Genomic DNA, 271,535 nt, shown 5'->3' on the forward strand with positions numbered 1-271,535 from the left:
CCTTCCTGTTCTGGGGATCCCAGGGGTGGATGCAGCACTCCATGCGGGGTCTCACCCTGCTGGCTTTTGATGCAGCCCAGGGTACAATTTTCTTTCTGGGCTCCAAGTGCACTTTGCTGGGTCATGTCCAGCCTCTCATTCACCAGCACTGCTTTGTATTGCAGCCTTAACAGAAGGATGATCCTTGTTTAAAGGATGATCCTTGTTTAAAAGGATGATCCTTGTTTAAAATTCTACTTCCACTTGGATAAAAGACTCCAACAATTCCAGAAATAAAGTATTAACTTAGTAACTTTTCTACTTCTTTGCTGTCCACTTAACATTAGAAGAGATATTCTTCATGGAACTCCAACCTAAAGACATCTTGGTCAAATAAACTTTTGTAAGGAAATATGCTCAATGTACTGAAAGAAATCTTGCCTTCATTCCCATTAAATCACATGAATGGGATATATATTAGGCAATATCTTATGCGACTACCTACCCAAAAGTTAGATGCCTTGCTAGCTATGGGCTATATGTTCATAGTTATTAGGTACTTCTGGAGCGTGAGTCATTTACAGTATTTTAGTCTATTTCAGCCTCTGGAGTTTCTTTCAGTCTTTGGACTTGCATTTGCTGTCTTCACTGATTATTAAAGTAGTCCATGGTAACTGGCTCAGACTTACACATTTAATCTCTGATGCTTACTTCAGCAAGGAGGAATCCCAACCAGAGGCATTCTGACTCATGGTATCATCCAGAAATTGTGTGGTCTTTAAAAAACACACAACACTCTAAGTTTGAAGTTTAGGGAAGTCCTAACATTCCAGCATGGGTTGTTCTAAGCATGTTTTTCTGTATTATATTGAATGGCCTTCAAGAGAGCTGGATAAAAAAAAAGAGGAAAAGATAAACTACAATTTCTGTTAATAATAATAATAATATATAATATATATTAAATATATATTATATATAATATATATTAAATATAATAATAATCCTAAATGCAAAACACTAGATCTTTCTAGCAACAAAAAACACCACCAGCAGCCATACTGAAACCATATGCCCTCCATTTGATTTACCATCAACAACTGCCTGGCTGCACACAGAGCCTCTCTGCTTAATAGTGGCTCTAGGCAAGTGCATGCATAATATTCAAAGCAGTTTTGTTCTTCTATTAAAGTTGTGATAAGGAGGCAAAGCATTTTAATGGGAATGATCAATTATATAATGATATTCATATACAACAAAGTGCTTTTAATATAAGTACTTTTAATGTGCTGCTTTTGTGACAGGGGAATTATTTTTATAACACTTTCAGAAGTATGTCTTCTATTGGTGCCAGGCAGACAGAGCTGTGGTAGGATACTTCTGAACTCCGTTTAGTCCTCATTCAGAAGAAGGCGTTTTTCAATGCCGGGACCACATGATTTTACCACTCTGCTGAATAAGAGAATTTTTACATTAACATGTGTCTACATTTTTTTTGCAAGAGAAGAAAAAAGTGGAGTGCATTATCAGTCTGAATAAAAGCTGATTGTGAAACTTCAACACTTAAAATATTACATTTTTTCTTTCCTGTTACATTTGCTTAATGGTTTGTTTTCCTGATCTCCTTTTGCTATTGTCATCTCTCTACCAATAAGGAAGCTAATTCGATCCTGCCATTGGTATTTTGCATGATGGATGTCAAAGGTTGTAAACATAGAGTGGCCATACATGATGTTTTGCCTAGTTCTGAAAATTTTCACAAATCTACTAATTAAAGAAAACTGTATTGTATTCAAATGTCTTTTTATCTCATGGGTATGGATCTATTTAGGTAATGACATGGAAGCCAGATACTTATTCCACCTATACGCTTAAGTTTTCATTTAGAAGTGGTGCCCACTTCCACCCATAGCTAATTTTCTGTTAAGTTCCATTCCAGTTGTCATGGTAACAAGTTGAGCTGTGTCTGTCTCCCAGGTGTCACTGGCTGTATTTGGGAGCATAGTCCTAAAGGATGATGAAGGCTAAGTTTGCCCCCTGACTCTCTGGATCCAGCCTCTGCAAATGCAGTGGATGTTCCAGAACCTTGCAGCAAGCTGCAATGAGCACTTCAGAAAAGAGCTCAGCCATCTTCTTGTCTCAGCATTGACCATATGACTCTACCAATATGAGAACCCTAACTATAATCAGGAGATATATTTGTCTGAGTGTTCAGGTTTCAGATTCTATTCTCTGCAATTCCTCCCCTTCTCTCTCCTTTGCAGAGCTCAAGAAATTACCCGGTGGGGTCACGGGGGAACTGAGAGCTAAGAAGTGTGGAGAGCAAATGAAACTGTACTTGAGAATATCCATCAAAGCCCAACAGAGCATGCCCATGTGTGATTGCAGGCATATAATGCTATTATCTTTAAATACAGAGCAATGTGGCTTGCGAATCTTGATGGTACAACAATAAAAATACCATAAGATATTGTGAAATTTGGAGTAGGATTAATCTGAAGATTAGGTGTAGGTGTCTACACAAGACCTGGGTGTTCCCATTATGTCAACAGAGATCTAGTCAGTTAGATCTGACTCAGTTAATGTAGCCTTTGTGTAGAAAGCTGGGGATCCCTCTCTTGGGTGGAATCTGATCTGAGAGTTTCAGCCCAGTTCCAATACACAAGCATACTGAGCCATTGGAATTCTCCAAGCTGTCCCCCTGGAACTCCAATGAACTCTCCAGTAGAGTGTGGGTGTTATGTAGGTCCTGTGTAGTAACTGGCAACTCTCAGCAGTGTCTCAGGTACCTCAGCACACCTTAAATGGACCAGAGGCTGGCAGTCAAGTTGAGCCCAGCCCAGCAGTGCACACTGTGTTTTACACAGCTGGCTATTTAGGGAGACCCAAAGAGATGAGAGAGGCCCCACATCTCCTTACCCAATGCACAAGGGAGTTGAGCATGCACAAAACTCAGCTGTTAATGTTCTTTAGCCAGCACACATTTAATGTAAAAGGCATAACCACTCCAGGAACAGGGACCAAATCCAGCATCTAACTTTCCCATGTTAAGTGAAGCTTAATGCATCCAAACTCAGGATCATTTACCCCGTGTTTTCAGTTGCTTCTCTTTAACTTCTCTAAGCAGACAGGTAAAGTAATGCACAGAGACATAAATCAGATTGTAAGATACAAATCAATACTTATTATGGAGTGCCTCTTAGATTCATCACACCTTCTCAGAAACTACTTAGCTAAAACTTATATTTTACTGCTGATTCCAGCAAAGCCAACACATTTCAGACATTTCTTGCTCTCCCTCAAATCACTACCACTATTTCAGAAGAGCACTTTTCCCCCCACATGTTCAGAAAAAGTCCAAGAAAAAAATTTCAGTAAAAAAAAAAAATCCTCTTTTTTCTAGTTAAAGAATGCAAAGTATGTTTTGCAAAGTCATATGGATTTCAACTGAAAAAAGCTCAAAAATATAGACTCCAGCTTTGAATTTTCAATATGCCTTTTTTATATGAATTTAAATGTTTAATCATACCTAAAAGTATTCAAAATATCAGAGTTAAATGATTTACTCACATTGAATACAGTGCTTTATATTTCAATGTATTTGTTTAGTTTCATTTATTTAAAAAAATAATTAAATAACTGAATTGGATAATGTTCATCTGGATCAATTGGAAAGCATTGCTGAAAATTATTCACATAGCTCTATCAAAAACATATCTTTTCATTGTGTTTTTCACAAAAGCAGTTACTATTTTTTTCTTTTTCATTTCTTGGCAACAGAGTCATGGATCTATAATTAAAAACCCACTTAGGCAATTTCCAAAGGATTATTACAATCTTGTCATGTGAGGGGTTGAACAAGTCAATTTATAAGTTATTTTTTTTTCCCCCACTTCTAGATTTTACAATGCTGGCCTGAAAACTTTAGAGCCATAAACAAGGGGAGTTTTTTGGCAATGGGCACAAGGCATACAACTAATATGCTCTTTTTCTCTCTCTTTAGGAATGCAGTTGAAGAAAACAAAAAATTATATGCAATTTATGACACAAGGTGAGTTACTAAAAGTTCTTTAAGCATGTGATTATTATCTGTAATAAAATGTAAATCCTTCAAAATGTTAAAAAATTATTATTAACATTTTTTTCCAGAGACACTAAGTAATCTTTAAGGCAAAATGAAAAAATTTTAACCCATGACACACAATTCTATATATACCTAATAATGATTTCCCCTAAAATATAGTGACTTCCCTCTCTGTGTACACTGCATATGACAAAGAAATACTGTTACACAACCAGCTTAATTTACACGTTATTTCCCAGATGGAATATGGCCCACGATCCTGATCTGTGTATTATGAGCTTAACTGTGTCTGCTTCTGATGCCAGTGTTTGGGGAATGAGAGCGAAGGGCTAGCTGGCACAGCCTTGGGAAAAGAGGATACATTTAGAGAGACCAGCAGAGCGCTGCACCTTGGCAGTGGAAGGCTGTGGATGCAGCCTCCACATGGACACAGCTCCTCATTCTGAAGCCTTTGCTTTCCCCTCATCCTTCATGGAGTGGTTCCTGTTAAGGGCACTCCTCAGCATAAGCAAAAAAGGATTTGTGTCCTTCTCAAAGGATAAGAGCAAGACATACATCAGGTTTTCACCTTATTCTACCCATAGCTCTTTCTTTGTTTCCCTGGATTTTCACTTCCACAACTGTGCCTAGCAAATGAAAAAATTTCACTTCATTTCCTTCTCATTGCTTATCCTGTTTTATGTAGAAGTGTTGGCACTTCCCTCCCCTTGGTCTTTTTTTTCCTTGTCTTTCCTCTTTTCCTCTGTTAAAATTCAAAGGGACATTTGGATGAAAATGCTAGGAACCAATATCTTGGTGTTTTAGCTAGTCCTAATAAAGATGCATCAGTTAGGATCCTGCCTTGATCTTCCTTTAAATATACATAGTATTAAATATAAGCAATTCAAACAACTCATGCTTGTCTTCTTCACTCTGTATAATCTTCTGCAAAAGGCAGCTGGGATCTTAACTTGGAATTCTGGCTGCTGTTAGTAAAAAATTGCATAACCAGTAATTATCACAGATAAGGTTCATAAAGGCATTGATACATAGGAAAACATAAATATATGGACTATATCCTTCTGATATAGCCTTATAGAAAAAAGGTAACTGCTGCATACCGTTTTGTTAAGAAAAATGTGCTCCTGACAAAGGGATTTAGATGAATCTACTCGAGTTGAAACTTAACAAAGAAGTCCTATATAGAATAGCACTTCCTCAACTGCAGTAACAGTAAAAAAAAGAAAAGTCATAATTCAATTACTTGTCTGTTTTTCTCAAAAGACTCTATTTTCATCCAGATAGAGACTTAAAAGAATAGTATTTCTAATGCACCACAGGCCTCTCTAATGTATTTGTGTTATTTCAGTGCATAATCATTAATCTTTATGATGAAAAAATGTGAGTTATAAAGAGCCACGATTATTTCTTCCTCTGCCAGTGTCAATGGATTTTTATTTTGACGTGTCTGACTCACTATGTGCATAATCCAGAGGTTTTGTCGCATAAGGAATGGAATTTTGCAGGAATACTTTTTAAAATTCATTCAGATAATTCAAATTTTTGTTCCATGTTCTTGAATATGAAATAAAAATACCCATCTGAAATTTAAACAGCTGTTCAAAACAATTTGGGTCAAGCCTCTTATTAAAGGCAAATTTTCCCCATTAGTCCTATGAATTAATAACTTATTCTTTATGTGGCTCACTGAAACATTCAGATCTCCACTACATCAGAATTGTTGACATAACACCATTAATATTTCTCTATAATTAAATGTAAACCAGAAAATTATGCAACCAAAGCAAATGGATTCATGCAATGCTGCTTTCAATCTATCTGACAGAAATGGGGACAATGAGTATAAACTCACTATCAGTTAAATAAAATGTTGAGTATTACCCAACATCAGCCAATATACAATTTATGATAAATATATATAGTAAATAAACATAATCTTGTTCTCCTCACATAGCATGTTCAACAACCACTCCTCATTATGTAAACAAGCAAAACAGTGTAAAAAAACTGCAAAAGTACAGAGTAAGCCCTAATGCTTCCTAGCATCTGCCTGTCACTCTAAAGCTCTGCTTCTGCTGAGATACAGTAGGGCAGAAAATAAGAAAGTTGAGCTTTCTGCAGGAAATGCTAATTTTCTGTTGTATGGTATTTTGACAAAAAATATCCTCAGTTTTTGATTTCATAAAGTGAAAAAGAAGTCAGATTTAGAAAAAAAGAAAAGAAAGTTGAAATTTTTCCTGTGTACTTTTTCCCAGCCAGTTTTATTAATTACACATTCTCAGCAGGTTAAACCAGCAGGGTATTAAAATTGCTGCGAGACAGAGTAGGTAAGCAGCAGCATAGGTCTCAGCCTAGTAAGATTAATGTCCTTTGTTCCTCAGAAGACAACATTTCAGCCATAACAGCAATTCTTCCCACTTACTTTAGTTTCAGCCTCTCTCACTTTTGTATCTCTGAACCCTTTGTGATTGCAGTTTGCTTCAGGATAAGACTGGATCTTTGTCAAAATCAGTTAAATGACAGACAAGCCAGAAAGGAAAATGAAAAAGAAAATATCTGATAAGTGTTTCTGACCTCAGTCTGTAAGTGGAGTTAAGTTAATTTTGTCATGGAAACTCCTAGCACCACTTTCCAGTGCAGGAGTTCAGTGATGTATTGCATGGTGTGATCAAATACTTCTTCCCTGATTCCCAAGCCAGGCTTTCTCCTGCTGCTCGTGACTGATAGTGGTAGTACTGCAAATGCATCAGTTGTGAGCAGACCTCTCCTCTTCTCTAGCCTTCCTGTCATTGCCTCCTCTGCTGTATCTCCATTAGTACTGACAATGATGAAGGAAACTGGAATTTGTTCCAAAATTTTGAGTCACTTCTCATTCCAATCCCACTGCCTTCAACCATTTCTGTCCTTTGACAAGGGGTGAGTGTGCTCTGTTCCAGCTCCTTCTGAAATGAGATGATGGATGCATCTACATACCATTTTACTGCAAACCAGGACTGTGCTTGCAAAGTGAATCATTTGATCATTCCCACTTACTGTGCTTTGTTTCACATCTCAGAGCAGTCTCGGAGTACAAGAACATGACTCCCTTCAAGCTAAATTGAAAAATGCACCCCAGTAGCACATTGGTCTAACTGCTAATGAGCATTCAGTCCAGTGGTCCAGATTTCCCCTTTTCCTAATGGGGTTAAAAAAAAAAAATCAAACTCAAAACAACAAATGTGTATGGCATGGATATGAGACCCTCAGCAACAAGTTTTGCTTTAGAGACCAGCCCCTGTACCTGCTAATCCAGATTTAGTTGATGAATCCATTATAATCCAGTTTCCCCCAAAGACTTTTGCTCCTTCACACATAATGCTTGCTTTTGCAGTTCAGACTTATCCATTGTTGAAATGGCCTTTACAATATTGGCAATGCTGAGGAAGTAAAGAACAAGTGCTGTGCTTACCTCATTGAGCAAAATTTGATCAGGAGTATAGATCTTAACTGTCCAGTGGCCCAGAGGCTGGAACACTCACCAAAGTAACATAAAATGTGATGAATTTTAATCCTGTAACTACAATGTTCAAAGTCTCATATTTTACAGGGATAGTTTTACTGGGATAATAAGACTGCACATTGAAAAAAAAAAATCAAGGAGAGAGAATGGACAGTGATGAAGGCACCTAAAAGCAGGAGAGAATTGGGTTCTGTTCCTTATACCACCAAACACTGATTTATTTTATCCAGTAATTATTCATGAATTGCTGGATTATTTATGAAATAACAGTACTTTCCAGGCAACAGCCAAACCACTAGGCCACAGAGTAATGTTAACTCTTTCCCTCTCCCCTACTTAACTATTTGCTGAAAAGTGGAACATTTAAAAAAAAAAAAAAGTTTACCGAGATCCTGGAGTCTGGGTTTATCTCAGGAGACACACCCTTGGGATTTTCTTGGATGAACAATCTACAGGTTGTGACTGGATGCTTTGTTTTGCTTTAGTGAATATAAGTGCCCAGATTCCTTCCAGCCATGCCTTGAAATAACCTGCCTGCCTATTGAAGCAAAGTCAGGATGTTGAATTGTGGGCCAGGACAAGGAGTCTATTTCTGTGCCCATTTTTTCCTTATTGGCCACATAAAATAGCCTCCCAAAAGTCTGGGCTTCCACTATTTCCTTTAACACTGTGCCAGGTGCAGGTCTCTGCTGGGTCTTACCTCCAGTTCATTGCATCAGAGACTTATTTATGAGCCTTTCCTGCAGAAAAAATCCACAGTGCTACTTTCACTGCAAGTGCCATGTCACAGAGAAGTCGAGTTGATTTTTACCTTTCATGAAATTCATTGATTGTTTATAGTTTTTAACATCTTTTGGTTACTGCTAAGCCTAATTGAACGCAGAGTCCCAAGGAACAAATGGTCTATAACCCACTAAATACCATGTTCCATCAGTTCCAGCCTAGGTTATCTTTATGCTGTTCCCAAGTAAATGGTTGCTCTGTAAGATCAAGAAGACAAATACTTAAATGAAGTGTGATAAAATATGACAGACTCTACAGCACCATTGATTCATTCCTACCTCAGATGTGCTTCCAAAGTACCAGGATACCACATTAATCAGAAATAGTGCTCTCTAACTTTTTTTATTTCTGTTATAAAACTGACAATCTATTTAAGAAAAGTTATTAGTGTTTAAATGTGCTTTTAAACCACGTTAAACTCTTCATAAGAAATATTTTCTTTGGTGTTAATACTTTCTTTCAAAATTTAGGGGGACAGAATTGAATTAGTACCCTTTCCTACATTCGCTCCTTCTGAAGTCTTTAAAAGAACTGGTCTTCAATATCACCCATCTATAGCATTTAACAAAAAAAATAACTATCAGAACCCAGAGCCTTAAAATTACTTACATAGTTACGTATTATTTGACTTTTCATTTTTGAGCCCTTGAGTCATGTATGCTTCATGCCACAATTCTCAAGCTTTCATCATAAGCCTAATAAGGTTTTTAAATAAATGCTAAGATTTTAACTTACTTTATAAGCATGGTAATTGTGGCACTATTAAAAATGCAAATATTAACATGAAATCACAAGGTTTGGCAACACTCATTTTCTCTTACATTTTTTGGCATTACCTACAGAGCTTGATAATTTTTTTAAAACTGAGCCTGCTCCTTCTTTTATTTGGATCTCTATTATTAACTGTAACAGCAACAAGGTCAGGACAATGAATTGCACTTGTCTTTCTTTTCAATAATTTGCTGAGGAGAGAAGAAAAGCTGTCCATGTTTTCTCACCTGTACATAACATCACAGCATTACTCAATATCCCTCCTTTTCACAGTAGTTTCTATAAGGGAAGATAATGTGTGGAAGGAAAAAGAGGTGTTAAAAATGCAAAAGAAAGACAAAGCTTTTCTCCCTTGGCTACTGAAATGTTGTGCTTTGTAATGGACCAGTGGCCATTGACTGCCATGTAACCAGAATCAGAAGCTGGCCAAGGGCACGTCTGTACTTTCATAGAGCATGGTGAAGAGCTCCGGTGGTGAGGAGCTGCCTCTGCAACCAAAGCCAACATACCTAAGTGGACATTCTTCTGTTTCCACGCCAATAAGTCCTGCTGAAAGGACTAATTAGTATGAGAGAAGATTAAAAAGAATAAGAACAGTGCTGTCTTCATCCAACCAGTGTTTTATACAAAGTTGAGAGTATCCAGAAGCTCGCAGGCAACAAACTCTCACCCTACATCTCTGGTACCAGTACCATTTCCCTTTGTTACTGTCCCGTATGACAAGCCTGGCTACACACGTTTTGAACCCAGCAGAGCTTCTGCCTAGCAAAGCATGTCCATGTCGGTCAGTGCAGTTGGCTAAAGGGAACCTCAGGCCCGGCACCTGTACATGCACACAACATCCCTGGCCGTGGCAGAGACAGCTTCAGGCCCTGGCAAGTCCAGGCAGGGCTCCCAGGCCATCTCCTTCTCCCGCCCCAGCGGCTCACCCCGAGCATCGCTCCCACGATGTGCCACAGGGCAGGTGGGCACAGTCCCCCAAAACAGAGCGGCAGGCCGAGGGTCAGGGGCGGACAGAAGCATGGGTCGGGCAGCCCCTTCTCACCCGGCTCCAGACGGGACCCTGCAGGCTGCCCTAGCCCCGCAGTCCCGCTCCTACCCCAGGGAGATGGAGCCGGCTGCGGGGAGACCCCGCGGCGGCTGTCCGTGACCATCGCCGACTCCGGGCGGTTCCCGGGGGCCGGTGCCGTGCAGAGGTCGGGCGTGCCCCGAGGCGGTGCCCGCGGAGCCGCCGCCCCTCGCTGCCGGTCCCGGCCACGCCAACCTCGCTCCCCCGCCGCCCCACCTCGGGCTCTCCGCCCGGAGGGACGGCGGCGCCCTCCCTCCGTCCCCTCCCCTCCCGGCTGGCGGGAAGGCGGCAGGGCGGGCGGCGGCGGGCGGAGGGAGGCGGCTGGCCGGGCTCCGGCGGAGGGCAGCTTCCTCCGGGGCTCGGCGGCGTCCGGCCGCGGGGCGAGCGCGGCCGGGTGCGCGGGCGGCTCCCGCGGGCCGGGTGGTGCTGCTGGGGCAGGGGGTGGGGGATTATTTTGGGGGGAGGGCGAGGTAGGGGGAGAACGGGGACTGTCGCCTCCGCCTCTTCCTCAGCGGCAGCCGGGGCAGCCGGATCGCGGCGGCGGCTGCTGCTGCTGCTGCGCGAAGGGAGCGCGGAGCGGAGGGATGTGGGGCTTTGGGGGAGGCAGGATCTTCGGGATCTTCTCTGCTCCCGTCCTGGTGGCCGTGGTCTGCTGCGCCCAGAGGTAGGAGCCAGCGTGCCCCGGCGGCGGCGGCGCGGGATGCGTTTCTCCAGGGGAACAAGCTGATGCGCTCCCCCGCCCTCCCCCTCCCGCCCCGCGCCCGCCGTCGCCCCCGGCTCCCCGCACCCCGGCTTCTGCCTCTCCCGCCCGACACCCCCGTCTCTTTCTCCCCACAGTGTGAACGATCCCGGCAACATGTCCTTCGTGAAAGAAACTGTGGATAAATTGTTGAAGGGCTACGACATCCGCCTCCGGCCGGATTTCGGAGGTGAGTCGCCCTGCCCGGGCTTGCCGCCCGGCGATCTCCCCCTCTCCCGCAGCCGTCACCGCACGGCGGGTCCGGCCACCGCGCCCGCGCTGCCGCGGCACCTCTCGCCGCCGGGTAAAGGTCTGCTCTGCTTGCTGCTTGCAGGTCCGCCCGTCTGCGTGGGGATGAACATCGACATCGCCAGCATCGACATGGTTTCCGAAGTCAACATGGTGAGTAGCGGGCGAGCCCGGCCGGCGCCCGGGTCACGGCCGCCCGTTCCCCGTCCCTCGTTTCTCACGAAGTCGCTGCTGTCTCGGCGGGCGCTGGCGGGGCTGCGCGGCGCTCCGAGCGCTGCCCTCTTCGCTTGAAAACTTTATTTCCCTGGAGGCGTGCTTTCCTCCTTCCCCGCTTCCCCTGCCGGCGGCCGTCTCCGGGAGTGTGTCGGGCCGCTGGTTTGCACCCAGCCTGTGGCCCCGGGCGGCCGGAGCGGGCCGGGGCTCCGCCGGGCCGCCGGCACCTGCCGCGGCCGCGCAGCCGGCGGGATGCGGGGCGGGCCGGCGGGCTTGCCGGGGCCGGTGATGGAGGCCGCGGCTGTCGGCATCTCCCTGCTAACTGCGCGGTTCAGGGCAAAAAAAAATCGAACAACCCAGCTCGTCTTTGGGTAAACTCTGACATGTGCGAGTGCTTTAAGGCTTGTTGAGCATCCAGAACCGGCGCGGTTGTGAATGGACTTGGGAGGAATAGTCTAGTCTTGTCTCGGAAAGTGATGTTGCGCGGGGCTGTCGTGTTCACTGATGGACAGGAAGGTGTTCATTGCTTTTCTGCGTTTTGGTCCTCTCGTCTGTATAGCTTGATGATTCAAGCCTAGAAGCTACACTTTCTGTTTCTTGTCCTAATCCTAAATCTGAGGTGCATTTTTCATGTTCCTCAGCAAGTTACTCCTTCTCTGTGTGCCTCAATTTTTTTTCCTTGTTTTCTTTTGCAAATCTCGTGTAGAAAGACCAGTTACTCTGCAATTATTTATGGCATTAAAAGTAATATGTATACGTTTGGAAGCTGAGCTCTGTTGTAATACATGTGACGCTAACACTGCACTACCTCTCCTTCAATGCACTGTTGCAGTGTTACATGCTGGTATATCTTGGATCGCTGTATTTTCATTAATTCTGCCACTATTTTTCACCCCCTCTACTTGAAATTCTGAGAGGGAAACTTTTGCTCTACTTCTTATCTTCTAAAAGATGTTTTTGACAGAGATACAGTTACCCGTTTGCAGTTAAAAGTGTCACCAATGCCAGCCTTTCTACTCATTCAGGAGGGAAAAAAATGAAATTGTTCTTGCAAGAGTCTGTCTTAGGCTTATGCAGATTCAGGAAACTGCAGAGACACTTCATGTATTTGACAGGCTTTTCTGAACCTGTAGAATTTCTTCTCAAGTGAAAAAAATGGGAGCTGAATGAAAGCTTCTCTCTGAAGTGTAATTGAAAAATCTGACTTCACTATCCCCACTGCCACCTTCCCCACCTTTGGATATGTTCTAGTCTTAGGGAAGCATTGCATGACTCATTAAATTAATATATAACACTGTGTATGTGAAGTGCCAGAGAGATAATAAATATCAGAGAAAGGCATACTGAGATTGGAAAGAAAATGAGGGGATATATACTGCTTTTTGTGCTTTTACTTTTTTTTTTTTTCCCTAGCTGCAGGAAAGCCTGTTAGGTTTAAATAACAATTTGTCCAACCCACTAGCAGAGATATAAAAAAAAGTAAGTAATTACACTGCTTCTTATACTAGGCTGGGTAATCAGATCCTTGGTGATATAGGAGCTCCTCAAGAAAATGGTCAATTTGTCCCCAAACAGTGTGACAGTGTACCAAGTGCTTAAATTTCCAGCTGCCCCAGGAGTCAGTACCCACTTTTACCCATTAGTTGCCAGAGCAGCTGCAGAGAAGTGGCAGCCTTTTCCTCTGCCGTCTCATGGACCAGTGCAAATCTGAAAAAACATCAATACAGATCTTGTAACAGAAAGAAGTAATGTGTTTCTGAAGCAAGTTGCTAGAGTACTTTTACTATAAAAACTGTAGTAGTTTACTTCAGGAAAAATGAGCGGGAAGGGCTTCTGATTGATGAACACCTTACTACAACCAGAATTTCAGCTAGGCTTGTCTCACCTGCTTGGAAAAGAAGTCATCTTTGACTAGGCACAGCTACGTTCATGTACTACCTGAGTTGGTTACTTATACTTGTTTTAAGTAACTGTTTACTGGTCTGCAAGAATTCTTGAGTATATATCAATGAACAGTGAATAAGGATGAAGATAAGGAGCTTTTCAAGATTACTCAAGTATTTATTCTAAGTAGTAATTTGGACAGAAAAAAAAAGCCCAGCTAGTTTGAAGAACTGAGGCATAGCTGTTGAACTTCATTCTGATAGCCAACTAAACTTTTAAACTTTGGCATATTCTTTCATTTAATTCCAAACAGATATTGTGAGTGTTGACCTTTAGCCTCATCAGCTATTGAAATGTGTTGCAAGAATGTCTTTGTGTGAACTGTAGTAGTGTGGATATTAATTCCTTTGATTGAAATCTAGACATTGGTGTAACCTTTTATAAATTACTTTGTTAAAATTCATCTCTGTATTAAAAATAAAATAACCAGAGATTTACCATTCTTCAATTTTATGGACATAAATAGAAGGTTATTACAGAAAGTTTTATTATGCTACTTCCTAGGCAGCCTGTAATATTGCTTTCAGTGACATGATGACAATTCTTTTTAACAGGAATTACAGCTTGTATCATGCTCTTTTCTATTAATAATCAAACTGTAGGTTTATATATAATATATTCCTCTATGAATCTTTATTTACTAGCTATTTATTAATCTTTCCAGCATTTTAAAAAATGATTTGTGCGGTTTTAGTTTTTCTGTTGAAAATCACTAAGAGTCCTTTGCCTATACATCCAGGGTACTTGTAGATATTTTTTAGAATGGTCTTACTGATAGCCATGTACATCTTCGTTGGATTACATGAAGCAATTAACATTTTTATTTATTTTTGATGTTGAAATGCTAAGCTGGATCAGGAGGACAGATACAAGTACCAGAATTGCAGACCATCAACTTGTTCTACTGAAAAGTTTTAAATAAGCAGTTTCTACTTAATTTCACAACATCTTGAAAGTACTGAGTAGCATTACTGAAGTTGCAAACATGTATGCTATAAAAATCACATTATTAGATATTTATACTTCAAGTTATATATATATATATAGTAGCAAGGGGGAATTAATGAAGTTGCATATAAGAAGTGCATTTCTCAGGGAAGGGCTGCAATCTGGTAATTACCTGCATATTTGTCTGTATGTCAGTGTGCTTTATTCCCCTGCTTAACCTGTACATTCTTTCCCATAATTATTTGCCTATTTCACAAATGATATGTGTAACTGGATACTTAAGCACCTACCTATTTTTGTGCCTACAACCAATAATTGTATTTAAAACCATTATAAATTGGTCAGAAATATAAATCTCCAAACAAAATACTGATCAATAATAACAACAGATGTAATACTGAAATACACTGTAAGTCATCTTACAAATAAAGAGTATGGAAGGTTACTGTTGCCAGGTTTCAAGAATTTAGCCATAAATTTTATCATTTTTCATGATTCAGGTTGATTGTATTTTGGTTTTGCTGTGCTTTTATGTGTTTTGCTCACATGACATGAATTGAAAAAGAAATAGTTCTTGTGCTTTTACTAGTATGTCAGCCTATTTCCATTCAGACCAGTGACCACAATTTGCAATTTTTTTCATAGTCTGATTCTTCTTGAATGTTTGGTCTGTGAATCAAATGCATTAGTTTCAAGCGTTCAATTTTCAAGCATCCAAATACTTCTGTATCTTAGGAAGTTAAATAATCAATGCTTTGAATCTCCAAATAACTCCCTCTTTAAAGTCATTATTGAAGCTGTAAGAGTAAAGTACTGTACTTTCATTTTACTATAATTTTAGAATGTGTTTTATAGTTAATGGGAAATAATGCTGTAAAGCGGACGAAGAAAACAAGGGGATTAGTGCAAAAATGAACCTTTCTCCTTAGAGATAATGTGCAGAGAATAGGAAATGGGTTAGTGCTGTCAGTAGTGCTGTCTGCATTGTCTTTTTTTATAGAGAGGACTTCAGAGTTGTCCATCTAGGGTTTTTCAAAGGCTCTAATTTTGATAAAATTAAACCAGCAAAACCCAGGAGGCATCATTTGCTATATAGTTGTCCTGCTGTTTTGAGAATACTCTAGTCAGAAAATTAGTTTGACATAAAGTCAGACCTTAAAACAGATGAGTTGTTGTTTCTGAAAAAGATGTCATCTATTCTAGGCTGTCACTCTAAAAAAGATGTAATCTCTTCTATGCTAACACTGTAATTTTTATTCTTATGCATGTGCCTGTATAAAACTGCAAGTATGCATATGGACATCATTGGGTGCCTGCTGATTTTTAAAGCAATTTTGACATCTTTCTGACAAGCTGTTTTATTTGTCGCCCTAAGGTCGACTGAAGTTACTGTTCATTGAGACTAAATAGTGTCTATTTTCCTTGACAGGGATACACAAATAATTTTTTTAGAATAATTAATTCATACTTCACCTGAAGTACTGAGGGTGCAGAACGTCATGCTTCTGTTAATGAAATCTGTCACATCTTACTTTATATGGTAAAAAAATTGGATTCCATTTATGTAAATTGAGATTTATGGCATTAGCTGTCTAAGTGAGAGCTAAGTTGCTAAACTCTACAAGTGCAGTTAATGGAGATCTAGAACAGAATGTGGATGCTTGGGCAAAGGTGTCTACTGTCATTTTGGTTTCAAAGTCTCATACTTGTCCTCCTGTTTCCAGTCCAGGTTGGTGTAGATCTCCTTCAAATCCTCTGCCATCTTTCTGTGCCTAGGTTTTAGACACACCAGCTCCTGAAATTTAAACAACTGAGTCTTGTTCTTGTCAATACAGGTGATGCAATCAAGAGTGCTTAAAAAAAAGGCAATGTACTAGTGCTTCTTAGATATTTTAGGTGCCGAATGGTATTTTGTTTGGACTCCATCTACCTCTCTAGAACTGAAGTGATCCTGCATAGATCCTTTGCAGTACCTGCCAGCTCTGTGCAGAGGTACTGCATACTCCAGGCATCCAAAATGGCACCAGACACCTTTGCTTAGGTAACTCAATTGTTCCTTAGATGTATAGCCAGAGCTTATACTCCAGGCTCCCTCTGGAAACTGAAGAAGGAGATAGTGAATAATTTGCAACAGATATCTTAAATGTCTGTGTGGTTGTTATTTTTAAAATGGAAGGAATACTATTTCTGGGAGGTGTCCTTGTTTCCTGAATGGCTATGGAGAGAGCCAAGGCAACTTGGTTAGTTTTTGAGTACACACAGTGAAATGTAACCTATGTTTCCTACCGGAAATGTAACTTCTATTTCTTGCCATAAACAGATATTTCCTAAATATTTTTTCAGGCAGAATCTTGATATTACTTCCTGCAGGAAATCATAACCAAGTTTTGACATACTTTGCTTTGAATATGGAGATGGAGAAATTAAAGGAGTTGTTCTGATACAATGGTTACATAATCATGTTGCAAATACAAGTTTTCTAGCTATAAGAAGATTCATGTGCACAGGGCCTATTACTAGTTCGCAAATCACAGGAGTATAAAGTAGAATATGTAACTTTATAATCTGATTTTGCTTTTATATATTTTATAATTTAATGTATTTAGGGAGAATAGTAGATCATACTATGGTAGAAAGACCACATAGATAATTTTGCATATATGTGTGTATATATTTGATACATGCATACATACATACATGTATTTTATAGCTAATATGGGGCAGGGGGGGAAGGAAACAGAAAGAAGTAGTGCTCAAGCAGGGAAGGATCTCCTGAAGCCGACATAACCCTGCAAAGTGCTGTCACTGTGCTGGTGATGAGCCAGCATCAATCCACTACAAGAGGGGCACAGCAACAGGCACTGATCCTGGAGGATAGTCTATCTTACAGGTCACCTGCTCTCTAGTTACCAGCTGGCCACAAGATCATCCATCCTCTGCCTTGTCTCTGTTTTTCTTCCTCAGTACAGTACCCATGATCTCCCCCAGCCTGCCTCACTTTCTCTCTCTCTCCATCTCTGTCATGTTTCATAGTTCTTATTGACAGAGAGAGAAAGAAGTGCTTGTAGCAGACGGTGTGATAGGGAAATGACTTCTGTTTGTCCAGGGGAACTGATGGCAGGCTTCTGCTTATCCGCAGTGCAAAGCAGCTACCCTGAAGGGGAAGGAATACCTGCTCATGCAGAGACAGGGAGGTAGTTAATGTTGCTGGGAGGTGCCAATAGACTATTTAAAAACCAACTCCAGGTGCCAGTGTTGAATCATCCAGACTTGGATGATGAAATAGATATGATTTGTGATGATATCAATCTAGAATAATTGCAAGTATTCCATGGACAAAAAGGGGTTCAAAATTATGTTTACAAACTAGAGGAATAGCCCAAATAAAGAAGGAGCAGGCGTGAAGTGCTGCATTATATAAGGAATGATGAATCCATTATTTAAAATTATAAAGATTTGGCAAAGCAGTAGGACACTAAATTTAAATTCTGGTCTTACTGGACTGGAATTTAAAGCAAGTGAAAAAGTCACAGGTGCAGTATAATTGAAAAAAGGCACATCTTACCTTGGGGTATACATAAATAGAAGTGTCATTCACAAGACACAGGGTTTGTTGTGTCCAGTGTTTCCTCATTGGCTTTCAGGGAGATGAAAAGAAACAGGAGGTGTAAGGAACGGAAAAATGTGTTTCTAATTAAAATAATTACAAAACCGCATATGTAGTGACATTGAAGTAGATGGGTTTGTTTGACACTGAAAGATAGGATAGGGAGAGGAAATAAAAGTTCCCAATACGTAGGATGCTGGCGGTGAGAGAATGATGATCAGTTGCTCTTTAGAATCAATTGAATTAAGACCTGAAGAAATTAGGGAATTGATTTAAAATTGGTTTTCATCTAGCTACATTTTTTGTAGCATCTCCTTTCTTTCAGGTTTCAAGAAGGGATTAGTTAAATACTTTTTGCAGTTTGGAGAGGCTGGGCTAGCTGGAGCTTTGAGGTGTTCTCCAGCACTCTATTTCTGTGAATCTCTGCTCTGATTAAATAATTGTTTCTGTCAGCTTGTGTGGTTTTAGCTGCTTCTGGTATCATGTTGACGCCTCAGAAGATGAGAAGCTTCCCATAGGACGTTTGGAATAAATGCCAGTGCCATAAATATATGCCTTGCCAGCTGAGATGTCATTAGTTACCAACATCGTATATAAATCTTTATTGTGTTCTCAGTACCTTTGCATCGATTGCACCAGGTGCCACATGTATGTTCTTACAAATATATATAGTAGTCATTACAAAAAGTTATGAAGCTACAAGGTCAGGACTTCTGAGCATGTAATCATTATATATTTTTACTTCTGCTGAAAGACTTTTATCATGCCCAGGTAATGAAGAAGTACACTAATTTCAGTTAACAGGAATGGAAAATTGACATAAACTATATGAATTTTTACCTACTCTATACCTAGCAATTTTTTTCACTCCCTTGAAGACAGAAAGAAAAAGAGATAAGGAAAGAGGGATATTTATATGAAGATCTTTATAAGTACACTGAATTTTTATTTAGATAGTTTGATGTCTGTAGTGATATAGAAAGCTTAGCAACTTGATAAAGGCAGGCAATGCCATGCTTGGCAGAAGGCAACAGATAAACATAGAACCTTCCATGACACATCTGCCACAATGGTCCTCAGAGCCCAATGTCCTGCCTCTGCTACTTGCTGGTGGTGGATACCTGGGGAGGAGCCCAATAAACAAACACGTGTTACTACTTCTCTAGGTTACTTTCACAATCTCCAGGGATTTGTAACTTGAGGAGAGTACCTTTTGTTAGGTGTCACCAGAGCACTGGGATGATGTAGTAACAATTTACTTTTCCCCACAGTTTTCCTTTTAAAAGGATTTTATAAAGAATTCAAACTTGGGTAGTATCAAGTGCAATCCATCAATACTGAAGGATAATAAAAAACTTTCAGTGGAAGAGGTTGAATAATATTAAGCTACCATTAAGGGGTTTTAGCTTATCCAGGACAAAATTTCTTTTTTTCTCCCCTGTGACGTGGAGTCATAAAAATTGCTGGAAGAGGAATAATTTCAAAGTGACAGTTTATTTAATATTTGTAATTGAATGTCACAGTTCCTCATAACTACAGATATTGCAAGGAAAAGAAATCCCCAAGTCTGGGCATGTCTAATTCATTATTCACTATTACAGATTTGAACCGATAACTTTGGCAAAATAATTTGTTCTCTCAGCAGTTAGGAGCTGGTTACAGGTCGCTGTGATAATGTAATCTGCAATATGAATGTAATATTGCATGCAGCAGAGAAGGAAGATAAAACAGCTGTGCTGGGAGGTCTGCAGTTACACTGGATAATTGGCAGTTCAATAGCAGTTAATGACTTTTTTCTTAATACTAATAGGAATGTTGAATTTTCATTAGTTCATGGGTATGTCTCCATGGCACAATACAGCACTCTGCAGAGATGCCAGAGGTACCTCTGGTGCAGCTAGTAGAATTTCTGGATGCTGTGAAGTTATGTCAACATGGAGCTCTGTACAGAATGGTTGTACCTGTGGGAGTTAGATCTCGGAATAAGACTTGTCTCACAAGCTTTAAATAGGTTATTTGGTGTGTGACCAGCATCCCTGATGATCAGCCAAAGTAGATCATCAGAGTGCCCTTTGACAGAGAGAAGCACTTCCATAAGGGAGTATTTTTTGTACTAAAACAAGTATTTAAGACAAGGATGACGGGCCCTCCTGAAGTATCTATCTGGAGGTACTAATAGGGTAATGGGATGGAGAAGACAATGAGAGGAGTTGACTGACTTAGGATAGATGCTTTTTCTTCAGTTAATGTTGGAATGAATTCCACCTGTTGCTCCTTCTTAACCTTCCTTTTTGAAAATAATTAGAAGACAGCTCTGAGCTGGTACACAGCTGAGCTTTAATTAACTAAGTAGTATTAGCCAGCAGGTCAATGAACTGCCTATGAATTCTGTGCACAGTGTGGATTGCAGTCAGTTTTTCATATAGATTTTTTGTGAATTCTGAATCAAAATATATGTAGGACAGAGCAGATAGCCTTTGAAAGTAAGCTGAAATCCATGTGATTAAAAATAGATCATTTTTGAATTGAGATACAAGATAGCCCCACTGTCTTACTCTGGTGGCTGTTAACCCTAAAGTTACTTGAAGAGCTTCATTCCCCTGTGTCTTGTTCACATGAGGGATATTTTAAGGTTTCCCATTCTGGTTGTTACTTACTTATCATGGCTTTAGCATGTGTGCTCATTGCTTAGCTGCAGTGTCAAAAGTTCAGCTGTAATCCAATGCAAGTGTACCTGAGCTCAGCTGGGCAGGGTCCTTCATACTTTTACACTGGGCTGTAGCACAGTCAAAAATCTGAGGGCTTTGCCTTCCAGGAACTGCACTTGGCTGTGCAGAGAATCAGAGCCCCTGTCCCATTTTTCAGTTGGGAAAAAGTTCAGGAAGAGTAAGAAATAGAATCTTCCAGATTTAGAAGCCTAAAATATAAATTAATTTTCCTACTTTATCAAATGTTATTTTGTAAACCATTTTCCCTGGTGATTTCTTATGCTACTGTGCCTTTTAGAATGCACTGAAAGTTTGAAGTTGAAAATACTAGATGATACAAAATTGCATTTAATTTCTCAATATTACTGAGTAATACAGTAAGTCTTGTTGTTAAAGATGCAAAGGATTTATTTAAGCCTTTTTTTCATAATATAAAACATTGACATGTCTTTTTTTCTCTGCCTCAGAAGTGATGTGCTTTAGCTTCTGACCTCCTAGACTATTTACATAGGAATCCTATATTATTCATTTGGACTTTCTAAGCATTTTCCCATCATATACAATGGGTTTCTATTTGGATAACAAAAATATCTCCCAAACCAACTGGAACTTTACATAGGAAGAGGTCTTCAAGATTTGCAGAACAGTATAAATGACTCTTAGTTTTGCTTTGAGCCACAGACTATAGCATTGTTAAATTTAAGAGTTGTGGTACTCCTGATAATCTGTAGAATGTCAGTACCTACATGCTTGAGCTCAGTCATGTATTAGTATGTCAGTCCCTAGCATGGATTTGTCTCAGCAATTTCCCAGGTTTGATACTCTCTAGAGGCCAGCACATGCCAGCTCTGCTGCCAGTAGGCAGCTTGGATGCAGCTAGTTGTGCTGTGAAATAATCTAGATAGAAATGGCTCCCTTCATTTGTCAGGTTAGAGCTATCCAGAAAGTGCAATTCATTGCATCCATGTGAGGTTATGCAGCCATCATTTCTAGTGGGAGAGCTGTGATTCTCCAGCTGATCTGATTGGCAGATCTGTATTAAAGACAGCTCACTGCAGAGCTCAGTGAGCTTGTAGATAATTCACTGTGCCTTGTTTCTTTCCATTCTCTGTACAGTACTGTACTGTACATTTGGCTTAAGCCAAATGCTCACCTCTTACCCTTCTGGCAGTAAGTGACGTGAATGCCACCTGCACTGGTGTCAGAGCTGTCAGTTCTTTTTTTTGATTAATTGGGAAAATAGGTGGACAGATATTCCCTGCATGTTGGGAAACTGCTGTTGCAGACTTGTTTATGAGGGGTGAACTCTGTCTCTTGGTCTTGCTTGGCTTCATGGCCCTTGACAGCAACTCCATGCAGTTCAAATGTTGCATGTTGACCTGCATGACTGAGAAGAAAGATGTGGTAGGTGAGAGACAGCCACTGAAGAAGAGAAGGAGCTTGAGGTGGAACACAGGTGTCTTGGTTTGACAAGACAGGAGTCTGTGAAGGAGGGCAAAATCCTCCTGTGCAATGGAGAAGGTAAACCCCCTCCCTCCGAATTACCAGGATTTTTAAATTAAAAGGCTCTCAGGCAAAGATATGGGAATGGGAGTAACAATTCTTTACTAGGAGAAAACTAGATAACAATTTAAAAAGGCAAATGCAATTGGTACAAACAGAACTAGTGATAAAGTCCACAACCTGACACACTGAGGAGTCGGGGTGTTGGTAGCAGTCCAGTTGAAATTACAGCTGCTCCTCTTGCAGTGGCTGATGAATTGCAGCTGAAGTGGTGATCTTTAGAAGGGTATAGTTTTCTCTGAAGATCTGGTGGCAGTTGGGTTGGTCTTCCTCTGGGAATCCAGCGAAGGGGCCACTTCTCTGGGAATCCCACCGAAGGAGCTGCTTCTCTGGGAATCCCGCAAAGAGAGAGCTGCTCTGTCCCCCAAAAGGTACCACTTTATACCATAAAAAAGTGCTTGGCTTCCCCCTCTGGGTGGAGCATCTCACAATGGGATGGTGTTATGTTACCAGTCCTGCAGTGAGTCAGTCAATGACCCATTAACAAACAATTGCCTCTCGGAGCAAACCATCATTCTTGGAAGAGATAATAAACCTACCCAACCTCCAACAGATGGCAAATAGAATACAAGCTTATCTTACAAACCAGGACAACAGGACAGCTACACTGGGCAGTTTACATGCACTTAAATTCAGAGGAGATGTTGTTCACTTCAGTGTAGATAGATAAGGGTCTATAGGTGAAGGAGTTCCAGCATACTTACTTTGTGAAAACAAACTAAAAAAAGTACCAGAGTCCCATAAGCAGCCTTTGTTAGGTACCTAGAACGTAGGTGAAAATTAATTGCACAGATGAGATGGACTGGATTTCACTTTACCTTGTGTGACAGAGAATGCAGGTTGTCGTTGGGCAGTAAGGGCTTATGGAGTGTGTAGAGAAGTAGTTAGCAGTAGCTGTGTGTGTTCGTGTGATGAATGAGAGGTGATTAAGAGAAATCAATTTTAAGAAGGAAATATGTCATTTCCTTTTAATCAAAAATGGTGTCTCCTTTGGCATTTCATTCTTTTTTCCCAGAAAAAATGTCTGAGCTAGCTGGTGAATAAATTAGCTATTAAAAAAAATGCTGATTTTCTGCCTGCAATTCTTTTTATAAACCATCTCTCTTAGATGAACAGGGAAAAAAAGAGGAATAAAAAGATGGGCAGTGAATTAGCAAATGCATTTAAGGTAGCTGATCAGCTTATCTTTCCAGTAGACCCACTTTAATCACATGCTCATATATTATTAACCTGACTGCATCAAGGCTGATACTGTATGTCTTTCCCAGCATACCCATTTTTGTGATGTTGGGTGCCTTTTGAATTGGATGCTGATGCTGTAATTTGGAAAGGGAAGCCGGAAGTTTGCATAATGTAATCTTGTTATCCATTAGTATAATAGTCTTTATTTGTTTTATAAATATCTGTGTAATACCTTCATGAGTGATCTGGAAGATGGGATACTTTCCAAGCTGGTATTCTATGATTTCATGGTCTTTACATTAAAAATAAAGGCTTCTGACTGCCTAAGAAGATCCCTTTTGTGTAGCCTTCCTGAAGGAGTCATCTAGCCCTAATGCTTGTGGTGTTATGCTTTTCTTTCATTAGTCACATCTATAAGGATCTCATTTGGAATCTTGCATTATATCCCTGTAAGTTACTTAGAGACACACATGTATAGCATCATTTAGTAACCTGCTGGCACAAAGGTTTCTTAAATGCAAGGTGGCTTAAATAAAAAAAGAATTACTCTACTGAGATGTAAGTATATCCATTAATTTGACTGCTGGCGCTCACTGAGCAGCTGTCTTTAAGACAGAAGTCACAGTCATTTACTGCTACTTTTCCCTACAAGTCCCTGAATGATTTTTGTTAATAGCTTGAGAAAGTGACCAAATCTCATGAGACTCCTGTATGAATCTTTTGCAATTTTTCTTTCTCATCCCTCTTGACTCTTGATTATTCACATCCTTTGTGCTGGAAAGCAGAAGGCTGGGTTTTTCTCATCATTATTTTTATAGTCCTTTTCCTAGGATATGTAGTCTCAAAAAAACCCCAAAAAAACCCAATAAAACCCAAAAAAACCCCACCAAAACAAAAAACCAACCCCCCCCCACCCGAAAATACCAAAAAATCATGTTGTGGGGAACACTAGATCCATCCCTCTCCCTGAAAACAGTGCTGAATGAAGCCGAATAGAAACATAGCTTGCTACTTTCTGGCACACAGTTAGCTAGCTCTCCTGAGCTTGATACTGCAAAATATGGTAATAAATGAGTTCTAAAATTCTTTTCACCTCTATGTGCTCTTCGTTTTTAACATTTACAGAGCAATATTGACTGTCATCTGTATCCTATTGTGTTTGGTATTGTTGAATCCTGTGTCTCTTTAGATATTCATGTTATTGTGGTGCCCTTCATGATCATAAAACAAGAGCAAACCTGAAATAAAATGTTATGATGAATCTATACTTAATGGCAGATCACTTCGGAGGAATTTGATGAAAACGTGGCAATAATGCAGTAACAGTGCTGAAAATTCAGAAGATGGATTTAGTTAATTGCTTCTAGAGGACACAAAATTAAACACTACCTCTCAAAAATGAGTGATAAATCTTCAGATACATGGAAATAATGGGTATGAAGAATTGACTAGATGTAATGTTGATGAAGGCAATCAAAGGATGAAAGTGTCAGGGTTACTTTTCAATCTGTCATTGAATTGTGGTCATCTATCACTGCAACCAGATTTTGTCCTAGCTCTTACTGTCACCACTAGTATACTTCCATCTTCTTCTCCCTATTGTCCCTTGCCAAGCCTTCATGTCTGTTATTCTCTGGTCATTTGTTGTCAGAAGTGTGATATTTTTTCATCAGTTTGTGTAGCATAACCAACCCCCTGCCAGTTAGGCTGTTTCATATTCAAGATGCCCTTGCCTACAGCCAGCACCCCACCCTCAGTGCTCAGTGCTCAGCCTCAAGTCCTTTGCCATGTTGACTTTTCTGCTGGTGTGGCAGGGCTGTCAGTAATTTTATTTTAATGGCATGCTAATTTCTTTGAAAACAGAAAGTGCTTATTTTTAATGATACTGTTATACAATGTCTTACTTGTTTATTTATTTTGACTTTTGACTTGAATAGCAGATATTTGTGCAGTATAAAGAAATATAAGAAGGGTTTTATTTTTAAAAAGGTTGCTGTACCAGACCTTTGCAAAAAAATCCTCCAGTATACTCCTACCTGTGCTTTTGCTGCATTGAGCCATACCATAACTGTGACTGTTTCTAATGGCATTAGAGAGTGCAAGGAAGGATGGTGGGAGGGAATTGTTAAATGTTTGGATTACTATATGATCACAGTGGAATGAAAGTTCAATTTTATTTGGTTATCATCACTCAGCGGGGACAGGGTATGTTGATTGCTTTTCACAAAACCCATCGGTGAGCAGGCAGGCACTCAGAAGGAGCTGTAGTCTCCATGTCATCAAAATCATGTCTTCAGTAATACTCCAAGACAGTTATTTTACTGATTGACTGAAAAAACTCCAGAGGAGACTAGTTTAGCATATTATGTCATATCAAACTTCTGAGGAACACATTGTCTTTTCCTTTCCAGGGCAAATACTGTGTCAAATTTGGCTGTTACATGCAGTGGTACAATTCCAGTGGTCAAAGAGAAGAGGTTTTGGCCCATCTTGTGCTGTCTGTCATACAGAATGGCAGAAGCAAATCCATCCAGCACTAATGCTGATATCCCGACCATCAGTCATCTCATTGTGTCATCGTAGGATGGCAGTACAGCTACAGACTTGTAGATAGATCTTCACACCAAAAGTGGAATTTTTAAGTAGTTAGGTATCATCACCTGAATTTCTAGGTGCTTTGAAGGGCAAGAAATGGCCATGTTTTTAATTCTGTGTATTATCCCTGAAAAACTAGAATTCCAGCATTGTGAGTATTGGAGTGCATGCTAAAAGCAGCAGCAGAATTGTATATAATTACAAAACTGAATTCCAAAACCAGTTCAGATCTTCATTTCTTTGATTCCCACTCTTTTTTTTTTTTTTTTTTTTTTAAAGCCAAAGCAATAAAATATGTAACAGAACTGGGGCTGTGTTCAGTTCAACATCTTCATACAGATATGAACAGTATCACTCCTCAGGTTTGTAAGAATATTGTCTGGAGTTCTCATATGATGTTGTGCTTCTAAAACCTGCCCTTTTGCATTAATTACTCTCCAGCTTATCTTTGTTGTTGTTCACAGAGGGTTCTCTTTAGTGGCCAATAACAATAATGCCAGTTGGGATTCCTGCTGACATCTTTCTAGTGTTGTTTTGTAAGTTTTATGTGTGAAAAGGGGATTTTTTTAATCTAGAGGTCTAGGAAATAGCCAGATCCTTTTCTAGGGTCTAGGTGTTGGATGTTGTCTCAGTACAAGAGACTAAATAAGAAACTGAGGATTCTCTTTGGGCATGTTGTTGAAAATACCTCCCTGGAGCTAATATTCTCTTTCTGTCTGGGCGAGATACAGAAAAGAGCTTGTCAGGCTGAGCAGAAAACAGAATTTGTGTGCACTGGGCTCTGTTTGACACTTAGAGGACTTGTCTTTCTTATTTCTGTAGTCCTTACTGTGCTGAAGTTCATGCTGAGAGCTGGCTCAGCCTGGCTAGTTTGGGACCAGAGGAAAAAGAAGGTGTTTTGAGACAGCTTCTTCCATTTTTCCCTTGAGCTGTTTTATCTGATGGAGATGAAAATATTTTCTTAATTTTTTTCAAGCCAAACTCCCAGTGAAAAATATGAAAACTAAATAAAAAATCTTATTATATCAACCAATAGGTCCAACACCATTTCTTCTCTTTGTTTTCCCTCCACAGGAATAAACAAACCAGAGTATTAAACATTATAAAAGGGGAGGTAATTTTTAAAAAAAAATATTCAATAATTTTCAGAGCCTTGGTGTCATTTAGAGTTAGTATACATACTAAAGAAATTTTTAAAGACTGTACAGTTCAACAGTTACTGCTGGACCATGAATATCCCCAAGAACTGAATTTCCCTGAGCTGCTTTTATGTTTCTGTGTCTCTGTGTTTCTTCTGATGCCCTACCATGACATTCAACTTCCAGAAAAAAAATATAATGGGGGGACGTGTACTGACATTGCTGCCATTAGATTGCTCCACAACAGATTTTGGAAAACATCTCTGAGTACTCTAACTCCAACAAGCCCTACCAGTAAATTCTTGGAGCCCTCACATATGATTTTGGCCCCTGCCAGCTGTTACTCTCTTTCCAGGCCTTCCAGGCACTGCTCAAGAGTCTGCAAGTGCCAGAGCTGCTTCTGACACCCAGCTAACATACAGACATCCCATTTTGGAGGGTTAGTCTAATAGTGAGGACTTGAGATGCTCATGCCAGAGTATATGTTTAATATTCTAGTCATGTTTAATCCACTAGTACAGAGATAGCTATAGAGTCTCTGAGAAATTTATCTACTGATCTGCAGGCTTAATAAATTCAGCTCTTTTTGGTACCAGAAGTACTGTCTGTACTGCATTTAACCTTATTAAGCATCCTCACTAAGCCATACGTGTTGAACTTTTAAATGGAGGTGAATTCTCAGCAGGAATCCAGAGTTGATAAAAATTCTCTGCAGTTTTCTGTGACAAAAGGCTCCAGTGATGTTTGCAGTTTAGCTTTTCTCAAATATTTTTTTTTCTGGACAAAGTGCATGGCTCCAGACTCAAGCCTCAGACCTACAGCTGATGCTGCAGTGGCAAGTTGTCTCTTTTGGGTGCCATGGCCAGTTGTGTGATGCCATCACCTTGTTCTTTTCATCCTTGCCATCATTAGAGCGCTTTTGTGATGCAAATATAGCTTCCACTTTCCTTTACAGCACTCTAAAGAAATACTTCATACTCAGTGTGTATAAGAGATAAGGGGAAAAATGTCAATAAATTTGATGTGGATAAAAATTTGTTTGGTGCATACTCAAATTAGGTGATTTTTTTTTTAATGCCATGTAGAATTACTGTGGAGGCTTTATATTAACAAAAGTGGGAAATTGTCTATTTTGGAATCAAATCAGTGGAAAAGGAAGCTAAGAGACATTGCCATTCCTAGCAGCAGTCTGTAAGATTTCCATTAAAAATGCCTTCTTGGCACTGAGCTACCTGTGTGCTCTGCAGGAAGACCTCACAGCATCCAGTCTGTTTCTGCCCAAATGTGTCTTGGCTCTAGTGAAGAGTCTGACAAGTGAGATGTGGGTGAGGAATAGGTAGTTTACAAATCCAAGGCACAACACAGTCTGTAAGGGGATGGATTACCAGAATGTCATGTTAACTGTATGTTTGAAATAACAGGAAATCACTTTTCATTAATAGGTCTCAAAAGGTCTACCTAAAGGGGCTTAAAAGTCTTGTGCTGCGGGACAACAGACAAGAGAGGAAGCACATCCTAGATCCTTCAGTTGACCAGTGAAACCTGTCTGTCTGAGGTCTGGTCCAATTTTTGGTGACAAAAGCTGGTAGTGTTCAGCCTAGTAGGTGAAGATCTCTGGAAGACTGGGTGGCCCATGTCTGTATTGAATGCTGAGAGTTGGTTTGTAGGAGAAGTTCTGGTTTGGTTCAGTGGGCATAATTCATAGTTGTTGCCCTAGGTATTCTTATGGAGAGCACCTCTGGCTTGCGACCATCCAATTTGTACAGAAAAGTTGTAGATCCCCCATCCCTGAAAGCATTGAAGGTCACATTGGGTGGGGCTTTGACCAGCCTGGGACAGTGGAAGGTATCCCTGCCTGCCCATGGCAGTGGGGTTGGAAATAGGTGGTCTTTAAAGTCCCTTCCCACCCAGAACAATCTATTATTCTATGATTTTGTGACATGCTCCAGAACAGGTTTGCAGCATGCACCAAGGTGTAGAAAGGGAGACCATGTGGCAGATGCACTTCAAAAGCATATTCCCAATTAGAACCACAGTGCTAATATAGATAACTCAAAGCCATATTGACTCCTGTTTTTAGAATTAATTGTCATTTCATTTTGGGACACTGAAGCACATCTCCATCTGATGTGTTACTTATTCATGACTTAATTAGCAGCTAGTTTGAAGTGATACCTTCCTCTTTACTCTCATTTTTTGACTGTTTGTGAGTGGCAGTGGTAAACAGGTGTAAGAATTGCTGTGTCAGTTCATACCAAATGTGTCTTAGCCCAGTATCATATCTCTCACTGGGGCTAGTGTCAGATGCTTAATGAATAACAAAAAAAAAAAAAAAAAAAAAAAAAAAAAAAAAAAGAAAGAAAGCTGTGTTTCCATGACTTTGCTTCAGGAATATATGTGGTTGCAATTGGTTTCTTAATGCTTAATCTAAAAGATATTAAAATAAATTATTCTGCTTATTTAGCCTCTGTGTACCTACATAAAGGGAATATCTATATATAAATATTGGCCATGTTTTTTCTTGTACATCATACTTTTCTACAACATATTGTTGTAATGCTCATCATCATCATTGTTAGCTGCACTCATTAAATCCCCAGAGCTGCCCATTGTTAACTACTGACAGTGCCATGAAATCTGCCCCTGTGCACACATACAGATTTTGGAAGTTGCTTACTTTCACCAGCTGTTTCCTCTGAATGTCAGAAAACTTCCAGGTGCAAGCAGTATAAAGTAGTGTGTGCCTGTCAGTGGCTGTAACAGGGAAAAGCTGTAAACTCTCCCTTAAATTTCTGGACTTTCTAGTCCTGAATTTTGCAAGCAGCAGATCTTTTGCGTTAATTTGCACTAGTCCTCAAAAATCTTTCTGAAGTAATGTTTGAATTACTGGGAATTCAGGAAGAGAAAATCCAAATGTCTTTGAATATTCAGTTATGGATAAATAGAGACTACTTTTCCTCAAGCTCCTTTACTTACAATACCGAGTTCTATGGTATAAGGTAGTATCTAATCCCTGAGATGAGAGTTTTTGATTACTTCAATGAACTTTAAAAAAATAAACTGTAATACATTTTGAAAGAATTTAAAATCTGTATTTTTTTAATGCAGAATAGGAATTGAGAGCAGATGAGTTATTCTTTCTGGAACTCGCGACTCCTCCTTTCTAAAAAGATAAAGCTTCACAACTAAGTAATTGTGAAATCTGGGACAGAAAATCCAATAGAGCAGGTTTAACTATTGCATCTCAGGGAGTGGACAATAATTTGTATTTGCTTCATAAAAAAGTACTTGAGGTATAGTACCTGAAGACAAACACAATCAGGAGTTGGTGATGAGTCCCCCAGTGTCTCAGATTACACATAATCTGTGGTTCCTACTACACAGACAGACCTTTCACTGACACAGTCTTAATTTTTCAGTATGTACTTTCTCAGGTTCTTCACCTCAGCCTGTTCTTAGCTGTTATCTACTGTGGAACCAGTGTAGAGTTTTCCAGACAAGTTGGTTGCTGTAGTATCAAGTGTGCAGAGGAGTAGGAGGTGAACAGAAAGTGGGCAGCAAAAGGGAGAAGTTAATCCTTGCTGCAGAGTGCTCAGAAATCCCTCCAGTGGTTTATTTCAAGTGGTTTATTTCTTTTTCAGTTCAAAGACTTTTTTTTGCCAAATAACCAAATGTTGCAAGAGAATGCACAAGTGCCTATACATTCTTCGCCCTTCCTTAACAACAGCTATGAGTTTTTAGACTCCAGTGTGGATTCTTGCTGTGATCAGATGGGAGACAAATTCAAGTGCCTTTTGAGGAATTAAAACTCTTAGTTTGGCAAGGTATGAAGAAACGGCTCTGTAGAAACCTTCTGAAAGAATTCTGGAGTTTAGGGCAGGAGCACACCAAGTAGTAGACTAAATATTATTATCATAATGCTGATTTTTTTCCTATGTATTTCTATTTTAATATTAAACTGAATACTGAATAATATAATACTGAAACATTTACAGAGACTTGGAAACAAAACATTGATTTTTTTCAATGACTTTTTTATCTAAATTACATTTTCTCAAAATCAATGTATTTTGGCAGACAAATGTTGATGCTACTTTTTATCATTGTGGAATCAACTACAATGCTATTGGAATCTACTCATGGTGCTAAGCACTCCTAGCAAAGTAAAAGGGTGTGTGCGTAACAAAGCCGCGTCTCTGTGCCTGCTGAATCTCTTTGGCACGAGTGGGAAACTAAAGATTTAAAATGGCTTTTGTTTACTTAGGGCTATGTAGAAGCAATGGCACAGCTAACTCCAGGAATGCAGAAGTGGATTACAGCCCGAGTTTTAAAGTTCTTTTGTCACTGTTATTTTAGACAGCACAGGTAAAACCAGTATTTCAGCATATGATGACCACTCCTGTGTTCTGTAATTTGTTCTGTGTCATGTTCTAGGAAGTCTCTGCTTGAAATAAATTTATTGCATAGATATGATTGGCCATTTATTTGATTATTTATTTTTTAGCTTTTTTTTTTCCAAAAAAGCTTACCTAAAAAAATTTTGTCCTTCCCAGTGAGATCCAGATCCATCAGATACTTTCAGAGAAGTAAGCATCACATACCTATTAAATATTTCTCTGAGGGTTTATAGTTGCAATTCTGACAGACTAGTCTCAAAAGATAGCATGTGAATACAGCCTATTACATAGATCTTTATGATCCATTGTAAAGTTACATCCACTCAATAAAGGTCTGCTGTTCTTAGGGTGTTGTTTTCTCTGTAAAGTTAGCTGAATGACTGCATGAAGTGTATGGCTGTCACTGTGGACAGGGCAGATGTGAAGGTTGTTAAGCTATTTTGGCTGATGAAGCCTAGGATGAAAAGTGTAGCACTGGGACTGGGTGTGTCAGCCAGCAGTGTGTGCACAGATATAACAGCATATCCCTAAAGACTCTGTGAACACTCAGGTTGAACTGAAGCAGAGCCTGACTAAGAGAGTTCTTATATATCAGGATTGTAGAAGTCATTAACTGATGCATGCATTAATTAGATTTTTAATTTCTAGGTAAGACCACAGGTATCACAAAAAACACAGAAAACCCTCAGCTCTCAGCACAGCCTTAGAGCTGGGGCCATGCTGGGATAATTACGTGCTCCTTAAGTTCCTGCTGTTCTGCTTACAGTCCAAGCTCAGGAAAGTAGGTCCAGGTATGTGCAGCGATGTGGCATTTTAAAAGCCATGTTGTTGAATTAGAGTGATTGCTACTGGAGGAGCAAGACTGCTTTACAAATTGCTTTCAAATAGACACTGAATCTCCTTGAATTTTATGCTCGATGCATAATTTGCCTGTTTATTTTCACAACAGAATTATTTAATATGTTTTTTACACTTTAACCACCACAGAAAGTACATATTTAATATCCTCAATAACCTGTGTAGCTACATATATATTATTGAATTATAATGAAGAGGAAAGGAAATACTCCAGATGAAATTGAAAAGGCTTTCTTGAAGTTGCAGTACTTTCCATGGTGTCTTCCAGTGAGACTGCTAGTAGCAAGCAACAAGCTGCCTTCTTGCCAGAACCTTCTGATTTCTGCAGAAAGCTTTTTTCTTGTTCTTGGTGCTGACACATGACATACATCTCAGATGGTGGCCTGTGAGCACTGTCATGCACCCAATACAGATGACAAACTTGTTTCTTTGACGAGATCGTCCCATGACTCAAGATACGTGCCAGTACCTGCAATATCTCAATTCTGAAGTTAGTGCAGAAAACTGTGATGTTTTGTATCAATTGGGAATTTTATTTAAAGGTGTTTAATATAATCTCTTTTATGAAAATATGTTGTGTTTTCTTCCTTTGTCTGCAAAATAATTTAGTGTGAGAGTGTTATTGTTTAACGTTAAACTTTATTAGTTTTAGCTATGCATAAAACAATCTATTTAAATTAATTGGACTGACAATTGAAAAACACGTCTTAGAAGCAATATTTCAGAAACATGCTGATTTTGGAAACATTTCACATACAATAAAATAGGCAGGCAAAAATCCCAGCTTTAAAAATATCTCCGCACTGGGTCCTGCGAACATATTAACATCAAAAATGATTTCTTATAATTTTGGGTATATCTTACCCGATGCATTACACTCCTAGTACTACGTGCATGTAAGGGTACTAATAAATGTAAAAAATATTAATTTAATAGTTCATAGACAAGCATGTCATTATTTATAACTTGTTGATTGTTTAATAGAACATTATTCATCTGGATTGTCATTTTATTTTCCTTTAAGATATCTCATAGTATTAGAAATTAACACAGGCAAACTTTGGACATTTTACATAAATGTGTCCTGGCTTTTTTTAATTTAATTTTTCAAAATAACATTTTTTTGTACAGATCATGTTTCTGCTTGAATAATTCTTATGTATTTTTGTAGTGTCTGAACTGTTTCTCTTTGTAAGGTAGGCATTTGCCTCCAAGGTGGAGTCCTGTGTTGCACTCAGTCTTCTGCAAGTCTTCCAGTTAATCTTTTAGAAAGGTAAAATCATGGATAATTCTATATTCTCAAAGAGAAGGAAGTAGGATCAACCAACATTAATGTTGTATTGATTCACTAAACTGTTTTTTGTTCCTGTTCATTAAAAAACTAGAGCTTTAAGGAGTTTGCTTCTTTTAGACCTATAATGCTAACAAAAATAACTCCTGTTTCCATTACCACCTTGAGCATTTTTTCCTGGTACTTGGATAAAATTAGAGGATTTAAAAATTGTTTATTTTGATTTTTTTTCTTTTGTTAGAGTTGTTGAGTATTTCTTAATAATAAAGTGGATGACTGCAAACAAAATGTAGAGATACAGTAAAAAAAAAGCTTCTTTTTTTTCTGCAATTGCATTATTGTGTTTAATGTTTTCAAAACCTACAGCTGTTGACCTATACTTATTAACACGTTACTGTTAGAACTCTAAAGTACACTTTTTTTTTTTGTTTTGTTCTACTGCAGGGACTGATAAAAGCAGTAGCAATTCTAACATTTTCCCTTCTGGCAGTTATTTTAAATGGTCTTTTATACTTGGAGAGTTCATCGTAAATTTCTAATGCTAGTGCCAGTGAAATTTGTTACAAGTTCTTATACTGCAGTGACACATAGTGCATTTCATAATGCAGCAGAGTGGCCACTGGAGGAAAAACCCTCTGAATAAGCTGTGACTTCCAAACTCCCAGCGCATCCTAGGGAGTCTCTGGAGGCTCTGGGTAGGTTCTCTGCTATATTAATTAAAACCAATTTCTTTATTGTAGAGAACCTGCCTTGATTATACTCATAAATTTCTAATCCCTTTTTTGTCATCTCTTAGAAGCATGGATGATTTCTGACAAGAATTATTCATTTTGGCTTAAATGTTTTTATCATGTTCTTGAGTGGAAATATGAGCAAATGCAGCTTCACCTTTTGGGAGTAGAAGTGGTTTTAAAAGAGAAACATTTCTTGCCATTTTTATTATTTTCTATATCACAAAGAAACAGAAATTACAAGTCAGGGATAAAAAATAAATTATTCTTCCCACAGTTCTACATTTATTGCTCCACCAGAAGTCAGATAGAACTTGAAATACTTACTGTCCCCTCAGAGCCACTAGATTTAGTCAAACTGAGAATATTTACCTCCCATGCATTTGAGAAGTCTCAGAATGAACAGACTGCTCCAAAGTGAATAACATGGGTGAGAGGAGACAGTGAGGGGCTGCTCCCTCTTGGAGCCTTCCCTGAAGAATCACCATTTCCAGACCTGTGCTGCTCACCCCAGGTGATGGAATGTTGCAGCAGCTGTGGTGTTTTAATTCTTCTTCCCTCTTGCTGACAGCACAAACCTCTGTACCTGCTTCAAAGAGAGATTGCCAGCTGCAAAGGGAAGGAGAAAATACACATGGTGTATGCTCTGGGTCAGCTTTGTCAGTGTTCTGTGCTCTGCTGAAACATGCTCAGCCTCTGAAAGAGCACAGCCCCAGGGCCCACAGTTTGTAAGCTGGCTGCAGGATTTCCTTTCAGCTCATCCATTCAAAATCCCCTGGAAGTGACAGCATTCTGGGCATTCTGGGCGGTCATGCTTTTGCTGCAGTCCTTTTGACTTGGTTCATCATGGCATTGTGGCACAGTAATGCAGAAAGGATGCAGAACAAAGGGGAGCCTTGCCAGGGTTGTTCAAACTGGCAATGATGTTTTAAGTCCTGGCTCCAGCACTACTGTGAGGCATGCTTGGGTTGGAGTGTGAGTTACAAGCAGTCCTATGTGAAAGGTTTTGCTAAATAAAAGTGAATAAAGGTGCTTCCCTCACCTGGTGTTGTAACTGGAGAAAAAATGCTTTTTAAATGTTTTTTTTGTGGAAACTTTTAGAAAATACAGTTTCAAGGTTTACGGTCTGTTTAAAAACACAATTTGATAAATGATGTGATACTTCAAGAGTAAAATAGTTTATGAGTAAAACCACCTTTTTCCTTTACATTATTCTCATGCTTGGCTAGTTCAAGTGCAGCATCATGTACAGTATTAACTGGCACTTTGTTTTATGCCGCATAATCTTCTTTACATTTGAAATTTTAAAACCATAATACACATTCTATAGGAAGATCAGGAAAAAAGTCCAAATAATTATTAACAATTAGTTAGAAATTGTTTACATCTCAATGAAGGAATGGCAAATTGGCCTAAGGTTTAAGTGGCATCACATCAAACACAAGAATAGTTTCTCTAACCATATGATACACTCTAAATAAACACCCTAATCCTGAGATAATCTTTGCTTATAGTGTACAGATATTGAAAAAATCAAGAACAATCCAGAGTCATTAGAGGAAACATAATGTATGCATACCCATGAATAATCTGTGTGGTGGCTGTTTAGAGCAACTGTGAGGAAGAGATGGTCAGTGGGATTTGTTGAGCTGTGGAAGAGATTTGAAGCTAACTAGTGAAAATTCCATTTATAAACTGCATACCTACATGCTTAGGAAGAAGTAATTTCAAATAATTGAGTGACAAGATGACTCACTCATAAAATTCAAATAATATAGTTTTGAGTGTACATACCTCATTTGTAAAATGTATTTCTTCAATACCATTGTGATCCTTAGCAAAGACAAATGATTGAGAATGCAGGAGTATTAAGCCTCTAATATTTGCCTTTGAAGAACTCATTGAACGCTTTTTGTCTTCAGTTCATTTTTGAATTGAGGTCTGAATCATATTCATGACATGATCTTAACCTTCAAGAAAGAGTGTAGAACTGGAGCAATGGGAAATCTATATTCCCTGATGAGTGAGAGAGCCAGCACTGGAGCAGAGGGATGGGCTGGGATCATCTGGCAGAAGGAAGGCTGAGCAGGAAGGTGGCAGTGCTCTGTTTTATGTCCAGGTGTCAGATGGGAAGTCTAATTACGTCTGTCACATCTTGAAACTGATTATGAAGTTATATTAGTGCTTCTCAGATATAAAACCAATTTGTAAGGCATTTTGTTGTGTTTGGTGTTTTGATCTGTGAGAACTCATTTTTTGAAGTTTTTTTGGGTTTTTTTAATGCAACTATAGGGGCTAGAAACCTCTAAAAAACTATGGAGTTATCTGGCTCCAAAACTAGAGCTGGTTTCCTGTACCTTTATTTTTTGATGCAAAGCTCCTTGGTAATGGGATGTGCCTCTGAACAAAACCTCCAGAAGAAAGAAAATCAGATGGAGGTAGTCAGGATGAAAGGGAAAAGTGCAGGAATTTGGTAGGATTTGTTCTTCCTTGAAGTTTTAGGGAAGCAGACATAATTTTTGATTCTTCTCTCATGAGGCTGGTCCTTCAAAAAGTCTTTATGCAAGGCCCTACATAACATTTCTTGATGTGAAGTAGGAGTACTGTGAGTAAATAATAAGTGATTGAAAGAAGCATTTTCCATTACAGACTAATGTAAAATAAATAGTAGCTAAGTTTCTTCAATCTTCCATTAGGTTCTGTATGTAATGAAAAGTTATTTTTTCACTTCTAATAGGGCTGAAAAGATTTTAATATAGAAGTGGGTAGTCTTCAGTTTTATAGCTGTTTTACTTGCCAGCTATGTGCCCAGATGTATTCCCAGCTGTATATCTACAATAAGTGTACCTGAAAATGTTGGAGAAGGAGAGTCCAAATTATCTGAAAGGCACCATGATTCATTATTCCTCCTCCAAGTGAGATTTCTCTGGCTTGACAGCTCTGAACCTCAGCCATTTTATTTAAATTTTCAGACACTTTACAAAGAACATCAGAAAGACAGGTTTCATTGAAATCTCCTGACCCATAAATTATTGAGAAAACACAATAAATAATTCTTCCACTGTTTTAGTATTTTTATAGAAAGTTGTAATGTTTACATGTATCAAGAGCACAGACAGCCTAATTTATTATTGTTATTACCTGAAATCTGTCTACAGCATGGCATACTTTGGTTTTGGTAATAATTGAGAATTTTATTAGGGTATGTATAATAAGCTCCCTTTTTTCAGATAATGAAAGTAGATTAAGAATTGATAACTGCCTATGTTATGCATAGTTAAGAGTCAGTGTTTAGCTTCAGTGTTTGTCCACTGAGTAAACTGCTAGTCAATTAACTAAATATATATTTATTGAACAGATTTGAAAATATACAGTATGCAGTGTAAGTGGGTTGTAGTCCTACTATGTTTGTTTATCACTGAAATCACTCAATTTATGTTATTTGGATGAGAGCTAAGGCATAATTAAATTGAATCAGGCTTTCAAGGCATGTATATCAAAAATTTTACTCTCTAATGAAAATGTTAAGAGGAGGAAGAACTAATTTGGCCTGTGTTGTTTACAGCTTTGAGCTTGCATATAATTTTACCAGAACTATTTCAAACCATTTATTTGATGTCCATCCCCATTTCTTTGAAAAATAAGGGAGGGAATGAAAATAGCTGCTGGAAATTTGGAAAAGATTGTGCTTTGTGTTTGCAGAGGTTTCAGTTTATATGAAAAGCTACTGCCAAATCACTTCACAGCCTGATACAGCCTAGTGTACTTAATTAAATCTGTTGGTTGTATTTGGGACAAATTGCTTGATTTGGAGGATATTGAAAAACCTATCTTAAACTTTGTGAGGTTTTACACATTGATCAAACTGCCAAAATTTCTCTCAGTGACTGGAGTACGGGACTAAGGCTGCTTTTGCATTTTAGGGAAGGGAATTTGAACACAGACCACAACTACAGGTGCTTCACTTCCAAGGTCAAATGGGCTACTGCATGCTTGCAAGGGGTGGGTCACAAATCCCACTTCAGGTTTTCACAGGCCAAGTTGAAAAAATCCACTTTAGCAAACATCAGCCTGGATTGTTTGTGCTTACAACTGTGAAATACTGATGTTCTGTAATACCAGTATCTTGAGGAGAAGCTGCTGGTAAACAAACACATCTAAGTCAACATTTAATCCAGAAATATATCCAGAAATTGTTCATTTTGCTGATAGTGAATATTTTAGGTAAAAGAAAAAAATAATATCAATGGGTACAGAGTTCAAGAACTAATAATACAGATAAAAATACTTTTTTTTTTTTTCTTTTTGTTATGAGTCCTCTAATGATAATACCTGTCACAAATTATTGCTTCAAAAACTTGTAGTTGAACTAAATGTGGCAGATATTACACCTGGATCTTAAGTACAAAACTGCTTCTTCTGCCCACCACTATCCTACTGAGGTGTATACTGGGCTCTTATTTAATGGCTGCACAGCAATCACACTTTGACTTAACACTGCTTATTCCAGGCTGGGATTTTGATTAGTTAAGATGAAAATAACTTCTTTGCCTACTTCGCCTTTGTAATCGATTATGTAGAATAAAAATGGTGTGGTTTTAGCTGTACGGATGATTTGGTAATATTTGTACTCCTTTTAGTAATGCTGAGATATGGTGCCACCATTTGTGTCCTTATAAAATGTAATTAGGTATTGAATGTTTGCCTTCAAAAATGTTCAGCCTGAGCTGCTTTTTTTTTGAGCAGTGTGGCAATAGGCCATGAAGTGGAGCATACTCAGGTCTCCTGATGCATCACATCCCACAATATTTTCTTCATGAAATGTTTAATAATGTTTTAATGTTTATTTTACAGGCCTTATTTACTTTGCTGCAAACTGCAGCTGAGAGGCATCAAACCAACTATCTATGTGCTTAAAAATACATTTAAGTGCCTAGCTTTGTTTGGTTTAGGAAGATGTTAGCTGAAGTGATACACTTGCTGAAATGGAGTAAATACTCTTGGAAATAAATAAAATAAAACTTAGAAGTTCTTTGCTGTCTATACTTCATGCAAACCACTATCCTCCAGTACTAGAAATCTCAGCTTTAAACTTTACTTATAAAAAGGTTCAGTAATTTCCTCCTTAGCTGAAATATGGCTACCTAGCTCCGTAGAGTGTTGCTTCTTGTTTTGCACAAGTGCATAGCTTTTGCCTTAGAGGACACCCCAAATGAACAGTGCAGTAGTAGTATAGGTATGGAAGATAAGTTTCAAAAGAAATCACCTCTATTTCTGCTGCACTGAACAAACTCTGGGTTTAAAAAATGATCCTAGGACCCCTTGCCCATTTTCTTCATTTTTGTCTTCATCTTCTTTGCCAACTCTGCATCATCCACATTCTTTCACTGGAATATTTCTCTGACATTACTGGACTGCAATTTTCCTGCTTTTTTTGTTTGTTTCTTCAGTTCCCTCCTATTGATAAAATACCAGAATGTTTTTCTACTAGAAGTTTTCAGATGTCACTACTCTGAACCAAGACCATGACAGGGCAGTGTTAATGTCCCTTTTCTGGAAATGCCCCACATCCATAAACAAAAGGCAAGTAGCTTGTGCTACATTTGCAGTCTTCCACTTCAATACAGGGCAGTCTGTCGAGTCATCCAAGCCAGAAGCGGCTGGAGCAGGCTGCATCCCTCCTCAGAGCTGTGTCTTGGTGGGGCTGGTTCTCCAAGGGCATATCCAAACACACAGAGGCTGTGCCTGTTGGAGCAATGGTGCCATGGTCCTTATACACATCATGTGTTTGAAGAACCTGGCTAGAACTGCTGTGCCATGGGAATGAGAGCACGAGCATTTTACCTCTCCATTTCCATTTGTACAGTGTATTGTGGATTTACTCAGTCATCTGTCACCTACCACACGTCAGAACCTGTCATGTCAAAATAATTTCTGTCTTGCAATGCATCAGTTTACTTTGGGAAGCAGACCTGCTCCAGCTGATAATTTCAATATATAGGAATACAGTACTTTGTGTATAAACACTGAAATACCTGGTCAAGCAGATATTGATTTGCCAGGTTTTATCCATCAATTTTCACTGTTTACCATCTGGATGCTAAAGACACAGCCATGGCAGACAATCAGGATATGAACCTGGAATCATTTTAGTCCTGAAACTGATCAGGAGGTGCCTAACCAAAATATGCCACAAGAGTTTGCATTGTGTCCAAGAACTTTGATTCTGAAATGACAGTGGAGTTCTGTCCACTGGCACTCTCAAAGGCTGGTCATTCCACCCCATGGTAAAAAAAAAAATCAGAAGTGAGATTCCTGAGATTTTGGAGAAGACACTCTTTCCTGTTCTGAACTGTTTACCTGAGCAGGCATTGCTTCTGTATGAACTGCTGTGTGTGACTTCTGCAAGCACTGAAGCAATTTAAGTTCTGCCCATAGAAATGCTTTGGGCATAGGAACATTAAGCTTGCAAACTGGAAGTCTCACCTTTTACATAATGATTAGTAATAAGAAGAACAATGTCCACCAGTCTTCATCTCATCAACCTTAATTTAAGAGTCTGCCTCTGCCCTTCTAAGGCTACTGTTCAGTAACTTCTTGTTCTAACATGGGGTGGAATTCTGACTCCATCGAATCCTGCCATTGCAAGGGATAGCATTCAGTAGTTTTTATGGTACTTCCTCTTCTCTTAGAAATCTGTAATGGATTTATTTAAATGCAGCAAGTATTTCCAGAGTAAAGGACTCTACCATGCCTTGTGTGCAACATGATTAAAGTTAGGAAGATGTGGTCAGTAAGGAGTTAAATAATAATTTTAACATTCAGGGATAGGCCTGCCTAGACCAGTGTTCAGGCTGAAATTATTTGAATATTTGCAAATCTTGCTTGACTGAAAGGTGTTAATTTTACCCTTTAGACTCAGAACTCCAAAATGCTGAAAATATCTTCATAGCAAAATGTCAGCAGGCTATATCAGCCTGGACAGACAGTCCAATAACAGCAGATGTAGCCTTGAAGTAATCTTACAATAACCAGTGTAGGCTTTCTTTAGAGAATATCTGTATATTGTTTATTCTCAGACATTGGTTTGTGCCACATAGGAATACCCCAGGTTTTTTAAGGCACTTTTGCAGAACATCATTTTCCTTTCCAGAAACACTTCTAAGCTTGTTCAGCTTATCAGGCTGATCTGTACAGCTTGGAAAACAAATCTTTAGTCGCAAATACTTTTCATGAGTTGTTCTTGGCCAGTCCACAAATGGAGAACACTGGGTGAACTTTTAGCAATGGTGTTTGTAATGATTACTTGCTGTTAAGAGGGCAGTAAATGAGTCAGACTGATGTGATGCACAGACAACTGTACAGGTCTCTGTGTCATAAACAGTTTTTGCAGAACATTTTGTAGTGCATGAGCTGCTGCATCCTTCACCTTGCACACCTTTCCTGCTCAAAAACATGCTTTTAGCTGGGAAATTTCTCTTGATACCCAGCAAACGGGTAAAATCTGTAAATCATACTCTTCTGTGATTCAGGCATTCCATCCATTGCAGCTGGAGTGGTGGGGTTAATGCCAGCTCAGCAGTTGTACAAATGAAGATGGATTTTCAATTTAGAAACACAAGTTTTGACAAGATTGCCTTTCTTTCAGGGTGCTGGAATTCGTGTCAGGTATTTTGCTGATTAGCATTTGTGATGTTGAGGGATTGCTGTAACCCATCTTTCTGTTATTTGTGTTACCTCAGCACTATCAGTTTGTAGTTTTGGTATAAGTTCTAGAGGGCCTTCTGATGTATTAATCAGGCAGCAAAACTGTTGTCTCAGAGATTTTGCTTCTTTCAAGCTTTATCATGGTGTGGAAACCCCAGTTTTCTTATGTAATTTGGGGCATGTTTAAAGTAATCAGGTGTGTGATTAGACATATCCTTGCCATCACCTTCGCTCTGCACCAGCTGGAGTTTCTATTACAACTTCTCTGTCTTTCCCTCTCTCCCTTGCCCTGACTCTGCTCATCATTGTTAAAATGCTCTAATCTGTGTTCTGATATCCACTATCTACTGTAGCTCTCTTCACACCTGCACTTGTTAGTGATAGAGGAATCAGACTGGTAATGAGTAAATTATAATACTGGGCTTCCTCCTGTTCTCCTCTCTCTGTTACTTAACAGGACATTTTTCCAAGCTGTCCCTCTCCCCTCAGAAAAAGCCCAAACAAACAAACAAAAAAAAGTCATCCAAAAAACCCAAAGCAAAACAAAAAAAAACCAAAAAAAAAACCACAAAAAAAACCCCAAACCAAACCAAACAAAAAACCCCAAAACCTTGAAGAAAAAAACCTGAAGAGAATTACTAGGTAGCACCAAAATAATTGCAAATAGCATGGGGACGTGTTTTTCAAAGCACCAAATTTTCTGGGACTTATATGTAAAACAAGATAACTTTTTTCCAAGATACTTTCATTCCTGCTGAAGAAGACTTCCTTTTCTTTTGAGTATTTACCTAAAACTACAGTTTCATAATTATTACTGAAGTGCTGCTCTTTTTGTAGCTTAGCTTTCTTCAGCTCTTAATATCAGTCACTGAAACAATTATTAAAATTCTTAGTAAGTAGATGTAATTTAAGAGATCCAGACTGTCCAGAGGGCAGTAGACATAGATCTCTATTAAAAATGCGAGACATGTAAACTAATTTTTGCCAGCAGTTCATCAATAGCATGAAAAGCAGAAAACTTCTGACACAGTAATAAGTTTAATTATTTTTACTCTGTTAGACAAAATTTTTTCTAACTCTGTGCTGAAAGCATCACAGTTTCCTATGATACTGGGAAAATTTTTCGGACTGTCAGAACATGGGTGATCAGATTTTTTTGGTTTTTGGCTCTTCCCTGCTTTCAGAACTGAAATGTCATAATTGTATGTGATGCTCTTTAATGCTATAAATGCGCAGTGTCTAATTTTCCTTTTCCTTTTAAATATCCTTTCAGTTGCTTAATGCATGAAATAGTATATATTATATACCTTAAGAAACATTCTGCTATACTCATTCATTTTTCCTCTACTTGTTGTAACATTCACAGAGTCTTAGAACCATGTATGTTGTAAAAGGCATCTAAGATAATTGAGTCCAACAGTTAACTGTATACCTAAGTGCCACTTCTAAATGTCTTTTAAGTACCTCTAGGGATAGTGACTCAACTACTTCCCTGAGCCAACCATTTCAATGCTTGACAACTCTTTCAGTGAAGAATTTTTTCCTCCCCTGGAGCAATTTGAGGCCATTTCCTCTTGTTTTACCACCAAAATAAAGCATGTGTGTGTATTTGACTAATCATTTTCTTATTTTGGGTTGTTTTGGGTTTTTTTGTAAAGGGTATATTGGAGATGGGCTACATGTGTGAACAATGGAATTAAGTGGGTTTTAAGAACACAGTATTCTCCTTAAAAATGAGAGACAAAGACAACATTGACCCTAGAAGATTTGACAGCAAAAATTACTGCTGTCATGATTACTGTGATGTGGGAGTGTCTGTATGTGCTCTGATTTTTCAGTATTGAGCAAAAATGTGTAGTCCAGCCAGGTAGTTACATGGAGGCTAATTTGCTTTCAGAATGAAATAGGGAATCCAAAACAGAGCAAACAGCAACTGGCAAAGAGTTTACATCACAACGGATTAGCAATGCTTTAGGACATACAAATCTGCAAATCCAGAGAGAAAAACAAGCACAAAGCCCCACAGGCTGTCTTTATAGAATCAGTTGGAAGGCACTCACAAGGGTGTAGTTTATAAAGAAAAAAAATCAGAAAATCCTGTATTATGATCTCTCTATGGCAGCTAAAGATTGACTTGGAGCTTCAAGAAACATTTCAGGTAATTGAAATTTCTGCTGCATACAGATTCGTTGCTTATTTTGTGCTGCTTCAGCATTTTTCAGAATAAAATCATGGTACCTTAAGTGAACATATGTAATACAAGAGATTTAGTTGATGAATTGCTCCAAAGTCTTCCTCATGTATATTCACTGGAATTGTGCCACAGGTAAAATTGGTTCTTTTTTTTTTTTTTTCTTTTTTTTTCCTTTACCACTGAATTATATTCTGAGTTATTATTTTGCATCAAAAGGCAAATGCTGATAGTAGCAATCAACTTGCTTAGTCCAGCATCCTAAGTGTGTAAGTGGCATAATGATTTCAGCTGTAGTGCTTTATCAGCAATATGCTTGGGTCAGTGCCAGCTAAAGAGTATATAGTGTAATACCACTGACATACTATCATTAAGAAATAAGAGTATATAGTATAAAATACCACTGACATACTAACATTAAGAAATTTTATTATTCTTTAAAAGTTTGATTTTTAAAAACTATTAAACATAAGATTGTTCTCATTCAGCCTCTGACTAATTTTATTAACGCTAACTAAGATTTGCTTGGAGAATTGGCAGAAGATAGATTTGCTTTCTTGCTGCTGCACTAATCTAAGATTCTACACATGGCTTATATGTGTGGGAAAAGAGAAGAGTAAAGAACTCAAATTAAATAACCAAGTTGTCTCAGCCCAAACACATTTGGTCAAAAATTGTGCCAGCAATTGCTGTAACAATGTTCAGGCTGACCCCAACTGAAATACAGCTGTAATATTGTTTGAATTTTAAAAAGCCCCAATATTAGAAGAAACAGAAACCCCTTAAATAAAGACCTGGTGCATAATATTAGCAATAAAGAAAGAATTTACAGCTACTAACTGAAATTTTGTTTGTATATGCCACAAGGACATACACTTCTTGATGGAGTGTCTTGCTCTGAATTCTGCAAATGACTTGCCAGAAAAAATCTACAAAAATGCATCTTATTTTTTCCAGGTTCCCTGGTGACCAGCACATTATCCATCTACTAGTTTCCCTACTACACATCCAGGCACTGAAAGTGTTTGTGTGAGAGCCCCCTCACTCATAGAAACTGATTTTCCCATACATGCACAAAATGGTTATTCAGTGTCTTCTGGCTCTTGCTGTCTCAGGTGACAGTCAAACTCTTCTGTATTCCAGAGCTACATAGCCCTTGTCAAGCTCGTCCTTCATCTTGGACCAAAGCCTAAAAATAAGGCTCTGGCAGCAATATCTTTGAAATGTGATAATGTATGTGTTTTACATATTTAATCTATATCTTACACATTCTTATAAACAGTACATTGTAAAATGGAAAAGAAAGTCCACCAAAAGCAACTCCCAATACCATAGGATTTATTCTTGTTTACTTATTCATAAATAGATTTACATTTTTGCTCATTCATTGATTCTTACTTCTCTTCCAAGTCTTAAAATATCTTAGATATTTTGTTATATTGCAATGTGATACTTTGGTGTATCAATGCTTTCCTTGGTAAGAGTTGTTATTATGTAACATGCGTGAGACAAGGTAATGATAAAAAAAGCCCTTCCATTGTGTGTTTGATACCAACAGCATTGAAAATAATATTATCTTAGTGATCTCTTCCATAGAAGCCAAAGCCTGATGATTTTACAGAGACTGTCCTTCTGAATTTAATGTTAGTGAAGCAATATCAGAATTCATAGAAGATTTTAAAAATTAAGGACAGAGCATTGACATCTTGTATCAGGGAAAAGGGGACTCACTGCTATGGGAACTGAAGCTGCCATATTTTCTCCACTGGCAAAGGTGGCTTTGCTGCTTTCTCCTTCCTGTGGCTCCAGGTGCTTCTTTGGCTTTTCCCTGGCACCTCTGTGCCAGGTTGATGGTCCTGGCACTGCAGTGCTCAGTCCACCTGTGTCAATTATTTTTTCAGCTAATGTGCTTCACAAAAAAGGTCTATATGGCATTGGCACAATTGCAAAAAGTACAATGCAATGGTACAATGCAATTGCAATGGTACAGAAATTTAAAACAAGCTTTAGTAGATGTACAACTTCAGTTATTATTTTTGACATGTTTTCAGCTTTTCTTCTAGAAACAGTAACTGCTTTGGTTTATGCTTTCCCCTAGATTTTCCCTTTAAGGTATGGCCATCTTTAAATCCTATCGTAATTACAGCATTATGTAGGCAATAGATATAATTTGTTTGTTCATTACTGTGTTGTCCTTGTTGAGGGTGTTTTTCTTCGTTAGAAAAACATGCTTTGGGCATGTCTGCTGGCTAGCCAGCATTGTTTTTGAGTTTGGGCTGTAAACAAAGTGTTTATGCTAAATAACTATTCATTTTCCCAGGAGATGAAGTTGGTAGTGCTGAATTGCATTATTCAAGATATATATATATATGAATAATATATATATATATGAACTCCAAATATATATGAGCTAAATCCACAATTTTCCTAACATACACATGCAGAACTGATCATCGTGGAAAAACATAAATATGAACAATCATGCTGGCTTGTGCATGAGCAAGCCTGTGGTGATTGTGCTCTTGCTGAGGACACAGAGCAGCTCTCACTAAATGAGAAGCTGAATGGTAGCTCAGCATCAAGTGACTGTACTCACAATCCTACATTGCTGTATGTGAAGTACACTTCACTGGTTAAAGTCACTTGCCTGGGGTTCTAGGTTTTACTTCACCAAGGGGTTGGGCTGAGGGTAGTCACTCTCCAGTTGCAGAGTTACAGCTGGGATCACAGGCCTTTAGTCACCTGTGACCATTTGTGTGGTCATCTGTCCCTCCACTAACTCTCTGCTTAAACTTTTAATATGCAAATTTGTTTTCTACCATTCCCTTTTCTGTTGAGCTCCCTCTCTGCTGACATTTTTGCTTTCCCAATTCTTTTGTGCTGCTGCCTATGTTTATATGTAGAAATCATGGTGCCCTCTCTCAGTGACATTAGCGTGACTTCTTTTGCTGTCATGCTCTCCTTCCTGCTTTTTTTATTCTTTAACTTTCCTTGGTCTAGTGAGTAGTTTGTTTTAGGTACTAGCTCAGAGACTTCTCATGTGGGATCCTGTTCCAGATTAATCTTGTAGTGCTGTTGCAATACAAAACAGTGACACAATTAACAGCATCTTCTGAATTCTGCTTGTGATGAGCATTATGTATGAGTATCATGCATCCAGGAGAAAGAATTTTTAAACGGGCAAAGGGTAAGCTGGGGAAAAAAAATCTTAATTATCCTCTTGTACCTACTGTTATTAGAAATTGGTTTACAAGGAAATTACATCAGTGTCTTCAAAAGTTACAACTACAGAAACATCATTGACTTCTATTTACAGAACATAATGCAGTTGGCTTCAAGAAAAATCTTGTATTTATTCATTTCAATAAACAGAACTTACTGAAATAAAATATTCTACTAAATTATATGTATTTTAATAGAAAGTAATATGTAGGAGATGTATCAGGTAAAGTATCAAATCTGTAAAATATGTAAATAGATGGTACACATTATACTTATGACTGACAAGAAGTAATTTTTGAGTATAATGAAAGTGATGCTTTCATATGAAGATGTCACTTTTCTCAAAAACTAAAAATAGATTCTTATTCAGATAGATTATCAGACTATGTTGCATGGAAACCATTTTTCTCTATTACTGTTCTTATGTAACACTGGCTCCAGGCTGGAAAGCGCAGTTGTGTTTTTGTTAAATTAACAGTTTAAGGTCAGGTTCTTTCTCCCTCTGCTGCTTTATATATATGTGCAAGTCTTATTTCACATACCCTCTGTGTCTTTTTGTGACATAGTGAACTCCTGTAGCATAATGTAAGTATTCACGTTGAAACCTTGTGGAAGGTGGACTTGAGTCTTTTGCCCTTAGCCAAGCTGATGGTAGTTACAGCACTAGATTACAGTTTCTGTCTTGAGCTCTCTGTTGATCCCAGAGGATGGTATTAGTATAAAAAATTAAAAAGTTGAATTTAAATATTGTTTTTCTGTATTGCTGATGAAAATTAGGCCTTTTTTCTGGTGAAAAAAAGGATATCTCAGAGTTACTGAACTTTTTTTTGTTGTTGTTATAGTTGGTTTTTGCATTGAATAGCTTTTGGACATACCCAAGGGTACTTGGATAACACATTTTTCAGTGCTTTTGAATCTTTCAGTTTTAACACTCAATTTCCTCCTCTTTTAATGTTTATTTCACTACAGGTGAAATACTTTTGTATTACCATTAGTTACTAAAGTATGTTCTGAGTTGTAATTTTAGCTTAATACAGAACTTTTCATCTAGAAATTTATTTTCTATATTTTCTCTGCAATACATGGGGACAAAATATTTGGAGAGGAGTTTTCATGTGTCTATGGGTTCTTTATTCTACTTTATGATTCTCCATTTCCCTTGCCTCTCCTCCAGCCTTTGGAGAGCTGTGTCTGGCCACCTTGGCAGTTACTCAGTATTCCTGCAGTCTGCACATATTGATTCCTGCTTCCCCTCATTGCAGATCTTCAGAGATACAAAGCAGTAACAAATAGGTCTGTGGTCCTGGGTGTTTACTGACACAGCATCTGTATCTGTAACTGCTGTGAAATGCCTTTATTATAGATGGAGAGGTACTTCAGACACAGGGTTTGAGTTTGTAGGAGCATATGCCCTCTTCAGAAAGGAAAAATGAAATCTTTGTGATAGCCATTTGGAGCCAAGCCATTTGACTAAGACAGTCACGTGAAATGGTGCTTCGGACTATGAAGCTCTGGGCTGGAGGGTAAGAAGAAGGCAGTTGTATAAAGAAATGATTGCATAGAGACTATCAAAGAGCCTAGGTTTGTTCAGAGATCATAAATGGGTGCTAACCCTTTATTTTAAGAGGGGATTCTCATGTGCAAATTTTGAGATTGTATATTTCTGTTAGTTGTGGTTTGAAATCCTTTTTTCCACTCTTTAAATGTCTGGTTCCAGTATCCCTATAAACATACATTAGAAAGCTGTCTGCTACTGATTATATTTTCCCAAGAAGGAAAAACCCTCACAGGTGCTGGAAGCTCAAATTAGATATGCCAGTTATCAGCAATTTTTTCCCACCTGCATCTGACCCTTATCACACACAGCCTGTGGGCAGAAGCACTGCAGTACTTCATCTTCAGAGAGAAGACTCCAAGACAAGTCTTAAATGCTGGACCTCAGGGCCCTGTTCAGGGGTCTGGCTCATAAATGCTGTGATTATTTTCTGCTCTTTGTAGCATCATGTGGAAGAGCTCTTGGGTCTATTTCTTTGGACATAAGATGCAAAAGTCCAGATATGTGATACCAAATGCCGTAGTGTGTAAGCCTTGATGTAGTAAATCTTCCAGTTTAGTGATGTTATGTTTTTCCAATGCAAACCTAAATGCAGCTTCTCTAATTCAGATACTAATGTCATGCTGAAAACTTCATCTTAAAGCATTGCTGGATGTAAAACTTCCTTGCTTGTTGCTGTGAAAAGTGGATGTCACTCAACAATGTGGTAGACAGCTTGGTTCCACCATTTTAACAATCTTGTTACTCCTTTGTTTCCTCCAAAACTGTTTTCCCATAGTTAAGCATAATGATTAGGACTCTAAATAGTATTTAGTAATTTTGCTTTCTTTAAAAATCTTCAAAGCTCCTAGGATTCTTCTTATTTTTGTTATTACCAACAAATAATGTCCCAGAATGTCTTCATGCCTCTTCTAATGACTCTTTTCAGCTACATCTCACTTCAGATGAGCTTTATTTGAAATTTTCAGAACAGCCAATTTTTGGAGATGCAACATGTCAAAAAGTGCTAAGAGTCTCTTCAAAACATAATTAGCACCTATTTATCCTGAGTATTGTATCTTCCAAGGGCTGTACCCAAACACTGTCAAATTTGTGCCAATGGCAAATGAGAAATATCTGCAATATCTGAAAAATAAATGAGCTTTTTTTTGTGTGTGTTAGGAGTTTCTTTCGGTTTTGTGTTTCAGGGCTGTGAGGGGTTTGGGTTTTGTGGTTTTGTTTGTTTGTTTTTGTTGTTTGTTTCACTGGTTGTGGGGGGTTTGTTTGTTTGATTTTTTAATGTTCGCTTGGTTGTTGGCGTGGGGTTTATTCCAAGGATCTAAGGACTAGAGGTGGAGTTGGGAATCCTGGAAGGAAAGCAGAGAGCCAAATGGTGCATGACTAGATCTTTCTCTCATTTTTTCAAGAAATTAAAAATCACTTTATTTCTAATTCTTAGAAGGAATATGGTACAGGATCAAGGGACCAAATCTCACTGAAATGTTTTCTCTGTAATTAGATGAAAATCTCAAATGCTTGGCTTCTTCCCCCCCAAAAAAAACCAGATTACAAATGCCAAATCAGAAAATCATTTTAATTGTCCAATTTCCTTTTGCTACAGAGCTTTTAGTCCCAATGCATTTTCCATTCACCTATGCAGAGGCAGCCTGACAGGACTGCTGTGCACAGCTATTAGGTTTAATTGCCATGGCTTTACTTTGCTTTTCTTTACCCAGAACATGTTTGTGGCTAAAAATAGAGCCATTCTTTTCTGATGTAGATATAACATCTCTAGGGGCTTAACGGGTTGCATACTATTCACCAGCAGAGTAGTGATTTATAAAATACTTACAAGGGAGCAGCTCCACTTGTAGAAAGTTATCATTTCTCAGCTGAGGAAGTGTTTTAGATGGTCAAGCCATGTTTGTATTCTTTTAATATTTAATCTGTAATCCTTCTCCTCTTCCTCCTCTTCCTGTTTGCATTTTCCATTTAAGAATTTTTTTTTCTCAAATTACACATTTTGATGTACAAGATACATCAATATGAGCCTCATTGAACATAAATGGTCAGATAAAATTAGAGGATTACTGCTCAGTACTTTATATGCCTTCTGTAAATATAAAGAACAGCCCTTGAAGTAGAGGCAAAGATAACTATGAATGGCTAGCATGATTTTAATCAAACTGATCTCCTTCCATGACCGGATGACCTGCCTGGTAGATGTGGGGAAGGCCATGGATATCATCTACCTGGGCTTTAGCAAAGCCTTTGACACCATCTTCCATAGCACACTCCTGAAAAAGCCTGGACAGGTGCACCCTTTGCTGGATAAGAACTGTCTGGATGGCTGGGCCAGAGTTGTGAGTGGTTTTGCATCCAGTTGATGTCCTGGCAACAGTGGTGTCCCCCAGGGATCTGTGATGAGGCTAGTTCTGTTTAATATTTCCATTGATGATCTGGATGAGGGGATTGAGTCCACCATTAGTGGATTTGCAGATGCCTCCAGGTTGGGTGTTAGGATCTAGGAGGGCTCTGCAGAGGGATCTCAACAGACTGGGTGGATGAGCTGAGACCACTGCGTGAAGTTCCACAAGACTAACAAAGTACACCTTGGCCACCATGCAGCGCTGCAGGCTGGGGGCAGAGTGGCTGGAAAGCTGCCCAGTGGAAAAGGACCTGGGGGTGCTGGTCCACAGCTGCTGAACATGAGCCAGCAGTGCCCAGGTGGCCGAGAAGGCCAATGGGATCCTGGCCTGTGTCAGCAGTAGTGTGGCCAGCAGGACCAGGGCAGGGATTGTCCCCCTGTACTTTGTCCCTGTACCTGGACAACTTCTGTGTCCAGGTGTGGGCCCCTCAATTCAGGAAAAACACTGAAGGGCTGGAATATGCCCTTCAGAGAAGGGCAATGGACCTGGTGAAGGGGCTGGTGCAAGTCCTTTGAGGAGCAGCTGATGGAGATGGGGGTGTTCAGCCTGGAGAATAAGAGGCTCAGGGGTGACCTTATCACTCTCTACAACCACCTGACAAGAGACTGTAGCCAGGTGAGGCTTTGTCTCCAAGGCAACCAGCGACAGAACGGGAGGACACAGTCTTAAGCTGCACCAGGAGAAGTTTAGGCTGGACATTAGGAAAAATTCTTCACAGAAAGGGCAATTAGGTATTGGAATGGGCTGCCCTGGGTGGTGATGGAGTCACTGTCCCTGGAGGTGTTTAAGGAAAGACTGGACCTGCCATGGTGTAGTTGACAGGGTGATGTTGGGTTATAGGTTGGACTCAATGATCCCCAGGGTCTTTTCCAACATAATTGATTCTGTAATTCTGTGAATGGTGTGCCCCCAAACGGAAGACAGGCCTTGTCTGCTCACAACTTTGAGTACTCTAGACCAGCTCCCTAGAGCCAGCTACATCTATTGCAGTTGACAGGCTGTTTCTCCACTGATTTTGGAAAAGTGAACTCAGGGTTACTATGCAGTGAACATGCTGTTACTGAAAGTAAACTGAAATTTGCTAGCAGCAATGCTAAGTCAATCACCACCTGCCAAATGTTTTTTCTTTCTATTTGTTATGGTAAATTAATTATCATTTCAAACAGCTAGACTTTTTTTTTTTCCTCTGACATCTTGTTCACATAATGTGCTTGATCTCTTCTTGCAAGCTGGAATACACTGGGAAATGAATTACTTTTGTTTTCTACTAGAATATAAATCCAGGAGTATAGTGTGCAGAAAATAATGTGAAAACTCCTTTGGGGAGCTCTGTAGCCTGATTCTCCAAGATAATAGAAATATTAATATTTTCATTTTAGATATCAAAGATGCAGGCTAACTTACGGTCTACTCATCAGTAGCATAAAAAGTTTTTTTTCTTTGGGTATATCAATATGTATTTGAGTACAAATCATTTGAGTAAGGACACCATAGCAAACAGCTAGGTTGGAAACAGTATTCAGTAGAGTGACACTCCTGTCTCAAGACACAATACAGTCACTGCTGCTTGAGAATTATATCCTTAGCTCTTATGTACTCAGCTTAATAGTGTGTGCTTTCCAAAGGTCTTATTAACAGAGACTTCTCTTCTGAGAGAGTTTTTATCCTCCTACATTACTTGAATGCCAGCGAACAGCCCTTCAAATCTGGAATAAAATTCACATTCCGTATTTCATCTGTGGATTTTCAGGTTTTAATTTAAGACCATGATTTTAGCATCCTGAAAAGCAGCATGATTATTACACAAGAGGTGGAGAGCCAGGCTGAGATCTGCTCAGGAGCTCACTTCAGAAGCCCAGGTTCCCTGCAGTGCTAGCAGGGGTATTGGGGGGGTTGGTGTATTATGGCTGTCCCTAGTCTGGATAGAAAATAATATCTATCTGTCCTCAAGGCAGCCCCCAGGGGAGAAGGTATTCTCTTTGTGTCTGAAGGAACAAATATCTGAGGTCAAAGTGGTAATTTGTCGTCTATGGCTTTGGCCTCCCAGCTGAGCTTCCTCACAAAGGTGTAATTTAGGTCTTACTTAGCAGCTCACTTTGGTGTGTCCTCAACCTGGAGCATGTATATTGTGCCCCCTCATTCAGTGTGACCTCTGCTCAGGTATAAAGTTAGGAATATTGTGGTAAATGTGAATTTATTTAGTCAAGCTTAAAACAAACCAAAACCAACAACTTCTTAATCATCTCTCAGCATTTGTGCCTTAACTGTGTTTTTTATGTACTTTTTAAGGCTTCATTAATGGGAATGAACTATTTATATAAGCTGTAAACCACACTTGATGTGGAACTGACTGTCTATCTAGCTTTTTAACCTAGGCTGGATTTAGCCTTGCTAGAGATGCTCAAGGACTGTCTGGACACAATCCTGTGCCATGTGCTCTAGAATGACCCTGCTTGAGCAGGGAGGTTGGACCAGATGACCCCAACGTTGTTGTCTTTCATCCAGTCTTATCCATCCTGTGATGTTGGGATTTTTCATGGTCTTTCTAAACTAAACACATTTAAAAGTCTCTACAAGGGAGCTCTTCAACCAGTTAGGCTGAATGGTAATTATTACTGGTTACTTCATGTTTTCTAGGGTGTGCCTACAGATTTTCATTTTGCAGCTATTACAATTACACTAATTATACAGATAAAAACACCCTTCACTAGTATACAGATTTCCTTTAGTTTGAGGAATGCACATACTAATGGGATCTTTTCAATACAAATTAAGACATTTTGAACTATTCAAGTTAATTTGCATAATAGACCTTGCCTACGAAGCTTAGAATTTTAGTCTTGATTAAACAAGGATAAACAAGGATATCTGGGAGTGCACTCATTACTCTAGTGAAGCCTCCCTGCTGTGAAGAGGAAGTGAAGTTTTGTTTGTTTGGATTTTTTTAAAGTTTACAATCAGATTTAAGCCAAAACAAAACATATTTGGGTAGAAGTGCTCTTCACATCCCCTTTTTTCTTCGTGCAGATATAAATGACAGTGAACAGCAAATATTCCTAAAGTTGCACTGATACCTATTTCTATGAACAGGTAAGGGCACAAATTACCAGTCCAAGTGACCCCCTCCCTCCCTTCTGCCTTTCAGAAACAGGAGAGCATACCCCAGCTTGCAAGTAGAGAAGTCTGCTGAGCATGGGGAGAAAGAAGAAAATCAAAGTCGTTTCCTCATGCCTTCCTCTCATTCTTGGCCTTCAAAATTTCCACCTCACTGTCAAGAATGGGGCAAGGAGAGCAAAAAAAGGAATGTGCAAAGGTCACAGAGAGGGACTAGACTAGGCTGTAATGAAGAAGAATGAGCAAACAATTAAATGTGTGTAATTCCAGTAACTGGTCATCTGAAACAGACTGGCATTTCTCTCCACAGAACAATGCATTGAATAATTAATAATTATGTTTCAGACACAGCAGTTAAAAAACAAAACCACAAACAAAAACAAACATCTCCCTCAAAGTTCTGAATGTGCAGAATGTGATTAGAACATTTTCTTCAGCATTGTCTGTATTAAGACAAGCTGCCATGCTTGAATGTCTTTCTTTTTTCTAATTGTTACCAAAGTACTCCCTTTGTACATATATGAGAGTTAAACCCTTTTATGAATTCTCTAGCCTACGTCTGAATGAAAACTAACTATTGTCAATATATTTTTTATTTGATCATTGTTGCCATTTAGATCCAAAAGTTTTTGTTTCCTTGATCAAGATTCAACAATACATAGATAAATAAAGAGCCCCGGGCTTGCTTTTCCATTCATATTCTGTGTTTCTTTAAGGTTACAACTAATTTTATTTTTTTCTCTTTCTGCTTGTAATTGTGAATGCATGTCTACAGTATTTTTTTAAAATATGTCCTGGTGTGATGCAACCTTACTTCCATGTCCTTTAGTGACACTGCCTTTCCTTTTCTGTTTTATCTAACACATTTCTCCTTTATCCTTCTTTTTTAAGTGAAGACACTCTAAGCAATTGTAGATTTTTTTTCTGGTAATCTTGGATTCAGAACTCTCACATTGGGAATCCCGGTACTGCCTCATCTTCTTCCATCACATTCACTTTGTGCTTTTCATCTTCTGGAAGCCACTATATCTTTCCTATCTGGTTCATTTTTTTTATTTTATCAAATTGCTCTATACTCCTCTGCAAAGGGAGCTATCCTCATCTTCCCCACCCTTTTTTAATGCAGTTCTCCTTCACAGGTAAGGAAGGTTTAAGACTGCTCATGACCCATTTCTGCTAGAATGCCAGTGACAAAGCTCTAAATTTTAGTGCTTTCTGGTACATTGAGAGAATGATGGAATATGAAAAACAGATTATTATTTTAGTATGCAAAGGAGTCAGAATATCAGTAGAATTGGTTGTATTTATGCCCATACATCATTTTATATCTCAGTATCTTTGAGGGAATAAACAGAATGAAGACTGTGTTCTTGCTGTTCTCTGCAGTAGCTAACAAATATAGCCCAATCTAAACCAATACATTCAAGTGCTGTGTTAATGGTGCTGTTTAACAGTAAAAGGAAACTTTTTGTAGCACTGAATATAATTTTAGTTTATAATTACTCATTGCAGTTGTTTTGCCTCCCTGGTTTTGTTGTTTTTTTTCCTTGTTGCCATTTAGAACAAGGAACACACAGACTGTAGTGATGGATGCTAACATGTGAATTCAAAGGGAAAGTCCCTTGCTCTGTTTAACATTATGAATAGATGCTTTAAAAATTACCTGCTTCACTGCTAATTTTACCTTGTGATGAAAGTTAGGTTTTAAAAATGTAAAATGCAATGAGAGGGCAGCAGACACTATCAGGAGTCTGGAAAAGTTGTCTTGTCTTCCTCAGAATAATCGCATGACTTTCCTTTCAAAGGCAGGTCTGTTTAATTACTAAATAACTTAGAAACATAGGGAAGTTCTTCAAAAGCTGTCCACCGGTTTAGCTGAGGAGGAGCTGCAGGAAATCTTGAAGCTTGGAGAGAACTTGAAGGAAAGGTATTGACCTTTTAGTTCGCAATTGCTTTTAGGGGTGCAGACATCTAGGAGCAGAGAGTTATTGTTTCAAGGTCCTGCTGAAATAAGACAGCTGAGTCCAAAAGACTTAGAAGAAAAAAATTGGTGTCTGGTGAATAATGTGTGACATAACAGGGAACAGTCTGTGGAAGGCTTCACAAGGTATATGGTAACAGCAGTAACATTTTTCATGCACCCCAACATGTATCAATCAATACATGTTCTATTTTGACTAATAAAAGAAAGACAGCTTTTAAATTCTGCAGAGCTAGGGCAACAGAATATGGACTTGTAGAAAGCCAAATGGGCCCTTCATCCTTCTGACCTTCCAGAAGTATTTATGCATAATGGTTCTGTTTAAACAGTCTAAATTTCTTGATTTGGAGAAAAAAGCCTCCATGGACTATGACATTACTGGAAGATAGAGAGTTCAATAGCTATCCATATAGAGTTGTGGATTTTAGCAAAAAGACCCTTATTTAAGTCAAAAATAGCAATTGTAGCCCATGCTAATTACATTATGCACACTTCAACAACTGATAGCCATTGACCTGTATGGAACATTTCCAGTTACAAACTGATTAAAACTGCTTCAGGCAATCGTTCTGCTTTACAGGGAAGCACTGATGCTTGATGTAATGACCTGACCAATGCTAAGCAAATGCAAAGCCCTCTAAGCAGAGTGGTACAAATATAGACAGCCGAAGGCCTTGCACTGTGTGCTTATCAGCTGTGAATGCTGAGAGCAGGTTTCACAGCCATGAGTAATCCTCAGCCAGCTAGTCATCTTCAGCACATACCCATGGAGCTGAATGTACAGGGGCTATCCTTTCTGGGCTGAACTGGATGTGTTTCAAAAATATCTCCGTTCCCTGCATAGTGCAAGGAGTTACATTTATGTCTTACATGAATTTTGTAAGTGGGTGAAAAGTCATTCTCTGCTCCTGCCTCTTCAAGCACTTCACCTCCTCCTCCAGCTCTGTGCCAGTCCTAGGTTAAAAAGAACTGAAACACTGGGGAGCCCGCTTCCTGGTGTGTGTTTATTTATACAAAAGGTGTGTCCCCTTGTCTGCCAGTAGTCCTTGAGGAATTTTATGTAAAATGTAGGTATTTACATAATTAGGATACACATTTAAGGGCCACTAAACATGAGAGTGTAACAATGTTTGACATACTCTAGAGGCCTGAAGGCTTTAGAAACTTAGATTTGCTGTATCCAAATAATGTAGTTGTCATAATTTGATGTTACCCTTCCTGTATCTACATTTGACAATTTAAACCAAAAACTACAATATGCTACATGCCATGCATCTAGATGTGAACATTTGTCCAGGTTGCTTTGGTTCTTTATAGTCAATCTTCATTACTGTATGAAGGTGATGTGTGACTTTTCCCACACCAATGCTGACATGAATGTTTAGAATTAATACATTTCTGAAATAACCCTTTTAATTCTATCCGTTGTTTTCAAGATGATGAAGATACAAAAATTCAGATTTTTCAGGGTTTTTTTTTATGATGCATTGCTAAATAATTTTTTTTCACAATTTTCCTGCAAAAAAAAAAAAAAAAAAAAAAAGTAAGGATAACATATCTGGATAGTTTTAATATCTAAAATTGGCCTATAATGATGAATTATCCCTTATGGATGTTTTATACTAATAAAATAGAAAATATTTTCTTGAAATTTCCAGACACTAACTATTATTCTTCAGAAGATCATTAGGAATGGTCAGGTTTTGGTGAGTCTTTCAAAGTCAAGCAAAGGTAAATGTGAAGGAGGCAGACAAGCGTAATAGTAAACAATGAAGAGCCTGACATTGTTTGCAGTTCAGGAGTTTCCATGCTTCCAAGTTCAGTCATAAGTCTGGCCAACTCCCTTACCACACTAATCCTTTCAAAACACTTGCATTAGAAGTTGCTGGTGTTGTTGATCACAACAGCAGGAAGTGAAGTGAAGGCATGAGTGGCAGGAGGGGAAAAGCTAGGGATTTTCAGAGCTTTTATGAAACAGTCACTATAGTGGAGTGACCATGGCTGGGTGACAGGTGTCCACCAACATCTCTATTACTCCCCTTCCCAGTGGGACAGGGCAGAGAGAGAAAAAGATAGAAAACAACTTGTAGGTTGAGATAAGGGAGTTTAGTAAAGAAAAAAAAAAAAAGCAAAAGTTGGCACATACTTAAGCAGAGGGTAAAAAAAGAATTAATCTCTCCTTCCCATCGGTGAGCAATGTTCAGGCTTCCCAGGAAGCAGGGATTCAGCACACGTAGGGGCTGCTCTGGAAAACAAACACTGTGAAATTACAAATGTCCCCCATTCTTCCTCTCTCCTTTAGCTTTTATATCTGAGCTTATGGTTTGGAATGTCCCTCTGGTTAATTTGCTGCTTGTGTCCCCTCCCAGGATCTTGCCCAAGCCCATCCTGCTGGTGGGGTGCAGAATGTTGAGGGGACAGCGCTGATGCTGTGCCAGCATTTCTCAGCAGTAGCCAAAAGGCTGGAATGTTATCAGCACCTTTGCAGCTACCAATGCAAAGCACAGCATTGTGAGTGCTGCCAAAATGAACTCCAGCTCAGCCAGACCCAATACAGTCAGGAAAAAGTTCTCTGTTTTTTTGTAATATCCTCATATGTTTTCCTCTACTTGACCAGGCTGGGTAAGATTTTATTTAGATTAAAGGAGGGATGTGCACATTTGATTGCAGAGTCTAATGGATCGTAAAGTCCCAAGTGAAACAAATGGAGACATTTAAGCTTTTACTGAGGTTATGGAATGGGACAGTGTCCATTCCCCATGCCTGTTCCATCAAAACATGCACAGTGACCCACATGTCACATAAACTGTTTTGGTTTGTTGGAGTTTTTTTCCTCCTTTTTTTCCTCCCCAAGAGGGTTCTGGCCTGTTGCTATAACAACTCTGTAGCATCATCAAAGTACCAAACACAAACAACTACCTTAGACCACAAAGGCTCAGTCCATCCCTTTTCTCTATGCCCTGTTTAATCTTTCAACACCCGTTTTGCATAATACGCACTCACAGGGACTTCCACGCAAATTAAAGTTTCCACCAGAGAGCATTCAGCATAACTGTACACCCTTCACATCTTTTCTGTGTTGCTAGTTGATGGTTATTAGAGGAAGGTGTTTGGCATATGTTTTTAAACAAATTAAATAAACAGTATACATTTGCACTGGAAAATATAATTACTTGATTGTTTAACTTGAAAATATTTTTCTCCTATATTTAAAGTTATCTGGGCCATACCTTATCCATCTCTAATTAAATCCACAAACAAGAGAGAATGAGCTGCAGGATTATGCAAGATTCATGTTTAAGATTTACTATGACTGTCATTGGAAAACAACAAATAAAATAGCATTTCTGTGGCTGGCATGAAAGTGGTACATCTTTTTCCTTAGAAAATCTATTTCAGATTCCATAAGTACTATATTTTACTGCAGTAGCTTGGAGATAAAAGAGACTTAGCATTTCAGAATTGCAGAAAATGACGTAGCAGTCCCCTTTTGCTTTCCTTCTTTCTTGTACTGAGTAGTTCAAAGTGTCTTTCTGCTTTTGTTACTGTGATTGTATTTAAAATGTTTCACATTGATTGTGATGTTAATTATTGTCTCATTAGCCTCATTTTTAATGGTCTTAATAGCTGATTTGATTAATCCTAGTTGGAAATGGAAAAGGTGTAGCTTGTTGGTATAGATTGGGTATGGGAACAGAGAAGGAGACAGCAAGACCATGTGGCTCTTGCTTTCCCACACAAGTATGAGTGGGAAGAGATTGTGAATGGAAGTTCAGTTCCAGCCTCCCGAGGCATCGTGCTCACAGAGCACTGCAAGAAGCAGCTCTCTATAGGCCAGAAGCAGGTCCCTTGCTGCTGAGATTCACCATTGTCATCACTTGGAGGTGACATGCAGGGATGCTTCCTGAGGTCAAAACTATTGCTTTATATGTAAACCATGGAAAAAAGCAAAGCATGGCTCTAAAGTACCATCTTGGCATTTCCAAAATGTTGGTATTTCTTGGTTCTGTTGCTAAATTATTGATAAAAATCCTGCTGTTGTCTTTTTTTTTTCCCTCAAGTGACCTACATCTTCTCACTTTAATCCGTACTAAGAGGCACTGTGTTAAGCACTGAGTTGTGAAGAAAAAGGAAATAGAAAGAAAGGGCAAAACTATTGCCCATTTAGCATGGCTAATCCAAGCAGAAAAATGTTCATTTAGAATTTTGCAGTATTCTGATCATGTCTATAATGCACTTCTGTGTAAACAATTTTTTTACTTTAAAAGCATATTGTTTCTGATTGTATGCTTTGCATGCTTTTATCAAAATTGTCCTGCTTAGCTGGACTAATTTTGCCTTATGTCTCTGCTGGAGTAGCTGACCACAAAGGAATTACAACATTACACTTCTCAGTCAATGCCTAAAACATAGAAAGTTCTGCCTCCAGGTTTGTTTGCATTTGCTTATTTGGTTGGTTTAGTTTCCCCTGATACTGTTTATGAGTGGGTCATGGACACTGACATGTATTTGTCTCTGATTTGCCTGAAGACTTCAGTTTGATCTACAGATGCTTGAAAAAGTCCATCTGGCATCAATACTGCAAGCCTACTGATGTTAACCTCTTTTCCCAGGGAGGTAAAATTGCATCCTCACTCCTAATGTTATCTGCTGGTATTTAGGCTGCTCTTGGTTTTCCTTGTGTGTTTGAAAACAAAAGTATAATTTAGATTTAGTCTCTCTTGTTGCTATCACTATCCATAGCTTCTCTGAAGCAACCCATGCACCTGTGTGTTTTAGAGCAAAGTCCCAGGTTTGTGTTTGTCTGCCAGCCTGTTCTGTGCTCTGCAGACAGCCTGGGAACCCTGTGCAAGGGGGCAGAAACCTGGGAGCAGTCAGGCAGATGTATGGCTTACCTTTGAGGGCTCTTTTGGGACTGCCCTGTACTCTGACACATACATCCAATGCTTAATCATTCATAGTTCCTTTTCAGATGGAGCAACTTGCTCAAAGTCCTTGGTCTCTCCAGACAACCAGTAGAAGCTCCCCTTAGCTGTTCCAAACATGGGTAGTGTTGTGCAGCAGCAGCTCCACTGTGGCTGCACCAAACTGGGCAGCATTATTTTCAGCTTGTCACTCAAATCAGTCGACATACACTTGAAATACCTGCAGCCTTTTAAGATTTCCCACTAGAATTTCTGATTTCTTTGGCTACAGTGGCTTGAATCATACTGAAAGCTCTTGCCTTCCTTTGCTTCTCCCTCTTTTTCTGTCTCAATCTTTTGTCAGCCATCAGCAGAAGTCAGCTCATTGCTGCACCTGTTTCACCTTCACTTTCTTGGAAGGTCTGTACTGCAGCTTTGCCTAGAGCCATTTTCCTGTTTGTCTACCTCTACACTTCCAGTACATTTATCCTGATCAAAATTCCCCAGAAAGCATACTCAGAAATGGCATGAATGTCTTCTCCCAGTTTCTAATGCACACCCTCATGAGATGGGCTTCTTTTTATTTTGCCTCGCTAGATTTCTTCAAGAGAATGCACACCAATGATACAGAATTGGTCCTACTTTCTCCCAGAACTAAATCATACTGCCTTTTCGAAAGCCCAAAAATTTGTTCAACAGCTTTTAAATAATTATTGTAAAAAAATTTTAAATATGTAAAGTTGCTTTAGTTGAACAACAATTTGCATGGAGTACTATTTTGCCCTTCTGTTGTATCTTAACAGCTCTTCTACTCTCCATCCAATATTTCTTACCTTGAGTTTTAATGACTGTAAAATGAGTGATGTCTGGCAGATACACTTCTGCTATTAAATTGCTCAATTAATTCAATGTAGAATTAATGAGAACAACTGAATTTTTCCCTGCTGTTCTTGTTGACTCTGTTTTGTGAATTTTCAAAGATTACTTTTGAACACGGGAGATGAATAAAATGTAGGCACTCTTCTAGTCTTCAGATATATATATACTTAAATACGCAAACTTGCACCTTTTATCAATTTAGGTCAAAAAATAGGTAGGAACCATAATATTGGTGTAATTAAGTTATATTTTTACTCTCCTTTCTATGTGGAAAGAACTGAAGTGCTTGAACCAGAAGCACAGGTACCAGGCATGTAATTCTAAAGGACAAATTCTATACCAGCAAGATTTATTCCTTGAAGATACTGTTTCTATATGGTTATTTCCTGTACATATAGAGATATTAAGAACCAATCACTTACTCAAAGTAAAAATCCTGCTGTCTTTCAAGACTTTGGCAAGGAGCTATTCAGGAAAATGAATGTTTACACTACCAGGGCATGTATTGTAAAACATTGTCTGTCTGGAGATTTTTGCAGCTTTGGGAGTTGAAAGTCCCTTCAGGTAGTGTACTCTGAGGGTGTCTGGGAGGAAAAGTTGGAAATTAACATTACAGACAGGGGCTGAAAATGAGTTGAATTAGTTAAGTATTTCTTGTAATCATTCATACCTTTTTTTTTTTTAAAGAAAAAATGAAACAGTGTGGGGCTTCTTCTATGACTAAACTAGCAAAATAGAACAGAAAGTAGGAGAATTTACATAGGAGACATGAAATTTTTTTAGCATCAGAATTTGTGGGCCATATTTTTGGCTGCTACCTCTGATGTGGTAATCTATTTCAGTCCAATACCTTTGCAACTTCTGGTCATCTAGTTTTTATTTTCTATTTTCTTTCTTCCACTTTTTTTTTTTTTAATTTCTTTAAATCCGTGCTAATTTTGTAATTGAGAGTTTTATAGTGCTTGGCTCAATCACAGGTAGTCAGTATCTCTTATCAGTGACCCTTTGGGTGTTGCAATTATTCCATCCGGCTTCCAGGTAAGTTCCAGGAATAGAGTTCCAGGCTCATCTAATAGTTATATGTCCCATCTGCAGCCTTGTGCAGAAATTTTAGCTATCCAAGAGGAATAGGTCTGTACATCTTGGAGTGCTGCAAAGCATAGAACCAGATAACACAAAGATCTGCCAGAGCAGAGTGCAGAAATACAGTAGGCTCCAGGAGGATGAATTTCAGTGTCAGAGATCCAGTCACCTCTCCACAATTACACCTATTGTAATAAATTGCTTGGCAGACAAGGTTTTTTCCCTATGTTATGCTTCTAATATAGAAATACTGGCTTGGCTTTGTGATTAATAATTTCTCTAAACCAACATTTTATTTCTCTGTGGAAATAAGAATAAGGTTAGGTTGGGCTTAGGGTCTGATTATGATTATGAGTCAAAATTTGTTTTGTAATGTTAATTATTTTATGACTGGAAAATGGCTCAGCAGGAAAAGTCTTTGGGGATGCTGGTCCAAAGCCACTGAACATGAGCCAAAGTGTGTCCATGTGGCCAAGAAGGCCAATGACATTCTGTCCTGTATCAGCAATAATGTGGCCAACAGAATCAGAGTAGTGGCTGTCCTGCTGTACTCAGCACTGGGGAGCCCACACCTCAAATTCCATATTCAGTTCTGGACCCCTCAGTTAAAGAAGGACATTGAGGTGCTGGAAGTGTGTCCAGAGAAGGACAATGGAGTTGGTGAGGGGGTCTAGAGTTTTAAGTCCCATGAGGAGTGGCTGGAGTAGCTGGGATTGTTTAGCCTAGACAAAAGAAAACTCAAGGGGACCTTATAATTTCTACAACTCCCTGAAATGAGGTCATAGCCAGGTGGGGATCAGGTTCTTCTTCCAGGCAACCAGCAACAGGATCAAGCTGCACCAGGGGAATTTAGATTGGACATCAGGAAAAATTTCTTTATGTAAAGAATGGCCAGGCATTGGAACGGGCTGCCCAGGGAAGAGGTGAAGTCACTGTCCCTGGAGGTGTTCAAGAAACAATGTGAGACAATCCCATGGTCTACGTGACAAGGTGGTGTTTGGTCAAAGACTGAACTCAATGATCTTGGACGTCTTTACCACCCTAAATGATTCTGTGATCCTTCTTTGTTCACTTATCCCTCTTTCCTTTTAGTAAATGAAAAAAACAAACAAACAAAAAAGCTTTTCTAATAAATATTGAATTACAGCTTTAGATAGTTTAACAAAATTAAGGTAGGGTTTGTAAATACAAATTATTTGTTTATAACTTTGGGATTAGAATTTAAAGTGTATTTGTAAAATGACAGCCACACACCAATGCTTGTGCAGTAGTTGTTGAGTATGTCTGGCAAGTGTAAGTGCCAGAATCAATTGTAGCGGAAGTGGGTGTGTTATTTCTTAATTTATTTCTGCAACAAAATGTGTGGTGAAATATTTATAGAGACATATGCTGTACTTGAAGAGGTTAGTTATCTGTGTATTTTATTGAAGGGTAAATAGACAGTCCTTCCTGTAACAGAATATTTCGAGGCATCAAGAAAGTGAAATGTAAAGCTTTTTTCTAAGCCCATTACAAACAAATATCAACTCTTGAGCTCTAGAAATGTAAGGAGGAGCTGAAACAGGCAACAGTTGCTCACAATTATGTGGTGCAAATTGGTACAGCAAATCTAAACCTGTATTTGCAATAGATATTAGATTCAGAGTCTGCAGTGTTTAGTTCAGTGATGGCTTTGTTTCAACCCTAATTAGTCCAAGTTGAGTAACTTGCCTATGAAATCTGTATTGAGGTTCATATGAGACATCTAAATTTTGAGTGCATTTGTCCTAGGTTGCACATGTAGTCAATAGAAAGGGAAGTGCCCCTCAGAGGCTTCAGCTTGTCAAAGATCTAAATATTCTTCTCCACTGGCCTGGGGCAATTACGTATCTCACTCATGTAAGTCTCTAAAATACAGCAGCGTGACCCTAGGCCTAAGGACATGCTGCTTTCTGAAGAATTAATAGCGGTTTTCTTTTTTCTTGTTTCTGTCATTCATGAAAAAGAAAATGTGGTTGCCATGTAGCCTGTACCTGGAATTACTGTTCATAAAACAAAATACAAGTCTGGCCTCATTTCAGATGTTTATTATAGCATGTAGTATTTCTTTCCTTAGACGCTTCTGCCTCTTTAGTGTCCAGCAATATGTGGTATTATTGACAGTGAAGGAGTTTTTCAGTGATCACAAGTGTTCAGAATATGGAACCTGTAACTGAAATATGCAATCACATCTTTCTGCAGGGAAAAGGTTGTGTGCATCTCTGCTCAGGAGGAAGACAGGGCTGGAGAATTAAGAATATGATAGACTAGAACTAAAATTCAGCAAGAGTATCCTGGGTGAGCTCAAGGAATACCATTCCTGTTGTCATACAACATTCACTTGAGTTTCATTTCACTGCCTTTGCTGCATAGTCGTTCTAATGATGGATGTTACTATTTTTTATAAGGAAAAAAGAAAAGGAAAAAAGAGAGAAGAGCTGGAGTAAGAAAAGCAGATGTTAGGGAAGGGGGGGGGAGGGGAGAGGAAAAAGGCAAGAGTAAGGGGAAAAAAAAAGTCATGGCTTGGAATAGGAAAATTTGAGCTATTTTACGAAGTAGCCAGCAAGCTACTAGATGGTTCAGAAAATGGTGTCTTCATCTGGCTGTCTGAAATTGCCAAACATTCACTGTTCTTATGTCAAGTATCCGGTAGAGTGAACCTGTTCTTTTTTGTATAAGATGTGGGATGGGTTACTGTATTGCAAGGTCACAAACTGGTGTTTGGATGCCAGATTCTGAGCACTCTGAAAAAGCACAACCTTGAGCACTAAATGAGCTTATAAGTAATACACTTGAAGACAGTATGTTGTGGACTGGAATAAATTCATAAAGAGTCACTGAAGTCTTATGAGACCCTAAAATAAGTACTGCTTGGGAAAAAAGCCCAAACTTTTCTAAGTTAATTTATCTCATATTGAGTGTTTACAGTCCTAGATTTGAATAGGCTTTCTCATATTTGTAATGGTTGTTTTTCAGAACAAATATGCTCCCATGACTACTTTACAGATTTCAGGAAAAAAAAACCTATGTTTTTTATGTATATGTCCTTTCAAGCAATGTGTGCACACAAACATCAAAACTGGAAGGATTATAGATCTAGCTGAGTTTATGTTAATTCTTACAGTGTAAGTAAATGGTGTCTGTTGGGTAGAATTTTCTTCTTATTTTCATTTATAATTTTTGTGTTGTTTCTTCATTAGGAGTAAAAAAGGGAATAAAATCTCCTACCAGTCATTGCCACTGATTTTCCATCTTGTTTTTATATGGTGTCATTTTTTTTTTGTAAAAAAAAATAAGGGCTTATACTGGTATGAGTAGGAAGTGGTTTACAGCATTTGCTACTACTCTCACTCTTCTTATCTGTTGTCACATCAGCATTGTGTACCAGGAAAATACATTTTGTCTTCACCACGGTGTTTACGGATGACTCCAGTTTACCTAAGTTATTTGACATTTAGATACTCTTTTAATCCTTGTCCTGTCTTGTATGAGCTCATGGTCTTTATGTACTGCCATTGAGAACAACAACACCAAACCAACTGCAGTGGACAGTATGAATATTAACATATTTTCTCAGACAATAAAAGCATTCTGAATTAATTTTTCTTCAGCTAGAACAGTTTATTTTCTGCAAACTTTTTTGAATGTTTGCTACAGCCTGGCAGTCCACAGGCTATCAAAGATGGATGTAAATATGTGTGGGAGTACAGAAGTAGGAAGCTTTTTTGTGATAGAGAAAACTATTTGGCAGGAACAAACTCTTTGAATTAGTGCCAGCTAGATTATATTGATAGGAGAGGTCACATAATAGTCCAAAGCTACCAAAATAGGACAGATGTAAGAAAGAAATGTGTTTTTCTCTTGTTTATGGGGATGCAAATGATGTGCACATGTGTAGGTCAAATATCCTCAGAAGCATTGGAGTGGCTGCCAGTGGAGTTTGGGATTGCTTCTTCACTAAAACTGACATAATGGAAATTTGGCAGATGCTCTGTTTGATTAATGCAATTATTTTGTTTATCTAAGTAAATAAGATTACTTTTTGATCAAGTTTGCTTTAACACTTGTATTGACCTGATTTAATTGAACAAATGTACAAGCAGATGCCAGTTAATTAAGTGTGCATCCTGTTGCATACCTTTATTCTGTGGCTACTAATACTTCAAGTTTGTGTCAGTGACAAAGTAAAAGTGCTGATAGAAAAGTAAGCACTAACAAATGCAAAAATATTGTATCTGTAGTGCACAATATAAATGGTATTTCTTTTTTTTTAATAAGAAATACAACAAAATCTGCATAGAAGGCTGACAGCTCTACTGCCCTCAGCTATCACATCCATCTCCCTAGCTTTAGCCAAGTTGTATCATTGCTTTTATACAGATATTCATTGTGTCAGCTGACATTTTACTGCTTTCTATTTTTTGCAGCCTGAAATGGCAGTCACTGATTCTGAAAAAAAAAGAAGTGTTTTCACCTGCTACCCTCAGCAAAGGCATTAAGCTGAAGATGCTTTTGCTACTTCTTAAGCAGGCAACTTGGTTTTTTTTAATTAATTTCATTTAATAAGATAATAAAATTTCTATAAGCAGGAAATTAACAAATTTTGTATTTTAACCACATACTCCAGTTGTTATAGACTGATGTTTTACTGAATGGGAAGGACTGAAATGGTAGCATATCACAATGACTGAGCTGTTTCAGCTAGTCCTTGAGTTCAATACAGAGGTAATTAGGAATTCCTTTGTTTACATTTTAAAATATTGTATGTATAAAGTAAAACTGTCTGTCTTTTTTCTGCATCCACAGGGTGTCAATTATCTCTACTTTAGCAGTGGTGTATGTCTCAACGTTTGAAGTGAAAAGTAAGGTTTTTCTGAACAATTATTTCAAGTGTATTAAAGTACATTAATATATGAACAGCCTCTGAGCATGTCTCCTTTCATCTTCTCCATTTGTCTGATGCTTCATGATGATTCCAGACAGAATCAATTTTGTAAATGCTAAATAATGAAAATTTTTATGAATATTAGTTAATATTAGATTGTAAATATTAGTTAATTAATCATTACAACTGTAGAAGCACATTTGGGTATTACTGTGTTAAGATTCATGCAGAGTGATAGCATGCTGGATCTTGTTACCTTTTTGGTGAGAAAGGGAAATTAATGTGTTTGGTGTTGTTTGGTCTTCAATGGTGTTTATTTGCAAGGAAAGGGCATTTGAAAAGTCTTGTTTTCCTGGTCCCATGGTGTGGATACAAGAGAAATCTCCCTTGTGTTCAGAAATAAGGTCATAAGCACTCCACCCAAAATCCCATCTGTGGGTCTTGGCTTTCTCCCAGGACTACACATGCAGAGGTCTTCTCACTGATAGTGCAAGTGGTCGTGCGAGCCTAGAAAAGCATTTGACTTTGTCCCACACAAGCTCCTCTTTTCTAAACTGGTAAGACATGGATTTGGAAGGTGGACCACTCAGTGGATGAAGCGTTGTCTGGATGGTCTCACTCAATGCCCATGTCCCAGTGCCATTCCTCCAGGGGTCGGTACTGGGACCAGCACATCACATCCTGGCTCCATCAAAAGCAGCGTGACCAGCAGGTCAAGGGATGTGGTTTTCCACCTCTGCTTTGCCCCTGTGAGACCCCACCTGGAGTGCCCCATCCAGATCTGAGGTCACCACTACAAGAAAGACAAGGGACTCTGTTGGAAGGGGTTCAGAGGAAGGTCACCAAAAGGGTCAGAGGGATGGAGCACCTCTCCTCTGGAGTAAAGCTGAAAGAGTTGGGACAGAAGGTTTCAGGGAGACCTTATGGCACCTTCTGGTACCTAAAGGGGCCCACTAGGGTGCTGGAGAACTGAGTACAAGGACATGTAGTGATAGGGACCAGGGGGAATGGCTTCAGACTGTAAAAGGATAGATTTATATCAGCTAGAAGGAAGAAATTCTTTCCTCTGCCGGTGGTGAGGCACTGGAACAGGTTGCCCAGAGAAGCTGTGGGTACCACATCCCTGGAGGCTAGGCTGGATGAGCAGCCTGATGTAGTGGAAGGTGTCCCATGATGGGGTGTTGGAATTAGATGGTCTTTAAGGTTCCTTCCAACCTGAACCATTGAGTGATTCTATGATTTTTACGTTGGTCCTTTCTGCTTTTCATGTGTATATTTGTGAAGATACTAAATCTCCAACATCTGCATTTTCAAATAGTTTCAGGCACTAGAATGACACATAATGTTTCTTGCCTAACTGAATCATGTGAAAGGTGCTGCTCTCCAAGTGGTCCAGTTATTTCTGTTCTTTCATCAAAAGTCTGGGTTCTCTGGTGAAAAGCATAACTTCAAAAATACTGAATTTCCATTTGACTGAAATACTTGCAAGGCTTCTTAAGGAAAGTGTGCTAGAGTTTGTGTTTTTTCCCTGCAGACTCAGTGAAAATATGATGTAAATATTTTAGGGTCCGTATCTATTGTGTATGGGTGTCATTCTGAACTCCTTTCATTTGCACTGGTTTAAAATCTATCAGCTAGTGACACTGTGTCATATGACAGCAATAGATAATCAAAATATTTGTGTCTTGCATTGCCAAACAAGAGAGAGCAGAAGCCCTCAAGCCAGGCTGACTTCATTGCAACAGAACATTTGTATTTCCAGTTTCCATCTCTGTTGCTTGCATTGTTTCTAGACTGTAACTAAATTGTACACATGCAAACAGGTATAAATCAGTTGTGGTGTTTTCTGCAAAGCTGTTTCTTCTTGTGGAGTGACAGCTACACAAAATTAATGGGATTTCATCATTATGGTTGGAGGACCTAGTAAAAACTGCACTGCAGGTTTAACATGTTAGGGCTGAATTTTTATGGTTTTATGATTGTTCCAGTTTTCTTCTGAGACAAAAAACAGCAAAGAACGTAGTTTAGAACTTGCTGGACCAAGATTGCTGAAGAATTTCTGATTGAAACTTTCTGGAAACAACTTCACAGTTAAAATGATCAGTGAAGGGAAAGTGTGTACACTTCAGAATATTTTAGTACATTTTGAGTAAAGGGTGTCAACTTTTTTCTTGCATATGAAGAGTAAAAGAATAAAATGTTCAGTAAAGAATGAATTGATCAGTAAAGATGCAACATGTGAGGACTAAAAGAACAAAATGTTCAGTAAGGGTGCTATATTCGGAATAGAATTACTTATTTCTAGAATGGATTTTTTAAAATTGCTTAGAAATAGTTTGGCTAATCCATCTGAAGGAAATTTCAACCAGCATCTTGGGAAGGTTGTGGTATATGTTGTTTATGAAGGCAACAAATAAGGAAATATAGTCCCTGCATCAGATTAGTTTGGTTGCAATCTACCGTGATTCATTACTTGATAATGAATGTTTTAATTATTCTCAACAGTTATCCTGAGGCCCTTTGGACAGACTGGTTTTGAAATCTATATAAGTCAAAGGAAAGTCTCCAAACTACTAAGTGCCATTTCCTTAATGCTTTATGCATAAATATCCAGGTAGTGAGACCTGAATGAACCAGTGAATACTCCTCCTCCTGTAATTCAACATTAAAACACACAGCAGTATCAGCCCACGAAACTGCCAGAAATAGAGGGATCAGTAGCCATTTACCTGTTTTACCTGCATGTAAATCTTAGAACAAAATGCAGAATGCTTCTGGTTGAACTTCAGAAATCTATTTTAGTCTTTCCTCTTACTTCTGTCTTGTGAATTTATGGTCCTCATAAACATGAGCCTGGGTAACTCACATAATATGTAAAAACCTGAGCATATTGATAAAATGGTTTGTTTTTAGGTTGCTTCAAAGATCTGCAATTTTATCCAAGGCAGGGAGTTATATTTACTACCTGTGTGTTTTAGTGAGGTTTAGATAAGTGAGATTTAAACTGATTTACATCTAACAGTGAATAAACACATTTGATGGACAGAAAAATGGTAAAAGCCAGCAACCAGCAAAATTTCTAAGACCACCCCTGCAGAATTCCATGATTGCTTGTTATTCACAGCACTTTCAGAAGGAAGAGAAATATTTATTAAAAGACATTCACATAAATACAAGTACTGGCTTCTGGAAAAAGATTGATCCCAACACTTTAAAATGTTTTATTTCAGTTTCTGCACTGTTACATCTGTGTGAATTCAGACTAAATCCACAGTGGAGAAATGAGGAGGACTCTATTGCTCTGGTCTGATGATACTGTAACAAAGGTAATCTAAAGAGCACATAGTGGCAGAAACAAGTATGGGAAAATACATTTAGAGGAAGAAATACGATTTCTGTGGAAGGAGAAATGCATTTAAAAGCACAGATCAAATTAGATACACTCAGAAACAAAAATATGGCAAAAAGGATAAAGCTCCAGTGACAGGGACCATATCATGGAGGATTGTAGGTTGAATAGTAAAAAGAAAAGAATCAATAAATGAAGAATTTGCCTCAGCAGAAACACAGTTTATAGGAGGAAGAAATGTTTAGCAGGCTGAACACAACAGAAAAAGCCATTAAATGCTTTCCCTGCAAGAAGGGAAGCATACATGTTTAATTTTGGGTTTGTATTTAGTCTTCCATCATAGTATTCTACATGAATCATTATTTTATTGTTTACTGGGAGAAATTAACATCTCCTTTACACAGGAGTACAACCCCATCAGAACCTGTAGAGTTCTAATAGCATCACATTAGCTGAATGTGGCCCATTATCTGTAAATTGTCTGAGCTCAATCCAGAACCTGAATCATTTGATAGAAATAATTTAAATTGGGCAGCTCTTCTGCTGTGGCTGTGTTCTAGAGAATGCTTATCTGGGCATGGACATGCCAGAGGTCTTCATTAAAGCAGTGAATGTGCTTTCATCCTATCTAAGTGCAAGATTAACAGCATTTGAGTGTAAGCTGCACACTGTCACTGTTGTTCCAGGGTTTTGTCAATACTTTCGACATGTGACGCTTCCCTTTAGCCAAAAGCGAGCATAACCCTTGAATGCCAGAATAAGCATACGTAAAATAAAACATCATCCTGACATGATGATGTAGAAAAAGTCTGAAAGCAGAGACTGCTTATACCTGCATTGGAACTTACACCCTGATTTTGCAAGGTGTTGGGATGCCAAAGAAGAGTGTTAGCCCTGCTTTGTGTCTTCAGTCTCCATCAGCCCCTCATGAGCTCTTCCCTGTAATCAGTCACACTTGGATCCCTGTACTGGGGCATTAGACCACTCCTAGGAAACTCTGCAGTTAAATCAGAAGAGCACAAAGGGCTGCAGCTCCTGACTCATCAGGCTGCTCAAACTGCACTCTCAAAGCAGGGTCTTGTCTCCTCATCTCTCCAATATCAGCAGATTTTGTGCACATGGTTTCACTGCTCTTGAGGTCAGTGTTTTGGTTTCCAAACGCACATGTGCAGTGTGAAGTACACTTTTGAGCATGATTACTATATATAAGTATAGCAATTAGTAAAGCCACTTATAGCATAAGTAAAGCCACTATTTTTGGCTTTAGGCCTAAGAGTGCTTGGACAACTCCCACAGCTTCTGGTTTAGTTCAGGTTTTCTGGTTTTAATAATACTTGAATCTTTCATTAGTGGCAATCAAAGACAGCAACCAATGAATCAGATCAATATAAATCAGGCAGGTGATGCTTCTAAATATAATTAATGTTTTTTCCCTAATAAAGAAGAAAAAAAATCTCATTAAATTATTCTAATGAATTCCCATTAAAATTTGAACAATTTGTTTGCATAGAGCTTCAGTAAGGAGTTCAAGATCATAGGTAGGTTAGGAGCCTACATTGTAACTGCACCTAAACACCTTTAAAAAGAAAAAAAAAGGACCCGTTGGTTATTTTTTTATAAAAGTTGGAGTTTTTTTTTTACTTTCTGTGAAAAGTTAATGCTAAATAATGAAGAACTGTTTCTGGGTGGTTTTTGAGGCAATCAGTTGTATACTGTCTTCGATTACATCTGAGCATGGAGTATTTTCTTCTTTGGGATCAAAGTAAATAAAGCAGATACATGCTGACAGTGTGTTTTGCATGTGGATGCACATGATCTGTCCATCTCTGGTTACTTAGTCTGGAAGGAAACAGTGCATGTAGTGCACGGATGGAGTCACCATACACTCCATTTTTCATGTCACTGAGCTAAACAAGCCAGTGTTTGATTCAGAAGACAGGTTCTCTCTTCCCTTGGGCTTTCATTAGCCCTTCCCCTGCACTTTTCCCAGCTGAAGTTTTTGAAGACGGGTGACCAGAACTTTTCAGTGTATTTTAGAGGAAATTTGAACTGGTATCTTGTGCAGTGGCACTTTGACTTCCATCACATCCATCCTAGCTGCATGCTAGGATTATAGTAGCATCTTTCATGCATTTCATTGATACAAAATATCAGAATCACTAGGCACATATGCCTAGTGCTCTTGTAACTGTCCAAAATACCCAGCTTCATCATCTAGGATTTCTACTGACTTATCAGCTATTGGTGTTTTCAGTCCCTGGGCATGCAACTTTCCTCTTCTGTGTTCCCCAATTTTAAATTATTTCATTCCTTTTGACTGGAAGGAGAGCTTAACTTAGTAGAGTAACTGAAGTGTAACTTATACTATGGCAGTCAAAGAAGGTGTAGTCTTATGAAAGGCATGGGCTAATTTTTCACAGTTTTCAGTATAATGTGTCATTGTCTTTAATGGAAACACCCAAGTGGCGTTGCATTTTGTAGACTTTTGAAAACTATTCCTGCAAAGAAATATCAATCAATTTTGAAAATTTGAAGTATGTGAAATAAATGCTCCTTCTTCAAAAAAGCACTATTGCCTAGTGATATTTTAAAAATAATTTCTAATTAAATTAGCCTTCTAGAATTCATAGACACAGATAAACATTTTGAAACAATAGCTTCAACCCTCCATGTGCACCCTCAGGTGGTTTGTGAATGATCACAAATTAGTTGTTTTGAAATGTTGACTATAACCTAGAACCTTTCTAAAGCCTAAGTAGGCGAGCCAAGTTACTAAAAAGATGAGTTAGTGTGGCAGAAAGACACTGTGTATCTCATATACAGTAGCATGGAACCAGGATTTAGAGACTGCATGTCTGCGTGTACAAATGCGTATATAATCTGTGCTCCTGGTAGGAAAGATAAATTTTTTATATTTGTATTTAGTCATTATATAACCAGGGACCCACTTTACGAATCCATTTGCAATATATTTACCATGTCATGCTATTGTAGTAATAATGCATAGATAGATCAATAACTCAAGCAAAGGCCTTTTCTTAGCATAGAATAAATCACTTAGCTAGGGAGCAGAGTCTGAGTTCAAAGAAAGCCAGTTCTTTTTTTAGTGTAAACACATTTGTTACAGTTAGCTGCAAAAGATAATCAATCAACCATGTTTTTCAAATGCACCCATTTCTGTCTTTACAGCTAAATTTCTGACATCCCTTTTCCCACTATAGCATCAGATGTTTTAATGTGTTCAGCATCCAGCAGTTTCTACTCTGAAGGTGAGCTGCTGGATTTGGGTCCATGTAGAACAGCTGGTCATATAGGAATGAATTCTTTGTGGGATAAACCTGGTGAAAGAGATAATGTAAAACTTGGTTATAGCACACATAGATTTACATTTAGTTTCTGAGTTAAAGATAGGGGTTACTTTATGTTCTTGTTTTATACAATTAATAATTTGGTAATTTTGTTTCTGCTTGTAGCTGAAAATTGCAAATCATATTTGAAAAAGATAAACACTATAGTAGCTGTCACAAAAAGTAGCCAAAAGTGGAGAAAAAGTGTTTGTATATATAGAAACAATCAAATTTGAATATAGTACAATGAGGTGGAGGAACAATTATGTTTAGCTTCTCTAATGATCTATATTGGCATGCAATATGGTTTTAGGTATATCTTTCTTATCTAGCAGAATTTGAACTATTTACAAGTTTTGTACCCTGTATAAATTTTGATACTTGGTCAAAAGCAGAATCATTTTGTCTGCATAGTATGGACAAAAACAGGTGACATAATATTTAAACTGCTAAAATAATTTTTCTGTAGTTTGAATAGATAATTTAAAATAAAATATTTCCTCCTTTACTGACATGATCTCTGTGTATAACATAACCAACTTTGCATTTGTGTGAACAGCGCAACCTCTTGATTTGAGACTACATTGCTCTCGCAGCAGTTGTCAGATTTCAGCTTTTCCTGATCATATCACCCTAGATACCCACCACACTCCCTTGCTGACATACTTTTTATAACCACAAAGATTCCAGGGACTCTCTAGCACTTTGTCCCTGGACACAGCAGCAAGTCCAGGAGCTGCACTGTGGCCCAAGTGGCCACAAAATCCAAGACTATAGATGTACCTGAGGGAGGTGGAGAAGCAGCACAAGCAGGTGTGGGGTTAGAGGTTCTGCAGGGGGTTTATGGTTAAACTTCTGCTTTTAATTGTAGTGTTGTGTTAAAAAGCACCATTTTAACTGGTGTTTTAACTAATTTAAAATCTCTCATTAGGCAAAACCCACTCAAATAAAATGTGAATGGTATTACAGTTGTAAAATAAAGTCAAGGATATTACCCCTGTTGATCAACTCATTATGAGTTGAACTTTGATGATTCTAGATCCCTTCTGATTCAGGATATTCTATGATTTCGTGAGTTTAAATTTGAAAGAACATGGTTCTGATGTCGAGCTCCAACCTAATTGAAATTTACATATGTATCTATCATCTTCGAACTATGTTTTCTCTTGGAATAATGTATGGCTTGTGATTATTTGCCAACTTCACAACTATAAAACAGATATTTTAGCTATCTGATTCATTGCCATGTCATTGGCTTCAAAAGTATTTAGCCTCCTCTTCTCAAAAGTCTGTTCATGATCTTACTCATGCTATGCATATACAAGTATCAAAAGTTAATAATTAGACACATCTGCTTACATTTGCCAGGAGCAGATGCTAGACAAATTAAACTGAATATGAGTATCGCTCAAAATCATTAAAGAAGTGACTCTAAAATAATTTCTGAACTTTGACAGGCAGTAAAATATTCTACATTGACATGTTTGTGCTATTTGCAAAAATCTCATGTTCAAAATCATCATATGCAGTTGGATCAAAACTGAATTGTGTAAGTGTTTCAGGTTATAATTTTTACTTCCTTTCCCCTGGCAAAGATAAGTTGTCAGCCCTGACAGCAGCGCTTATTAACACCACAGGACAGTCACATCAGCTCCTGAACAACACTGCAGAGTCCTAAATGACTTCATAGCGTTCTCCTAGAAGATAAAGACACAAGAATGGCCTTATGAAGTTAAACCTGAAATCTGCCTTTCTTGGTATTCAGTTTCCTACTGTGGGCAATGGTGAATGCTCTTGCGTAGTATAAAAGTTGGTTGAGCCTAAGTTATGTTGGTTCTCTGATATTCTTCCAGCATCAAATTATGGAACTACTCAGGGCTTCCTGAGACATTTGCTTATTTTTGGTGTCAGGCAGTGGGTAAGAACCACCTGATTTAAACATACGTATACGTATGCATATACGTATGCATATGCATGTGCATATGCATGTACATATACATATACATATACATATACATATACATATACATATACATATACATATACATATACATATACATAATGTGTGAAAATAGAGTATCCTTTCAGTTCATCAGAGCCCAGCATCTGGTAATTTCATTTTCTGGTCTCTGTTTCTTCAAAGTAAGGGGGAGTAAATAGCTGTTGGCCTCCTCCACAACATTATTACAGGTATTTTCAATTTATCACTTAGTTGTTTCTTTTGTAGGCAGAAAAGTCCTTGCATGTTTTGTCTGGTTTTGTATGGAGTTTTGTACCCTTCATTCCCCTTGATGCAGTTCTTTGTACCTTGCTATTCTCTGCCCTGGTGGGGACAGGGGACTCAGTATTTAACATGCAAGTTGACTAAAATGGTGCAGTGTAGTGAGTTTTCCTTTTTCCTTCAACACTTTTCAGAAACCATAGAATGGTTTGGGTTGGAAGGGACCATGAAGATTATCTGTTTCCAGCCCTGCTGGCACCATGTGTGGGGATGCCACTCGCTAGATCAGATTGCACAGAGCTCCATTCAGACTGGCCTTTCTATCTCTTTTCCAAATAGTTGTAATGTTTGCTTATTTTGACTTTACAGAATACTGAACTGATTTATTCATAAAAGTGCTGGTTGATACCATCATTTGATACCATTTCTTTTTTCCTGAGTGGCCATAGTTAGCTCAGAACCTACAAATTAGTCCATAGTTAGGACTGTTTCTTTTTTTTCCCCCATGTGCATTACTTTGCATCAACATTGATTTTTTTTTTCTGTTTCATCACTGAGGCATACAGATTACTGCTGTCCTTCTGTGCCTCCTCACACTCACACCTCTCATTTTTACTATTCGAAGAAATGTTGAAACAAACTTAGGTACCTCAGTGTTCATCTCCTGTCTGTCATGTTTATGAGGATGATGGAGGCCTGCAAACATCCTCATTCAGGTCTGCAGGTGACCTCCCACTGTCACAAAAACTGCTGGTCTCTGTTTCTTGTCTTATACTAGGTCATTAACAATCTAAATATAAAGCATTCTTGCTTTACAATGCTTTCTTTCAATATTATTTGATGATTTATAGTGAGTGTTTATGCCTTAAAAAAAAAATAATGCTTAGGCAGTTTTGTCTTGCTTTTTTATTTTGCTTTTCTTGTATATCTTCTTAGCTATTTTCTTCTCCTTTAGATATGACTTCTTATTTTTGAAGTACATATTTTTAGTTGTAATAAAGTAAACATTCTGGGGTTTGTTTGTTTGTTACTCAACAGTTGCTTTCGCTAGCTAAAAAATCATATTATGATGACTATAAACAATCTTTTCCAATTTTGAAGCAAGTTTTTTATTTTTTGAAATCAAAAACTGCATTAATTTAATATTTTCTCAGTTTTAAAAGAGAATTTCTCAATTCCATCAGGTTAATGAGCAGTGTTTCTGTCACAGCATTTTGCCCCATTACTTGCACATTTCTCAGAACACAGTCAGGGGTATCTTGGCTTGTTTCAGCTTTTAGCTGAAAAGCTTCTCCATGAATCAGTCATTTGTGGTGTCATTTAGTCTCTTCATCACACCCGAACCTGACATTTACCCAGTCTTTGTGGGGGTGATTGAAGTTTCTGATTACTAATTTATTTTCTTATTGTGTTTTAAATCTCTTGATACCTCGCTCACACCACTGTCATCCTGATCAGGGAGTGACAGCTTTTTCTAGTATTTCTGTAGTCCTGGTGATTTAATCCATAATGTGCAACATTCAGAACAATTATCTGATGCAAAGCATTCTTTAACATATACTGCATCCTTTTTTTCTTGCCTGTGTAGTTTGTAGTTTCCATTGACTGCCTTTCCTTCTGTCAAGTCTTTCATGCTCCTATTCGGTCAATATTGTCTCTTAAAACTAAGTGTCCTCGTTTCTTTATTTAATTTAAAACTTGTAGCATTTCAATAGTAGGATGCATGTATTTGATCTTGTTGCTATTTTTTCTATGCTATCTTTAAATTATATTTTCGGGCACAGAGTGATCTTGTTCCTACCTGAGTTTTATGAACTTTCTGTCCTATGTTTCTTCTCAAGGATACAAAGCTTTTTATAATTTCACTCCTCTATGATATATCCCCAAGCCAGATTTTCTCCTGCACGTGTTTAAGTTTCTTCTGGTCTTTATTCAATCTCCTTCTTCAGTGACCTTCCTGTTTTTTACTTACATCAGCTTTATCTGAATCCCATTTTTCTGTAAAGACTTTGTACAAAGTTTATCCAGTTCCTGATGAGTCTAAACCCTCCATTCCTACACCATTGCCTGAAGCCAGCATGAAAGACACTGCTGGAGCAGGAGCAGAGGTAGATAGATGGTCAAGGGTATAATTTTCATATTTGGGAGGTCACCTAGTCATCCTAGCTGAGCGACTCTGCAGAATACTAATCTCTATCTGAAAGCAATGGTATATAATATACCTTGCTCATGCTGATTTACAGAGACACATTTTTTTCCACCCAAAGGCCTTGTGAGGAAAATTATTTCTTGCCTCATAAATGCACATCCTGCTTCTGAGATATTTGACAATAGTAGATTAATTAAGTAAGTAATTGAGCAATGGTTATATGCTATACCTGTGGGAAAGACAACTTAGTTTCTGTAAATAACTTGTCTCTACCTATGCTTCTGAATTTGAGGTGTGTCTTTGAAATCAGTGTGTCCACCTAGCACAGATGTATATGAAGAATTTTGCTGTAAGTGCACATTGCTGGATCATGTCCTACTTCCCACAACACCCCCACCCCCCCAGTCCTCCTTAGAAATGCTCTCAATCCATTCTCCATCCAGCCTGTATTTGTCCTTAGGTTTGCTCTGATGCAAGTACAGGACCTTGCACTTGGTCTTACTGAACTGCATGAGGTTCACACAAAGGGAAAATAATTATCTGCTACAGGATCAGTTTTGCTTTAAATATCCTAAGTAGACACAGACCCCTGGACATGCCTGCCTTTATAGACCATACTGTTTGTGGCTTAAGGAGATAGCCAGCACTGTAGTTTGAAACTCTCCTTTTTCTTTTTGCAATTGGACAATCTGATTCTCTTCAAAGGTTTTTAGCAGGTCTTTGCAGGATGTTCAGATCCCATGCAAGAGGGGAGACTCTCCTCCAGCAGGACATTTCTCTATAAAATCATTCACAGCCTCATCTTTAAAGGACACTGTCAGAGATCTCTGCCACTTCTTCCACAGGTCTCTGTACAGCAGGAAGTTTGTGTGGATGTTAAATATCGGGTGTGCTTGCAATACTTCCTCTTGGGTGTAGCATTTGCGGGGGGTTGTCCATTTATTTATTTTGTGCTTTGCTGAGTTTCATGAGCATTGCCGTATCACAGGGCGAGTTTGTCCTACCCTTTGTAATGAGTTGTTAGTAAATGTATGTTTTCCTTTTGACTTAGCATGCATCCTAATTTTGTTACTGTAAGATAAAGAGTTGGAATTTGCATTACTAATGGAGTGAAAGGAAGATGTGAGAGAAGCTGGCAGTGTGAGTGACACATCTGGAGGGAAGGGAGGAGGCAGCAGAGGATAGCTCAGGCATCACCTTTGCAATCCTCAGCCACCAAGGATAAATCTCTTCCAGTTCGTTCCCTTACTCTGAAATGAACAGATAAAAGCCTGGAACAAATGAACTGCTCTTTGACATATAGAGAGCTGCAGTGGCCAAGGTGTCTGTAGCAGCAGAGGATCCTCATGAAAGGCAGAGAGGCAGCAGGTAGCCAGGGCCCATCTCATCCCACCCCATCCCATCCCATCCCATCCCATCCCATCCCATCCCATCCCATCCCATCCCATCCCATCCCAGAGCAGGGCAGCTGGGGGTACCAGGACAGCCCCAGCCCTGCGTGTGGGCACCTCCCTGGGGTTGGGACAAGTCGTGGGCCCACGGGTGGGCAGGGCTTGGTTGGCCCAGGGCTGGATGGGGCAGGGCTGTGGAAGACCAGCCTTGCTGTGACATCGGTGGGGCAGGAGCTGATGGAGCCAGGGGCTGACCTGGACTCCTGGGCCCTTGGTTCTAGCAGGATGTGAGGATGCCCTCCAGGCCTGATACTGAAAATACACAGATTATGTTTCAAGTTTAGCATAGCTGAAGCATTTGATGGCTAATGTGCTTTTGCTCTCTTTCTCAAAGGGTGTTTTGTTCACTGTGTCTGTCTTGAATAGGTTTTTTCTATAAGAATATCTGCTGTTTCAGATAATTACGGACAGAAAGTAGAACTTTGGGTGTCAGCCTTGGTGCTCCAGTGCCAGTGAGATTGGTTGGCTCCCAGAGTCAGCATATGGATAGGTTGGGAGATGATAAAATTTAAGAAATTCTTCCCACAGTGGAGTAAATACTCCTTTTTTTTTTAACCAAAAAGCGTGGATGTGAACAGATTCGTGTTTTCATTCAAGTGCATCTATCTATGAGCTCTTTGTTCCTAAATACAGTTTTGATTTTTTTGTGGACTCCGAAGTGCATTAAAAAACCAAATCTACAAGTGCCTTTACAATGGTCTTTTTACAATTCTATGGTGACAAAAAAACTGTAGACTTTTCAGCATGAAATAGTGAAAATTTTTTAAATGTTTTTCATGTTTAATCAAAACAAATAAGAGGGGCATGGAGCTATGTATTTATGGCCACAGTATTTAAAACACATCTGTGTATGCTCAACTTCAGAGTCTGTGTTGAAACATCTTGCAGACACTAAAAGAGTGTATGCATTCAATAGTCTAAGAAGCTGGAAGGCCTGAATAAATATGACAAATAATACAAATTTACAGGGCTTTCTCAGAGTTTTGGGGTTTTTTTTCCTTCCAGATTTGTATTGATAATTTAAGAAATGCAAAGGAAAGATATAAGATTATGTATTTATGGAAAGAGCAAAGTAGAAGTGTGAGAAGTCCTTTATTCTCTAAAATGGGTACTTGGTCTATCCCAAATTTTTAACCTTTTTTCATACCTCCAAGCTGAAAAAAAGTAAACTTACAGCTTTAAGATTATAGGGCAGTAGCTCATTTCTCCAACTCACTGGTGGCACATCCTGTTACTGTGTAGGAGGCACACTCCATTAGTTGTCAGTTCCCATCCTTCTAAGGTCAGCTGCCTCAATTGTGGGAACCAGCTGACAGCTGACAGAAGTTGATTTTTTTCTTCCCTGTATATTGTTAGCAGGATTTCAATTAGTGCAATTAAATGTACCTGTTTTCATGAAATCTTTTTGGCATTGAAGTGTGCTTCTTGAAACAAGTTCAGTGAATCACTTAGCCTAGCATTATTTTTCTTTCGTATGATTTTTTTTCTTTTTTTAAGGGTATTTGATACTATTTTTTGTGACTTGATCTCTTTTAGAGTTTTCAAGAACAGCATCTATATATCTGGCATTTCTATTCCTCTTTCTTAGGAGGGACCTATCTGATACTGAATTTTTTGTTCTATCTGTCCATCAGCACATGCAATTTGATTGTAATTTATTACAAATTCTTTAGACAGCTCTTCAGGGATGTAGTGTACTTTTTTTTTTTTTGCTAGCTTTCTGCTCTGGGTCAGAGAGTATTATACCCATGATGTGTAAAGGTGTGTGTTAGTTTTCCTTTGATCAGTCTTTTGGGCATAGAAATTCCTGATTACTGAGAAGCCTGTGTTGTTGTAATTCCTGTGATACTCTGAATCAGAAGAGGTATGTTGAAGTATTCTCCCCCCACCTTCATCTGTCAGGGATTAAGTAGCCCAGGCTGTCTTATGTCCCCGAAATTAAATATTTGCAGGAACTTGTTTTTTCTCTATATTCACCTTCTAAAGCTTACCCCAAGCAATTGCTTTCTTGCCAGCTAGTGTCCTCTGATGTTGAGATGAGAGAACACCCCAAGAGCAGGAAAGCATCCCCATCAGTTTGGGGTGGGTAGAGGAACAGAGAGGAAAGAGCCAATACCCAGATGTTGCAGAGTGAGCTCCACTGGCCGTGGCAGGAAGGTGCTAGGGGCAGTACCCCTCAGGGTCTTGGTTGCTCCCTTCATTCCTGCTCAGTAGCTTCAATCCCACTGCAGTGACCACCACCTGTGCCCGAAAAGCAGTGGAGAAGCTGCTTTGGCTGGTTGCTATGTCAACTGTGCTCTCTTTAACTGCAGAAAGCCAAGCTCTGGTTGGTATGGCAACCCTCCTCAGAGTACCCAAGGATACTCGATGGGAAGCGGGCTCTTTGGAGAAGGCACTGGGCTGTCAGTGGAGGTGGAAGCTCTTGTGCCAAAGGGTATGAGGGGCAGGAAAGACCCATGTAATCACACTTTTATTTGGAAATATGTTTATAGAATCAAGTCGGTTCTTGGAGGCGAAATAATTCTTGTTTATAACACCGTTCTTTCGTGTTTCAGTAGAAGAGGAAAACAGTAATGGTAATTTTGTACAAAAGATATCAAGACAACGTGGATGTATGGAGAGTCACAGTGAAATCAGAGTGATTGAGCTGCTTTAGTATTTTCTTAATTGGAAGAGCATTGTAGCTACATGATTGGGAAAATATGTGCTACGTTTTCAACCTGTCATTATTGTGGAGGCTCTGCACAGTGTCAAAGAAAAGCCCAAGTCAGGATCTTATAGGTGAGATGAACCTTTACTGTAACAGCAGGTAGACCAGGAAACGTAGGAAGAAGCAGCTTTGGTGGACTAGGGTGGATGAGTGTGTGTGTCTGTGTGCATGCTCAAGTCTCCTTCACTCAGGCTGCCCAGGAACTACATCTACTGCCAGAGATATTCTCATCAGGCAGTTCTCTTGTAAAAGACTTTAAAGAAAAATAGATTTTGGTGGCTTTCTCCACTTTATGGCAATTAAGTAAGAAACTGTATTGTTCAGACATTGGACAACCCAAAATGTCAACAAGCAAAATATAATGTGAAAATAGAGGTTTCAGGTATTAGAACAGGCTGCCAAGGGAAGTGGTGGAATCACCATTCCTAGAAATGTTCAAAAGGCTTGTAAATGTGGATTGTGGGGATAAAGTTTGGTGGTGAGCATGGTGGTTAGTGGTTGGACTCAATGATCTTAGAGGTCTTTTCCAGCATTAATGATTCTATGACTTGAAATTCTTTCTTGAATAATTTTTTGTTTAATATGGAAGTTGCTAAAGCTATTAGAAAATTTTGAATTCTGAGAAAAATGTTTGTGATCACCTCACACAGCTGACTAGCATTGCTGGTAAATTGTTTTCTTATGGTTAGCCTTTCCGAATATGTCTTATTTAAACTCATTTTTAGCTGTGTGAATAAATGTGTGCATTAATCTATTTGTCAGGACTCTTCTGCGTATGGTATGGTAACAGATTTACACATGTGTTGTCAAAGCATAGGTTTCATGAGTTTGCTTTGCAACTCACTTTGGTCTTATTGGAAGGAGTAGAATTAGATCATCAATGGTGCAGAAATAGCTTTTTATACTACAGGAGCCATATCTAATTTCTAACTTTTGATATTGTGTAGAAGGTGAGGGAAGAGCCTTTGAAGTCATTAAAGAGACTAAGGCATGGATTTTCAAGAAGTTTTTTATCCATTGAATAAGTATTTACTTTATTAACTCATCAAAATTAAATAATCCAGAAACTGGTGGTAATAATCACTTTTGTCTTTTGGTCAAGAAAACAAGGATGTGAATTTACATCCAAATGCAAATTTAAATCAGGAACCTGCATGTTAGGTAGACACAAGGCTATGTTCTCAAGCAGTGAAATAGTTTTTTGTTGCATCATTTTTTCTGATCATATCAAATAATTTAAAATATATTCTTTCATTTTTCATTAAGATTTTATTTTGCTTATTTGCCATATTAACAGTATTCCACCTTAATTATTAATTGCAGTGTTTATCTAGCAATCATTTTGACGGAACATTTTTACAGCTAATAGAAAACTTGTAGCATCAATGATTCATGATATAGTAAGACAGCAGTGATAGTCAAATTTAGAGCATTATTGCTGCTATAATTACGTTAATTTTATTTTATGAGCAAACTATATTTTCAAATTTTTCATTCACTGTTATTGAGTGGAGAGGAAAACTAGAGATAACAAGCCCTGTAATAGAAAACAAGTAATTGTTTCCTTTGCTATAACAGCTTATTAGTATTTTTCATTAATTTGTCTTATAGTCAGTGTATTAGGTACTGTACATTATCTGTCTGAAGTGGTTTTTTAGGAGTGGGTTAGTTTTGTTTCCTGCATGGTATGGTCAGTCCAAGAGAGAAATATATAATGTAGAAAACACTTAAAATTTCTTTGTACGTGGTTAGCACATACAATATTTGTTAGTCTATAATTCTTGCTTAAGATGTATTAAAATCATAAGCAGTACCCACGAAGACCACAGATGTATTATACACTACTTGTGATATCAACCTCCTTATTGTTGTACCTAAATGTCTTAACTTGAGAAATATCCAAAGTATTTTTGGATATTTTTGGATATTTGAGGGTTTTTAATTCTGTTTTCCACTCCCCTTGACCAAGGAAAACTATATTGAAAGAACAGCCATTGCACCTTTTTGTGTGCCTTTCCTTACATTAGTGGCATTGTTGCCATGCTAGAAATTCAAGGATGCCCAGCACTTTTATCCTTCTGGGGAGAACACACTTTTATCCTTGTAGGGTCTTTTATCCTTGTAGGGATAAAGACCCTTTCAGGGTCTTTAAATGCACAAAAGAAAGATCATGTTGCCTGTGCAGTCGAGCTTTTCCCATTCTGAGGACATTTCACCTGTACTTGAGAAACACTGTGTTTGTTGGCTGTCGGAGCTTTGTGTGATTTTGTTACCATGAGGATCTGGAGAGGTAAATGCCGAATGTTGCATTGTATTGTTTGAGGGAATAAAATATGTTTTATAGAGGTCTTTGCTGCTAAGAAAATTGTCCACTGTTCTTTGTAGTAGCTGGCAGCTCTTTGTCATCTTTGACATACAATAGCCCCCTAATGCAGTAGCTGTAGTGGTATGAATCTCTTCTGGCTTTAGACATCTACCTTCTTGACCTCCATATCAGAACTAGGCATCAGAAGCTCCCTGGAGGGAGGTGGCCCTTAATAACTTTGTAGACTACTTACTGAGTGGTAAAAGTTCATTTTCTCATTTACCTGTAATATCTAGTTCATATTTTCCAGTCCACACTCAAACCATTTTTGCATTTTCCTCCAGGGTCTAGGCTAGGGAAAAACTTTATTTATACATACAAAGTCTTGAAAATTAGTTAATCAAAGAATAGGAACTGATCCATATGGGTTTTAAAAAGTATATTTTCTGCAGGGAGTGAGCGACTTGGTGGAGCCTAAGGAACTGGCCTTTCCTGCTCATTTATCACTCCTTGTGGAGCCAAGCAGTTTCAGTGCAGTTCTTATGTAAGCCTGCTGCTCCCTTCTTTTGAGGGGACTGAAAAAGTATGATGGTGGCCAAGCATGGTTCGTATTAATTCTTTTTGTCATCATCTTCAGAGCAGGTGAGGCTGGCAGAGCCCAAATGTACAAAATGCAAATATAATCATATAGATTAATAGACAGAGAGTTTTGAGGGATTTTTTTAAATTTAAAATTAAGATTATATAAGAAGGATGCAGGGCTAATAAAGAAAGCACTAGTGAAATTTATACCTTAGAGAATGTGTTTTGGGAGTCCTTTTTTTCATTCAAGACACAGTAAGTTTTGCATGTTTGATGGTTGTTTTGTTTCAGTGCATAATTTGTAAACTTGTTCCCTGACATAGTAAATTTTATTTTAAAATTAAATTCCAGATTATTAGTGTTTTTATTGATATGTATGTTTTATTTAGCTTATTAATTACTCCATTAATTAGCTGTTAGCATATATTTTATCTCAAACCAAATGAAAAAGAAAGGTAGTCTAAAACTTTTTTTTTTCTTTTCAGATGTACTGCTTTTCTTTTATTTTGGTACTGTCCAGCTGACTTCTTTCAACCCTATGCAGTGCTACCCCTTTCCTTTATTTAATTTCTTAGTATTATTTTGTGCATATAGTGTGCAATTATATGTAGTGAGCTTTTGGTGTGCTGTTCTTGTGTCCACAACTTCTATAATCCCAAATTTCTTGACATTGCTGTGCAAACCATTATAGAAGCCAGCAATGTTAATTAAAACAAGCTTTTACTAAATAGAGCAAAACAGAGCTGGTAGAGGATATTTGCTCTAATGCATCAGTGTTAGAAAAATGCTTACAGAGAATGTGAGGAGAGATGCCTTTGTGACCTGGTAATGGGAGCAAGGCAGGTGCACCCCGTGTCTCATTCACTGCTGAGCAGGGACTATCAGTCCCACTGAAGAAAGCTGCTGACAAAAAGGTTACAGCTCATTCTCTTGAGCAGTCATGTCAGATTTGAGGTTTGAGGAATGAGATTCCTTCCAGGCAGTTCCACGTGGGCTCCTTTCCCCATCACTGGGCCCTTTTGTTTTCAAAGTCTTTCTATTAGTTTCTTAAAATGGGAACAGCTTTTCCTTGGTATCTATAATGATTTCGTTTTCTAAGCAATTAAATTTGATTTCTTTAAACCATAGCAGCTCCCTCATTAAAGAGAATGAATCACTGAATCAAAAATGCAAAGTCTCTGAGTGTGAAAGGCAGGCTCAAGTTTCATATGATTTCAAGGAAGGACCATAGGGCTTGAGGGGAACAGGGCAGGAGCAGTGCCTGGAATTGGATTCTGTCCACATGAAACCCATTACACAAATGGACCATTCCCAACAGCCGTGCTTAGAAAACTTAGAATCCTTTTCCCAAACAAGCAGCAAGCCTGAGGGATTTTGCATCACCAGCTTGTAGAACCAGATGCAAATGCAGGTATCCTGTGGCTTGCACACCTGCTGCTATATATTTAAATGTGTTTGAGATCACATAAATTTCTAAGTATTTTTGAAGAATCTCAGGAAGGGTTTTATTGTTCAGAGCGCTTCTGTAATTTGAAAATCAGAGTTTTAATGGTCTGTACTTACAGTCTGAATTATTTCGTGTGATTTATTTTTTCAGTTTTGCTGGTGCATAACTTTAAAATGTTCACAGTGTTTTTTTAATGTTTTATAATACCATGAAGCTAATGAATGAGGCCTACCATCTAAGCCTTTCAAAGCATTTCAATATAGCCTTATTATGATATGAAGTAGTCAGGTTAGCAAAATCTGAAAAAAAGAATTTTTAAATGGATGTTTTAAGCTTCTGTATCCATGTTTAGGCTTTTACACTAGTGATCACAGCTTGTAGCAGACACCATAAACCTTAAAACTGACAAAATTATGAAAACCAAACATTGACATTAGTGGGCTTTTAATACCATTTACTGTTATTCAAAATATCAGTGTAGTCTGTTGATGAGAAAATATTTGTGTTATTGAAAAATGCAGTCTCACACAAATGTACATGTATAATCAACATACCTTCAGCTTATTTTTCAGGCAGAAATTTGCATAATGCTTCAAAACACTAAATGTTTTTCCATTTACCTGTCATTTTTAAAAATGAGGAAGATGTCAGTATTTACCCATTATGTCATTTATCATTCCACAAATATGATAATTTTGGGCAGTTATCAGTGGAATTACATGAACGAAAAGCAGGAGCAGGACAAATGATACTGATACCTGCTGAATTTCATAGGACTTGAAATGCCCTCTTAGTCTACAGCAATACTTGAATTATATGAACTATTACTTTAGTGATACAAATGTTTAATTTTTATTAAACAATTAAAAATATTAAATTTAAAATTAATCAACAGCAGAATAAGTTATCAACAGGGAAATTATTCTCCTAGTTACACAAAGTATGGCTGACTGTTGTACTTCTCTTTTTTTTTCCTCACCAGGATTACACTTTGACTATGTATTTTCAACAGTACTGGAGAGATAAGAGGCTGGCTTATGCTGGTATACCTCTCAACCTCACGCTTGATAACCGAGTGGCAGATCAGCTTTGGGTGCCTGACACTTACTTCTTAAACGACAAGAAATCATTTGTGCACGGTGTTACTGTGAAGAATCGAATGATTCGCCTTCACCCGGACGGAACGGTGCTTTACGGCCTCAGGTCTGTGCTTCCATGATGAAGATTTCAGCACTGCTGTTATGTGTTGTTGATGTTTGCTTCCTGGTACAAGGTTATTACAAACATTGGGTAGTTTATTATGTAACCTTCCCTGTAACTCTAAGAGATGCCAGTAGAAAACAAATGACACACTCGATGTTTCTTAATTTTGCCAGAAGCGCCTTCAGTCAGGTTTTATCTGTTTCTGTACAGTCACCCTATCTGGAAAGCCCACTGGCTATAGGAAACAGTAAGGCACATATTAATTGTAAACCTGAAAATCCTGTCCAAAATACAGGCAGTAAGATTGAATGTGGGTGCTTATGTTGTCTCTTGATGTGTTCATAGTCTGTACAAAGAAAGCCATAAGTAGCCCTGGTTGGGGAGAGGCAGCCACAGCTAAGATCATGACCCAGTGCTTTCAGTGATTTCTTCAAGCAGGAATCAGCACTGTAATTGTTACATTTCAAACCAGAGGTACAAAGTGACCTTATATTCTCTTACTTTCTATGTATTTTAGGTTTGACTAGTGTTTTTTTTTTTTTTCCTTTTCTGCCATAACTTTTATGGTTAGAAATGCTGAAGTATCCTTCCCTTAATAAACTTAACTACACTAGCAAAAGTCTTTATGGAAAACCCAGTAGTATCAAAATATGGCTTTCTTTGAACAGGTTACTTCATTTGCTCCAGTGGTTTAAACCAGCAAAACAAGTCTTTGCCAGTGAGAGCTCCATTTCCATAATTGGAAGTTTCTTGTATATTTAAGCGGAGATAATACTGAAGATTGGTGCACATCGGTAGTGAAGGATAAAAAGTCCCTAAAATAGAAATAGATCAGAAAAGTGGTGCAGATGTGTTTTATGTCCAATATCAATATTTTGCCTGCTTCTCTTTTTTATCAACAGTAGATCTTTTTACTTGACTTTGGTCTTGGCCCTCATCTTTTTAACTCGTATTACATTATGGAGAATTGAATGAATCTTTCTAGACATAGAATAGAGATAGACTCAGCCTAATATGAAACTTCAAAGAAGTTTAGAATGTTTTCTCTGTAATTAACCAGCTTCGGCAAAAGGAGGCTTTTGTTTTGCAAGGTATTGACCCAGCATGGAACATTACCGGTTTAGGACACTTTTCTCAAGTGGTTACATGTAAGAAAAAAGTATCTGAAATATATTCGTTTTCTTCATGTCAAGAAATATCCTCACAAGCAATATAATAAAAAACTAAAGGAGATTAGAATTATTGAGATCCTAGTAATATGTGGAAGTCTTTCTGTCACAGCCTAAGAACATTTGTACCCATTCAGGTGAGGATTATGTGTCATAGAGCTGTGTATTTAAATAAGTTGGCTTCCTCTTCTGCAAAATTCAAGTGTCCAAAGCAGATACATTTCACATAATAGGATTTGCTCAGCAGGATTTGCACCAGTGGCTCATGTGTAGTACACTTCTTCCCATTCCTTTTGTCTGAAAGCATGTAATATCCAGGGTGAGATATCCATGATCTGAAGCAGCTAAGTTACATAGTGAAGAATGACTGTCTTAAATTAAGTTGTGGCAAAATATAGGACATTGTGATCAACAGGAAAAAAATGTCTGAGCCTTATCTCTGCTGATTTAAAGTTCCATCATTACCCTACTTCCTCTTTCATGGCTTCAGTGCATCCCAATGGCATTGGGCTCAAGCTGCAGTCCAGGGCCAATGTTGAGGCCAGAACTTGGAATTTTATGTGCTAAAAAGCACAGGGTCACTCAGAATAATAGGTGAGATTTTGGAGGGTTGCAAGCAATTACAGAACATCCACAGAACGGAGCAGTTCCTCAACACGTATATAATTGAGAGTGATTCCAAAGCCACACTGGATGTGTGTTCTCTTCTGAACAATGTAGAATTTATCACAATTTTGAAGGACTTGACCTTCAGTCATCCAAGGTTCCTCTCTGCTTTAGAGAAAGCATTTTGCTACTGCAGCAGAAGTCTGTGATAGTGGAGGAATGGAACAGTAGCTTTTTGAAGTTCAGTCCATTTCTGGGGAATGTTTTTCTTTGGCCAACACACTGAATTTGTTCTACCTTCTTCAGAACAATCTACAAGGAAAATGGTGATAAAACAGTTGGGTTTTTTTTTCCATAAGAGACTATGGAAGTAATAACTATTTTATAGTCTAGGGATCAAAAATAGAGTCTGGCTGCTTGTGTTTCTCATGCATAAACCTCTTGTTTTTAGGCAGTACAATTTTAAATGTTAAAAGTAACTGGAGTGGAGGAATATATGTATTTTATCTGAAAAGACTCACATAATTATTACCCATATTTGAAACATGATGAATGTTTGCAGGGTGAAAAAGTTAGTTGTGATCAGTCAGACAAGGCAACCACACTTCTTTTTGGATTAATGTATTTCTGTATCAAGAAAGTAAGCAGTCAGGACTGTGACCTACTCACATATGAAGTATCTATATTGCCTAGACTGCTTCACACTGTAAAGGTTTTGGGGACATAAAATATCCTTCTCTCAGTTACATATGCAGCACCTCACAGCCCATCACAGATGGGGTTCCTATACAATATAGCAGTATAATCAAAGGCAATGGGCCCAGGAATATAGTACCAGAGAAAGCTAAGGGAGTCTGTATCCAGAGGAAAGAAAAGCATAGCAGGAAATTATAAAAAAATTAAAAACATTTCCTTTATGTGTTGCTTTGACCCAAATTGTATTTGTGCCTGTGCCCCACTTCATCTTTGTCTGGCTCACAATCATTCCTCTGTCACTGCCATGATGATGAATTCTTGAAACCTTGTTGTCTTGTGTCAGGCACCATCCCATCCTCTAAAAAGTAAACCTGCTGTTCCTGGGAGTATACACAAGCCTGAGCCATTCATATTTGCTTTTGATGTGCATTTGTGCAAGTTAAATTTAATTGCTTGAATGTTGATTCAGGAGGGACCTCTGAGTACTAAACTTAATTTGAAAAAATGTGGTAAATTTGTTTCTGTCTATTTCTGTCTGTTTCTTCTTTTCTCTTTCATTTTTTCTGTAGTGTAAAAATATCTTGAGCAAGATTGTGCAGTTTCTGGTACTGGAACTTGTGATGCAAACCTACTAGAGTATGTGAACAGACCAAAATAAAAATACATTTCTTAAAAGTCATAACACAATTATTAAGTTGAATATACATTTGCCAGCTGTGTAATTTTTTACAATATTGTAAAATTAATAATTTTTGTTCTGTAAGGCTGGCATTTATAGCTAGCTATACAACATAATAGTTAAGAGTCTGCTAGCACATTCCCTTTTGTATCAACTTAGCTCATGTGGATTCTGCTGCAGGATCCCACACGAGACCTAGGTTAGTGTGCTTATCTTCTAAAGCATGGAAGAGAACCTTCATATCAACAATTTCCAAGCATGCCTACTTGTTTTACTTTGAACACAGCTATTATTTGACTCAGGAGCAAGATCTTTTCATTGCAGAATCAATATGGCTTTGTTAACGGCATCATTGCTTGCTTATCAATAATCACAGATTTAAGAGTAAGTTCTCTCCTCTAAGACTGTATGCTAATCCTAGTTTTATATGCTTAGCTAGAGCTGCTCTTAGTAACCATATTGAGGAGACATATAAAGAATCACAGAAAGCTTTGAGTTGGGAAGGACCATAAAATCATCCTTCCATAGGCAGGAACACCTTTGATTAGATTAGGTTGCTCAAAGTCCTGTGAAGGCTTCAACACTTAGAGGGATGGAGAATCCAGAACTTCTCTGAGCAACTTGTTCCAGTGCCTCACCACCCTCAAAGTCAAAATTTCATCCTAAAATCTAAAATCCTAAATCTACCATCTTTCAGTTTAAAGCCATTCCTCCTTGTCCTACCACTACACATCCTTCTAAAAAGTCCTGCTCCAGCTCCCTTGTAGCCTATCTTTTGATACTGGAAAGATGCTATAGGATCTCCCTGGAACCTTTTCTTCTCCAGGCTAAACAACCCAGATGATTAATCATCTCCATAGTTAATAGCTCTGTGTCTTACCACCCTGCCTGAGGTTCCAGAAGGGCATTTGCAAATGTTGGTTGCAGAGAAGACATTTCCCTAAACTCCAGAGCAACTGAGGAGCTGCTGTTTGTACATTGCTCCAACCCACTCTGTTGTGTTAACAGAGGAACCAGAGCAATTCCCAGATGCAGCTTGGAGGAAGGCTAACCTAAGTATCCTCTTGTGATACAATATTTGGTACCTGGCATCCTGTGGGACTGGTACAAGAGTATTCAGAGGACAGTCAGATCCTATGTACTAAGGATAAGCATTCTTTCCTTCCTTTTCTTTGAGATTGGATAGAACATTCATAAGGACAACATAGGGCTTTTTTTACTGTGAAAGATGTGAAGAAAGGCACCTAACTACTTTTTTCTCTTGAAACATTGCCCTGGAATATTAGAGTAGTTTACCAGATTAGAAGACTGTAATTTGAGAAGGTTAATGGGTAGAAGAAAAAACTTCAGAGAAGACACATGAAAAAAACATTAACATTGAGAGTTGCAGCTTTTAGAGGTACATTTAAGGCATTTTCCCATCTTGTATATATTAGCATAAACTATCACTAGAATATTATTTGTTTAGGAACAAACTGTGCAAGGTCCATGTCTTGTTTATATCAAAAAAGGTTCAGTAAGGAATGGAGCTAGTCAGATTCAGAAGATAATTTATATGATGCCATTATAAAGATAATGATGCATAATAATGTACATACCCTTGGTGAAGGCTGTGATTCAGAAAAAACATCAAAATATGCTGCAGATTAATTATGAGCATATGGTTATATCTATCTAAAGTTAGGACAAATACATAAATCCATTAATTACAAAATGAAGTGACAATGCTGTGTGAAGTTGTTAAGGTAGTTGTTCTGGTTGCACATGTTTATTGTTGACTCTCCTGATATACAAGAGGTTGATGAATAATGCTGATTCATCAATAGTGAAGTGTTTTGCAAAACCATCCTTAGAGTGCTAAATGGTTAAATAGGCAGAGAAGCAAAAGTGTATTGTTATTTGAGGGGATAAAATTCAATATGGAGCTTCACAACAAAATCCTCTTTCAATTTGAAAATCAGGTAAGTAAGATTTAAAACAAAGATTTTTGCTGAACTTAAAACTTTTTTCCAACATTTCAGGTTTGTTTTCAAGACCTGCCACAAAACCAAGAAATCAGTTATTTGTGCAGCTGTAATAATTTTGACGTTTTATGACAGACTATTTTCACTTCATGGTTTCTGTTATAAAGTTGTATCTTTTAATCTCAGCAAATGTTCATGTAGGTCCATTGAACCCCAAAGGGGCTAGTTGCATAAGGGTAATTCACAGCGAGTTGTTCCACTGAAAGTCAGTGTAATTGCTGCTCCATTAGGCTGCTGTTCAGTGTAAAAATATGGACCAGGTTCTCAGTTACTGTAAGCTTCTCTTCAGAGGGTCTTTGCTTTTGAAGATAAACAACCCCATCACCCAGAACCTGGATTACTGGCTGTATGGTAAAACTGTTTGATGCTTGTATTTCAGAATCACAACCACTGCAGCATGTATGATGGACTTGAGAAGATACCCATTAGATGAACAAAACTGTACTCTGGAAATAGAAAGCTGTATGTACCTAAGAAAATGCATGTGAAATCTAGTTTGGATTTTGTTGTAGGATTTTTGGGGTTTTTTTAATAAAACTGTGTAATATTTACATATGTGTCTATAAACACTATTTGAATCATGTAATTATCACAATTTAGATTTTTTTTATCTGTTTATTTGAATTTATAAAAGATAGAAGGAGTCATCTATTTCTAGATAGATGAATACATCCTAGAAAAAATGTGGTTAGGACAGAATGAAGTAATTTAGTATTACTGCCTGACTTGGCAGAGGTAGTGACTGGATGCTTATCTTCAACATGAGAGAAGAATATTTGTATTTTTATCAGATTTATTTTCAAGAGAGCAAATGCTGTGATACACTTTCCTTTCAGTATGCTTTATTATGTATGGATCATCTTGGTGCAGGACCTACCCTGGGCTTTCAGACTGACCTCATTTATGATTTGAAATTGCGTTACAAAAAGAACAGTATTCTCTTTTTCACCTAGTCATGTCCTAGGATTGCAATATTCAAGTGTATATTAGCTCTTCAGAAGTATCTGGTCCATTTCTCTTACTGGCTGGAAAATGTTGGCCATATACAGAAAATACTAGTATATATTCTATATTCAGCTATAATCCTCTACTAGTGAAAGCTAGTGGAAATGATGCAACACAGTTTACTGTGAATGGAAAAGGTCTGCCCCAATTATGTTTCTATGTGTTCACTGAATAATCAACCTTCTTCTGGTGGTTATCAGTGTAAATATACATTCAGTTTCAATGCTAAATGCATTTGATATCCTAAATCTTGCATAGTGTTTTCTTCTCACTGTGACCATTAGTGAATAATACATGAGTGGTAAAAAAAGGTAAAAAAAACAAAAGAGTATTTTGCCTAAAATTCCCAGGCAGACTGTAATGGTGTAGCAATGTGGGAGACCTTCCCACAGGCAAAATACCATACAGCTCTCCAGCTGTACCAATTCTTTTTGTTGTCACAAATGACAAGCTGCGTGTTTGAAGCTACGTTTGAGTCTGATGTTATTTCTGACTCCCTTGCTTTGCCTGCAGATGGCTACACAACTGATGACATCGAGTTCTACTGGAGAGGTGGAGATAACGCCGTCACTGGCGTGGAGAGGATTGAACTTCCTCAGTTCTCTATCGTGGAATACAGACTGGTGTCAAAGAATGTTGTCTTTGCCACAGGCAAGTATTGCCATTTTCACATTTAGTGTTTAATTCTCTTGTGCATGAAAATTACTGTTTTATTAATAATAATGAACTATTATTGCCAATCACAATATGTAGCCTGTGTTGCATGTTTGGATAATGAAATTACTTGACAAAGCTTGACAAGAAATTACTTGACAAGCTCCTACCTGGGAGGTAGGAGCCCATGAAAATTCCAGACTTTCATTCAATACTGCATTCAGCTCCAGGACATCCAACATGAGAAGGACATGGACCTGTTGGAACAAGTCCAGAGGAGGGCCACAAAGATGATCAGGGGGCTGGAGCACCTCTCCAATGAAAAAAGGCTAAGAGAGTTGAGGTTAAGCCTGGAAAAGAGAACCTTCTAGCAGCCTTCCAGAATGTAATGGGGCCAACAAGAGAGGTAGGGAGGGACTTTTTACAAAAACATATAATGATAGTACTAGGGCAAATGGCTTCATACTGAGAGAGGGTATATTTAGATTAGATACAGGAAGAAATTATTTTCTGTAACAAGGGGGAGGCAGGAGGCTGCCCAGGGAAGTTGTAGATGCTCCATGCCTGGAAGTGTTGAAGGCCATGTTGGATTGGGCTTTGAGGAGCCTGGTCTAGTCAAAGGTGTCCCTGCCTATGGCATGTTGTAACTACATGGTCTGTAACATCCCTTTCAAACCAAACCATTTTGTGATTCTTTGCCTCCTTGTTTATTTTTCTTTTTTGTGTATGTATGTGTTATTTAACTAGACACCTTAATATCTATGGTCTAAATAAGTATTAAGTCATTCACAACTGAAACATGAGTTTAAATGTAACCTACAGAGTAACTGACCATACATAAATGTGTTTTGGCATGCTAGGTCAGAAAGCTACCAGTTTTATAAACACCTCCCTGCAACTTTTCAGTGCTTGTTTGTTTTGTTGTTATATAGTGAATGTAATGTCTTTTGTCTCTTGATTTGCACTGATAAATAGCCATCCAGTGCATTTGTAGTCATTGTTAAAGTGCTAAAATTAATTCCCTGCTTGTTTCCTTGAAGATGGAATAAAAGTTAGTAGTAACTCACAGCACTGGATGTCTTTTGATTACAAGGTGTAAGGTTGATTTACATATTTGGTGTTAGACACCAAAATAGGAATATGTGTGATAAAAGTAAAGCAACACAGAAAGCCATCAGCACATATGGGGCCACTGTTTGGTTCATTATTGGGCCTTCGGATTTTCAGTGCTGTTCAGACCACAGGAGTGTGCTGTTCCATCTGTCTCAGCACACCAGAACAAATGAAGCAAAGCTCAATCATGTTTGTAAGCATCACTTCACCCACTCTTTGGACACAGCATCTGTTTCAAAGTACACAGAAACATGAGTTGTATTTCAGAACAAAATGTAAATATTGCTGGGATTGAAATTAGTATGAGGGGGTTTGCCAGCTGCTGCTGTTCTTGGCTACCATTGTGAATGGAAGATTTTTTTTTTATAGAGAGAATCAGTTGCTCTAATCCTCTAGCCTTCTGTCCTGCAGCTAGTGTCACCTTTGGCAGCCAGGGCTTACCTGCCCCTCCACAGGACTGGATATGCTTTTGTAGAAAGGCTCTTTTAGACAACAGTGAGAATACAGAGAATTTACTTGTGGAGTGACTTTTATGACAGTCCAAGGCCACCTTTTAGTTCAGTATGAAATATTTCACTAAGTGCATGACTTAGTAATGTAGAGATGAGAGATTTGTAAAAATCAGGAAAATGAGAAATCCAAAGAGATATGTGACAAATACGTGACTAAAAACTAGGAGTGCATATTTCTGTGACTTTCCAAATGTTCAGAATATTAATGGTTCTTTCTTAAAAACACTAGTGAAAGGAATAAAAAAGTCTCATGCTTCAGGGTTTAAGACTGCTTGGCATTAAGAAGTCACAGAGAAGAGCGTGTTTCTTGTGCCATTTTTTGAAACATTTCATTTTTTTCACTGATGAAGACACAATACTGAATTTACTACTGCTTTGATACAGGACACTATAAAAATGCTTGATTAATTATGACATTTTATGACAAGTATTTCCATGCATGGAAACATCACATTTGTTTCTCAAAACCACATTTAAATCTAAATCTAAAGCATGCCAGCACATCAGATACATAAAGTCAGCTGCTTTTCAAGTTTCTTCTCAAGAGTCTTTTACAGTCCTAGTAATTAGGACCAGTTTCTACATTTTTTTTGAAAATAAGTTAGGCATGTTTTTGGCTTTGAGGTTATTTAAGTCTCAGAGGGAGATGTTAGTTCTTTGAGTGTAATATTTCCGGAAACATTTCAGAGATTTCAGTCCTAGTGTGCTTTGATTGAATAAAACTGAAAGAAGACTTCAGAGTCATGCCATAAACATCTTTTGGATTAGTTATTTCTCCTGTCCCTCAAGAGAAACTGTGCTGTATAATCTTGTGTAATTTAGGCAAAAGGAAAAATCTGTTCCCATAGTTACTTCTGAGAAGCAACGATAAGCATGGGAAAACCCCCATCAATAATGACAGAAATTTGGGTGGAGCTGCAAGAATGCTGGAGGAACTGCATGTCTGTTCTGTGGAATAGAAGTTAAAAGTTCCTTCTATGGAAGAGAAATTAAAATTTATCTTGCCAAATTAACAAAATGTGCATGAAAAAAAGTATAAAATTCAGTATGGATGAGTTCAAAATACAGCATCTGTGCAACTAATCATTCCTTTCCAAATTAAGCATAGAGAATGCCAGGTTATGCCATAGTTCTGTGTATAGAAATATAGGGGTTGGTGTTGATCTCAGACTGAATATGAACCAATAAGATGTTTTTGGGAGAAAAAGAAAAGAAACAAACAAAACCACGAATCCCCTCATAAAAATAAGTCTGATTTATATTGAAAATGCTGAAGCTTTGTATTTTTGATCAAGGGTAGCACTCTTGAAGGTAGTAATGGAGCAACAGAAGAGGATTTATGGAAAATAAGCAAATATGAGTGAAAATCTAGAAAACAGCATACCTGAGATTAGTGGAGAAACAAGTATGGTCATGTAGTTTAAAAAAAGAGAGCACTTGATTGGGAATTAAATAAAGCCTTCAGGTTTCTAGAAGGTATCTGCAAAGCCATGTACAATAGCCTGTTCCCTTTATTCATGATTTTTAAATTGCTCTGGAGAAGAAATACCTGGTTTGACTATCCTTCTCACACCAACTGAAGGCCATACAGGATACCGTAAGATATTTAAATGGCACTGGATGCCCATGTGCCAGTAACTGAATTAAGCCCACAGTCAAATTCTATCCAGTCAGTGGTGTCAGTGAAGCTTAAAGAGCTATTCAGCTCTTGAATGCCTCTGTTTTCTCAAATGAATATTTTAAGACACTATTCAGTTGCCTAAACATAACAATCTGCTGCTTCTTGAGCTGCTGTAGAAGATCTTGCTTAGCAGTTAGGCTGCTGTTCTGGCATCTTAGAGCCTTGTGCCCTATATTCACCATCTACTGCTTCAGTATTGATTACTTAAGTAGTGTTCTGTTCTGCTCCTCTTTAGCCTATCACACCTCAAATGGCTTTAGACACCTCAGTATAGACAGTTAAATCACACCCTTAGAATCAGCTGGCTAGATCAGTCTAGATCTCCATGGTTTCCACTAACAGCTCATGCTCCATGCACAAGCAAATACATGCGTTCAAACGCTTCAAATGCAGTGCTAAGTCTGTTACCTGAATCTGCCTAAATGTTTGTTATCCCAAAATGCTTGGACAGTGAACAGGAATGGGGATATGTAAAACACCACCTAAAAGCTTCAAGTCACCCAGCAGTCAAAGCCATATTAGCAACCTGTTGGTAAGAGGAGGGTAGTCTTAAAAGATTTGAAAATGAAGTATTTGCTGTATTCTGAAAGATCAGTATGTAAAGTACCTTTCCAATTAGCCAAAGAATCTTCCCAGAAGAAGCTATTAAAGTAAGAATTCTGTAACTGACCAACTCTGTTATCTTGTTTCGTACTTGCATAAAACAGCAAGAGACCAATTTAACCTTGAAGCCAGATATTTCAGCTTGCTAGCTTTTAATGAAATTGGAACAGAAAAAAGTAATCTCTTTTTATCAAGTACCCAAAAATGTGGAAAAGGAACATTTGGGGCTCGAGTATTGATTAAGTATTCATTTTCATATTTTGATTCCCAGTCCTGTTAGCTTGAAATACTTCTGATAAAATTCTGTTATTCCTGTAGTATTTAAATTAGCCCATATATATCAACATGTTATATGGGATGGGAGGAAGGATAACAAGGCAAAACAAGGTTAAAAGGAAAAAAAACATAAATTTTTTCTGGAAGCTTAGCAATTAAAATTTCCTGGCAATTAATCTCTAAATGTACTGAGCCTCAATTGACAAATCATTATGCAGTCATAATCAGACAACAGTGTAATTGCTGAGCTTACCCAGAAGTCAACTTAATTAAACAAGTAATCCACAGAATGAATTTTTCTAGATAAGTAAAGATCTGGACTTACAGTCTTTGCTACATGAAAGTTAGGACCCATCCTTTTCACAGAGCTTTAGCCACTCAGACATAGTGTGGGAATTAACTACAGGAAATAAGGAGGGTAATTGGTTTTTTTCCCACAGATTCCTGTGGCCTGTTCATTGGGGGTGAGATACTGCAGCAGAGATGGCAGGCTGGATGCAGGGTCAACAGATAATTTTTGAAGACATAAAAGCAGTTCAGTTGAAAGTAATATAAACTCTCACAGTCTCAGGGAGAGGTACCTAAAGGAGAACCCTGGCTATGTAGTATGATAAAAAAATGAGGCTACCAGTTCATGTTTCAATTTCAACTTGACCTTAACAAAGTCTATGTTCTACTATACATGTCAACTGCTGTAATGCCAGCAAGACTTTTGTTTATATTGCCCAGGAGCCTCACGGCATCAAAATCTACCCTGAGGCTTTCGGGGTCTGGATTCGTCTTGTTCTGATTTATGAGGAATATAATTTCAGTGTCTACATTTGAACTAGGTGTGTGAGTTGGCCAGAATCTAGTCCATGCAGTTAGTGGAGTCTGGAAACAAATTCAGTACACCTATAGGAGTCCATTTTAGGAGGTGGTGAATAATTCTCTAGGTTTCATTTGCCAGATAGCTGGAGTTTAGACACCAAGCTCATGTGTAAGCAGTTCAAATGGGTTGCTTAATCAACAGCTATTTGAGTGGGCATAAGGCAGTCTTCATGGTATCCACGTGCTATCAAAAGGATGTAGGGGGTATATCATGTCCATCAGCTTTTGCTGGTGTCTGAGAGATGTCACAAGCCAACTCCAAAGGATCAAGGCACCATCAGAATAGCAATTGAATCTGTTACAGTCAACTCCAACTCTAGAGCAGGAAGACAGAAGGCACTGACAGCCCTGGCCCTAGACATGGTTCTTGGGGTTCCAACTTTAGGACAAAGAACCTGGTGCTTGAAGCATATTTAGGTTGATGTCTCTAGCCTTGAGGTCAGCTCTCTTGGGAGTCTACCTATAAGGCCAGATCTCACTAGTTTCAGGAATTACCTTACCTAATTAGACAGAAATGGTACTGATGTAATGGGTGATGGTCACAGGTGAAGCATTAGGGATGTCTAAAGATCACTCTTTTACATGGTTTAAAAGATTACTCTTTTACATTTCCCTAGTGCATTCAGGGTCCTTGGCTCTGGAGCAAACCAAGAATTGACTTTGATTCAATGATTCAATTCTACTGAATTTTCTTGAATTAATCCTTCATACTATTTAATTAAAGAATCAGTATTTCAGTTATCATCTATATCAATAATATTCCACAGGTATCCAGACCTGGACAGTATTTTTGAAAAGTTTTATACACATTTATAGAGAATCCTTTGAGTGGGTAGTGTATTATATGAAGTAATTTTTCTCAACAGAGCATTATAAAGATTCCTGTCTGATGCTCTACTCTTATTGCAGAAAGGTGATCAGATCTGCTGCATTTTTAATGTATTTCATGATAGCAGTGTTTATATATTTCATTTTGGTCTCCTGTTTTATTTATATAGTCTGCAGACACAAGGCCACAAAAGCATTTTTATGAGAATCCAAATGAAAATGTTAAGCTTTGCAAAAAAAAAAAAAAAAAAAAGCAAGGCTGGTTTCAATGAGAAAACTTGTTTTTTGAAATGAAACATTGTTTTTTAGAAAATGAAGATATTAAGCAAGCTGCAGTATATATGTTTGCTTGCTGAAAACTGTGTCAACTGCTCCAGACAGCAGAAAACCTTGGTCTAATCAGGATGAAATACATCCTTCTGATTCCACCAATATACTCCTCTTGGTGAAACTTAAAGGCATTTCATTCTGGAATAAATGCTACTGATTGAAGTAATCACAGCAACCAGATACACATACCAGATATTTCTTTTCCTGATGATAGTTGTTCTGAGATGGTTTGATACAACAGCTAAGGATATTTGCACGAGTTTGATATTACCTTGATGCTCCTGCTGCCTAGAAATGGTGTGGCATTTTTCTGTGGTCTGACTCAAAGTGTAACAAACTATCAGGAATGTGATGGAGAGAAATATGCAGTTTTCTATTCCTTCTTTCCCTTTCTTTCTTAGGAAATCCAAAATTCATGTCTATATGGGCAAATGCAGCTTCTTAAGCACATGAATATAATTTAAAAGGAAGGTTTTAATTTTTTTTTTCTCTAGATGTAATCTTTCATAGTTTTTACATCTTTGCACTAGAATGGGTGGGAAGTGTTCTAATACATGGCTGGGTTCTTGGTATGTGCTGAATACTTTTTTAGTATGTTGACTAACTAGATCTTTTAGATGAGCTGCTAGAATTATATCTAAGACTGATACAGAATTTGTAGAGTTAATGTTTGAATGACTACCTTTTTCTTATACAGCTGTACTCAGATTTAATCATCTTTGCATTCAGTGAAAAAAGTCACAATTATTTTTAACAATTTGAGATTTCTAAATATATTAGTCTGAGTATATATATAAATGTCTAAAATGTCGTCAGATTAACACAAATTTAGTAAGATATACACCAATTTGAAATTAAGTTAGTATTTAGGTTATTAATTCTTTTCACTGTTAATTTTTTCTGTTTCTAACTGTTCATGAACTATATATAGACACACAAATTTTTTTTTTTTTTTTTTTTTTTTTTGGTTTAAAATATGTTTGGAAGAAAAATTCAGGCTGGCTGTAATTCATGTTAGAAGATATAGTCTGAAGGCTTTTCCTTTAGTGGAATTCATTACAATTTATTTTTGACATCACAGGTTGCATGTTTCTCATAGTTCAGATGTAATTAAGAAATCTGATCTCTTGATCAACTCCTCAGTGTAAATGAAAACCTATGCACATTACTTATTCTCTCAATAAAAATTCTATACAGAAAAAATGTGTGCTTGGATAAGCATTTTACTTGGAGATCTAAGCAATTGTTTTGCAAAACTGACCGGTGCTCACCTATCTGTTCAATAGTCTAAAGTAATTTACTGTCTCTTTTTCTTCCCAAATACAAATTACTTGGCTATCACTGTATTCACTGCAAGGTTTCTTTTAATACAAATGAGTAATACAGTGAAGGTGTCATCCTTACTGTTCTGCAGATGTCATACTACCCCACAAAATGTGTAGAAACTGAAGGCAGCTATCTACAAGTGTCTTTCCTTCAGTGTAGGTAACACTGTTTCCCTCTCTCTTTTCTCAGGTGCCTATCCAAGACTTTCACTGAGCTTCAGGTTGAAGAGAAATATTGGCTACTTTATTCTTCAAACCTATATGCCCTCCATACTGATTACCATTTTATCATGGGTGTCATTCTGGATCAATTATGATGCATCAGCAGCAAGAGTTGCCCTTGGTATGTGCCAGAAATGAGTGGGACATTAAAATGTCAGATTTAATGTTGCCTTCAGAGGTTGTTAAAAACTACAACATGATGTCAGTGTTTTGAAATTCCAAAATAATTTGCATCAAAATCATGTCATCCAGTATTGCCTCAAAAGTGATGTTTTCCCCTTCATACAAGAGTGTAGCTACCCCTAAATCTCAGGCATGAGCTGCTCATACAGGTCCCAGACTTGTTCTCATCAAAGTTAATGCTGTTGTCAGTAAAAGTTCATCTAGGACACCAGCTCCACAATCATACTTGAGCGTGGGCTTTAGTCCAGCTCAGTGTGGGAGGACAAATGTGGCTCCAAGCCTCCTCCTGAGGTCCTGGCTGCTTTAACTGACACTGGCAGGAACTGACTTCAAGAACCATTGCTAGTTCAGCACATAGGGACACATCAGCTATGGACCATACTATGCCACCTAACCCTCAGAGTACATGGTGTGTTAAGTGTATGTTTATGACAACTTAAAGTATCATTTACCTCATGACAGAAAAACGTGGATTTAGTACAGTTATGTGGGTATGTGATTCCTGCCCAAGGATTTTTCAGATCAAGGTATTCTTTAAATAAGGGAAGGTCACTAGAAGATTGTGCAGTTGACACATTGGAGGGAAGGGATGCCATCCAGAAAAACCTTGACAAGCTTGAGAGGTGAACTCACATGAACCCCATGAAGTTCAACAAGGCCAAGTGCAAGATCCTGCATGTGGGTCAGGCAATCCCAAGTACAGGCTGGACAGAGAATGGATTGAGAAACGGCCCTGAGGACTTGGGGTGTTGGTTGCCAAGGAGCTCAACATGACCAACAATGTGCACTTGCAGTCCAGAAAGCCAACTGTGTCTGGGCTGCACCAAAATCAGCATGGCCAGCGGAGTGGGGGAGGTGATTCTTCTCTTCAACTGCTCTCATGACACCCCAGCTGGAATACTGGATCTGGGTTTGGGATGCCCAAAATAAGGTCATGGACCTGTTGGAGTGAGTCCAGAGAAGGGCTACAAAGGTGATCAGGGGCTGGAGCACCTCTCCTGTCAAGGCAGGCCAAGAGATTTGGTTTTGTTCACTGTAAAGAAGAGAAGGCTCTAGGGTAATCTTACAGCACCTTCCAGTACCCAAAGTGGGCATACAGGAGAGCTGGAAAGGGACTTCATACAAGGACATGTAGTGACAGGACAAGGAGGAATGGCTTCAAAACAACAGAGGATAGATTCAGATTAAGAATAGGTTCTTGATTGTAAGGGTGGTGAGGCACTGGAACAGGCTGCCCATAGGAGTTGTGGATTCCCCATCCCTTGAAGTGTTGAAGGCCAACTTAGATGTGTCTTCAAGCAACTTGATCTAGTGGAAGGTCCCTGCTAATGGCAGCGAACTTAGATGATGTTTAAGGTCCCTTCCAAGCCAAACCATTCTGTGATTCTTTCATAGTTTGGGAATAATATTCTCCAATTTAGTGGTCCTACTAAAACCACACTGCTGCCTTCTTTTCCCCGTCCCCTTTTCCCCTGTGAGTGGCTGGAGAGAATTGGAGGCACAAAAGGCAGAGAACCCAGGCTGAGGTAAGAACAATTTACTGCAAACAGCAATAAGACATGAAAAAGAACCGGATCAGCAACATACTAATAACAAAACTGCACAAAAGAGAGAGTGATTCCCAAGCAAAAATGCTCATTGTGGAACTAACTTGTGACTCAATGGCAACCACACTTGCCTGAATAGAAACATCCTCCCAGAAAATGACTGGTGGTATAGTGAGGTGGTATAGAATAGCCTTTGGGTCTTAGCCAGGTCCCCTCCTGGCTACTGCAAAAATTAACCCTGTCCTGGCCAGAACCAGGACAAATTCTATGACAATCTCTCCCAGCAAATATTACATCCTTTACAGAAGCATACTCAGGGATAGCTATAGCTAAGGAAGATTAAGTTGATCTGTAAATCCTTATAAATACTTCTGCCTCTCATCTTGTCCCAAATTCTGTCTTCAACTCTGTGCTTCTCAATTACACATACCTTGTCACTTCCCCATTACCCAAAAATTGTCACTAAGTCTGTGCTATCTCCCTGATGTATTCTCTTATTTCCTTAAGAGAGGAGCATACTCCTTAGTTCCCTTATTTTTCTGCAATGTTTTTCAGCAAACTCAGACTCCAACCCATGTCTCTGTGACTCCCTGATTCCTTACCTCATGTCTCCCAAGGTCCCACATACCAAAGCAGGCAGGGTAGTCACCTTTGTGCAACACATTACCCAGCATCTGAATTTGGGTAGCTGGAGATACTGTAGATTAACTGCAGTTACTGTGCAGTAATTCTGCATATATTGTGGGTTAGTTGGTACATATGGGCATGACACAAGCTGGCATTACCACTCAGCAGCCAGTGTTTGTTTAGCAGCTTGAAGCTAAGTAGTAGCTTAATAGGAAGTGGGGCATAGAGCCCAAACACATCTGATGTTTTCATAAATGAGCTCCTGGATAGCAGAGATCCACCCAAGTGGACCAAGTGAGGGCAGCACTTCAAACACAACTGTGTTTGAAGCATCTAGATACATACTGGCCAGGACTGCAGAGAACAGATGGTTAGACAGAAGTTACCATACCCATTCCAGGATATTCCATGCCCTTCTGTTACAGGTTCATCAGATTTTTCCTTGTTTAAGGAGCAAGACTGTCTCATGTGACCCATTTCTGTGTAGCACAAGTTCATCAAGTACTATAAAACAAATATCAGAACAAAAATCAGAGAGTACAAGGCAAGCTCAGGAGACCAGATGTTCTATTTCCAATTGGTAGAAAGTCCTTTTGAGAGGACAAAAATCCATCTAATAGTTTCTCTCAGAAAACAATTAGTGCCTTGTGATTATGTCACATGATTGGTGGCATTTGTATAATAAAGTTCAGTATCATGGGTCTAATCCTATGTTCCTTTGTATACCCCCTTTTATTAGTCTTATGCTGGTATCATGGAATCACAGAAAATGGTGAGTTGGAAGGTCCCATAAGGGACCCACAGGAGTCCAGCTCCAGTCCCTGCACAGGACCATCTCCAAGAGTCACACCATGGGCTCAAGAGGATTGTCCAAAGGCTTCTTGACCTCTGTCAGACTGGTGCTGTGACCACTTCCCTGGGGAGCCCGTTCCAGTGCTCAACGACCCTTTGGGTGAACAGCCTTTTTCTAATATCCAATCTAAACCTCCTCTTCCACAACTTCAGACCATTCCCTTGGGTCCTGTCACTGGTCACCACAGAGAAGAGATCAGTGCCTGTCCCTCCTCTTCCCCTCATGAAGAAGTCGTAGACCACAATGAGGTCTCCAGGCTGAACAGACTTGAGTGACTTAACTTGCTCCTCGTACAGCTTCTCCTCACAACCTTTCACCATCCTTGTTACTCTCCATTGGACACTTGCTAATAGTTCAATATCTTTTCTATATTGCAGTGCCCAAAACTGCCCACAATCTTCAAGGTAAGGCTGCCCCAGTGCAGAGCAGAGCAGAGCAGGACAATCCCCTCCTTTGCCTGGCTGGCCATGCTGTGCCTGATGCTCCCTAGGACACGTTTGGCCCTCCTGGCTGCCAGGGCACTTCTGACTCATGTTCAGATTTCCATCAGCCAGGACCCCCAGCACTTTCTGCAGCACTGCTCTCCAGCCTTTTGTTCTCCAGTTTGTACATTGAGGTTTGCCCCATGCCAGGTGCAGGATCTGGCACTTCCCCTCATTGAATTTCACATGGATGGTGATTGCCTGCCCAGCCCTCTAATTTGTCAAGGTCTCTCTGGAGGGCTTTTCTGCCTCCAGGGGAGGCAACAGCTGCTCCCTCTTATGTAGTGTCTGTGAACTTACATGGCATCCTAATGTGAACTGGTATAACAGTTTAATGGCAATACAGCCTTTGGACATATATGATTGGCTCTGAAAAGCGCAGTACAGAGAAGGTATACCCGATTTCCTAAGTATTTCTTCGAGGAAGCATTCCCTGTGCAATTCTTGGGACACAAACTTTGATCCAGCCCCTGCAAGAATCCTATATTCTCTGCAAGAGCCTGTTTCTATTCATTCAGTTCTATGTTTTGCCCCTGTGCCTGATCCCTTGCTGCACTGAACCAAATAGTTGCCTCCAGAGTGAAGCCAAGGTGCAGAGCAAATGCCAGCTCATTCCAGACTATGGATACTGCAGACAGACGGTGATATAGGGCTGATCTCAAGGGAAATACTCAAACCTATCAATTCTGCTCTCTCAAATTTTTGCTAGTTAGCCCTAGAAGTTACTAAATTCAGTCCTTTGAGTGAGGAGAATAATCTCTGGAGTCCTCCCTTGTGGGAAGGACTGTAATCACAAGATTATTTTATTTTTTTGTCTTAGGGGAGTATCAGCTTCTTCTCCTCCAGCTGTGCTTTAAAATAAATTATTGAGCTTTAGATGGACATTTGACCACAGGATTTCAGAATATCCCAGGGAATGTATTTCCCTTTGGTTAGTGATAACCACCTTTCTATTTAGTGTGCCTAATCTTCCAGATCACCAGACATCTGGCATCAATGCACACTTGTTTTACAATTTAGAGGAAAAACACTGAAAACCACATGACACTAACCTACTAAATATCCAAAATATCTGTTACACAATCTCATAGGGTATTACTAGAGTTCCCTGGAGGGACACTGCTTACACTGACAGCTTGATTTTGAGTTATATTGTCTTTATTCCTGTCTCTTTGGGTAAAAGAAGCTGTGCTTTATTATATGGCAGCAATTTTATTTTATCCTTTTTTTTTGTTTTTGTTGTTCTGCCTGTATTTTAGTGACTGCATGTAAACTGATGGTATAATTATGGAATCAAAGAAAATAGTAATGGAGGAGAACTAATAGAATGACTTGCCTTGAAATGAGACTTATTCCACAAATCAGTGTTTTCAGCAACCTGTGATTTGCAATTCCCATAGAATTTCCAGCAGAGATAAAGATCCTGAAGTTTTGAATTCAGGCAGACTAACAATAAATTTGCTTTTCTTTCCAGATTTTCGTAACAATGCACTGTAATATATTTTCAAGTACTATGTCTATCCTTGACAAAATACCTTGACAAAAGGTTTTTATAGATATTTTGTAGATATTTTATTAGTGTCCAGTTTGTTTCTATAAAAGTGCTGCTCTCCCTCCTTCTTCCTTCCAAAAATTCACATACCTGTCTGTCTCTCATTGCTCACCTCATTTATTTCTATGTAACTAGCCTACTGCTCCAAATTAGTCATCTCAAATTCCACTTATACATTGTCCTTTAGGTATGTAAGCTAGCTGGAATGAACTGCTCAAGAAAAGTACCTGTCTCTCCCTGTCTGCTACAGGGAGATCCTACAGAACTGACATCAACCAACTGCCTAACTCTTAGAAATTTAAAACTGCGTGAGAAGTCTCTCACCATCTGTGTGAGCACTGTTCTTGTTATACATCAGTTTGGTCTCCATGGCAGAGATTTTCAGTACAGCTACACTTGGCTTCCATGAAGCTACACTAAGTCATGGCAGTGGTGCCAGACCCCGTTGTTAGCTGTTCCCCCGCTCATAGGAAGGAAATAATTGTAGCAGAATAATAATGCATCAAGTTTTAATTTTGCTTTTTTTTTTGCAGTGATGTCACCTGCAAGACATCTTTTACAAATTCTTAAGCTTCTTCCCACTGACAAAGCATATTTGCCAAGGAGGAAAATAAAACAGAATGCTTGGAGTTGTAAGATATGTGATCTTTTTTTCTTTGTGTAGGAATTACGACTGTGCTGACTATGACAACAATCAACACTCACCTACGAGAGACTTTGCCTAAAATTCCATATGTTAAAGCCATTGACATGTATCTCATGGGCTGCTTTGTGTTTGTCTTCTTGGCCTTACTTGAATACGCCTTTGTCAACTACATTTTCTTTGGAAAAGGCCCTCAAAGGCAGAAGAAACTTGCAGAAAAAACAACAAAGGCAAACAACGATCGCTCAAGGTTTGAAGGCAATCGGGTAGGTTCCTTGAATTTATATATACTCTATTTTTACACCACAAAGACTATCAGTATGAAAAAAACAAAAAGGCTTACATAAAAACATCACCATCTGGTGACAACCAACCACATCTTTTTGTGAACAACCTTGGCCATTTTCATTTTCAGAAACCGACATAGAAGACTATACATAGGCATACAGATGTGGAAGTGAGTATGATCTGTATGACAAGTGTAAGAAGAAAACAGTGGGAGGGAAGCTAGCTTGAAAATAAAGGCTCAGATCTACAAAGGTGTTTATTTTTCTAAATCAAATATAATTAACTGTGATTTTAAATACCTATGTACATTTGTGCAAGCATATCTGAGCACATCTTTCCTCTCTTCACTTAGAGGGAATGCATTTACCATGGGAGAGAACAGATAAAGGATTAGTTCTGCCATGCTAATTAACTGGACACCATAGTTTAATGTTGTGTGTGGAATTGTCATCTGCTGTTAAAAATCAGCAAAAAAGTCTAAGTCCTAGAGAAACTTTCAGATTGATTTCTGAAGCATGGTATTGGCAAGGTCTATGCTAATTATACTCAAGCCTATTTCCTTGCCTGGAGTATTACTTTATCCAGTGAATACCTCCTTTTTTAATCTTTGGAAGAAAATTTCAAGGTATTCAGCAGTATCTGACATTAACAAGTCATGTCAGTTTGAATAGAACATCTTTCTTTTTTTTTACTAAAATGCTCCCAATGAGGCTTTTTCATTCAGTTCTGTTGAGTAAGACTGTTTTTTTTTTTGTTTCAGCTGTAAATTAGAAGAATTCACAGTGACAAAACTGCTACCTGTTTATCAAAACCAGTATCATAAAAGTAATTTCAAGCTATATTTGTTTATCCTAATGATTGTCTGCTATAGTAAATGTAATGCACAACTACCTAATTATCAGCACTCATATATCTAAAACAATTCTAAACCAGTAAACACATTTTTTCCACTGTATTATGAAAGCAGATTCTCATCACAGTTGGCAGCTCTACTTAGAACTAAGATACCAGGACAAAGGAATTCCCTTTACTGGAAAAATAAATAGTCATAATAATAAAAAATACAGATGGGGAAACAAAAGAGTATCTGAATTGAAAGCCATGGAGAAGATTTTAACTGCAAGCAGGTAATGCAGATGTACACACTAAGGTTTAATTCTCTTGCTGGAAACCATCTGGTGTATCTCATCCATTTAAATGATTTACATAATTCAGTACAAGACTTGTTAATGGGTCCAATACTACCCCATGCCTGACAGTTCTTCTATCTTGAGATCAATTTATCTACATTTTCAAAATATTCATAAGTACCTTAACTAAGGAAAATGTTTATTTTTATACCCAGTTCATGCCATTTTTATATCCTGGATCTGCTCATACCATATAGCAATCTTTTTTTCTTTATGGCTTTTGACTTACAACCTTTTATTTTGTTTCTGAAGCATCCCAAGCAAATATAATTAACTGTTCTGCTTTTTCTGCTGGTTTAATATCAACCGTGCATGAATGAAAAATTCCTTCACAGCATGCATTGTCAAACATTGGAACAGGCTGCCCAGGGAGGTGGTTGAATCACTATCCCTGGAGATATTTAAAAGATGTTCAGATGCGGCACTTCAAGACATGGTTGTAGTGTGGTGGGGGGTGGTCTCTTCTCCCATGTAGCAAGTGACAGGATGAGAGGAAGTGGCCTCAAGTTGCACTAGAGGATGATTGGATTCTATATTGAGAAACATTTATTCACAGAAAAAGAAGTCGGGCATTGGAATCACCATCACTGTAAGAACTCAAAGTCATGTGGATGTGGCATGTGGGGACATGCTTCATTGGTGAACATGGTGCTGGGTTAACAGATTAACTCAGTGACCTTAGGGGACTTCTTAATTTAAGAGATTCTATGATTATGTCAAATAAGGATACAAATTCAGTGTACCAGAGTTTAAAGGAGAGTGTGTTACTTTGTCCCTTGGAGTCCCAGCTATGAAAGAGAATTCTGTATGCATTGTAGAATCATATATACTCATATTTACTGTGAATATTTGCTGTTCAAATAGCAGGATAAATAATATGGTATGGTCCCTTTCTGTGTAGAAAACATTTTATCCCCAGGCCTCAGGTGAGGAATTCAGCAGAGCTTTGTTCCAGATTCTGGATTCGGTGCCTTCAGAGAAGCAGTGCCAGCATGCAACAGAAACAGACAGAAATTAGGTAGAGCTAATTGGAAACCTTCCTTTGAAACAAAACATAGATAGAAGATTAACTGAATTTAGGATGTCAAATTTCTCATTTGAGAAACACTGGCAGATGTGAAGCATAGGAAGGTGATCAGAACAGGCAAGGGGTCCCATGGATTTCAAGATGTGCATCTCAGGGAAAATATATCTAACAGATCTACTTTGGACAAAGTTTTCCATGGCTTCGAGATGCCTTGAAGCGGGAAAATGTCTTATCTTCTGGATCATGTCCACCATTTACCATGCTATACAGATATCCATGGATGCAGCAGGACTGGATCCTGCTGGATTAGCATACTTTCTATGGAAGACAGTACCTGAAAGCTCTGCAACCTTGGTTCTGACCACTTCAGGAATAGTAAAGGGTGATTCACTTCCAATCTTTCCTTTGGTGGCTCTTGAAAATCATTGAATCTGATGGAATTAACAGTTGCTTTCTATTTGCTTTAGAGTTGGGACTCTGGTGCTGGATGTTCTGGGACAGGCTCAGGCAGTGCAATATTGCACAGTAAGGGAGGCTCAGAGACACACATGAAGCCTACTTTTTGCAAGTTCAATGAAATCAATGGTTTTGTAGTTTTGCTGAGGCTAGGCTTCAGTCTTCCATGAAGTGTAATTCCATTCAGCAAGGGAAGGTTTCTAATCCTGGAAAATATTTCCAATCTCATGTGTTTTGGGACTGAGCGACATTTTTAAAGAAAGGGAGAATGCCAAAAGCAGGCAGCCCACATTGCACTTATCACCACTATTTCCTAACTGTCAAATGTAAGCTGTGCTGGAAAGGAGATTGAAAAATGTTCAAATATAAAACTGGAAGAAGGTGTTATTATTAGTTTATTTTGGACTACTATTTTGGGTTGCTCTGTTGCTGTTTTGTTTTAGTAATTGAATTTGCTGTTTATGAATCATGTGCATGAGGTCCCTGCCACTGATTAAGAATACTAGCTTAGGGCACTAGGAAAACAAAACAAAACAAATCAAAAAACAAACTGAGCTAAATAAAAAAATAAACATTATTCAATTTATTGTCCACATCAGATGCTGTAACTTGTACCCACAAGATTAGTAGTGACAGAACAACTTAGTGCTGTATCATGTCCAGCCAGAGTCTGATACAGAAGGGCTGGTGGTGTGGTGGAAATCCCTTGTGTTGGGAGGCAGCACTAGCAGAGAAGGGGCAGCTCAACACATTGACTGGTGCTCAGGCCCTGAGTTCAAGCTTTTCATCTATGGTTCCTAAGACTGGCAGTGCTGCTGAGACAGTGTCTTTCTCTCAGGCAAAAGGAACAAGAAAAGGCAGTGGGAAAATTGCACGTTATTTCCACTCTGAAGTGTTTTAGCCCATGAAAACCAGTAGAATCAGCGTGGATACTACTATTTGAGTCTATTTTTTACACATGAGAACTGAGGTCTGGAGTGCAAGTTATCAAGCTTGTTTAAAAACACTCCTCTTAATAGTAGCAAAAGGGCTTTTCCTGCTTTCTTAGTCTTATTGGACTGTAGAATAAATGAAGTGTTTAATAAAAAAATAATTCTAGACTACAAAATGCACAGATGTGGGTATGTTTGTGTTGTATTTGATAACTGCTTTGCAAAGAAGCAACTTCATGCTTAGTAACTCTTCATAATGAAAGCTTTTGCATTGTCAGGGGTTATGGGTTTGAAAAGCCAAAACTGGCACAGCCACCCCCATTTTGGTGCTGCTGCTATGGATGTGCCTCTTCAGTGCCAGGCTTTTAGGTACTTCTCTCTCAGTTATTCCTGATATGCTACCACTAAGGCTTGCTGTGCTGAACTGTCTGTTGGCTTCAGTGCTCCCATTATGCCTTGCTGTCCAGCTCTGTCCTTTTTTGAAACCAGTGAGCCAAATAGCTCCAGGTGTAAGGGAAAGAAGAGCTCTTGCAGCATGGAATTGGCACAGCCAGTGTCCTCACGTTGCAGAGGAATCAAAGAAAAGCAGTGGGGAGAGAAAAACTCTGTGCTGTGTTTTCCTGTGCAGCACCGCTGAAGGTAGCATGATGTCTGAAGCATGTCTGACTAAATTGAATCTCTGGAAAAGGTTTCAGAAGATTCAGAGCTGGTGATGAGATGAAACCTGAGTGATCCTTTCTCAGTGACTCATCTGTGGATCAGCAGCTGACTACAGAGGAAATTTCACACTTTGCTGTCTCTTCTTTTGACTGCTTTTGCATCACATTTTATTTCAGATAAGGCACTGTAAATAGTATTCCTCACTGAATTGTTCCAGCCTATCACAGTAAACCATAGTTACTAAGACAAACACGGGATGCTGCTTTTTTTTGTGTATAACCAGTTTTCATACACGTACTTGTTTGGGATTGAAAACTCTCTTTTGAAAGCCTTGATGCTCTGCCTCATATATGATGGCAAGCTCTTAGATCAAGGAAGAAATTAATTTTTATTTTTCATAAAATATTTCTCCTGACATGGTATTGATGCTTAAATTAAAGTCTTCTGATTGTAGAAAAACTGTCAGAAAAGAATAGGTGGTCTCTAAAAATGTTTCCTTTGAAAATTGATCGCCATTGTTACAAATCAATTCCATTTATCCTGTTTGTGTTGGCAGATTGAGGCTTCAATTGTAGCTCTCAATGCTTTCAGTTCTGCTACATAAGTTGTTAATTTTAAATAGGGCTCAGATAAAGCCTAATTTATGGCTAAATCAGCATGAGAGAGCTTTAAGGCAAGACTGTTCTCACTTGTTGTTCACTCTTGTGGTAGAGGCTGCTTGTATACTCAAATGGTGAGCATGTGTTTTGGACATTGCTCCTTCTGGGTCAATCCACAGGCTTATGTGATATATGATAAAGTCCCCTGCTGAAAACATTGCTTTTTGGTTAAAACTGTGGCAATTTCTGTTTTCAGTTTAGCGGGACCAAAAGTTCAGCCCCAGCGTATCAATCAGGAGGGCAACAATCACACAAGCTCATTCAAGCTTCAAACCCCCAATGGTTGTCAGACATGTTGGAAGAGCTTCTTCTGACAAGAATAATGCAATAACCCTTTATAAAAAGGCCCTTCTCATCAGACAGTGTCTGCAAGTTTTTTTAGTTCTGGAGATTCCTGGCTCCAACCCCCGCTGTTGGCCAAGGCAGCAGCTTCCCACCAAGCATTGCTGAGAATAGAGGCTCAGGCCACTTACATCTACTTAGCAGTTTTGTTAATTGTAGCAACCCTTCTCATAAGTGGGATTTTAATGTGAAAATTAATATCCGGACTTCTGTGGAAGAATTATCACTCAGTTTAAATTGGGAAGTATGAGAATAGCAAAACTGGCAGCATTCTCCTGTGTATCTTCATCTTTCCTAGATACTTTTTTCAGTGTTTTTTTTAACAATGGGAGATTTTTATATCACCACTGTGATGAGTAGGTACCAAATTTTGAAATCTATCTGTCAAGGGTGATAAGCACAGTTCTTGTGGGAAGAAAACTCATCCTGTAGCTCATGGTGGGGACATTTATTGTGCAATGAGACTCATGCACATAACTAGTTTTGTTTTGCAACCACTTTGCACATGTATGAATCTTGCAAATCCTGAGACAGTAAGAAGGATTGTACGTGCAATTCATAGGACATCTGAGAGACTGTAACAATCCATATAATGTGAAATACAGGGCAAAGGAGGACTATGCATTTGTTTCCTTTTCTTCCTCCACTGAAATACATTAAGGCTAATTGTAAAACTTCATTATTACTTGATAAACAGTGAGAATAATATGGAAATTCCTATTTAGTTTGCTTCTTCATACTTTCCCTGTTTTTCAAGGTCTTTCCATCTTCCCAGTTCTGCTGGTTATCATGGGCTCATCTACTAAGTTGATATAACATAATTACCTCTTCTATTTTTTTATACTTATTAATTAATATAAATATATCTAAATGGCAGTGAGAGAAGTATCAACTTTTAGACTCAGGGATAACTCTCAACACTATAATTTTTGTTTTGCCTGCAGTTTCAAATTATTTTTAAATATCCAAGGCATAATGTGGTCAATGTATTTCTCTTTAAGCACAGATAAAACTTAAGGTTTGATTGCATGTTTTTCTACATGTTGGAAAGCCATTTATGCATAAGTAAAGAAGGTGAAAGAGGCAGGCACTGATCTCGTCTCTCTGGTGACCAGTGAAGTGATAGGCCTGAAGCTGTGTCAGAGGAGGTGTGGGTTGGATATTAGAAAAAAGTTCTTATCCCAGAGAGTATTTGGGCACTGGAACAGCTCCCCAGGGAAGTGGTCACAGCACCATCCTGACAGAGTTCAAGGACTTTTGGACAGCTCTTAGGTACAAGCTGTGACCCTTGGGGACAGTGCTGTGCAGAGTCAGGAGTCAGACCAAATGATGCTTCTGGGTCCCTTCCAACTCACAATATTCTGTGAATCTGTATCTACTTAAAGACTAATTTTGATGTAAAATAATGCAAGACTAACTACAGAGCTTTTCATTATGTTATTTAAACCCCCTATTTGCATTTATATTGCTTCACATGATGGGAAGGGTTTACATGGTATTTGAAAATTTGGGATTGATGAACAAGTAAACATACCTATGGGGTTTGAACAAAATGCTTCCTATTTTTGAGAAAATGCTCCCTCTGAAAGACTTATGAGGAAAAGGAGATTTCATTTTAACATATTCTTTAAAATTTATGGAATATTAAACAGAGAACTAAATGAACTTGAAACAATTCAGATTTTATCTAATAATAAATCAAGGCTTATGGTAGTTTTCTGGCCCTAGTAAAGTGCTTTCAAACTGGCTTAAAAGTTGAATTTTTAAAAAAAAATATTGGAGAAAGGTATTTAATAGCATATATTTTGTTTTTTAAACTAGAATAGCTAACATCTAAATGAGCCCCAATCCTAGGCAGAATCAAGAAGTAGATTTAGGACTTCTCAGATATAATAAGGCACTGAAGTTTTGGACCTGGAACACATAATCCAGTTGAGTCCACTGGTGATATGGTGTTCCTCCAAGAGCAAGGAGCAGGTTTTTTGTGAACCTTGTCTTAATTCTCCTCCTTCTAGCTTCATTTAGGTGAGTCACAGTCATTTTTGGGTAATGACATTAGGCTGATGGGGTATTTGAATTTTTTACTATACTGTAATATGTATAGTTCAGAAATGGTGAACCTTCAAAAGTGAATCTGCTTCTCAATGTGCACTTTTGTGAGATTCAGTCACTTCACCCTGGTGCAGAAGCTGTAATTACTCAAAGGTGGGAGGGATGGAGTTGGATAAAAATTTATTCTGAAACAAGAGTACTGATTTTGCATATTTGTATCCATGCTGATTCAGCAGTGAATTAATTAATGATTTGGTACTCAGCTGCTTTCATCTGTTTTGATTCACTTACTGGAAAACACTCCAAGGAAACCACCAACCCTTGCTTGTGTTGGGGAGGAGATGTGAAAACCATACATGGAGACCATAGTGAAGAAATGGGAAGGAATGGCTTCAGTGGAGAAAGAAGGCTAAAAAAAAGAATGGAAGCACAGGGTTGGCAGACAAGTGAAAAAAGGGAAATACTTTGTACTTTGGTTAAAGAAGGATGGTTAAGAATTAATGAGAAATTGGACAAATCCTCAGTTTCCTCTCTAATTTATTAACAGCTTTTGAGAGTAAAGCCTGCAATTAGCATTTTGGGGAGAATTTCCACTGCACAGAATGCCATTTTTGAGCCAGATGATAACATTGTATTCTAAGGCTCATACAGAATAAAACTAAATTTTATCAAAGACATTGGCCTTGTTTGCCATGCGTAGCCATGACTGCCTGTAATCCAGTCAGCTACTTTTCTTAATCTATACCTGGGGTAACATTTTCCCTGGAGCCACTGAGCAGCACTCGTGTTCACTCATGGAGGATTTTGCCTTCCCTGTATATTCAGACAAGCATGAGGTGACTTGCACAGGTTACCCTGCCATTATTGGTTTGCTTCTTTATTTGTTGAGAGAGCTTGTGTACCTTTGTCAAAGTAATTTAAATCATTGCTGAAATGATTCTAAAGTCATGTTTATGTGCAAATACTGTTTAGCATGCTGCATGCATTAAGTATTCATACTTTAAGACATCACCTTAAGATTGTCACAAAGTATTAGCATATAGTGCTCTAATGTTGTCAACAGCTTAGGTGGTTTATTCAAAACATCTGAAGGAATCAGTTTGAGAGAATAAATCTCAGGAGTATCTGTGGACCAGAGGCTGATTTAGCTTTTGCAGACCCCTTCTTCTCTCCATCTGCTCCTTCCTCATATTTGACATGCAAGCCTGTTGCTCCATTAGAAAAGAGCTGAATTTCTAAATTATGTTTCCAAATATGTTTCATTTGACATTTTGTGAAAAACATATACTGTCATACAGCTTCATAGGACATACTGGTATCTTCAGAAAAACAATTTACACAAAAGTTGCTACTTACCTGACTGCCTTTCTGGTTTGATTTCTAGAGGCAGTAACAAACAGGGAAAAGTTGACACATCAAAGGCAGTAGCTGTGTTAAGGTGGCATGTGAAGTTGGCAGATAAGGTGAAGAAGGCTATGACATGCAAGGAAATAATAGGAACAGAATTAATTCCTTCATCAAGAGAAGCCTGAATGCATAGGTGTACCCTCCATAATACAGGCTTTCAACTGACAGCTCACAACAGTCGAGGTTTGGTGTAGAAGGACAAAGTACCCAGGATGGGCTGATGTCTGTGTATATGTAGGTGGCAGACAAAATCAGGAGAGATCAGGAAATGCTGAGGGAAAGAAGAGTTGATGGCAGGGCTCTAGGGCTGAAGCCCACCACAATGGTCTCTGCTATGACATTTTTAGTAAGCTGAAGGATGTTTCTCAAAGCCTAGGAGGAGATGGGAAAGATGACATTTGATGCCATGGGGGTCTGGATGAGAGATTTAGTTTTAAGCTTCACAAGGAAAAAACATGTTGTTGAGATATTTTACGCATTGCGCATTGTCTAAAAAATACCCTGATTATAATTTGTACTCTAAGTGGAGAAAAAAAGAACAGAAGAAACTGAATAATTTTTTTCAGAGACCACCATAAGAAGTGATGATATCCATAACTGTATTTTACACTTGTGTTTATTCCCTGGTTACAGAGACTGCTCAACAGCGTGAACTCCCTTCTACAAACTTCGAGGTATTACTTTTGTACCCAAAGGGTTTCTGCGATGGAGAAAATAAATTCTTCTTAACCACCACTAAAGTATCTCCATGCCATTATTTTTGTTCATATTGTTTATTTTTATTTATAGGCACTCATCAGCATAATGTGTCATTGCCTACAGCAGCACGATTTGTTAGATACCTTAGATATTTTTTTGCTACTTGCCTGTATATCATTCATAGCATTTTACATTCTTTTTTTTCCCATTTATAAGCGCCTTGGCAAAGCATTACTGATATACTATCATAATTGTCTTCCCTGAGATAAGCTGAAGCATCAATAATTGATGAAGGAAATATCCATTTCACATAATTTCAATAGGAGTGAAAAAAGTTAAATGCATATGGACAGACACATAGCTGCGCATACTTCTAATCCATCACACAGCTTGCAGAGGACGTGGTATCAGATGACTGTGCAAACTTCAGAAGTCTGTGACAATAGTCTGTTTTTACAATCACTTTTAAACTGATGCTTCTAAAATGAGATGTTTAACTGCTACACAGTTGACACAGCTAGATCATGTGGCAGGTTAGAAAAAGGTATTAATAATTGTGTGATGAATTATGGATGAATAAATTGCATATGTAAAACTGGAAATTATCCTGTATTCTATGATTCACTAGCTATTTCTGACACAGAGAACTAAATTCTCTTGAACAGAGTAACACATGTGTTATCTGTCTGAAAATACCCATCACGTGACATTTTTTTACCTTTAGCCTTCATTTTCCTTGTCCCAAAACTGGCAGAAAATTTGGAGCTGATCCCTGCATTACCTGTATTGACTGCAAATATTTCAGCATGTAGGGCCTGGGCCTGGGGGTTGTGCTGCCCCACCAATGAAACTATCAAATACTGATTCAGACACTATTGCTTGGAACTTCTCCTCAGTGCCACTCATAGGAACTCTTCTGGACTGAAGGAGCCATACACATCTCTGTGCTGCTCCTCTTTTACCACTTGGGAGGACTGAAGAGTCTGGCTCAGATTTTAAGACTCTAAATGATCAGGAGCTTTTTCTTTATTACTGAAAATGTCATGCTCTGTACTTGGAAATTTATATGGGGTATTGATGATTTTTGTATGGAGCTCTCTGGGATATGGCTGACCAGGGACTTGCTTTATTGTCTATCAGGGTGATGTGTAGTCCTTGACTGGGTATGGGTTACTGTTAACACAAACATTGACCTTACTTTATTTGCAGTTGCTATTAAATTAAGCAATGTATTATTAGTACTAAACAAAATATCTACATAGAAATCGCTGTCAAGTTTCTCTCAACAAGACTTTGACTTTGTTAGCATAATAAATACATTTTGTGCTAAACACTGGTCACTTGCTTCTGGAATAGGGCAATGAAAGGAAAGAGTCCTTCCTAGTTCCTTAATTCACCCACTTTTCCTCTATGCCTTAATTCCATTGGTTTTTAAGATCAATCACTCAGACAGAAAATCTCTACAGTTAAAAATTGTCATGATTGGAAAACTCTGCAAATTACTTTGGAAGGAAAACTTCAGGAGATAAGTTGTAAATAAGTTCTGTGATTATAAAATACAGAGTTCAGCACATCAGAACTGTTCTTGTGATTTTAGCAAACTTCACAGGCACTTTTTTTTATCTTATTTTAGATCACAATTAGGAAAAAAAAAAATCCAGCCAGTTTAATTTAATTTCCTACTGTAGCAGAGAGACGATCCATCCCTTACTCTCTCCCTCCATTGCCAGCAGTGCAGAGGTTTCACTGAACTGCACCGTCCTTTAACATGTGGCTGGTTCACAGGGAGAAGAAAATGGTGGAGTTTGCCAAGTACAGTTTTGTACTGGATGTTTGGTAGTATGATAATAACCCTGTTTGTAAAAGTATTTAAGCACTTGCCTACTTTTAGGCAGCTGAATAGTGCCATTTCTTTTTTAAGATTATCACATGCTTAAAAATAATTACATTATTTTTCTAGATCTGTATGGGTTTGGAGATTTACATACACCCACATTCTACTCATCAATGTCAAGTCTTTTGAAAGAATTTATGTTTCTATTTTTTCCCCCCAGGTGGACACCCATGGAAACATTCTGCTAACATCGCTTGAAATTCACAATGAGGTGGCAAGCAACGAGGTCACCACCAGCATTACAGAAGCCCGAAATTCAACTATATCCTTTGACAGCTCAGGAATCCAGTACAGAAAACAAAGCTCACATCGTGAAAGCCTTGGGAGGCGTTCGTCAGAAAGAACAGGCTCCCACAGCAAGAGGGGCCATTTACGAAGAAGGTCTTCGCAATTAAAAATAAAAATCCCCGATCTAACAGATGTGAATGCCATCGACAGATGGTCAAGAATGGTGTTTCCATTCACATTTTCTCTTTTCAACTTAATTTACTGGCTATACTATGTTAACTGAGTGACTTAGTTTTTTTAAAGGACTTCAATAACAAGTGAAGTACTACTTGCTTGCAGAGTTTATATATATATTTATATATATATTTATATATAAAAAAATATATATATGAACTTTTACTATGTAGACCATACTCATGTATGTGTGAATACATGTAGCAAAGAACTGTATGTACTTAAAAGCACATACTGCATAGCAAAAGAATATGTATGCACACACACATGAACACATTCATTCTGAGGTTATGGACACTTTAACATGGAATGCACTTCACAGGAACTTTTTAAATTGAAAGGCAGGTGTCATCAAAGAAGCAAGCCTTGAGAAAGTAAGTGTTATATATTACCACTACAAAACTTTGATTGTCATAGAAATTTTTGAACAGTTGTAATCATGTATAAAGTCAGTACTTAGTAACATCCTTTGTAAATGCTGTCATACACACTAATCATAAAGCAGTAGAGTTACACTGGTAAGTTTAAAATAAGTTATTTATATTGCAGATCCATCAACTACCATTTCATCAAGCAAAATTTATTTTTCTTTGCTAAATTATTTTGGGTTTATATTAATAATTCGTATTTCCCAGTCCAGGATGGACATAGTTTTTAATGATCTCTTGCTTTCTCTTCTGCAGCAAGCAAGCTGATAATGGGAGTGTTGTAGGTCTTTGGAGACATATACAGGTTTATAATATTTCAAACAAGCATTTTAAGTGTCCATCAACAGTGACATGAATCTTTTGTAAGTACTGTAAATGTACAGCACATTTTCCTTCCCTTGGACTGGTTCCAGCTGCTATGTAATTTTGAAAAAGAACAGCACATTTCTAGTATAATTTAGCTGAGAATTCAACTACTGTCAATGTGCTCTACGTCTGCTGTAGATTTAAAGATTGCTATTCCAGTGAAAGCATAGAAGATGTCTCAGGTTATTTGTTACTTCAACATGAAATCACGTAGCTGTAGCGGTTTTTAAACATGCATTCATATTATTTAACATTCTTATAACATTGTATGTTGATGTAAAATATATTTGCATAATATGCATATAAGTATATTTTCTCAATAATTTTCTTCCCTGTGCTTGCTATTGTGGCCGCATGTTATGTCATATTTTGTTTCTGTGATAAGTTTTTATTCTCTAGAGTTGAGCAAATAGAGCACTTCCAATACTTCGATTCAGTAATGGAGCATTTTCATATTTTATTTATATACTGAAAGTATATGCTTACACTTACCAAGGTAGTGTGCTGCCATCACAGATCACAAGAGTATGTTTTGTTTCAGCATTAACTGTTAATGTTTCAGCATTAACATACCCTTCATGCAAATGTAACCATTTTAATTTTGATCTCAGTTTGTTCCCTCACTGGGATTCCAGCTTTTTTTAGTCTAGTAGATTGTAGTCATCAAGGTATGCCAATTTCAGATCTGTAAACCTAATTTGTTATTTAGCAGAACTAAATCTTTCTAAAGAAAAGAAGATATATTTTTTGTAAACAGTGTTTCTATCATGTACATTCTCAAATAACAACAAATACAGTAGCATAAATAGATCTAAAAAAATAGAATTCAGGCTTAGCCCTGACAGTTCTCTGCATGCAAAATTCCTGTGGACATCAATGGGATTTTTGACAGAGAGCTTTGGTTGCTAGCTGGAGACTTATATGGGCAAAAATATGTGTGAATATACATCTAGCAAAACCACCAAATATGAATGAAGCTGAAAAGGCCGTCCTGGCTCTGTAACAACCACCTCCTGTTCTCGCTAGGGCTTGATTTACCAGTGAGTAGAGCACTGATTCTTGGGTTGCTGCCGTTTACAGCCCATTACTGTTCCCACCCCTATTTGCAGCTGAACTGTGAAACTTTGGACTGCAATTGCAGCCTGGTTTGCAAAGGTGTTTCAGTTCCATCCCCAAGGCTGCTCCTTGAGCAGGGACGGGCTGGGTGCATTGCCTTGCAGCGCCGCTGCAGCGCGATCCCCAGCCGGGAATGTTGACCGGAACCCGGCTGCTGCCGTGGGCAGGATCAGCGCCGCAGTCCTGCTGCATCCTTGGCAGTGGTGCCAAGTGGCTGAAGCTGCAGTTTTTAAGCACTGTATCTGCAGACAACTACACAGTATGAAGAGCCTCAAAGGAACCCATAGAGCTGGAGCAGAAAAACGTGGTGTTTAAAAGCTCCTCAGTATTAAGTCCCATTGGTAAAGCGCAATGTTTTGTGAGATCTCTAATATCTCTCCAAACTGTGAAGGTATTATAGAGCACATTGTCACCTTTATAATCAAAGTAACTAACAATTAATACCCTCCCAAATTACATATTAGATAGAATTGTTGAAAACCTCTCCCAAGTTTTTATCTTAATAGTAAAATATGTTTAAACAACACACTATCTCATTTTAATAAAAATTATAAATGCCAGGGTTTGCTTTAGAAAAGTTCCCCTACTGAAATAATCTCCAAGCAAGTCTTCCTGTAAGTGCCCTAAAATAACTACCCTAAGAAGTTGGATTTGAGAATGGTCCTGCCATCATGATTTAACCACAGCACTCTTTTCTTCAAGCCCCACCTCCTAGAAATCACAGAGCCAGGCAGAAACCTTCAATAAGAAGTGAGTTTTTTGCTGTGATAGAAAGGTATATTCCAAATCCCACTGAAATTAGTTCTTCAGTGGCTTCAACCAGAATTTCCAAGAAGGCAGAAAATTACTCTCTGCACAGAGCAAAGAGGCAATGTGGATTTTTCGGGGACCTGCATGTGCAAGAGGGCTGAGTCTCTGAGAACTCTCTCCCTCTCTTAGCCTTTGCACTACTGGAGGGCAGCAGGTTACTGCAGCCCCCTTCAGGGAACTGTACTCCCCATCTTGCCTGTCCTTGCAAAAAGTAGGCAGTTGCACATTTCAGCTTTTTCAAAAGATTTCACATTCATTGGTTTAGTCACAAACAGCTTTAACCTTGAACAGATCCATGTCTTGGTTTGACTTGAAAAAAGCCAGGAAAATCTCATATCTTACACACACATTTTTTGTGCCTTTTTTTGCCAATTCTGTTCCTACAGCCCCAGCACAACTTCTTACACACAAAAACACACACGTACAACCATGTGTTAAGAACAGTGTTTGCCTTGACCTCCCATTTTCTCTTGACCCTGTGCACTAGCTGCAGTATATTATTTTAACCATAGATTGCTTTAAGACTAAAAACACTAATTTCAATTAAATCACACCAGAGTATTGTATTTCATAGCTAATTAACTCCTTTGTAACTCAACACTACTATAAATAACATTTACACATAATTTGTTTATAAAAGGCATTGAAAAAAGGAAAACTGGAACTATCTTCTGTTATATTGAAAGGGTCAATAAACAGTAGAAATATTATGGTGGTTTTACTCCATGTTGATTTCATCCCATTGTAAAGATAAACTAAAAAAAAACCAATCCTTTTTGCTTACGGCACAGCTATGTATTTTTGGTATTCTTCTGCAGTGAAAAAAAAGAATAGTAAAATGGAACGATGAAGAGATGCTTTATGAAAATATTGATGAATGAATACTAATTTATTAAAAAGGATTTAAAAATTATTTTGTTGTTTTTTTTTTTTCTGTGACTGGAGGAGCATGATGACTGTTTAGCCAAATTTAATCTTAAATAGCATGTAATTATTTGTCTTACACATTTTACAGAAAAAGACGAAATATGGAAGCATTTTCTAAACAACACACAAATAGAAGAAGAGCTTCTGGAGCATTGAACAACTATATTTCCTAGTGCTTTATACAGTAGATAAAGGAAGAGAGAAACACAACATCCACTGACTTAGCAAGATTCTTAATAGCAAACCAATCTGTCTTCAGGCTGTGGCATTGCCAGTTAAGAGCAAAAAGTTTGTTCTGTGTTTTGTATGAAAAAGCCTGCTTCTACCCAGGACACAAAAGAGTTTTTTAATATCAAACCAAGACAATATTTATTTATATGTTTTAGTAATCAAGTACTGTGTTCATTAAATTTTTTATTGCTAAGTAAGTTATTTTAGAGAAGTGAGGATACAGAGGATTTTGTGGAAGCAGGTTTTAAAGACACCTTGCTATTAGTGCTACAACCCCTTCCCCAGAACAAAAAAATACCTTGAAAATTTGGAAAGCAGGAACAAGCTGTCATATGCTTGCTTAAATTTCATAGTAGCTAATGATATATGTCACAATTTTTAAAAGCAGATGAAATATTCAGCACCATAGTAACGGCCTTTTAAATCAACAAAAAGGCTCCCTCTTATTTCAGCACGTTTCTGCTCACTTCTGGCAATGCTTCCCAGGTTGTAAGTAACATATATAATTTATTTTTTCTAGTCCAGCCTGCATTGTAGAGTAGGATGTAGCAAGCTCAGTTTTATGATGGGGAATATTTGCTAAGAGATGTGTTTCTTTGTGTATTTTGGAGATGATGTATGGATAAATTTCTATTTAATTGCTCATTATATCAAAGGAGTTCTTTTCTCCACCAGTTAGGGTTCTGTTAGTATCAAGACTATTTCCACAGATGTTGGTTTTATAGTCACAACTGTTACAACAGCAAGTGCCTCTTGCTAAAAGAGGTACAGCAGTAGCTGAAAACTGCACTAAAACCAGTGGGAACCTCAAGGCTTCTCTGAATTGGTTTTGAACAAAGAAATCTCTCATAAGTGCCTTCAAACTCCTCCAAATACAGGGTCAGAGTTTTACAAAAATTATTTCAGATCATGGGTGTTTAATTCATGTGGTCCTTACAGCTTGTGAGAGCTGACTTGTGGACTCTGACATACATGTTCAGAAAATCAACCTTTTGACAGTTTTCTCAACATGCAGCATCATTTGTACTTAAAAACTAAAGCTATCTGGATATAATATGTAATAGTACAAAAATAAAAAACAACTGTCCCTAAAATCAGCCAAAGTTTAAATCACTAATTAACTGAACTTAAGGTCATATTAAAGCAAGCACAATATTTGTTTTTACAATGTCCCTTAGCTTTGCAGCATTCACTGTGGTATGTCTTTGTCCCAGCACTGCAGCCTAATTGACGTTAGCAAATTTTCTTCCCCCCATAAACAAAAGAAAACCCAGAAAGTGGCCCTGCACCTGCATAGCTCCAGCAAGGCAAAGAGAGAGCACCTCTCTGGGTTTTCCCTACACTGAGCTCTCCAGAAAGACTCTGATCCCATCTCTGAATCCTCCTTGGAGGCACTGATCGTTCCGTTAACTTCAGAGGGAGCCTTAGGCTAACTCTGCATTATCCCCCAGCTTACCACCAGCAGTTGGGTTGTTTTCAGCTGGTTTTGCTCCTGCTGCAAAATCCTGGAGATAAAGTATCTGTTACCTCAGCTGTCAGAGGGTACACTGGAAACAGCATGTGGACTCAGGGCTAAGATACATCATGGTAATCTTTAGGTTATTCAGTCTAATACTGTATTTAAATATATTTCAGTTATGTTCTAGCCTTCAAGGGTTAGCACACTTGTCTCCAGATGCTGGTGCTTTTTATATTAATGTACCTGGGCCAGAGTATGGGGAGTTTTTCTAAACACTTTAAATTTGCCCAGCAGTACTCTCCTGAGCATTTCCTCCATCCTTCACCCACATCACAGGTCAGAGTTTGCACTGGCCCTGCATTAGGTTAACCACCCCTGCTACTGAGAGCCCAGACCTGCAGGCGTGTGCTGCCAAGTGCTGACTTGCTCAGCTGTACCATTAAATCCTCTGCTTGTTAGAAAGTCTCTCACAGATCAGATGCTATAATTAGTCTAACAACGAGCTGCTGCTTCACATCTTCTCCTAAAATGCCAGCACTGCCACTAGAGACCCCGTTTCCCCATCCTTTGAAAATTACTAGAAAAAGAGGAATTTGCAGGGTCTCAGAAAATTAAGAACCTTTCTCTGTTCACCCAGGCTCACATTTTGCTTCAAGTTATACATTTAATCTACAGGGACAAAAGTAATTTGATACAAAATTTCCTGCCCAGGGCTACTCTTAAGAGTTTGCAGTACAAAACACAAGTAATGTAGGTAAATGCTGAAGTATTTTAAATTTCTAGCAACAATCTGTACATCTTCTTCCATTGGAGATATTTAATGTGAAAGGCACAAACAACTGCAGGAGCAGGAACCAGCAGACAGTAAATCTCCCTACACAAGCTGGTTGAGAGCTAGGTTGGAGTTAGGCATGTGTGCTCCTCTTGTTTTCAAAGGTCTTTCTTGGCTGAGCAGCTAGAGAGTTTTGACTGAAATTCCAGCTTGGCTGAGAATGATCCTGAAACGTGACCCAGAGCACTCTTTGGGCAATTGCTTTAGGCATGTCTCTGATGTGAAGAGCTGACAAAAGCACTACATCTAACTGCATCTAAGATGGAGGGAAGTCTCCTGTCATGAGCAGGCTTTGGATGCCAGACATGTCTCTGAGTGCCTTCAAGGCTTGGATTCTCCCTGCACTCTCTATTTCTTGCCACTGCTCCTGGACAGTTGCACACTGGACGTGCTGCTTTGCCCTGCAGATCTGTACAATTCTCCTGCCACAGCAGAGGACACATGGACTGAATTCACTCCATCTCACATGGCACATTTATCTGAGGTATCCAGTTAGTCCTTCCATCTTTGTAGACTCTATTTTTAAGAAACTAAAATACATACTACATCCTGGTTATTTAAAGCACACATTTGGAGTTCCAAGCCAACATTTTTAGCTTCATTTCTTCAACTAGCTGCAAAATCATCTCCAAAGAAAGACTTGAGCAGAGGAAACTTGTGCACAGTAGTGCTGTTGCATGCTGCTCTGCAGCTGGAGCTCCTGCGATTGAATTTTGCATATGATAGGGAGCACAAGAGAGAAATAATGCCAGGGAAATGGAAATAATTCCTACACTTGCCTATATTTGTAAAGTTTTGGATGAAATGATTTCAGTGCAGATGACAGAAGACATCCTGTGATGTCAGTGGTCCCATATCATGACCGACAGTGGTCATCTCCCTTTGGTATCAGTGTGAGCTGAGTGTGGGTTTACAGCTTTGGCTGAAAACTCAGAACCACATTGGCTATTAGAAAATTACTTCTGATTGTTTGGGGATTGGAAAACTGTGACATGACTTCATTTGCAAATGGGAACAATTTCAAGACATGTTTTCCCATGAACTTGACAGTTCTGACTCTGTCTTATTCTAAGCTGGAGGCTACTGCATCATTAATTAGTTTTTGAATTACTATTTCATTTTACATTTTTTAATGTGAAGCATAGAGGGTTTTTGTTGGTTTCTCTAAAAATGCAATGCCCATTTGCAGCAGGAAAGTAATTATTTGGTGTTATAAATGCATATACAACTGCACATAGTGCAAGATATTAGAAGTGAAACACTCTAAAGGATACCCATTACCTGCAACTACTGCTTGGGCATTATTTAAAATACTGCTGACAGTTCTATTTGACAAATATGCCTATTTTGTAGCAACATTGATTATGTATTCTATAGAGGAAGTTAATAAAACACGCTTCCGTGTATCCCATTTGCTTTGACAAGATAGTTTTTGGTGAAGCCAATGCTGGAACAATTTGCTAATGACCTCACTGATGTTAAATTTCTCTTGATCATGATTTCTTGCAGACCTGTAACATCCTGAATGCAGATGACAGTTTTGACATTCACAAAGATGTAGGTTTAATTATCATCTTGATTACTTGAGCTGGAAAGCCAGATGCCTAAATATCAAGAAAGGTCGAGTAGAACAAATCCTGATAGTCGGTATCTTTCACTTTTAGAAAGGTTGCTTGGATTGAAAGGTGACTTAGAGAATAACAGCAAGTAATTCCTTTGCATAACTCTCTTCCTGCACAAAGGAACAACTGTTTAACAACATTTAAACAGGGATTTTGTCCTAAAAATACAGGAAATTTGAGCTGAAATACCAAAAACATGCAAATCACCTCAAATAAAAGAGAACAGAAAAGAGACACCAATATATATAAAGACCTGATTGTTTTTCCCAGTGCCCCATCACAGGTAACACTTTATTGTTGAAAGGCTCACATAAAGCTCAGTAAGCCACCTCTTTAATAGCAGAGAATTTGTCAATATCCGTTGCCTTTATGTGCATGATTTATAAATCTATTTTCTAAAGCAATTTGAGGGTTGTAAAATCACACCATTATTTAGTACACAGCTCCTCATGGATTCTGGTTTATCAAGTGTAAGGTAAAGAGGGGAAAAAGCATCTGCTAATCACTCATTAGCTAGAATAGATTCAAGCAAATTACTGCTATTATGAGTTCTGATCCAAAGCCCATTATAGTTGAAAGAAAAGCTCTCAGAGGTTTCAACAGGCTTTTCATACCACCTGAAATTAATATTAACCAGACTGCTGGAAAATTTACATCTTAATTGACTATATGAAGATCAAGATACAAAAATTTCCAGACTATAAGTTGACTATAGGAAAGATCAAAATACAGTAGTGGACTGAAACCAGAAATTGCAGTAGACAATGGATAGGATTTTTGTGATTTTAATTTAATCAACTACACTGTTGATGTTGAGGTGAAAAACAACCAGGTTGAGTTTTTGTTTCTCCATCGTTGTCCACAACACCCAGGCTTCTCCTTAGCAGCAAAATGCTAAACTAAATGAAAAAAAAACTTCCAAACCACCACCAAAAAATGGAAGCAGACCTCATCTGGCAGGTCAGAAAACTCTCCCCATCTCCAGACGGCTGGAATCCTAGATGCAACAGATAGGTATTTCAATTATTTTAATAATTAATAAAAATGTTGATATAATATTTAATGTATTATTGATGTTTAATCAGACATATTACATGCTTTGTTGGAAAGGAAATGTTTATCAAGACCTAGCAGTGTTGAACCATGTTGAATTTATGGGACAGTTCTAATTTGGGAAGTGAAGAACTTTTGGCCAGAAACTTTACTATATACAAAACCAAAAACATTGCCTGGCTCTCGTGCTGCTTCCTGCCCACTGACACCAGTCCAACAGTCTCAGAGTGAGTTACTACAGGTTTAAGGAACAGAGAAATCATAACAACCAAAATGAAAGAGAACTTCCAAGGAGGGCTACCTTCACGCTGACAATAATTTAGCAACTTTGGAAGAATTTCTATCTAATATTTATTTAGGTGCCATTTATTTGGACTTCAGTACTGGCTAGCATGTCAAAGGACTTTGAAAAGCATATTTAGTAGCTTCAGCTGTAATAAGAAAACGTCTTGGTAACTTCTGAAGCACTGTCTTCACAGATATGCATTCTTTTCCATTGTAAAGTGATTGTAAAACATGAAGATAAGAGCTTCAGGGGACTAGCTGGGTGAGGGTGAAGCCAACTGTGGAAATTTTCAGTACACTCAGACTTATTGATAACTGCTAGCTAACAAAAAGACTGTAGAAAATCCTTCCTTCATTTTCATTTGCTTTTCCCAAAGACCTGAACATTAGGAGCATCCTGCCTTGCCAAAGCCAGGCAGTCCTGGCACTGATTCTTTTCCATGCAGTGATGGGCTCTAGGTTTAAATCCCAGATGTTGCCCCAGTGGCACCAATTGAGAGGACAGTGTACACCCTTGCTGCTCAGATGGGTAGAAAGCTCTCCAGGATGAAAGTATTTATGGCTGATTTTCTCCCTTTTTCTCTTTTGCCAAAATTGCCCACTAGCTCAAATAACCCCTCTCTATCTGGCATGTACTTTTGATATATTTCTAGAGAGAAATCGCATCCTTCTCAATCTTCCTTTTGCTAAGCTGAAACAAGTTCAGTTATTTTAAGTCATATTGTGTGCTTTTCTTCCCTGACCACCATCTTAGTCTTTCACCTCTTGTAGAAAAAAAAAAAAAAATAATAACCCTCTTTATGGATCATAAATGACAAAATTATTATATATTGTTCCTTTCTCCTTATCATGTCCTCTCTTGTGTCACTTCAACACACTCTCCCAGTAACTATCATCAGTCTCTTCCCCTGCCCAGTCCTTAGTTCATCATTTACTTTTATTTGTCTTTTGTGTCTGTAATTCACTTTTCCCTGCTGTGTCCATTTGCTTTCTGATATAGGCAATGGATATTTTCCAAGATGCCACATTTCCTCCATGAGGTCTTGGGGCTCAGACCAAACACACCTCTGTTACAATTTCAGCATTAATGCTGGCAGGAAGAGACTTTAAATGATGGATTATTTTGGGGTTTAAAACTGAAGTCATTGTCCATACGTGAAGCCAGGTGCTCAGGGCAGAGCTATGTCAAACCTCAGCACCTCCTTTTGCCAACTCAGCTAAGTATAAAAACTGATTACAAATGTCAACCCTAATGAGCACCAGGGAAAACCATTGGTAATGGCAACAATCAGCCAAAGCGCAGAGCAGTGCACTGCACACCTGGCTGCCCACTGTGTTTTGCTCCACTTCCTGGGAGGATGTGCACTCCCAGCTCCAGGGGAACTGATGGATGGCCATCCCTAAAAACCTTCATCTCCCCTTTTTATGAATAATGATGGAGCTGATGGGAGGCCATATCACCCTGTGTGCCAGGAAAAGCCTCTCTGTGGCTCTGGGGATGCTCTACAGCTGATCCAAAAAGCCTGAGAAGATGCTCTGTAAAGGGTCATGTGCAATACCAAGAGCAATTTGTAGAATTAAATACATATCTTGTTTGGATGCCAATTCGTTTTGGTTTACCATTCATATTGTATCAAGCATGAAAACAACCTTGAAGAGGCAATTGTTGAGTGCTATGCTAAAATTTGTTCTCATCAGAGCTGTCACTGAAGGACAAGAGGATTATTTACATGCTTTTTTCCCCCCCATAACAGAGTACTTGTCACAGCTGCAGTTGTGGGCTTTTTAAAATCTAATTGCAGACTTGAAATGCAAATTACTGTAAAATTTCACAGACTTATTTTAAAAATATAGACTTTAACATACTACTTTTTGTTGCCTGTGAGTAGCATTATTTTGTTATCAGGGGGTATTTATTTTGAAACTTCCCAGGAAGTCAAAATGCCAAGCTTACACCATAGAGATGCATCTTTGTAGTGCCAAATAAAAGTGCATGTAATATTAGGGACATACTTTGCATGTACTGAAGAACAAGTACATTACAGACAAGCATGCTCTCTGCAACCTTAATTCCCATTAATGTGTATTAATTAATGCAGTATATTGCTAGTCCTTATCTGCATGATTTTTTCCTGCAGTACTTACATGCCAGGGTGGGCCAAAATTTCAACAATTGCCTGGCTAAAACGTCTGAATATTTGAAACTGGCAGGGAGATGCTTGGATGCTCAAAATCCTCAATCAGAAGTAAGCAAATGTAAATTTGCTCTTAGGAGCGCTGGTCTGATGGTAAGGCCAGGTGCTGGTGGGCAGTTTGGACCAGGCAGCTACTCCAAGGATCCTGCAGCTGCTGGCTTGGATGCAGTGATGCTGGTGGTTCCTACCTTTCTATTTTTAAGGATCTTGGCCTTTAATATTTGTACTAGAGTGTAGTTGTATACTCACTAAGAAAAGCAGGACGAATCCCACTTGTTGGAACAAATTGTTTTCACTGAGAACAATACCAAGTGGTTATTAACATAACATTCCAGTAGGAGCCTTGCCAGCCTTGACTTAGGCCTCTGGGCAACAATGCAGTGCAAACAGATTAGATTGCAACTAAAAGCTTGAAACTGAGGAACAGAAGAGTTTTAGAGCAGGTGTGTAGCAAGCAGAAAACTAATAGAAGAGGAAGACATAAGAAAGATCTCAAAAAACACAGAACATTTTGGCTTCTCTGAAAAAACACCCAAAACTGAAGCTGGTATGTCAATGCCACAATATTTTATGCACATGCATAGAATCATAAAATTATAAATTTATTAAGTTAGTAAAAGACTCCAAGGTCATCAAGTCCAACCATTACCCTAATTCTGCCAGGTCCACCATTAAACCCTATCCCCTAAGCACCATGTCTACAAATTTTTTAATACCTCCAGGGACAGTGACCACTTCCCTGGGCAGCCCATTCCAAGGCCTGACCACCCTTCCAGGGAAGAAATTTTTCCTAATATCTTATTTAAACCTCCCCTTAACACAACTTGAGGCTGTTTCCTTTTTGTCCTATTGCTTGCTACTTTCAAGAAGAGGCCAATGCCCAGCTTGCTAAAAGATTCCTTCAGGTGGTTGTAGAGAGTGATAAGATCTCACCTGAGCCTCCTTTTCTCCAGGATAAACAACTGCTCCTTGTAAGATTTGTGCTCCAAATCCTTCACTAACTCCATTGTCCTCCCTGGACACGCTCAAGTACCTTGATTCCTTCTTGAATTGAGGGGCCCAGAACTGAACACAGGATTTGAGGTGCAGCCTCATCAGTGCTGAATGCAGGGGACAATCACTGCCCTCCTCCTGCTGGCCACACTACTGCTGATACAGGCCAGGATGCCAGTGGCCTTCTTGACCGCCTGGACACACTCTTGCTCATGTTCAAATCCTGTCAACCAGCACTCACAGGTCCTTTTGGCTGGGCACCTTTCCAGCCACTCTTACACAGGCTGCTAGTGCTGCACGGTGTTTTTGTGACCTAAGTGCAGGATTGTTACTTTGTCTTGTTGAACCTCACACCGTTGGCCTTGGCTCATTGGTCCAGCCTGTCCAGATGCCTCTGCAGAGCCTTCCTGCCCTCCAGCAAATCAACACTCCCACCCAAAGTGGAGTTATCTGTAAAGTGACTGAAGGTGCTCTTAATCTCCTCATGCAGATCATGGATAAAGATATTAAACAGGTCTGGCCCCAGCACCGAGCTCTGGGGAACCCCACTAGTGACCTGCCACCAGCTGGATGTAACTCCATTTACCAACACAATCTGAGCCCAGCCTTCCAGCCAGTTTTTTACTTGATTAAGTGTGCACCTCTCCAAGCCATCCACACTAGTTTACCTGAAGGACTAACTCATTTTCAGAGATAGCTGCTTTGAAATTTCTCAAAAAATCAATTTATTGACATCTATCTCAGGCTGGGGTATCCAATAATGGGCACCTAAAATTGCTTGCTACCTTAGCTACAATTATCAAAGGAAAATCATAAATCATTTAATGACAAATGTAAACTCAAGGTGGATCAAGCTACAATCCTGCTGCAAGCAATTTTTCATGGATAAATCAAAATTTCTGTTTGTCCTGATGGTGGGAGCTGCAGAGACTTTTATGGGGGTTTTGCTCACTAGATTTTTTGATGTACATCAGTGCTTAGACAGTGGCTATAGGTCACTTTAAAGACACATTTAGGAGCCTTAAGGATTTAGCAGAAATCTGGTAACTGATATTTATACAGGCATCACATACAGGGAGGAACACTCAAAAGGTGCTCCCCTACACTGAACTGCCTGTCATTTTTTCACCAATTGGAAGCAGCATGAGCTTAACTGAAAGCAGCAAAACCAGCTCCTCATCATCTTTCTGAGGCAGAACTTAAGCACTCAACGTGGCTTCCTTGTAGCTCTGAGATGAGAATTTCTAGTGATGCACATCTCTGGGCTCAGGTCAGCACAAGTTCAGATGTATTTCCACAAGGCTCCATTGCATCATGCAAACTCACCCTTTGTGTCCCTCCTGTTACTCTATGAATGGTGTAAATGTACAGCATAATCAGTTGCATGAAGGCAGAAGTATAAATAACAATAAAAGATTAGGAGAACACTGCAATTAATCACAAGAATTCAGGCTCAGTGAACTCTTGTTGCCATTTTTAATGAACAATACATTATAATTAGAGACACCCAAGGGGAATTGTAAGCACTTGCCAGTGCAGAGATGTCAACTACAATAGTACCTTGTCGAGAGCTTGTTCTCACCATTTCTTAGGCTATTTGAAATTTCTTCATTAACCATGTGCTGTGTCTCAGTGGTGGTTAGAAAACATGGAAGAAAAGAAAGTGAAAAAAGAAAGCAAGAATATTCAATCCAAACTCTTCCTTTATGTTTCTTTAGAACTTCATGTTGTTCCATAGGGTCTTCAAGAACTGTGAAAGTAGTGTAGAAGGAATCTCTCTGTGACCTGCAAGTCACAGACTTACCATTTGAGGGATATCAAACAAAATACCAGCAAGATAAATTTATTTATCTTTAAAATCTGTTACAGAAATTCCAAAGTTTACAGTAGGCAATATCAGAACACACAATTCTGCACACCCAGCTTGGACAAAAAGTAGTTTCAGCACAATTAATCTCTGTGTGATGGAGTCTGACACACATAAGATATCAGTTATGTCAACTTTGATGATTTTTCGTGTGATTAATTTATGTGACCCATACACAAGGTTAACAAGTTTTCCCACAGATGTTTCCTGTTTTCATTAATTTGATAAGCCACCCATTCTGTATACCATCCATCAATGTATAGCATTTCAGACAATTTATTCTTCTGAGAATAATTTTCCCCAATAATTTTCTTGTCTGTGAACTATCCACCAAATGATATTTTACTTCAGGTATAGATATCTTAAGACATAGTAACTTGCTATTATTTTTCCAAATGTGATTTAGGATGGATTTAATATATTCTTGTTCACACACAGATTTTTCCTTTTGAGTTCCCAGGTTTCTCAGGGTTCTTAGATTTACAGAGCTTTAGGAACTCTGGCACAGCCGAAATGGGTTCACAAATGGAAAGTCCTCTTTAATTAATTTGATATCCTTCTTTGATAAGGTCACCTGTCTTGTGGAAGAAGGAAAGGCAGTGAATGCAGTTTTTTGGATTTAATATGGTTTTTTGATTTTGTTCTTCACAACATTTCTCTGGACATAACTAATGTGCTTTAGCTTTTGGTCAGCTCTCAAGTTGTCAGGCAGCTGGAATGAATTATTTTTATAAGTCCCTTCCTACAGAAATTGTGTATTCTAACAATATATGTGCTATTATGTTATATATATGCTATACATGTATAACTTTATGTACTTGTATACCAAGTACATAAAGTAAAAATATAATTGTGCATCTATTATTTAATAAATTTATACATGTACCCTTCTAAGTTCTTATTATTAAACTGTAGATAATTAGGACAAAGTTATCAAACTTGTTTTCCTCGATTCATGTGTTTGTTTTCAAGCTGCAACACCTTGAATGGCATTTCTAGCAGACTTTCAATAATATTTAAAAGACACCCTGACATTTTGAAAAGCAGGGATGCAAAGTTACCTCCGGAATTTCCATGAGATAGCTGGTGATTTGATTTGTTTAGTCAGACAATATCTATAAGTCTCATTCATATACACAAGCATTTAGAGGAAGGAGAAAATTGCTGAGAGCCTGAAATAAGAGCCTGACAGCATGCTTAAGTGCTTTTTTCCCCTTGGAGATTACAACTTGCATGAAATGTGTCGCAAATTCTCTAAGCTAGGAGAGAAATTCAAGAAGGCTGGAGAATATAAACCTGACACTTTCAAGGGCCTTCCTGAATATTTATCTTGTTTGGGATGTATCTGAGATTGTCCTTAGGGTCAAAGACTCCTAGGCAACTAATTCAAAATGTTAAACCATGGTTAAGGGCTTTTTTCCTCAGAGGTTCCCTTTCTTCAGTTATGTATCTGAGAAGAGCCATCAGGCATCACATAAGGTGTTTTGTAAGCAGATGTAAGGAATAGGAATAACATAGTTGAAAGGCAAATAAAGATCATAGCTGCACATAGCACTGCTTAAGAAGCATCATGGAGATGACCACCCACCATTAATCACCTTCTCTGAATTTTAAGAACTTCAGGCACATCCATTTCCTATTTTATGAACAGCTTAAACTGTTAAAAGTGGTAGGGTTACCAAACTCCTACCTTTACCAGAAATACTCCAACTTGCAATTAGAGAGAAAATAAATCTAAAAGAGAGAAAGGAGGAAAATTGGACATGCTATAAAAAGAAAAGTTGCATACAAGTAGTGCTTTTGGTCACAGGCAGCCATCATGACTATCCACACAGTGTCGGGAGACATTGCCAGGCTATACTGACCTCAAGAAAGATTTTGCAGTGGGTTTCCAATGCAGGTACAGGTCATGCTAATGAAACAGATCCAGTAGCAGGGTGATTGAATAGATGATGAAAACTAGGATTTTTTGCAGAAAAACAAAGATTTTGTTTAATACTGTTGCCATCATTCCACTTTCAGATAAATTCTGGACTCTTAAATACCTATTTTTATATCAAAGGGAAAAGAGAACATTCAATACCATTGAGGCAAATTAGCATTTTTTGTGATTTCCTGTGAACACATTTTTTTACTAAGGCATTGAACAGAATTTCCCTCTGTGTAGGTCTCTTTCCTTTTTGCACATTTGCACTTATATAACCTGACAATTATAAACATCCCAACAAATGGAAGATCCCAACAATGCCATGGGAATGGTAGGAATATGTGCTCCCCCAGCTGAAGTCAGTGTTGATGTTGCTATTGTTGTTTTCTGTCCCCAAAGTGCTCTTCATCTGTGGTGGCCCTTGAGAGGAAACATGCAAATATAAACAGACCCTTAGGACCAAGACAAAAATGACCATATGGCTACATTTTGTAACTAGATGCTAAAATTGCTGGTTCAGAAATTCACTTGCTTCTACAGTTCCTGCATGGTTGCAGAGCAGTGTGACAGCATTAGGAAGCAATGTCCAAAGACTTTTTCACTGAGAAAATACTGTCTCCATGTCAGCACAGCCCTACTGACTTCATTACACTCACTGTTTTTTCAGCTCAAAGCAAAGTTAGACTTAGCAGGGTAAGAATTTGGTAGTAAAAAATGAAAACAGCAAACAAAATAAATACCAAAAAAGAGATTACAAATCACAGAGGAGAGTAAAATGATGTAAGAGAAACATCTGTTGTCCAGGTTATCCTTAAAGTACAGATGGTCTGAGCTTCCTCTTCATCTGAATTTGAAAAATTACAGAGAAAAAATTTTCCAGTGCAAATATAGCACCATGAAAGCATTGTGCCCTTCTCCAATATTTTAAAAATTGCCCAATTGTGTTACGCCTTTGTTACACTGTTCAAATAAAGTCAATTATTCTTTTTTTTTGGGATCAGAGCAGTCAGACATAGCATTTGATGCTCTCATTCACAATGACATCAAAGGAAACTCTAGACTGAAGTTGGGGTGGTGTGGAAGTTGGCCTATTGATGATGCAAGTCTCAATTCAGAGCACTTCTGCTTCCAGTCATTTGTCTCCCTGGAATAAATTATTTCATTTCAGAGTAAAACCTGTGCCCAAATGAGAGGCTGCACATCCCTCACAAGGATCTTCTGCTCTCTGAGAAGTAGGGCTTTGCAACAGTGGATATCAACCATCTCCACCTTTCATTTTCATACTCTTGCTGTCATTGTCAGGGAGGAAGGTTATTTATTTATTGTTATTATTATGTTCAACAATCTGAAGAATTAATACTCGACTGCAACAGGTTAACCAAGATTTGTAAAACCTAATATGCCCCTTCACAGTTCATGTGTGCTGTCTCACCAAAGTGTCTCAGAGTCTGAGTGAGGGGGAGGAATCACTTTTCTGCCCTCACTGACTCACAGAGATTAGGTGAATATCTTAGTGATATCTTGGAACTTGGAAAGGTGACCACCTCACCTTCCTCACATCCCAGTGCTTGGCACAGATTGGGAAAATGGCTGGTAAACAGCCTGGCTCTGCCTCATCTAGAGCCACAAGAATCTTACTGTAAATAAATTTCCAGAAGTCTACTAAAAATGGATTTCTACTTAAACCATAGTCTCAGCAGGTAATATACTTTGAAATCAAAAGTGAGGCTGAATGTGTGCTTGTGTACTTCTCATCTAACTCATCTGGAGGAAATACACAGGTTGCCCCTGGAACTCAAGATATTTTCTAACAAAAGTATTTGTCAAGATAGTCTCTCCACTGATATGTGCTACTCTCCTTGGAAAGAACATGGGGAGGGTTCAACCAGGGACTCTCTTAAGGTTCTCATGTTCTTTTTCTAGGCACTGTACCTAATCTTCAGAGGTAGACTTCCTCTCAAAGAACAACTTAAAGCAACTTAGTGACTTTCCTCCTTTCTTTTTACCCCCTAGATATTCCTTATCTACTCTTTTTTCTCCATAGAAATCTAGGCTTCAGACACGGATACCTGGTGGCAGCTATTTATGTATCTGAAGGTCACTTCAGGAACCCACTGATTAAAGATGATCTATAAGTTTCATAAATATACTCCAGTCCCATCTGTACCTAGAGAATATCTGTGCCTGCAGTCATAGATGGAAATCCAGTAATTATTTATCTCGTAAGCTGTGAGACCATAAAGGCTAAAATATATCTTACTGCAGAGGAAACAAAAGCTTTTCTTGAATAAAAGCAATTGCAAGATTTTACTCTGTGCAATATTAAAAATGTAAAGAAGCCATCTGTTTTCCTTTCATGGGGAATGATTTTGTGTGTGCTATGCAGTCATTAATGATGCATACTGGAAGAGTTTTCTATATTTATTTGAAGTGAAGCTAGCACTGTGCCTAATGGAACACCAATTATGGTTCCTAGAAGTCAAAATGCTGTGGAAATAGATAAATGAGTTACTGAGCTATTTAAAAAAAAAAAATAAAATACCACATTCATGCACTCCCAATATAGAGAAACACAGCAGGATGCAAAAGCCATATTTTTTTGAGAAAATCTTCTCTGGCCTCTCTCTTCATAAGTCTATTTTTAGCATAGGTACACAGATGCCATTCACATATTTTCTACACAAACAAGTAAGCAGAGTTCCATTTATAGTTTACTTGGGGAAGTTGATTAAACAATGTGTTGTTACTCCTATCTATATGAGCTTACTTACATACTAGCAAAACTCTCTCTATATATATATATATTTTATAGAGGTTGAATATGTGAAAGCTCTAAACACCCAGCCAAAGCAAAATCTATAAACTATTTAAAGGGCATTAGTGCTCCAAAGTTACAGCAAAAATAGATGGCATTATGCAGTTAAGTATATAGTGCCTCTCATTAACTGCAGCACTGGCTTACATGGAACTCATGAAGCTAAGATAACACTACTATCATTGCCAAAAAAATGCACTCATGGGCTGGGAAAACTCAAATTTTGCTTGCATAATCAAATATAACACCTCTCCTCTACTGTGTATGCCATATGAGAGCATCATTACATGTTCTGACTCTACTTTTTAGTGTGACACTGGCAGAATTTAGTACATGTGTCATCAAAGACTGATTCACACCTGATTCTGACACTTATCTTTGAAGTAATTACATCTGCAAACAGCATTATTTCAACTTTTTTTTTACAGTGGCTTCAAATGAAGACTTCACAGCTTAAAAAATAATATTAAAAGATCCCAAAACACAAACAAAACCAAACCACAAACAGAAGAGAAACTCAAGGCTCCTTTATTCATTATCCTTTTTGACATAGGTTTGTGATCCCTCAGCAACAGAGGTGCCATGTCCCCACCTGCTGTGGCCCCCACCAGACCCAGTAAGTCACACCCTCTGCTGAAATATTCATTTCACAGCTGAATGTTGACAACTGAGTAAGACCAATGCTCAGAGCTTGGGGATATAATTCTTCATCTCCTCCCATGTGTCAGCCCAAAATCTAAAACTAAAAGTATGTTTTTGCCTCAAGTATGCTCTCTACACACTGACCTCTTCATCTTTACCTCCTCTTCCTCATCCTTATCTCCTATACCCCATTCTTACAGACAACACGCTTCATTCAGCAACCAAATCGCTGACCTGGTCTACATTTTTGTGAGTTCCACATCCCCCTTCCCACCTCCTTACCCTAAGGAACACTGTCTCCTGCTTTGGGCAATCAGCCTCCTCTGCCCCAGACCTTCTTCCCAGTTCTGGGAACTTCTAGGCTCTCAGCCTTCTATCAGTCTTAACATCCCTGACCAGTTATAAGCAAGTTAATTTATGTACCTGGAGGGCTCTAAGGCTTGTGCATTATGGAGAAAGTTTTAAGAAAAGTAGAGTTTAAAATTTTTCTTCATAAACCACCTTACAAATCATGTGGTAAAGTCATAAGAGTTCCATGAAAGCATGGAATAATATACATTTCTGAAGGCCCCTGAAGGTTACTGTTACTCAGTAAAACAGACCAAACTGCAGAATTTTGTGAGTTAGCAAATACACTTCCTCTACATCAGAGGAAATAACTCACCTTGCAGAAGAGACAGCAGGATCTTCCCCCATACCTCGCTCACCCCTTGGACTGAGTTCTGGAGACCATCTAACCATCCAGCTGAGGAAAAGAAGAAAGGAATTGATTTAGGAAGAAGAATAAGAGAGGATCTACAATAACTAGAGGATTCAGTACGATGTGAGGAAGGACTTGCATTTGATTTCTTGTTTCTTGTGGCATTTGCAAAGCCTAAGCAGTCTCTTCTCTTTTTTTGCATCACCAGCAGTTATTCAATCCAACAGTGAAGACCTGGGCTCTTGTTATTTTGGAAGCAGATGTCTTAAAAAATAGAGTAATAGCTCCTTAAATTTTTGCTTATTTCTTTATTACTTTCTGAGGAAGAAAAGGGTTTCCAGATTAATTTGTTATAGCAGTGAAAGAAAGCAAAAAAAAAAAAAAAAAAAAAAGGACGATAATAATAGGGAATAATTTCCTCTCATTTCAGAAGGAACTGTGGACTAAATGGAACATGTTTTATGAAATTCCCTTTCTTCTTTCTTTAAAAAATCTGTTCTGATGTACACCTGTTGAAATTACTGCACCTGCTTTGTCATTGATGGCATTGAGAGCAGGAATTTGAAACAGGAGAACAGGAATTTGAAATAAGAGAATGCAAAGTGTGACTAAGTGAGACTGACACCAGAAGGGGCTCAGAGAAGAGTTGAGCTATAGGATCACAGCTCTTGGTCCTGGTAAGACAGGAAGCCCAGAAATGGACCTAGCTTCTTTTGTTTGCCTCAAAATTTTGGAAGCATGACAAAAATCATATCCTTCAGACATAAGGAGAGTCAGGTCTCTGTAGAGTTGTGTTTGCACTGTATATCCCCTCATAATGGTTTGTCCCTCCATATCCCCTCTTTGTACCTGTTTGGTCCATCCCAGCTTTCCCATCAGTACCTGTGTGTCCATCAAACCCCAGCCCATCCCCCTGTCTCCTCCCAGGTGATGTGTCCATCACCTGGTGACCCTTCCCCTTTGTCCAGATCCTTCTCCCAGGGTCAGAGGGTAACTGGACCCTGGTTGTGGCTCCTCCCCGACCCCCTCCTCAGGGGTCACTCTGAGGCCTTGCCCCAGAGAGCCGCTTCCATGTCCTTCCCCATTGCCTGCTTGGGTTTCCCTGCCCCCCTATGTCTGGCTGCTCTGGGCAGGAGACTCTCTTGCTCCGGATGCCCTTCAAGGTCAGATGTGGCCTGGGATCTCTCCAGGCCCTCATTAAACTTTGGAACTAATCCTGAGGGAGAGCACCTCTTTCCTTTGCTTGTGGGACCGGCTCATCTTTGGACTCACGTGGGAGCTTCTCCAAGCCCCCAGGATCCAAGGAGAAGTTCCTTCCCTCTGCCCAACTCACCCCACTGCCCAGCTGGCCGGGATCCACAGGGGATCTGTCCCCATGGATTCGAGGGGGAGACGCAGCATGTCTTAAATGTCAGGGCAGACAGGGTATGTGTTCAGGACTAAACTAATTACACACAGACTCCAGGAATAAGACAAGTCCTGAAACTGAATAGAGAGGCAGCAAGGCAGGGGTTATCTCTCACCACTGATAGCTGAGATAGATGCTATCCTTGGGGTTTTAACCTCTTTAACCTGTAACAGCTGGAGTTCAGCTCTTTTTCTTGCTTACTCCCTCTGGTTTTTCCAAGAAAAATACAATCTCCTCCTTAAACTGGAGACATAAATCTTGATTGGAATATATATCCAAATTTAATCATTTTGTCTAGAAGTTGTTTCTTGTGAGTGGCGCAACACTGAACTTCATGCTTATCTCAGCTCCAGTGTGGCTGTGTCCCACTGTCCAGTGCCATCATCCATTTGACAGTATCCAGGCATACTGCACTTATTACCAAAAATACCAGAGCAAGGATGGCTTGAAGGTCACATTAAATCTAAACAAATATACTGGAGTCTGTCTCTCTCTGGCCCAAGAAGGAGTAGTGTGGTAAAGGCAGAAATGTTTGAAGGACTTTGTGGGGAAGATATAGAGGAGAAACCTGAACTCCTTTGTGTGTGTAACTCTATCTGTGATCTGCAATGCTTTGGGAATTAATTTTGTCTTTTTCTTAAATATTTGCATTCTCCTCATACATGAAAGAGTTCTTTCTATTTCTTCCTTTCTTCCTTTCTTTCCTTTCTTTTCTTTCTTTCTTTTTGTCACTATTCTCTTTTTTGCTTCTTTTCCCATGTTATTGAATCCATGGTAGTCATTTCAGCTCTGAGTCACAACAAGAGTAGCCTTCAACTTCTGTCACTTTGATGTATAGCTTTTCAGGGAGATTCAATTTAATATTTTCCAATGACTTTGAAGAAATTAATGCTTAAATCCTATATATGTAGCAGAAGCTTAATGCATCTCCTTATTACAGTCTCTCTGCTCCTAACTTTTTGTCATTGGAAGAGTATATTTCAATATTTTTCTCTTTCATGCTACATCTTTCAGTGTGCTTTTACTTTAGTTCAAAATGCTTTCTGTTAATATGAAATATGGCTAATTTTTTTCAGCTTGTGGTGTACCTCATTTAGGGAAACCTTATCAGCATAACTGTAGATGAGTTTCCACTAAATGCTCAGAAATGGATGATCAATCTAAACATCAGACTCAATCCTCAGCATAAAACACCTGACAGTCCTGGGACCCAGACAATATAACGTGGTCTCATCTGAAAGCTGATTAATAAGCTTGATATCCCTATGAGCTGGAGGCTTGCACTTAACAATGACTGGGAAAGGCAGCTAGAAGTGAAGTGAAGCAAAGCATGGTCTGACCCTGAAGGGCAATATTAAGTATTTTGGTTTGCTTCCATGAACATCAGAATGACAGGATGAAATATTTTAATTAACCTAGCTTTTGGGTTTGCAAGCTTGGTCCAAACTTTTTCCCTCTTTTAGGAAAAGATTTGCTCTTCATCCAAGCTCTTCCACCAGATGTCTCTCCCCTGTCCTTTCCCAGGCTGAAGTAACTTTAGCAAAGGTACAAAAATTTACCTTGGCAAACAACTTGCACTGCTAAAAATAATCTCCCCAATGCACTTAGCAGACAGGTAAAGACTATACAGAATGTTTACATATTGATCCTATCATTCACATGCCAGAAGTAATTGCTCCCTCTGAGCATGTTTATAGATCTATACTAACTGCTGGTTTCCTCACAGCGTGTCATGATGGAACAAAGTCTTCCATAAATCCATGCGTTTTCTGGAGCACATGGAGAACAACAGAAGTTCCTGTGGCAGGTCTGGCAGAAGCTGATCACATGGGACAGACTCTTTGGATAATCAGTGTTGACACAAAAACTTCACAGGCAGATGGAAGTGCAGGAAAGACCCTGTGCATGTGTTTCTCTGGGCTCTCACAGGACTACTAAGCACAGCAGTTTGTTTCAACCAAGTTTTCATGTTCTGTACTTTTTTTCTTCAGGGAACTTAGAGCCTAACCTCTCTTCCCTCAGTTATGCTCCAGGTTCAACTACAGTTTCTATGGGGTTTAGAAACACCCGGAAATCTGGAAACTGATTTTTTTTCCGATTTTGCAGAGACTTGATGAACTTTAGTCTCATCCTGGCCGACTTACATGAAAGGCAAAAGGTCACCCCAGGATACCTGGTCTCTCCATTCCCCACATTGGACAGAAACACATTTTTCTGATGTCTCTCACTGTGGCTGACAAGATAAGTCTGTTGCAATTCACTGGTTGTGTTACAGTGCATAAGGAGCCAGCTGCTCTCATCAGTGCAATGTGAGGCTTTCCAGTGATTATAACTCTCAAACCTTCTCCAGTGTCTCCACAAGTCAGAGCTACCCAAGCCTATTACTGGTGGAAATATCCAGCAATTAGTATCAAAGCCCAGCTCACTCTGGCTATGTCTGCAGAGTTAGAGAAAAGCTGGAGAAAGGCTGAATTCTGGTACCTAGTGAAATGGGAGGTTTATAGCACCCTTAAGGAAACTTGTATTAAAGACAGACAGTCTGAGGACATCAGAACGGAGTTAAGGAATGAGTCAATAGTTAAACAAAAAAAATTTAGAATATATTATTTTAAAATTGATCCCTGCTTCCTGCTTCAAGCACCTGTGACCAAAAAAATCATGTTCTCCAACTCTGGCAAAATACCTCGTTCTCTTGAGTAATGCAAGACTCTCCTCCTCCCTTCCCACAGATGCCTAAAGACAGAATAAAAAAGCCTCTTTTGAATTAACTGAAAACTTGTCCCTTGGCATGTTTATCCTAACCTTCTGAATCAGCCTTTCGCATGGGACATGGTACCTGACACCCTGATGTGACAGGCAGCAATAAGACAGCACCAGAACAACTGCCAGAATAGCTGCCTACAAATGTGTGGCCACTGAGGATGCACATTATTCAATCAGCAATCACAAAGCAGGAGCACCCTGAACATGTGAAATCCTCATAGGTGTCTCTTTACTACCAGAAATGCTTGTATGCCATGACCTAACTTCAAGTCTCAACTGAGCTCCTGGGAGAGGTTTGGCTGCAGCTTATAAGGTAGGATGGAGAATAAAGAACTGACTTGGTTTTGAAATAGAAAACATTTACTGCTGAATTCATTGCTGCCATAGCTGACTGAGAGCACTGACAAGTGGGGAACACAGGACGTGAGGAGGTGACAGGTGACACTTTGGTTCAGTAGCAGCCCATTCACTTTCCTAGAAGTGTTGGAGTTGGAAGGGACTTCTGGAGATCCTCTGGTCCAACCCTCCTGCCAAGGCAGAATCACATAGAGAGGTTACACAGGAACACATGTGGGTGGGACTTTCTGCCATTGCTTTTAAATTGTCTGTAGAAAGCCACAGAACCGGGAAGACACAAAATAAAAATCAAGAGACAGCAAGAGGTCCAGGTTCAAGAGTAGGTAACTCAAGAAATTACCTCTGGCTGGGTCTGTTGATGAGCTAGCAATTGTAGTCAGAGTGTGTGAACAGGGAGGGGTTTGCAATTTAGTCTGTGCCTGAGGCTCTGTGAATGTAAAATAAATGTAAGTGAAAAGGTCAAAGTATTAACTGTCTTTTAGATGGGAGAGATTTAGAGGTGTTTCCACCATTGCTGTTCCAAGAGCCAAAGAGATCATTTGTCTAAAAATAAAAAACTTGCTGACCCCAAACCTAGCAAACTTTGCCCTTATCCAAAAGATCAGTGATAAAAAAATTCCTCCCTCAAAAATGCAGAATTAGTGTGATTAATTAGCATCAAAATACTTGTTAAGCATCTTGCAGTAAGGAAGGTTTTTTTGCTAAAATTTTGTATGAAGAATTATATCAAATTAATTTTTGCCATATATAGAAGAAAGACAAAATAATTTCTCTATATGTATTAAATTATCATCCTCTGTTTTTTGGGGGGGTTTGGAATGCTAACAATATTGTAAGGATGAAGGTGGCTCTTCTGACAGAAGGCTTAAATGTACAGACAGATGAGAAAATGCAGGAGGAGAAACCAAAGTAGTTCAGGTATGCCTGTCATCACTGAAGGTGCTCAGGTATCCCCCAGTTTCAATCACAGAACAGATCCTAACATGGCAAGGATGTCCATACCATGTGAGATATGTGGTCAAGAAACAAACTGGTGAGAGTGTGTGTGTGTGCCAAGTACATAACTGTGCTTTGAAGAAGCAGGTGGAGCAGGTGCTGTGAAAAATACACTGAGGCTGATACTGAGCAGCCATTTTGCTGAAAATTTAGATTGATGTGCTTCCTGCACATGGTATGAAGACCCCCATTCATGCATCCCACCCTAAAAAGTGGTTGCTGGGTTGTGAAATGTGCTTTTAACCATTTTTGGCCCACAGGTTTCATCATATCTCAACATTTCAGTCAACTACAAGTAGGCAGGAATTTATTTATTAATTTACTTACAGACATTCGTCTTCTCCATGTCTATTATCCTGAAGGACAACTAGGTGACCATGTTGATACAACAGACCTGAGTCTTTCTCTGTATCTTCATAAAATTTATCAGTCAACTCACATTGTGGTAAAATCAAGATCTTCAGTAGTAAATGGAGTACACACAGTACTCTTGGGAAAACACACCTCGGTGTGTCTAATCATTTCAACTCCTCTCTCTTTCTGCAGCCATGAGATAGTTTCTCTTTGTAAAGGGAGATACGAACACCAAACAGCATTGGCACTTGTCTTGTGTGGTAGAGGGATTTTTACACATCCTTTTTGGTTTGATGGGAAATGGGAAAGGAGATCATTCCGGCTCAATGTGACTGCTTTATTTTTATTTGCCATGGATTTAAGAGTGAAATAAATTCTGTGATATTATATTATGATTTCTTAGATCATATGCTTGAACTAGATATGTAAAATAACCTGCCTACGTGGGGAAGGAACACAGGTTCAGTAACTGGTATTCTGGTAGATCTTATGCTGTCCTATACTCTACAGTGATTTGGTTCTGCAAGGTTTACTTCTGGAATTCAATGCCCACTTGAAATAATAATTTATTTCATATGCCAGTCTGTGGTATTCACAATCTCTGAAGAGAGAGAGACACGATTCTCTCTCCCAGGATTTTTCCTGGGAAGCTGTGAGATACAGTGAGAAAGCTCAGAGAAAGAAGAAAACAATTGTTATCTCTATTCACTGCTCCTGTTGTTTGGCACATTGTGAGAACCCCAGCCTTGCTCTGGGGTCTCATGTGGTGGTGAAATTCCTCCTCCAACCCGTGCTTCCAAAGAAAAACTCCGCAGGCTTTAGCTGTTCGGTCTCAAGGCAGTTTATTGCTAGTTATCTAACAGATTATGTTCTTGGACTGCGGCTATTTGATCAGCAGCCTGGGTAGAGGCACACACACACCCTGACATCCTCTCTGTCTGCTGTCTTCTTCGTCTCTCCCCGCCCAGGGTTGCTGCTATCTTTTATAAGATATATTATGTATAACATGTTTACAATTATTCCCCAATACCTACTACCTACGATGCCAAGTGTTTTTCTACTCTAAACCAATCTGTGAGTGCCAACATCACCAAAAACATGGAGATAAGGAAGAAGAAAGAAGAAGGACGGGTTCAGCCCACTTTCCTCCGTCTTAGAACTTCTGACCCCCATGTACAAAGTGAAAACCCCCCTGTACATGTGCTAAAACCCCCCTGTACAATACTAAAAAAATTTCCCCTCTATTTTGTAATTACCTTTACTATACTATCTAACCTTTTGTGGCTGCTTGTTCCACCTCCAAAGTTGGTAACTCATTCCATGGCTCAAACTCAAAATCACAGCTGTTTTTCAGCTGTCTGCCAGGGTCTAGAATGCCTCTGACCAAGGCCTGGAGCCTCTAAAAATGTCTGAGAGACATTTTGAGTTTCCACAGCACATGTGCAATGTGTTAAGGAGATTGCTTACCCAAGAGTGATTTGTTAACTGGACACCAGTGATGGTTGTTTGGATTGATTAGCCAACTGGGTCAAAGCTGTGTCATGACTGTCTGGAGACAGTCATGGGCTTTTCTTTAGTATCTTTTTAGTATGACATAGTTCTAGGATAGTGTAGTATTAATGTAATATAATTTAGCTTAATAAAAGCAATTTATTCAGCCTTCTGCAACATGGAGTCAGAGCATGTTATTCCCCCTTCAAGGGTCACTGCTTCTTCTGGGTTCTGACTTATTTTATTTCTGTTGTGTTATTTTTTATGCAGATTTACTTCCAGAAACCATACAATATTCAAATGCCCAAACAAGATTCACACAGACTGGGACTGGTTTGTGATTAGAAGACCTTCTAGGGTATAGAGTGAAGAACCCCAGATTCTTCCTGTAACACAAATCTCCTTCTGCAGGGTCTGGAGACACCTGATGTTTGCAATTCTAAAAGTTGTTGCAGGTCACTGGTGAAGGTCTTTATGTAAGGTTATTTTTATAACTGTCATATTTTCCTTTAGAAAAGCAAAATATTAGATTTTTTTGTAATGTTTTTTAGAATTTTTGAAAACAGTTCAAGGTTACCTTACACTGTAGTTCCAATGAAGATGCAGCATTATGGATAAATGATGGCAAGTAGTAAAGTTTTTTACAATCACAGTTGATTAGTTTTGCTGTTAATAATGAAGTATGACTAAATACAGTGTCTGATAATTTTTTTTTTTCCCATGAATGAAGTAGTTCTGTGATCTACACCCAGGTAAATCTTCAAAGTGTTTTTACTAACCACCTTTGAAGATAAAAATCAATTAAAATAAACTAAGAATAATTTAAAGAGAATGCAAAAGCAGGTGCCATCACCCTCTACTTCTGTGAAATTAAAAACAGATGTCTTACCTAGTCTTAAAAGATTTCACATAGACCTCAACTATACCACATCATAATAAACTCCATACACCCAGTGTTGGCTGGCTTAAGAAAATTAAGTTTCTTAAAATGGCAAGATTATATTAGCAAAAATATTTTTGGATAGTTGCTAGTTTATTTGGATGTGGTGTAAAAAATGCACATATCCTGAAGATCAGGCTGTATTACATGTGTTCCAAACAGACTGAATCCACCCTGGTAATATCACGATTCAGACAGTTCACTAAATTAAGGTACTAGATACAGCAAGATTCCAAATTTAAATCAAGAAAAGTTACTACAGAAGTAAAAACACAAACTTTTTGGAATTAAATCCACTTGGGAAGCTTTTTTTTTTTTTTTTCCCATCTAACAGAGAAAGTTAAAAGTCACTGTGATAAATAGAATATGTAGTCCTTACAAAATCCAAATGGTCCTTATTACCTCTACATCATTAACATTTTCTTCTTATAGGCTATTTCTTTAGCACTGTGGGCTCTCATCTTCTGATCAGTGAAGCTGACTACATTTGGTGAAATATCATCATGCTCACACTTGGGATAATTTCTCCTCAGGTCATGAATAAAATGTATTAGGCTGCTACTGTACTGATTCCCCAGAGAACACTCATGGCAAAGCCAGCATCTAATTCTCCACTCTAAGCTTCTTACCGCAGCTTGTAGGGTTTTTTCCTAGTTCAGTTTTAACTTTCATTTTTCAGTCTCTTGGGGGTCAGATGCTGACCCCAAATTATTCTTCTGAGAGATGATTCAAATAGGGACAGGACCATTGTTAAGCCAGGTTTTGATACCATTGATCCAGCATCCCTGTGCTCCTTAGCACATTCCTACAGGATGATCCAGCCACCTGCACGTAGACAATCCATTAAGAGTGCTGGTTGTAACAAGGCAGGGGTGGGAAAAGGGATTTAGTGTCACATACATTTGAATTTATGGTTTTGCTAAGACTGATGGCAGGATCTTTATTTGCCCCCAAAGTCCACTCAGTAGTCAGAGTTCATTTATAGAAATACATTATTGCAGGGACAAATATAGTAATGTCCTGTATAACCAGGGGAACTCTGTAAGCTTGACTGGATAGCATCTGATGGACATGACCTCAGAAAACTTGCTTAACTCACATGGCAATAAATTCTGACACTGAAGGCAGCCTACAGTGATCAACCAATCTGCTTTCTTGGTGAGTCCTGAAAGATGAGCTTGCCCACACACTCTTTTCTGATTTCCCACAGAGATACCAGTTAATCTATTGGGAGGTGGAAAACACTTAAGGCAGCATTTTATTTCATTCAGCTCTCAAGCCTTTTGGATAGCTGCACTGGTCTCGCCAATAAGGCCAGAACCACACTCTATTCTAGCTATTAGCTGCAAGGGCAGGGCTGAAGTAATGTTGCTGATATGTACAGATTCCTCTCCCATTCAGCAGAACCTCAGGCTCAAAGGAGATGGTGCAGCAGTTTCTGGGAGCTCTGCTGGAAGAGCTTTGAACAGTGCTGGAGGAGGCAAAAGGGAGTGATGGCATCAAACAGGGATACAACTGTGGTGGCAAATTAATTTCTGGGTGTCCTTGGGCTGATGCATATTGCAGGCTTTTTTTAAAAGAAGCCGCTTACCACGTTATGGTGCCCTAAATGCTGCTATATTTAAAATGCAATATTTCGCAGCTCTACAAATATTCTCTCAGAAGGAAAGAAGCAGCTTATGAATCACCAAACTATTTGTAATCTGACCATGGTTTTAATGTAAATGGCATTCTCTTAGCATTTATCAGTTTGGATAAAGCTGAGAGAAGATTTTCTTGCCAAGCTTTCTCAGCATGCCCTCTCCCCACTTACCTCAGTTGTCTGCCTCATGCACCCCTTTACCACAGCGCCTGATTCATTATGCAAACTGGATGGAAAATGACAGAGCCTCAGCCAAAAGCTTGCTTGGCTGAAGTGACATTTCTTGTGAATGACCATAATGCAAGTGGCATTTACACGACAGCATTTTGAAAAGGCAACAAATTATGTAGTGCTGTCAAACAACTTTTTTCCTGCATTAAAGAAGGATGGACAGTTGCCATTCACTTCATGACTATCAAAATACTTTTATTTAGAGTCAAAACATCTGCTGCTTTTATATTTCTTGATTTTCTGATCTACTTAGCCCTGTCTGATTAAGTGCTTGTCGGAAACTGATGTTGAAAGTGATGTGTTTAACACATCATTCCCCACTCTGAGACTCAGAGAGACAATTTTCTTATTTTCTCATAGGAAGAGGGAATAAAGCATGTTGATCTGAACTGGGTTCAGAACTGCACCCAACCCAGATGTATTTGGTGTCTTGGTCTCACAGACCACAGTCTATGAGTTTGCCACAGCTCCTGTGGCTCAGACAACAGACCAAGCAAATACATGGTGCCTGTACTTTTCCATTTAGAAGGATGGCTATGTTAATGAACTAGGGAAAAAAAAATATTAATTCTTGCTGAAAGTGTGTATTTTATCAGGGTCCTGGATTCACCACAGGTGTGACTTTGCCTGCATCAACCCTTTTGCCCAACTACTTGTCAACCGTCTACAGAAAAGAAATCCAAATGCTCATTCAGGCTGGAAAAAAAAATGTAAGGGGGAGGAAAAATAGCAGCCATGCCCCAAAACATATCTTGATGTAAAGATTTGAGATTGAGGACTAGTCTGCCGTGAATGTCTGGGAGAAAAAATGCCATTCTAGTATGTAACTAACCTCTGGATTCATCTCTGTAGCCTTAATTCTTCCTCCTGTGATTTAGCCAAGTTTTATGCAGATATGTCACTCTTAGACCTGAAGTAATTAGAAGGCTTGGAGCTGCTGCTGTGAATAGAATTTTATTCCAATTGTTGTTCCCCCTTACACTAACCCCTGTAAAAGGCTTTATCAATCATTTCCTATGACAGTCTCCAATTCCCAACTTCCTTGACCACTGCTGTATGTAATTTCTTGTCATGTAACTATTTAGGACATGATATTAGCAAGACAGAGGCCTATAACTTGAACACATTTAGCAGAACAGAGTATTTGCTCAACTAGTGCTTTAGCTTCTTGATTGCTTTATGTAAACTAGAGGGACTATTGCCCCAACTATAATTTGTAGGTGAGGATGGGTGGTGGGACCACTTCCTGTGAAAACAAAGACTCACAATTCAGCCACACCAATACTCTTTCGAAATTTTATTGCTGTACCAGTTTAGTTCCCCAGGATGACATCTGGTAAAAGGATTTATTTTCAGATAAGTCAAGTCTTCACCCTTTTCAACTAAGGCATTTAGAAGATATCAAAATGCTTTACCTCTTACTCCTAACTTGCTAGTTCCAGCTCTTAATCCAGGTTTTTAAACAGATTTGACTGATTGGTTTATTCCTTTTTATAAAACTTGAGGAGTGGGCACACGCTCAAACAAACTTAGTTCATGGCAGGCTAAACATACTGTTGCTGTGAGAAAAAAGGCTTTAGCATTTCATCATCATGGCAAAGAAGCTGTGAGAACATGTAATTTTGCTTTAAGGTACTGGTGTCGGGAAAACAAGGTAGGTCCTGCTTCTTTGGAAAACAATCCAATGTGACAGCATGAAGAATAATTAGAAACTTGAATAATAGTTAAAATAAGACAATTCCATTCTTTTTTGCAAGGGCATAATTCTCTGCAGGTACAAATCCATGCATGTGCTGGTGAACTGGGGAGGAGGATTTGATAGACATGACAACTGACAAAGATGAATGAAGATGTGGTCACTAAAGATCTTGGCACCACCCTGAAAAACATTCTTAGTCCTGCCAGATAATCTTTGTTTCTTATATAATCTTGTATATCAAATATCTACCTATGTATTTCTAGCCCTTGCTGTCATAATATTGATGACCCTCATGGCAGTATATTCCCATCTCCACCTGTAGAATCCCATGAACTCTAACTCGGTCAGTTCCCAAATCCTCAGCCCTGGCAATGGCAATAGCTACTTACCATAGAGTCAGTCCTCCTGGGGGGAAAAACAGACTCCCAAATGGGCTTCTGTGTTAACTTCTGCTGTGTAACTTCCCCTGGCTTCTCCTTTCCCTGTCCCTTCACTGGACTGGTATCCCTGGTGGCCACCCCCTTCTCCCTGGAGACCAAACCCCTCTGCCCCACCCTTAGCTCTGCCCTCACCCCTTTTGCTTCTTAAATTGCCTGCTCATTGAATTTGTTCTCTTTTGCCTAACTTGGTTCCCTTCATCTGTATGTGATATTCTTCGCTGGAAAAAAACCCTGCAAAAAGAGCCTTTCTTGCTTCTATTGCTGAACCAGCTGTGGTGAGTGTTGAGTGAGGGTCTGAGTGCGTTGCCTGAAGCTTAACTCAACTTGCTTTTCACACAGGAGAGGTTGGTTGAGGAAAAGAAATAGGCAGCAACAGCCACCACTCCAACACTCCCATTTTTATCCACCCCTATAATGTCTCATTGTTCAGCCAGAGAGACATACATGTTTTCTAAATAAGGAGGTTTTGCACCTTTGGCTATGCAACTGTAATAAAAGTTTCAATTGCAGCTGTCCCAAGTACTTATACCAACACTGCTTATACCATTGAAGAAAGTATACCAATAGGGTTGTATTCTCTTTTGGGCTTATGTCAGCATATCTACATGTTGGTTCAAAAGAGTCCCACAGCTGTCTGGCAGTACTCCACCGTGGTTAGGAAAGTCCAGTCAGGGAAGAGGACCATGTCTCTCAGGACTGGAAATAAAAGCACAAAACAAAAAACCTAATCCTTTCCCCAGACAGTTTTCACACTATATGCAGAAAACAACAAACATATCAGGTAAATGAGAGAGTTGTACTGCAAAGGCACTGGATGTATTGGCTCCAGCACACCAGCAGACTAGGTGTTGCCATGGCCTTTGCTTTCTTCAGAGAGAAAGAGGAGGGACTAAAGGATAATCTTAATGTAACTTTGCAAAGGTTTAGAGGACTTTGTGAAAAATGCAGGTACCATAGACTGAAATGAGTTGCAAGAAATCATTTTGATAGTGAACAGAACCGAAATGAAAAGTCAAAGGCGTTAAGATCCTTGAATAAGATCAGAAGTGGCCTGTGTCTGATAGAACAGAACAGGAAAAAAAAAAGCCAGAAAAGTTTTCAAACCAAGACTATTATGATCAAAATTAATGACTCATAGAACAGCACTTTGCAGCAGCAGTCTGAATGGATATGCAAAGACAGGGATCTCTTAAAGAAGAAGAAAATAATTTTGTTCTATTAAAGATGTAAGACAGTGAAAGCCTGCATGAGTCATACTGTGTAAAGGAACTTCAGCAGAAGGGATCAGCAATATTGTGCCGTGGCCAGAATGTGAAAAATAATAAACTGGAAACACTAAAACTGAACAGTGACCTGGATAGATAGTAGGGTTGGCCACAATAAGTCAGAGGAACATTGTTGTAGAGGAAAATGTTGTGGATCCACAAATTGGTTTCCATTCTTATCAACAGCATAATGGCTGGATTTTCCAGATACAAGCTTCAGTCTGCAAATAATGTGCTAACCACATGCAATCACACAGCTCCTTCCACAGAGGAAGAGCCCAGCTGTGCACTTGTGGATAAGCTGTAAAGGCATTTATGCTGGGTATTGTGTAAGAGACAACAGAAAGATCATATTTTGGTAAAATGTATTCATATTCCCATTACAGTGTTTGTGCCTGGGATATTATCATAATCTATTAGACCTTATTCACAAAGAGGCGGGCTGAGACATCAAATTATCCTAATGTTTGGTGAAAGGTAGATTTGTGCTTTCCTGTGCAGAAATACAGCAAACAAGCCAACTTTAGAAATAAAAGGGAAATTGAAAGCAGAGTAATTGCCTCAGATGGAGTTCATATTATTGCTCTAGCAGTAGTATGGATGGAGTGAGGCAGAAGAAGGGTATTTAGTAGAGCAAGAATTTATCATATGGTAGAGTCACTGCAGAGCACTGGTCTCAGCTGAGGCACATACATTGCTCACCCATAGAAATTTTACTGCGGGGAGCAAACTGCCCAGCTGGTGCTGGACTGAAAATGTGTTAGTAGGCAGGAATGGATGAAGAGCAGAGTGCAACAGATATCAAGGGGAAGAGAACAATGGGACCTTGGGCAAACCTGCCTGCTTTGATGCCATCCAGAGCATGATCTAAGGAGAACCTGAAACACATAACTGGGAAAACTATCAACTCATGGATAGGTACTGGGGCAAAGTCTCTCTGACACTGTTACTGTTGGTTATTGTACAATCACCACTGTCAGCAAACTGAGCAGTTAAAAAATCCCTCTTCTGGGAGGAGTTGCTAAGGATTGAAGGCCTTTTGATCAAATTTCCATCTCAATAGTTAAGATTGATGAGCAATGGGTAGGTAGGAACATTATTAGTTTTTGTGCCTGCTCTTCCTCCTCATAGAGTTGTAAGTCTCAACATGTCATGCTCACCAAATATGTTAGTCTGCAAATTTGCAAGTGTGCAAATGCAGGTAATCTATGGTCTGAGCCCAAATGTCCTGAGCTCCCTTACTACCTAGAAAATTACTCAATTTACTGAGACATGAACAACCATATGTGACAGCCATAGGGTTGGACTTTAAATCAGATCACATTCCTACAGGCACCGTTGACTCAAATCCATGCTGAACTGTGGCTATCAGAGACCAGACAGAAACAATTACAGTGCCCTTGCTTGCTCATGAAAAGGCACTTCAGTATCTCCTATTAAATGGCAGTGATATATCTAAAGAGATCATGGGGTCACCAGGACAGTCTCTGCCACCAAAAAGGCCTTAGGACATGCAGCTCTTCAGCCTTGAAACTTTCTAACTCATCCAAGGAGGTAAACAGTAGATGGAGACACAAAATTCACATTTACAGATTACATCTGTAGATGAGAACAAGAACTGCTATGCTCAGATGAGTATGAATTGATGAGATTCTCTGTTCTGCTATCATTCCAAAGAAGTGGAAATAGCTATTTTAATTCAATTTTACCTTTATTTTGATAGAACAGCCTTTTTAATAGATTGCACTGAGCCTCCAAAATCTTTTCTAAGGGATGATGTTGAATTCAATTGATAGGTTTTTTTCCTTATCATTTAGCTCTAAGGTATTTCCATAAACAAACAAAAGAAAAAGCAAAAGGAAAAGTCTAAAAGTATTATTGAACACTGATGGGAATCAAAGCACTCAACTTTTAATTTAATCAGATTGTAACCTGTAATTTAGCGAAATAACTTATCTCAGTTTTATTTTTTGATAGACTTGAGAAGTAAAATCTGTAATTTAGTGAATGCTAAACAAGTAATGAGTGCTAAAATTTAGCGCAACAAATTTATTTAAAATATCAATCATTCTAAGCCTGACCATACAAACATAAACTCATCATTAACACAATTACAGTTGTGCAAGCTGTAAACATTAACATTTAGCATTAAATTCCTAACATTCAAGAGGTGGAAATATAAAAATTAGTTTCCAAGTTGTCATTCACAGAATTACCTTTGATTACAAGTTTTTTGTGACTATCTTAAATCATATTTCATTTTGATTATAAAAGATTGGGACCCTTATTGGGACAATTTTCTATGCATTTCATTCTAATGTATATATAAACTGCTTCAAGTCTAAGCCACATTTTGACTCCCATAAGAGAAGGTCTAATTGTAAACAAATCAGAGATCTGTTAAATACCTTGTCATCTCCAAGCTGGAGAAAGTCATTATGCAGTAACCGCTTATTCCTAGTTTCCCCAACACTCTGTTCTCTGGGGTACATTAGCTGTCTTTCATTGGAGGATACAGAAACTCAGCTTTTGTACACCTTTACTGTGTTTGGTCTCTCTGCATGATCTCTGAAAGGAGTAGATGTTGTGGGGAGGATCTGGTCCCTTTCACACAGCTGTGGAGAGTTCCCAGAGCAGCAGAACCCTCTGAAAAGGGAAGCTGGATTTGGAGATATGGGGATGTTCTCCTCAAGTCTACCCTGCCTTTTAGCCTCACATGGATATCCTTACAGTGGGTGCACAGCTGGGCTAAAGGCTGAATGAAACCTGGTACGTGACTCTGCAAAGGCTTGCTCTGAAAGCCACTTGTCTAGTTCCTATGATGTGGATTTACTGTTAAATCAGTGTTTCATGGCATCAGTCTCTCTGCTGAGTCTCTGTCATTTGGCATGGATTCTTACTGAATGAGACTTTGTCACTTGTGTTTGTCATTTGAAAGCAGTAACAACCTCTAGAAAATTTTTATTCCCAAACACTATGACATTTTTCTTCTAATATGATTCATTGATTTAGACATCCAACGGAGAAAGTTACAGATTCCTTTTTATTTACACTAAATCTTTTTAGTTTTTTGCAAACCAAGCAGACTCTAGGAACATTAATATCTCATACAACCAAATCAAATCTGTATTGTTACTGAGAAAAGAAAAGAAAAAAGCTTTTGTGTACTTTCTACATAGTTGTCTCTGTATTGTTGCACTTCCCTATTCTGTAGCTTACGGTGTGGAGTCAGTTCCCCACTGCTTTTGCAGTCTTTCTGCTGAAAAACTAAAATGGCAAATCTGCACCTTGTTGTAATAGGAAGCTTAGAATTTCTGCTTTTTAAAATGACCCCAAGTTATGAGTATCTGCTCTCTGGACTGTTTAAATGCTATAATCCCCAGAGCTAAAGTAGAGTAAGAGCTGCTTTTCTTCAGGATTAGCAAAGCAAGTATAAATGCTTTCTTGTGGATGAGGTACATATGCTGCCTGGGACTAAGACTCAAGCCTGGGCAGTGAATACCTCTCCTTTCACAGTGCTGTGAATCTGGAGTGTCAGAAAGGAACTTTTATGTGAGACACCTGACGATTTGATGAAGAAAAAAGAAATGTGAAAGTGAACAGCATTTCACAGAAAGCCTGTTTTCAAAACAGAAATATCTCCAACAAAACAAAGGCTGTAGTATTCTTCACAATTCTGACAAAATGGAATGAGGGACCTGGCACTCCTTTTTCCTTGGAAACCTGATTTTTCCAACATTGTCTTTTTGGCATTCACTGACATGCTTAGAGGTCACAAAGCAGATGGCATCTAATGTTCCTAAAGGGATGAAATTTAGATGGCTAAGTTTGGGCTAGTCACAACAGTCTCCTTTTATAGTTATTAGGGGAAAATGGACACCTCGAGAGGAGTCCTGTCTTGGACAACTGTTTTAAGGTGAGTCATTTATGGAGGCACTTTTTTCCTTTGAATCAACTTTAAAGGTGCTACAGGTACTCAGCCTAGATCTTTAACTGACAAAGTTGGGGTAGAGTAACTTTTTCAGTAACTCATGCAGTGTACATCATTGAAGATTCAGCCACTTAAATGTCCTAGCATTAATTAAGGATATTAAATCAGGATAAGGTAGGTTTGTTACAAGCAGGAGTAATTGGCTAGTAAGCCAAGATGCTGGGAACAACAGCAAAGGGAAACCCTTACCTTAACCACTAAGGAAGGGAATAAGAGGACCTTTGAAGCTACAGTCCTTCCAGTAACACCGAATAGGCATTACCAAACTCCCCCTCTTCCCCAAAGTAATTGATTCCCAAATTGAACTATAGTGCTATGTTTCTAACACTTCTAACACCATAAGACTGTACATTATGCATGATTTTATTTTTTTTGTCTTCATTTTAGCATTACTAGGAGGTTGCTTCCCAAGCTCACCAGAAAAATTTCGTCCCTGAAAACGTTGTCAAGCATTGAAATAGGCTTCTCAGGGAAGTGATTGAGTCATCATCCCCAGAGGTATCTAAAAGATGTGTAGATGTGGTATGTAAGAACATGGTTTAGTGGTGGACATGTCAGTGTTAACAGGTGGACTCATAGATGTCAAAGGTGTTCTCCAGCCTCAACAATTCCATGATTCTCTGTTTCTAAGTGTAAGCACTGACTTCATGGAAAGCTGACTGAGACTCCAAACTGCACTGAATATGTTGAACTGGGCTTGGTGCTGTCACATAACCATGAGGAATTCAGTGGCATTTGGGAAAGAAATCCTTATGGGCTATCAGTTATGACACAACCCCTTCCTAAGTTCTCCATTCTAAAAGACATTAATGACACTCTGAAATGAAAGCCTTGAACAATTAAATAGCCCATATTTAAGTGTTTTATTGAACACTTAAGTAGCCCATGGATACCTATTCTTAGAGCACCACACTCCACTCCATACTCTGTCATCACCATCTCTTCTGTTTCCACATGCTGAGCAGCTTCAAATGTTTTTCCTTGTTTCTGAGAAAAACATGTAAGGCAGCCAGGAGCAACCCATCAGAGAACAGCACGTGGAAAGAAGGCAAAGCAGAATACTGTGGAGAAGATCTTACTTCAGGGACTCCTGAGGTTTTCCCTGTTGGTAAAGAGGTGCTGCTCTTCTACCTGTCCTAGTACACAACAGACTGCATTGATGATCATAGGCGCATCTTACATTTGTTTGAGTGTTGATATCAGTACTGAATGCACTGATTATCAGTTCCATGCATGCCATAAATTAAATTGCTTTGATCCCCATTTGATTTACACTGAGATGAGCTTTTTTATCCCATGACCAGGAGGCTCTGTCATGTTCTCTTCACATTTGTATTCACTGTCTCAAGGATAGCTTATGAAACATATACATCTTTGAGAGGGAGGCTCAGTACTGCATTCAGCCTTTATTTTCCTGCTAATGCCATTTCTCTCATGTATTTTTTGAAACTTGTGTGAAGGTAGTAAGACAATGCCAAACACAGACACCTCCTCAGTTAGTTGGTGAGATGTATTCTTCTCCTCAGTTAGTTGGTAAGATGTATTCTTCACTGAGGCTGAAGGTCTTAAGAAGTTAGGAAATCCCTTTGGAATTGGTGGCAAAGAGGGAGATTGACAAATTCTTTTTCCATGGCCTTGTAACTCTTAAACTCAGGGGCACAAGACAGACAAAGCTGACAAAAGGATAGAGCCAACAGACTTCTATTTCTTGATGGTGATGTCCATGACTTAGATTTTTTGAAGGAAGATATTTCATCCAGGATTGCCCTTGAAATAAATATTGTTCTGGGTTTTTTTAAAATTTGATGATGGGGGCAAGAGCTATAAGATTATCTTTCTGAAAAGAAGCCCTTTGAGATGTTTCTAATGAGGTGTACTAATCAGGCACATGGCACAAAGGACCATTTAAAAAATATTTGAAAATATGTATGGCAAGTCAAGGATAAGACAAGAATTTACTCAATTACTCCCAGGTAATATTTCCTTTGTCTTTGAAATATTTGTTATCTATCAATGCAGTAGAAAAGAACTGTCTGGCAAGTAGCAACTTGCCAGCTGGTTTCCTTACAGGACTGCCCTGTCTTTCAAAGAGTACATTCCCGTTTGTATCATATTAACCAGCATATCTTCAGCAAATATAAATCAATAGAGCTTCAATTTCATTCCTGTATTTATGCTGACTTTTTTCTCTTGAGGATATGCACTACAGCCTCTGGAACTTTATGGCATAGAATAGAGGGACTTCTGGATTATTAAATTAATGGGAAATATAGATTCACTTTGGAAACAATACAATCCATAACAAGAGCCAAAAACCAGAATTATAAGAGCTCCTGACTTTCAGAAATTATTCATAACCCAAAAAACATGACCAGTTTTCTTCTGAATGTTGAAATGTTTTTTCTTTCTTTACCTAGGAAACAGAGCCATTTTGTAAACCAATCTTAAAGGGGGTGGATGACTCCATCTCTTCATAGAGAGAAAATATTGTTCATAACTTAAGAAAGATTCTTCAAATGCAAATTTTAGAAGACATTGTTCAAAAGAAGTTTTTTATTAGAGAGAGTATTCTTTTGGTCAAAATGCAATTTTCTGACATGTAAGAAGAGAGTAAAGAAACAAAGAACCTTGCATTTTTTTACACCTTGTTTTATCTTTCATAGCTCAATAGTAGAATTTGGTAAACTTACACATTAACTGGAACAAAAAAAAAAACCTCTCTGGCAAGGCCCAAAATTGTTCTTAACTAGCAAATTTTTTTCAAAGAAATTTTGAGGGACTGAATTAAAAAAGGGAAGTCTGTTGGTAAGGGACATAAGCAATGACTATCAAATAGTCTGAAGAGAGAAATACTTTGGGTACTGATGCTTGCTAACATCATCCAGGCCACTTGAAATAAAGTCCTTGCACAGAAATAGTGACAAATCCACAGTGCAATCTTTGCCAAATCAAAAAAATTAATTTTGTATTTTAGGCCACAAGAACCCTAAAAGACATGTTTAGGAACAACCTGGAATTTTTCTAAGTGGTGTTACCTATTTTGGCCCTAACTTCTTTAAAAGAGCAGTGGGATCAAGACACACAGAGGTACACTAGAATATCTGATGAAGAAAATGCCTCATAGGATGTTTTTCTGACTGATATGACTTTGCATTTGCAGTCTGGTCTATCCATAAACCCCTTCAGAGGCTAGATATGGGGTGGGCAGTGAAATCAATTTCCTGAATTGTTCCATATCTTGAATTTTTTGCAAGGCCTTGAACACCTACAGTGTTGTCTTTCTGGATATGGTTAAGGCAAGGAAGACGTATTATAGAAACTTTGTTCTAGGGTTTAGAAAAAATAAAGTAGAAAACTTACGACTATTCAATGACAAATACTAGCTATGCAAGTTAGTTGCCTGCTTCAAATCCCATTGTCAACAAGGAACACTTCTGTAGATAGGCTTAGGTATGAAATCCCTAGGTCCCCCCTGGATGTAAGTAAGGCACAACCATTCCTTTGCTACCAAGACAAAGCAGGAAAGCAGCAGGTCTGAAGATGTATAATAAGGGCAGCTGAATCCACCACTTGCTTGTAGCCTTGGGCATTCTAAAGAAAAAAAATCGCCTGACACCTGGCTCAGATGGCAGTGGGGCATGAGTTGCCAGCCTCCCTCTCATCCGTGCATCCAGCATGGGGCTGCCTTTGCCCTTGGAGTCGTGTACATATTTACATTGCACAGCAAGGAAAAACATGATAACTCTGCAAAACTACTGGGAGGCTTAGAAAAAGGCCCTCAGAAGGCAGAACAATGGCTTCTCCCTGACCTCTAGGGCTGGGACAGAGCTAATGAGGGCAGCAGAAATACCTGCACAATAACTGATGTTAACAGCAAACAATATTTTGTTCCCTAAATGCTTAGCAGTCAAAGTTCATCCCACTCCCAGCCAGGAGCAAGGCCCTGGGAGCCACTGGCTCATCTCCAGCCCTGGGCTGTGGTACCTCCCTGGGGACCAGAATGGATTATGGCCCATGGGTGCGCCCAGCTGGGCAGGGTACGTGGCTGAGCAAGGAAGGGCTGTAAGGAGCTGAGGACCAGCACTGCTGTGGTGCTGCAAAGGCAAGGGCTGACAGCCTCAGTGAGCTGATGCATCATCCTGGGCCATGGGCAGGGCAGGGGAAGTAGTAGGAACAGTCTATGGGGGTGGTTCTCAGGCATCTGGAAGTGGCCCAGGCAGTGCAATGATTAAAGAAAGCAAGGTAGATGCTAGCTATGTTCTCTTGAATAATTGTTTTTTAACCTCTGTTTTCTATCTTGGTCAAAATGTCTACTTGACATGAACGGAAACACGAATAGGGCTTTAAAATAACATGCCTTGCACATGTTTTCAAGGAAATTGCATTGTGTTGTACAGGTCTTGTACAAATTGTATTACACTGTTTTTTTTTATTTTTAAGAAATAGTCCTCGTGAAAAGAGTCCACCCAGGACTTCTCCTGGGTGCCTATCCACAGACAAGCTGCCTATCCACAGATTTTGCTTCAGAACTTGCATAAAGTTAACATATGGTGTATTTTCACCACCGTTTGGTGGCTACCTTTTAGCATGAATGCTAAAAGGACAATGAAACATAACAAAAATAGTGCCCAAACAACTACTGCTTTTTTAAGAAATATTTGAAATGAGGCTTAACATTGTTGACAGCTGCGAATGAGCCCAGAAAACAAGGCAGATCCAGCAAGTATCACTGGTCAGAGATGAGTAACACCCTCTGATTAAGCATTTAACAAATAATATCAACTAGCTAAAATGAAAATTTTATTTAACTGAAGACTATTGCATGCCTGGGTTGTAGATAACAACAGCTGTCCTTTAAAATAACTCTCTAAAAATCTGCATAATTACCTTTTCTTACAGTGATCCAAAAGACTGAAGAAACATCAGTTAGTCTATCTTGCATTTAGTCAGGTAAAATACAGGGAAAGCATTCCACCTGGAACAGCCAGCTGCATCATACAAGATAGGGAGTACACATCTCTAGGCACTGGTTGGCTCTGAAAGGACCCTCTGGGTCATCCTGAGTTGCTGCCAGACCACAGCACTGACCAGCTGCTGCAACAGGTGTGGGGTGCTTGGGGTGGCCATGGGATTCTGTCCTCACCAGCCAGGGTCTCATAGGATTCTGCAAGCCAGGGGATGGTGGCCAGGTAAACCTAGAACCTTGTGGCTGCTTGGCATGGTCACAGGGCCAGGACAGGGCTGAGCTTCATCCAGGTCAAGTCTGTAGGTCATGGTCAGTGAGGTACCTGTCCAGGTGTAGCCATGCCTAAACCAATAGTTAGGCAGGGAATAGGCAAGGTCAGGCAGAGAGACCATGAGTTCAAATGCAGTTCCAGGGAAAGAGGAGCTCTTTCTGTGACAGCTCTTTCACAACAAAGTCATCACAGTTTATTCAAACAAGCCATAGCAAAGTTGGCCTGGGCACGTGTAGCCAGACCCCAAGGAAGGGGAAGTGGTTTCAGAGCCTGTATGATGCACAGCCACAGCTGTCTATGCTAACAGGACTTTTTGACTCTAATGTAAAGTACTAAATCAAAGCTTTCCCTCTAGTTAGGGCTCAGTGGGAGTGTTAGACTTACTTTGGTCAACATCCCCCATCCCCATCTCCATCCCTGGAAGTGTTCAAAGCCAGGTTGGATGGGACTCTGAGCAACCTGGGCTAGTGGAAGGTGACCCTGGCCATGTCAGTAGGGCTGGAATTAGATGTTATTTAAGGTCTCCTCCAACTCAAATCATTCTACTAGCGCCTTCTAGAAAAATAAAGGGAGAAAAATTGCTCAGTAAGAAGCAAAAGTAAACAGATGTGTAGAAAACCTGTTGTATGAAGAATGAATCCAGGAATTACATTTTTTCAGTTCAGAAAAATAGTATTCTTACATACATAAAGCAATGCTTGCCAAAAACAGAGAGGGAAATGAGCAGTCCTGAATGCCCAGGTAGTTGAAAAACAGAAGGATGAAAAATTAGATACTAGATGAAGAATGATTTGAAGCACAACAGAAATTTTGTCATCAGGTAAAGTTATGCCCTGGAACTATGCATAGCTCAGATGGGAAAATTTTTCTGGAACTGGATTGGCTCTTGAAAGATTTTTACATGCCTTCATTCTGCATCTTCCCTAAAAGTATTCTGACTAAATATTTTCACCTGGGTTTGGTCTCCACTGGTTTTGGAGTTTACCCTGGTTCTATAACTTCGAGACTAAGGCTTTTATGTCTTTTCTGGCAATTCCTGATTGAAATTCCTTCAGCAAATCATATTTTTAGATTCATATCACACTGAGGAAATAGAAGGAACATTTTGTTCTTAATGGAAACATCTTGTACAGTAAGTATTTTGACTCCAAATGTAATTTTGAAATTATTATCCTTGTATGTTGTAATTTAGCACACAACAGTGTAAGGATCAATAGCTGTCCTCATTTGCTGTTTGTCTCACAACACAGAGTACATCCCTTAGCAGCCTATACTGAAAGCAAATGTTGTTGCTAAGAAACCCATTAAAGTGTGTTGTTAATTGACAATGAATGGCCTTCTAGTTCTTGGGAACATTTCTTACCAGCTCTGTTTCTTGTGGTGTACAAATGAGACATCATGTACTGTGAGCTGCTGATGTCAATGACACTGTTTTTTTAAGAAGCACACGCAGTAGGGGATGAGGAAGGCCACAATTATCAGATAAGGAAAATGCCTTTATTTGCTTTGATGATGGTTATTTTATTTAGGGGGTATCAGAGAACTCTGTGTGACTGAAAGGAAGCAAGCAAGAAAACAGAAACAGATGGATTTCTCAGCCATGTGAACAGGCTCGTGTAAAGCATTCATGTTTGCACATGTTTTCCCTATGCCTGAAATACTTCTGCTTTTCACAAGCTTCCTCCTAGATTCCAGTTTTGTTATAAGAGCTAATCATACATATTAAAACATATAGTTTTAACATTTTCATGCATGCAGCTACCTTATTCTCTTGGCCTTTCATCTACTGAATATTCAACAAGCCCTAGGTTTGTCCCCCAAATCTTTCTAGGTTGTAAATTACTATTTAATTTAAAGTTCATCCAACAAATTGTGTTCTTAATCATTAATCATTCTTTGGCTTCTAAAAATCTGCAACAGTTACACAAACTAGAAGCAGAGAAGAGAATAGGATTTAAATGAAACAAGACATAAATCATATACAGACATGTACCAATGGTATCTCACATAGACTTTTCTGACAGAATACTGCAATTCTGTCTCGGGAGGTGTTAGCCAATGATTTGTAAACTAAAATAATACATTTTTTAGGAATTTAGCAATTTGGTTAGTTTCATGTTTTTCTTCATATCCGTATTCCTAGTTTCAGTTGACATAAATTGTTTATTCCAATTTAATGTTATATATAGGAAGATGCAATGAAAAGGCCTAATAATATAACACAAAATATTTTATGTTAATCTTTTCAGACAGCAAATATTTTGTTGAGGAGCATTGGAGAGAATTTATTTCTGAAATAAAAAAAAAGGAAGCATGTTGATGCCACTTATGGCATTTTTTTAGAAAAATCATTTCATTTTCTTAGACATTTCTTTAAGTTTATAAATTATCAATAAATAAATTGATCTAATCTTAGTAAAAGACTTTTAATAATTTTTCTTCCAAAAATCATATTTTCTTTTTAGATTGGCTTAATTTTAGTCTTCAAAAAACTTGGGTATTTGAGAAATTTGATTCTGAATGTTCAGGTGGCTGACTTATATGCTGATTTATGGAAGTTGAATCAGCATTGAATGGAGAGCAACTATACCTTAATGCTAAGCAGACAGAATTTTGGAAGGTCATTAAAATCCTGTTGGTCGCTTATAAAATCATAGAGTCATTGGAGGTTGAAAGAGACCTTAAAAACCACCTAGTTCCAACCCCCTACCATGGGCAGGGACACCTTCCACTAGACCAGGTTGCTCAATGCCCCATGCCAGAAAACTTAATTTACAACAAAAAGGACATGTTTTGCAGCATTCTTTTAGTTCCCCTCCATGGTGCAAAGAAAAACAGTACAAATAAAATAAACTCTGTATTTTCAAATAAAAAATAATAATTGCTCGAGAATTTCTCAAGAAGAAGAGCCTTTCTAGCTCTTTCCTATGACAAACTGATTGGATGAGTGTGTTTGACAGGCCAGAATTATCTATTTATACTCAAAAGAGAGACTGAACATAGAAGACAACAGCCCTGTTACCATGTAACTTCATGAAGTTCCTTATGTTATATCAACTCCAGAAAACAACTAAAATCTATTTAGGAAGATTAACTGTAATTTTATCCTTTGACAAAATAAATTAAACTTGGTCCCAAAGCTAACATTCAGTTTAGAATAAGAGCCTGTGGTAACCACTTACCACAATGAGAAATTTGTTTCACCAGGAATATATACAGAATGGCTTTGCTAATGAAAGATAGTCCATCCTTTTCCGTGGCCTTTTCCTTTGAAACTTACTATATATATATATATATATATATATATATATATATATATATATATATCAGTCTAAGTATGTCAATGTCATGTTTAATCAAAGATTTAAAGAACAATTATTTTCATCATCCATCTCTCCTCAAAGATATCTTTGGGTCAACAGTGCAGGAAACTAAAGTTATTAACTAGATGATGAAGGAATTCTGCCAAGAACCATACATGACTGCTCCCACAAGATCTCTAAATAGCACTGATACTTTCTTCAGTAAAATTAACCCCTGTTCATTAATGCAAAATCTGCAAAGTTTGACTTGACAGCAGAGCCAGTTCTGGCCACACAGCCTTTACCACATGCCAGGCTTGGAACTTGGAGGGTAAGGAAATTCAGCTTCTTATAAAGGTTTTTGCATTCCTCCCAGTTGCTTCTTCCTGGATATTTTTTTTAGGACCTGTGGAGGTATAAACAATTACACACACAGCTACAATCTGGAGAGTGGTTGTGCATTCAAAGAGAAGCTGAGAAAAATACTTTCTCCATCAGGAAACAAAAATATTTAGTCAATGTGGTTGGCCGGCAAGATACAATATGAAAGGTGCCAACCCATGTTTTTGCATTTTCTTCATTCTGTCTAAAGACTGCTTGCTAACTATGAGTCTTCCCTTCCCTTCCCTTCCCTTCCCTTCCCTTCCCTTCCCTTCCCTTCCCTTCCCTTCCCTTCCCTTCCCTTCCCTTCCCTTCCCTTCCCTTCCCTTCCCTTCCCTTCCCTTTGCCACTGGTAATTTTCCTCCAGTTGTTTTCTTCACAGCTACTATGAAGGTTCCTGTGTGGCTGAGGCCTTTGTACAAGCAAGACACCCACTGATATTTCCACTCCAGTCTTCCATTCTCATGTCCTTTGCCTCACTGTCTGACACATTGTAAGCTCTTACTTTCCATCTGTACCTCAGCAGCAGCACTGACAGTCAAACACGTAACTTAGCACTGCTGTGACACTGCATCAATCAAGTGCACACAGATCCCTTGCTGGTGTGTGACTTGAATGAAAGAGCAAAACTTGTTCTTAACTCAGCTAATCCAGTTTTACCTTGGGGAAGGAGTCCATAGTTAAAAAGGGACTGACCTACTTCATCCATGAATAAAATTTAACTGTGGATGCTGTGTAGTTATATTCTGCTCCATTCAAGAAAGTTTGTATGTGCAGTTGATATATCTTCTACCATGCAGGGATCTCCTGAAGCATCCCTTTGCACCTACATCAGCCCTTACACTAGGCTTTCCTCCTTGTGTGAACCAACATCATGAGGTGAGTGGGTATACATATGCCTGATTCTGTCCTGTCACCCAGCTGGATGACCCTAACCTGGACCAGGAAAGAATAATAGCAATCCTAGTATTATGGATTAAGTCCAAACACTGAGATCCATAAAGGCCCACTAAACATGGTTAATGAAAAATTTAAATTTCCACTACAGAATCCCTTATCTTTTTAATTATTCCTCTTTTCTGTTTGAGAATCCCATCTCAGAAAAAACAGACTGTGGCATTTCGGGGGGTAATGGTGTTGAAATAAGTACATAAATAAAAAGAATACATAGTCTTTTTCCAGTCCCCAGATTTGTTTTTGGTTTGGGACTTTTTTTCCCCTATATAATGTTTGCTATGGGTATAGCTAGTACATGACAAAATTTGTCAGAGAAAGGTAACTCTTGCTGGATGAGTCTTTTACCCTTATTCTATTATTTCTCCTTTTTTAGTCATGAGAAATGAGAAAATAGGGCTGAAATGAAATACAAAAACTATGAACTAAAACATTTTGAATATGGTAATAAGACAGAAGTCAGGCCCCACTGTTAGTTACATCAACAAAAAGCAATGAATTTTTCATTAGCCACTAGGCTAAATAATTCACTAGGAGGAAAGGGAACCAGAACAACTTCAACTCAGCTGAAACTTCACCCCCACAGTGAAATCTTCCTTTCTCCTGTGCTCGCACTCCAGGAAAAGAGCCTTAGCCTCAGACAGCTTAGTACATAGAATAGAGTATGCTCTTCCCTTCTGCTGAATCCCTTCAGCTAGGTGGAAAATGTATAACCCTTCAGGGAGACCAAAACCCAGGTGGTCTCTGTCCCAGTGTCCCCTGCCTAAAGCAGCCAGCTGAAGATCAGCTGTAAAACAAGTCCTGGATATATTCAGGATGGTCCTGCGTATATTCAATCCCTTGAACAGAGAGGAAAGGCTGCAGTCAGAGGGTGAGAGGAAGTGGAAAACTGCCCGGTGATGTTGAGCCTGTTCACCCAAGATATCAGCAGGGAGGACCTGAGACACTTGGCAGGTATCTGTAGGACTCTGAGGACATTGAAAAACCACCAAGTCAAACAGCAAAATCCAGATTAAATGGTTTGGAAAAAGGAACACCGAGCAGACATCAGATTACTAAAACAATATATGTTTTGACAAAAAAAAAAACAAAAACAAACAAACAAAAAAAAAACAACCTTGCATGCTAAGAGAAAGCAAGAGGTTTCACTGTAAACCTGTGGGGAAGTACCTCAGTAATACCTTGCCTTCATTTAAGTCAGCAGTGGAATACTTGTCAGACCCCAGGGGGTTTCGTAGAAGTGAGGAAAATCAGCTGAGACTTCTATTTCACAAGACTTTTAGGAGACACTCAAACCTCATTATAAGGAACTTGCAAATGTGTCTCAAGGTGAAACCTTTTACAAGTATTTGTTGGACAGCCACTGAGATAATTGATGCAGTGCTGTGACTCCTCTCTTTTTTTAGGAATTACACTCTTTTTCCCTCTCCAGATGCAGCTATCTTACCTTACAGTCTTACAGAAGTTTATCTATTTCGAACTTTTACTAGGGCCCACAAGGAGTTAATATTAAATTAATATTCATTGAAAAGAATGTTGTCATACATATTTTTTTTTAAATTCCTGCTTTCTGGGCATGCATTTGTCAACTAGAAATTGGCAAAAATACAAAAAGTTATAATGGCAACTAATTTCCCTGAAGGAATAATTAAATTTTTCTCCTCCCTTTTGTCTCCCCATTTGCTTCTTCCTCTTACTTCATGGGCTCCAGTACCAAAGCTTTTAATTATCTGGATTGTCAGGTTTTGACATCATAATTTCTTACTATGAGGAGACTTGCATCTTAGTAACTTAGCATCTGAATACTAAACATCTCTTGGTTCACAACCCTCCTTTAGCTGAGCCCCAGTTTACACAGTGCTCCAGTTTGCATGGCTTAACCCCTCTCGTGCTTTCCATGCTGTAGATAAGTAGCTCAACAGCCTTCCCCAAAGTCATTCTCTTCTTTTTAATCTGACAGCTAGGATTTCATATTCTTAAAAATTTACCTGTAGCAGAAAACCCATGCAGTCACAAAAGAAAATATTGCTATAAATTGTGCAGTATATTTCTACCGAAATATATATATATATATATATATATATTTTTTTTTTTTTTCAGTACTGATACCAAGAGAATTTGCTAATTTCCACCATCAGAGCAGAAGCTGGTGTGTTTGTACAGACCGTGCTGCCCAGACTTGGAAGCCTCCTCTTCTCACAGGGAACACATAGAATCAAAGCCATCAATTTTTACTCTGGATGATAGCAATCAAACCTGCAGGTGCCATTCTGTTATAATGATTGAAGTAAACCTGGGAAGCTCCAGGAGTAAAGAGACTTTCATGTATGAAAGGAGGCAGGCAGCTGTGGTCTTTAATGGAAAAGCTTGTAGCAGAAGAATGAAGAAACACGCTCAGAACAGAGAAGCAAGCAACTGCTTATATTCAGCTGACTAGATGCAGGGATAATTTACTAATTACTGCTTGTTTGGTGGATATTTGTACTGTATTTGTGCAGTTAATTCTAATTAACTAATTACTGTACCTGTTTGGTGGGTATTGTCTATACAGGGACTGTGCACCAATTACTCTGCTGTGAAAGACTGGAGTTTTTGTTCAGGACTGCACTTGAAGAAGAAGGACAGCATGAGAGGAAGTCTCTTTTAACAGCTCTTGCATGGCCTTGAAAGTTAGATATGCCAGAATAGTGCCAGACAAGACACAAGTCTTTCCCTCATAAAATTGCAATTATGTAGTACTGAGCTTCTTCTCTGCTATAATTTTCCTGTATTTTCACACAGACACATATATGTGTATATATTTATTCCATTAGTGATAGCATACCTTTTTCCTAGAAAAGGCTGTTACCAGTTAATGTATCTGTAAGGGGCGGAAGTAGCTGCTGGCAGTGCATTTATGTCTATTATAGAGATACCTGGAGGACCAGGCAGGTCCTACTGTCATTAATTTTTCTTTCAAAATCAATTACTGTCACAAAAGAAATGGGAAAAAAAAGGAATATGTGAAAAAATATAACTACAGTGTTAAAGCACTGACAGTTAATGGTGCTTTACTGGAAGAGAGAAATTCTGATTACAAATTATTCAGGCCAGGAGACTGTTGCAATTGTACAGAAACACCAGAAATACTCTGTGCCTGGATCCTCCCTATCCCAAATGCTCATGTGTCCTTCAAACCAGACTCTTCCAGTATAGCAAAAAACCTGTGGTCAACCACTTTATGTTGCTTTTGTAGATGACAAGGTCACAGTGATAGCAGACCAGGCTTGCTGGGAGGGGTAATTCAAGTGTATCTGAGGACAAATACTTCTGGAGTCCTTAGGAATCTAGGCAATGCTTGGTTGTACTAAGTGCTCCTTGGCAAAACAACAGAGAAGCAGAGGGCAGAAAGATAGATTAGAGTTACCTTCCTCCAGTCATTTGCAAATATGCCCTTGCATACTTGCACTTCCAGGATCTGCAGCCCACTCTCTTCTCTGTGAGCAGTGTCAGATGCAGGCTTAGTGAGCTTGGAAATCTAAATCCTTTTTGGCTTTTTTTGGTATTTTTTAAAGGACCTCATGCACTGTGAAGCTAAGAGTTTTAACAGCTCACAAAAACACTGTAAGGATGGCAGTATAGACTGAAATGTTTACTTGCAGACCTTCCTGATGCCACAATGAAAAACTGTGAGCATAATTTCCTATGATTTGAAGTAGTTCAGCATTGAAGCCATTTATTGATTTATTAATGACAGATCATTGACTCAACATCCATGAACCATTTATGCAGAATCAATATTGGTAAAACTTTTGTTTTTGTTAAGAGAAAAGTAAAAATGCTAGACAATCACAGAATATCAATGTAACCTACAAGTTTCTAAAACTGCCCTTCTGTAGCTTGATCCCAAGACATTCTGATCTCAGACACACTTGCACACAAGAGATGTGGGTGCTCTGGCTACATGTCACCTGCACTGCTCCTAACACTCCGCTCTGGGGAAGCCCTCCCAGATCCACCAGGACATCCTGTGTGTGTGAGTCCCCCTACACTCCACTCTTCTGGGTGCTTTCTGCATCCCCATCCCCTGTGCCCAGGGAGTCTGCCTGGGCAGGCACTGTGGAGCCACACTCTGTGCTCTGTTCTTACTCCATGCCCTCTCTCCTAAGATACAAATGCTTTATACCTCTTGCTAATTTTCAAGCAAATTTCAAAAGTGTCTATGCAACTTTCCTCTGTCATTGAATCCAACAATCGTTTTCCTCTTCAGCACTACTCCCTCTGCACAGTGAGGATGTTGGAACCACACACTGCATGTACACATGCATCATTTACTGTCCTGTTTCTGTCTGACCTGCTGATTTGTCCAGACCATTTTATGGGAAACATGGCCCATGTGAGCAGGATCATGACTGATGGCATGCCTTACCTTTTGCTTCTGAACAGTACAATAGTTTGAAGATTCAAGGAGTATGCAATAATAAATGCTGGCATTGTGCTCTTTTCAACGGTATCTATTATTTTACAGTTTACCTAGAACTAAACTGAATAATTCACACTTGAATAGTCTGTTCTAGCTGTGTTTCTGCCTTCTGAATTATTCCAGAGACATTTTGGAAATATATAAAAGCCTTCTTGCACAGATAGAGAATTTGGATTTTAAATGTTAACGTTTAAATAAATCAGTCAAAAGTCAGGGTTTTTTATTCTGAACAGAAAACCAGCCCACACTTTTACCTGAAACAAATCATGCAGCTGAAAATGTTGCCTCTAGATTGAAATTCAAAACTGAACATCCTTTGGTTTCAGTAGCTGAGAGGACTTTTGCTATGACTTACAATAATTTTCATTTCCCACTGAGAATGCATTAGTACTGGCTTGTTTTGACCTACTGCTGTATTTAGTTAGTATTTCAAAGCAAAGCAGCCTCTTCTGTGTTTTTCCTCCTGCCATCCCCATTATCACCGAGGGCAGGGGACTGTCCAGAGCCCTGCAGCCAGCTCCAATTAGAGCCAGACCTGCTGTGTGGGGCTCACCTGACCAGATGGCCAGATTTACACCGTAGATTTTCACATCCTGGGCTTACTTACCATCCACAGAGAGAGGCAGGCTTTTCTGTGTGCCATTTAATCTGTCTTAACACGGATGTTTAAAATAAGTCAGAGCAACCAAGTCCCGGTGACTCCAAACTGAGCCTGGGAAGACACAGTCATGTATGGGACTGCCACAGCGGGCTTTAGAGAGTCAGGCGAGGTGACTCCAACCCACAGTGCCAGCCCACTGCAGCTCCCATAAATTAGCACCAGCCTGGAGAGCATGGAAAGGAGGATTTAACAGATAGCAAGTCTAAGTCTCAGTGGTGCTCCAGAAGTGAACAAGGTCAATTTGAACACCAGAGGAATGTAAGCAATGTTCAGATTAATCCACCTACTACTGTCCTTTGATAGCACAGAGATAAGTCACAGATATCTCAGTGCCTTTGATGGGAAAGATGCAGTGTGTTCTCCTGGCACTAAATTTACCACTGTGGATTTCTTTAATCTCTGTCTTTTAGAGGATGTGTGTTTTATCCCAATCACTAGGTTAAACATTGAAAGAGTGTTCAACTTTAAAACAGAACCAGTTACTTTTTTTGCCTACCTAGGGACAAGGAGCTTCTAAGTTACTAGGCTCTTGTTTCACAGTAGGAGTGTACTGGAGCACAGCAAATAGATAAATGTATTTATATAAATATAAATCAGAGATAAGATTCAATGTCCTTTTCTATGGCTTGGCAAGAAATTATATGGACTTCATCAGAATCTTCAGTTTGGAGACAAATACAAAAATTGTGTATAGCCAGGAGTTCATATCAATTTCTAAAAGACAAAGATTATCTTTCATGTCCAAAACATATTGGACACAACAAAAGCTCTTCCAGACCTTCTTTGGAAGGGTAAAGGTAAATTCACTACTTCACTAGGGATTGGTATCTACTTGATCTGGGTGTACGTGACCTGATGATATTTGGTAGAAATAGAAGACAGTTCCAGCTGCTAAACATCACATACTTGCATTTTCATGCTTCATCAGGAAGCAAGTATATTATCACTGCCAATGCATTCTGTGGATGTTGTAGACTGTTGAGGGAATGAGTATAATTTTACATATGTTTATTATATATATATTATATACTGTAGAAAATAAGTGTTCTCAGAAGACTCCAGGGAGAGTAAAGGCAGTATCACTGTGTAATGTTATGAGTGAAGAATTTATGTGATCTTCCTACTGATACATAAAAAGAAATGAAGAAGAATATAGAAACAGTCTTCTTGGCATTTAAAGTAAGACCAAAAAAAAAAATCTCCTCTTTTGGTATCAAATACCAAAATTTGGAATTTAAGAATGCCGAACACAAAATGTCCAAGAGGCTGAAAAAGAGGCCTGTAAGGGTGAGATTTTAGAATGAAAAGAGTACAAAGTAATGACACAGAAAAGAAAATGCCATAAAGGAGATCAAATGACTTGATTATAATATTTAAGACCTGCCCCAGGAAGAAAAATGTTATATATTAAAATATTGCTTCATCTAACAGGGAATAGAAGATACTAGTATCCAAAAGCTGATATCAGACATATTTAAGTAAGAAGTAATGTGCAAACTTTTAATAAAAATATTAAATTACCAAACAAAATTGACATGATGATCAAGCTCTTTCTTTTTGGAAGAAATTGTTTAGTTAAATGCAGACTGTAGTATTTAATTTGGGGACACAAGTATGGGATATAAGAGCTTTGTCTCCAAGACAGAATGAGCCTAGTGGCAGCTCCAGACTCTAAAATATCCAAAGCTACAAAATAAAATTATATTAATCTGAAGTTTCCAGCTTCTCTTGGGATAGCTGAGGGGAGAAAATAAGATTTTTTTGAGTAGGAAAACATCACTCTTTACAAAGAATTACTACCGTTCACCTAAACATCTGCAAGAGAGAAAGAAGCAGGAAAATGATGTGTATACTGACTGCAGATGATGACTTCCAGCAGGAAAATGCTTCATGGCTAAAAATTTTGCTCTTGAATTTAAATTTTGATGGTATATTATACAAAGGAATATTAAGAAGACAATGATCATTTAGAAAGACTAAGATATTCATGGTAATGGCTTTCCAAGTGAAAATTTCAGGAACACAAAAGGCTCCAGGTTTTCTATGTCAAATCATTTTTACATATTGAAATGTAAAATTAAAGGAACACTCATTTTTTCAGATGGTTCTACTCTTCGATATGAAATTATTGTTCCTTTTCTGGGACTGAGAACACATTCTGTTTTTTCAGCCTGCTTTTGCAGGTGCCATTCAGAACTTATCAATGTAAATACCTATGTTCCTTCTCATTTGCCTTATCTCTCTATACGTAAGTCTTTCTTTGTTAGGTACATTGCCACTTTGCAGCTTATTTGGGGTTTTAAGATGTTGGGTGAGACAGGCCTAAAACTGAAAGTCATACCTTGGAAAATATTCTTGGTTTTATGGAAATGCAAAAATAACTGCACACAAAGAAAATGAGATAAAGCAAAGTGAAAAACAAAAAAAAAAAAAAAAGGAATTAGTGTTAGAAGCACAGAAGCACTGAAACTAGTGCTTGTTCACCAGAGATTCTGAATTGTCACAGAAGTGGATGCACACTAAAAGTAGGCAAAATTATACAAGAGCTTACTCCATCCAGTATTATTCTCAGGGGAAGAATGTGCTCTAGATCTTTCAATCTTCATGCCCTCTTTTCATAGCATCACAGAATAATTTAGACTGGAGGGAAACCTTGGTGGTCCTCTAGTCCAATACCAAAGAAGGTGCAGTCAGCCCATATTGCTTAGGGCTGTGTCCAGCTGCAGTTTAAATGTGAACAGGGATGGAAATTCAACAACTTCCTTGGGAAATTTTGTCTCTTCACCTTCCTAGTAAATCAGCAGGAACAGTAAGAAGTGTCACAAAACAATCTCTTTTCCACAATGTACAGGTTCCTCAGTCTCTTATCATTCACTGTGTGCTTCAGCCTCTGACCATCCTGATGTCCTCCACTGCATTAGTCCCAGTGTGAAAGAATCTTTCTTGCACACTGGAGCCCCAAACTGCACAAAGGTATCCAGAGTGGTCTCACAGGTACTGAAGAGAGGGGAAGGATCTCTTGCCTGCCCAGCTGCATGGCTAACACGGCTCAGGTGTGGTTAACCTTCACGTGGCACGGCGGGGCAGCACAGCGTGGCCGAGGCTGTGCCACCGAGTACTGCGCTCCCGTGGCACCAGTCTCACCTGTGATGTGCAGCTTCGAGCACCCCAATATAACAGGAATAAAAAGATCTTAGAGTGTGTCTAGAATGCAACAAAGATGGTGAAAGGCCTCAAGGAGAAGACTTTGGAGAAGGTAGCTGAGGTCATTCAGTTTGTTTTTCATCACAGTCTACAGCTTCCCCAGTGTGGTCAGTGGAGGGCAGGTGCTGATCTCCTCTCTCTGGTGAATGATGACAGGACACATTGAAATGGTGTGAAGCTGCATGGGAACGTTCAAACAGAACATTAGGAGAAGATTCTTCACACAGAACTGGAATTGCACCTTGGAACTTGGTCACAGCACCAAGATTGTCAAAGTTCAAGGACCATATGGGCCTTAGTCATATAATTTTAGTTTTAGGAGGTCCTGCAAGGAAAAAGGAGCTGGAAAATTTTTTTTTAGAGTGCTGTTTTGTTTTGATTTCCAAAGTGTCTTTCTATTCTTTGTTATTACAGTTTAGTTTTCCAAATTCACTGAAGTTACTTCTTGCAAATCCATCTTCCAAAACTCTGAGAAAAGCAAGGAATGGTCAGGGACATTCATTCCACATTAAAGAAGCTGACATTTTGAGGACATATGCAAAGAAAAAGAAAGTCTGAAGATTCAACATTAAAAGCAGTGCACAAGGTGTTTTACACATGAAATATTTTAAAAATCAAATGAAAAAAAAAAAAAAAGCTGGAGATAACTGTAGACTACTTCTCCTTCTTTTTTTTATCTAAAAGAATATCAGTCACAAAATTTCTGACAGCCATGGGAGAGCAAGAAAAAGCTTCTTTTATGTCCTCAGAGACCAGCCCATTCTCTTCACTTCTCTTAGCAGCATATAAACTTACTGGTGCTTTAATATCAAGGTACATAAAGGCAAATACCTTTCTGAGTAAAACCCTTTCATTATTTTTCCCTGTATAAGTGATTCATGTTCCCTTATAAAACATGACTGTAGAAGTTTGGTTCTTTCAAAACTTTTTTATAGACTTAACTCCTAGGCATGGAGACTGGTTTAGGGAGATTCATAACTGGAACCAGCATGTTTGTCAGCATGATTTGTCACTGCATCAGGTGAAAACTTTGAAGTTAATTCGTTCATATTTAAACCATGCTTTGAAAATGCAAACTCAATGCAGTTTTTCCCATAATGAGGCCCATTTCTTATAATGACTGATAAGCAGTCAGTATAAAATGATGGGCTCTTAAATCTCTGGGAATTGTACTTAATGAGAATGACTTTGATTCTCATTATATTGATTTCAGTGGGAAAACTTCCATTCATTTTAATGGGTACAAGACCAACCCTTGCTGAGGATTTGGAGTCAGTCCAGTAAAGATCATAAGTATATGAAAGAGAGGTACAACTGCACTTTGCCTTCACTGACTGTCAGCAAATAGTCCTGCCTGAGTTAACGGGATGAGCTCAGTATTTGAGACTGCAAAACATCTGGAGACCCTCTGAACACATATATTTGCCTAAGCTTCACATTTTGGACCTAGAAAAGGAGTGCTAAACTGTGTTCATATAGAATCCAGAGCCTGAATTTATTTCTAAGAGCCAGATGCTACAAGAAGTTTTTTAATGAACTGATTAAGACACACTGCTTCAAATGTCAGGGGCTACATATACCCTTTCTTACCATAGCCTAGTAGTTATAGCAATTCATTATGAATCAGAAAACCCAAAGTCAATGCCTTGTTCAAGCATGTTCTCTCCATTGGACCCCAGGCTAAAATATACAATGAGATTTCTCAAATGTTCTTTGAATTACTTGCAAATGTGAGGGGAATAGTACAAAATTAATGAGGGAATGTTGGCAACAGAAAACACAAATCATTATAAGACAGCCTTTATTAATGTTGATTTTTTGTTCCCCAACATTTTAAAATAAAACCTGTGTTTTAGTTAAGAAGATAATATTAACAGGACAAAACAGCATGTTCTTAAAAGTTGTCATTTCCGAGAATTATGACAATGACAGAAGTACAAAATTGCAAGATAAAAAGTGCACCCTAATTGTGCTTTCATTTGTCCAATTCTTCTGCTAGTTCTGAGATCTATTTTGAAGCAAGTCACTACTCTGAAGCACACTGGCACTTTGGGAAGAATTCCAAGATCCAGTCCTAAATCTTTAATACCACTTCAGTGCCATGGAATAAGCCTCTTGTCCTCCAGCTGCCACTCTAAAGGCAAAGCATCTCTTCTGTTAGATTTCCCAATTCTGCACAGCCACAGCAGAGTGTCTAAAGGGGCCTGCTGGAGGCCAGGTATGGCAAGGCAGGTAGAAAACTAAATCCCACTCTCTAGGGTTGTCCAAACTTGCTCAAAGCTCTGTCACGAATTGCAGCTGTGGCTATCAAAGCTATGTTGCTGCATCTCTTCCTAACTTCTGAGCCTTCCCAAGGACAAGAGAATGTATAGCACAGTGCTCTGCAGAGGAGTCATCCCAAGTCCCAAATCCAATGTGGCTGCACTTCCATGTCGCTGTGCTTCCCAAGCCAGGCATTATCAAGCCAGATATCCAGGTGGATTTCCCCATGCCTCCCTCAAATCTTCCTTCACGTAACCTGTGACTTAGCTGCAAATATGACTACTTACAATGCTTGCAAGTTATAGTAAAATCACTGCTTTGAAGTGCACTCCAGTGCATTATTTCCATCAAAGTAATTTGCTGCTCAGATTACCATTTCATTTCCACCAAGACAAAAAAAAAAAAAAAAAAAAAAAGAAGAAAAAAGATGTAAAGAGAACATGAAAATTCTACGTGATTCAATGAATCTTCTGCTGTAAATGAAGTATCTAAATACCTTTGAGAAAGCTTGGTTGGGATGAAGGTCTGAACTATCAGACCTACTCAACATCTAGCCTGCATTTCTCTGAAGATTGAGTTCATTTTTATGGTTTTCCTTCTCTTTTCCTTCTCTTTGTGCAATTGCACTGATCTGGAACATCTGTCCTTTTTAAAAGAGAATTGTTTTAAGTGACCATAGATTTTCAGCAGGAGGTATCTGGGATGGGTAGGAACATGATCTATTCACAAGATATGATTTTTCCCCCTGCCTCTGATGATTGTAATTGGTAAATATAGCTGTGTCAGCATTTATTTAAGATGCTAATTCACATTTGCTGACATATGTCCACTTGTAATTTTTTTCCCCACAGGTAGGTCTCAAGAGTTCTATATTTATGCAATGAGAATATATGGAGAGATATTTGCTGTTTTACGGTAAGCACCCATAATAACTGAATCAAAAGAAATTTGAATTAATTAAATTTTGGTTAGAAAAAAGTGACCTGCATTTTTTTCCTCATATTCCTGAAACACTGTCTTTGCTAGAGCCTGTAGAAATACATTCAACTGTGCAGCCCCCTAATTTCAGTGCCTGTGAGTAACTTAATCATTCCCCCCATGCAGGTATACCATTTGAATTTGGCTTTTTGATTGTCCATGACACCATTTGAATAAGTTTCTAGGAATCAGTTTTAAAGAGTATTTATTTAGTTCCATATCATTTTTTTTTTCCCTTGGTACAAAACACAAGGAAAAGTTCTTTCTGATATATGTCCATTAGTTTTAAATATGGAACCTCTGAGTACAAGCACTGAAGAAAGGTGACAAAATCAACCTGCACAGAATCTTTAAATAACCCTTTTTAAGGAGACCAGGGGGACAGACAAGTTTTTTTGGTAATGAAGTCTCAGTTTTGCAAATATGTGCTTTTACCTTTATTGTCATACGGGTTATATACTGTGAAGGTATCGTACTTGGTTTGGTCACGTTCAGTTATAGATCATAGTAATCACTCATCCAAAGAGCAGTCTAATGATCTTTTCAAGACCTAGGGTTGGTGGTGCTTAATTTTCTCATTAATCCAATAGTCAAGCTGACTCAGACTGAAAAAGCTGTAAGTCAAACACTAGGAAATCTGACAAATACGGGATAGATTACTTATCACTGAAGGAATCTTTTCCTTCCTTAATCACCTACAGTTAAAAATGAAAACACAAAGGTACACCTGTAGTGCCAGTAAACGAAAATAGTTGCTGTACAAATTATGAAGAATAGTGTGTTGCCAAAAATTTATGCAGAGAAATGAATGTCTTCCTGATGGGCATCATTTTCCAAATGGGCTCTTGTGTTCTGTTGTGGTTTGAATTATGGGTTTCATGCAGACAAAATCTGCAGTTCAAGTGCACAGGCTGGTGAACAATAGCTGCTTGTCTAGAAAAATGAAAACAACTGATAGCCTAGCAAATGAGTATGGTAAATTTAAATTAACAGAGAGGTTGTCTGTGAGTGAAGGGCACATTGCTTTCTAAAATATCTCAGTGAGAGAAACAATTCCAGCATAATTAAATTTTTTACTTGTATGATCTGTAAATGTAACTTTAATAAATCAAGGAATTAATTCCGCTTCTTGTTGATATATCACCTGCAAGGAAACTCTCTTAAATGTCTTATTATTCACAGAACCTGTAAAATAATGTCTGGTCCCTTGCTCCTCTGTACGCTGTTCAAATTGTTGCAATAGTTAGCTAGGGCTGAGTGCTATTTTTCTATGTAGGAGAAAATACATCAGCCATTTGGAAGAAAGTAAACTGGAAATTTCCTACAAATTAAACCTTACTGACAATTTTCGGCCTTTTCCTAAGAAAACAAACCTCTTGCAATGCCTAAATAAGCAGTTTTCTGGGCTATGGTCTCGTGGCTGTTGCCACAGGCAATAATCAGTATGTGTGTGTGTGGGACTTCCAGATCTGGCAGGCGCAGAGGTCTGAGCAGGCACAGCAGAACAGTATCATGGCCTGACAATGGTGTTCCTCAGAGCTGGTCCCTGTGATCTGCAACACAGCAAACCTTGCTCTGCGTCCTTGCATATGGCTTTCCATGCAGGTAATTTACCCTCTTATTTTCCCTGGCTTATTAATCCTGGAATGTTTCAGTGGAAAGGCTTTTAAAAGTGATTAATGAAGCATTTTCTGTACTGTTAGACAAGATAGTCTATTTTTCATCACCATAGCCTCTTAAGTACTTCACAGTGTTTTTCCTCATCTTCACAATTTCCCTTGAACAGGGAAATTTACCATCAAATTCACCTTACACCTGAGGAAAGGAGGCTACTTAAAGCAAACTGACAACAGGTAGATGTCTGAGCTCAAACCTATGACCTGTTAAGTCTCATCCAACCTTTCTGACATCGGTAGAGGCTGAGGCTCTCACTGGCCAAGTTTGTTCTTGGTGTAACACTTGTCTTTTGTGGGTATATCTATATTAGCATATAAGCTCAGTCAGGGGTGTGCTTTGGAAGCTGATCTCCTGGCTGTCCTCCTCACTGTGTGTCATGGACAAATCTCACAAGCCTGAAGGCAGATTCCTTTCAGATGAGTTAAATAGGAGATGAACTCCTAAAATGTGCCAAATGCTTTTCAGCTGGTGATGGGTCACTGAGGCTAGAGCCACTCTGTGCAGGAAAGTATACAGCATGGATCTCAGATCCTCCACACCACCTATCTCATTCTTCAAATTGGATCTTTTTCGACCACACTATTTTCTAGCTTAGACAGAGTTTGGAACGGGGATGGATACTGAGGGCTTTACTGGGCAGATCTGACTCATCTGTAGTCTTTATCCCATGGTACAGAATTTGATACATGGACACGCAATTCACTCTGACAACAGGCGGGGCAGTAGAAAAAATGAAAAACAGTGCTACAGCATAATTTTAAAAAATATGTGTTCTTTTTAACTTTAACAGGTTAAATTGTGGTGTCTGCAGGGAAATTGTGAATACCTCATCACTAGAAGTATTCAAAGCCAAATTGAACAGGGCTTTGAGCGACTTGGTTTAGCGGATGGAATTAGGTGATCTCTAAGGGCACTTCCAACCCAAACCACTGTATGATTCTATGATTCACAGAATTTCCAGGAAAATTATTTGTCATCAATCAGACACCTGGGGATGTCTGAATTTGGTTTCTGAAATCTCAAGTTATAACAAGCAAACGTAATCTTTAGAAGGTAAGTTGCCTTCATAATACTCATCTGCTCTGCAAACTAATGGTGCAATTATGATTTATTTAATTTTATTAAGTCATTGAAGAGCCTATTTCCTTTTTGAATAGCTACAAAAAATGCATAAAGTCTTAATGTGTTGGGATAGTAAAAAAGCAAATCAAATGAAGAACAGTTCATGAGGTTTATGAAGCTGTACTACTACTTCAATTTTAATAAAATATAGCCAATGACAAAAAAGAAATATAAAATTATCTAGTTATAATTATATAAAATGTAATTGTGCACATTATATAAATGTAAAATTGTATTAAAAATTGATGGTGAAGCTAGCCATATAATCACATCTTTATTGAAATTGGTGGGTAAAATGCAGTTGTCATTCCAGAGAGGCACATTTATTTTCCACCAGCATAGTTAATTTCAAGTATGTTTTCTATATTTTGATTCTCTCAAAATTTTTATATTATAACTACGTTTATAATATAACTATTTTTATAATGTAACTTTATGAGCCCATGCCTTTCCCTTTCTTCTTTATTTTCATCTCCTCCTAACCTGGTGAGCTACAAGGTGAATGCCTGCATGTGAGAAATTGGCCCGACTTCACCCTAGTCAATAGCAAACTATTAATAGCAAGAGCAACTCACTGGTCTGAAACAGCCACTGTATAAACCACCCTGTATACACCACTTCTTGTTTACTAGATCTCTGTCAGCACTAATAGGAACTAAGGGGTATCAAAATTAGACAACAAAATTAAGCCAGATTAATCCAATGCAAGACATCTCTTCTTTTAGTTCTTTTCATTCACCAGCATTTATATTCATATGTTGCTGCAACTTCCTTTCTGTAACAAGTTTTTTATTGTTCTTACCAGTGCAATTCATCAGTTCTGTGTTAGCAATACTTTTGAAGTAATTGTCTGGTCATATGTTCTACGTGAGTTCCTTTCACATTTACCATAAACCGTACTATGTGACATTTATATAAATGAGTGCATTATAATGATTTGGTAATTCTTTACACCAATAATCATATTTAAGTCTAGGCATATCTTCCAAGACACTTAAGTCTTAAATGCTGATATAGACACTCCATTTGCTGTGTTGAGAAAAAGGTCAATGACTTCAGAGTGCTAAGATGCCTACCCGTTTTTGTAAATATTTGCAGGCGGTGTTTCTGGCTTTTTTCCAGTATGGGTCCTGTTTGGGAAATATTTATGTTCTGTAGCAATATGCAAGAAACTGTTCTTAGAAACTTGATTTTCAGTTTTCTTCCAGAGCAGTTGTTTATTCTTCTCTTCTTTCACTACTTATCAACCCCACCCAATTGTCAATCTCAGGTTTTCAGCCTGGAGAACACTTCAGCTTCTTCAACTCTAGAAAAACAAAACAAAACAACAAAACAAAACAAAACAAAATTCCTTCCTCCCCCAAAACCTCACCAAACACAGACATAAAAATACAAAATAATATTGGTGTTATCGTAACACTAGTTTATCAATAAAAGGATGGATTTCAAATTAGACCATCAGACTATTGCATTGACTTGAGCTTGCTAAGTTAGGCAATATATCCTCAAGTCATTCAAGGTTTCTGGTCTTCACTGAGGGAAAATCTGGTATCTTATTCTGCCTCCAGGAAATACACCAAAACTTCATCCTGCCCATTGTAGTTCAGACTCTGTGTCTTATGGGCAAGATCATGATTTTAATCACAGTGACAGTAAATGGTGGAGATGTACATTCATTTTCTAGCAAGAAAGAAGTTAGCCACCTGCTGATGCATGCCTCATATTGGTAGAGAAACTGGAGGAACAAAATAGGCAGAAAGCCCAAAGTCCATTCCAGTGAAATAAACAAGAAAGTCATAAAAACTGCTACCTTGTTGAAAGGAGGAAATCACGTTAGGCAGAAGATAATAGAGCAGTAGCTGGTAGCCCAGAGAAGGATTTGGGTTGTCTTAACTTCTAAAAGAGTGTTTCTTCCATTTAATTGCCTGTTCATGCTAATTTTCAGGAGTGGAATGGCCCAGGGAAAAATATGCATGATAGGGCACTTAATGCTAGTTCACATGGATCTCTCATGCAGCTTCTGACACCTTTCTTCCTTAGATTGCTACTGTTGTCTTCCCTAGTTTTACCACACTGCACTTAACTCCTTAGCACCCTTTTGTAACCCTTTTTCTTGAAGCCCCTTCACTATGACAACACTTTTCTGGCAATTTTTTATATTTGGTAAGAAAGCAGCCAAAGCACACTAGATCAAGGCCACTTCTTTCCCGTTTCACAAGTTCTCTGGGTACTCATCCACAAAATGATGATGGATTTTTATTTTGTCATATTGCATTAGAGATACGAGTGCAAATCTCTGCTCACTATTGCCTTCCATCTTTCAGCATCAGGGCAGCCCAGCATCTTTTCTCACCAGAGAAGGTTTATGATGAAACTTATTTTTACACTACTCACTGTATTTCAGAATTAAAGTGTGGGTGAATAAGAAATGAATGGAGGAAAGTGATCTAACGCCATTATGTTTATAACTACATAGATTATAAAAGAAAGTAATGATCATTTCATATTTAGTAAAGTTTTCACATTATTCATAGTATAAAACTATTAGTTTGAACATGTAAATTTTATAAATGTAGAAATCCTGAGAAAAACACAAATTCTTGGACTCCTATTATAAATATGTATAGAGAAAATACACATTGAGATGTTGAGATGAGTCATCATCTAATTCAAGCATCTGAAGCCTGGTCTACAGCTGATCTCTGTCCTTTTATGGTTACTAGACAAACAGGCTTCCTCCATATTGCAGTTCATCTCATCCTTAATGTTGGAAGTAGATCAGGTGAACTACTCTCTCCAGACGTCTTTCATTTTCAACTTATAAGAAAAAGTTACTTACTGTGAAATAGATCTCTTGACTTCAGACTCCTCAAATTTGGTGTGATGAATTTTGTTGGGGTCAGACAACCTCAGATTCTTCCCCACTGCTTACAAGCTGAAGTGACATCAGTGTTCAGAGGAGTCAGAGACATCTATGCCCACTGTTATGCATAGAAATGGCACCTTGCTCTCCCTCAAATGAGTGGGCTTCAGAATGCAAACACACAGCACTGCTGGGAATATGGATCAATTATCCAAGCAGGATAAGACTACTTGCAAGCACAAATGCACTGCTTCCAGCCAGTATCTGACTAGCATTTTGGCAGATGAACAATACAGGCACACCAGCTCCTTCTCAAGCAGCTCAGGTACCTCCATCATGGACCAAGACCAGGGATGAAGATGGTTTCTAAATCTGCTGCTAAAGTGAGAAGTGCATGTGGGGCAATAGGTAAACAAGTGAATTCATTGCACTGGAAAAGGATTTCATATCTATTAAGGCTTTCAGAGTGTATCACTGTTATGTTACCCTTTTCAAGAGAGGCCAAGTAATTAATGAGAAGGACTGTATAAGAATATCCTACTATGAAACTGCACACCTTATAGTGCTCACATTCTGTGATCAAGCACACAAAAGACCTCTATTTTGGAAATTTTTACATGCAGCTACAGGAGCTCTTTATAGTACAATTCACTTCTATCCTCTCTGTGGTCATCCCCTTGGAAAAACCAACTAAGACAACCTTTCAAGAAACTCTTTTAAAATTTTTCGTCTTTTGTGACTCAGTTCTATTGTAATTCTGCTCCACCATATGGGTTTTTTTTTTCCAGTATTTTTCTTTCTTAAAATAGATCTATACTTTTCTTAACTGCATGATGTCCTTCTCTTTCCAGTCTTGCTCCATCTGATTAAAATTACACAGCTTGTTTCAGAGGCTGGATCCAGTTATTAGTCACTCATGTGATCAGAATCCTTTCCTGCTCCTCCATGCAGCCTGATCCTCCTGCAGAATGACTATCTCTGTTCATTGCACTCTTTCATAGTCTCCCCTGTAATTCAGTCTGAACTTCATCTTTGAGCATGTTCTGAAGCTGTAAAATAACTATTGGCTAAAATATATTGTTCTTCATGATGGGAACTTCTCAAGCCTGCCTTTGCAGGCATTGAGAACCAATATCTAGCTGCTGCTCTCCAGGTTTTGTAAAGATGGAGGATGGGATGCATCTGAAGTCCTACTCATAAACCCTCTAGCCTCAGCAGTGTAACAAAGATGGAGTACTGCTGCCCCACAGGTGAGGGACTGTGCTACCTCTGACCATGACAAGGTGTGATGAGAGACTGACAGCCCACCAAGATTCAGGACCCTTGGTAGCACAAGAAGATGAGCTGCCATACATTTATTCTATATCTGCATGAAAATTTATTTAATAATATTCCTATTTATCATTCTGAGCAAACCAAAGAAATGACACAAATAAAAAAAGTAATATCTGTTCAAATAAACCATCTTTTGTTTTTACAAGACCAAGGCCAAATTATAAGTCTTGCAATAGGCCGTAAAACTCAGTTGTTCTAAACAGGGCAAAGAAAATAATCAGAAAACTCTGAACTGACATCCTGCATGTTTTGGAGCATGTCAGAACAGAGTTCTACTCAGTGAAAGATTCAAACCATATACATACCATCTATATAAAATTTAATAAAGTCAACCATTAATTCTCCACAGTAGAAACAAAAGCTGTCCCATAATGTCTCAGTATCAAGTGTGAATATTTTTTAAGTTTTTGTTACTCTGTGTGATACTGACCTCATTAACCTTTTAAAGCTGAGTTTTTTTGGTCTCCTTATCTCCCTGATGATTTTAGTGTAGTATTATTAATTAGTAAAAAAAAACCCACCACTGTAAGTAAGCCTTTTGTTTTTATAGCTGCAGTCAATCTTCTACAATATTTTAGTCTTGATAAGAGAAGCTGTAATTTTTTGACAATTAAAAGCTCTGCTGGATATCTGTTTTCCCTTTACTGAGCTATTGATTTCAATGTGTAGTTCTGCCTATCCTTTCTCTTCCAGTTTGTCTTTGCTCTGTCCTCAGGCTGTACTGCTTCTACTTAATGCCATGTTTTCCAGTGTGACTCTCTGGAAGAACTTGTATCTGCCAGCAACAGGGGAAAGGCTCATGAGTGTTCTATGATCTGACTTAAGAAACTCCTTGGATTTCAAGCATCTTTTGAGGGGGGTGGTAAAATCCTTGTCCCCTTGGAACTGCCCACATGAACTTACTCATTCAGTAATAGTCTGGTTTTAGAAAATTAATTCTGAAGGAACATCTTGTACACAATTTATTATGACTACAGACAAGGAGCCAGAAACTGATGCAAGAAAGCAGTCTTTTACTTCTGTAAATAAGCTCTCTGATCATTCTAATATAAGCTGTGCCCCAGAAAATGCTGTGTCCTATATCCTTGCTTAATTTACTCAATGACTTGTCCTCTGCATTAGCCTGTTGCTATAGGGCAGGAGCAGTTAGGAGCCTCTCAAGGACAATTCTGTGTGGAATCCCATTTTTGTCTCTTCCCACTACTTTCCAAGACCAGCAGATAAAAGATCAAATTGATTTTAATATCTTCACACAATTCTCACTATTCAAGATAGGTGGTTTTTTACATTTGGTTACTGCTATTGGATCATGTTTTTACACTTACATGTGTCTGCTTGCCTTTCTCATATGACATTAGAACTACAAACTGAATCAATCAACTATTTCCTTTTTCCTGAATTAAAAAAAAATATTGACAGGCCCCCATGGCATTTCTGAAAAGCAGTTATAAATGAACTTTAGAAATGTGAAAATATAGTTCAATGAAATAATCTTTTTAGCTGTTTAGACTTTTAAAGTCACTCTCAATGGTTATGCATTTCTACAGGTCTTCTCTTAATATAGCAACACTGTGGTAAACAGAATTAACTTTTCTCCCATAAACCTTATAGTTCCTGTTAATTTATCTCCTTTTTTAGGAAATGGAGAGGATGTTACAGCAGCACATTTCCACCAGAAGCTCAGGAATTAGTTACAAATATCTTCTAATTTTCCAGTAGTCATCTGGAAAATTTGAGTCCCTCAGCAAACATAACATTTATAAGGGAGCCATATGGTATCACAAGAAAAAGGGAGGTAAACATGTGTCATCTGTGTACAAATAAGTTGAACTTCTTTCTAGAGAGACAGTCAGTAATAAAAGAAGGTAATAAAAACTTTAAACTAAAACACTAGTATCCCATTTATTATTCCCTTTTTCTATTTTACTAATTCTAAACAGAGATTATTATGCATTTACTTGGAGTGCAATCTCTTATCTGTAAGAAGAGATGGAAATTTAAATTTAATTTTCAACATTAAAAAAATATTTTCATGCTGGAAATTTAACATTTATCTAGTTTTAGAAAACACTGTAATCATCAATGAATTTACACAGAGAATGTGTATTAGGCCTCTTTGCAACCCTGTCTTATTGTATGTCAGAATTCAGCTGTATTACTTTTAAAATAAGAGAACAGCATATTGTATGTACATCCATAATGATTAATGGTCTTTTTCCTCCATCTTGATTAATGGTGGAGGAAAGTGATTCTATTCAGTCAAGTGTGATTCTTGTATTTAAGTGCTTCAAATCAGAAGTACGTAAACTGTTCACCCATCCTCTTGCTCTCTTATGACTAAACTCAAGTAAAAACCTGATCCAGCTGATGAAATTCCAAATGCAAGCTTTTACTTTGAATGGAGGTGAAGAAGGTCTTCTGGCACTGATGGTATCTCAGTACTGCTGCTTGTGCCTTTGTTCACAGGAATGGAAAGAACATCAAGCACACTTGGTTTCTGGCTGATCCTGGTACTTAAATGAAGTTCTGCTGCAGTTCCTTTGGTTAAATAAAATGAAAAAGAGCTTTTTTCCCAACTAAGTACTGTGCTGTACTGCCAAGAGGACTCTATCATAATAACAGAACATTACTGGTATAAATCTAGGATACATTTTATAGATTAAATATTAGGTTGAAACCCAATTTGCTTTAACAATTCTGTATATAATCAACCTTCTATTTATCTGATTCTTTTACTTTCAAGAGCATTTTCTACCGCAACAACAACATTGGAACTGTGTACACTTGTGCACAGTAATGAGTTCTGACCCAAAGGTGAACAAGGGTTTTCGTAATTTTCATATATTTCTTATTAAATGCAGTCAAAATTTTTGTAAGATAAAGATATAAGAAAGATTTGATACAAAATTTCTCTTTTCCAGTAGAGACTGTGTAGGCCTTACAAAAACATACAGGGAAGAGGAAGGAAAAAAGCTAAGGTTCAGTAGATGCTGGAAAGTTGTTGCTCACTCAGTCTATCTCTTCTCTTACTTACACTGATGTAACTGAAAAAGGAAATGCAGATTTGCAAAGAAGCTGAGTCAAATCTATAATACAATATTGAGATCCATTACTTAATGCAGGCATACTGGTTGCTTTTCTAGGATTATGCAAAGATATTAACATATGTTTGTGCCAACAGCAGCACTAGTCCAGCTGGGCACTGTCACACTATGACATGAAATAACTCACACAAGCAGGCTAGATGTAAAAGGAAAGAAAAAGAACCAAAAAAAGCAAACTTTATTTTCTGACTCCACTATACATAGAATACAAAAGTGACAGTGGATTGGAGGGTGAAACCTCTCCAACCACACTGGTCAAACCAACAGTCCATCAATTCTCTCCACCCACAAAGAAGAATGCAAAACAATCATTGTTTATATGAACAGCATGTGAGAACTGCAGTAGAAACATGTAAACATCAGAAGGCATAAGAAACTTTTAGAAAAACTTTAAAACTCTCAAAAGAATAGGGTGACAGGGCACTAGTTAAATGCAATTAAAATTTGCAATGTATGCCTTTGTTTTGCAGTATGCCTTCAGTTTAGAAAATGTCATGTTATAGTGTGAATGAAAAAAAATTCCCAAAAAGGTGATACATTTCCTGAAGGTACTTATTCCTTGTTTTCAAATAACTATCAATCCCAAATGCACAAAGAAGCTGGAGGAAAGAGGAGGAGGAGGAGTGATAGCTGAGCAGTGGAAAGAAAGAGAGAAGTAGCTTCTATGGACTGAAGAAGCTGTTTCATGGATTTGCCTTCACTGGAGTTATGCGTACATAAGAACCATTGTTGGATACATACTCTAGGTTTACAAGTTCAAATCTCCATATATATACGTATGGTACACTGGAATACTTCCAGCAAAAATTAAGCCAGAAAACAACCCAAATCCAGACTAAAGGCCCCGGTGGATTTGGATGGTGAAGTACAGGTGCAGGCAAGGGTCTTCAGAAGTCACATAGAAATTATTAATCAATCATAAAGCTTGACATGTAGAGCATGAAGTGGGGTGAGTGTTACATGCTAATTAAAAGTTCCTGTAAAAATCATCTCTTCCAGCTACAGGAACAGCATAGTATAGAAATTTCTGGGAAGGATATAGACTTATTACATCCAAATATTTGGAGCATATTAAGAACAAAATAAACCATTCTGCAGCAAATTTGCGAAAATATTTTTGTTCAGTAATGCTTTCAAAATATGTAATGTTCAGTACTGAACAAAAATGTTTTGTTCAGTAGAACAAAAATGGGATATAATATTATTTTATGTAGAATCTTTGTGTTGCCTTTAGAGTACCTTTGAGCTTTTATGCTGGACCAAGATTGATTGTCTGTTTACAAGTGAGTTATAAGACAAATAAATACACTGCAGATCACATCTGGGTTAAGATTATGGAGGTGGCTACATCTAGATGATAAATTATTTTTTGGACTAGAGAGCAATACATGATGCCATCCAGAAGCATAATTCATAATGTATTAATATGTAAGTCTTAAAAGTGAACTAACAAGAGATTTACAGGGTGAAGCCACTTTTCTGCTGCAGCATGAGACAGCTTCCAGAGCAGCTTTTGTAAACACAATAAATGGTAAAGGACTCAATATTGACTGATAGAGCTCAACATAATCAAAAGGATGTGGGATACTAAAAAAGTTTTTGACTTAACAAATAAACAGTGGAAGTTTCTCTAGACACACAGCAAATAAAATAATAAAATTGCCTACCTGGTTGTATATATCTAGAGTGCTATGATTCAAATGTAATCCAGTAATGCTCCAGTATTATGCCTATTTTTTAAAAGTCACATAATGTTATAGCTTTCACTGGTTTTATTTAGTTTCTGAGGAGATCCAACATTGATGGATTTAATTCTTGAAGAGAGTGTTCATTTTTCAGAGATTACATTATGTTCTACACATAAGCATTTAAAAATAGTATTAATTAAAATTCCAATTTCATCTAAAATATCAATTTAACACTGGGTCAAATAAATATACAGGAGTTGTAAAAAGTTTTAATAATAATATTAAAAGTAAAAATTTCTTTATTTTAACATGTCACTGTTCTCTTGCCAATCTCACTGAAATCAAAGAGGATCTTCCAGTGAGTAATTTCTCAATATTAGGAGAGATGAGTTCACAATACAGTTTCAGTCAGATCTCATTTTTAAATAATGTACTATCAGGAATCTCTGGATTGGCTGATGATCTAAGAAAGTAATGATTTGGACAATTATTCTGATAGTGTGCTAAGGAAACTTTAAATAAAATAATTAGTAATGCTGCCTAGAAATCAATAGTGTAAAAACAATTTGTGACCTCTTACTCAATTTTTATAACTGATTACAGAGACAGGCTAAGGAAGAGGAACTGGTTCTACTTAATTCATTGATTACACCTCGTTTGGACTATGCATGTACTAGTAAAAAGTATGCCAATGACCTCCCTCAGGCACTGAGGTCAAATGGCACAGAAGAGCCCAAGTGCACACTATTAATGCTCTCACTCCCCAGAACACGGTGGCTGCATGCAAACTGCCCTTCAGGAATAATTATTTGTCCATGCTGTGGTCTGAGCTATGCTCAGGAATTTGGCCCACACTGTGTCAGTACTCATTCCAGACTGGAAAATGAGACTCATTCCAGAGCCTGGAAATGCTTTCTGGCAGTCATTCATTTGACATTTTAGAACTAGACCAAAGATAGTAAAGAAGGGAGTACAATTCTCTCCACTGGGTCTTCTCTCCATTCCCATCTCTATCACTCCATCACCAATGGTCAGAATCTCCAGTTTCATCCTCTCGCCAAATTAGGCACCAGAAAGCCTTTTCCTCACCCTGGATATAGAAAGCTCATTTTTCTGAAGTTGCAGTGGGTTGAAGCCTGCCTAGAAACAGACACCTAAATGTCTTGCAAGGACAGAGCAAAGTCCAATAATGTGACTAATCACCCAACAAAGTTAGCGAAGCAGGATGCTTGTGATGGGCAGAACTCCTGAGCAATGCAGAAATCAAAATAAACATTTTAAGGCCAGAGAAGGTCATGAGTTGGTCCTCCTGAAATGGTTTTGCCTGTGATGCTCTTTGCTGAAGGCTTGGAACAAGTACCATGTACAACTCTAACAGTGCTCATAGGTTGCAAAGTCATCAAGTAACTAATTCACACACATATAATTTGGCGTGGGAACTGCACTGAGGTTTTACAGGTTTCCTATATTGTGCTTATATATACTTTTTTTGAAACAAGGGGAGAAAAAAATAAGGTTTCAACTGTGAGTTTTTTAATAAAGTGAAGAGCCTCTTCTGGTTTCACTCAACTGTATAATGAGATGATCCTGTGTCTAACCACAGAAGAAAAAAGAATGAAATGTACCTATGTATTGTTATGTAAGATGATTTATGGCTGATCAGATTTGGGAAAACAGAAAAATATGCTTTCATCTGCTAGAATAAGCCAGTGCTCATATATGTTTGAAATGATTCCTCAGTATTTTGTACAACGATGAATGTTCAATTATTAGGCAGATGTGTTCAGCTTTTATACAAAATCCTCCTTAAGGGCAACTAAATATTTGTGCTTCAGCTTTTGCTAATTTTTTCTTCAAGCTTTTCAAATGATTCCATGAAGACTGACAGATAACTTGAGTAATAAACAGCCTTACTCATGAATTCAAGCTTATTTTCTGTGTATGTATATTATAGACCTTATAATTTTCTCAATTATATAGGAACCAACTCATGAAATTCAATGAAATTACACGCATGAAATCAAAGACGTATTTTGTAAGTATACTCCTACAATTAAATGCTCCTGAAAACTGCCTCAACTTAATGACCCTCAACTATCCCCCAGTGGATTATGGGAAAAACAAATATATAAATAGAAACACATTGATAAGTTAAAAAATATATCTTTTTAAAAACTGTTAAAAAAACTTTCAAAGAGAAAAAAGTTAAGTCCTGAATCAGCAGGCAGTGTTATTAAGGTAATGCAGTAAAGTGCAGGTGCTAGTAAGACACAATGTGAGAGCTACAGCAGACTCAGTATAAACCACTATTTTAACAGTATGAAACTAATTATAAAATGACAACTTCACAACATCTTTTGCATATCTAATGTTTTTGCAGATTGATTATGTAAGTGAGTAAAAATAATGATAAAAATTGGTATTCATATTCACTTAAGACTTTATGGTTTTGACAGAGAGTCGAGACAAACTCTTCATTTTCTGTATCTTTAAAAATTGAGTTCTAGTCAAAGTAATTTGACAGCTGTGAAAGAAATCATTATCCTCATAATTATTGGTTTACTGGATGACAGTATGGTATCCTATCACATTTTACAGAGATTTTAAGATGTGGCACACACTGCCCTGAATTATCTCCTATCTAAAGAGCGTCTAAAGGGAATACACCAAAGAATTCAAGAAGAACAGCTAGAAACAAGGACAAAGCAGGGAGAGAGCATTCAGGAGCAGAGGCATCTGGCTTAGAATTCCTAGACCTTGTTACTAACTTCTGCCTGTGGTACCTGTGCTAACATGGAAATCAGCACTTCAACAAACGGAGGCTGGACCTGATGGCCTTGGCAAATCTCTTCCAGTCTAAATTACCCTATGATTTTGGTAACCTGACTGGTAAGGTCTGACAACGTGGTCTGTCGTAGTCCAGGTGATTAATTAATGAATAATTATCTCAGATTCACAAATAATATGCAAAAGCCTCACACATAACTGAAGAGTACAAATCTGACATAGAAATTTCCTTCCACCATCTCTGCACTGCATCTGTAGGCCTGTGAGGTTTAGTAGCTGTGTCTTATAACAAAGCAAATCAATCTCCATTTTGCAGCTAAACAGAGTAAAATTTTACCAACAACTTTCTCATTAGTTCTGCACTGCAGGCTGCATCTGCCTGATGCTGTCCTCCCTATGAATTTTTATTGTTGTGGTATTTATTTGGTCATAATTATCTCATCTCTACCTACACCAACTTGTCAAAGAGAGTGTTAGCTTTCTTTACTGGTTTGTAATTCTATTACACAGCCCATCAGCAGCTTGTTTCTGATTATTGCAAGAGCTTAACGCCCTTCTGGTAGCAGCTGTTAATATTTGCCCTTGCTTTATTATGCAACAAGTGCATGTTGCTTGCCTATAATAATGTGGAACTAACAATGATGTCCCAGCCTGTTTCCTGGGAAATTATGCTCTCCCTTCACCTTTTCTTTGTTCGTAGAAAACCAGCCAGATATTTAAGCAGCTATTTCATATGTCTATCATCTTGAAAAGGCACAGGAACAAAGAAGGCCAGCAGATATGGCAAGAAAAGACTGCATTAAAGCCTTCTGGCTGTACTCACAGCATGGAGCCAGCAGGGAGATACCAGAGTATGTAGGGGATGTCGTCTTGTGCTAACAGAGGGATGTCATCGTGGTGCAGTCAAAACCAGGGCTGTGCAAGGCACCTTTCAGACTGGTTTATACCAAGAGCTATTTAACAGGGAGGACTTTTTTTTTTTTTTTTTTTTTTTGACAGGGACATTGCCAGGCTTTTTGCAATGCAAAAGACTGAGGGGAAAAGTTTTACAGAGATTTATCAAATATTTGCAAGCTACCAATTCCTTTTTAAGACTTAGGTTTGATTTTTTCCTCTTTGGTGATCAATGCCATTCTTTGGACTGTTGGAGGATCCTCCCACCAGTCACAGAGAAAAACTATTTTTCTTTGAGATACTAGTAACTGTTAAAGGAATAGTGCTAGTGACTACAGACAGGATTTCATCTCTACATATTCATTCACAGTTGCTGTTCTCGCTTTTGAAGAGTATTTTTACCAGAAATTTAAAATTCCTAACTTTTTAAAAATATCTCTTCACACTCCAGATGTCTACAGATGAGGGATTTCGAGCTAAACTACTGAGATTGTTTCTAAACGTCTTTATTCCTGGGATGCAAAACCTTTCAAGTTGCACTGTGCAAAACTATGTTTTAAAGTTATGCTTTGATAGCATTCAAGCCAGTTGAATTGAGGTGTTGATTTTAAAATACTTAATGCTGGAAATTTCAAAGCTGTCTTCTATCTGAGTGTCCCTTTTCTTTCTCACCCTGTCTGCTCCTCAGTCCAAGAGGGGCTTGTTGAGATTTCCACAGAGTTCAAAATCTGTTTCTACTAAGATTTCCCTTTCAATTTTACACATATTTTTACACATTTTTTAACTTCTAGGTGTTTTCATGTCAAGATTTTAAAGAAGAAAAAAATCTTATCTTAAAATTACATCCTCTTTCATTGGTAAAGGAGTTAAGACATGAAATAATTACCCCCGCAGCCCCCTGGAGTTCCTAGACTAGCCCTGATCTGAGAGGGCTTTGGGGGAATATTTCAGGGGCAAGGCAAAAGATTCCAAATGAGGCTCTGACCCCTGATGCGGTCCAAGATGTTTATTCTCGAAGGTTTCCAGGGGAAAAAGTGGGAAAGATGGTGAACAAGGAAGAACAGGGCCTTATCTATATTCCTGCTCAGGAAAAGATAATTGGCTCTCAGCCAATTAGGTCAAGAAAGTAAGGATGGGTTAAATTAACATGGTTACAGCTACAAGGGTCTCTGGCAGGGGGAAAACCATTTCCCAGAGGAATACCACAACGACATGGAAAAATCCATTACGTTAATCTTAGTGTGTAGGTATGAATTTGCTCTAAGCACATCTCACATCACAAGAAGTATTGTTGTGACTCTCCCTTTCAGACTGTGGCAGAAAATTCTCAAACGCAGGAGGGAAACCCACAAAAGCTAGACTGAAATTCATCAGAACTCGAAAATGTAAAAGTTAATGAAAAGTGGCCTTTTGTGCTTGTCTTCTGGCTATGAACAACATCTGCTGGAAGAAAAGTACCAGTTCTGGAAAGAAATGAGCAACCAGATCAAGTGAATTTTTACCATATGTAATTAACTTATTGTGTCAAATTGACATGTTCTCTTCCAGAGAGATCTAAAAGGTTGGGATGCATGAAGAAACTGAAGAAAGTGATGACAGTATCCTCACCCTTTGCTTCTTTAGGTAGGAGACTTGCCTCTGATGTCCACTTTTGTAGTGTCAGTCCCTAGAGATGTGATCGAGAGAAAGTGTTGTAGCTGCCTAAAAATAATTCACAGCCAAAGGCTGAGCAATGAGTTTATTGAAGTGGTGAGATCCAATCAATGCCTGCAGTACTTCTCAGCACTTAGGAGAATATCAGCCTCCTATCTCAAAATCTCATCTTAGCTTACCCCATTCAGAAAATTTTGTCTTAAATATACATAGTTTTGGACAAGTAGAAATCAACACTTTACGTTTTGAACTGGGGCTGCATAAAGACAGTAAGTCTGAAGAGAGATCCTGTAAAGCTGTGGAGCTTTATAGCCATAGGCAGTGGGATGAAATCAGAGTGAGAAAAACTAAGCTGCACATCACAGAAGTATTAGACTGAGATTTGGGTGCCTATGTGAAATGGTGGAAGATCTGCTCTCTGTGATCCTTGGTACAGTAGTGAGCTAAACTTGAATTTTCTAGGAATTGCCTTTTATTGTAGGGAATGCAGGATCAGCAAGGCTTTGTATGAGATGACTGAATAAGCTTTTGCTTATTCATCTAATATCTAATTGCAATACTTATATGAAATAAGCATAGAATAAATGAGGAGAGGCAAGAAAATAAGAAATTGTATGACTGAAAAGTGGAATCTCTCATCCAGTATTTTCAGACTTGGTGCAAAGATGTGTCAGTAGAATATTTACCTTTTTTTCCTAGCTAGATTTAAAAGTTTTTCCTCTTTGCAAGCTAGCAAAAGATAGGTCCATCCAAATCAGTTCTCTCTCTCTGCATCTTACAAGGAAATTCAAGCATATTTTGCTGCTCCACTTCCTTTGTTGTATTGTGCAATCTCCAGGATTGCAACATACCTGGAGGTACTTCTAGCACTCACTAAAACAAGATCTTAAAATAGGGGCTGGAGCCAGAATTTTTGTCACATTACTTCAAGTGTCACACATGATAATCTCTAAATAATTAATTCAGCACTTGGCATCATGTTGCAAACAGTTGTGAATATGCAACAAAATGTTGGCAAAGTGATAATTTGCATTTTTAAATCTCACTGTAAATATTTCTGAAAAAAATAAGTCTTTATGTAATAAATAGAACTAGAAAAAAAATGAAATTTTTTAAATTGTGAATGGGTATCCATTACACCACCATGAAAGAGATATCAACACTCAAAATATTCTCAATGTCTTTAAATTGCAGGAAAGGTTTGTTGGCATATTTTTGTATTGTAGTCATCTATGGGATCTACTGACCTGTCTATCTAAAGCAGCCATCAATGGTAAGGTTTTCCAGGGAGTGTTTGATAAGAGATTCACAGAAAATCTTCAACCAGGATTCCAAAATATGTGATGCTCATACTGTGCTGGATCTTATTTCAGGGCCTAAGACCTAATCTTCTGTTCACATACTTTATGAAACCATCAGACTTTGAAACTCATGTGCGCAACTTGAGCTCTGGGTACTGCAGCTTCTAGAGACTGGGGGATAAGGGAGATAAAAGGCTCATAGAAGCCTTATCAGAGAGACAACTTGTTCAGAGGAACTGCCATCTCTACAGTGTAACTCTATGGTCCCCAAACCCATTTGTAAAGGCAACTTTTTACAAAAGCCTTGTATGTTTTTAATTCTTTCCTGCATCAGCATTTGATAAAGTTTTTATCCTCAGGCTCCTTGGCTCAGATTCCTCACTCCACTTATTTTTGGGCATCTAATTTGTCTCCTCAGTAAGGAGCCAAGGCTCCCAGTATTGCCAATTAAAAGAAATTAGCTCCTTCAGAAGCAATTCAGCACTTGGGAACTGATTCACCCCCCAATGAGCCTGGGTGAATGGCCATCTTACTCTAGCCATGCCAAAAGCCAAGGGAAATTAACTCAGGGGTGAGATTAATTCTTCTCTTTCCCTGTGTTCTTCTCTTGTGTGTGCTGTGTGAGATTTTGAGTGCCCTTAGAATCATGGAAATTGCTAAGGTTGTAAAGACCTCCAATGTCATTCAGTCCAACCATTAACCCGGCACTGCCAAGTTCACCCCTAAACCATGTCCTCCAAGTGCCACATCTACACGTCTTTTATATACCTCCAGGGGTGGTGACACCACCATCCTGGTATGCCCACCATCACGGGCAGCCCATTCCAGTGCTTGACAATCACTTCAGCGAATTAATTTTTCCTAATATCTAATCAAAGCCTCCTCTGGTGCAATTTGAAGCTGTTTCCTTTTGCCCTATAGTTTGTTTCCTGGGAGAAGAGACTGTCATCCACCTCACAGTCCAGGGGAAGCAGGAAACAGTGGGACATTGAAGCTGCAGTTATATCTGAAGAACAACACAGGTTAATAATAAGTATGTTTGAAAGGAGCCTGTGGCTGCACATAGCAGTAATGAATTCATTCAAGTGAAATGGTCTGCGATAGTAAATGTCTTATCTCAGGGAGGAAATACAAGAGGGGAGGAGGTGCAAGAGGGCAGCAAAACAGGAGGGTGCCCAGCTCTTTTAGAACAAGGCAGCCCACATGGGGGCTTGCACAGCTGGCTGAGCAATTTTTAAGATAACATGAAACTGTGGCACAAAGGGAGGACCCCTCTCAGCACTAACACCCATTCTGCTCAGCAGCTCTCAGCCAAGACAGGCAGCAGTTCTGCTGAGTCCATAGCCTTCCTGTGTATTTCCCCCCCTTTCTAGAAACCCTTCTAGGGAAGAGAGTAAGATATATGAACCCTCATTCTCTATTTATTTTCTTGATAGTATAAAGATGATAGAAAGTCTCTGGACAAACAATGTGAGAAGGAAAACACAGTGATAAATAAATTAGACCTACATTTCTATTTTACCATCTCCTTCTCTCTACAGAGATGGGTCACAGTTGTTTTGAAAAGTCAGATAATGGTGCAGCACTTCATCCTTTTCTTTAATCGTCTCTTCAAGCTAGTTATGAAATAGATGTAAATGTTTAGCTATATATATACCAGGTGTGAATGCTTATTCTGAAATTACTCTCTCCCTCCTCATTAGGTGCACAGCAGTCAGAAACAAATGATACATTTTACCAAAATTGAAATTCTAATTAAAGGAAGTAGGAAAGGGGTCAGTTAACAAATACATGAAAATGCTTCATGCAAATTTGTTTTCTCTCCCTGACAAGAGCATTAGACATTAATTTATGTAGATGGTAAATGATTTGTATAAAAATCTTTCTTCCTCCATTGTGGAAAAATAAAATATGCTATTGAGGTTTCTTTCTTTTTCAAAATTTGTCTTATTTCAGACAAATTTCCATGACATACAATGTTTGTAGCATGACAATGCTTAAATCCAAGCAACACACCACAACCCATCATGCTGAGTGCTGTCAGAAAAAGTTAAGATTGCTCCTGACCCATTGCTCTATGTTTTGCTATTTGAACAGGTAGACTTCCCCTTGACTGTTTAGATAGGGGAGAATGGAAACTCTGTGGGCAAAAATGCCTCCATTTTGATCAGCACAATGATCAAATGATCAGTGATGTCTTGATTCATACCTATTTTCTGGCATTGAGGAAAGGCAGCAGGAAGTGTAAGCCAGAAAAATTATGGAGGAGAGGAGCAGTAGCACTTCTTCATTATTTCTAGAAGAAACCAATAAAGCACAAGAGTGATACACTTTTTCCACGGAGCTGAATCTGTGGAATGTACCCTTGAAAGGCAAAAACCCAGCTGTGTGGGACCCACTTATGGTTTCAAACACAGAAGCCTTCATTTCATGCTGCAACAGGAATCTCCTCCAAACCATGAGGGAGCAGAGCACATCAATGCATTCACTAGTCCTGCTGCAGTAGCACTCCCAGATTTGCTCAATAAAAATGCTAAATCAAATGCCCAAGCGTCTTCAGTATGCCCTTTGTACCTTTTAATGTTTTTCTGTTTCCTTTCAGTCCCAGACAGAGAGATTTCTACATTGAAGGCAAACTTTCCAGGGCCACTACCATGCTGGACATCAAGAGCAGAACTTCTGTCAGTCCCTGGCATGTCCAGGACCTCCCTGGATTTAGGGTAATGTTGGTGTGACAGGTTGTGATCAGTGTCACCACTGAGCTAAGACAGATAGAAGAGCCGTGGATTTTGGTAGTGGTTGACATGTTTTGAACTCTGAATTTGAGCTCTATCCTGGTTAATGACAGCATTGTCAGTGGTTTGAGAGTGGCCATCATTTCACATCCAGTGTTTTTATCCAGCACCTGAAAAAGGGAATGTAAATTCTTCCTTAGGAACACAGGAAGCTTTGGAGAGTAGTTTTCCTTCCTCTGTTACTTATCTCCCCTACAGCAAACCTTTGCACAGTACCACCAGCAGTATTATAACCCAAACAGAGTTCACTCTGACACCTTTTCTAGTTGTCTTTAATATACAGACCTGTTGTGGCTGCTTCTGTTATAACTTCAGGGATCCTACAAAGAATTAAAAGCTACAAGTTTACACCAGTTTACCTAAATCGCTGTTTCAAAGCTCTGTGGTTTTTAGACCATGGATACTTGATTGGAGCACACATACTTTTGGAGATGATGTAGGTTATGCAGTAAAAATAGATAGTTAAATTATATTGTGGTTGTGAAGAAGTCTAGTCACAAAACACCTACTTCTCCTTGTTTCCAGATGGTTTTGCAGATGTCTGGATTGTCTCCAAAAAAAAAAAAAAAATAGAAATACTTATATCTTAGAATTTAAAAAAATATATATTCCAGCAGCAAGTTCAATTAAAATTCTTTCTACAGAAATGTGACATGCTGGATGAAAATATGGCACAGAGTATTCCCAGGTTCAGCATGAACAAATGCTAGATAATTTTCAAAAATGTAGTAGCCCCAGTGCAGGAGCTGAAAGATTTTTTTTCATAACCTAATGCTGCATAAAAGTTAAATATAATTATTTAATATATAGCCTGTTTCTAGTGAGAACCCTAATGACAAGACTGTTGACAATTGTCTCTACCCATCAAAAATTTCTGGAACAAAAATCCTCATCAGACTTTTGATGTGAAGATTTTTCTCCAGTCCAATGTTAGCTATTTTGGAAGGAGGAGCTGGTTTGGATGCCTTTGGACAACCCATGAAAATCCCCATAAAGAATAGTAATCAAGAGCAGAGCTGGAAATACTCAGGAAATATCAGAAAGGTGCCTAACTCAATTGTACTTAAAATAAGTCTAAAAAAATAAAAAAATTACTACCAACTAAAGTAAAAATAATAACAGTATTAATTCATCTAACACATATAATTTGTCACAGCATAAGCTGCAAGACTGCAATGTAAATTTCAGATTTCTTGATTTGTCATACTTTGATATCTTAAGTCCCCAGGAACTGCACCTACACTCTCAAGCATCTCAGATAAACTTTCTAAGTAACCAATCTACTGGCCAGTTCCTTGCAAATCTTCAGATAAGGTGTGAATTTCTCCAACATTTTTCTGCTGGCCTTATGCCTTTCTTTCCTAGGAATAGTGACCTCCAACATTTCACATTCTCTCTTGGCCAAACTACATGCCACATACATTTTCTCATTCATATCCACCTTGTCACTCACACTAAAATCAGAGCAGTCATTTTGCTGAGGGCTTCCTACCCCTGGGATTTTTATATAAAGATTCTTCAGCACTTCTTGCCTCTATATTTTTTTTTCAACAAATAAAATTACGGCAGAAGTGTTTCATAATAGAGAGAGGATTGTATGTGAGAGCCATACTGGAAAACACTCCTGTTAGATGTTGTCCATATTATATATTGATTGAAAATCCAGGACAATTGAATGAAGCAGAGTTCTTCTAAATGGAGAACAGGTCAAATTATAAATAAAAATTATTTATCCTCATGCCTCAAGTAAAAACATTAACAGAAATGTGAAGACTTCTGAAATGAGCACTGCATAAAATTCCAGGATACTAAAAGTCAGGTGTAATAGCAATCTGATTTGCTAACACTAGTTCTGTTTAATAACTACATTTTCTTTGGATCAGCCCTCCATCTTGTGAAGACTGGCTCATGGAGAAGAGAAACACATCTATTAATGGAATAATGGTCGTTAGAAATTGGAGTCACCTGATTTCTGCAGGATCTTTTAAATTATGTTTAATTTACATGACAAGCAGAAAAAGGAAACCTTGAAAGCCTGACTAAAAGAGAAAAGCTGTGCTGCAGATACAATCCTTGATTGTTGAGGCCCACAGTGGAATGAAAATAGTAATGCCCTGGTATGGGTACCTTTGCACAAGCAATTGAATTAGTACTTCTGGAAAAGTTGCTTTCTTTACAAGAAGTTTGTTTTCCCTCAGCTAGAGTGTGGTAACCAGCTATCTTCCTCGGGTGTTACACTGTGAAGTAAATGTTTTGCTGTTCATGATCTCATGTCACAACATCTATTTCACTTACCACATCAGTTTAATGTTATTCAAAATGCAAAATTTTGCATGTCACAGATGGCTGAAATCCGATATTCCACTAACAGTTCCATTAAGACTCTTGTTGATTTAAATAATTGATTGTACTTCATGTTCCAATGGGCTTTGAAAGCTAACATGGTCAGTTGCTTCATCTCAGCTAGAGAGCAGTGCCTTCCAGCCATGGGCTTGTAACTTACTTTTTAGCATGTCCCTATATACTGAGAACACTTATTCTTCTAAAAAGAAAAGAAAACCCAACCAGTGACACTATGAGATTTCAGAGCTAATTCCTGGCAGAAACCCCCTTGGAATCAATCCAAAGGCTTTGGAGAGAAAAGGCTCAGAGAGCTTCAGTCCTAACTAAACACAGAAACCTGTTTATCTCTCAAAAAAAAAAAAAAAAAAGCAAAGAACCCCACTCCACTGCAATATAAGTAATTATTCCCCCTTGTATAATGATTCAGCACTATCCTTTTAGCCTGTAAAGACATAAATAAGCAGAAAAAGTAATATTTCGGGCAGATACATAGTCTTTCTTCAAAAATGAAAACATTTTATTTTCCTAATTAGTCCTATGTACTTTGTGGGTTATTATTTGGTTAGTTCCATTAAGTATCACTGACAATTAACTGAGGAAATGCCCTTCTACAGCTGGATAGAATTCTTCATAATCTTGTGTATTACTGGCTAATTTGCATAAAAATATAATGAGTCTCAAAACCTGTAGATGAAATTATTTGCAGACCAAAACCATAAAAACTGTACTGTAAAAATCCTGTAAACCTTTTTTATGTTACTTAACTTTTGCTTCATGAAAACCTACTGAAAAATGTGGGCTCACAAGCTCCTGAACTGGAAATGTTATTATCATGCAAGTCTCCAAAATAAAAGTGACTGGAAAATGCTTAAACAAGGCTTCTGCTGAATTAAATTCTCCTTACTTTGGGGATTCTTTTTTTTTTTTTCCCTGTAATTTATGTATCTACTTCCACTTCATTTGCTTAAGCCATTAAATATTTAATTTGTACTTGATTCTTCTTTCATGGTGGAGTTCATCAGCTACCCTTACTCAGAGTAGGTACTAATGCTGACACACAACATGCATTTAAAGGAACACTCCTGTAGGCTTGTTACTGGAATGTGAGTAATTATTAACAAACTTAAGGCCCGTTTTCTTTCTGCTTAAATGTCATTTGGACTCAATTACATGATACTAAGATGAGCAGGTCGTTAAATTCTTTATTGATTCTGGTTTTAGCTGAGCTCTGTTCATTTTTATTTGAGCTCATTTTTTTTGGTTTGAACTTTGACTGTGTTATTTGATTCAAAGTTATCTTCCATGGAAGTTCTTGAGAGGATGAGGCCTTACACCCCTTCATAAATACCCATAATCAATTTGCTGTTAACTTTTCCAAAGCATTTTTCCTCTTTCAAGATACTGTGCCATGGCTGCAGTGTTCACAAAGTCTCATAAGTCTCTAGGACCCTACTCTTCTATATTTATGCTTATGGCCTGAAATGGGACTGCAGTTAGGAGGAAAGACTCCAAGAACAGTCACATACACCAGATGATGGGAATGGTAAGGCTGAGCCTCTTTTGGACAGGGAGATCACTGGCAAAATCCTGTGGATTTACGGCTGGCAGGGCAGCAGCAGTGAGAGCAGGGGCTGGCAAGCAGCATCCAGCCACTCCCAGATAATTCAGCTGAGGGCAACTTCCCTGATGTGGGGCTCTGCCCCAGAGTGGAGCTTCCTTGGTTCTGTGTGACTGTGAGAAGAGCCACTGCAACTTCCAGTACAGCTCCAGAGGTTTCAGGAGGTGTAGAGAGACAAGAGTTTATTGGGGAGGCAAAGTTTTGGTGCTGTGCCCATCCACAGCCTGCTAGATAAAACTTGCTAGAAAGGCCGCGAAAGACAGAAAGTCCAGTCTCCAGATCTATGTGTGGCATTGCTGAGAAGCTTAATGGGATGGATAAAAAAATTTGAGAAATAAAGCATCTCTAACAAGGTACAAAACTATCATATGGAGGTAATGACTGCCTCTTTGAGATAATTACATAGTGTCTTTCCCATTACCATGAAATATGATTGTTGATGATGTATGTGCCAGATAGGAATTTATAAATAAATACTTCCCAAATAAATCACTCAGGGTCCATGCAAAGCTGCAAAGCTTCATCACTGCAATGACAGGCTGGGTATGAACCTTAAAACCAGGAGGGAGTAGTCTGGCCATGTGAAACCCCTCAGTGCTTTTCAGTCAACTTATCCTTCCCTTGAACCTATGCAGGAAGTGTCAGCATCCTCTGATAGAGACCAGAATACCTAGGCTGTCCATCATTGCTTGTCTAACCTAAAAAAGTATGAGAATTCAGCCAAAATTTAGCCTTCAAACATCACAGTGACACAGTAATTACAAGAGGAGGGAAAGACTACATGGGCTCTAGGATGGTACTAGAGGTAGAGACAGAATGAAAATCCAATCCATGTCTGTTCTACCAGAGTTGTGCCACTTGCAAGAAAAAGAAATTGCAACTAGGGAAAGCAGGGATATGCAGGAGTGTGATACTGTCACTGTTGACTGATCATGCTGCAGCAACATGAAGCTGAATTCTCTCAGGCAGGGAGAAAAGGGAATTTATTGCTCCCAATTTCTTAAGAGTTCTCTATTTTTGTGTTGCATAGATTGCTAGCTCAGTTATTAAGCTGGTACACAAAATTAGGTTCTCTCTTTTTAAACTATGAAAAAGTACACACTCTCATCTCATTTAATACTTTGACCAAAGAATACTACCTCTTTGGGGGGTCCATGCTTTCTATCCAGGGCTGGCAAAGATACTTAATTCCCAGAAGGGACAAGGGTTTCACCTTTTTATTCTGGCATGGCACAGACACCTATGGCCTGCACTTTAGTGTGTGAGCACTGTGACTTGCCTCTGTCAAGACTCCAGGTGGTTTTGTGTCTTAACTCTGAGCTCCATATCAGGAGGCAATACTTACCTGAAAATATCCAGCAGTTCTATATAAAAGTGATGCTTACATTGGTATCACCAAAGATAATGGGGTTGCATAGAGACTCAGATTTGTAGAGAAAACTTGGATATTGTATGTTTTGTAGAGGGACAGAGAATAAAGGGAAAGTTAACAAGTTTGACGAAAACAGCCAAAAAAAGGACATTCCAGTAAAGTAGCAAGTCAGATATAGAAAGAAACCTCTTCCAGTTTTCTATCCCTGTTTCAGGGATGCCTCTTCAGTGGATCAAGCCAAAAGCACCTGCCTCCTTTTCAGGACTTCACAGTTTCCAAATCTGCTTTCTCTCACCTTAATGCACATTTCTTCTCTTTGCTTGGAAAACTAGAGCAGCATGTAATGAGCCATGTTTCTCATCTACTCCTAGCCCTAGGAACCCTATTGATCTCATCAGTGTTAAATTAGCCTTGATAGTGATATGGCATTTTGAACAGTACTAAGCTACAATGCTGCCACCTCTTAAACAAGCCACAGGCATTGTTTCAAATAAACACAGCAACTGATTAATCAATACTGAAAGGTTATCAAAAACTACCTCCTGATAACAGGCTTTTATGATGCCCAAGGACTTTTTGTTTCCTCCCAGTTATAAGAAAAGACATAGGGTTTTTTAATGCTTTTACTGCCTTCTTCTGGATCCTTATTTTCTTCTTCAGGCAGTCCACCCTCTTCCCACACATTCTCCTGGCTCTGGTGGAATTTCCCCTACCCCTCTGCCCAGAGGGATCACAAGCTGGTCCACCTCTCCAAAGGAAACCATAGTGGGCTGGCTGCTGGCTGCTGTGGGTCTAACTCAAATATGAGTGGTATGAAAATATGACTGGCATGAACCACTCCCTGAAAGGGTCTCACTCTCAGGGTTGCTGACTGCCTGCTTCCAGAGAGCAGAACATTGACGTATAAAGCTCCTTGATGACCAGCCAAGATAAACATGGCCATGGTGTGCTTCTACCCTCTACTGGGTCTACTCAAAAGTTTGTTGGGTTCTGTGATTAAAAAAAAAAAAAAAAAAAAGCTTGCAGAAGGAGCAGGGAGGTGAATGGAAGGTGAACTCCATGAAGTCAACTGGGACCAATGGATTCTCCTGCCCTGGCTCCTCCTGGTTGTTGCAGGCTCATGTTGGGGGGGACCCTGGAGAGAGCCAGGGCTCTGTCAGCTGGTAGCTGTGTGTGCTGGAGTGCATGTGTCTGTCCTGCCCATTGAAGTTCCTGCACCACCACAAAATATGAATCACTGACATGCTCAAGTGAGAATGGGGGGATAACTCTACAGGCTAATTGTTGAAACAATCTGATATGGGGGAAGTCTTGTGTTCTGGGCTTCCCTCATAGTGAGTGTTTAAATACATGATATAAATCAAAGAGGCTTGGGGGGAAAAAAAAAGTCTCCTTAGCCTACACAGCACTAGTAGATAGCAACTGGAGTATTGCTTGAAACATCCATCTCCCCTCTTTTCAAGTAAGCAAGAAAATGTTGATTTGAAAAGGAATTGGTAAAAATGAAACTTTAAAAAGCTCTGAATGACATGTTAACATTCTTCAGCATTGTCAGGGCTTTTAAATAAAATTTGACTGCCCTAATACTTTATAAGAAAAGTCATTAAGTACCAAAGTGCAGAAGAAGTATGATATTCTGCATCCCAAAAAGCACAAGGTGTGTTCTCTTAGCCCAGAAGGGTCTGATGTGGATTTCTTACCTCTCCTCAGCTTCCTGGATACTCTATCTGCCTTGAATTTTCTACAGATTTTAGCACATCATCTTACCTCTGTTTTGATCCACAGCACTAAAGGGGCATTTGTGAACGGCCAGGGAAGCACCTCTGCCAAAGTGCCTTTGCCTTGAGCTGCACATGGGTCCAGTACACTCCTGAGGGGAGAAATAGGTCTTTTCCAGAAAACAATTTACATCACCCATATTTATAGAACCTTAGAATGGTTTGTTTGTTTTCTACTAGATTGTTAATTCTTTAAGGTTTGTTTGAAGAATAAAAATAGTTTTTTACAGCATTTGTCACTCAAAGGAAATATAAGAGAAAAAAATTTCAGCTCCCATTTTTTTCACATTCGGCTCAATTTTAGTTGATTCTTCCCTCATTGAGTCTGGTCCTAAAATGTGCTGAAGCATTCCTTCCAGAATGTAAAAATGTAATATGTAATACATATTATATACTATTAGAGTAATATATAACATCTGACATATATTATTAATATATACAATATATTTTAAGATATATATGTGATAAGTAATATATTCAAATATCATATAACATAATATGTGATATAAATTCTATATTCTGTGTTGTATATCATGTTATATTTTATTTTTTATTATATATTGTGTATTTATGCTTTATTTATATTTCTAGAAATGCAAGTTGTGGATATTTCTAATTTGATATTTCCTTTAAATTTTTTTTGCCACTTCAAAAAGTAACCTCTTTATGAGAATAAATTTTATTAGGGTGATGAGAGAATTGATCTATTTAACCATCCTGTGCCTCTTTCTGCTCTGCTGTTTCCCTACATAAATTAAACCCTTTATTACACCACTTCCCAGACACACCAGACTGTCCCTGTTTACACAAGCACATGGTTCTCTACAGAAATGTCATAGCCCATCCCTGCCTACTGCCTACGGTTTTAAGAGAAAAACACACATTTCTGGAGAAATTTTAAGCACTCTTCTGCCAATGATCCCTCTGCAATGTTGACCTGTGCAGCAAACTTGTATGGCAGCCAGAGTCTTCTGTTTATTATACTCTCAGGGCTCTAAATTGAAATTTTGTTCTATTAGACCCTTTCCTCTCTGCTAGCTGGCAGTATTCCCCACTAGCTACTGCCCAGAAAACAATGTCTGAGATGAAGATGGATTTTTGTTCAAGAGAAAAGAGCTGTAAAAGTTTCCCAAATTTTTCACCAACTTCAAGCTCTTTCACATTTTACCAAGAAATTTTATCTCAAACAGGAAGGGAACTCTTGGTAGGCAGTTTCCTGAGAGAGAAGAAAATGCTATTTTCCATCAATACTTGCACCTCTGGCACTCAAAAACCTGAGCTGGGTTTTCCTATTTTGGCTTTATTATAGCTTTTGGAAGCACTTTTCTTGTGTAGCTGTACAAAAAAATTAAGCTTAGCATTATCTTGTTACGAAGTGTAGGAATTGTAAAGCTGAATCAATATGACTTTGAAAGCTGCCATTTAATTTGTTTCAGTTGATTAGACACACATGTGAGTTTATAGCAGTGCAGCCTGTTGGGATTAACAGGCAATAATATCTAGATATATTTTCTGGTAACAGTTTTATCCATGGCCATGTTATAAGCACATCTGCAGATGGCAGCAAAAAAACTACTCAATGGGAGGTGAATTTTATTATTAAAATGACATATGATGCAGAATTCTTCCACCTTGTCTAAGAAGTATTTTGACTGTTTTGTGTTCCTGTCCTCTTTGTCCAGAGACTTCCAGGACAAGAGGTGCAAGCAGCATGGTGAGTCGAGGCATTAAGGGGATAACTCCCATACTCTGTGTTACAGCCTTGTGATCCATGAAAGGGACTCAACTTCTACCACTACTCCAGTGCAGCTTTTTACTGTCAACACTACTTAGAAATAGTGGTGAGATTATCAAATATATTATTCTGGAAGAGACAACCAATATCCTTAGACATGCCTGTGATGTGACCCAATGGCAGAATACAAAAGAAGATTCAACTTTGAATAAATGAGAGATTGAAAAGATATATTAGCACATTTTCCTTAAACAAAAAGTAGTTTTGCCTACCTAACACTCTCAGAAGGAAAAATGCAGTGTTTTCATTTGTGCCTGAGGATTTCCAAATTTAATACATGGTAGCAGCTGGGAAAATGCAAAAATGCAGCTGCTACAATTTTTAAATTAGTGCAGTCTCCAGTGAAATAAAAGTCAAATGATTTCATAACAAACTACTATTTGTTGAGTTACCTTACAAAAAATTAAAATGTTGTGACAATGTTATCCACCACAGACTTCTTGCAACCCACATTTAAGATGAAAGGTGGGGCTTGGTGACTTGATCTTTAATCCGAGTTCAGACACATCACCTTTTTAGTAGCTTAACAGCAGTGCCAGAGCCTGAGCATACATTGTAGTCCTTGAACATGTGAAACTGCAATTAATTTCAACCGGAGTTTTACCTGAATCTGAAAGACAGTGTCCTCTTTGGCCCTGCTTTAGGAGATCAGCAATTTTTAGAGACTACTAAATCCCTTTCTGGGTTAAAATAACTAGATTACAATTCTAATAAATGCTTGATTATGAAGGCTGTAAATTTTTCATCCATTCCAAGCCAGCAAAATTGAACTGAATTTGCAAATAATAAATGCTTTCAGCATTAAAATTATATTTTAACACAGAAGCTGTATTCTAGGAAATCTAGGTTATCATTGACATATAGTAAGTGCCTGGCAGGTGGAATCATTCCTAGTATACCCTTATCACAAGGCTGTCCAGAGCATAATTTAGCATGCTATTCCGGGCATCAAGGTTCTCTCCAACAGGTTTTGAAGGAAATTTTTTATTCACTTGGTCATCAGGGCACAAAATCAATAACAAACATGAGGAAAACATACTTGCAATTCCAAAGTCCAAAGTCAAGCATGGGATTTCACTCTCAAACACTCCCTTTCTCTGAGAGATTTCTCTGCATTACTTTTACTCCTCTTCCATTTTTGAGATGAGTTTTGGGGACCAAAAGGACTTCCCTGCAGTTACCACAGTTGCTAAAGGCAATGAAGAAGCACAGTACAATTCATACAGCAGTCTCAAGATGTGCTCAAGAAAATACTAAAGGTATACAGGAGAAAGTTCTGCCTTAGGAAATGGACAGGACAGATCATAGAATCCTAGAATGGTTTGGGTTGGAAGGGAGATTAAAGATCATCTAGTTTTAAATTCCCTGCTATGAACAGCAACACCTTCCACTAGACCAGATTGCTCAAATTCCAAATCCAGCCTGGCTTTGAACACCTGGAGGGTTGGAGAGTCCACAACTTCTCCAGGCAACCTGTTCCAGTACCTCACCATTCTCACAGTAAAGATGTTTCTTCCTAATATCTAACTTAAACTTTTTCTCAGTTTCTCTCAGTCTCTCCCTCCTGTCTTGTCAATACATACTCCTTGTGCCTGGCATAATAACTGGCCGCAGAAGTGCCAATAAAAAGCGGAATAATGTGTGAGAATAAAAATACATGTTTCAAAAGTAAAGATGGTGGTGTTCTAGTGAGTTTTGGTTTTCCATGATCTCATCTTTAAAACTATGGAAGTGGCAACCAAGATGCTACTTTCCTAATATTTGACGAGTCTCTGATAACTGTTGCTCCATATTCTAATTTTTGCTGGTGGAAGTGTAAGGCCAAGGCAGGGTATGGCAAATTCACTTCTGTTGCAAAGCTTTGGCATCTGAGCTCCCCATTTTCTGTTGTGCAAACACCTAGAAGAAATTATATAAAGGAGGAGAAGCAAGTAGTTCCTGAGATCCCAGCTAAGGTAACAGAGTGGGTTCAAGGTGGGACCCAGCCTTTCTTTGATCCCCTGCCTTACAGCTGTTTCACATTTCCCCAGTAAGTTTTTCAGCAATGCAGATTTATTATGCACATTGTAGGGAGTGAGAGGCTTTTCATACTGGAAGACTACAGGTACTGGAAGATTACAGTGTAAAAGAGGGCATCCTGAGAAAAGGCAAAGAGCAGAAAGGGGAAAGTCACCCCAGTGCTACTTACCTTCATATGGAAATACCCCACAGATAATCAGCCAAAGAAAATTAATGAAGAGCAGTGACAAAAGGAGAGACACAGACAGTGAGAGACTTCTGCACTAATCGTCAAAATAAAACCAACCCAAACCAACCAAACAAACAAATTAAAGTAACTAAAAAATTACAACAATCCTCTGAATGGCATTCTTGGTTTCATCTACTCACATGCATCCAGTGGAGAAAAAAAATATGTACAGCGTACTCTTTTAGTTCAGCTTACTCTTACAGCTCAGTTCCAGGACAGGAATTGCCTTGCTGTCCAATGTGCAGAATCCTTTCAGATGACCTCTCACTACTTACCTGCAGACCACAGTACACAGTACTGAGAGTTGAGCCCTCACTAAGTAGTCAAAGTGAGATTCACAGCTGCAGAGACTACTTAGACCTACACCTTCATGACCTCCTTAGCAGAGCAGATAATCACCTTTAGAGAATATCCTTTTGAAGTGCTCTTCACCATGTATCCAGCGGGGCTATGGCTACAAAGTAGGACAAGAATGGATGTTAATTCCTACTTGGGTGCCCATATCCAAGACAGTCTTAGGGACAATAGCCAATGTAATGAATTTCCAAAGTATTTAGGCAGCAAGTGGCTAAGCTTAGTGAAAACCCCAGACAGAAAGGGTAAGCTGAAAAGAGTCAATAACTAAGGAGGTCATTCATTTGAAATGTCAATAATGTAAGGAATCTCTGATACTTGAACACTTAAGCTGTGTGATTAAAAAATTAACAATAATTGTATTGTTAATGTGAAAATATAAGTGCAATGATCCACTTTCTAAATTCTTAGTTCTGCCCTGACAATAAAAACATTGTACATAATAGTAAGTCAAGCCTTGCATCAGCACTGCAGGCAATGGTGAGAAATGGGACCACAGTAAGGATGGCATCTGGAATAAAGAAAACAGTGCAGCACATTTCTTTACTTCAGTTTACAGATTGATGTTTGTAATTTAGGCAAACCCAAGCCTGTTTTACTGGTGAAAAACAGCTCTGATACTACAACAATTATAAAGGAGCTCAACACAAGCAAGGCAGAGCCTCTTGTGTGGTGAACCCGGGAAGTGCTGAGATGGCCATGCTACAGCTGCAAGAACGAGGCAGTGCAAAGCGCTGGTGTGTCCGCAGGGGTCTGCAGTGCTGCTGTGCAAAGCCCTTGCCTGTTCTATGTGGCTGATAGTTGGGGCAGCAGTTTCCAGATGAGGTACTCTGTAAAGGCTCAGAAAGCATGGTGCAACAACCACCCTCCCACCCACTTGTCCACTCCCAGGGATTTCTGTACAGAGGACCACGATTCAGGACAGATTTGCATTTAACCTAATAATCAGTAGCAACAATTTTACTTTCGTCATGTCCTTGAGAAGTAAGGCAATAAACTGCAAACAAAGTAAACACCCTTTCTTTAGAAAATGCAATTTGGACATCATATCCAAATGAATAAATCATTCCTGAAAGGCAGAAGCAATATTACTGTTGAATTAGTGCTGCATGTTCTTTTGTTAAATTGTATACAATCAAAGCAAGGTGCCAAATTGCCAACTAACTGTCTGGAGGTCGATTTTTAAATTCATGGATGAGCTAATGCATTTGTGCCAGTGATCATAAAGGGAGGAGTTCACCTTGCATTAGCCTTGACTCATAACTATAAATCCACAATGTTACCAGAAATAGATGTCCTATTTCTTGTCATTGATCTGCAAGCCATAATTTAAACATTTACATGTCCTAATGTTGAGCCTTCCAATTGCCTGAAACATGTCTCTCCAGGGAATGCCCTCCATGAGGAGAGGGACTTTAAAAAGAGCATCTTTGGTAAAAACTGTGAACCTTTGACATCTTGAAGTTTATCAAAATTCTCATAAGTCAAGGAGAGTCAAAACTGAAAGATAAGAGGATATTTATATGGGTTAAATGAGGACATAACAGAAGTAAAATAAGCATACACTACATTATAGTGTTGATAGGCAGAAGAAAATAGAAGTGAAGGAATTCTGCATGACTGTTAAGCAATAAAGCCGTAGTAATTACTATAAAATTACTTTATGTATTGTCTTATTTTTCAGCAGAGCTAATACCATTACAATAAAGTCATTCATAAATAGAAAAATCATAGAAATGTTGTTTCACTTGAAATAATGCTATGTTTCCCTGACACTGATATTTTAAAAACAATACATATGTGAAATGGATGAGTCACCCATTATGAAAAGATGTATCATTCAGGAGAAGTGAAACACATGGTAAATTTAAAGGAAGTGGTTTCAAGGCTGTAGTATGAGCAGATGTCATTTGTAGGGGAGATGGGACACAGATTAATTTCCAGGCATATTTGTATATTTCGTAAGTGCACAAGCAAACTTCTTGACTGTTTCTTGTGAAGTTCTCCCTTTCCTAAAGTGTGGAGATTGCTGTTAGATAGCTAATTAAACCACAGCAATGTGAATGTCCAAACACCAAAGTACCTGAATATCAATGTGAGTCTCAAGAGCTTTTGAATTTTAATTTAACTGGGTTTATTCAGTCGACAGCTCAGAGAGCTGATGGTACAATAGGATTGAGAAACCCTGCAAGAAGTTCACTGCATTATTATAGTGAAATTTATATCTTATAGTTTTTATATTAATTTGAATATTTACTGCTCCTTAAAATTTCATTATTTATATAATCTGCAGTTGCTGAGTTCTGCTGAGGCCTTTAAATGAGTCTCATAAATAGATAATGACAGAATTTTTGAAAGTGTTGTGAAATTCAATAAGACTTCATGGTCTTTCATCATGATTCCAGTTATGAATATAGTGCTGCACATCTAAAGCTGACCTGACTTCATTTTTTCAGTTTGCCTTTCGTAGCAGTGAAAAATCAGTAGAACAAGACTATCTTCTTGCTCAGATATATCTTTAATGGCCTGTATTTTTTTATAAAATTACTAATTACTCTTTAATTCTGGATTGCCACATCTTTCATACAATTCCATGCACACAACAACAACAAAGAAGAAATGCCTGTGTATTCAATGATGCTTCAGCTGTCCAGGTAGTCCTAGTCCACATCTAAATGCCTCTCATGATACCTTCAGATATCCATGCATAGGTAAATTTGATGTGTTTAAATTCGCTGCTAAACGGGGCAATAATTAAGCCATTTTTTTATTATAGGAAAGGATAAATCCCCGTGGCTGCTCTTACCTTTTAATGTGAGCTACAGGGGTGCTTCCTTGGTGGTGGTCTCGGGGAGCCCGGCAGGCTGGGGAACCTGCAGGATCATTCCCTTGTCCTCCCTCATCCCCACACCTGAGCTCCACCTGATGAAAAATCAGCCCCAAGACACGAGGCAGCTTTGAGGGCACAGATCTCATCTACGTGTGCTGGGGCCAGGAAACCCCAGCCAGGACAAGGAAACACCCCTGAGCCCCAGAGCTCCAGTGGAGTCAACAGAAGCATTTCTCAGTTCACATCAGGAAAGACAAAGCTTATTCTGACATAGACTCAAACATCACTGCTGGCCATGTTTGCAAGTAGTACATGATATTTTGATGCAGTTTGGCAAGACCTGTGCTCATACTTTCTAGCAAAGTTTTATGATCTAGAATAACTTTAAGTGAAACAGAAAGCGTTTTTTTGTACTTTGATCAATTATTTAATGAATAAAAGAAATTTTATGGCCTTGGCTGTTGGCTGTAAAGAAAGAAAATTTCTTTGATTGCTACTTGATGCTTCTGTTAATAATTTTTGGCTCTTATATATCATATAAAATTGAATATCATGTCTTTGTATAGGAAAAGCTTGATGCTGTTTTATAAGAGTTTGTGTGCACTTTTCTATTGCTTTGGAAGGCATTGCTTGGGATATCTTTAAACATAAATTCTTGTCTGAGACTGTTGAAAACATTCTGCAGCACAGAGATGGGGCCTAAATTGCCTTGACGCAGACTTCATGTGAGTTTCAGATGTCTAGAACTTCTTTAAAACCAAAAAGTGGAATTCTATCTCTCTTCTTATCTGCCTTTTTAGGCACTGTAACTAATAAAGCTCTTCTTATTCTACTTATCCTGGTAATTCTCCAGATACTTGTACCAAAACCAGTGTTTTATCTAATTATTTCATAATGCAAGAAAAAATTTTGCTTTTATTACTTTTGAGTTTACCCCACTTTATTTCACTGGCAGTCCTCATTCTAAGCTAAAAGCTTAGCACGTTCTAAAAGCTCCTCACCCATCTTTGTTTGATTGTCATAATTTCTAATATATTTATAATTTCTTTCTTTGATTGGCATCAAACTTAAGTGTGGTGACTCCAGTGCCTTCTCCCACCAGATGCTGAATGTCTCCAAACTGTTCCATGACATCCTGAGATGACATTATGCTGACCCAGACTTATGAGAAGAATCTTTTCCCCCATATCCATGTGAAGTTTCCCTTGCCAAGCTTGCAACCACCACCTCTTGGCCTTACACCTCTGGAAAGCGTCCAAATCTTCTTTCCTACAAGGTCCCTTGGAAAACAGTTAAATTCCTCTTTTTGCCTTCTCTTTCTCAGGCTGACCAAGTCAAGGCCCCTCAGTGTCCTTCCACTCATCGTGTGTTACCCAGTGGTCCTTCCACACATTCTCTTCTGCTAATTGATGTTCTTCCTGAATGAGGAAGACAAAAGCTGACACAGAATCCCCCCCCTCCCCCCAAACCCTCACAAATGCCAGGCAAAAGGGAATAAACACTTCCTGGCTATATTCTTGTTAATACAGCCCAGTCTCTGCCAGTCTTCATCATGATCCTGAATCACGTTGAGCCTGCTGTATTCCAGGTTCTCCTGGTCTTTTTGGACAGTGCTGCTCCTTAGTACCTTGCTCACTCCCTGCACATTTATATGGAGTATTCCTATCCTAGGTGCAGGAATTTGTATTTTAATTTATTGAATTTCATTGCCTCTTTCAGCTGATTTTTTGTTTTGGTTTTTGTGAGTGGCAACTCTACCCACCAGCATGTAAAATCTCTTTCCAGACTAGTGCCATCTGCTAACTCAGTGAGTGCTCTCTCCTTTTGAGGGTACAGAATTCTTATGGAGACCATCAGCACTCAGTCTCAATATCAACTGCCATTAAATGGTGCACAATATCTTCCAGTTCCTGCCAGAAATATCTTACAGGTTTGATATCAGACTTCTAATATTCAGACAATTCCTCCTTTGAAAATTAACGATGTGCACATATGCAAATATTTTGACTGTTCCTTCAGGTACATTTGAAACACCATGGAATTGATATAAGCAGGTCCAGACTGTCTTTGGATGCTTCCCAGCAGCATGTTTGTCCCCCCAAGTTCATTTAGGAGAATTTTCTGTGATTTAGGAGAACTCACTGTTGAAAATAATGATTTTCTTGCCTCTTCTTTTGCTTAATGCTTGTTTGTTTCACCTTGTATTATCCTGAACATTTAGTTTTCCCTTTTGTTTGCATCTTCTAGTTTCCATTCAGCTACATAGATCCTCAAAGCCTAATGTATTGAAAATACATCTCTGTGCTCAGGGAACACAAGAATAAACTAAGAAAGAGAATGACACTTTCAATAGCTTCTGAGATATTTTTTCTCTCATTGCTGCAAGGTCTGCAACAAAGCTCAAGGATCTTTCAAATGTGCTAGCTGAGTACTCAAAATTCTGGTATAACCACACAGCAGCTCTTACTGCAGACTTCTATTTCCCAAACAATTTCCACTTTTAGCCAGACATGAATTTAAATTTAAAGACTCTTTCTTTAAATAACAATTAATTGGCTATAAAATTTATGCTCCACTTCGGAAACAGAAGGCTCATTTCCTTAAAGGCTACTCAGTACCCCATATTCAATGCTCAGTACATAGCTTATTTAAACAAAGGCATAACACAGCCTACTTGTACACATTTAGCTTAATTTAATCTGCTTTGAGGTTCCTTCTGAAAACCACAGTGTCTTGTGATTCCACTGTGACCAGTTTGGAGGACAAGCTCTGTGAGTTTCAAGGCCCCAAGCCGGGCAACTCCCTGGGGGCTCCCCCTGGCAGGGAAGACCCTCCTGGAGCAGTTCTTGTCAGGGACAAGAGATGCGTTGGACTTTTTCAGTCTTCAGCTTCTATTTATTGTTATCTTATCAAAACTTCAACACACTGTCTGCACCAGACTCTGTGCAGGAAAAACAGCACAAAAATGGCCAACAATCTCGTGTTACAAGGCCTTTTAAGTCTAATCAAAAACTAAGCTACTCAATTAAGAAGTGACACCTAAATTATTTCCCTTTTCTAACCCAATAGCTGACCCCTTAAGACCTGCAATGAAGATTTTTCTACCCAATTACAAGATACCACCTAAACCCAAGAAGAAGAAGGAAGAAGGAAGAAGAAAGGAACTCAAGACAACAGCCTACATCCTCCATCTTGGACCAATCTATAACATACTAAAAATCCTAAAACCTAAATTTCTCACCCATGTGACATACTACACTAATCTCTCCAATCTCTACAATCTATTTCACACTTTTGTGGTTTCTAGTTTACCTTGAGGCTTTGGAAGTTTTCTCCATGAATGAGGGTCAAAGTCAGTGCTCCCCTGGGGGTCAGGACACCCCAGAGCAGACAGAGAAATATTCCCGGTGCCCTGGGTTTCCACAAACCTCCAGTTTGGCTTTGTCATTCGATAAGAGTCTGGTGTTGAAGTGTTCCCAGACATAAACATTCTCTGAAACTAACCATGTCCAGGACTACTACATTTGTATTAAAAAATATACAGTCCAAACTCACCAAAATTGGACAAATAATGCAGAAGCAAAGCTTCTGATTTTACACTTTCCAGGCATGGTAGACTTCTGACTACAACAAATATCATTCTCTGGTGTGATATGGGGACTACCTTGCTCTTGGCAATTACATTCCATTCTATAAAGAGAATACAAAAAATTAGAAGCAGTTTCAGTTCTAAAAACATAAAATACTCATGCAAAAACAGTGGGATTTCCAAGGCACTAATTTTTGTGCATTTGCCAGCAAAACACAGGGATGGTAATACATGGCTATCCATGAAGGCTCAATAATTGATAGAGAGGTCTGGGGATAATGCTATATCTGGGGTAAATACATGTCTGGATCACATATGGCTGCTCCTGCTTATATTTCATACCTGTTACCAACAAGGAATGCTGACACCAGAAGCCATAATGGAAACAGGGTCAAGAACAATATTGAATCCAAAGGACTCCCAGCAATAAAAGTTGCCCAGAAATCCACATAGCACAAATTACAAACAAGATCATTACAGTAGCATTTTACCTCAGATGAAAACACCTCGGCCAAGTGTATGCCTTAAACATGTTTGTGTCAACTTGCAAAAGCTGCTGTAAGGCAAAAAACAATAGCAAATAGCTAAAAACAATAGCTGCTGTCAGTAACTGTGTCTCAGGCCATGTGGACACACCCAGCTCAGAGGCAGGGAAACACTATATTACACTATTCCTGGTGCTACAGCCGGGGCGTGAACCTGAGGAGTGCTGGAGCCAAACTGAATGTCCTAAAACACGAGCCCATCATCAGCTGCTAAGGGACTTGTAAGAAGCTGTTCCAAAAGTGAGGCACTGCAGCATACAAGTGCTTGACAGTGTTCTTTTGTCTCTGTTTTCCCTTCCATGTCCTCTAGCAGAACTGGATGGAATTGCACTGTTTATTTTCAGGGCAGGTTTACCAGACAGGCAGGGGGAAAAAGTGATCAAAATGAATCATACCAGTGGTTCATCTCATCACTCCTGGCTGCCCACAGAAGGCTCTGCTTCATATGAGGATGTTAATCGTAGTTCTCCTGCCCTCTCAACACATTCATTTTAGGCAAGAGAAAAAACTAATCTATAATATTTTTTGCTACCTGGCAATAAATTCTCCCTCCTTTTATTGTGATGCTGTTGAACCCTTTCATAGTTTATGATGTGACTTGATTTACAGAATTCATAATGCCACTAAATAGATCTGCAGCTCTGACCTATAAATACTGAGGTATGTGGCTTCTTCATTTATAAACGGGGTTGGTGATGAGAGAAAATTAGATAAAGTGTTGTGGGCTGCAGGAGGTGTGAACTGAAAGGCTACCACTCTGCCTTCCTAATCTAATCTTAATATTTATCACTCTGCCAGAGAGAAATCTCCTCCTTTCATGATATCCACATTGCAAGTCTTTTGAATTGTTAATGTTTTCCCTGAACAGCCATCCTGCCCCCTTATTTACTATAAGAGGTGATGAGGGATTATGATGAGCGTAAAAATTGACCATTGTTGGTGGTCTTTTTATTAATTTGAATGGGGAGAAGAAAGGCACACATAAAAACCTACTTTCCTTGACTTATTTCAGACTTTGCACAGGAACAGAGAAGTTCTTATTTTTAGTCAAGATTTACTTGTGTTAGACTCTATATTCCTATCAAAAACATGAGGAACATCTTTATTTCCCAAAAAATGGCCATTGCATTCATCATTTTTAGAAGTAACTTCATATTACAGTGCTAGCCTTCTTTTGCCTAGTGTTACTAAGGGTATTAAATATTTAAGAAATGAATGACAGAAAAGAATTACAAAAATTCTTGCCTTACTTGATTTTTATGCCTGTTTAAAAAACCTGTGGGGACAGGTATTATATGACAATGTGAAGGGCTGTAAAAGTTTTCCTGTTACTAGCCTAAGAAATGTTAGTGATGACTAATGCAGCTGTCTCAGACTTGTAATAAAATTTTTTGTAGTAACCTATACCATTATAGGTTCTTTTTGGCTACATATTTCCTGTAGTACTTCAACCATCTGCTAACATTGAGGCTTTAGAAAAAGTGGTCTTATGGAAATTGGGTGCCATTTAGCAATCTTATGCCAGCAGCTACTGAATGGAAAAAATATTGCACTCAGTGGGGAGGCAGCTAGGCAAAATCCTGCTTTGATATATGGTTGGTCTCTTAAAAAACACTGGAACTTGAGAAATTAAACTCAAATCACCACCATCCCTGCCAAAACTCTTAAGCTCTCTTTTCTGTGGCTCTGCCATGCAGGACGAGCAACAGGATCATTTGCCAAATGCAAATTACTGCTCCATTGAAATGGAATCTGGCTGCAGAGGAAATTCATCTTTCGTTCAGGTTGGAAAGCACACTTGAGGTTAGTTTTCAACACTGAACTAACAGAGCCCATGAGTGTCTAATAGCCCTCAGGGCATTTCCTGCAGAAGACAGGAGAGGGCCAAGAAATATGTGGATGAGAAAGTGCTATCTAGGTAATTTGGAAACTAACCTTCTGTGTCTCCTTTCCATAGTTTCATTCTCTTTCAGAGAACCCATTAAAACTCAGAGGAGTGAGGAAGGAACAAGATGTTATAAACCTCTTTGAATTGTCTTGAGCTGCTCTGTTGTCAAAATCAAGTTAAACAAAGGTGTAGAAAGCAACTCTTAGGGCTGAATCCTCAAAGCTTTTCAATAGATAATGTTTTTCCTTTGAAAGACACTTCAGAACCTACACTATTCTCTGGTTTTTGAGTGCCATATCACTCAAGTTCTGTATTTTCTGAACTGCCTAATGGTTGAGAACTTCCCAGAAGTGGCAGGCTGTGCTTGAGACTCTCCCAGATCTAGTCTTTCTCTCTTTTATCTCCTACTTCTGTAACTCTGTTGCTGACTGAGAGCAACTTACTACTTTTATAAAGTATAAGGGATAAAGTGAAATGAAAAGGGGCTTTTAGAGTTTGAGAGAGAGGAAAAAATTAATTAAAATAATATCTGAGGTGAAGTACAATCAGGGAGAATGTTACAATATACCTTTTTAATGGAAGCTCATCAGCTAATCATCCAGGGCTAGCAAAGTGTTCTCTCTACTCAAGTGCTTGAAGTCAGAGTGCAACCAGTCTATCAGATTTTCTTGTCTGCTAAACAAGGTAGAGCCAGTCAGAGGCATCACTGAAGAAGAAGCACTCTAGGGGTTGCCTACCTCTTCCCATCTGGGGTTACAGAACTTGGATTTGAACTGAGGAGATCTCTCAGACCTGCAAAGAAATAAAGAAGTGACACTGTTGAACTCCCTCTGCCTTTGAATAAATAATGCACTGCTTCAAAATCAGTTGTTTTGGCTCCCCATGATGAGAACTTAGACCTGTTGAGCCCAGGTGAGCCCATAGGGGTAAGGCAGATGAATGAAGGTTCCAGCAGCAGTGAAGTTTCCTATCATGACACAGAAATAACAAGATCTTCCACAAAAGAGTGTTCCTGGGACACAAGGGTCGGAATCATAATTTAGACTTTTCCTATTGAAAAGTCATTTGAAATGTCCCCATCTTAAATAACGTTGTCAAGTATGTCTGGTTGTCTATGCTTATTTAAAGATACATTATTTTAGTAGCAAATGAAATCATAACCATAAATAATGGAGAGATTGGTGTATCTCTTTGAAATACATAAAATTTGTCCAAAATGAGAACTGTGGTATTTCAAATCTGGGCTAATTTTTGAATGGATTAATGAGACTCAAGTAAGATATTTTAATTATTTTTAGACTTATTTACTTCAATGGTACTTAATATCTCTCAAACCAGTTAATAAGGAAAGGCAAATCACCATTAAATTTAAAGATTATACATACATTCATACTATTTAAATTAGACCAAATTTATGTGTATAGATAAAGATTTAATAATTCAGATTTCTGAAACATTTTAACATTTAACTCTGGGAAAAGCCACTTCTATGCTGATAGCCTTCATTGCATTTTTACAGTTACTACTTTGCAGAGCTAACAGCGGGGTCTGTGTCTGCAAAGGCTCTGTTTTCCCTTCTGGCAAGAAAGATATTATGGAGTTTATCTCCACTTTGTACACATGTGCCATGACCCTACTCAAGCACCTTGTGAAGAAAAGCATTACTTAAAATGGATGCTTTCCTGCTATATTTACAGAAAGCCATGTCCTCTCAATCGCCTGTTACCCACACCTTGTTTATGTCTGAAGAAGTGGTCAGCCTTTTACATCACCTCAAAGTAATACAACTCCTTGGCTTGTAAACAGACGAAATCAACCAAAAAATTTGCCTTTCCAGGTTTAAAAAAAAATAATCACAAATGGAGCACAATGAGAACTTCATGCCTTGTGGAATAAAATTAAACATTCAGAAGTCTCCTGCTGTGTTCATGGAGTTAGATGTTTATTATAGAACATCACTAAAAAATGAGGCACTGACTTGGCCAATTAAAAAATGAATGGAAACATGTAGCATGACATACAGACATAAAGAAATGTGAATGAATTTAAAGCAATAAAAACAATTTAATATTAAAGGAAAAGAGAAGCAGGAGAAGTTTTTCAAACCACAAAACCAAATTGTTTTGTGGGACAGCTCTTACTCTCTACAGTTGTCTCTTCATGTCCCTGGTGGGCAAGGAATGAGTGTGCCTATGGACATCCCTTAAGCAAGGACCTGGAGGGTTTCGTCAGGAAGTACCAAGTCCCACATGAAATGGCAGTTTTAGGCCACCTGCCTTCCCCAGGCAAGATATTTTGGTATACCTGAGATCTGTCCCAGGAGTTGCCAGAACAAGAATAACATTGTAGGAACAGGGCCTGCTCATCTGGCATAAGAATTAGAGCTGACACTGGGGCAGGGTTACAGCTGAGACTTCTTGTTGGCTGCACCTACACTACAAAATTTTGTTTGCTCTCAGAAATGGTCTTCAGCTCCTCACTAAATGGTGTGGAGCAACTCAGAGCAGAGTGCCTTGGAGACCCCTCCAGAGAAGAGCAGCTGGCTCCACATTATACAGCACAAGGCCAGGGTGCATAGGGTATCGGTTTAACTATCACAAACCAGTGGTTTTTATGTAAAGTTTATTGAAGATGCAAATTTCTCGAGTGATGTGGGCTTTGTTCTGGCATGAAACCTGGGTATGCATTGTTTGTCCTGGAACATGGTGTGGGGCAGCTGCAGACCAGGAGGTGCAAAAATTGCTATGATAGAGTTGAAGTAGGTTGTGCAGATGGACGAAATCCTCCATGCTGCCCACTGGGAGTAGTTCCTGAGCTGGACATTCCTCAGAAGCAAACCCAGGTTTTTGTTTTCATGTGTTTTTATTAATTTGAGCACATCAATTTCCAAAAGAAAGTTGCCATAAGAAAATTAACATTTCTGCAGCATGAGCAATTATATGATCAGTTCACCGAGGGATGAAATGGGAAACTAAATTATTAGACAGTGTAGAAGTAGCAGCGATTCTGATATGGCTTCAATAATACATCAACTACATCTTTCAGTTACTTTCATAAATGTAAAAATATTCAGTTAACTATTCCTCACCCAGTAAGAAACTTATTGTCCTAATAATTTGAAGCACATACAAATTTTTTGGTTGTTGAATGTTAATATAATTAACCTAGATTAATTTTCAGGTTAAATGAGTTGATAAAGACAGGAAAAGAAATCTAATAATCTAGTTAATAAAAAGACATGAAACACCTTTGTGAAGCAAAAACTTCCTAATGCATTTGTCTTAAAATTATAAAAAGTGCTACTCTTATATGTAGACTGAGAGTTGTGCCAGCCATTCAGTCATTTCCAGGCTGCTCTTTCTGTGTTATACACTTTGTTTAAAAAGCTGCACTGAAAGTGAAGGAAGAACAACAGGGGAAAAAAAAGAAATATGACAAATAAGAGGGTATTTGGGAGAAACCTGGAGCTGTACCTGCCCCCAAAAGGAGCATATGTATAACGATTGCTGTACAGCAGCCTCCTGAGAAATATTCAAAGATCCTCCATACAAAAGCCTCCTGTTTGTCTGAGGCGTCATCTTCAGCTGGATAATTAGAGGGCAACATGCTGGCAAGGAGTCTGTGTAATCTATATAACAATAACATTAAGAAAAAAGTCAACATTCTGGGGACTATGCCAGCTATCAGGGCATGATAATTGCTATAATTAAAAGCAGGCAAATATTGCAGGAAAAGTAGGTCATTCTTCAGGCTGTATATCCCTGATGCAAATGAAAACGATATAAAGAAGATTGGGTAATGTGATCTAAAGCAGAAAAAAGTGCTGGTCTTCCAAGATTGCTGCAGACCCTTCATTAAATGCCTTTGTTTTCATATGCCCCACCAGCAGGAAATGTTTCCATAAACACAGTTGAAGCCGTTGCAGTCTGGTACAAGGACTACTGGAGGAGTCTGTTGTAAAAACTTGGTGAAAGGAGCATAATTAAGACCTATTGTGTGCAAGGATGGTTTAAGGAGACTGCATATTTGAGTGCTGGTGAACTTAAGCACTGGGGTTTTTCTGACTGAATTTTAACACATGTTGCTTTGCACTTTCAGAGACATTGAGACTCCACTCAGTATGTAACATCTGTTTGGGCCACCTGAGAACTGGTTTCTGAGAGAAAGAACAGGGCACAATAACAAGAAAACAGAAGGACATTTCCTTGCATCATCTCTAGAAGCACCTGGGCAGCACACTGCTGAAGATTCTGTCCTGCTGGGGATGTCACTTCCCCTCCTTCTCTGCTAACTTCAGTCCCACCAGATGTTTCCCTTGCACAGGACTTGCCTAACTTTTACAAAGAGATTGCTGCATCCCCACATCTCAGCCCATGTTATTTCCATCTTCTTTTGCCCTTCCTATCCTTTCCAAAACTGTCTCACTGACTTCTTCCCCATGGAAATCTACTTTTGGCCTGACCGCTACAGGCGAGTAATGTCCCCCCATGTGCTAATCCTGAAGTTTATAAAAGCTGTTGGATGCATACATTGTCACCATGAAGCCCCTTGTGCCATGAGCCTCCTGTTTCCTTCCAAACTTTTTGGGTGCCCCTTTTCTCTGCTCCTTAACCTGGGCTGGGGATTGCACACTGAGTGCTGAGCAGAGACTCTGACCTGACAGCGGTGTGTGGGAAGGTCTGTGTGTATTTCAGTGGAAAAAAAAGAAATCATAAAGGTATTTGAAACATTTATTGTAACATTTTAGCATAAGGATCTCAACAAAAATCCCTACTTTTACTTGGTTTCCCATGTCACTGCAAAATGAATTCTGTGTTGAATGCAAGGTTGCAAGAATTTTGCTTTAAAGGGGGGGGGGCTATACTTAAGTCTAAATTGCATTTCTTTGAAGGAATTAGTTAACTGTAAGCTCTGTTCCTCTTAATTGTAAAGATTCATTTATATCCATGGACTCTTCCACTCTGTATCCAACTTTATTTAAAATATTTTTTGCATTTATAACTTATCTAACAAAGATAGGAGTCATAAGCAAGATTCAAAGTGCACAGATGTTTTACCTTAATAATTAGAATAGCAAAGTCATTTCTCTGTGAAACAATGGCCTTGATTTAGTTAGCATGTAATGAAATTATTTAGATAATCAATTCAAATTAGGGCATGGAACTTCTTTGGTAAACTACTGTGTTATTAACCTTAACGATGTCAATGTTTGAAGTTTTTTTTTTCCTGCTATCCAACTCACTTATTAGTGTCTAACGTAAAAGCCACAAGTGTGCTTCATACTGAGAAATGTATTAGTGTTTGTAATTAAACACAACAACTGTCTAGCAAAATGTGGGGGAATTGGGAAGTTGACTAAAATTTAGAGATAGACTTCAAGTATAAATTTATCCTTCTAAGCATTTTCCTAAAGGTCTCCCTGTTTTTACTTGGCTTAATGCACTGAACTAACGGCAATTTATTGCAGTTATTTTGGCTATACTTGTGTTAATTATATATGTTGCAAAGAAGGCACCAGGATGCAGCTACAGGCAATGGGTTACATGACCATCCATGTTTCCTCTGGCAGTCATACACCACCTGTCTATCTTCTGCTTATGACTTAGAAAAAGTCTGAAATATACTTTCTTCTGCTGTTTTTCATAGTTATTCCTGACTCTGCCAAGCATTTAGGACAAATCGATTTCACTGTGGGAATAGTTGTTCTTATAACTCATCTTTCCTATTAAATCTTGTAAATCTTAGATTGAAATGGACACTGATAAAATTATAGTCTCTGCAAGAAAGGCTATTCAGAAGTGTTACTATGCTAGACATGAAAATCTAGTTATTTTCACTGTTTAGAATTGTACAGCGAGGCAAAATATGAAGACAAATCAATTAAAATGGGGCCAGTGAAGAGGATAGTTTCAGGACACCAAACCTGATGATCCTCATTATTCTGCCAAAAGAATCTCACAGATCTCATGCAGAGCCTGAGAATCCATGTTGGAATTAGAAACTACCTCCAAAAGACTGAGAATATATCTATATACCTCAGTAAATCATTTTAAGGTATTGTCCTCTACCTTTCTGCTTGCATCCATTTGATTTCCATGAGCTGAGACAAGTTTTCTTTTTTCTCAATATGGCTTTTCCAAAAGTGTATTATGTTTCAGCACAGGTATTTGCAGCAGGTCATTAAGAATCCTCATATTGTGCTTCTTACTATCTAACTGCACTTCATTTGCTCATATTTCAATTCTTCCTTATAACCTACCTCTGAAAGCTATACTATTTTTCCAATATCTTTGTCAACAGAAATTGAAACACAAATTATTTGGCCTAGGGCTGAGCCACTATTTGACCATTCTGTCACTGAGGACTGCTGTTCTGAATACCAAGAACTATCTTGTACTCCACTTCTCACTGGTTGTCTTCTCAACATCCCAAGCTTTCTTAACATGGTTCTGCTCCTTACCATTTTTTTCTTGCCTAAATCCTCACTTTGTGAAGACCACTTGTGCACAAGCGATCTATTTCAATTACACCTGACATGAATTTATTGACTCAGGTTAAAATATCCATGAGATGTAGAATACAGAACAATTTTGTAAGAGTTATACTTCTTCTCAATGGAAAAGTAACATGCTGGATGAATAGGCCAGGGAACTTCTCTATTTTTGAAGGCAAAATTCCTCCATCTCCCATTTGCTGTCAGCTCTGTGTACAGTAGGAGCTACATCTATCACAATATTTTCAGTGCATACTGTGATGTGTGACAAACTGATTAATAGTGTATACGAGTTGTTGTGTCTGTCAGTGATTGAAGCATAATCAGGATTCTCTTATATCCTCTTTAAGCTGATTCTCTTGGTGGAAGCAGCCAGTCAAGGAAAAACCCTCCTTGCTGAGCAGCTTTCTGCCATCCCAGAAGAAGATGCTGCTCTTCAGCACCACATTCCAGCACGCCTCTTCATGAACAATGTGAGCAGTTTTCCCTGTAACAATGTTTAATGGAGTAGTGAGTAGTGCTCGGTGAGACTTTTGAAAGGGCTTCACTGGTTCATGTACGCTTAGACTCTGTTCTTCAAGTTTTGCTTGAAGAAAGCAAAAACTCCAGGAAAAATCTCTAGCACACAAAGAAGACCCTTTAATTTTAATAGCCGAAGATCTTTTTGCTCCACTTTAGGCAGAGTTTACTATAGAAAAAGAAGAGTATGGAGGCCTCCAGGGAGCTGCAATTCAAAACAAGTACAAATGCACAAGCAAAAACCTACTACACACAGATGCAGCATGAGAAGCTGTACCTTCAGTGGTTTTTTTGGCACACAAAAAACTTTCAATGGTTTCTTGTCCAGTTACAAATAATTTTCAACATATATTGGCAGCACATTATTTCTTTTCTGTGTTCTGACTATAAAGGCTGTTCTTCAAAATGGAATAATTCAGAAAAGAAATAAAATCTTTCCCTGATCTCTGATTTGAAAATCCGAAGAAATCCAAGGAAGCTTCATTGGAAGAGATACATCTGCTGAAGTTGAAGTGTCAGTACTGCTTCCTCTTTTTTTCTCTCCTTTCAAAACACAAGTCAGACCTACTCTCATTTAGCATCTTCTAATTTAAGTTGGAGGTAGTTTTTTTCCAAAGTCTATTACAAAATAAATGGTCTGTCTTCTACAATTAGCAGAGAACATTGGCCAGCTGCCCAAGTAACTAATCAACATGAAACTTTTATCAAGACATACTGCAAAGGATATACACTATTAGGTGCCAGATTCTAACACTTTTTTTGAAATTCTATCACTACTGAATGAAAATTTCTGCCACAAATCAGTTTCTTGATGTTAAACTTTATCTTATTTGAGAGGATGGTAACTAACATCAAATATTTTGAGACTTCTGCAAGGAAATATTTTGTAAATGCTAATGTTTTCATGGAAGAAATGCTGTAAAGTTATCTTCACTTATTGCTAGCCTACCCTTCAGATGAGCAGAAAAGAGTTCTAGTTTAATTGCACAGCAACACAGCCAGAAATAGACACAGACAGTGACATCTGCACCAGAATTTCTCAGCTAGCTTGAAAATTTCTAACAAGTGCTTAGTACTGTAAGTGGTTCCCTGCTTGGTAGCTGAATGCTAGACTACTTTTGCCTAAAGAAAATTTCAGGTGCTTAAGAACAACTAATTCATCTCCTTTGCTCTATTTTGTGTTTCCTTAGCAATCCAGGCTACTAAGGATGTTTGTATCACTCTCCAGAGAAGTATTCAGCTCCTTGATATACCTTATGGAGAAAAGGCAATGGATGTTTTTTTTTCCTTTGTCTGTGTATGTGGAGATACCTCAACTGAGAACCATATAACGTTCTTACCACTCCCTCAAACTGGGAGCACTGCAAGAGTGCACATGATAAGCAGCCTGAACATGCTCTGCTCTAGACCACAGATTTAATGTTTATCTTTTTATCTTACTCAAGAAAAAAAGTTTCCAACAGAGCCTTCTTCTTGGTTTCTTCTTTTGTATGGTGATCTTTATCAGAAAATGAATTAATTAATGCATTAGCTGCATCCTATAAGGCTCCCTGACAAGCTAATAAGTATATGGTCCAAAGATGCATAGTTATCCTCAAAAAGGATGCCAGGTGCTTCCTTGAGCTTTGGGCGTCTTCTCAGTTCTCCATCTGCTCCAAAACAACCACTGTATCTGAGGCACACTGAAGATTTAGATGTATGAGTAGTCTGTTGGATCACTGAATTTATAACAAGAATTGCACTGTTATTGCGTATAACCCATTGCTATTTTCTTCCCAAAATAAGTTGTTATAATTTTTTAGCAGGCAATACTCTACATCAGAGCATACTAGCACATCTGTGTTGATATGTGATTCTAGCCAGACAAAAAAATTTCAAAGAATAATATCTGAACACTTAATTCCCTTCTGCAAATCTCCTTGTGGAGCTCTGCAGTCAGATTCTGCTTCTCCTTCAAGCCCCTGCTTTACTCCCTGATGAGGAATTACATTTTGTTTGGATAGCAGACTTTTTTCCTCAAGGTGTGCCAAAGTCATTGACTTGCACTTCAGTGGCTGGTGACAGCAGCGTGCCCACCAGCTCCTGAGGACTGCAGCTGTTTGTACTCTTCACTGCTCAGACTTGAATGTGCCTAGGGGACCTCAATGAAAATGTGCATCTGAATATCTGAGGCTGTGTTGTACAATATGTTGTCTAATTTCAACACTGTGGTACGCCGACTTCCCTAGGAGGTTTCTTAATGCAGCCTTACTGCTCGATATCCTCTGGCGGCTGCATTGCTCACAGCTCGCTGGGGAAGTGGCAGAGCAAAGCCACTTGAAAATAAACACTGCTCATCCTTGATGGGGAGACGAAGAAGAGAGTAAACAAAGACAGTGCTGGCAGTGTGACAGGAGGGATCAGGCAGCCTCTTGTCTTTCAGACGCATTGGCAGCCCCTATTGGCCAGGCTGCAATTGCTACCTGGTCCATCCAGCTGTGTCTACACTGTTTAGTTGCCCTCAGTGGAGACAATATCCAACACCTTCTGTGTACCAGCTGAAAGGGGCAGCTTGCCATGTGTGACTCTCACAGAAATGAGGATCTTCTTGATGAGGCCAGCAATGTCATAATGGTATCACCCCAAAAGTTTTAATCCCATGGACAGAGAAAAAAAGAATGTATTAAGGTAGATAGGGTTATTCCACAATGCTGACACTGGTTAAAACCATGTTTTGAATCAATGTTTCACTGCAGGATATTGCCTCCATAATATACTGCATCAATACATCAACAAAGGAGTGTAAGTCTGATACTTCACTGTTCCATAAATCACCCGCCTATCCCCAGCTGTAGAATTTATTGATTAGCAGGATGGTATCTGGGAGGAGAAACATACAGCTCTCAGGGTGTTTTATTTTCCTAGTGTTTACAGAATAGGCAGAAAACAAATTTCTTATTTCCTTTTGGAGGAGCACGTGCTGTATCTGGGAAACAGGACCAGCCTCAGATCTTGCTTCCCCCGATTCCCCTTGTGCTGCCGTCTCTGCAGAGGCACATTTCCCGTCCCCATGGAAACAGGACAAGGAACACAATTTGCCTCTCTGCAGAGGACCCTCTCAGTAAAGCTGCCCAGAGGTCTTGGCTTCTCACAAGCCAGGCAGTGAGACCAGGGCTCCCTTTGGGATCTGAGCTGTCCACCAGCTCCCACCAGCAGTTTTCATTCCCAGAACTCCATGTTTTTCTCTTCCAGAAGTCCCACAGCAAGACAGAAAGCAGCTATTATTTTTCCTATGAAGCAATGGGGATACCTGTCTGCAGCCTCTACTGCTTGTCTACCTTATAACATTTTCTCCCTAGATATTTTTATCTAATCCAGGGTCTAGGAGGGATAATGTTTTCCATCACATCTAAAGGAAATAGAGCAAAATGAAAACTTGGATGGAACTCTCTAAAATTGTCTCAGAATAAATTAAATAAAACAAACTGGATTATTGAAATCCTGTTTCAGGATTTCATTGTTTGGGAGATGATGGATCCAATGGTCAGTATCTGCCATTTGGGGATGATGAAATCAGTTGTGAGGGAGAAAAAGCAGAAGCAATTTGCAGTGGAAGGAAGAAATAAGGTGATGCAGATTTCAGGCCACTGCTATGCTACAGGGGGATGGACTTTCCTAGTGAAAATGTGCAGTCCAGTTCTGCAATTATCCTGTTTAAATATACAAGTAAACCTACAAAAAATGAAAAGGAAGGGAAGGGAAGGGAAGGGAAGGGAAGGGAAGGGAAGGGAAGGGAAGGGAAGGGAAGGGAAGGGAAGGGAAGGGAAGGGAAGGGAAGGGAAGGGAAGGGAAGGGAAGGGAAGGGAAGGGAAGGGAAGGGAAGGGAAGGGAAGGGAAGGGAAGGGAAGGGAAGGGAAGGGAAGGGAAGGGAAGGGAAGGGAAGGGAAGGGAAGGGAAGGGAAGAAATCCCCAAGGAAGAAGAGTCTCCTTAATACTATCAGCATTTTATTCAGAGATTTTCTTAACTTTTCATATGACCACAGATTATTTTAGTGCAGAGTACTGCCATTCTGGACTTCCAGGGTCTACACAACTGTTCTCAGAAATGCTGTGTTTTCTCCTTCAAGAAGACATGATATATGTCAACTATCAAGTTTCTCATCCTGATACCTGGGGCCAAACAGCTGATTATTAAAATCTTTCAGCAACATGAGTATTGAGCAAGAAGAGGCAGTCATGATTGCTTCAAAACTCCACTTTCCTCTAGGTGAAATCAAGTTTTAAGATTATTTTCTAGAACATTGGAATTGGATGTCTTTTCAGATTAGTAAATCAACCACTACATGGATTAAGAGAACTAATAAGAGGAGGTTATCAGTGTGGAATAAAAAGATAGTTAAGGGAAATTTAGGAAATATATCTATTGTGGAGTAGTTTCAGATGCAGGAAACCCTTTGCTATAAATGAAAGAACATGATGAGAATAATTCTAAAGAGACCATATATATAACACAAATAAAAAGTATAGTCAAAAGTCAAAAAATAAGCAATCAAATTCCAAACAAGTTTTTGATAATTATGGGATTGGTAACTAACAAACAGCAAAATTATTTACATTATTAGATAAAATGTTTTCATTCACATGAAAGTATCATCTTACTACTTATTAATTTTCAGAATATTTTGTGTTTCCATATTTAAATTCATAATATCAATTTCAGTCTTGTATGGATTTTGACAATTTCAATATTTAATGTTCATAATATTTTAATTGAAAAAATTTACTGGAGAACTCATAAAGTACTAAGATATCAAACTTCCAGCTGTTTTAATAATAATTGTTTTAATTTCTTTTTTTTTTTAGCAAAATATTTGCTCCTATTATGTTCTCTTGAAATAGAAATCTGATTTGAAATATCAACAATTTAATATAGTTCATGGTGCATTTTTATGTATTTTACTTGTTTCAATTATTAAATTTGCTAAATGGCCATATGGAAAGTACTTTTTATGTACTGTTAATTCCCTGGTTTTGTACCATAATACATGTTCTCAGCAAAAAAAGAGGAAGTTATATCAGCTTCTATCCTCATGCTGCTTCATCCTCATGCTCTGACTCAAACTTTCATTGCAGAGACAGAAAATCCATCAGCTGGTATAACTGGACATGCTTTGAGGGTCTTGGTAATCATCCAGCCCAAATTCCTATTTGTGTCTTTGCAGACAGCAGACAAAGAACAACAAATAGGTGCTCCCCATCTCTCATCCTCTAACCCTGAGACTGATCTGTGGCGCCAACCCAGCTTGTGCAGCAATAGGTGAGTTATACCTGATCTTTGTCAAAAACATCCCTCAGGGAAAATCAAAGGTTTTCAAAAAGACTCTTCTGCATGTTTCATCTTCACATGAACTTCTAAGGAAGTGGATGCATCACTGTGTATGATGGTCACACCAAAGTCAGTTTTGGTTTCTGGGTTATGTCCCTTTTTCAGTTCCACCCCAAATATACTGGGGCAATATAAACCACACTTTTCAGTTCATTCAATTCATGCCTGATGAACATCTTGAAGAATGGAGCCATGAATTTTAAAAATTATGCAAATATGAAGGAAAATAATGTATATTAATTTTATTATTTTCTGAGCAATTTGACAAGGGAAGTTGTCCCTGTGCTCCCAACAGAGGAATCTTACATCAGCTCAGATATCTGTTCTGTGTGCCAAGGCAGTATTTCATGCTCCTGCCCTGGTCAATGCCTCACAGAGAACAGAAGAAAGGTTGATGTCTGCTCTCTGTTCCAGATCAATTTTTCCTTTCTGACTGTTTGCCAGAGGAGAAGCGAACATTATAACTTTTCTAACTACTACAAACTACCTGGATTCCTTTTTGCCTTGAGAGAAAAAATCCTTGAAAAACAAAACTTCAGCTGAACTGCTGCTGCTGAGGGGCTCACAAGTCACAGCTTTAGATAAGTCCCATCTTGCTCATTTTTCTCTCTCCTCTCTTGAGCTACATCTGCAGCTTCCCACCAATAAATCAGAAGTCAAATATGCTGCCTTAGATTTTATCAGAATGTGCACAACTGAGCATGAGGGCAAGAGAAATCTGCCAGAGTCGGTTCTGTTGCTTCATGTATGTTTGTTAATTTTATCCTGTTTTGGAGTTCCACGGGTTAAAAATAAGCTGAACCATCATCTGCTGTGCATATCTGAAAGCACCTTTAACATACTCAAGGTCAGGGCTATAATGTATAAATATCCTGCAATATTTAACGTATTTTTCAACGTGCATCCCTATAGTATCCCCAGAATAAATAAAAAAGATGTTGTGTTTTTTCTGACTGCAACCACTGCTGCTTTTCCTGTTCATTAAAGCTGCATATTTATGTACTTTCTTCCCAGCAACAGTGTCTGAATAGGACTTATATTTTACCTTCACTTTTCCACAGCACAGAAAGCACTGTCACTGCTTGAGAGCTAAAAATGACAATGCTATAGCAGCCTCTAGCCATTATTATTTGCAGTAGAATGTGGTTTTCATTTTTGCTGCCTTCGAAGATATGAGCTATTTCTCTGAATGTATGTGCATGCACACATTGTCTCAGAGGAAGAAAAAACCCAACCAACTGCTCAGATCCAACAGTTTCACTAAAATGTGCTGGCTGATTTATTAACAACCAATTTCTGTGGCCCCAGTCCCATGCATTGATCACCCTCATGTTCCCACCTGAGATGTTTGGGTTTTTCCTGGCCATTTAGAGACCATGCTGTGATGGGAAGAGGCAGCCTGCAGGCTACTTTCCCCAGCCACAGCAGGGAGCTGCAGGAGCTGAGGAGTCAGGGCATGCTGGATTTTGCAGTTCCTCCAGTGGGGCAGTAATTTCTGGCAAAGAGCAGGGCCACAGGAGGGTGGCAGCCTCATGCATTAACGCTCAGAACTTGGCCACTGACACACAGTAGCCTTTTGAGAGGTGCTCAGCTCCCAGCTTCTGAGAAGAAACTTTCATCAAAGCACTGCTTGAGGTGCACTGAGAATTTACTGGACCTAACTTTCCTTTTATCTCAGCAAAGTTTTGCCATGACCTCCCAGGAATGAGGTAAGTGGAGCAATTGAAAGACAGAACAACATTTTGGATAATGCTGCAAATTACAGCTTGTAGCAACCTAGGCTCTGATTAGCAAGTGCCTCATCTCAAGCAAAGGAGAAATTCCAGCAAAAAACAGTGTGCATGCTGAAGTACCCTGCTGAATTTGAGTCTTGGTCACTATTTTCTTCCTATTGATTGATATGTATCCTGAAATCTTCTGAGCACACTGTGGGACACAAACTTAGAACCTAATCCAGCTCACAGAAGATTGGTCTTCCTTTTCTAATCATCAATGTGTGTCGGGGACATAGCAGTGATTTTATCTGAATACTTAGTTTATCAATTAATTTCTAGATTTATATATCTGTAAAAAAATTCTCATTATAAGTCATTGTCAATATTTTAAATCTGTTGAAGTGAAAGCATGGATTTGATCTCTTGCACTCCCACTTACCTACATACTGGAGAAACCAAATTGCTGTGGTACCAGTTATTTGCAATCATTTGTGATAATTTATCTCATCAAACTCTGGTCAGCTAGAAGCTTTTCTGAACATAATGCCCCATGAGTCAGGCTCACAAGTCAAACCTTGTGGAAGTGTCTCTCTCTACAATGACAGTGGAAAGAGTCCAAACACCATTTTAGATACTTTATGTTTAAATATCTTAAACAAACAAGACTATTGAGATTTAGAACCCCACTTCCCCAGAGAGTATCATTAATAAGGTATATTTCTAAATCACTAAGTTTTTATATTTCTAAATCATGCATTCTGTCTTCCCCCTTCTGAAAATAGAAATTTTATTCTGAGTTCAATTGAACTACTGGGAAATTAACAAAAAACAAGCTCCAAGCGCTTTTGTCTCTTTGTTTCATTTGCTGTTAGGATTTTATCTGGAAAACAGTGATCTAGTGCAAAAGTCATTACCCATTTTTAGACAATAAGGTGTCTTTAATATAGCTATCTACATGTTTGTTGGTGTTTAAGACGTTGTTACAGTTAGATTAATACAGATTAAGCAAAACAAGGCTAGCTTTGGTGTCAGCTGAATATCCAAGCTATGTAATTGTCCAGCCTAAATAATGGGAAGATTCAATTGCCTAAATATTGATGCCATTTTAACTATATCCAATTTCTGCTTCAAATATGGTTGGACTTCCCAGAAGTCCTTGATGTCTTGGACACCCCAAAACATCTCATATGGCAGCAGCTGGCACACTGAGGTAAAGAAACCACATGCCATTGACTTGGGCACCATTGGCTGTGCTGCAAGCTTAGGCACGTATGGACACCCACATGCAAACATCTGAACTTCCATGTCTGCAAACTGGAACAGATCTGCCTCTGATTGCACATGCACAATAATATGCTGCGTCACTAAAACTTAAATTCACCTTTATTCCACTTCTGCCTTCAGCCTCCCAAGGTTTCATTTCTGAGTTTTCTTCTTAACTGGTGCGGCCTGTGACTCTGGAGGAGGAGGGTCTGAGCCAGCTCTGGCCTCCCAAGGACATGACAGCTGCAGGATAATTTGTAAGAGGGGAAGCTGGTGGAGCCACTCGAGAAAATTCAGCCCAATATTTTGTAAATTCAGAGGGCTGGAAAAATAGATTTATGGTCTTCAAACCTCAACTCAGCACAGACCAGAGAGAAGTTAATAAGGCAGCATTATACATGTTACATCTCCAGGCAAGGATTTTGAAAGAAACAAGTAAAGGAACTCACAGAAACAATTTTTTTTTAAATGTTTCAGAATATAGAAAGCTTCAGATGTTAAAAATGTAGTTTCTTTCTTGTCACTGTGAGAACATTAGCTTTAGGTTTCTTCCTGCTGCTGTGTGACAGCTGTTGCAGACATCAGTTGAAATGCACAGAACATGAGTTTGTCATATAAATTTAAGCTAACCAATCTCTCATCTTGCTATAAAGCCTAACCCGGTCATCTTCTGTGTGATATCTGGTCATTGGAATGATAAAGTTGCATCTCGACTAATTGCATCCGTCAAAAAAGATGGATTCTACACACAAAAAAAAAGCATCAATTAAAACTATCAATCCACAAGAAAGCAGTCACTTTTAATGCATCATTTATCACAACAACCTGGTATTCTTCTCTCCCAATTTTTAGAAATCTTGTTGCCATAACAACTGGATGTAGCCTTTACACAGAGAGGGCCAAATCCTGTCCATGGTGACACAGATGTAAATTCAACATAACTTTGCTAAAATGCCTTGAAAAACAGTGGTGCAAATACAATCTAATGGGGCAGAATGGGACCCACTATCTCTTTGTATTACCATTTTCTTCTGCTGCTTTGCCTTGTCAGGAAGACAAGATGTTTTTCTCTTCTACTCTGAATAAGCTCATAACACAGTAGAATAATCAGACATAATGACAGGTTAAACAACAAAGGAGTGTTACGTCTTAAATACCATATTAACTGAATTTTAAATCTGTATCCTAACAGGTTTTTAAGAGCCCAAGAAATGGCTAAATATCATGTAGGAATATATTCTCTCTGTTCAAAGGCTATATCTCAATCATCTAATATAATCAATAGGTTGTGTAATAAGAAAATACAATGAAAGTAAATTCATGCTTGTTTGGCTAAACAGAAGATATACATTCTCACAGAAAAAAATTCATTAGAGTGTCCTGTGTCTTATTATCTAGAGCAGGAATGCCTGTAGTTAAACCTTGATTTATTTTTAACCATGTTTATTTACATGAAACTCATTTCAAAGGCATCATAACAAAATATTCTCAGACTTGTCCCCATCTTCAAGGATATCCATAGGAATTTGCTGGCATGTCATAGTCAGTGAATGGATAACTACACCCAGTCAAAGCAGAGTCCAGGAAGAAAGTGTGGGTCTATTCTATCTGGAGTGCTCTACAGAAGCATTTTCTAGGCTACCAACCAAATAACATTTTAATTAATTTTAGTAGCAATCAGAAACCCAGTTGAACAAATGCTTTGGAACTTGGTAGAGATAAATCTGGTAGACACATACCCTAATGATAATTTTAACACCCGTTCCTGTGACAAAACCAAATTATGCCACCAGGCAAATTCTGCAGGTAAGCTGGAGAGAGGGATATGCAGAAATTAAAAGGCAAGGAATTCTTTACATGCAGTCCACAAAACTAACCAATCTGCAAACTTCTATACATTAGATATATATTTGCCCTCACTAAATTTAAAAAGTATGGAGCTGCCATCCTTGACAATACATAGCTCATCATATTTGAAGGCTTTCTCTGCGTGCAAGGAGACTGAAAGGCCTGACAAACCTAGCAGCAGGAAGGGAGGTGACTTGTTACATTCAGAGAAATCTTAGAATAATGTCATTTTGGAATGTAATTTTGCAAGCAAACCTAATAGCAGGCATTACTAGTGCTCAGATGTCACTCTGAAGATTGATGCATCAACATTGCACTGAGGCAGTACAAGAGCCTCAGAAAAATAGATTAGCAAGGCTTACTATCCAATGAAAACAAAAGGTTATAAAATTAAAAATGCACCTGGCCAGAACATCAAGAGGTCATTTACTTTGTCTATTTGTCCAAAGGCAGAATCATCTCTAACTAGATAATTCCAGATAGCTTTTTATTCTGCTTCCATTTAAAGACCTTCAACAAAGAGGTTTCACAGCTTCCAGCCACTTCATTTCAATGGTTCTTTATCATTAGAAGGGTCTATGGTGCACTTGAGGGTGTGATTTCAGAATGGATAGGTACTGCTGAACATCTTTACTGCAAGATCAGGCATTAAGAGCAGTGAAACTGTCTGGACACAGGCTGCATTTGCTGAGCTTTGAGTGGGTGTCCATTAGTAGCATCAGAAGCCCACTACAGTTTTGCTGCTATTGATCAAAACAAGCTGATCTGCTGTATTTTTCTCCATCACCTCCCTTGCAGTATGGGTTTAATTTTATTTGCTTTGAGGCCATGATGTTTCATAGTTCCCTCTTACAACTGCTGTGGCTCATGGTGAACACTATGGTTTCCAAGCACTTATGCAGAATTTTTCAGATTTATTCAGAATCACCTGGCAGGTGTCTGACTAGTGCTGTACTGCTCAGTGTGTGTAGTAGTGTGCTTGTTTCAGCTGGGCTAGAGTTAATTTTCTTCACAGTGGTTAGTACAGGTTTTCTTTTCCACAGCCCGTGCCTCCAAACAGAAACAGAACTAGTAAGAAGATGACAAAATTATAAGATGAAATAGATTCTGTCATGTTTCATGGTAGACTAATTTTTGTGAGTCTGTGTAGAGTCACTACAGTACACCACAAGAGGAAATTTGTATTATTTCAGAAAAAAAAGTGAACCTAGATTGGGAATCCTACTTCAAAAGATTGGATGTTGAAATACTAAAGCACAGAATTAAATTTGATAGAGATACTTGGCTAGAAATGAAATACCTTCCACAGCGAGATCAGTCCTTAAAATAAAATTCTGAATATCAAAACAATAATGAAAGACCAATACAACTTCTTGAAGTCTGGGAAGATGCCTAAATGATGGCAGGTGGCTGGCCTTAACATGGATATAAGGCCCCACTGGCAGAAAAATCACTTCTTGGCATCTTATAACTGCATGGTTGTAGTGACCATGCTCCTGTCTGCAGGGTCATTTCACTAGACCCAACAAAGCGTGAAGTAAAGGGCAGTGAGTGGAAAGATTATAATTCAAAATAGTTACTTGAGAAGCATGTCTTGGTAGGATCTTCATGATAGATATGGTAAAAACAAGGTCTGCACTTGCTGGTAAAAGATTGAGTACAGAAACATTGGCTGTGAAGAAGGAAGCCACTGAATCTGTTGAAAAAAATGGAGAGAGCATTCTACTGTTAAAATTTAAAGAATAAATCCATGTAAAAGCCTTCAACCAGATTGAAATTCCTAGGGTAGGGAGTTGTGTGATCTAGGTTAGGACTCAGGGTGGTCAGAAGGAGGAGAATCATCACTGCAAGGCAGCACTAATCTCACATGCCTGGAAGATGCCTCCCCCTTTCATCTTATCTAGAGGAGAGGTAAGGAATCTTTTAGCATAGGCATCTCAGTTCCACTGGGATATGATCAGGGAACAGAGTTAAATCTGCATCACTGGCCAAAAGAATGATTTTATTAGTGTAAGTACTTTCAGTGGGAGAAAATGGGAAGTGCAACAGAGTTCTCCAAATGGAGCAGAACGACAGCGCATGGACCGTGTGGCATGAGGGTGATCCACCACGTGCACAAAGGAACAAAGGGTCCTAAGCCCAAGAGCCTCAGAGGAGCTGGCTCTCTAATGCTTGCTGAGTACAACACTTAGTGCAGTGGCACTATTCTTTGTTGGTCATTAGACACTGCTGCCATAAATGTGATGAAGGGAATCTTTATTTTATAATGCTCTTAAAACCAGACCAGATGCCAAATAGGAGTCTTTACATTCTGTAAAGCAGCAGTGAGTAAAATTATGAGACCTATAAATTAGAAGAAATCATCACTTTGAAAAAATAAAAATAGAAATGAAAGAAAATATGCCTGGAAGGGTTTCTAGACATTCTCTAGCCTACTTTCCCTTCCCAAGTCAGGATCTGCTCTTTTTTTTGACATTCCTAAAAAAAGTTTATCTAACACCTACTCTTGAAGACTGCTACTAATAAAGATTTCACAACCTCTGGAGACAAACTATTTCCAAATTTAACTTGAAATTCCCCTGAAGCAATTTTAAATGGTTCCTTCTAGTTGTAAGATCTACACACATTTCCCTCTTTTTATTCCCCTTCTTTTGAAGCCAGCTCCCTATTTCAAGGAACACAAATCTGATTAAGTCAGTAATATACTAATTTATACTCTTCACAGCCCTGCTGAAATTATTCTTCTAACAGTGCAAAACTCAGCATGTAATTAGACCTGTAAAATTCTATCCTAATGCTGAAAAAAAGGTTTCAAAGATTTCATTCATACAGATCTGTTCTTTATGCTCATCTTGATATCCCTAATATAAGTCTCTTACAATTTGTCCACATTTTATAATGTCAAATGATTTATCACCTTCTATCTCTTAAATGTAAATCTTCAGTAATTTTCTATTACAACAGAATATTCCAGGGTTTTTTTAATTACTTTCAGCTGAACTTCTTTATATGGCCATATGTGTAATTACTATGACTCTTACTGAACCAGCAGCTTGCAGATTATTAAGTGGATTCTGCTCCTCCTGGTGTCATTGGGAGTTCTGCCATTTATTTTAATAAAAGCAGGACTAGACCCCCTGAAAGAGCCATATTATTGGATAACTCAAAGCTTTGGAGAGAATTGACACTGCAATATTGACAACAGCTTGTTTTTTCAGTTTAGGATATCTTAATTGGATTAACCAATCACTTTGTTTTGTGTAATGATTTTAAATCTCTGAATGTAATTTGTCATGATTAAATAAGAAATGTTTCCTTCTTCAATTGACATCAACAAGAACAGTAAGTAGCTTTCAGTCAAAAGCATAAATTCCAACTTGCATCTCTTCAGGCACCAAGAATCTTTGGGTGAGAAAGGAAACAGGGTTAGTTTGAGGAAGAAGGGATTCGGTCTGGCAACAGAGAGTGCAAGAAGAATTAACCCAGTCTATTTCTCTTTCAGGTTTGTGTCTCAGGCAGAGGCAAAAAGGATTCCAAATGCTGCAGCTACATACCCTGCTCTGGGCAGATGCCAGCTTCACAGGTGTGTCCTCTTGAATCCTGTGTGCTTCAATGTAATGCTGCGGGTTTACACCAGCCAGGGTTGGACAAAGGAAGGCTGGTGAACAGAAGACAGCATGAAGCTGCGTCAGGGGATGTTTAGGCTGGATGTCAGGAAAAAGTTTTTCACCCAGAGGGTGGCTGGGCACAGGAACAGGCTCCCCAGGGAAGTGGTCACAGTGCCAGCCTGACAGAGTTTGAGAAGTGTTTGGGCAACACTCAGGAACATGGGGTGACCCCTAGGGTGTCCTATCCAGGGCCAGGAGTTGGACTTGATGATCCTGGTGGGTCCTTTCCAACTCAGAATATATTCTGATTCTCAGACATTTGCTGCCTGAGCTGAAGTTCAGGTCCCTCATAAGGCAGCAGGTGGGACACTTCCACTCACAGTTCTTGGGATAGTGCTTGGCTCAGCTCCCACCTGCCTTGAACAGCTCTGGCTGATCATTACATTAATGTTAATGCCCTAAAAATCAAGCAGGTTTCATCTCTCTCATGAGAAAAGAGGAACAAGCAGGAGATTGCCCTTACTATGACATAACTGCAACTTCCTAAGGAGGAAGTGTCTGTCTTGGAAAGAGAAGATCCAGACTGGCTCCATGAGAGCAGGCTGTCAATGACCACATGAGATTCAGTGGCAGGTGTTAATGTTTAATCCACGTCAAAATTCAAATAAACTCCTTTGGACTGGGCTCCTGGGCTCAGGTTTTTCCCTAGGATTGAACTATGGTAGCAAGGGAAATTCTATTTGTTGGCCTAAAGATTCTAGAGTGTCTAGCCAATTTTTATTTATTTTATTAAATACTACCTAATTTTAACTTGATTTTACCATGGGAAAATATGCTCCAGAGCAATATGAGATCCAGTTCACATTGTCTTAAGCAAGCCGCATACTGGCCAAATAGTTTCTAAATCATCAATATGCTATCTCACTTTTCATCCATCATTTCTTCTGACCAGATTCAGAATCTTTGGCCAAATCGTTTCCCAGGCAGTGATCTCATAAGAGATTAAAATGCCTTCTTGGTCACCATTTATTCAGATTACAAAAAAAGAAACAATTTAACATTTGCTCAGATTTGGGAATTCTTCAAACAAATTTGCATGGGGTTTTTTTTTATATTTTGTTCTCTGTTGAAATAGATCTGTTCTGGTATTCGTGACATAGAAAAATAATCATCCCACCAGTCTTGCAAAACATAAAAAACTGGAATTCTACATCCCCCTGCTGGAAAGATATTTTGAGTATGTGTAAGGCATTACACCACCACCTGATCATTGCTAACCTAGAAGTTTGGAAAGCAAAACATGCTGATACCTCTTGAGTTCCTCCACTTTCTCACCTCAGCTACTGCAGGGTCCACCTATGGGAATCCCTTTTGGAGAAAGTTGCCATGTTTACTTACAAAATACACCTGTCTAAAAGCAGAGCACAAGATTGCTGCAGATTTTTTTTGGTAGGATTTGACAAACTTAAATCTTTACGGGGTAAAAAGGGTAAAAATTAGAGCTACCAAATTAAGGTGATAAAATTGCCTTCAAAATCTTTATGATGGAAGAAAAATCCTGTCTAATGACTGCTGTATGCTAAACTAAATTTTACAAAGAAGTATTTTTAAATGGCTGCCTATTAAAAGAATAAGAAAGCTGGGTAGTTGTTTTGGGGTTTTCTCCTTCTCAAAGATACTGCTGTTGCAGGAAATTGTGTTGCTTCTTGGGTAAAGCAAGCTGGGACATCTATCGAGATGAATCTGTTTACATGCATACCTGGTGGCATAGTTTGAAGTGGTATATTGTAGATATAAAACCCTGATCAAACTTAACAGAGAGGAAATTTTTGTGCAGTAATTGTATTTCTTTGTTCCTTACTAAAATCAGAGCTGCTGCCTGGATGCATGCAAGTATTTAATTTTGTAACATAATTCCTTCAATTTCAGGTCATGGTAAGTAATGCTTTTGTACATGTCAGCTGTCAATTCCCATTAGAACATCCAGCTATTACATGGTTTAGATATAGCTGCCTGACGATTACTACTGTATGTTGTGAATTTATTCCTTCAAAAATGGCAGAATAAATTGAATAGTAAGGATTCTGTATGAATTACCTCAACCTGTGAAATCATAATTTCTGAAAGCTTTATCTTATTATCAGCTTTTGCTGGAGAGGATTTGCAGAGCACAAGAGAAGAGCCTTGGTGGAAGGGAGATAAATCTCCTCTGACCAAGTGAAGAGAGACCTCTACAGGTGTTTGGTTTTCTCAGTCCAAAGACCTTTTGGAAATCATTCCCTGAAACCCTTAAGCAAAGATGTGCCCAGGGTTCAGCTGCTGCTGAGTCAGAGGTGATGGGAGAAGATCTTGACCATACTCCTGAGGGGAGCTGTGCTGTGCTGTCCTTCTTGGTGCCAACTTCAGTGCAGCCCTCCTGTGTGTCCCTGGGGGACTAAGCCACATCACGGAGGGTGTACAGGGGAATGTGTAAGCAAGCAGCCCCCAGACCAGCAGCCAGAGGGGTGGGAAGTCACGTCATCCAAACACATAGAGGACTGTTCTTTCCTGCACAGTGCAGGGTGTGCTTGGCTCTGTGGAGGAGCTAATTAAAAGCTAGACAAGCTTTTAAACAGCCAGCTTCCTTATGCTTCTCTATGAGGCACACTGGGACTCAAGTTACTTATTATTATAACTGTTTTGTAGTATGCACTGAGGCCCCAGAGACTGCATAAATAGAAGGAAGCACACAGTCCTACAGTTTTGCAGAACATAATTTCTGATGTTTCTAAGGAGCTAAATCCATCTGCACAGCTAGCAGTCCCTACTGACAATACTCTTTGCTGCTTGAACTGCATGGTAGGGTGCAACCTTGATGCAGATTTTTTGTGTATTTTGGAAAGCATGCTATCTTCCTCCATTACTGAGCCTCATTGACAGAACTAAAAGCAACCTGATGGAAAGCATGAATGTCATTTGCAACCATACTTTCTACATAAGTATTCATATCATTTTTCTCTCACATGTATCAACAAGTCTTGCATCACTAAAATGCTGGGAAATAAGTGAGAGGCAAGAGAAGAAAATTGCTAAATGGTATTTCTATGACAGACGTAACAATGAAAATGTAGAGCTAAAAGCTGCTGATTCTATACAGAGCTTAAGGATGTATTCTTAAGCTTTTAAGAATTCTATCAGCTTCCTGTCTAAATTTCCCCAAAGTCACTGTTTTAATCTGTAAGTACCAATATTTTTCCCAGAAATTGTAACTGGGCATAGATGCTGCAAAAGGTAAGGCCAAATTAGGAGTCGTATTTACTTTTCACAGTGACTACATGTGCCCTGAGAGATCAGGATTCTGATGTTTCTCATGCACAAACAGGATCAACAGGTTGATATTGGACACTTTTCAGTCATCAAGTGTAAAAATATTTACTGATGGAATTGCATGCCAGGGACTACTGAAAAATAAATGTTCTGTTACAGAGATAAAAGATTAAAAGACAGTACTCCAGGGGAAACAGAAACTAAGAAAAATAAGAAAGCAAATAAAACCTGAGCAAACAAAAAGAAAAGGGTTTTCTTTTTTTCTAAATTTAGTTTTCTCTTTGGTATCTCCACAGGCTGCATAGTGTTGCTATTTCTGTGTGCACACTCTGCCCCAGGAGATATTTGGAATTGCTGTATATATCTGTACATTATTTCTGACTGTTTGGGATGTGGTTGCATCAGATAGGATTTCATAAGACCTGTTAGAAAAACTCACAGACATAGCATTGGTGTCTAGCCTTCAGCAGGCTGCCTGATCAATTCTCTCCTCACCTGCTCAGCTGTAAAATAGATGGAATAATTTTGACCTGACAATGGCCAGTTTCTCTTTTCTCACATCATCTGAAGTTTTTAGAAAGATTATTATGAGCATTTAGATAAAAGTCCTTGCAAATTTCCCACAAATTTAAATACCAAGCAGCAAACAAGGAAAAATATAACCATAACAAGATAATTACATTAATATACTCCTTGGTCATGGACCATATTTACAGACATGCTATACTATGTATTACCACGTTCTCACAGGCTCTTTTATTTTTTAATGAGTTTGACTAAGTAAATCCCTCTACCACACCACCATTACTTCCAGAATCATCTGGAGAAAGACAGATCTGCTACTGCTTAGAGACAGATCTAGATACAAGATGGGGGCTCATGCATGTGGACCCAAAGCACCACCTCAGGAAGCTGTAGATATCCCTGGAGCATCCCCTGGACCACCCCAGATAAACTACTGGGGTGATACACCACAGAGCACTCTGTGTAACTACATGCCATGTGTCACTGGAAAAGGTGTAAGAGATCTTTTCATTTCCTCCAGAAAATGCCAGTTCCTGGTCTGCTTATTCTTGCTGCTTCTTTTTTGCGCTGCATCTGGATTTCTGACCCCTCTCTCTCAGGCTGTTTTTCAAGCGAGAGCCTGCACTAAGCCAATGTCAGTGAAAAGTGCAGGAATCTGCTGTTTCCCTACTCATGAAATTTGCATGGCTCTTGCACCGCCAGACGCTGCCTGTGTTTTTAGGGCTGTGAAAGCTAAATCAAAATATTCACTGTAGCGCACCGTGCTAAGCATAGCTATAGCACATTTCACAGTAACAGTTTACCTGGCTGCCTTCTTTCAAAAGAAGGCTGAAATTGTCATTTTTAGAAAATAATTGCTGATTTGGGTCTGTTAGCTCCACCTGAGCACTAACAAACAGCTGTGCTGGCTCACAGTGCTTCTTCAGAGGTGCTTGGGGCCAGGCAGCAAGTTGAGGATAGGTGCTGTGAGGAGAGGACAAAGGAGCTGGGCACCCAGTTAGGGCTTTGACTTTTACAGCACACTGTAAGACCCAGCTGTGTCTCAAGCTTTTGTTTGCAGTAGCCTGATGATAGGCTGCTAGAGCAGTTGAAACTGCTCCATCATGACAAAGAAAGCTGTGTTCTGTCCCCATCTATCTCTGCATGATGTCCCTGCAAGCAGCAGGGTTTCAATCTGCTGGCATATTTCAGTGTGCAGCAGCACTTCTCCAAGCCAACACATTGGCCAATGGATATTTATAATGATACAATTACTCATCATTCAGAGAGCTCAGGGTTTCATTGTAGACTTCTTGCAATTCTGTTACTCCATAGTCCTGTGGGTCCACTCATTCCAGCCCACCCTTTCCATTACTTTCAATGAAATACTTGAATTCAATGTCATGTATGTCCTGTAGTTTTTTATTTAGGTGCTAAGGGTCAACAACAAAGTAATTAGCAGCTACAGTAGTCTAAATGTTGGACACTATATTTAAAAGTGTAATTTATAAAAACATGAGGGACACAACTTGAGAGGTGGTAGAACTTAGCATCAGTCTCAAGACCAGCTTGAACGTGAAGCCTGCATGGGATACATGCTTTAATCTCCTAGTGCCCATTCAATAATGCAACACTCAGACACTTACATTAACTGGTGAGCACTCCAGCTAACAAGCCAGGAGTTACCCTGAAACTGTTTCTCTCTAATTTAAATATATCATCAGTCAGCTATCAGCTAGCTGACTGATTAGTTAAATTAATTATACTGTGACATCCTAATATTTATGCATGCACCCAAAATCTTCTCCTTCAGAAGAGCTCAGGAGTGACATGAAAGCCGTGGTAATCAGCCAAGGGAGTCAACAGCTAATAAGACATGCCACAGCATATCCTGTCCCAGAAAGCCATTTCACCCAAAGTACCCAATCCTGTCCAAACATACTCAGTGGCCATTGTTCATGTTTCCTGAAGGGATTTAGTAATGACCTGCATTTACAGATATCCCTTATATGGTTATACAAGGGATATAATTTGCAAAATTGATGTTTTTCAGATGTTTTACAGTTAAACCACTCTAGTAAATTTTCCAAGAAAATGTCGTCTACTGGGGCTAAATTATATATCTAAAATCCAATTAAATAACAGTCTGTCCATACTGTCTTGTTCAAACCATACTTAAGAGCAGAACTAATGCTCAAGCAGACTTCATATTATTATGTAGAGAATCAGAGGTCTGTACCTGCTAAAGCTCACAGTAGAAAAGTATCTGTAACCCTTAAAAGTTTGAGTATTTACATTCTAAGGAAAGACCTAAAACAACTTCACCTGCAGGGTGGTACACCTCTGTTATTCTATTACACAAAGCATATCAGTGTGCTGTGCCACCCAAACAACATATCTGTCATCCATTAGATTTACTGTCATATGTAGACTCATGACTATAGCAAAAAAAAGTGTAATAAATCTTGTAAATTTTATATCTCATGACAAAACAGATTGGCTTATCTAGGGATTGCTCCAAGGGCACAGTAAACAGAACAGAACACACTGATACCTAAAGCCAGGTCTCTGTTGCTTCTAGTTAAAATGGAAATGTGAATCCAAACTGCAGGCTTCAAAAGGGGGGATAACTTGAACTCAGGAGTATGGCTGGTCATGAGAAAAGAAAAAAAAACTCAGAGGGAAATTGCATTCTAGCCTGACTTTTCAGCCTCAGCTGGGAGTGGGAAAGACACAGTTCTGGGACCTCCCCAGCACCTAAGAAGCCCAGGGCAGGGTGTAGAGGCCCATGTGGGCTGACCTGCAAAGCCATGACAACATTGGAGTAGCACAGAAAGTTTCTTATAGTAAGCATGAACTCAATAATTTTGCTATATTTTTTAAACTTTATTTAATAGTAGCAAATTTCTGTTTTCTTATTAGCAAGTCATTTTATCTCTCAGTCTTGTTCTATTCTAAATCTGTGACTAGTATAACTCTGGCTTGATGTAACATGCTCTCCCCATTTTCGGAATATCCTTTCAGCAGAAGTCAGCTTGAGTATCTTAAGACAAAAGCAAGGTAATGAAAGAATTAAATGTATGAGTCACAGTAAGATGAATCTGTGAATCTCTGCAGCCCCACAATTCTTACTTTCCTAGCTCTGGATTGTTTATAAAACTCACAGAATCACAGAACCAGTCAGGTTGGAATTGATGTCAGTGGGGCACCTGGTCCAACCTCCTGCTCAAGTAGGGTCATCCCACAGCACATTTCACAGGACTGTGTCCAGATGGCTCTTGAATATCCCCAGTGAGGGAGACTCCACAACTTCTCCGTGCAATCTGTTCTCATGTGCAATCACCCACACATTAAAGAAGTTCTTCCTCATATTCAGGTATAATTTCCTGTGCCCATCCATTTCCTGTGGATCTTCAGTTTCTGCCCATTGCCTCTTGTCCTACTGCTCGGCACCACTGGGAAGAGCCTGTATCCCTCCTTTTGGCACTCCTTCTCTGGATATTTCTATACACTGATGAGGTTCCATCTCATAACCAAGACTGAGAAGCTTGAAGAATCACAGAGCATATGAAAGAAAAACAGCTTTTAAATTGAATTCTTCATCGGGGCATTTCTTTTTACCTGCACTCCTGAGTATTTGATTACTGCCTGAGTGCCTGTGTCTCTCCTGCCTCCAAAATATTTTCTGAACCTTTTGGTCAGTTTCAAAGAAATCACATCTGATTAAAAATTCCCAAAATCTCCATGAAAGAAGATGGCCAACATGGACTCTCTGAGGTCCTTCCTGAAGGAGAAGGATAGCAGAAAGTGGGAGGGCAGGGGAGGACCCAGCCAGTGCTTAACTTCAGGGGATTCCTTTGTGAGAGCCCATGATGGCACCCTTCTCAGGCACCTCTGTGGACAGTCAGGACATGGGGGGCTGCAGAATAAAAGCCTTTGGTGCTGCCACTTATAATTCTTCCTAACCTGGTGTTTCATATTTCATTATTATCATTATCTTTTACCTGGACTATTTATATCTCTAGATGTAACCATTTGTTTCCAGTCCCCTGCTTCTTTAAATAAGGCTGTCTAAATGTATTACTGTCATTCTTTGCTATTATTATTTAATTTAATTTTTTTGTGATGTAAGCTGCAGGCATAGCTCTAGCCATTATATGACTGTTTAATTTGAAGTAGAAATATACCTAAAATAGTCTCTCTTTTCTTTCTTTTGAGGCTTACAAGTTTCTTCTAAATTATGAATGCTTCCAGCCTGTTTTTCATTTAAGATGTAATTGACTATCTGAATAACCTCTCAATTTTCTGTCAGTTGAGTTATACAGGAGTTCTAAAGTCTTGCAAAGTGTTTATCCAAGGCTTCATTTACCAAGCTGATTTGGCTATCCTTTTATGAAGGTCAATGGCAAATGGAAAAATTTCTCTTTTTCTGGCTCCTACTTTCAGACAGAATTATATACTTTTGAGCAAGGGGAAATATTTTACCCTGAATGATATAGGATATGTAAATCATATTTTTAATAGGCTTAGAAACTCATATGATTTCCCTTGAAATGTTTCTGCAGTGGATATATGCCTCGGTCACAACACATTACAGAAAAGAGGTTCTGCAATTTTCAAACAAAAATTTCCAGAGATGCCTTGGCAGAGGGGTCATAGGTATGGGTATGCTATTGTCTCTCATCTGTAAAGGAAAAAGAAAGATTCAGGAAGGCAACAAAGTCCAAGGGTATGCCCAGGATGGAAGGTAAGATCAGCCATTTCATGTCAGGGCAAAGAACTCTCCTTGCTCTGCACATTTATCTCACATCGGATGCAACTGAAAGGAAATGTCCCAAATGAATGAAGACAAAACTGCACATTTCTCACAACCTGTGCTTAACTGTAAAACCGCTTCTTAGTAAAATGCAGCAGTTAAGGAGAATAATTTTATTTATATCTGTCCTACTTCATAGTCAAATACACAATTCATTATTCAAATATTCCCTGCTCAAGATGAGGTATAACTGGGAAGGAAGAAATGCTGACTAAATAGGTCCGGAACTGCATCTGTTTTTTGTGAGCAGCTGGAGGCAATGAACTGTTATTAATTTTATTATGTATTTTGTAGTTGCCAGAAGCAAGTTGGATGTAAAGCTCTTACTAACAAGGTGTATGGAGTGGAAATGGCCTCCCTGTTGTTGACTGCATCTTCTCAGTAAAACTCTTTTTATTCCTCTCCCACTTTAATCTGTGTGAGCAGCAAGAGAATATTGTTCTCAGGATGTCAGAACAGTCCCAACTCTGGAATCCTCTCCCATGAATCTACATGGCTGAGCCACCAAGACCAAGCATCAAACATTGCAGGAGCAGCAACCTACCATTTCTTTCTGTTGTTTTCCTCAGATAAAATCCACGGTCATTCCAGGGCTCTTTCTTATCACCAAGAGCACGAAGTTCATACTTCAGAGACAATATCTGTGGTATTAAAATCTTCTATGTAACACCATCAGTGATTTCATGCTTGTGATAGATGGCCTTGTAATGCATTACCGTGTCTTCAGAGATATTTGGGATGCACAATAGGCCCTTGAAGTGAAAAGGTGACAGTAAATGCCAATTTTTTTCTGGTTTTATTTCATACCCAATGGACTATGAAGTGGATTGCAGTCAATGAAGCATTCTGGAGACTTGTACAAATCATGTTGCCTATGCAGAAATAGGACATGTAAAATTTTTGCCTCCTAACAAATATATAAGCTAAAAACTTTTGGATTTGTAACTTGTTTGTCTTGATCAAATGATCCATTGAAATAAAAAAAAGACTGCCAATTCATTCAATGACAGTTTGGAAGCACAGGGTGGACTTGAATATGAAAGGCACTGTATTAGTCCAAAGTCACAGAACTGAAGACATTAAAAGGTGTCCTGTGAGATACCAAATGCCTACAAAGAACACAGAATTTAACCTATTTTTGCTCTATTTTTCTCATAATTGTAAATAGCAAAAGACCTACAAAGACATGCGGTTAATCTCATCATTGTACTCTTTTGTGCATTGAATTCCTACATTTTGTGAGAGAACATATAAAAGCAAGAACTCTGAGCCAATGTTTTGATAATTTCATCACTGTTTCAATGGAATGAAGCTTCTAGAGTGAAATAATCGTGGTGCCCACATCACATTTTGAAAAGAGCTATTTTCCTTTTAAGTTCTGAGCAGTAAAATGTTGTTCAGAAAACAGCCCATAATCTCCATCAGTGTCAGAATTTCAACCTTTCTTGAAACAACAGCAAGCAGCAAGAGAAAGAACTCCAAATAAATTTTGTAGTAGAATCTAGGTATGTGTCTCATCATGGAGCTTGGATTGATTCAATTCTTTCTCCACCTCAGCAAACAGTTTGGGGCTATTGACAAGCAAGATGTAAGAGATAAAAGTGCCAAGTACAGCAGTACTTTTAGATTAGCAATAGTGACAGATATTAACACAGCACAGAAAAGCACAACATTTCTGCAATGAGACTCCTGGGGCTAGTGACAGAGGGGTGAGGGTAAAGCGACATCCTGCCCCATTCCTGAAAAACTGCGTGCATTAGAGACAAGGTTTAAGAGCAGACAATTTGTCTGTCTGATGTTTCATGACTAAGACTGAAAAAGTAATTTTGCAAGGAATTGTGGTCTTAATGAGTTTAGCTATTCCTCCTGTTCACAGAATATCCAGAAGCAGCTCACAATTACCTCTAATTTATCCATTGTTGGAATTTACACATCTTTTTGCAAGTCTTTTCAGTCCTCTGGATTGATTCAGTTATTGAAATTGCTTGGGTTAGCTGATAATAGTGACAAATCCTACAGGATTGTTGTTGTTCCTAAGTGGATTAGCACAACTCATAATTAAGAACAGGGTTCACAGGAAATCTTGAAGAGGTTCCGGCTTTCAAGGAGCTGTGTAATGAATGCCATGTCCTAAGGTGCCTTCTTATCCCTCGTGCTGCTTTCCCAAAGGGGCACTGCCTAGTGCCTGCCAAAGAGATGTCTCTGCAGTCAGCAACCAGCAGGATCAATCCCCAAAGGATCTTTGTCCCTCAGAGGAAAATATGTTTTTCAGGAAGTTCTCAGCTTCTCACAGCAAATACCATGTAAGTGTTCCTGTGCAGTTGCCGAGCAATTTTCCACTCTCTAATTACAATGACTATGCCCTAGCTAGGACATTCAGAATGTTTCCAAGCTCCTAAGACAAGACTAGCCAGAGAAAGTGAAGTGTTGAGAAATGAAATGGTCCCGGATTGGGATGAATGGAATGCAGGATTTGGGGTGGACACTGCTGAATGTGCAGACCTGCAGCTAGGCCTAGATGTGCCCTGTACAACTTCCTTGTTACAAATCTGGCTATAAAGATAGAATAGAAGCTTAAGTTAGCCACTGAAAAATCAAAATTAAGTTATTAAAGGAAAAAGCATCTAATGCACTTTAAAGATCATTGCTTATCAAATTCATTCAGAATGTGCATTTTAAATTTTAAGTATTATCATCTAAGATGAAAAATTTAGTTCAGGCCAGTTCTGTGGTAGCATTCATTGTCAGGACATGAAGGGCTTATCAAACAGTCCACTTGCCACTAGTCCGCTATGTCTACAAAATCTGACAAAGTTAGAGAATAATTTTGATAAACATATATTCAGGATTTATGGGTATTAAGCAACCCAGATTCTATCCCCTCCATCTGAGTTTTGGTACAATCATGGCCAGAAATTCCCATTTTTTTCCATTTGGAACATGATCAGTTTCAGCCTCTTGTTGATCATCAGTGGACGAACAATCTCTACAGCACCTGCAATTGTTTATTCATGGAGATACTTGATACACTTGATTAAATCATCTCTCAAACTACTATTTAAAAAATAAATAAATCAAACTTCTTAAATCTCTTGCTGTGGGAAGTGGGCTCTCTAGATTTCTGGATTATTTCCAATATTCTTTCCTACACCCTCTCTAAACTCCTCCCTTCTTTGCTTAAAGGTAACCATGAAACCTGTTAAAATAATGAGATCTCTTTTTCTTCCTTACAATAGATATAATACCATTTTTTCAGTCAGAAGGAATTCAGTTGAGTCAAATTTTCCTCCTTTTTGGAAATCCATGGATTAAAAGTCATCAGTGCATTGAGGCTTCAGCTGAAAAATATAAAAATTAATAAAAAATTAGAATGTTGCTATAATTCTAAAACTGGGGGTTGCAGCCGCTGAAAGAAGGAAATGGAAATGAAGAAAATTTTGCATGCTGATACTGATCCCAGTTTCTTAGACATATTTTAGGTAGCAAAGAATGGATGTTTCTCATCTCACTCACTAAGTGAGCCTGCATCCTCCAGAGGGACTCCTTTAGGTCCTAAGAAAAACTGTGTCAGTTCCCAGATGTTCTCCAAATGTTTGACACAAAAGGGTAAACTAAGGACAGAGATCTTGCTGTAAATTACTTTTTTCTCTCTTTAGTGGATTTAAATGAGATGTTTATTATCGCCTTAACATTCTTACAGTGGTTTAGTTCTGTATAATAGCAAAGCCAGTACTAAGTTAATTAAAAGAGCTATAAAGTCTGCAAGAAGCCAGCAGGTTTCTATGGGTTGCTGATCAAAGGAAAAGTGGTTCTTTTTAAAGTGTTTTTATCTTGGTCCTTTAGAAACACTACATCTCTCTAATCACGTACGATGTTGCTATGATGACAAAATTACATAAACCAAATAACTTGAAACAAAATAAGGTTGAAAATGGAATTCACCAAAAATGGAAAAAAAATCAACTTCAGCAAATCAGACCAGTAATTTACAAGAGCAACCACAGTTCAGTTTAGAACAATAATATTCTGTAATCACAGCACTTCAATGACCTAGTTTAACAATGAGTAACAAAGGACAGAAATTATGTGGATCAATAATTCACTTGAATGGTAGTAATACATTCTTGTGGTAATGTAGTTTGAGTAAATGAGATGAAGCTATGACTATACACTACCTGAAACTGACGGATTTGTGTGCCAGGGTTACACTCCAATCAGTTGTCAAGTTAACGTGCACATAGATATTTTTAATGTTCAGACCAGTGAACTATTTGACTCTAATCATACACTTACTTTACTTACAAATAATGGATTTTTGCTTGTGTCTGTAAAGAAGGGCAGCATAAATATGATCTATATTATGAAGGAAAACAAAGCAAAATATTTATTCTTCTCCATAATACCTAAAGAAACTTTTTAAAAACAGAGGTATGCTCTGGAAATACCTTTTTACTCTAAATGTATCAAACACCTAATTAGTTTTCTCCTATGCTTTAAACTCTTTAAACTCTTCCTGTCCAAGTATAAATGGATTTCTGAAGCAGGGGGGTTTTTTCTGGGAGAAGGAGAAAGAGAAAGAGAAGAGTTGTGCATATTAACAGTGGACACAAAGAAAAAAAGGACATTTTCTTAGCTTCCTATAACATTTCCTGTAAAAAAAATATTGTATTTTAAAAGTACTATTGAAGTGTATCCAAAAAAAAGAAAACCAACAGACTTCTGAGTTTTCATTTTCATATCTTAACAGAGATACAACATTGTGTCTGTCTCACCTACAAACCTTTTTACACAGGTATTTTAGTAAACACATAGGACATTTCTTAAAAAATGCATGTGTCAGGTAAACTAAAACTTTTGTAGAGAGATCCTAATTTGAAAAGTTTTCAGTGGGAAGATTCTGAGGTACAGAAAGACAGAAGACTCTGTGTTAAATCTATGAATCTGACTTATCTGATCTAAAAAAAGACCAGTCATGTTTTGAAAACACTTCAGGTATTTACTGGTTTTCTGATAAGGAATTAAGACAAATATGAAAGTCTGAAGGATCAGAGCAAGAAAGAATAATCAGCCTTCATGCACATTTTATTTTGTATTCATTGGCAATTATAAAATGCTTTGCCACTGAAACCTCTCAGTGATTTTGATGTGCCATATAAATGGGGCGGGACAGCTGAAAGGTGATAAATTTGACATAAAAATTACATGGCCTTTTGTATTTTCTGTAAAGAACTGGAGGCAATTTGATTGTAGCATAGACGTCTTTCAATGTAAATCTATTTAAGTCAGAGTGTGAGAAACAGAATTTAGGTAGTGAGAAATTTTGTGAATACCTTTTCCCAGTAAGTGTAGCCCTGTTTTGCAGTGATAGGACTTGGCAAATTAGGCTGATTTTTGCTGATCAACTCAATTTCCACCAACATGCACCAAATTATTTATGCAAAATCAATCAGCATGTGGTGTCTTTGCACACTGTGCACTTTATTATTTTCCCACACACTGAAATGGGGACAACAATGTATAAATCCCTCATTGACTCTACACTGGGATACTTCTCAAAAAAGCAAAATCATTTTGATTAGCAATAAAAAGGAATAACAAGCTATTATTAGTGAACATTTTTTTTTCTCTTCATGATTATCTTTTATGGCAAAAGAAAATGGTGGTCATACCAAAAGCAACCCAAATACCTATGGTGAAGATAATTTTAGAAAGCACTTGAAAATAACAAATATTTAATCTGGAATTAAAAAAGGTGATCTGAAGAACTCATAAATATTCTTAAGGTTGGTTCTGGTGTCTTTAATGACTTTTTATCTGTTAACCTATTTCAGACATTGGATTAATTAAGAACACTGACTGAAAAAATACCTTGTGGCTAGAATGCACTGGCTGAATATAAAGCCAGCCTCCTGCCATGAATGACACAGTCTTGAGTGTATCTAAAAGCTTTTGGCTGCATTAGAGAGAAAACACATACTGAAATGAAGCTGTTCTGGAGTAATTTGTGAATACTGTATTTTGGTCTACATAAATAAGTAGATCAGCTGCAATAGAACAAGAGGGTGGTCAGGAGAAACAAGTGGTGAGATAAGGAGAATGGCTAGAAGTAAGAGATAAATCCAGTTAATGTTTTTGGGCTTTCAAATCATTAACTTTAAAATTTTTGTTTCCTCAATGAACAGGCTATAGTAACAGTTCCTCCAGAAAGACCAAATTTTGCAAATTCACTGTATGGGAAGGAGCTCTACTATGAGCAGCAAAGGTTGAAAGATAAAGGAAATTGTTCAGACAAACTAGGTGAAGAAAGATACTTGTTCATGTTCCAGAAAATTAACTGATGTTTGTAAAATCTTTGGATATTTATCAGTTCTCTAGTTTCATATATGTACAATCATATACCTTGTCACCATCTAAAATCCTTCTCTTTCCAGTGGCTCACCTTCCAGGTAAGCATGGCTAATGCCTGCACTGCTCTGCAGCTCAGAGTAACATCATATGAATATCCCAGGTACAATAAAGACACACAGCCTGGCCTGGAGATGCCTTAGGGGAGGCAGAAAAGCACCTACCCTGGGTCACAGGTACAAGACTACCAATTTGGGATGTTCTACAAAATTGCACAATTCACGCTTGAGACCTAAGTTTTGAAAAATGCATGTGTATTCTTAAGTTACAGCTTCATTTATTTAGAGAGCTGCAAAGCCATTAGAATGGCACTATTGAAAAAAAATATAAAGAACTTTCCATCCAAAGCTGTTGAATTCTTCCCAAGCGAGCAAGCAAGCAAGCAACTCTCCTCTATAGCTAAGAAAGGTGGCATTTTGCTATCATGACTTATGCCAGTAGTGAGAACTTAGCCAGGGGCAGCAGGGAAAATAGTTGCTGAATTCTAAATTCTCCATACCTAATAATAAATAAGTGCTCCATATACTACACAAATGTTCTTTCTGGAAAATGTCCTCCCCTTTCACTCAAACTGCACAAAAATATTCCTGCAATAAATATCATAGACCTTTGTATAATATCTGTAAGGAAAGTCCCTCCCCGCAATATTTCTGTTATTGTGCAGGGCATATTACACCCACAGTTTCCAGAAACTATTGGAATAAATAACCCATTTCAGACTCCCCCTAATTAGAGTCAGGGAAACAATATGTGATTAACAGCCCACAAGAGCCAGTAAAAGCAGGGAAGGCAGAGATTGTGGAAGCAGGGTCATGCAGAGGTCTTGGTGACAGAGAGGTGAACCAGACCTAAAATCTTCATCATATACTGCTGCAGTCCAATTACTGTGTATTTTGCTACTAAGCTCAAAACAAAAATTGTAGGTTGTGACAGGAGAACATGGCTAGGAAAAAGACCCTGAGGAAATGTAAACCTTGCCAAGTACTGAGGAAAGTGCAGAGAAGAACATGCCTTGTCACCCAAAATAATAAATAGGAAGAGGCCATCACACAAGAAAACACACACCAAAACTCTCCCAGTGGTTTCAGACCTGGCATCTGAAATATCACCTTCCTGGGGCTGGTTCTGTTGTGCATTGCTACACTTAAGGATTTGCTCAACTGTATAGAGATTACTTCAGTGGGACTCCTCATACATGCAACCAAAATTAAATCGTTAGATTGCTTAAGTGAGATTGCTGGATCAAATGCAAAGATCTTTGAAGGTTTGTGTCCAATTTGTAGACTAAGCAGGGCATGCTTATAAAAACAGCTGGCTGTTTCTCAGCTGAAGAAAGAAGGTGTGGAGTTTCTACAAGTTAAGTAAATTGAGTCCATCTAACAGCAGCTTCCAGATGCCATTGTTGGGAATTTGGCTCCTTCTGTATTTCTCTTCTAGAGATCCATGTTATAAGGTTTGTGCATAAGAAATTCACTGTTCTTTTTGCTGTAGGGTGTTTGGAAGCAGCTCTAGTGGGGAAGAAGCTTTTGTGGTGAACAACTGCAGTTGCAAGCAGTTCAGTGCACAAGCCCTGGAACATATTGTGTGCCATTGATTTGGATACAGTAATATGGAAAGTTAGGAAACAGGCATCTGAATACTGCAGTTTGGCAAGGTATAATTGTCCTGGGTTGTAAGATAAGCTTGTATTCCATTTGCCATCTGTCGAAGGCGAACCGGTTGGACAGGTTTTTGTTATCTCTCTCAGAGACAATGGTTTGTCCTGTAGAGGCAATGGTTTGTCTATACACCATTGACTGATTTAATGAAGGGCTGAAAAATGTAACACCGTGAGGGGTCCCACCCAGAGGAGGGAAGCAGCTCTCTCTCTTCTTCGCGGGACTCCGAGAGAAGCAGCTCTCTCTCTCTCTGCGCGGGATTCCCGGGGAAAGCAGCTCTCTCTCGCTCTCTCTTCGGCGGCACTCGCAGCGAAGCAGCCGGCGCGCGCAGAGGCGACGGCAGCGGAGCTCAGAGGCAACCCCGGCGCAGAGGAAGACCGGCCCCCACTGCCACCAGATCTTCAGAGGAAAATTATACCCTTCTAAAGATCACCACTTCAGCTGCAACTCATCAACTATTGCAAGAGAAAGCAATTATCCCAGCAAAACTGTACTGGCATTCCTCAGGTTCTAGACCTTTTCTTTCACTGGTTTTGTTTGTACCGATTGCATTTGCCTTTTTTTTAAATTGTTGTCCAGTTTTCTCCTAGTAAAGAATTGTTACTCCCACTCCCATATCTTTGCCTGAGAGCCTTTTAATTTAAAGATCCTGGTAATTCAGGGGGAGGGGGGTTTGCCGTTCTCCATTGTACAGGAGGCTTTGCCCTCTTTCACAGACTCCTGTCTTGTCTAACCAAGACAGAATTTGGCGCCCAACGTGGGGCTCGAGGGCATTGAGAGGGAAAAAGGATTAACAGTTCTTAAGTAATTTGGTTTTGTTGTGTGTAAAAACATCTTCAGCATCACCATGTGGTCTAGTTTACCTTGGTTTGGGTGGCATGTGATCGTAGCTATACTTTTCCCATTTGCAGACCCTTATCTAAAAATGGGTCCTATAACTAAGGCTACGGTGTCTGTTATCAAGTTTGGCTTCTGGGTTAATTGGGTGAGGAATTCATGGATCTTTAATTTCCTCTGGAAGGCAGGTACATGGATTCATAGCTATCACACGTTAACTGTATGTTTTTGGGGTTACTTTAATAACGGTACCTACTGCGAGGAAATAGCACCTGGGCAAACTTTCTCTCAACCTTTTAACCATCTTTTTGGGTCTGCTCCACCAGTTCTCAAAGGGTTAAGATCCTTTATAAGTGCTAATGATACCATACAATGGGTGGTGTTGCTGATAGTCCTGTTATATTTAGCATTCAGAGATAAGGGAAGATTAACCTGGATAACTACCCTCACACCTACACCACAGACTCGAGATGCTGCTGCTCCAGAGCCTGACCCTGCCCCACAGCCCACCTCAGAAATGAACCGCCCAGATTGGGTGAGGGTTCTGGTTAAGGAGATATGAGAGATGCTGAAGGAGTGCATTTCCCCTGCTGGTGAGAAACCGGCCCTTTGCCTTGAGGAGGGACAGTCTAATAGTACAGCTGTGGAACCCACTAATGTTACAACTGTCCAGGTTCCAGCTGAACCACAAGGGCAGTCACGGTCAGCAGCAGTGGCCCCGGTAGAAACAAGGAAGTCTAAGGTGAAAGCAGAGCACCCTGCAGATAGGGACAGGAATGGAGGAACCTCACAACCCACAGGGGAGCCAGAGATTGCTATCATCACCGAGTCCCTGACGTACGAAAGTCTTCGCAATCTGCATAAAGACATTGTGCGACGAGGGCGTGAGGCTTATGCTACCTGGCTACTCCGGGTTTGGGATCTTATGGGTATAGGCGTGCAGCTGGACGGTGGTGAGGCAAGGAACTTGGGACCCTTGACCCAGGACTCGGGTATAAATCAGGTTTTTGTAAGGGAACCAGGGTCCCTTTCTCTCTGGGAGCGGCTCTTAATGAGTGTCAGGGAGAGGTTTATCCACAGAGAGAGAATGCAAGAGCACCATCATAGAATGCGCTGGAAGACCCTCGAGGAAGGGATCCAACAGCTGAGAGAAGTGGCAGTATTGGAGGTACTCTTTGGGAGGGATGGACGACACAATAATGATCCTGACAAGGTCAGGTGTACGGGACAAATGCTGTGGAGTCTAGCAAATCTTGGGCCATCTCAATACGCCACCTTCATTGCAACGATCAATGCTGACACCCACCGGGAGACAATAGGTTCTGTTGCCAACAAACTTAGGAATTATGAGAGTATGATTAATGGCCCAATGCAGGCTCATATCTCAGCTGTGATTAAGGAGTTTAAAGAGGAGATGAGGGAGGAGATAAGGAAGGTTAATACAGCACCCGTGAGAGTCACAGGCCCCAGAATCAGCACCCAACAATCCCCAGCTAGAGAGAGAGGGTACACCCCAAGGGCTAATCTGTGGTTCTTCCTGCGTGACCATGGGGAAGACATGGGGAGGTGGGATGGGAAACCCACTTCTGTCCTGGCAGCACGGGTCCGTCAACTCAAGGAGGGAAACTCTAACCGGGGGAGTTCCACCAAAGTGAAGGTAGCCTCAACCTCCCGTGACCAAGCTTGTGGGTACGATCTGTCAGACCCCCTTGAAGGGACCTCTAGTATGTATGCCCAGGGAAGGAATGATAACCAGTGTTAGAGGGGCCCTGTCTCTAGCCAGGGAGAGGCACGGGAAAACCGGATCTTCTGGACAGTGTGGATCCGATGGCCTGGCACATCAGAGCCACAAAAATATGATGCTTTAGTTGATACTGGTGCACAGTGTACTCTGATACCATCGGGACATGTGGGGGCAGAGCCTGTTTCCATTGCTGGTGTGACAGGGGGATCACAACAATTGACTCTGGTGGAAGCTGAGGTGAGCCTGACTGGGAAGGAGTGGAAGAAACACCCTATAGTGACTGGCCCAGATGCTCCGTGTATCCTAGGCATAGACTTCCTCCGGAACGGATATTACAAAGACCCAAAGGGACTCAGGTGGGCTTTTGGAATAGCCGCTGTAGAGGCAGAAGACATTAAGCAATTGAACACCTTGCCTGGACTGTCAGAAAACCCCTCTGCAGTAGGACTCCTAAGGGTGGAAGAACAACGCGTGCCAATTGCGACCTCGACAGTGCACCGCCGGCAGTATCGGACGGATCGAGATGCCGTGATCCCCATCCACAAAATGATTCGGGAGCTGGAGAGCCAAGGGGTGGTCAGCAAAACCCACTCACCCTTCAACAGCCCCATCTGGCCTGTGCGCAAATCTGACAAAGAATGGAGATTGACTGTGGACTATCGTGGCTTAAATGAAGTGACTCCACCGCTGAGCGCTGCTGTGCCGGACATGCTGGAACTCCAGTACGAGCTGGAGTCCAAGGCAGCAAAGTGGTATGCCACCATTGATATTGCTAATGCGTTTTTCTCCATTCCTCTGGCAGCAGAATGCAGGCCTCAGTTCGCTTTCACCTGGAGGGGCGTGCAGTACACCTGGAACCGACTGCCCCAGGGGTGGAAACACAGCCCCACCATCTGCCATGGACTGATCCAGGCTGCACTAGAAAAGGGTGAGGCTCCAGAACACCTGCAATACATTGATGACATCATTGTGTGGGGGAGCACAGCGGCAGAAGTGTTTGAGAAAGGTGAGAGGATCATCCAGATACTACTAGAAGCTGGCTTTGCCATCAAGAAGAGCAAAGTCAAGGGACCTGCCCGAGAGATCCAGTTCCTGGGAGTGAAATGGCAAGATGGACGGCGCCAGATTCCCACTGAGGTCATCAACAAGATCACAGCTATGTCCCCACCAACCAGCAAAAAGGAAACACAAGCTTTCCTGGGTGCCATAGGTTTCTGGAGAATGCACATTCCTGAGTATAGCCAGATTGTGAGCCCTCTTTATCTGGTTACCCGAAAGAAGAATGATTTCCACTGGGGCCCTGAGCAGCAACAAGCCTTCACCCAGATCAAGCAGGAGATCGCTCATGCTGTAGCCCTTGGCCCAGTCAGAACGGGATCAGAGGTCAAGAATGTGCTCTACTCTGCAGCCGGGAACCATGGGTTGTCTTGGAGCCTTTGGCAGAAAGTGCCTGGGGAGACTCGAGGCCGACCACTGGGATTCTGGAGCCGAAGTTACAGAGGGTCTGAAGCCAACTACACTCCCACAGAGAAGGAAATCTTGGCTGCCTTTGAAGGAGTTCAAGCCGCCTCGGAGGTAATTGGCACAGAAACACAACTCCTCCTGGCACCCCGACTACCAGTGCTGGGGTGGATGTTTAAAGGAAAGGTTCCCTCTACCCACCATGCCACTGATGCCACATGGAGCAAATGGATTGCCCTCATCACTCAACGCGCCCGTATTGGAAACCTGAATCGCCCTGGGATTTTGGAGATAATTACGAACTGGCCAGAAGGTGAAAACTTTGGTCTCACTGATGATGAGGAGCAAGTACAAGTGGCAAGGGCTGAAGAAGCTCCACCATACAACCAACTACCAGCAGAGGAGACCTGCTACGCTCTTTTCACTGACGGTTCCTGTCGCATCGTAGGGATGAACCGGAAGTGGAAAGCAGCCGTATGGAGCCCCACACGCCAAGTTGCACAAGCTACCGAAGGAGAAGGTGGATCGAGCCAACTCGCTGAACTCAAGGCCGTTCAGCTGGCTCTGGACATTGCTGAAAGGGAGAAGTGGCCAAAGCTCTACCTTTATACTGATTCATGGATGGTAGCCAATGCTCTGTGGGGCTGGCTGGGAAGGTGGAGGAAGGCCAACTGGCAACGTAGAGGAAAGCCAATCTGGGCTGCTGATATATGGAAAGACATTGCCTCTCGGGTGGAAAAGCTGACGGTGAAAGTCCGTCATGTAGATGCCCATGTCCCCAAAAGTCGGGCTAATGAGGAGCACCGGAACAACGAGCAGGTAGACCAGGCAGCAAAAATAGAAGTGTCAAAGATAGACTTAGATTGGCACCATAAGGGGGAGTTGTTCCTGGCTCGATGGGCTCATGATGCCTCAGGTCATCAGGGCAGAGATGCCACCTACAAGTGGGCACGAGACCGAGGGGTGGATCTAACCATGGACAGTGTTTCCCAGGTTATCCATGACTGTGAGACGTGTGCTGCCATCAAACAGGCCAAGAGAGTGAAGCCCCTATGGTATGGTGGGCGGTGGTCCAAGTACAAGTATGGGGAGGCCTGGCAGATTGACTACATCACACTGCCCCAGACACGCCAAGGCAAGCGCTACGTGCTGACCATGGTAGAAGCCACCACTGGATGGCTGGAGACTTTCCCTGTACCTCATGCCACTGCCCGGAACACCATCTTAGGCTTGGAAAAACAAGTCCTGTGGAGACACGGCACCCCTGAGAGAATTGAGTCTGACAACGGCACCCATTTCAAGAACAGCCTTATCAACACCTGGGCCAGAGAACATGGTATCGAATGGATATATCATATTCCCTATCATGCTCCAGCTGCCGGCAAAGTTGAACGGTGCAACGGACTCCTTAAGACTACCCTGAAGGCACTCGGTGGGGGAACATTTAGAAACTGGGAAATTAACCTGGCAAAAGCAACCTGGATGGTCAACACCCGGGGGTCTGTCAATCGAGCTGGCCCTGCTCAGTCAGAACCCTTACACGCAGTAGATGGAGATAAGGTCCCTGTAGTACATATGAAAGGTATTTTAGGGAAAACTGTTTGGATTAATCCCACCTCAGGCAAAGACCAACCCATTCGTGGGATTGTCTTTGCTCAAGGACCTGGTTACACTTGGTGGGTAATGCAGGAAGATGGGGAGACCCGCTGTGTACCACAGGGAAACTTGGTCTTAAGAGAGAACTGGGTGTAAGATTTCATGGTGTGCAGATGGAAATAGAATAAGGGGTGGATAATGTCCTGGGTTGTAAGATAAGCTTGTATTCCATTTGCCATCTGTCGAAGGCGAACCGGTTGGACAGGTTTTTGTTATCTCTCTCAGAGACAATGGTTTGTCCTGTAGAGGCAATGGTTTGTCTATACACCATTGACTGATTTAATGAAGGGCTGAAAAATGTAACACCGTGAGGGGTCCCACCCAGAGGAGGGAAGCAGCTCTCTCTCTTCTTCGCGGGACTCCGAGAGAAGCAGCTCTCTCTCTCTCTGCGCGGGATTCCCGGGGAAAGCAGCTCTCGCTCTCTCTCTCTTCGGCGGCACTCGCAGCGAAGCAGCCGGCGCGCGCAGAGGCGACGGCAGCGGAGCTCAGAGGCAACCCCGGCGCAGAGGAAGACCGGCCCCCACTGCCACCAGATCTTCAGAGGAAAATTATACCCTTCTAAAGATCACCACTTCAGCTGCAACTCATCAACTATTGCAAGAGAAAGCAATTATCCCAGCAAAACTGTACTGGCATTCCTCAGGTTCTAGACCTTTTCTTTCACTGGTTTTGTTTGTACCGATTGCATTTGCCTTTTTTTTAAATTGTTGTCCAGTTTTCTCCTAGTAAAGAATTGTTACTCCCACTCCCATATCTTTGCCTGAGAGCCTTTTAATTTAAAGATCCTGGTAATTCAGGGGGAGGGGGGTTTGCCGTTCTCCATTGTACAGGAGGCTTTGCCCTCTTTCACAGACTCCTGTCTTGTCTAACCAAGACAATAATCTAGGTAGCCTTAGCACTATATGTGGGAAGTACTGGGAGCCTCTGGGTTGAATGACAAACCTCTCCCACTTCCACACATTTTTAGATACTTTTAAGTTGCTATTCATAGTGGCACCTGTTGCTGACTTGAGCCTCCTAGAAGCCACCAGTGTAATTTTAGTGGCCACCACATACAATTCAATGCTCAGAGTAGTCTGTATGCATTTGAAGGAGCAGAGAAGGCTGTAGGGTTGATGGATTAAAAAAACAATAAAAAAATACATCCTTTCTCTGTACAGAGAAGTGAGTGCCATAGCTCCCTTGCTCTCCCTTTCAACATCATTTGCTGCTGAAATACAACATTTGTGTCACTGAGGTTTAGTGCCAAAATGAGCATTTGCCACCTATATAGGAGCTTAAAGTAGCACAGAGGCTGACAGAAATACCTTGAAGGCTGACAGAGGGGTGGTATTCTGATGTAGTATACTCTGTTGTAGGAAGTTTTTATTTATTTCAAATTATATAAGCACCCTGGGGAGGAATACGGCTTAGATTTACTCTGCTCTGACCCAACCACAGTGTTCCTGAAATGCAAAATTATCATGGAACACTCCCCAAGAGTCTGGAAATGGTGCAGCCCTACTGAATGATAGATTTTTAGCAGTTCTCCTGCCTGGATCCCACTTGCTTAATGTAATGCTGATTAAAGCAAGTACACTTCTTCTACAGCACTCCCATTCATCCCTCCATACTGCACTTACTGCAGAGACCATGCAGGCTTTTAATTATTTTACTAAACAGGGAGCATTTTTCTTGGAAGTGCAGCTTGAAATTTTAATCACCATGCTTTTAATTCCAACAGGAAGACCTCTAATAGCAGCAAGGTCCATGTGAAATTCCACATATGTTTCAGCTTTCCTTCCACAGCACCAAGCAGAAGGAAGGAGTCCAAGGGGAAGGAGGGAGCCTCAAATAATACATAGCACTGTTACTGTTCCCAAGTCATAAATCCCAAGGCTTTGCTTTTCTATGGGAAAGCAAAGCCTGTTTTCTGGTTCTTCCACAGCCAAGGGTGCCCCATCCCACTGTCTTTAGCTTGCACAGAGCAGAAGAAACATACCTGTCCACTGAGGTATCTGAGGTATCATAGTCAAGATTACAAGTTAAATTCTTGGAGAAGAGGAAGGGAGAAGAGGAAGAAAATGGTCCTCTTTTTTTTGCTGTCAAACAAGAATGAGGTTCATCCTATCTTTGGACTTAATTCTCAGAGGTAAAATGTATCTCCAGTCAAAGGCAGCTACCTGGCAAAAAATAAACCAAGTACCATCACTTTTCTCTACTAATGCAAAAGATTCCCAGGATAAATTCATCTCAAACCTGGAATCATTCTCTGTAAGCAAATCTTGCTTCAAGAAATCATCAAACTTGGAATGTTTTTTTACAAAGATGACACAGCATATTAAGTTTTTGCAGTTTCTGGTCAGAGGATGCACTTGTGAAGGTGCAATAATAAGGTGAATTAGCTACCAGCTGAAATTAGTTATGAAGAGACCTTGAGAGAAATTCAAGCCAAAAAAAAAAAAAAAAAAAAAAAAGCCAAAAAAAAAAAAAAAAAGAAAAAAAGAAAGATAGAAATCTGAGAATTCACGTTTGCTTTATTAAGCAATGAAAATTAAGATGTCCTTGCATCATTCCTAGGCAGTTTAATCCTTTATTAATAATAAGTGATCTTTTATTTAAAGGATTTTGAAGTGGACAGAGATAACAGTTTAATCATTATGATGCAAAGCCAAGATTTTTCATCTTCAAAGTGCTGAAATATCAGCATACACCAGTAATAATGAACCTTGTTAATCATAAGCATCCCTCAAATATAATGGGAATAACACTTTCCCTGAGAGCTTGCAAAAGAATTGAGAAAAAAATGAGTGGGTTTTTTATAGGTTAGACCTTTTATAACTAACTTTATTCATATTTTAATGAGTAATGTATGAATAAGTGGATTTTTAAGTTAACAAATGAATATTTAAAGAAAAAAGAACAGAATGAATTTGTCAATCAAAAGACCTCCAAACCCAGGTACATGCTCCAGGCGTGATCTTGAAAACATTTATGCACATGAGTAACTCGTGACACATGACTCATCCCAGTAAAGTCAAGGGTACTAAATTAACCTTTTGTGAGGAATGCATGTTGGGATGACACTTTGTATTCCACCCAATACAGTGGAAAAGATAAACATCTGCATTGTAGGGGCCCAATATAAAAGCATCATCTAAGCTTTTCTCCAGAGAGAGATGAAAGTATTGGGGAGCAGCTCTGTGGGAAAGGCCCTGGGAGGTGGGAGGCAGCAAGCTGAACATGAGCACATGATGTGCCCAGAAGGAAAGGCAGCCAACAGCTCCTGTGTGTGTGAACAGGGGCACGGCACACAGACCAAGGAAACGGGATCCTCCCTGTCCCTGTGGCACTCACCACTCCAGATAGGGCATCGAGTTTAGGGACCTGCACTGCAGGAAACACAAGGGAAAACTGGAGGGAGCTTTTAGAATGCTCCGAGGCAGTAGGGGCTGAAGTCCTTGGTGTATGAGCAGGGGCAGGAGGAGCTGGGCTGCCTCAGCCTGGAGAAGAGATCACTTTAGGGGCATCTAACAGCCCTTCAGTGCCTACAAGAGCTCATCAGGAGACAGAACTAGATTCCTGTACTAGTGGTAGAGGATGGGAGAATGAGACACTAATGTCCATACATGAAACTATAGAGTTTCAGGCTTCATTTAAAGAAAAGCTTTTTCTCCATGAGGACAGTCTGAAAATGGGGCAGGTTGTACAGAGGGGTTGTACAGTACCCCTCCTTGGAAGTTTTCAAGATCCAACTGGACAAATCCCTGAGCAGGCTTGTCTGATTTGAGCAGGGCTGTGAACCAGGTCACCTCCCCCAGCTCATTTTAACTGATCCCACAATCCCACAAATCACCTACTGCTGCTTAAACCATGTAAATGTTGAATTGGCTTTAATTAGGCAAGAAATTATTCCTTTATTCCCACATTTCCTCAGAAACAGAAACAGTTTTATCCTTCTAAGGAAGTTTCCCAAACTTGCATATTCCAGGCAGCCTTGGTCCTTCCATAATCACAAGCACTTACCATGAGTTACTGGTATCACTACTTCAGTCAGTATCTATACTATACTCCTGGTATATCACATCAACAGTGAAACAACAGAAACTTATTCAACAGATCTTTCTGTCTAAGAATAGATTCAGATTACTTCATCAGCCATCTCACTTTCTTCAGTTTTCCCAGTAAAATACCATAACAAAAGGATTTTACACATCACCATATGAAACTGTGTGCAACCTCTAATATATACTTTTCTATTGATGAATACCTTGGCAGGAATGTGCACCATTTGTAAGAGAGTAAAGGAAATCAGTATATATGAATCCAGAATGTCTTTTCATTCTATATGGACCCTCTTTACAATGGATGCACAAACACAGCCTATTTTCAGTTACCCAAAAGATTTATGCACAAAAGTCTCAATCCCGTGGGCAAAACACTGGGCTCCATGGTAATTTTTTAAAAATCCCACTTTAAAGTCTCTTATGTATCAAAACTATCTGCAGGCATAAGCACCTCTATAAGGGTCTACCAAGAAACTAGAAATGGTCATGGCTATCAAACCTTATAGCCATCCTAGCTAGGGCATTGTGTCAGGAATTCAGCTCCTGTAGGCTGGGAATGGGCAAGGGATGTAATGGGCAATGATGATATCTTACATGCAAGGCAAGCAATGACTGCTCTTACTCTGCCTTTCTGTGAGGGACCAGGCCTTGTGTGTACATGCATGGTGCCAAGGTCCCAATGAGAACCCTGTTCTGCCCAGTGCCAGGCCCTCAGGAGGGTTCAGACAGGAGAAATTAACACATGAACTCCAGCTACAGGAGAACATTCAAACCCAAAATACTCAGACCTGGGGTACTTTGAAGTGAAAGACAGAGACATCCAATGAGGTTCAGCAGCTCTGAAGCGGCTATTCTTACTTACAAAGTCTCTGGGGATTTTTATCCTCTTAAATACTTATGCCTTCTATATCTAGCCATAAGTCCACTAAAAATGTTTGCAGCACATCTTGAGGAAGGAACACATACTTTTGCAAAAATAAAACAAAAATTATAAATAAATAAATAAATAAATAACATAACATAACATAACATAACATAACATAACATAAAATACATAACATAACATACATATCTTTCAGGAAAAAATGCTAGAGGAAGAGCCTCTTCAGCAATTTTCCTGCAAAAAAGTCAAGCTCAAGATGTAGATAAAAAAAGAGCAGAGAAATATCTGAATAAATTCTCGGCTGGTATTTTTAATAGTTATAAATCCTCTTATCTCTCTTGCAGAATGCTTGCAACCATTGCAAACTGCTTCTTCCAAATCAAAAGGTGACAAGAATTACAAAAGATGACAGACTAAACCAGATTTTACCCATCTTGGACCAACAGAAAAATCAAGTATATCTGTTCTGGATACCATCACAATTAGTGAGAGAGTCTTGTAGGTAAGGGGAGAGAAGAAGAGGGATATGCTAGAAATATTTCTTCTTACGGTATTCGTATCTTCTGCTTTTTCCAGCTTACTTTTGGGGTCATATTAAGAAAGAAGAAATCCTATAATCAATGTTCTAACATCAGAAAGTCAGCTAAAATAGATGGCTTTCCCATTGTAGATCTCCTTATCTACCAGTAATTTAATATCTACAACAGTTAATGAAATCTGAAGTGATATTTGACATAAGTTTTTAAACCAAGGTTAGGGAGTATCCTGCTGTCCAAGACTTTTTTACTATGCTCAAGTGCCCATGGCTATCCTCTGGAAACCATTAAAGATTTTTATTTTTTTTTTTTTGTAGCCTTCCTGGTCTAGATCTATATTAAATGAAGGATTGTAAACCTTTCTCAATAGACGATAGGGAATAGCCAGACTTGTTATCTCTC

General features: G+C 38.9%; 1 protein-coding gene and 1 long non-coding RNA gene across 2 annotated transcripts; one reads left to right on the forward strand and one right to left on the reverse strand.

The window, feature by feature from the left end:
* Positions 1-1,237: 1,237 nt before the first annotated feature.
* Positions 1,238-10,483, reverse strand: LOC146768752 (uncharacterized). Its single transcript, XR_014956152.1, has 2 exons — positions 10,043-10,483; positions 1,238-1,428 (listed from the first exon to the last, which is right to left on the reverse strand). It is a non-coding gene; the product is annotated as an uncharacterized LOC146768752 (long non-coding RNA).
* GABRB3 (gamma-aminobutyric acid type A receptor subunit beta3) lies at positions 10,412-125,238 on the forward strand. Its single transcript, XM_021546709.3, has 9 exons — positions 10,412-10,846; positions 11,020-11,111; positions 11,256-11,323; positions 88,837-89,057; positions 94,611-94,693; positions 95,750-95,887; positions 103,619-103,771; positions 109,559-109,803; positions 121,304-125,238. Exons 1-9 carry the CDS (start codon positions 10,767-10,769, stop codon positions 121,652-121,654), a joined length of 1,431 nt encoding a protein of 476 aa, XP_021402384.1. The 5' UTR covers positions 10,412-10,766; the 3' UTR covers positions 121,655-125,238.
* The last annotated feature ends 146,297 nt before the right edge of the window (positions 125,239-271,535 follow it).

Source organism: Lonchura striata, chromosome 1 (assembly GCF_050655825.1).
Source record: "Lonchura striata isolate lonStrDom1 chromosome 1, ASM5065582v1, whole genome shotgun sequence".
NCBI classification, from domain to species: Eukaryota; Metazoa; Chordata; class Aves; order Passeriformes; family Estrildidae; genus Lonchura; species Lonchura striata.

Coding starts and splice junctions, on each gene's coding strand:
- GABRB3 (XM_021546709.3), top strand. CDS start 10,767: ATGTGGGGCTTTGGGGGAGGCAGGATCTTCGGGATCTTCTCTGCTCCC. Junction 11,112..11,255: donor CCTCCGGCCGGATTTCGGAG/GTGAGTCGCCCT, acceptor TGCTGCTTGCAG/GTCCGCCCGTCTGCGTGGGG. Junction 89,058..94,610: donor ACGGTGCTTTACGGCCTCAG/GTCTGTGCTTCC, acceptor CTTGTATTTCAG/AATCACAACCACTGCAGCAT.